The 243,793-nt window shown below is 40.8% G+C and overlaps 1 protein-coding gene and 1 pseudogene across 1 annotated transcript; one reads left to right on the top strand and one right to left on the bottom strand.

Moving 5' to 3' along the window:
- Positions 1 to 10,877: 10,877 nt before the first annotated feature.
- Positions 10,878 to 194,072, bottom strand: SV2C (synaptic vesicle glycoprotein 2C). Its single transcript, XM_019728142.3, has 13 exons — positions 193,933 to 194,072; positions 143,516 to 144,196; positions 104,605 to 104,785; positions 98,071 to 98,222; positions 51,215 to 51,348; positions 50,699 to 50,788; positions 45,227 to 45,337; positions 44,689 to 44,777; positions 41,542 to 41,706; positions 38,126 to 38,259; positions 36,084 to 36,287; positions 35,453 to 35,612; positions 10,878 to 18,313 (listed from the first exon to the last, which is right to left on the bottom strand). The coding sequence occupies exons 2-13, from the start codon at positions 144,093 to 144,095 to the stop codon at positions 18,130 to 18,132; spliced, it is 2,184 nt and encodes a 727-aa protein (XP_019583701.3). The 5' UTR covers positions 144,096 to 144,196; positions 193,933 to 194,072; the 3' UTR covers positions 10,878 to 18,129.
- LOC109445624 (5'-AMP-activated protein kinase subunit gamma-1 pseudogene) lies at positions 158,038 to 159,058 on the top strand (annotated as a pseudogene).
- Positions 194,073 to 243,793: the final 49,721 nt, after the last annotated feature.

Raw genomic sequence — 243,793 nt, 5'->3', positions numbered from 1 at the left:
CGAGGCATCTGATCTAAAGTAGCTCCTACCCAATGATGGAGGACCATTGCCGTGTTCTGTGTTCTGTGTGTTAGTCCTGCATACCTGCTTACAGAATCTTGTTAATTTATCTGCTTACTTGTTGACTGTCTTTCCCCATTATAATGTAGGCTCCTTTAGGATGGGAAGGACCATGTCTGTGTTATTTCTTACTGGTGCCTACAATGACTTCTGGTGCATAGTAGTACCTCGGTATTTATTTATTTTTTTTTAGTGAATTAATAAACCACCTCACAACAATCAGCAATTCAGGGGCTCTGGACCTCCGCAGCTCATCTGGATGTCATGTCTCAAGCCACCCTGAATGCAAGATTTCACGCTGGAGAATGAGACCACAAAACTCGGCTGCTAGGCTCATTAGAATTTCAACAGGAGTATCTCGGGCCTCAGGAAAAGGGTTGCTCTGGGGAAAGAGGGGCACGTGTGTTTCTCTTCCCCTCCTTGGAGAATTCCCCATATTCCCACATTCCCACTCTTCCTTCTCCCTTTCTTTCCCTTTGCTTCTTCTGGAGAATGAAGGCTAGCAGTCAGGTAAGCAATGGTGGACAGGAAATTGCCCCATATCTTTTTCTCTAGCAGTTGCAGGCCCTTAGAGAAGAGAACTGCATGCATGGAGGGTGGGACAGGGGAATTGGTCACTCAGAACGTGCAGATTTGTGGTAGCTTGATTCTTGCATCATTTTAAACAAACGGCTCACAAAATAGCTCACCACAAAGAAGATAACGTGTTATCTTCATTCCACAAAACTGAAGTGTAGCGTCTGAACGTCAATGGGAAGTGAAGGCTGCTGCAATGTCATTATCAATTGGAAGCTGATTTCTGTTGGGCAGATGTGGAGATGCTGTCTCACTAGTACATACTAAAGAAAAGTCTTCAACTGACTACCTGGAGTTATTGCTCCGGAAGGTCTGATACATTGCTTCACAGTGTGTGAAGATGAAAAAATGTAGCAATTGAAATGAAGGCTAAAAATCCATCTTTACGTGTTTTTGTTGAGAGCCAAGTGTTTCAAGGATTTTATTCTAGTCAGTCATTTTCTGACGATTTAAAGTGAGTTGCTGAAAATACACGTGCCTCTGGTAATAATTGCTCACATTTATTGGAAGCTTACTATGTGCCTGGCACTGTTCTAAGTGCTTTACATTAACTCAACAATCCTAAGAGGTAGTTGCTATTTTTCTTTTCTATTGATGAAACAACTGAGGCAAAGAACCATTAAGCAACTTGTCTGAGGTCATCCAGCTAGAAGTGACAGAGCCAGGAAATGGATACACAAAACTGGGGTCCAGCACCCATGCTCTTAACCATTAATGCTACACTGCTATTTAAAAATACAGACACCTGTAGATTTAGTTTATTATGCAGTTATGTTCTACATAATGGCGTTTCAGTGATGGACCACTTACACGACAGTGGTGTATGACATAGTGTCGGTGTGTAGGAGGCTGTACCACCTAGGTTTGCATAAGTACACTTTATGATGTTCCCATAACAAAATCGCCTACCGATGCATTTCTCAGAATGTATCTCTATCGTAAAGCAGTGCATAACTGTGTAAAGAGTCAGGTTACTAATTTATGTTCCTCTGGCAGAACTAGCCATCGAGTTAAGCCTGTTAGGATATATAGGAAAATAAAATATAGTTCCTCCCTCCAGCTCGTACAGTCAAGTGGAGGAGACAGACACACAGTCACTTTTAACACAATGAGGTGAGCTCTGGATGCTAGAGGAGCTCAGCTAGGGAGGCGACAGGTAGAGGAAGTCAGGATAGGCTTTCTAAAGCAGCTTAGGCTGTAATTGGATCATTTCTTACCTGTAAGAAGGAAGGAGGTGCAGTGCATGCTGTGTGGCACAACCCATGTCCTGCTTTAGGAGCGAAGCACTCATTTCCCAGCTGCCCCGAATGTCTGCTGATGGCTCGAAGCTGAATCTCTGCCCAGGCCTTCCCCCGTGAAAGGGAGCTGCTTCACCCAAGGTTATCCCCCTCCCTCAGATGGCCCTCATCCAATGACTAGTTGATGGAGATACTAAGGCCCACCACCCCCTTGCCTCAATTTGGGACAATTCTGAAAGCCATCCCCTAAGTAGAGCCTCCTGTGGGATCAGCTGAGACATCTGTTCAATTGCATCACAGTTCAACTTTTCCCCGCCCAATCCTGCTTTCCTCACTCCTTCATGGATGTTATTCCCAACAGCACTCACCAATACACTTCTTTCACGCAAATCTCTCTCCCAGAGTGTTTTCCTGGGGAAACCTGACTCAGGAAGACAAGCAAGGTGAAAGGGCCTCCTAGGTGAGGGGAACAGCAGGAGCAGCAGGGCTTGGCAGTGTGTCCCAGCATGCCATGCGCCAGTGAGATGTGTGCACACGGGTGAGGCAGGAGGCTGCTGGTTGGAGAGGAAGGCGGGGACAAGATCACAGAGAGCCTTGTATGTAGGCTAAGGAGCTGGGCTGTGCCCTTAGACTGTCCATTCATTCATTTGACAAATATTAATGATGTGCCTACTATGTGTAAACAGAATGAGGATATTTAGTACTCTCCTTCCTATGAGGTTAATGGGAGGGTGACATAAATGACATCCGTAAAGCACTGACCACAGTGGCTGCCACTGCGCTAGGTGCCTTGTCCTTACTGGCCCCTCTCCCTCTCCCTTCTCTCTCTGTTGGTTCCTTGGTAGGGGACGAAAGGTTGCAAAGGAGGCAGAGGCAGGTCATTAGAGTTTAGAATCAAATCACACAGAAAACCTGGGCTATATCCAGTGGAATGCTGGAGTGTGTTGCACTGGCTTGCAAAAAGCCGATTGCTCAATTTCCACAAATTTTTGCAAGCCGCTGTTAAACGGAGTCATTGTCAAAAGTTAACTTACATAAACATAAAATTAAATAAATTATATTTAAAACGAAGGTCATAAATACTCAGAATATATCAGTTCCTAATGATTTCACTGCGTTTACCACTATCCATGCTTTTGAGGTTATTTACGTCTGCTGTCTCTGTGTGGTAGACATACTGTATGAGGATGAGACCGGGCCTCTATTCTCAAATCCACATTCAGAGACATCACACCGGTAGCTTGAAATCAACTATAGTGAGAGTATTTACACTAAGGAAATCTGCCAATACTGTAAATCTGGAGAGATGGATAGTAAGTATTTACCAACATCCCTGTGCCTATTGTGTAAAAACTATGAGCTTTGGGGCAGCTATAGATCTGAGCAGTGATGCGAAAGAGTTGGTATTTTGGAGACTTCTAGACGGGGGGAAGTTTAGTGTGATGGAGGGGTGCAGGTGCAGGAGCCTTCTGCCTGGGAGCCAGGCCAGGTTCTTCCCTTTACCAGCTTTATGACTTTGGGGGGATGGCTTAATCTTACTCTGCTTTGGGTTCTTCTGTAAACGGAAACATTCTCAGATAGGGTTGCTGTGAGGAGTAAAGAAGATAAGCGTAAAGCACGAGAGCAGTGCCTGGCTCGTGTTAAGTATGCTATAATTCTTAGCTATTATCTCTGAGTTGGCTGGCACATGAAAGAGCACTTAGGAAGTCACCCTGGCAGCCTGGACAAGTCACAACAGCTCAGCAGTCCCTAGGCCTTCCTCCAAGCATCAGGCCAGGACAGGGTGGCAAGCCTACCACAACCTCCTGTCAGGGCCTGGTTCTCCTTCTGGAAGCTCCCATAGGCCCTACCTGTCTGCTGTAATAATTTGTATTGTATTATCCTTGCCTGTTTCCTTGTCTGTCTTCCCTGGCTAGACTGTAAATGGGAAAGGAAGAACTGGGTATGTCTCCTCCATCCTGTATGTCCGTCCCCAGAAGCCCGCATAGTGCCAGGCTTAGGGCAACTGTTCAAGAACTAATGCTGAATGACTGTCTGAAATGAATGCTTATTTACCACTCTGGAGACTCTTGTAGGGAAAGCTCTGAGAGGGCAGGGAGTGGGTCTGTCTTCCCAAATCACCATTGTTTATCTGGTGCCCAATGTGGAAACAGACACATGGCAGACATGCTTACCCCTGAATGAATTAACTCTAAAATGCCAGAATGTTGATACTCTCCCTTCTCCTGTTGGAGTTTGCCTTTCTCTTTGCCTAAAAGGATGTAAGTGAGAATATTGGGGGTGTAACATTGATGCTAAGCCAGTCCTAAATATGCAAGTCCTATAGCTAGCCTATTGGTTAAGACTGTGGGCTTTAGAATCAGATAGACCGAGGTCTGAATTCTGCTGGTCACTTACTAGCTGTGTGTCCTTGGCCAAGTTACTTAACTTCCCTGAGTCTCAGTTTTGTCATCTGAAAAATAAGGATAATGATATACCTATTTGGTTATAAAATGCTATTACAAAAGAATTTATTATAAGTTACTTAAGGTACAAATAAACTATAATGAATTACAAATATCTTATTTTTTAATTAAATAAATTAAGCTATTTAAAATATAAATATAATAAATTATAAAGTTATTTTAAAATAAAATAATAAAAATACTGTATGTAAAGCATTAAGTCCTATAGATGGAGCTCAACCAAGGGTAGCCATTATATTATAAGAAAGTTTTGGAAAAGAGAATGTCCCTCTCCCATAGAAATTAATTCCTTGGTAACCAATTGAGGGCAAGTTGCTTTTTCTGAATTTTCTTTAGTGACATTGGCATTAAAAATCATACTTATTTAGAAAACTGGGTGAAATCCACGTTAGAAGGAATTTGTAAAAATACTGGCAAATAGGGAGAAGTAAGAATGTATATAGGGATCTCAGGAGGATGTATGAATGTCAGAAAGACGACTGGGAGGTGGAGTAATCAGCGGTGCGACAATCAGTGGGTGAGTATAGGGTGACCTAATAAAGGCGGTATTTCTCTAGCCCATCCTATATTTGGTGTTGGCTGCTACAAACATTTTTGTACATGTCATTAGTGCAGATATGCAAACATTTCTATCGGGCATGTACCAAGGAGAGGAATTCTGTATCATAAGATATGTGTACCTTCAGCTTTAGCTGATATTTCCCCTTTTCCAAAGTGGTCATACCAATTCACCCTCCCTCCAGCAATGGGAGTTCCTGGATGAGAGCTCCTTGGTATTATCAGTCTTTGAAATTTCAGCCATTTGGGGTAGGGGTTGTCTAGTGATATCACATGTGGTTTTATTAGTAATAGTTACACTTTCCTGATAATGACTCGTGAGATTGGTTTCCTGTGTTTCACGGCCATGTTCTTCTGGACATCTTTTATGTAGTTTCCATGTAAGTCTTTGCTCCTTTTCTGTTGGGCTATCTGTCTTTTTTGTATTGATTTGTAGGAGTACTTCATCTATTCTGGATAAAAGTCCTTGGTTTATTATCCAAACAGCCCATGTCTTCCCTAACTCTGTAGCTTGCCCTTTCACATCTTTCACGGTACCTTCTAATGGATACCAAGGTGCACAAAGTAAGAATTCCAGCTGAATGTAGATCTAAATGTGAAATAAAAAACAATAAAACAGCTAGGTGAGGAGAATGTCTTCATGACCTTGGGGTAGACAAAGATTTATTTTATAGGATCTCCAAAGTACTAACCTAAAAAGGAAACAGTGATAATTAGACCACATTAAAACCAGAAACTTCTGTGCATCAAAAGACATTAAGAGAGTGTGCGAAGCACTTGCATTATATCATTTGATCCTCTCCAACTGGGACATAGGTATCCCTGTATTACAGATGGGGAATCGAACCCCAGAGAGGATAATGACCTTGTCCTGGACCACACAGTTTACTAGTGCGGAAGCACTAGTGGGGTTAGAATAAGGTCTAAGTCTAGAGACCAAGTTCCTAACTCCCTGTTGTGCTGCATCTCCTTTACTACCTCCAAAGTGTCCCCTGTTGGGCCTGGCACAGTGTTGGGCTCCAGACATGGTTTGCAGTTGCTGTCCCATGGTCCTTCCTGTGTTCAGGGATCACTTATCATGGCCCTTGTTCGTCCCTGTAAATTATGCATGTCTTCCACCACTGTTTTGTCAGCTTGGCCTGCTGGGAACACTTGCTCTTTAGTCTTTTAGTCCCAAGGGAAGCAAGACTCCTCTGAGTGTGATGCACCACAGCTGCACTGGGGAAAAGCTTGGACAACCATTCTGTGGAGCTTCTCCGACCCAGCAGGATGAATGATGGCCAAGCCTCAGGTAACAGGGGAGAAGGCAGCTCCTGATGGGTGTTCCAGGCCCACCAAGGCCTGCACTGTGTACTCACGGGCTGCGGGAGTCGGCAACTTCCTGTATCCTGGGTGTGTGCCACTGCTTCTCCTTCCTTCTCTTCCTGGCTGCCAGAGGCCCTCCCGTGGAGCTGGGCATCTGGGCACACAGGCAGAGCACTGTGAGGCTGCCCTTATGAAAGGTGGAACCACAGCTGGGTTTGGGGGTTGTGGGTGAGTCACTTGGAGTTGCTGCCAGGCCAAGATCCCTACAATGCATGTTGATGACCAAAGAAGCCAGAAGTTACATCCTGCTGCAAGAAATGTTGTGAGGGTTAGACTGCCAGGATTCCACCCCATCTGAGCACTCCAAGGGGATCTGGCTCCCACGATTTTTGCATCTCAATGCCCTCCTGTAAAGGGAAGTACACACCTGCCTCCAGGAGCAGCTTTGAGACAATCATACTAATCAATTCCATTTACTTAGTGGGATGTATGGCACTTTGCTAAGCCTTTTCTTTTCATTTTCTTACAAACCTCAGGGAAATGGAAACTGTCATTTATAATGTATAGTTGTCAAAATGAACAATCAGAAAGACTGATTTAAGCTTCCTCTACGACCTAAAGCTGTTAAGAGGCAGTCAGGATTCAAACCCATATCCCTATGACTCCTAAACTCCGAGGACTGTTTACCACGAAGTTAACGAAGCTTAAGCCTCAGGGGCCCCATCTGCACTGGTCCCTTCCAAGGCATTGGGAAGGTCCGAGTAAGGTGTTCCCATGATCTTATGTTCTTTAAACATTTGCAAAACTAAAAAAATTTCCAAAATTAATAGATTGTTTCCTTAGTTAAAACTACTGGTTCTTTCTAATCTGTTTTCCTTTTCTCAAGTTGCTCTGGTATTGGGTGGAGCTTGGCACTTTGGGTTCTGGCCAAGAAGAATTTGAGTTGGGGACACATTCAGTTTGCATTGGGTGGGATGTAGTGATGCGGTTTGCAATCACTTCCGTGATTAGGTATTGCTAGCTGTCCCATTGAAGGAACGACGGAGTTCCAGGAATAGTCCTGCGTCCACTCACCTGGCCTTGTGACTTGACTGTACAGAGCCAGAGGATGGATTGAAAATATGAATGTGGTCTGTGACTTCAGCACAGGAAGTATGTGGGAAGAGGAGAAGAAACAAGAAACAACAATAGCAAAAACCATTAGTAATCAAAACTAATTTTATCTTTCTATTCTCTCTATAGACAGTGACATCACAAAACCACTGTCATAGGAAAAGGCAATCAAAGAGTAGGGAGCCGAAAAATATAGGAAACAAATTATAGAGGTGTTTCAGGCAGTTAATAAAAAGTAGTATATTATGTTTCTGGATTTTGTGATGGTCCATGATATTTGTCAGTTTCTAAAAATTTGTAAGTTGTCGGGGCTTCTTTTCTCATTCCCAGTAGATAATTTTGTATAATTTTTCTTAAAGAGAACCCACAAACCTGGAACTGATTTCTGCCCAAAGTCATGCTCTTAGCAAGGGGGATATTCTGTCCCCTGTATTGGAAGGTCCATCTGACCTCAGTGTGGACACTAAGGTCTGGAAAAGCCTGAGCTTCCTGCACTTTAGCAAGTGCTGCAGATGCCCTCTGATGGAGAGGGAGACTGGAGAGGGAGCGCCCGCACAGCAAAGCTCTGAGCTTTTGAATGTTTTCAAAGTGCAAACGAGGGGTGGGGACAACTTACAAGTCGCTTAGCCTTCTGTGATCTGCTGTAGTTTTCCTTGTAGCCCCATCCAGAACAGAATTTGCTGAGGAAATGTCCTTGGACATCTCAGTCCCAAGGGCATTTTGTGCCCTCATGGTCTGTTCTGCCTCCCTGTGGGCTTTCGGGCAGTGGACTCAGAAACAGGACTGAAGGCAGGTGGCCGCAGGTGCAGTTGGAGTGAGGGAGGAAACTTACTGTGTCCTCTGTGACCCCAGACCAACCACCTCATTCATTCTGGCCCCAGGGAGTTGCTGTGACTGTCTTCATTTCAGGAACTGGTCTTCGTGGCTTTCACTTCTCCCCCTGCTGTCTGGGCTGCAAATTGCAGGAGATGACGATGCATCTGCTCTCCCCACGGAACAAAAGGGATGGCGGTTGTAACAGGCTGGCAAGATCTACCCAAGCGCCAGGAATGCTCCTTCTCCTGGCTCCCCTTGCAGCCAACCAGGGCACAAAGCTGGTCACAGTCCTGGAGGAGGCTTCACTGGGGACAGACTCAGAGAGGGGCTGCTTTGCTTAGAGGCTGTGGTGCAAGATGCGGAAAAATGCACTCACCAACTCCAGGGTTAAAGAAAACCATTGTAGAGAAAGAGCAAGGTCTCACTTGGAATTCTAATAAGCAGAGAGGCTAAAGGCGGCAAAGAGTCACTGGTCTAAGAACAGCCCAGCACAGGTCTCATAGGCCTGGCTAGCCTGCCCTGGGGTGTCCCTGAGAGTTATCTGTTTCTGCCTTATGAATGCAGGGCCCTAGGGTTACTCCTCAACCTTTCTCTTTATGTCCCCGTTTGAACGAGCAGCACACAGAACAGTGAACACACACTATGGGCAAAAAGGGGCTCTGTGATAAGTCTAACCTCACAGGGTGATCCGATCATAAATTCCTCACTGGGCAGGTCATGGTGGGTAGTAACGTCCCAGGCATATAACTTCCGCAGTAAAAGGTTATCTTTGCCTTAAGCAAGCCCTGTCCATCATTTTTTGCACGTCTATGTTAACATACCTTTGAAATGCCTCTTTTTCAGACCCCTCGGAAGCAGAATCGTAACCATCGTCAAAAGAGCACACAAGGTTGTTGACGGTCCTGTAATCCAATCCCTGCCTTGCTTTCTCCCACCTTCCTGTAATCTTCCTTACGTTCTCCCCTTTAATTCCAAAAGTATCAAAGAAATTGTCATTCTTGGAAGCATTTTTCTGTCTGTTGAGGTCTTGCTTCCAGGTGTGTCCTGTTTGGCTCAAATAAACTCTTTAAACTCTTATAAAATTTTTCTACAGGTGTGGATGTTCTTATGGTGACAATAACACAGCATGTGCTACTCTCCTATGTGACCACAGGCACACTCAGTCATACTCTGTGTGCAGCAAACTCTACACACAATGTACATACACAATAAAATAAATCGTACAGGGGATAATGTTATGGGCTGAATGGTGTCCCCCTGAAATTCGTATGTTGAACTCCTAAGCCCCAGTACCTCAGAATGTAACTGCATTTGGTGTTAGGGTCTTTAAAGAGATAATTAAGTTAAAAGAGGTCCCTCTCCAATATGAGTGGTACCCTTATGAGATTAGGACACAGAAATGCACTGAGAGAAGACCACATGACAACACAGAGAAAAGGTGGCCATCTAAAGCCAAGGAGAAGAAACCAACCCTGCCTACATCTTGATCTTGGACTTCTTACCTCCAGAATTGTGAAAAATCAAATTCCTGCTGTGTCCGCCTGTACCAGTTCATGGCACTTTGTCACAGTAGCTCTAGCAAACTAAATAATAATGCTGTCCAACATGGCAGCCACAAATCACACGGTAACAGCACCTGAAATGTGGCTAAGTGTGACTGAGGAACTGGGTTCTTAATCTGAGTTATTTTAAGTTTAAATACAAATAGCTACACGTGGCTACAGCATTAGCGTGGTGATGGAGCTCATGGCACACTGTGACTTGCCTATTCAATAGCTACCTTCCTTCTTCTTTGCTCATAAATGCCAGTGTTGTTCAGGCAATCAGAAGCCATGTGCTTCAGGAGGGAGTGAACTCTTTCCAAGCTTTCTGGAGGAAGGAGAATCTTGTCTAGTGTAAGTCAGTTATCGGAATTATATTCCCCTTCTAGTGACTGGGTTAGAAATAGGCAAATGACGCAAATCCGGCTAATGACACAGAGGGGGAAATCTGGAGGATTCTGAGAATATTCCCCTTGATCTTAAAAAGGGTCATAAAGGAGGGACAGTCTCTCTCCCACCCTTAGATTTTTAGGTGACAATGATGCTTAGACTTGCTAGAACCATCCCATGCCCACGAGGGGACAAAAGCCAGTGTGCTGAGGATGGCTGATCGAAAAGACAGAAAGAACCTGGGTCTTCAGTGATGGTGCCATGTCACATCATAGCCAACCTTGGCACTATCCTATCTCCTTTGCTATGTGAAATAACAATTCCCGTTATTAGTAAAGATATTGGAAGCTGGATCTTCTGTTAAACGCAGTCGAAAGTATTCTTTTGGGATTAGCAAATCCATGGCATGCAAGCTGTGTTTCTGCCTCCAATGCCAGTATTATAAAACATGGCAATTTTTTGTCCTCATTCTTCTCAAGCTCCCGTTCCAAGCAGTCACTACCAATCAACTGGAGTTCATATGCTAGTGAAAAATCTGTTTGCTATTCCTGCTCTAGGGCAAAAGAACACAAGCATCTGCTTTGTCACAAACTCCCCCACAAACATTTTCTTCCCATTGGTCCTGGCCAACAATTGGAAAGTGTTCCTGTAAAACCAACAATACATCAATACCCATGACACCAACCCACACAAACAATTCAAACAAGCCTGAATCAAGGGAAACAGGTTTGCATGATGCCCAAGGACATTTAAAAAGGAACTTACTTTTGAAGGGTCAATTCATGCTGGGAAGGGAAGTCAGTCACACGGCAATCTTTATTTGAATATAATGGAGCAGAAAATGCTCTTTTATTAATCTGATGTACATTAAATATCTTTGCAGCTGTTACATGAATGTTAGGTATCTGGCATATAAATGTATACACACTTCCACATGTGACAGATTTATACTGTACACGAGTCATCCCACACGAAGCATGCCCCTTCACAAGGATACGCATGGCTGTCTCAGGACATTTGTCAAAACACACTTGGTCAAACATTTTGGCAATCAGGAATCAGACACAGAGGAGCATACCAGAAAGATGAGTTCACAACAGGACCAGCTGTACTTCAGATGAAGAATCCAGAAAGCTGAAACAGAATTTATTGGGGTTCACACATGCAGCACGTATATACAGTACAATTAGGGTAACTGGAACATTCATAGCAGGAGGTCTTACAGAGCAGTACAAACAGAAAAGAAACAAGACAAGACAAAGCAAAATACCCAAATGCCAAAACCAAGGTCAGGACCACTGCCAAGATCGCACTGCAAAGGAGAGTGGGTTGTAGGTTTAGCATGTGGAAATGGAGGTCCACCTGAAAGAAAAAGCCCTTCCAGGACTTTATTTACAGTATCTAGACATTAGTGAAGGACATATCATCTCTTCAATATGTTCCTGGGTCAGGGCAAGGATACATAGCCACATTTGGGGTGCTGTGAAAGCACACATCAAGAAAGAACATTTCTTTTTTCTTCTGTTTGATTTAGGACATAGGTTTGGTACAATAAATGTATAACAACAGCAGTGGAAATGAGATTAAGTCATTAATCTGTCCATTTCCTAGGCAGACCTGGGGTATGTCAGAGGCAAGGGAGAGTTGCTTTCTTGGACGCCTATTTGGGTGTGAGAGGGTGATACTCTGTAACTTCAAACAAGTTTATTTTTGTTTGCACATAATAAAATAGCCAATTTTCTGTACGTTCTTTCTGGAGGAACAATATCCATAGAAAACTGGGTTCCCAGCACCGTGGATCCTATTCTAAGTCAATACAAATGCAGAAAGAAACCCTTTATGTACCAACATGAGGTTGAGCTTGCTAAGTCTTTCCTTCCCTGGGGCTTATGGGCAATACTGACCTGCAAACCCATGGGACTCAATGTGGTGCAGACTGGGCCTCTGCCATGGGAGATGACACATAACTTTGGCCCCTGTGAGCAGGCTCGGTCCGTTGTTCTCCAGGAACCTGAAAGCTGCTTAGGACTCTGCACCCCTGCATCTAGGGTAAGCCGCTAGCTTGGTGTTAAACCCTGTCTGAGTATGAACAGAGGGCGGAGGGGCGCTTTCTCCTCCTCCTAAATCTGGACTCTCTTGGCTCTAAGGGGAGCACGAATGTACTAGGCTAGGCAGAGAAGGGGCAACCTCTGCGATTTCAGCATTTACTTCTTAATGGAAAGCACCCAGCCTTCTGCATCAAGGAAGACCCTCTGTAGGCATGGAGAGATGTGTCCACCTTCCACACGTCTGTGATTTCTGAGACATGGGCCTCTCTTAGATTTCATGCCAGTGGTGCACAGCCTATCTATCCCCCACAGCAGTTGAGAAGCAGTTGGAAATCTAGCCCAGTACAGGGCCAAGCGTCTAGAGATCACACCCCCTGCACCCTTCTGTTCAACACATGCTCCATTCTCTGGCCTCCACCACACACGTGGAATGATCACTATGTTCTTTAGCCCCAAGCGCCCCAGTAAAGCTTTGCCTTGCCTTTGTACACTGCGCGAGTTAAGAGGTAGCAAGAGGAGGAAGGGGGGAGGAAGGGAGACAGAAGAGAAGGGAAAGAAAGGACGTGTGGACCACCTGGGGGAGGTAAGGAGGAGAGAGCTAGTGGGGAAAAAAGGAAATAGGGGTGGAGGGTCACTGACAGCCACCTTCTCTCTGCTCTGCCTCCCCTCAGGCCGCAGAACCCCAAAGGTTCTTCAAGACACTTTGTAACAACCATGCACTGGTTTTAAACTGAAAACTGAAAATCTGCTACTGACTGTCAGACTTTGTTTTCTGGGTGGCTTATCTGCTGAGGGTAGAGAGGGGGAAAGCTGCTCTAGGATATCTGTGAAGACACTTGACTCAATCACAAGTCTTCCAAATCAGAAAGGAAACACCCTGGGAAGCAGAGGCCAGCAGCTGAGGGATTTGCTGACTCCGCTCCGCTCCAGAGAAAAAAATCCCGCACTGCCTGCTCTGGAACAGACTTCCCAGCCCCCATCTCTAGGTTCAGGCCACGAAAAGAATACCTTGGAAGACACTGGGATTTTAAAAATGAACATCCCTATAAAGATGGGGCTCTCATTGCTGCTGATTCTTTTCCTTGAATAATACCTAGGGCAATTTCCTGCCAAGACATTTAAAGACATAGCACATATGTGGCTCCGTTTTTCTCGTTTCCTTAGTTAGTAGTCCCTCCGACAAAGGCCAAGCCATTGAGGAACTTTCTCCTCCTGTCAAAGATAGTCCCGATTTTCAAGGAGTTCCTGCACTGTCCACTATAGGCGATTAGTTCTTTTAAATTTGGAAAAATAACACTTTGTGTTCATGGGGAGGGCGTTTCAACCATCTGAGGCCCTCGTTACAGATGTTTTCTCTTTCACGCCGTTTGCCCTGACATCATTTAAGTCCCGTAAAGGGTTAATTATCTCCACGCAGCAGTGCCTCCATGGGAGGTGCTCGATACATATTTGTTGAATAATCACACGAGATGACAAGCAGAAGTGAATGCTCTGCCAAGGTCCTCCCCCCACCCAGCCCTGCTAGCCTTAAACATCCATCAGCTGCATCCTTGTAACTCAGAATTCTGGGATTACAACACTGGATCTAGATATTGTTTGAGAAAGACCGAAGGTAACCCTGGCAATGGCTGGAGCCGGCTGGTGAGACATTACCACTGTTTAGAGCAGAAGGCATCAGACACAGAGAACTGACCCTACCCACCTGAAACAATGAAGGGATATACAATACATCTAGGAGAGACCGATAATTTTCTTTTGTCTACGTTACACAGAGAATGAGAGAAGCTTAACTCAAAACACACTTTGCTTGGCAGAAACGAAAACTGTAAGAAACGTGTAGTCCATTTCTGAGTGCCCTACTGGGTAGATTGCTTTGGTTGTTGCAACACGACTGGTGTTTGTGTGGGCTTGGTAACTGGACTAAGTTCCGCATGATATGGGGGAAAAGGAAAACCAAATATATAGCCAATATGCACCTAAACAACCAGCCAGTTATCTCCCTGTGACACCAGATGAGGGCCCAATTCAGACGTTCCTGACTTTAGAGCCTTTAATGCATGAACAGGTCAGGTGTTTTACTGAAAAAATAGGTAAAGCCCATTTTGATATTGACCAGAAAGGAAATTGGAGAATATCATATTCTGTTTGGCTTGGCAGAGGGAATCAGAAGGTATTCCCAAGGAACGCTTTTGAAATGGTACCAGGGTTTAGAAAGTCTAAAAACTGTACCCCAATCTCTACACTGGAACTTCTGCAAGGCTCTCTTGGACTCTCCGTCTGTCACCACATTTCTTTTCCTACCTCTGTCTTGATATCTCAAGACACCCAGAAAAGCAGCGAAGCAGTTTTTGATGCGAATCTGAACTGATTCGGTGAGATTTGTAAATGAAAGTGTACTTGCCAACTTAGGTAAAATCACTTAAAAACTCTGAAGGTCTACGTCTACTTAAGACCACGTTTAAAGACTTAAGTGGAGTACACGGTCAGGAGAGCGACAGGATCCAGCTCTGTGGTAGTATTGTGCTCAGACAGTCTCCCAATGGTGTCTCTGGCTGGGTGAGTCCCTTTCCTGGACAGGCAATGATAACTGCCCAACCAGCATTGAATTGAGATAATGCTTGGAATCTGAAGAAGCCGACAGCACAAACAACATGGGAACTATGTTCTCTGGCCCGTAGGGGCTTCCAAAACAACCTCCTGAGCTCTTGTACGCATGCCTAGTTCCCAATTTTTCAGTTTCTAAACTGAACCTACTTGATGCTTGTAAAGATGAGTTTAGCATCAGAAGGTAGATAATCAGATGAAGCGATTTTCATGAAGATCCTCTAGAGACTTGGACTCCTCCCACTAGCAAACTAGTCCCAATCCTTTATAGACAGGGAAACTGAGGACATTCATGACTGACATTCTCCCCAGCAAGAGCTGGGCCTTACTGGTGGTTAGTGGTGGAGCTTGGGCTGAGACCCATCTATCTTGTCTCCTAGGGTCAGCTCTCTGGGTGTAAGATGACCTGGGTTTGGTTTCCAAAGCACAGGATTGCGTGGCAGCTGGGTGTTGTTAAAACCTATCACTTGGGGGTGTAACATGGTATGGGATTTACAGTTTGGAGCAGCTGGGGGTTTTACCTACTGAGAGGACCCAGTGATAATAGGATTTGGGAGGATTCTGGATTGGTTCTAAAGAGCTATGAGGAAATTTTAGATAGAAAAGGAGCTAGAAACATAGGAGCAAGTGGTACTGTTTCCTAGGCTTTCTCTTTTTCACACTCTCATTTTCCTTCTACCTGAACTGAGATGCTGGGTGTATGTCCCTGTGCCGGCGGCTTCCTACATTGATAGAACTGAGGGTTTCTATTTAATTGCATAGCTATATCTTAATCCAGCTAACCCCAGAACAAGCCAGACAGGCCACACTACATACTTGGGGAAGAACTTGAGCTCTCATAGACAATCCAGGTGACGGGAACAATGTAAGGGAGGCAGAGAAAACTGTAGGAAAGGTGGAAAAGGTGGTGACCAAGAAGGTTTGTGACCACAGACTGTCCAGGAGATTAGAATAGATCCCTCTTGGGCCACCTGGGAGGCTTGGATTAGGTGACAAGAAGACCAAGAAAGGCCCTGCTGAAGGGGATGCATGGTGGTAGGTCTCATGAAGTGGGGTTCTGCTGGTTTATCCTATTCTGACCCAAACCAGCATTCAAATAAAATTCTGTGTAAACTGGGCTCCATCGCTTGGGAGGAGGTTTATAAATTTAGAGCTACAACAGACACTGGAGACATTTGTAAAAATAAAGCTAGTCCAGGAAGCAAAGTTAGCTGTCACGGAAGACTAGAGACAGTAACATCCATACACACTTCTATTTTTTTTTTTTGAAATGAGTCAATGGAGATACGTATTATACTTTTGCAGTTATTACTGCACGTGCTGCGTCCAACTAAAAAAAGCCCTGCTCGGGTCCCCAAATATGTCTTTTTCTAAGAAGATAAATCAAGGGGTAGAGAGGTGGAGACATGAGTTCATATGGAAGAATAATAATATACAGGGCACTTCCTTGGTTTTTGACTGCTGGCTTTGTTCTCCAACAATATTACAATGGGCAGATGTGAGAGTGTCTTGTTTCTTTCCCTGCTTTGTGGATATCAGTCTACTAGATCTCCTCTAGTCTTTATTGATTTTCCTTCTGCCTGCTACTTTAGCAGTTTTTGATTTGCGTTTTCCTGATGTTCTGGCCCTCAGCTCACATCCCCATGGAACCACCCTCTTCCTGACAGCCCCAACCCCAGGCTGCCCGCCTACAGACCTGAATTACTTCAAGGGGGAGTTGATTAGTGGCTTCTATTAATGAAAGAAGCTTTTCACAGAGTCTGAACTCTGCAGTCTGGAGCTCTAGGAGGACCATTAGGAAACGGAGAGGGAGGCAGAGCAGCCTCTGGGGTTAAGACATCTTTGAATGTAATGACTATTGGAAACAAAGGCTCTCCTTAGTGAGGCCCCAAGATTGAGGCCTGCTGGAAATGCCTCTAGTAAGTACAGGTATATAACCCTCTCACAAGACAGAGAGAGTTAAAAAAGGAATATTGTTTTAATGTGGGATTTATTCCTGGCTGCAGGTCATTGCTGCAAATATAGAAGGAGGCTTCAGATTTCAAAGAAGATGAGTAAAAAGGACCAGCATGGAGGAGGGGCAGGCCCAAAGGGGTGAGAAGGTCACAGGAGCTGACAGCCCGTGGGAATGTCCTGCTGACCTCTCTTTTCCAGGACCAGGCAGATTCCATACATAATATGAGCAACCCAAACTACCAGGAGATGCTGCCTTGTCTGCCAGAGGGCCCCTTGGAGTATGGCAGGCTGTGATTTCACACAGAGCCAGCAGCCAGTGCCCCAGCCCAGGGGAAGATAGAGGAACGGGACCTGCTTCAGTGATGCCAGCTATAGAAAGTCCAATGTCAACTACTGTGGTCACTGTTCCTCAGGACAGTGGCACTCTCAAGGTATCAGTTTGCATTTCCAAATGGCTTTAGGTGTGAATGTCTTCCTAACTTGGAATTGACAACTTAGATGACTGACAATCTCTAGACTAGAGACAGTTTGGATGAATGGCAGAATCAGGTAGGCAGATCCAAGTTTTAGAAAGTGACTTTCTTTCCTTGAATCCGCTTTCTGGCAAGATCAATGGCAGCTAGGGGTGGATGGGGGGTGGGTCAGGGAGAGGTAAATAGAAGCCCAAGATCTCTCTCTGATCTCTGATTTTCTAACATTCTGAACCACATGCCACCATCACAGATGCCACTACTGTCCCTTGCCCTCACATTTCTCATAAGTTTAATTAGGCTTTCTGGCAGATATTTTGCTTATTCAACTCACTGAGATCTTTGATGCTAACTGCAGAGCCTTTATTTTTCTTGTCAGCAGAGTCACCTTAATTGTCATGCCTGAAAGAGCCCCACCCAGCTCCGTTTGGTACCACATAGTTTTCTCTGAGAGGCTCTGCTGTAACAGCAGAATTGCTGGGTGTCCTTTTCTAAGTAAACAGGAAATATCACTGTTTGAAAAAAAAAAAAAAGAAAGAAAAAAAGAAAAGTTAGAATCCCTCTCCTCTCCTCAGCACAAAAACAATAATATGCCAACTTATATTTCCTGTGAACGTTGAACTAGGAGCAGGATCTATTTCTTATAGCAGCACAATCCTCTTCTTAGCTTCTAAACCTCCAGTGAACAGAATCTCAGGGAGGCCCAGCTCACTGGACATTTAAAAAATGCTTCCACTGATTTTTGGGAGGCGGTAACATCACAGTTAGGAAAGGTAACAAGGCGTAAGAAAATCCCCAAATAAAACCTGTGCAAAATCACATTTAAGGGGCAAGATGGTATGCATCTAAATTTTAGTCACAGCAAGAGTTAGTGTTCTGATATTTGACCACCTTTCTATATCTGAAAAATCTGAAGCCTTGAGTCAGTCAGGAGAGTTGACACAGACAGGGCAGGAGGAAACCCCACAGGATGGATGGCTTGTTTCCGGTTACATCAGGACCTGGGTTTGTGTGTCAGGCAGGCGCAGCCCCACCAGTCCCCCACACACGAGCACAGTGGAGGCCAGCAGGATGGGGATGGCTTTGGTGATGCTGACGAGGGAGCCGAATATCAAGTTCCCAAGGACGGCGGCGGCTTTGCAGAGTGCATTCAAGAAGCCGAAGCCTGTTGCCCTGCAAAGAAAAGAGAGTTGGACAAGGCTGAGAAAAGGAACTTCCAAGATTCCAACGTTAGATGCAAATGTCCTATATGTCACTTTCCAGGGATCTCCACGTAATTGTTTTGTGTATCATGAGAGCAAGGAACTAACTGCTTGTCAGCACATCTGGAGAGAGAGCACCCCAGTTGTTGGTACTGTTCCTTCAGCCCTCTGTTGACTCTCTCTCCCTTGACTCTTATTCTGCCCACGAGTTGCAATTTCTCAAGAGAGGAAATTTCAGGGAGTAAGAGAAGTCTCTTCTCTCTTCCAGAGTTAAATGAAAATGTATGACAATACAGTTCTTTAGTTGTCTTTTCTTTTTTTTTAACTCCCTATTTTTTCTTAACTAATGTGCAAGGTTTTTAATAACTAAAGCCCATTTTCGGGAAAAGTCAGGGATGACTGGATTGTATTCCTCATCTTTCCAGTACCATGGAGGTTAACGATCATACTCTCTTCCCGAACGTTGTTTGGTGGCAGGCAGAACCTGACTACTGAGCTGGGCGGCCCATCAATGAGCTACTGACACATTTCTTACATCCTTGTCAGAGTTCCAGGTGGGAAGCAAGTCCAAGAGAATATCACAGAGGAGAATCAGATCGCAGGCCTTGAGATCTTGCATACTCTGCTGGCATTTAAGCTGTGCAGGCGGTATGTCGCTAAGACACATCCCATTCCTTAAGACATTCTTTGGGAAAGAAAAATGGCTATCTTTGCGTGTGTTGAGTGTGATTTTACCGAAGCCTCCTGGGCAGGAAACTTAATTTTGTTCATGAGAGTATCAAGATCACTGATGTCATGAGATAATATGAATTTCCTCTGCTTTCATGTTAGTTCAGTTTTTTGTCTGTCACGGGGTACCCATGTATAGCAAAGTCACATTGAATGTAGGGTAATCGCTGCGTACGTTTTTTTCCTCCTCCAGAGGGAAATGCGTTCATTTTAAGTGCGCAAAATGCAGCATTTAGTACGCATTTTCCTTTGATTGGTTTACAAATTTGTAAGTGTGGCTTTTCTTTTGGCCAATCATAACAACTACTCATCACTACTTGGGCTGTTCCTAGTGATATTTTCTTCAACATGGAGATATTTATTGAGGTTATTATCCCACCCACACCACAGGAAAGGAATCCGCCCTCCTCTTGAGCTGTAGGAACCAAGCCTGTGAGTTAGTGCAGGCTGGTGATTTCACTAATCAGAACAGACTGGAAAACGGACAGCAAGCACTGACTTTCTTTTTGGCTATGACATCTAGAAAGTTGAGTAAGGAATGGGTGTAACAGAATCTCTAATTGAGAGAAACAGGAACTTCTTGAGAACAGGGTAAGCTAAATTTGTATCCTTCTTATTATTTTTGGCTTGTTTTTAAGAAAAGAGACCACTAATAGCAACAACCACCAAAAGGAAAAGGAGATTTAATATACTAATAACTGTTTTCAAATGAAATAGCTTGAGGCTACATGTTGGGCACCAAAGAAGACTTACTACATAGCATAGTATCATCACCCACCGCCTCCCCCATCTCCACAGAGATGATACCATGAGGCTGAGGCTGAAAAATTTTAAAAATTAATCGTTTTTTTGGCTCCCATTAACTAGGACTTTTGACTTCCCGTTCGGGAAATTGTATGTATGGATTGAATAAATATTTCAATAGTGCAATGCGCCAGGCATTAATCTAAAAAACAAAACAAAAACAAAATTGAGACTTTTTTGAGCAGATTTAGGTTTACAAAAAATTTAGTGAAAAGTAAAGAGAATTTCCATATTTCCCCTCCCCCCCAGTTCCATTATTAATATCTTAGTGTGGTATATTTGTTACAGTTGTTGAGCCAATATTAATACATTATCATTAACTGAAGTCTGTAGTTTATATTGGGATTCACTCTTTATATTATGTATTCCATGGGCTTTCACAAATGTATAATGGCACATATCCACCATTATAGCATCATACAGAATAACAGTTTCACTGCTCTAAAAATCCCCTGTGCTCTCCCTTCATCCCTCTCTCCCTCCCTCCCTCACCCCAACTTCTGGCAACCATAGATCTTTTTACTGACTCCATAGTTTAGCCTTTTCCAAAATGTCATATACTTGGAATCATACTGTATGTAGCCTTTTCAAACTGGCTTCTTTTACTTTTTTTTAAAGTACATTTTTTGTTTCATAAATTACCAAATACATCTTACGGTGGTGAAATAAGCTGTATTGTTCTGGAAAAAATGGGTAGTTGCTGATAAGAAAGAAAAACATTCTTCTGTATGAAGAAGTCTCTCAATGCTGAGACTGGAGAATGACACTTGCAGAATTTACATCTGTGTTACAATAACCATATTTTCCCAAGCTATAAACCTCTGGTATAACTCAGAGCAGGGTATAAAATACAGGTGGCTATCTCCTTATCTCTCTCAAAGTGTACCAGACGAGAGGACAACTTCCTGAGATTTCTGGGCAGCACTAAGACATGCGTCAGAAGCATCTGGTATCTGAAGCTTCTAAAAAAAAAGACGATCAAATCCTTATTTCCTAAGACTCTCCTTCTTCGTTTACCAAGCAGAGGCAGCTCTTCACATGAAAATCTGGTGTGGATGCAAAGCATATAGCCTCCTTAAATTAATGTTGGCATTCGAGAAAACGTGACTGTCCTTTGCTTGGATAAGTAAATTATTTCTTCAAATACTTGTAGCTGGAGGCTGTGATTTTCTATGCATTGGAGGCACAGCTGTCTTAGAAAAATCATTCTCAAAGTGTCTCTCCCTTGGGGGTTATCTGTTTATAAAGAAGCTTTTAGTTTATTTATTCCCTTGTTTTTACTTAAAGGCATGGCATTAACTTCTGCAGACGTACAAAGCACAAGCCACCATGTGCTCCTAAAGTCCTCTGAGGATGGGGAGCTCAGAACGTGGAGGGTCCCCCCTTGTCAACTTAGCAGCAGGACAAAAGATGTTCTGTACCTTCTCTTAACCAGCAAGCACCAAGGAGAAAGACTGAAATGATCTATCATCTTTCTAGAAGTTCCATCCCTCATTCCCCCACCTCTCCAGCCAGAATCCTTTGTTTTCCATTCTTGCTCAACCTATCGATTTAAATCCTTTAAGTGGGAATTTTTCCCCCAAACAGTACCCTGTGAGTGTAGCAGTCCTGTCCCCCATTCCATTAAGGTAGCTCTTCTCTAGCACCATTAATTCCCAGTCTGAGAATGAGGTGCTGGTCCAGGCAGCTGGCTTCAGCTCAGCTGATGGGGGCATGGCTGCCAGAGTGTCCCCTTGCTGCAGCTGGACTGTGGCCCCTCCTCCAGGGCCTTTGCAATTTAGTGAGTCTTAGTTCATTTATATAATTATACTCGTATGTAGTAATTGGTGGCTGGGAAAAGAAAACTGTAGGCTCCATTCTGGATAAAGTGAGGGAGGGTAGCTTTGCCCTCCTCCTATCCAGTCTCTTTCTTATTTGGCTTCTCTGACTTCAGGGCAGGATCAGCTGGGATATTTTGAGGCCCCTGGGAAGGAGAAAGGGACACTGAAGGATGGCAGCACTCAGGCAGTGCCTGGCGCATCTGGTAGGCACCGTGTGCGTGTTAGCCATTGTTTTAAACATCGGCTGAAATAGCTGCCCCATTGATTGATGAAATTGTTAAGAAAAGAAAAATAATAAATGGTATGCTGTGAAATGGAGTGAAATGGTGTAGATCCAGACTGAGCTCATGGAATGTACCTGTTAAAGGGTAAACTGTGAGCATTCTCTTTGTCTAGTCTAAACTTTGGAAAGGAACTTTTCCTGGACAGCTCAGTCCAGTCATTGGTAGCAGGGTCCCAGCGTGGGGCATTTGGGAAAGGACAGGCAATCCTTCAGTCAGGAATACTCAGTGATCTAAAGATTCAGCTGGAAGTGGACTATTTGAAATCAAACAGAATTAATTTCATTTTTCTCACAAAAACAATATTACAAATGACGTCTAGGTTCCCCAGGTTAACCTAAAAAAAGCTACTTTAATACTGACTCCATCTGAGCTATAGGACTACAATGGTAAGAACACCAGAAACCCCTTGAATATTTGTCTAAGAAGCAAATGTGTCATTAACATAATCCTCATTTACACATTCTCTTACGCATTTCCTCCTTTAGCAATCGTTCATTAAGCATCTATTATATGCTCAGCACCACACTAGACACCAGGGATCCCAAAATGAACAAGATAAAGTGCCTATTTGTGGTAAGACAGATGCAAAGAGATCATGGTAACACAACATGCTAAGTGCAGTGACAAAGCTACCCACGGGGAATTATGGCGGCACAGAGGATGGCAAGTGATCTCAGGCTAGGGTGGGGTAGTGGAAGGGAGCTTTCTCAGAGGGGATGGGTGGGGACAGAACTGGTTTGAAGGAATAGGAGGAGCTTGCCAGGTGAAGGATGGAACATGGGTAGAGGTGTTCTCTGCCTCTCACATCTTCCTAATTTAGCTCTGTGGTACCCCACTCAGGTCTGCCTGATGCATCTCCCCCAATGGCTTCTCAAGTGCCAATGGCCTGCCTTCCGTCAGTCCCCAAATAAGTTTCCCATTGCCTCATGCAGCCTGTTCTTAACTTGGGGTGAGGAGAGCCATCTGGTTGACTAGGGTGCCCGGACACGTATAACCACAGCCTCACCCAGTGGTGTTCAAACCTGGGCGCATAATAACACCTGTGGAACTTTGAAAACAGTGATATATGCCCCAGGGTCATGCTCACAGAAATTACAACTTCACTGCTCTCCTGGAGGCCCAGGCATTGGTAGTTTAGGAAGCCTGCGTGATGTTAAAGTGTATCCAGGGCTGAGAACCCTGCAGTCTCCCACAGACTTCTCCATTTTTTAATTGATTTGGATTTACTGTTACATACTAAAGGAAATTACAAAGGCAAAACATCCACTCCAGCCTTCAACAAATGATTTTCACTTCTGAGTTCCCTTTAGAGTGCTTCCAATCATATCCACATTTTTTACACGTGACAGAATTTTAGAAATTTGCTTTCTGCTTTTTCCAATCAGTAACGTAACTGTTTGTCCCATGTCATTTATGTTTCATTTAAAATGAAGTGATTTAGCGAATAACCATTATTTCTGTAACCATACCATTGGATAATTAGGAGCTTTCCAAGTTTGGGGGAACATAAATGATGCTTCAGTCAACACGTTCACACATGAGACCTCCTCTGTTTGCATGTGTCTGTTAGGGAAGATCAGGCCGTGTAGCCCCACCAGGGAAGATGTTTAGAATGCGGTGCTGTGGCCACAGGAGAGGAATCGAATGCAAAGGCCTCCAGCCTCTTTCTTCTTCTCTGCTGGCTCTTAACTTCTCTTGTGTATGCTGGTTTCACAGCTCATTTGCACCACAGGCAATCAGTTTCTCACCTAACATGAATCTTTCCTTCTCTTCCAACTCTCACTCAGTTGCTATAGGTTGGACTTGAGGCAGCCATGGAGGCCTTCCCTGCTGGGTGAGGCCCACCTTCCTGCTCCCCTCCTAAGGGCTGGGTTGTACCAACTGCAGAGATCCCCTGTCTGGAGTTAACCTTAGTGAGGTCCCAGCCACATTTTTAGGGTTGGACCGTGTAGTTCTTACATTCAGTCATTCCAACCCCTTTTTGGGACTGGCACAGGGATGCATAGGACACTTGTGAAATGAACTAAGGAATGTCCTGCTATCTTTAAAATAGGTTGGAAGTAGATTTCTGCAATGGCCATTTGAATGGGCATTAGCTGGGTCATGTGTGTTTATTATCGCCAGACTATCATCTTACTTTTTCAGAGGGGAAAAAAAAATCGAATTTCACATACTTAAGTCAGAAAAGACTGAATTGCTTTCTAATCTTCAAAGAAAGAGAAAGTTTGTCTCATCCAAGTAAGTAGTATGGTAAGTGTGAGATCTGTGTGTCCTCCTTAACCTAGGGAGACGGCACTGTCATTAGGGCTCTCCTCGCTCACACGTAAGCGGAGAAGGACGTACCTGTGAGTTGTGAGCTGGGAGCAATCTCTGGGCCCAAAGCACCCCTCATCTCCCTCCCACCCCCACCGCCATCAAGGGTCTTCCTAGTTCTTATTCCTGTTGAAATGCAAATATTCGTGCACAGCTAATAATGGAAGCCTTTGTGTCTGATCATTTATCTGTTAAAGCCAGCTAGGAAGTGAGGGCCTGGGCCAAGATAAATAATGACAGAATGAAAGTGAGCATTGGGAGGCAACTTGGAGTTCATCTAAGGCCAAGGTTCACAAACATGGCTGTCCATCCCAATTGCCAGGGGAGCTTCTGAGAAACAGATTCCCAGAGCTCTACCCGAGACCCACTGGGAGCAGGTAGATATGTCTGCACTGGGAGCAGCACCTGAGTCACACATGGTCCAGGGCAAGTTACTTCCCTTCTTTGTGCCTTGTTTTCCTCACCTGAAAAGAGAGTAAAGCTACCTACTCTTGTAGGGTTAGAGTGAGGAGTAAACAAGGTTAAATGAGATGATCTAAATAGCACAATGTCTGACTCACCCCCCATTTCTCAGATTTGGAGACCAAACCCCAGAAAACTAACAGGACTAATCTGAAGTTACCCAGCTATTTTCTAGCAGCATGTGAATTCTGGTCTCCTCCACGGTATTGATGGAGAAGGCTGGGAAGGGGAGGAAGAGGGTCTCCAACAGGCAGTGCTGTATGGGGGCGGGGAGCTGACGGCTGAAAGATCGGGAGGTTACAGGCTGTGGATGACAGAAGCGGAACAGGACAGAGTAGGGCAAAATAAGTCAGACAGAGAAAGACAAATACTGTATGATCTCATTTATATGTGGAATCTAAAACAAACAAACTCATAGATACAGAGAACAGATTGGTGGTTGCCAGAGATAGGGATTGGGGGAGGTCGGTGAGATGGATGAAGGGGGTCATAAAGTACAAACGTCTAGTTATAAAATAAGTCATAGGATATAGTGTACAGTGTGGTGACTATAGTTAATAATACTGTATTGCATATTTGAAAGTTGCTAAGAGAGTAAATCTTAAAAGGTCTCACCACAAGGAAAAAAATTCTACAACTATGTATGGTGACAGATATTAACTAGACATACTGTGGTGAACATTTTGCAATATATACAAATATTGAATCATTATATTGTATACTTGAAACTAATATAATACTTTATTCCTCAATTATTCCTCAATTCAAAAAGTAAAAAGAAGGGCAGCAGAAAGGGAACTGAATAGGGTTCCTCCTTCACTCACAATTGGCCCAGCCAGCTTACCCTGGAGAGGGAGGGAGCTCATATAGGGAGGAAAACAATCGCCCATAACCAGCTGAGTTTTAAAAAGATGTTTCTTTCTTTCATTCATTCATTCACCTGGAGTTATGGTAGTAAATAAGGAAAACAAAGTCCTGCCTTCAAAAGCTCACATTCTAGTGGGTGACAGACAGTAAACAAATAAATGTACACCCTACCAGCCTGATTAAACATGTTAATCAGGAATCCACAGTCCACAATGGTTATTTAGGGCTTTAAATATCACTTTAGAAATCTTCATGAGAAGGTTTGTTAATAAACATGGAAATCATTTTTCACTGATGATATGAATGGTATTCAAGATATGCAGATGGATCTACTGAACGAGAGAACATATTTACAAATGATACATTTGATAAGGGATTAATATCCAAAATACATAAAGAACTCATACAACTTAACAGCAACAAAAAAGTCCAATTAAAAGATGGGCAGAGGACCTGAATGGACATTTCTCCTAAGAGGGCATGCAGATGGCCAACAGACATATGAGAAAAGGCTCAACATCACTATTCATCACAGAAATGCAAATCAAAATGACAATGAGATATCACCTCATACCTGTCAGAATGGATATCATCAATAAATCAACAAATAACAAGTGCTGGTGAGGATGTGGAGAAAAGGAAACACTTGTGTCCTGTTGGTGGGATTGTAAATTATTGCAGCCACTATAGAAACCAGTATGGAGGTTCCTCAACAAATTAAAAACACAGCTGACATACAATCCAGCAATCCTACTTCAGGTATTTATCTGAAGAAACCAAAAACACTAATTCGACAAGATGTATGCACTCCTATGTTCACTGCAGCATTACTAGTAATAGCCAAGATACAGCAGCAACCTAGATGTCCATCAATAGATGAATGGATAAAGAATATGTCACACACACACACACACACACACACACAATGGAATATTACTCAGCAATAAAAAAGAATGAAATCTTGCCATTTGCAACAACATGGATGGACCTAGAGAACATTATACTAAGTGAAATAAGTCACGCAGAGAAAGACAAATACCATGTGTTCTCACTTATATATGAAATCTAAAAAAAACAAAATGAATGAATAAACAAGACAAAAGAGAAACAGACTCATAGATGTAGAGAACAAGCTGAACAGGGCCAAAGGGGAGGGGGTGGGGGATGAGAAAAATATAGCACATACAATTCTGTACAGTACATAATACTTGATAATGATAATAAATGAGTATGTCACTGGGAAAAAGAAAAGGCATGCAGTTCATTGGAAACAATTTTCTGTCTTTAGCACAATGGACAGACAAGCATCCTCCAAGCCCCACAACCTCATACCAGTGAAATGGTACCCTTGGCCTAGACTCCAGATGCTAGAGTCCACTGGTCCTGCACCCCAACACTTAACAGCACACTCTGCTGATTGACAGGCCCCAAGTCTGGTGGTCCTGCTGTCAGCATATCATGATGTCCATGGCCCTGTCATGCAAGGGCTTGGTCAGTGCCCAAAAGCAGAGATATGGACTCCCCTGGAGTCAAGAACCGGCCAAAGGACTGTTTTTGTGCCTGTTTGCACATTCGGTAGGATCTGCTTCCATGGCCATACAGCACCTGGGGACAAGATGGTGGGTGAAGACAACCGATCCTCTTCATCCCCTCACCCTCTATTTTTAATTGCCAGAGACAAAAAAGGATCTGACATTTGCTGAATGGCCAAAGTGACTCAGGTCACATAAAATGTAAACATATATAATTTAATGCTAAGGCCTATAAAGGAAAATAAAGCAGGGACATGGGTGGAGTGTACATTGGGTTACACAAGACAGTTGAATGAAAGATTCCTTCATCATTCAAAAAAATAAGTGAGGTCTTTATCTTCATGACTACAGATGTAGAATGTAGTCAAGAAAGAATGAACACAAGTGCTGTTATGGAATACCAGAAGAAGAGGCAAATTCCAGACCTAGAAAGGACCCGAGATACCATTTATTTCAATCTCCTCATATTGTATCTCAAACAACTAAGGCACAGTTATGCTGAGTGGTCTCCCTGAGGTCACAGAGCTGGTCAGTAAGAGACCTAGGATTATAGGCCTTCAGGATTGAGCACGGGGAAGCAATGGGAACTTCTCTGTCAAAATAAGAATTCTCCTAAGGGGAGGGCTTAGGTTCATTAATTCTGGGTAGATGTTTTGATTTTAGCTCATCTAGGAAGAGGACCATCCCACAGTGCTGGGTAACAGGAGCAACTGCCCAGCACCGGCAGGAAATAGCAGGTAGGCACAATCAGTGTTTTACTTTCAAATCCTTTTTGAGGCCATGTCTAGAAATTGCGCACGTGTAAAAGGGTGGGAAGAAGGAAGCCAGTGGCCAGAGAAAGGTAGGAGATGCTGCCGGAAGAATATCCACGAGACAGGCCTGCTAGGCTGAGGGGGTCTTTGCAGAGTTGGAGCCAAGCAAGGGGAGCCTGGATTTCATCACTTACAAGGTGGGAGCTCCTTGCCCTGAGCTCCAGGGAGGAGGGGTGAAAATGGCCGCCTGGCTATAAGGACACAGGAAGCACGAGCAGCGGAGCTCTACCCTACCCACAGGGTAACAACAGGAAGTCACTGACTAGATGCAGAAGGACATACAGGCCAAAAGTGAGAACCAAAATGAGCTGGATACGTGGCCTATTATACAAGGTGGGCTATGTTTATGACTTTCAGGAAGTTTGGAATTTTTATCAGAGGGGAAGACAAAGAAGGGAGGTGAAGTGAAGAATGGGGTGAATAAATGGTGGATAAATCCAGGTCAACCTATCCCTCCATGTTTTTCACTCTTCGAAAATTCCAAGAGATGAGGAAAAATTTGTTATTATTTTTTCCCCCAGTTAAAATATAGAGGGTGGGGCTCCAACAAGCCCTGATGGAAACCAATAAATGAAATGTATCTTCTGTTGGCACTTCCTAGTCCTATCCCCAAAGAGGGCTGAAAGAAACTTAGGTGGTGGCAGTGCCTGTGAGTGGAGAAATAATGGAGAAAGGAGAGTCGGAACTTTTGGCCCTTTTCCCAGAGGTGGACAGGGGAGAGGTAGTGGAGATTGAGCTTAATTGCCAATGGCCGATGATTGAGTAGATCATGCGTATGTGACGAAAGGGATTCTACTGAAAGTGACCACACAGAGTGACCTGGTCATAAATTTCTAACTGGGAAGGTCAAGGTCAGTAGGCATGGCCCAGGAATATAACTTTTTTGTGTGTATGGCTTAAAACAATACCCATTTATTACCTCACAGATTATAAATCAGAAGAGTAAGTTACAGCATAACTCAAAGTCCCGCAGCATTGCTGAAAGTCCCACAAGGCCAGAAACTGTCTTCCTTTCTGGAGGGTTTGGAAATGACTGCACTTTTAAGCTCACTCAGGTTGTTGCACAACTTTAGTTCCTTATGGTTGTATAACTTCTTTAGTAAAAGGCTTATCTTTGCCTTAAGCAAGCCCTGTGCACTATTTTTGTGCATCTACCGTGTTGCCCCAAAAATAAGACCTAGCTGGACCATCAGCTCTAATGTGTCTTTTGGAGCAAAAATTAATATAAGACCCGGTAGTAATATTATATTATATTATATTATATTATATTATATTATATTATGTATTATATTAGGCCTGATATATTATATTACATTATATTACATTATATTATATTATATTATATTATATTATATTATATTATATTATATTATATTAATTATATTATATTATATTACATTATAGTATACCAGGTATTATATTATATACGACCTGGTCTTATTTTACTATAGTAAAATAAGACCGGGTCTTATATTAACTTTTGCTCCGAAAGACGCATTAGAGCTGATGGTTCCGGCTAGGTCTCATTTTCGGGGAAACACGGTAGGTTAAAACACCTTTGAAATGTCTCTTTGCAGATCTCTCCTTCTAAAGTGTGACCACCCTCAAGAGAGCACATAATCTTGTTAACTGTCCTGTAGTCTGATCCCTGCCTTGTCTCTCCCACCTTCCTGTCATCTTCCTTAGGTTCCCTCCTTAATTCCAAATGTGTAAAAGAAAATGCAAACTGCTTTCCTTTGAATCATTTGAAACCTTGCTTCCTGGCAATTGTCATCAGTTTTGGCTTAAATAAACTCTTACAAAAATCTCTACAGGTTTGGATGTTTCTTATGTGGACATCAGGGTTTTTCCACCCTTTTCTGTGTCCCTCAAATCGTCATGTACCACCCACTGTCCATGATCTTTCTGAAATGTCACTGGTCATCTGTCTAAGACTCTGCAATCACAATGTCATGCTTCTCCTTGATGTTGAGGTGTAGTGAACAGGAGAAAAGTAGAGCATTTACACAGTGGAAAAGTGTTACCATATAAGAAGTATATTTGGTCTTTGTCTCCAGTCCTTGGCATAGAGCTCCTAAAACCATCGGAATTTCCTGAGTGATAGGAGTGTCTTTTGTTATTCGTAAGGAGCCCCTTTTGAGCACACTTGAGTTTCTGCTAATGAGGTGACTTAGGGTGTGGTCCCTAGCTAGCTGAGGATGGGACTGGTGACCAGGAAGACCAAAGTTGGAACTTTCAGCTCCTAATCTCTGGGAAGGAGTGGGGTGTGGCAGGAGATTCAGCTCTATAAAAACTCTTGAACAATGAGATCTGATGAACTTCCAGGGTGATGAGTATGTGGAGGTGCTGGGAGGGTGATACACCCGCACAGAGTATGGAAGCTCCGTGCCCCTTCTCCTACACTGCACCGCATGTATCTCTTCTATCTGGCTATTCCTGAGCTACACCCTTTCAGAAAAAATTGGTAAACATAAATAAATATTTCCCTGAGTTCTGTGAACCACTCTAGCAAATTACTGAGCCTGAAAAGGGGGTCAGGGAACTCTAATTTATAGCCGGTTGGTCAGAAGTCCAGGGGGTAACCTGACATGAGATTAGAGTCTGAAGTGGGGGCAGTCTTATGGGACTGAGCCCTTAACCTGTGGGATCTGATGCTCTCTCCAGGTAACTCAGAATTGAGTTAAATCTATAAGACACCCATTTGGTGTCCAGAAGTGACGGGTTGCGAGTAAAGGGAAAAAAACAGAGCTTTCCCTTACAAAGTGTTTGCAGCTGTTGTTTTATTTCCTTTTTTAGATATAGACAAGTGCTGCTCAATCAGTACATATAATTTTAATTTCAAATTTACCTGCCTCTTAATAAAACAATTTAGGGTAGCTTATAAAAGACACAAAATCAATGAAATCAGAATAAAAGAGGGCAAATCAGGATGAAGAGGAGCAAAGCAAATGTCTGGACTGTGTAGATTTAGCAGAGACACAGGTTCTCTGCCTCTTGATTGCACAGCAGAGAAAGAAGTGTGAAGAAATGTTACCGTAGGCAGAAAGCACAGGGCCTGGGGAGAGAAGGGGGAGGAAGGGAAGAAGGAAGTGTGGGGAAACAAAAGAGGGGATGAGATCATTCTTAAGAAAAGGTGCAGCTGCAGCTTACTGTAATAGATTGTAACACTACTAGCATTGCAGGCAGGGAGAAATCGCCACCCCGAGTTACCCTGACAGTTCCTACCAGGGAATCCCATCTCCCCATGGGTAGGAGTGGTCAGCGGAGACCCGCCCTGTGAACGTCTGCGACCCACCCAAGAATATTTCCCGCCCACATTCAAATATAATCCTAAATTACTTTGTTTTTTGGGGCAGTTGCCCTTTTTCCTAGCCTGCCTCCTCTCACATCTTGAGAGTGTATGGTACTATTTTCTTTTTTTAAAATACATCCTTGGCTTGCTTGGCTTGGTTTCTGTGGATTACGATTTGTACATCCTAGAATGCCTTCCTGTGATGACACAAGTCTTAAGACAGGGGATTGTAACGGTGGGACTAGATAGCTTCTATTTTGAGATTTGGATCTCCGGTATAATTTGATTTAACAAGTGTAATTTAGCTTGGGACTTTTTGAAAGCTTTTCTTACCGTCTTTGTTTAGGGGCTTTCTCACAACATACTGGAGGACATCATCTTTAGAGAGATTGAAACTTTGGCAGATTCTGCTCGCTCTTTTGAGCCCCAGGCAGTGAAGCACAGTACTATCAGTGAGACCAGGAATATTTATCTCCCCGATTTAGGCAACCTGGTGGTCCCCCGCTTTGGCACCATATTGATGCTGAACTTAGTGCGGACGCATGATCGGCGTAGCACACTACAGCCCAGAACTCCTGGGTTCAAGCGATCTTCCTGCTAAACTTTTGGCCAAGACAATGAAGGAGGCCAAAGAAAAACACCAGGAACAGATTCCCAAAAGACGCAGTCTGTCCTGTCTGAGAGCTTCTACCTCTCAGTCTGAGTCCAGTCAAAAATGAGATTTTCTATGGAGTTTGGCTTGTTCATTAAGGTGGGGGAAGGTGCAGTGAAGCTGGTTATCGCAACCTTTGCATATGTTTTGTACATTTAAGTTGGAGCCAGGAGTGGATCCCATACAAATGTAAAACCTCTCTCAAGTCACAGGGCCAGCCCTGGGCTGAAGTAAATAGAAACACTGAAACTGGCCTGCATAGTAAATGTACAGGAAGCAGAATCATTAAGATCTGGCAGAAGGGAAGTGGAGAAAGAAAAGCTTTCAAAAAATCCCAAGCTGAATTACACTTGTTAAATCAAATTATACAGAGATCCAAATCTCAAAATAGAAGCTATATAGTGCCACCATTACAAGCCCCTGTCTTAACAACAAGGACCTGCTCTCTGATAACAGAAGTACTCAATTTTTATATTGTTAAAAATATATATATAAAGGAGCCACTTTAAAATGGAGTCAGAGCTGCCATCCCAGAGGAAACGCCTTGCAGGTCTTATGCCTCAAACCTCTGAAATGTTAAAACAGGGCAAAATAACCTTTGGACTGAGCCTAAAGCAGTATCGTGTCCCAAAGAACTGTTCGCACAGGTAACAAGAAAGCAGATATTGTGACTCCTGGATTGGTGAAATTAAAAACATTGTTTAGAATTAGCGTCCCTATTTAGTATAGCTTCTCTGCACCTATAGAAATGCCCTCCTTCTATTGATGTAATTATCCCTTCCCTTTCTCAAACATACCCCTTGCCTTTGTTTCCTTATGGAACACTACTTGAGTTTCTGCCTGAATCTGTGCTTCCATAATAGCTGTTCTTTTTTATCTCAAATAAATGCTTGTTGCCTCTGACTTTGGCCTTTTATTTTTAGGTTAACCATGTGAAGGGCAGAGGCAGAGCAGCTTCTCTGAGGGGGTCCTAGAGCCCTCTGCACACTTGGCGGTGGGGGTGGGTGTAGATTCTGCATGGAGAGCAAGGAGAACTGTAACAGGCAATGTCCTGCCCGCACTGGTGTTCTCACAGGAAATGTGACCACTATTAAAAGTCAAAGGCAGAACACTAAAGGTAAAATCTGTAATGTGGTTGACAAATGTGACTTTCAAGTGTTATAACTTTCATAGCGCTTAGACTATAGCTTAAACTACAGTCCCCAAACGTAATCATTTTGACTGGGACCTTGAAAGGAATTGGCTGTTCAATGATACAAGAGGCTACTTTATAGCTTGGGTCCTGGAATCAGAGTGTCCGATTCTGATCACTGAGGAGAGATTCTAGAAACTGGGCAAGGAGATGGCAGTGCTGAAGTTCTATTATGAAAAATTACAGCCTCTAACCAGAATTTTCATCAAGACATCTTCTATGCTACCTCCATCCACGGGGAAGCAGCACAGGGTATTTGCACACACTATAGTTGGCGTTTTCCTCTAACAGCAGAACCAGAGATCAGAACCTCCTAACATGACCCAGAGCAACCTGGCAGAAATGGAAGAGAAGGTTTTAGCCTGAAACAGAGTAGGTGGTACTAGCTAATCACCTGGGCCTGGCACTATTGCTCTGAAGGACAAGTTATCTCTGAATCACTGGAGGAAGCGACATCCTGCACATTATCTGGTGACACCTGCTTCAGTGCTGGAGACCGTCAGCCAGCAACAGTGTGGCCGCATGAGAATGCACCTTGCAGATCTCCCAGTCACTGCCCTGGCTACTGTGCTCTGAAGTTCATCATCACGTCTTGCTGTTCCCATAACTGAACATGACAGGAATATTACAATTGGGTTCCTTGGACACGCAGGACTCCTCTGAGGCTGACATTGCCACCCTTCTCCTTCCCCTGCCGCAGCCTTGCCAAACCTTCCCTAGACTGCTGGTCTGGGATGCTTCCACCCAACCATCCATCCTCGCTTCTTCACTGGGGCTCCGGCTTGCACTGGGCTCTCCCAGACTTCACCTACCTCCCTTCTCATTGTCTCTCACACAGACACTTCCTCTAAAAAAATCTGTGCATGTTTAATCCCACCTTGTCCTCTGCTTCTCTGAAGACCTGAGCTTACACAAATAGCAATTTCTGTGTTTATCTTAGTTGACATTTCACATTTCTGACTGCCCAATTTGTTTTTTTTTTTTTTAAGCCAGCTTTTTGCTGCAGCAGAATACTCACCCTTCCATTCCTATGGCAGAGGGATAAGCATCTGATTCATCTAATATAGAATCAAACTCTTACGATGTATAACAAAAAGGTAGCAGGTTATGACATAGCCTTGCTTTAATATTCACAATGTACATTTAACAATGTATCATTTAATCTACACCTGGGCCCTGTTTGCTGGATGAGAGGTTGATGAAATAAAGCTCAATGAAAGCTGCACAGTCTTAATCTTGTTTCTGGCTGCACCCTCATCCCAATGCCCCTGGCACCTACCCCGGGAGCTTGCCCCAAAAAGAGAATTACTGTTCGAGGAACGGATGAAGGAGATGCATACATGGGGTGTATGATTTCTTTCAGATCCTAAGTATTCAATGGGAGGTTACTGCGAATCTGGATGAGAATATTTGATAAACAGACATTTGTAAGAGTTTCAGATTTTCTGCAGAAAGACGGCTGTAGGGTTGCTGTAAGCTCAGTAATAGATGTTCATGAAGAAGAAATATAAGTTAGAGAGTCGGGACGTGTAGAGAATGAACCCCACTGGGGCCAATAAACAAAAGCAGGGACTCAGGATCAGTTGAAAATTGATATCCCAAATGTCTCTGCTTAGTCCTAGAAAACCCTCCTCCATTTCAAGGTCCAGACAATACCGACTCCATCCTCCAGCAGAGAGGGCTTTCATGGTGACAAAGCATACATGGAATGAAAGAGAGCAGAGCCATTTGTCTTCACTCATGTCAAACAGCAAAACAGGACTTCTATTCTTTTAATTATTCAGCTGCTGAAGCCCTATCCCAAAGCCCGGCCTCCCAGTCCAAAGTCTCAGTGTTTCCATTTCGGGAGTAGATGCGTAATTTTCTTACTTTTTTTTGGTAACTGGAAAAGTGCTGGGCTTTCCTCCAACAGACCAGGAAGGTCAAGAGATACATTCTAGAGACCTCTTTGCAGTTATTTAATGCAGAGCTCATGCAGCTACTTGCCGACATAAGGAAAGGATCCCCTCAGGACTAATTAGGGGCTCAAAATGTGGGCCAAGAGAGGCTATTCGGTCCCACCCCTCACCATCTCATTACAGCTTCCTTATACTGCTGGTCAGCAAACTAAATCATAGACAAAATTACATTCCTTTACTGTCTCACTGCTCTATTAACTCCTGCTAGCAATTATATTCCCCTACATTTTCCTTTTAAGAGATACAAGTGGAATCTACAACTTCATAAGCCAGATAGTTTTTGGATTTTCATTTTCTTGGGGACATGACAATTTGGTTTGTTTCTTATGACTTTTCAGTGGTCCTGTGGGGCAGGCACAGAGGGCCTCTTCCTAGAGGCCCATTTCAACATACCTCCGGTCTGTGGGGTACAGCTCAACAGTGACCACATCGAGAGAGTTCCAGGCTGAGATGGTCAATCCATTGTACAGACACAGCATACCTATCATCATGGATTCGCTGGTGCCAAACCAAAGGAAGAAACAGCTGATCCCTGAAAGCACCATAGAGCCACCTGCCAACAAAGCAGACAAAACACTGGGATGTTTCCTGTCCCCTTGGTAGAGCAAGGACCCTAGGGGTCTTCAAGGACTCACAGCAACACTGAATCCCAAGGGGAAGCTGTAGACTGGGCTTGGCAAAGTATGAGTACGCACACCTGGATGAAAGGTCTGCCTCTCTAACTGCCTTCTGAACACAGCAAGCATGAAATGCACATCATCAATTACTCAGCTACTTAAGTGGAAAAATATACATTAGTCACACGTAATTAGTTTTCCAGTCTGTGAACTCATGGAAGCTGCTCCAATGGAATTAGACATAATTTTCACTAAACTGTAGTCCTAATGAAATGTCTTAAGGGATTTATTTCTCTCTCATCTCTGTGGGATGCAAATCCCTAAGGAGGTAGGGGGTGCAGAGGGAAATAGGTTCCCTCTAGAGTGCAGGGGCAACTCTTTTATTTTACATGAAACCAAGCACATACCTAGCATCGTTAAGCGCCCTATTCTGTCCATCAGGAGAGCAGACACAATGTTCCCTGGCAATACTGCCAATGTGCCCAGAAAGTTGACAAAATAAATCCAGTAGGCACTGTAGTCATCGTCAAAGGTAATCTGGCATCCCGTTTTATTGTGAAAAAAGGAGCAGTTCTGAAATTCGCTGTCAATGAATTTATATTGCTCAAAATCTGTGAACATAAGAAAGATAACTCATTAAGCTCTTAATAGTTGTGTGTCAGCGTAAGAAAGCCTATTGTGAATTCAGTTTACAAACATAAGATTGTTTCAAGGCCTGGGCTGGTTTGATTTTGAGTGTCTTTGTCTGGCCAAAGTGCAGGGTTGGCCCTCCTTACCTGTGGATTCCGCGTTTGTGGATTGAAAATACTTGGGAAACAAAAGGTATGTTGCCGCTGCTGTGTATTATATAGTTAGGCCCATACAATGGTTGCATCTGTACTGAACATGCATGGACTTTTTTCTTGTTATTCCCCAAACAATACAGTATTAACAACTGTTTATAAGGTATTTACATTGTATTCGGTATTACAAGTAATCGAGAGATGATTTAAAGTCTATGGGAGAATGTACGTAGGTTATGCAAATACTGTGCCATTTTATAGAAGGGACTGGAGAATTCATGGATATTGGTACCCACGGGGGTCCTGGAACCAATCCCCCTCGAATACTGAGGGATGACTGTAGCTGAATGAAGGGATTGAAAAAGGACTAAATTAAGAGTCCAGTTATCTTCCAATTTCTTATGGTTGGCCGTTGCTAATTAATTACTCGTTTACTCCGTTATTATATTAGTTTGTTCTAATTATCATGTTATATAAGGACCATATTATTATCGTACTGATAGCTTCCATACTACAATTACAAAAACAATTGGTTTCAAAATATGCATGAATCAGCCTTATTATTGCCATTTTATGGGACTATGAGACACAGAAAAGGAACAGGACTTTCCTTGGGTCCTTGAGCCTGGAGTTATAATTTGAGGTCCAAGTGGAGGACCACACCAAGGAACAAGAGTCAGCCTCATTTGAAGCTCACTAGCAGTCACTGCTGATTTTTTCTTGAACTTGTATCTATCCAAGAAGGGATTGCAGAGAATGGGATCTGCCAAAAGGTGGTGAGAATCAAAACTCTTATCGTCCTTGTGATCAAGACCTGCCTAAAAAGCTGGTCAGCTGAGGTTGAATGAGTTAGAAGACAGTGATAGCACTGTTAAAAAAAACAAAAACAAAACAAAAAAAAACCCAAAGACACCTGACTCCATTCTCATTTGGAGATGGGCAGAGCTGGTTCCTGTCTGAGCACCAAAAAGGCAGGTCTGGCAACAGGTTTGTGCTGATACTTCTGCCAATGTTGGGCTGTTATTCTGGATTCTTCCAGGACAGACAGACCAATGTGTGGGGGTGGGGAAGCATGGGCTTTGAAATCAGATAAACTTGGGTTCGAATGTCAGTTGTTACTAGTTCTATGATTATAGCCAAATTACTTAATTTATCTAAGCTTCAGCTATTGTGATAAATATCTTAATGATCTAGAGTAGGGACCATATAGTAGGTGCTTAGTTGATGTTTGTTTCTGCTTCCTTCCCTGGGCAGTTTTCCAGACTCCATTAAATGGATTGGGCTAAAAAAATAAAAGATATCTAATTAAGCAAAGCCCTATGTTCTCCATTTCTGTTGACTTTAGTTCAGGCATGCTGACTGAAGCAAACACTGGATTTGGAAACCAGGATTATCAAAACAAATAAATTACAGGTTAATTCTTTGCTTTAGAAATTATTCACCAAACCATTACATTCTCAACTTTGAACTTCAGCAAGTCCTACCTGCATTAAATATAACAAAGACAAACAATACATACTTAACTTTGATCCAACCTGACCTAGGGAATCCGTTAATTTATACTTTAATCTCCACTTCCCCCATGAGCCTCTGCCCACACTGTCACATAGGTGTCACATTTCTGCCAAGAGCTGGGCCCTCTGAAGAGGGCTAAGGAACACACCTACCTGTGTTGTCAAAAACAGTATCAATAAAAGTGCAGTTCTTGAAGTATGTGTTGACAGAAGTTACATCCTCAAAGGTGCAGGCCTTAAAAACTGAATCTTTGAAAGTTACAGATTTGAACTTGACCCCGAGGAATCTGCCCAACACACACACAAAAAATTAATATCAATGATTGTCCATCAGGATTCGAAGTTAAGTCAAACAGGTTTAGAGACGTGATGCCCCTCTGTGAATGCTCTTAATTATAAAAAACATTGGTTTCCGGATTTTCTAAGTTCTTTGCTTTACCTTTTTCCCCTCATGCAGCCTGTACTTTGGCTATTCATTGCTCACCAATATTATTTTCTATCAGAAGAAGAGATGGCATTCAAGATAACTTCACTTGGCTTCTTGCAATGTTGGTAAAAGGTTGTTTTGGGGTATGAAATTGCAGGTAGAGAGTTTGGAGATTACCTGTGGCTATTAATTATTTTTCAATCCATCCTCTTGCTCCTTCACATATATGACTTTATTAGAAAAATCTCTATTTGAAGATTCTAACTTGAGGATGTACTTCCCTGTATACTTTTTTTTTTTTTTTTTAAGATTTTATTGGGGAAGGGGAACAGGGCTTTATTGGGGAACAGTGTGTATTTCCAGGACTTTTTTCCAAGTCAAGTTGTTGTCCTTTCAATCTTAGTTGTGGAGGGCGCAGCTCAGCTCCAGGTCCAGTTGCCGTTGCTAGTTTCAGGGGGCACAGCCCACCATCCCTTGCGGGACTCAGAGGAATTGAACTGGCAACCTTGTGGTTGAGAGGACGCACTCCAACCAACTGAGCCATCCTGGAGCTCAGTGGCAGCTCAGCTCAAGGTGCCGTGTTCAATCTTAGTTGCAGGGGGCGCTGCTCACCATCCCTTGCGGGACTCGAGGAGTCGAACTGGCAACCTTGTGGTTGAGAGTCCACTGGCCCATGTGGGAATCGAACTGGCAGCCTTCGGAGTTAGGAGCATGGAGCTCTAACCGCCTGAGCCACTGGGCCGGCCCTCCATGCACACTTTTAATGAAAGTCTGTTTCCTAAGCTGAAAACCCAAGGCTTCTTCATTCTAGCATAGGGATTATTCTGAAGAGGGTATGCGAGAACTTTTCGTTTACATGAGGAAGGATTGATTCAGGGGTCAAGAAGCTCATAGGTCACACTCATTCCAAGGACACTTCTCTTTCAGAGCTAACAGGTAGTCCCTGAACCAAGTAGAATGAGGACAGCTCTGCTTATTTTTGGAAATGTGTAGAATCATGAAACTTGCTCATATACAGTTTTGGGTGCAGGGGGAACTCTAGGTGGTAAAAATTATAAGTCACAATGATCCTAACATTTTAGGAGTCCATGATTCAGATCTGTGTTGATAAGGACTCCCAGGAGAAACGGATAAATATTCATCAATGTATCTCAGTAATTTATTAAGAAACTATGACTATACTTAGCCAGTCACTGGAAGATGCCTATTCAACTGAGGAAGAAGTTTTTATATCAAATGCCACACTTATTAGGGGCAGGAAGGGACTGATCTGCCTAGGCAAGTGAGCTGACTGACCTAAAGCACTCGGTAATGACTGAGTCATACTTTCAAAATTGTCCTCACCCTAAGGACTGATTGCATTTGTTGATTCAAAGTGCACTGTGGCCTCACAGACCAACCAGCTTAAAAAATAATCTTATTTCAACCCCCTGCTCCAGGGGTCCAGAGTAAAATCATTTAAACTATAAATTTACCCAATAAAGGAGGGTAAATAATGGTCCATTTTAAAATGATCAATTTTCTGAAATGGAACTGAAAGGGGAAACAATTTTATTTATTTTTTGAATTGATAATATATACCACAGCGTACAAATGGTACGAAATTCAACATGTTGGAAAAGGAAAAAGTAAGTCTTTTCCGACCCATCCTCAAGCCACCCAGTCCTTTTGCCCAGAGATAACCACTGTTGTCAGTTTCCCGGGTGTTCTTCCGGGAGCATTCTACATAGAGAGTGCTAGCAAATGAGACACACTGTCTACAACTTGCTTTGCCTCCTGGTAGTCTATCTTGGAGGTTGTTCCATATCAGTGCATAAAGAGTTGCCATTTTCTATGTTGAACAGGAAAGCTACTGCTTGAAAAATGAACTACTGAGTGGCATTTCAAATTTCCCTGAAAGAAAATAAATTCTATCACCTGCTAAAATAAATGTATATTTTATAAGGACTTTAATATTATTAAACCTATTAATCATTTTATTGCTAATGTAAAAAATTCTTAGTCATGATTGAATATCGAGCTTACAACTTTAACAAATAGTACTAAAAATGTGACTATAAATATAAACATGTATCAGAAATTTCTAATGGGGTAACAATATTTTTTTAAATAAGTGAAGTAAATTTTCACCCTAGAATCACAGAGCACTTGCCTTTAAGGGTTCTGCAGAAAAACAAGGGCAGCTTTGAGTCGGGATTTTACATAGGAGAGTGAAGGTGATTCTGTATGGCTGGCATTAAGGATTAGGCCCCTCACTGAACTGTCAATCCAAACAATTTTCTCCTAGTTGGGAATTCTCCTTTTCATCACAAACCATAAACATCCCACAGAATTATTTTTCATCTTTCCAAACTGGTTTTTTGCTCTAGGAAAGTTTGTTCAATTATTTTAGGTTCTTACTTTTATCACTTTTGAAATTGGGACAATTTCCTAAGAATGATGCAAAGCATCAGGAACTCATACCAATGATTATTTGCTCAGACAACAAACAATGGATATAAATAATGACTCTGTCCATCCCGTTGCCTCTTTGGAAAAATGAACCAGAATCACCTTCCTGAGCCAGTTCTCTGTCCTCATCCAGAGGCATTCCAGATTCTATATTCAAAAACGCCCTTGGCTAACTTATTCCGTATTTTGGGAAAGCCTTCCTAGTCTCTAATTGGAATTCTTCCTGATACAATTTAACTTCAATTCCTGATTCAGCATCATGAAGAAAGTAGGAACTCTGAAAAGTGGTCCCATTTTCAGGAATAGAATGCAGACATAAAATTATACTTTAGATTTCTTCTCTGAACTAAATAACCTTTTAATCCATCTTTTTTTCTCATACTCTTCACTCTTCTCTTCATTAACTTATTTTCATATCTCTCCAGAGTCTAAATTTTCTTTTCATACCAGTTAATTCTGTTACTTAATAAATGTGAAGCAGCTCAGTTTCAGGAGTAGTTTTAAGTGAAGTAACTGATACACGTGTGCCTTTTCTTTAATGCCCATTTGGAAGTATTCACATTCAGCCCGGAAATGACTAAATGTACAAGTAAAAAACAAAGCAAAATCAACTATGCATGTTTCAGTGCAGTGAAGGCTAGTAAGTTTTTGCAAATAGATAACATATTAAGATATTTCAAACTTTCTGGACCTGCCATTGTAGTATTCCATTCCAGTATGAATTTGATTTTCCATTGTAAAGTTAATACTGAAATTTGCATATTTCTCTCTTGGCACAGTTCTAATTAGTAGTGCATATTCGTCGGATTGCAGATGTTTAATGACATCAGGGAACCAAACAGATAATCCATAGTACCTGCAAAGACAAAGAAATGTGAATTTGTAAAGGTGCTAGCACACCACAGGCAATAACATTTTCAGAGAGGTAGTGAGTGGCTCCCACGGAGAAACACTCTGATTATGACTGGCTCCCTGTAACATTATAAATCATCAAACACTAATCTGCACGGCTCTCCTCCCACCACAATTAAAGTCTGCAAAAATCGAGCTAGAGAGATGACCTGGGGTTACCTGGAGACCTGCAGGTATGTCATTCCCTTCCTGAACACTTCCTTGGGGAAGAGACCTTCACAAGAATCCCATCCTGTATCCCTACCTGGCATCCGGGCCCTGATGTTTTTCTCATCACCAGAGTTTCATGTAGGAGCCCCATCTCCCCGTCTGGTGGTACAAACTCCTGGTGTCCAAAAACCATGAGAGCCCTTAAAGAATGACCTCTTTTACGAATGAAGAATCTTTCTTGAATCCTACACTACTCTTCTACTGCTAGCCTGGGGGTAGAGCCCCATTTCTCAAAGTGGTGCAAGGCTGGGAAAAGGGCACTCAGGTCATTATCTGAAAATCCAGGTTATTTCCACTTTCTGCCTCTTGGTCTCTCATGTGGCATTTTAATAGGTAACAGGCGAGTCATGTTGCTGTGCATTTCAGCCCAGCAGCCAGTCACCACACATGGCTACCAAGCAGTTGACATGTGGCTAGTCCGAACGGAGAAGTACTGTTAGTATAAAATATCAGATTTGAAGACTAATAAAAATAAGAATGTAAAATAAGTTATTAATCACTTTTATATGGATTAAATGTTGAAATAATATTTTGGACATAATGATTCAAGTAAAATACATTATTAAAATTAATCTCACCTGTGTCTTTTTATTTATTTATTATTTTTAGTGCGGCTGCCAGAAAATGTAAAATAACACGTGTGGCTCATATTATATTTCTAATGGACAGTACTGCTCTAAAGTAGTGGCTCCCAAAGAGGGGTCCCTGGACCAGCAGAACCAGCATCTCCTGAGAACTTGTTAGAAATGCAAACTCTCAGGCCCCATCCAGGCCTACCAGATCAGAAATTCTGGGGTGGAGTCTTCCATGATTCCTCTGATGTACACCCAAGTTTGAAGGCCATAGCTGTAGCTTATCCCCAGTTATACTTAGTTACACAGAGAAAGAAATGGTTATGAGCATAGCTGTTGCAGGGAGACGTGCCAGGTTCGAATCCTGGCCTTGCCCCTTACCAGCGGTGTGATGTTGAGCAAGTCATCTAAGCCTCAGTTACCCCATCTCTAACACTACAATGGTTATAGTATCCACCTGCCTGGGAGGTTGGTCAGATTAAATGGGACACAAAGCACCTAGCATGTAGAGAATGCTCAAAAAACAGCATGTGTAATTTTTTTTATCATCATCGTCATCAGGATCCCTGAAACATCTTTGCCTCAAGATTCCAACCCCTTCTCTTCAGAGATGATGAATTAATTACCGCGGAGGTGTGAGTGGTGGCCACTGGATAACAAAGGATCAGGAATGCAGCATCTATTGCATTGCTCTCTAGTCATACACATGGGGCAAACACTTTAAAAATAGCAACCATGAGGAAGCACGCTACTCTGGAACGTCCATAATCAATGACATGGAGGAGTTTCAGCTAAGTTTTCATTTATTCACTATCCACTAAATATTAGGCATTGTTTGAAGTTTCAGGGATATCAGTAAGGAAATCATAAAGCTTCAAGTGTGGTCAATAATAAATTATTAAAGAAAATAAACAAGCCAGATAATTATCATGTAACTTCACATCTTGAGAGTAGCACTTTCATCTTGCTTATCTTTGCTCCTAGCCTAGTGTTTAGCACATAGCAGGCACTTACTACAGGTTAATTTTAATCCTTCTCTTCCTTCATAGATAATTGGGTTTTCTAGAAATGAGTGAGAGTTACTTTACATATTCTAAACCAATGCTTTCAACTTAGCAATGAGGAACTGAAACTTAGCAATGCCCCCAAGTCACACAGCAGAATGAGATGCTAGGTATCCTGACCCTCACTTTCCTTGTCTGTCTCTTTATCACACCCCACAGCACTGGGAAAGATTGGTCATCTTTGGTTACTCGCCTGGTTTAATTTAGGGATGTTAAGGCATGGAACTTGCAGCATACATGTTGAGCTCTATGTACCAGGCAAAGGTCCTATTGACTGAAAGTGTAGTATATTATCTAATTGCCTTCTTAAAACAGCAAATTAGGCAAAAATAGAGTTTGTATACTTACATTCTAAAGTGATATGTCAACTACTAGCAAATAAAAATTTGAATTTTTCCCCCTACCTCCTCTTTTCTTAGAACATATAGATGATGGTTTTATTCATTCGACAACAACTGTTTATTGAGTACCTATTATGTGCCAGGGACCCATATCAGTGACCAAAAGAGTTTTAAATCCCTGGTTTCACAGAGCTTTCAGAGGGAGAAGACATATTTTCATATATAGAAGATGGAAAGTGCCATGGGGGAAACGTAAAGCTGAGAAGGGGATAGGGAATGCTGAGGGGCTGCAATATAAAAAAGGTACTCAGGGAAGGTGTCATTGAGAAGGTGAAATCTGAGGAAAGACTCAAAGGAGATGAGCGAATGAGCCAGGCCATGTCTGGGGTAGTGCAAATGCCTGAGATTGGAATGGTTCTCGTAGTTTAAGGAAGACCAAAGAGGCTGGTGTGGCTGGGGAAGCAAATGAGGAGAGGAGAGCGGAAAAGTCATGGGGGAGAAACCACCCAAGGTCTTATTGGGCTTTCCAAACACTATTGGTTTTGCTACCCCAGCTTTATGAGAAGATAGGTAAAAAGATTGGTTTCTAAAACCCACAATTGTTAGCAAATCTAAGCTGAAAACAATTATTTCTTAAAAGTTTATAGCATCAAGCAGCATAAGAAAAGAAACAGCACAACTGGGAGTTACAGTGTGGAAATTTAAGATTTCACTCACCAAGAATGTAAATATCACTTACCCAAAGGACAGGGTGAACCAAACAATTGTAAGCTTTATTGTATTTTCCCTGACTGGGTAGTTGAAACATCTCATAAAAGTCAGCCAAATCTGTGAAATATTAGAAAGTTAGTTTACTTATGCAGCTATCTAGTCAACTCCACTCCCCAACGCTCTCCAATAAATTATTTAAAAGTTGAGTTTTCTTTGCACTGGATTCACTTGAGCTTAAAATGTAAAAGCTAAAGGCTCTAGGAAACCAAACACTGGAATTTTCATTTATCAGCTTCCTGGAAGCCAATGGTCAAAATAACTCAAGGCTTCAGTGCACCCCGACACTGCCAAGGCTCTGCCCAACACCTTCTCTTTCCACCGATGGAATGTCTTGGCTACCTGATGGTCCCAAGGGGCTCCTATTACCTCGTCCTGCTCCAGGAGTCAGGTGTCCTGGGCAGAAAGAGGAAGAACCCTGTTCATGGAACTGGTCTCGTCAACCCTGCTTCTGACTAACCTCACATGCAACAAGTTGGCCAACATATTAGGGCAGGCTTGTTACTTACTCCATACAGTTCTGTGCGGATCCGAACAAAACACCTCCTGTACCATGTTCCTGTGTCACTTTCAATTTCAATCAGCTCATCTATTTGTTTTGGGGTTTTGATTCTGTTTACCTGTAAAGAGCAACAGCGGGCAAAGTGATGAGTTCTCTGAAGTTGCTCAGTTCAGGCTTACCACCTGTTTTTAAAGAAGCAAAAGCTGACGCCGACAAAAACGAAGCAGGTGTTTGATATTCACGCTTTCTATATGTGAGACCACCGGCATAAGTATGCAGACCCAAATGGTACCTAAAAGAGCTGAATAAAGACTGAATGGGAGGGAATACCACAGAGAAATGGGGGAAGAGCAACTAGTAATGGAATAATATGAAACCAAAATGCCCTTCTCTTAATCATTACTACAAAGGTACACATTAGCATATAAAATATCTAGATAGCTTAGCTTCTGAATTAAGAATTATTTTGCTGGGACTAAAGCAAAGATTGCACATACTTTTCTTTGGAATCTACTTATCTGATGAATTGGTCTCTAAACATATTTCTTAAAGTTTTCCCATCAAACTTTAATTCTTGGAGCGTCACTGTGACCCCCCTCTTCCTTCTCCCACAGCCTAATTCACAGTAACTGGTCAGCAAACACCCACAGGTGACCATGGAGCAAGGTCAAGTGAATGAGCTTCAATTGCAAGCATCAACATTGATTCTTCAGCCCTAGAAGGGGAATAAATGATGGAGGTTCAGCATGAAAAGCTAGATCTATAACTTTAGTTAGCCTCCTTTTGCTAAGGAAAAGAAGCAAAAGTCAGGAGAAGCAATGCTTTCAACACAGAGAATAAAGCCTGAAAAGGAAAAAAAAAAAAGAGTGGTTCCTTTGTGGACCTGTCCCTTCTTACCCTGTAAGTCAACATTTACCTGCATTAAAAATTTTTTTTTCATTTATTTTTTAATTTAATTTTTTATACAGTATTGTATTAGTTTCAGGTGTATAATATAGTAATTAGATACTTATGCAACTTACGAAGTGATCACACTGATAAACCTAGTACCCATTTGACACCATACATAGTTATTCAATATTATTTACTATATTCCTTATGCTATACTTTACAGCCTCATGACTATTTTGTAATTACCAATTTGTATTTCTTAATCCCTCCCCCTTTCTCACCCATCCCCTCCAACCCCACTCCCATCTGGTAACCATCAAAATGTTGTCTCTATGAGTTTGTTTTTGTTTTGTTTGTGCATTTATTTTGTTCTTTAGATTACATACAGAAGTGAAATCATATGGCATTTGCCTTTCTCTGTCTGACTTACTCCACTCAGCATAATGCCCTTGAGGTCCATACATGTTGTTGCAGGTGGCAAGATTTCATTCTTTTTTATGGCTGAGTAATATTCCATTGCACATATGTACCACCTTTTCTTTTCCATTTATCCCTGGATGGACATCCAGGCTGCCTCCACATCTTGGCCACTGTAAATAATGCTGCAATGATCATGTGGATGCACATGTCCCTTTGAAGTAGTGTTTTGTGTTTCTTTCTCTGTTAGTCACCATTTATCTGCTTTTAATACATCTGAGAGAGGACATAGAAATGTGCACACATTTTACCCCCGCCAGAGATAACTTTTGAAAAAATTTTTTTAAGTGGAGATTCTGCCAAGATCCAAGGCGGCACTTCTATTGTGAAAATCCAGGTACCAAGGCTGGCTTTTGACAGAGGTGAGTTGGGGACCCTCGATATCTTTCAAATTATACCTGGTATAAATTTTGTAAATTTGGGTTATTAACCCCTTATTGTATACATCATTGGCAAATATCTTCTCCCATTCAGTAGGATCCCTTTTTGTTTTATGGATGGTTTCCTTTGCTGTGAAAAAACTTTTTAGTCTGATGTAATCCCACATGTTTATTTTTTCTCTTACTTCCCTTGCCCAAAGGGATATATCAGTAAAAATCTTACTCCGGGTAATACATGTAAAGTTTCTTCCTATATTTTCTTCTAGGTATTTTATGGTTTCAGATCTTACATTTAAGTCTTTAATCCATTTTGAATTTATTCTTGTATGCGGTGTAAGGAGGCGGTCCAGCTTCATTTTTTTGCATGTGTCTGTTCAGGTTTCCCAGCACCATTTATTGAATAGACTGTGTCTTTACCCCACCATAAATTCTTGCTTCCATTTTCATAGATTAAATGACCATACAGGCATGGATTTACTTCTGGGTTCGCTATTCTGTTCCATTGATCTATGTGTCTGTTTTTATGCCAGTATCAGGCTGTTTTGATTACTGTAGCCTTTTAGTATAATTTGATGTCAGGTATCGTTATACTTCCCACTTTGTTCTTATTTCTCAAGATTGCCGAGGCTGTCCGGGGTCTTTTATGGTCCCATATAAATTTTAGGATTGTATGTTCTACTTCTGTGAAAAATGTCCTTGATAGTTTGATAGGAATTGTGTTGAATCTGTATATTGCTTTAGGCAGTATGGGCGTTTTAATGATATTAATTCTTCCTATCCATGAGCATGGTATGTGTTTCCATCTATTTGTATCTTCTTTCATTTCTCTCTTCAGTGTCTTATAGTTTTCTGAGTACAGATCTTTTACTTCTTTGGCTAAATTTATTCCCAGGTATTTTATAGTCTTTAAAGCAATTGTAAATGGGATTGTTTTCTTAATTTCTCCCTCTGATATTTTATTATTGGTATATACAAATGCAACTGATTTCTGAATATTAATTTTGTATCCTGCTATTTTACTAAACTCATTTACCAGTTCTAATAGTTTTTTGGTGGAGTCTTTAGAGTTCTCTATATATAGTATCATGTCATCTGCATATAATGACAGTTTTACTTCCTCCTTACCGATTTGGATGCCTTTTATGTCTTTTTCTTGTCTGATTGCTGTGGCTTGAACTTCCAGCACTATGTTGAATAGAAGTGGAGAAAGTGGTCAACCTTGCCTTGTTTCTGATCTTAAGGGGAATGGTTTTAGCTTTTCCCCATTGAGTATGATGTTAGCTGTGGGTTTATCATATATGGCCTTTATCATGTTGCAATATGGTCCCTCTATTCCCACTTTCTTAAGAGTTTTTATCATAAATGGCAGCTGGATTTTGTCAAATGCTTTTTCTGCATCTATTGATATCATATGATTTTTATTTTACATTTTGTTAATGTGGTGTATCACATTAATTGATTTGTGGATGTTGAACCACCCTTGCATACCAGGAAAGAATCCCACTTGATCATGGTGTATGATCTTTTTAATGTATTGCTGAATTCTGTCTGCTAATATTTTGTTGAGGATTTTTGCATCTGTGTTCATTAGGGATATCGGCCTGTAGTTTTCTTTTTTTGTAGTGTCTTAGTCTGATTTTGGGATCAGGGTGATAGTGGCCTCATGAAAAGTTTTTGGGAGCCTTCCCTCCTTCTGGATTTTTTGGAATAGCTTGAGGAGAATAGGTGATAATTCTTGTTTGAATGTTTTGTAAAATTCACCTGTAAAGCCATCTGGTCCAGGACTTTCGTTTGTTGGGAGCTTGTTGATTACTGATTCAATTTCCCTGGAGGTAATCAGTCTATTCAGGTTTTCCGTTTCTTCTTGAGTTTGCTTTGGAAGGTTGTATGCTTCTAGAAAATTGTCCATTTCTTCCAGGTTGTCTAATTTGTTAGCATATAGTTGCTCATGGTAATTTCTTAATTTTTTTTTGTATTTCTGTGGTGTCTGTTGCCACTCCTCCTCTTTCATTTCTGATTTTATTAATTTGAGTCTTCTCTCTTTTTTTTGATGAGTCTGGCTAAAGGTTTACCGATTTTATCTTCCTAAAAACCAACTCTTGAATTCACTGATCTTTTGTGTTGTTTTTCTAGTTTCTATTTCATTTATTTCCACTCTGCTCTTTATTATCTCCTTCCTTGTACTCCTTTTTGGCTTATTTTGCTGTTGGTTTTCCAGATCCCTTAAGTGTGAAGATAAACTGTTGATTAGTGATTTTTCTTGTTTCTTTAGGTAGGCCTGCAGTGCTACGAATTTCCCTCTTAGGACTGCTTTCTCTGCATCCCATAGATTTTGGGTTATCGTGTTTTCATTTTCGTTTGTTCGAGATATCTTTTGATTTCTTCCTTGATCTCACAGTTCACCCATTCATTATTTAGTAACATTTTATTCAGCATTCATGAATTTGTGTGTCTTCCAGTTTTTTCCTGTAGTTGACTTCTCATTTCATAGCACTGTGGTCAGAGAAGACAATTGGTATGATTTCAATTTTCTTAAATTTATCAAGACTTGTTTTGTGGCCTAACATGTGGTCTATCTTGGAAAATGTTCCATGTGCGCTTGAGAAGAACGTGTATTCTGCAGCTTTGGGGTGAAATGCTCTGAAAGTATTGATTAAATCCAACTGGTCCAATGTGTCATTTAAAGCCGTTGTTTCCATATTGATTTTCTGTCTGGAAGACCTGTCCCTTGTTGTCAGAGGTGTATTGAAATCCCCTACCATGATAGTGTGACTGTTGATCTCTGTCTTTATGTCAGTTAATATCTGTTTTATATATTTAGGTGCTACTATGTTGGGTGCTTAGATGTTTACCAGGGTTATGGCCTCTTGTCAGATCGATCCCTTTATTATTATATAGTGCCTATCTTTGTCTTTTAATATATTCTTCATTTTAAAGTCTATTTTGTCAGATATAAGAATTGCAACTCCAGCTTTTTTCTCATTTCCATTTGCATGAAATATCTTACCCCAACCCTTCACTTTCAGCCTGTGTGTGTCTTTAGATCTGAGGTGATCTCTGTATACAGCATATACAAGGGTTTTGCTTTCTTATCCACTCAGCCACCCTATGTCTTTTGATTGGAGCATTTAATCCATTTACATTTAACATGATTATTGATAGGTACATAGTTACTGCCATTTTTTTTTTATTTGTAGTTAGATTGTTTTCATCTTTCTTCTGTTTACAAAAGCCTTTTTAATATTTTCCGCATTGCTGGCTTGGTGGTAATAAATTCCTTTAGCTTATTCTTTTCTGGGAAGCTCTTTATCTCTCCTTCTGACTGATATTATTTATAAGACATTAAAGAGCTTACTTATGTCCCTCGTATATCTTACTGTATGTCCCCTTAAACCTATTTTAGGCAAAACATTTTTCATCTAACTGTGTGCTGCATATATACAAAAAAATGTGAGAAACATTGTTCCTTCTCAAAAAATTCCATGCATCCAATTTCCATTAATTTAGACTGGTTTCCCCATAAGAATATACTTTGTAACTAGAGGATCGAAGAATATTTCATGCAGCAGGAACAGTACATACAACAGCATGGTAGGCTTTGGTATAATGACAAGTATGCAGAGCTGAAAGATGAGTGTAGCTGGTACAGGGAGAGAGGAACGTACAATCTGGCCTTTTCAGAAAAGGTCCCAACCTCTGGAGTAGGGGATTCTCTGAGGAGCCATACTCACTGTGAAGACTTTCTCAGGCTGACCCCGTGCTCTCATGTTTGTGTCATGAATTAACTTCAGAATCATCCAAGCTTCATCATGTTTTCCAACCTAATACATGTGAGTAGACAGTAAAGTGTTAGGAAGTGAAACACTTACACTCCCTGATTTTCCAATAACCGATTTGTATTGTCAGATCAAATTGGGTTAATACTTAATTAAGTATACCTCATTGGAAATTCACTGTATTGTAGCACCTTTGTATAAAATTTCATTTATAACACAATAAGCCATGTTCTCTTCATTGAATGAAAAGTTACTTTCTTGGGGAGGAACATTAGTGCTTTCTGGCCACGAGGCAGCTTTTCAACATAGTGGTTGTTGAAAGCATGTCTCCATGAAACCAAACCCTCCATAGTTCCACAGTAGGAAGGAAAAAGGTACCTCCCAAAGAGGCTAACATACTTTGCTAGAATTAACAAGGAAGTCTTTCCAATGTATGTGGCTTCCTTGGGTATTTGTAATAACAAGTGTTACCTCCAACAAGAACCGTGGGCTTTCAGGCATGAATGTGAGGGCCACCACTGAGCAGACACAGGGGAGTGCACAGACGATCACAAACACACGCCAACTGTGAAACTGGTAGGCCGATCCCATGCTGAAGCTCCATCCTGGAAAAGGAGGATGGGGAAAGTGAGGGAGAATACCTCTCAGACCGTCTGCTGGGGAAGTGGGGACTCTGCAGTCATGGTGGGTGTGTACATCTCGACTTTATCAGTCAAATCTTACTACCCACAGAAGAATGGGCTGATCTGGGTATTAGCCACAGTGACCACCAAAGGCACCACGAATAGTGACAGGACCACCAACAGCAGTGCTGAGAAGAAAGGTACTTGGAACCAAAAGGGTCAGGGCCTAAAGATGGGAGTGTATATATGTTTCTGTACAACCAAATTCTGGAGGCCAAGATAAATTCATTTGGGATAACACCTTTTCCAATGGACCACTGTGCTGGGTATCTTCTGTTTGCTCCTCCAGATACACTCTCCACTCTCCACCCCGCTGTATGCAAGGAAATGGACCTTTAATGGATGCATCAATTGGCTCCCTTGCCCACCAGCTTTTAGATGGGTTTGAATAAAGGAAGCACTGGCAGGAGAACACAGGCTGGGAACAGGGTTCGGGATATTTATTTCCATTGCTTCCCTGTTCCTTCTCCCTGGTTGGGTGGAGGTTTGACAGTAGGTGTGCTCATCCCCTACACCCTTTATAGCCACAGGTCTTGTCAGGTTCTGGCCCTTTGAGGCATAGGTGGGTACAGGACACCCTCCTGCTACCAGCTCCCAGTTGCTTTATTATTCCTTATTGGTTTCTCTTAATCATTCCTACTCTTCTTAATGACCCCTTGTGAGAGTGTCATCGGCTTGCCTGCCAGCACCCTGCTCAGTAAAATTGTAGTATCTCTTCACATGCACATGTCATATAATAGATCAAGATAATTTTAAATTCCTAAATAGTATTTTTATTATACTATACTGAGAACAAACATAATGGGATACAGAAATCTCTTTGTGAACTAAAAGAAAGCCAACACTTAAATGAATATAAAACGATTGAAAGTAAAATTCAAACATGATTCTAAATGAGAAATAATGAAGCATATCAAATTTAATTGAAAACAGAGAGGAGATTTATAGAGCCATAGATGAATTATGTGAGGCAAAATTTTAATTTTTGGCAAAGCTTGCTATTTATACGGCTTTCTAAAAAACAAATGTCAGGTCCTACACCCCATCACCAGGAAAGTGGTATAATTCTTAATTGTTTACACAGGAGCCAAGTGAGATTCTGGAGGTGACATAACTTCAAGGGCACAAAGCTGAAGTTACATATCAGAATCTTCTCCACCAGGATTTGAGGCAGAATCTTATACCACATGCGGCCTCATGTCCATGCACACTCTCACTCTTAAACACAGCACTTGTTAACAAATAACATTAACATGCTATATCAATTTTAGATTAATAAATATTTTCTGGGATTTTAATACATGAGGACGATGTAAATTGCTAAATGAACTATGCTGTCAACTTTAGGAAGAGATGTCTAAGCTCCATGTTTTATTGTAGCAGAAGTACAAGTCTCAAGTATCTAAAATGCAGAAGAAATTCTATGATGGAACAGACAAAACATGCCTTGTTCACATTTGATCTGAGAGCTTCATATAAAGAATTTCTTTATAAAAATCCCTAGATCTTATTATTATACATTAGATGAATACATGATACATGCTACAGCATGAGGAAAGAGTGAAGACGAGAGGGAAAGGTCTCTGGTGTCTCTGTTAAAATAAATCAGTTCGGAAGATGCAGTTTTATAAACAAAAATGTGAGGTGTTTTTTTTTTTAGTTTTTTTTTTTTTTTTTTTTTTAATGAGATTATTTAACTAAGGAGAAAATCCCACTAGTGGATAGAGCAGGAATTTCCGTGTGGTAGACAGAATAATGTTCCCTGCCTACCCAAAGATGTCGGCATCCTAACGCCCCGAACCTGTGACTATGTTGCCTTACGTGGCAAAAGGACTTTGCCGGTGTGATTAAGTGAAGGATCTTACGATACAGTGATTATCCCATGTTACTGTGTTTCCCTGAAAGTAAGACCTAACCGGAAAATAAGCCCTAGCAGATTTTTCAGGATGATATCCCCTGAACATAAGCCCTAGTGTGTCTTTTGGAGCACAACTTAATATAAGACCTGGACTTAGTTGGGGGGAAACACGGTATATGGCTGGGCCAGCATAAGTACAAGGGTCCTTAGGAGGGAAAGAGAGAGGCAGGAGAGTCAGAGTGAGAGAAGGAGATGTGATGAGGTCAGATTGGAGTGAGACTTGAAGATGGCAGAGTGCCGGCTTTGAAGAGGGAGGATGGGGCCACAAACCAATAAATGTAGGTGGCTTGTAGAAGTTAGAAAAGGCAAGGACACATGTCCTCCCCTTGAGCCTCCGGGAACCCTGTCAACCCATTTAGACTTCTGACCTCCAGAATTGTAAGATAAAAATTTGTATTGTTTAAAACCAATCAGTTTGTGGCTTTGTTATGGCAGCAGCAGGAAAGCAACACACTTCTCTTTGTAGGTTATAGCTCTATTACTAACTTGATTGAAATAAGTGAGAGGATTTCAGCTGTTCCCTATGAAAAGTCAGGCTCCTTGTTTTTGCTCAGACTTGTCCAGATGCCTCACCAAGGACTTCAGGCTCCTTCTTGACAGTGGTCTGAGGAATATTGCCCTTCACACTTACTTTTCCCGAACATCACATCAGTGGGTGGAGGAACGGACCGTAGTGTGATCCCAATGTAACAGTTTTCAGACTACAGAGGAACCTGACTGCAAATACAATCTAAACCCAGAAGAGAACTAGCTGGTCCAGAGTCCAGCTCTCCTCAACTTAGAATGTAGTCTCTTCAGGTGGCGATTCTTTTGTCCACCAGCTAATGTTGAGCTTATTCACTATTATTCAGATCCTACTTCATTAGCTGTGAAGTCTCTCTGGTCCCTTGCTTGGGGACTGTGTGTGCACATGCACTGTGGTGGTCTCACAATACATAAAGGGTGTGTCATCCACCCATTTCCCTCTCCATTTACTTGTAATATGATTTTCCCCAAGTCTACAAAACTATCTTGTACTCCTTTTCAGTCTTCAAATCTCTGGAAGCCTACTCCACTCCTTGCACTTGACCTCAACACCTGTTTTGTTGAGAAATAAACACAGAGAGAATTGCATGTATCTCATCACCTGAATCTCCCCACCTCCCTGGACCTGCCTGCATCTCTCTGCCTTCCTTTGGTTACAGCGAATGAACTGTCCACGCTCCTAAGGCCAACCTGTCCACATGGCCTCGAGCCCAGCCATCCATCCTCTCAAGGACAGAACTCCCGTGATTATCCATCCCTCCCTTCCAGCCCGCATCATCCTGTTCTCTTACTTTACTTGATGGGTCATTCCATCTGTCTTCACCATCTAAGAAAAAAACCCTCCTTTGGCCTCCACATGCGTCCCCAGCTGCTTAGCTATTCCTCTGTTCCCATCACCACAGACCATTGAGAATGGCCTATAGCAACTGTCTCCACTTTCTCATCCGATAGTCTCACCCCAAATAGGTTTCTGTCCCATAATGACACAGAAACTATGCCAGTCAAGGTCACTTGTCTTTCCTCATCATACTTGAACTCTCTAAATCATCCCATATAATTGACCATGCCCTTCTTTTTGAAGAACTTCCCCCACCCCTTGGATTTTCATCACTACATATGCCAGTTTCTTTCCCACTTCACTGACTTTCTCCAGTTTTCTTAGGTGGCTCTTTCTCAGACTGACCCCGAAAGTTGGTACACCCCAAATCTTGGTCACCAGTCCTCTTCTCTGTCTACGTGTTCTTTCCAGGTGGTTTCATGTGTTCCCATGACTTTAAGTACCATCTACATATCATTTTCTCTGGAATCTAACCTATTTTCTTCCCAGAGCTCCAGCAGCCTATCTCTACTTGCCTGTTATATCTTCAGAGGGATGCTTAACGGGCATCTCAAAGTGACTGTGTCCAAACGGAACTTTTGATTTCCTGCTCCGCTATGAAAGAAAACTCTTATTTCTCCCTCAGTCGTCTCTATTTCAGTAAATGATACATTGCCAGCTACCCAGATATTCATGCCCCAAACCAAGATCTCATCCTTCAAGCCTCTTTTTACCCCTTATTATCCTCAACAACCAATGTCTCAGCAAGTTCTTTAATATTGATCTCAAAGCCACCCACTTCTCCCTGTTGCCACAGGACTGCAGAGCTCCCAGCTGGCAACACTCTCCCCTCACCTTCAGGAGGAGCCTGACTCTCCTTTCTCTGCTTCTCCTGGTTCTCCAGGCCACTGTCCTGACAGCAGCCAGACTTATCCTCTTGAAATGTCAACAGGAGCACTTTACTCTGTGCTTGAAAGCCTCTGACATCTCTCAATAGGTCTGGAATGAATCCAAGTGCCTTCCCATGGGCTCCAGAGCTGACCAAAGCTGAGTCTTACCTACGAATCTGAGCTCATCTCCTGCTGGTCCTGTCATTTGCCTGGTCGAGTCCCACTGATCTGCTGCCAGTTCTTTGAACGTATGAAGCTTAAGTGCATCTTAGGGGCTTCCCATATTTCCTTGGAAGCTCACTCATGTGCTTAAAAGGATGTTTGTTGTATTTTAGCCAGTTTTTCTCTGAGTTTTGAAATGGGGAGTTTTTCAGTCTATCTTGTCCTTAATGTAGTCCCCTCTCGGTCTTTGCATCTGATACTTTCCCTGCCTAGAATGCTCTGCCTGAATATTTGCATGCACAGATGCCTCCTTCACACTGTCCATGTCTCAGTTTAAGGTTTTCTCCTCAGAAAGGCCCAAACACTCCATTCCACTCTCTCTCACCAAAGCCCGTTTTATTGTCTCTACAGTACTATCTCTGTCTAAAGCTGTCATATTCATGTTTATTTACATGTTTGCAATCTGTCCCTCTCTCCACCATGAGAGCAGGAACTCAGCTTTTGTTACTCACCAATGTATCCCCATTGCCTACAGCAAGCCCTGGGGCATAACAACTCTTCTTTAAATGTTTGTTAAACGAAAACACACACTTACACGTAGTGCGTGTGTATGTGTGGACATGAACATGTGAAAAATCACTGCAGGCTACTAAGACAGTAGGTACTCAGGTCTTCTTTTGACTTTTTTCTGAATTCACACTAAGCAGCAAAACAACCTTCATGTATTTTTTCAAATTAAATTAGTAATTTATACACAGCAAGATGCAGTACTTCTTAGTTATACAGTTCTATGAGTTTGATAAACGCACAGTTGTGTAACCACCATCATAATCAGAACACAGACCAGTTCCATCACCCCAAACATTCCTGCTGGTTGCCCCTTTGGAGTCAACCCTTTCTCTATTCCTAACCCTGGTACCCCCACTGGTCTGTTCTCTGTGGCTATAGTTTTGCCTTTTACAGAATGTCATATAAATGAATCATACTGCATGCAGCTTTTTAAGTCTGGCTTCTTAGCATAATGCATTTATGCAGATTGTTGCAGGTATCAATAGTCTGCTCCTTTTCATCACCGAGTAGTATTCCAGAGTGTGGACATATCACAGTTTGTTTACCCCCCCCCCCCAGTTGAAGGACAGTTGGGTTGCTTCCTGTTTCAGGTAATTATACATAAAGCTGTTATAAACATTTCAGACAGGTGTTTGTGTGTCTCAAAGTTTTCCTTTTCCCTTGGGTAAATACCCAGGCATAGGGCCGTTGAGTCACATGATAAGTATATGTTTAGCTTTATAGGAAACTGGCAAACTATTTTCCACAGTGGCTGTACCGTATTGAAGTCCCACCAATAGTATATGCGCATTCTAGCGGCTTCATATCCTTTCCACCACTTTTGTCAGTTTTATTTTTCAACATTTTGGCCATTCTAATAGGTGTGTAGTGGTATTTCATCACAGTTTTAATTTATTTGCATTTCCTTAATGCCGAGTGATATCCTGATTTACTTTTTGCTCATTTATTTATACTTTTATTCATACACGCCAGTCACAGTGCTGTGACGTGGAGGCCAATGAGACTCATCCCCTACCCTTTAGGATAGAGAGTCCAGTGAAAAAGGCAGATTTGTTCACCCACACAAATAGTACAACTTGTGCTAGAATAGGTTATGAAGAACGTGTAGTGGGAGTACAGAAGAGGTGGCGGTGTCTCTCTCAAGAGCCCCAGACAAATTCATTTTCTGATTTGGGTCCATGAATAAAGAGAGCACATTCTTAAATTTCTAACATCTGGTTTAGAGGTACAATTCAAGTCAGCACTTAAGTACATGAGACCAGCCAGGACTGATTGTGCCATGTCGCACCCCCAACTCTTTCCAGCTGGTTTACAACTGGGTGACTTGGAGAGAGGGAAGAGAGCCCTAGAGCAGCAGGTAGGAGGGAGTCCAAACTTACTCTCCGTTTAGACTGCTGGGGATGGGAGGGTGGGGGGCAGCGTGATGTCCTGTGGCCTGAAAGCAGGATAGACACAGTGGGGGTCTTGAGAAATGAACTGGCCTATGCTTTGTAAAACAAAAATGCCATTTTCTGGATTAAAAATGAATAAAAGAATGAAGGGGTGACTCACCACCGCAACTATTCAGCCATGAATTCTTGGGACTCCCCCTCAGCTCCCTTTCAAGACGGCTCAAATCTGAATTCGAGAGTGATACGAAACCGCAACCACGAACATCATAAGTGCGGAGACATCAACATGGGGTGAAGAACCAGCGCGTGAAATGAAGCCACATGTAACTGGGAAAGCGGGTTGTTGCTTTAGGACACTCATCTGAACTTAGTAAAACGGATTCTCTTAAATGAGCCCTTTACGTTAGCACCACACCTTTTCTGTCTTAAAAAATAAAAATGATTCTTGTGTGGGTGGTGATTCTAATTGTCCTTTGGATTTTGTTACAAATACGCATTCAAGTGTCATGTTGAGGGATTTATCTACGTATCATATAAATTCCACGCAAGGAAGGACCTCTCAGTTAGGGAGGGTGTTCTGGAAAGCAGTTATTGCACAGTGTTAATCAGTGTGGAAGAGTGTTATGTGTCTTGCATAATAATCAAGGCCATTTACCAACCTCAAGCTGATATGCGCTGTGACTGCAGATACCAGCTGCCTCCCCATGGGCCTGTCTGAACTTTTTCAAGGTGCCAAGGCAGAAGTATGTGATGCACGCAGGAGAATACTGGCTTTCATGCTCTTTCCTGGGCCCTGTCCCTACTGCGCTGGTGAACTAGCGCCCGCTTTACTGATCTATATATATTTGGTTGCCAGTTACGTGATGTTATCAACGACATAGTCTTTGGTAAGAGGGCAGACTTTAGGTGTGAGACACAGATCCAATGTTCTAAAACATGAATCCGATACTAATTAATATTAGTAAAAATACATAGTATATGTGAGATCAGTTCTCAATAGCTAAGAAGTAAATCACCTATATCTGTTGGTGTTCTTCACTCATAAGCTAACTATAATTCTCTTTGGAAAATTGGGTCAAAACTACTTTCTCAAGTGGCCAACAAGCTTAGGAAGGGAACCATGATCAGATGAATTTCTGATTTTATTCCTACAGAAATAAAATTTTATCCCCTCAACGTACCACTGGTTTAAAATATAAATACTATCGAATCTGCATGGAACATTAATCCTTGGCTAGAAACTCAGGTTGTCATGCATCTAGTATCATCTGTAACTCCGTAAGACCCAACCAGATGCAGCTGGACAGTCCTTGTTGCTAATACCAGCGGAAATGTTCACCTGTTTCTCATTTGTTTAAAAAATAAAAAAAAGAAACGTGTGTGTGTGGGGAAATAGTAAGTAGAACACCATGTAACTATCAGCAAAGAATGAGGTAGATCTTTCTGGACTGATATGGAAACTGTCCAAGTTACATTGCCCAGTGGGAAAAACGCTCTTTTCAAAATAGTGTAAATATTAGTGATTGCATTTTATATATACATAAAACATATCATTATATCTAGAACACAAGTGGGAGAAAAATAAACTAAGCTATTTGAAGTGGTTACTCAGGGTAGGGAGTGGGAGCTAATTGGGGACTTTCACTTCCACTATTATTTCTTTAATTTTTGAGTTTTGTGTTTCCTTGTATTACTTTTTAGTCAAAAAGCGGGAAAACTTTTCAGAGTTGCAAGCCTTTGTTTTCTGAAACACAAGGTCAATAGGAAAAGAGGGAAGATAAGGACATTGGAATGATAATTGTGACATTCTTCAGTATCCATACAATTTTTAGAACTAAACTAATGTTAATTCTGATTGTGACGAATCTAAACATTGGCACTACAGTGTTTACTTATGAAAAGCAACTGAGAAAGTGCCAGAGATTACCCTGGTGTCTTTAGGCAGGAAAGAAAACAATTTTCTCAGACCTTTAATCTTGAAATCTGTTGGATTCTTGGGGCAGAGGCCAGTTGCATCTTGAGCCACAGTTGTGTAAGCACTACTGCCAACAGTGATACACAAAGCAATAAAAAGAATTGGCAGGGATCTGCCTGCAGCACATAATCTTGCCTTCAGGAAGTGAGAACAAATTCGACTAGAATTATATAGATCCTAGGGAAAAGGTCCAAAGGTTAAATTCCACTTAACTGCAGTAGTCATCTGTCTCTAAGAGTAGGCCCAAGCAATCAGCTGACCTTTCCTGCTACGGTAGTTTCTCTATTTCTGTTTCTGAGCTCTGGTCCTGCCATTTGGAATGCACAGAGCGAGCGTTCAACAGCAGAAGCAGAAGGAAGTCACGTTGTGTTGCTGATTCCTGAGTCTGACATGTGACCCTAACCATGCTTTCGAAGAAGCAAATTTTATGGCGGCTTTTGAAATTCAGAAAGTCATGGGCTTATTTTTTAGGGTTATTTTTTTTCTGGAATATCTTCTGTGAGTGCTCCAAATATGAAAAGAGCAAATAAGAAAGAATTCCTGCAGCACGCATGTAAAACTCATTCAAGCATGGTGCTTCCCAAACTCCACTGAGAGAAATAATGAGAAATAAGGGTTTGAAAAAAGCTGATAGCATAAAGTGTGTGTGTATGTGTGTGTGTGTGTGTGTGTGTGTGTGTTTAAACAAAGGTCCTTTGGAATTTTCTTTTGTAGACAGAAAATAATATGGTATTAACATTATGATAATGTAGGTCAATCAAAATTTTATCAGAGATTTTTATACAAGTACATACTATAATAACCTACAGGATAGTCAAATTTTGACCATATAGAAATGAAGCTTGTATCATAAATGTGTATAAAGGCAGCTCATTACTCTGTAAGTATACATTGTACATATGCATATTTATTATCTCATAGCATTTAGGGACATGCATTAACTTTCCTTCATTATTTTATATTTAAGATGAATATGTTTGCAGATTTATATTAATATATCAACTCTTCTGTAAGCTGACGTCCATGGATAAAAACAATGAATCAATTATGTTCATTTTGCGAACAAAACTAAAAAAATGGGAATTCTTACATTGGTAGAAAGTCAGACTAATTGCGTCTAAAGTTCATTCCAGGGCTAAGGGTTCTCTCTGATTCTAAGATTTTGTGCCTGGAGCAGATGAGGTCACAAGAAAATCTCTCTTCACTATAGAACTATAAGAAACAGAACACTTAAAACTTAGCAAAACAAACTTGTAAACTGCCGTTAGTTCTGACACAAGTGCATAAAGGTTGGTAGAGGGCTTATAGCAAAATAATATACTTATTCTCTGTATTAGCAGCTCAGTCAATCTGCTTTCAAAGTAGCTGTCTTGAAACTACTTATTTTTTCCTAAAGAGTGCTCCATATAACTTCACGGTCCTTATTCTATTCCAGATCAAGACTTTTTTTGTTCTTTGCACATGGCCTCAGCAAGATCTTGCTCATGATCAACAAAAACTCTCTGTCCATTCCCACATTTTTAATGATGTGGCACAAAAATGATAGTAGAACCAGTTCTTAGGTGAAAGAGCTTTTCCCGGGGTGAGGGGCTGTAACATTTCAAGTGTTCTGACAACAGAGGTCAGCCCAAGAGCTCTTTGTTGCTGATGCCGAAGGTCACGCTCGTATGTCTCGGCTAACTGCTGACCCATCTACCTGCTCCTTTTTTTCTAGTCCCACTTCTTGCCTTGTAGCCTCTGATCCAGAACAAATCATTTAACACTTGACAAGTGAAACAGCTGCTTAGCTCATGACTCTGGCCCAAAATGACCCTTAGAGTTTTGTCATTTATGTCAAACAAATTCCATTTTAACTGGCTGGAAAATGCACGCAAACACAATGACCTGGGAGCTCTGGTTTCTGGGCATTGTGCCTCAAGGAAGGGACATCACACCCTGCTTCCAAGTACAGTGGATGGAAATACAACTCTGGAGAGGTCCTGTCTATTAGCCCCAGAGCCAGATATTGCTCCCGTGGATCCAATTTAACCCACGAGAGAACGGCCTTCAGATCACCTCATGTCCCGAGGTTTACTGCCATCAGAAGCTTCCTGAAAGGCCCCAGCCCAGGTGGAGACAATCAACCTTCTTCACAGCCTTCCGGATCGGAAATATGAGAGTTAGCCTCTACTCTTCTCTTTCCCTATGTCCGGTTGATCACTGAGAAATGCAATTCTATTTTCTGTATTTCTCTCAAACCTGTTCCTTTTTCTCCATCCCTGCTTTAGCTGAATCCCTTGTCCTCCTTTGTGTGCGTCACCCTAATAGGGCTGATCTGCAGCTGGCACAGGGCTGTACGGCTGTGCCCCCTGCTGAAATACTGAAGTACGCATGCCACGGGTATTGCCCTGAGCGCTCGAGCCTTGATCTCTCCACTGTCCAGCAATGGAAGGGGTAGCACCTGGCTCCAGTGCCTTCCTCTCTTCTGAATGGCCAACACCCTGCTGCTAAATAATTTTATAATAATACCACCTCTCTTTAATAGAGCTCCCAGCTTCCAATTTGCCTAGTCTAGTTTATCTTCCATATACTTTCAAGAGATCTTTCTGTAATAAAAATCTGCTCACATCACTCACTAGCTTAGAACCTTTCAGTGGTTCCCCGCTGGCCCTTCAGGATAGAGTCCAGATTCTTTAGAGAGGCCACAAGGCCCACCAAGACCCGACTCCTGCCTCTCTCCCAGGCTCATTCCTCACAAATCCCTCCTTCTGCCCTTTGCTACCTGCTGTGCAACAGCTTTGTACCGTGTTTCCCTGAAAATAAGATCTACCCCCCAAATAAGCCCCAGTTCAGATCGTCAGCCAGATGGACGCATTTAGTACTTTATGACGATGTTCCAGAAGATGACATGACTGTATTTGAATAAATGTAGATTGTCATACACGAAAAAATAAGACATCCCCTGAAAATACACCCTAATGCGTCTTTTGGAGCAAAAATTAATATAAGACCCAGTCTTATTTTCAGGGAAACATGGTATCTTTACCACTCCCCACCCTTGTCAACTCCTAAATTCAGTCTTCTATTAACCAAGTAGAGATGAACATCCTCTGTAAATTCTTCCGGACACATTAAAAGGTATTTACTTCCCCCGCTGAGCTATCTTAGTATCCTGTGAATTCCCACAGCCCTTAGCACACTGCCTGACACAGAGAAAAGCCACAACAGAGAGGGATTATTTACCTCCAGTCTATTTCTTGAGGGCAGAGGTCATATCTTGCTCATCTTTAGTAAAAGAAAATGGCAGAGAATAGTCATTCAACAAATGCTTATTTAATTAATCAATAAAGAACCCACTCTCGGATTCCTTTAAAATCAAAGAGTTTGCCTAATATATTTAAAAATGATTTTTTTGGAAACATATCTATTATAGTCCCTAATTTCAAAATATATGGAGGGTTTATTTATTTATTTATTTACTTACTTACTTACTTACTTATTTATTGTAACTGATATGTAGCTTAATTTCCTTGTGGAAAGAGCACATGCTTGGTAGTTGTTAGAAATATGTTGGAACTTGCTTCACAGCACAGTGTGTGGTCTACTATTTTTCTACTTTAATTGAAGTATGAATGACAAATAAAAATTGTATTTATTTAAGGTGTACAATGTGATGATTGATACATGTACACCTTGTGAAATGATTGCCATAATCAAGTTAATTCACGCATATATTTTCTCACTTTTTTTTAATGGTGTAGAGGGAACACTTACAATCTACTCTCAACAAATTTCAAGTATACAATACAGAATTATCAACTATAGTCACCATGACACATATAGAACTATCACATTAGATCCCCAGGACTTAATCATCTTATAACTGAAAATTTATACCCTTTGACCAGCATCTCTCCATTTTCCCCAGCTTCTAAAGTTATAACTTGCCAACAGCCAGATAGAAAAGGGGGGCTTCCCTCTAGAGCAATGAATGTATTTTCTCATGGACAATATTAATACTTGCGCTATAAAAACTGGATTTTCTTTTAGAAAAATAAAACTTTTAAGGCTTAATAAGCAGATATATAACTCAAAGGGGCACTTCTTACAATACATCTTGAAAGCATGTTTCATTTCAGATTGTCTGAAGAGAAAATGCAGCAGCCCAAATCAGTTCAGTTGCTGGCAGAGACCTAATTCTCTTTTGCCCACCCGGATTTATGACCCACAGGAGACATACAAATGCTATGTCTCCTCACCCACCCTCCTCCCCCTTTGTTTCAAAATGTCAGGCATCCACCCAGAGTTAAATTTCACCTTTGCTCTCTGGAAAGGCTGACTGCCTGGGTCATTAATCTCGGCCCAGAAAGAAGTTCCTTGCTGCTACCGACTGTGGAAATGATGAGTCCTGGTGCATCCCAGGGAATGGCTGTCTAGGGCTATGGCGCCAGAAAAATCAAACCCAGAGTAAGCGAGTCTGGACGGATGCAGCAGTTTTTCATTCCATATCACCTTCTTTGGCTGTTATGTGGGAGAAATGATCTAATAACTCAGGCAGGCCACAGCGACAAAGCATGAGGGTGCAAGCACATTGCTGCTCCAGCAGAGGTGGCTACAAAACAAGCTTTGACTGGAAAGTCAGTTCCCAGCACTTACAGATTCACATGCGGGGGTCCCTTTTCCTCGTGACAGCGTATTCACTCCGAATACAGTTTTGGTAAAGGATAGGAAGCTTTCAGTACCAGCTGCACCCTCTAGGAAGGACATAGGTGGAATGGATTCGAGGCCCGCAGCAGGTTCCCAGAGTGTGTACAGCGCAGCCACCCTGTGCCAGGCGCCTCACACACATCATCTTGCTTAATACATTAACAATCCTGTTTCTAAGCTCCTCCACCTCTCCATCCCAGGAGTGGCCAGATGATGTGTGTGAGGCCACTAAAATACAGGCCACCAGCTAAACTTGATAAAAAATAATTTATTCTAAGTATGTCCCATAAAATATGTGGGACATACTTATAGCAAAAATTTGTTGTTTATCTGAAATTCTCATTTAACTAGGCACCCTGAGTTTTTTATTCGCTAAATTTGGTAACCATATCCCAGGAGACGTTTGGCAATGTCTGGAGACATTTTTGATTTCATGAGCTTGGGGGAGAAGGGTTTACTACTGGCACCTAGTGGGCAGAGGCCAGGGATGCTGCTAAATATATTACAATACACAGGACAGTTACTCCAACCCCAAAGAATTATCCAGCCCAAACTGTCAAAGAGTGCCCAGGATGAGAGATCTTGCTGTAAACTAATCACTGTACCTGCCACAGGTACTCAAAGCTAATAGAGCTAACGAGGATACTTTGAAGCTTGTTCTCAAACAGGGGTTTGGGAATAGACTTTCGGAAGGCTTTAGATTTTATTCCTGCATGAATGCATTGTTTTTATGTTAGTTTTTATTTTTATAACCTCCTTTGATTGTTCTGCTATAAAATTGACCTCTAGGGGTTGTCATTTTTCTTATGTACTTTTAAATGCACCCTGAAAAACAAGTGAAAGTGGCATACAAGAAAAGCAAAGAAATATTTTTTTCTCCAGGGGTTTTGGTAGAGGGTCGCATTCTCCATCAAATGCTTTCTAATAACACTCACAACTTATAAATGGTTATTACCACACAAAAAGGGCAATAACGATGCATTTCCCAAAGCATTTGTATTCTTGTTTCATGGGGGAGGTTTACTCTGAAAATTTCCTGCTAATCTTCAGCAATGGGGAAGCAGCATTCTTAGTAAAAGCACCTGGCTTCAGCCACATGTCCCTGTAAGGTTACTCCAATAAAGCTGTGGATGGTCAGAGGGAGGGACCCATACTGGGTTAGAATTCTGGGATATATTCATTGTCTTTGGGTCCTTCTCAGCTCTTGCCTCCTGCAGTCCACTTTTCTGTTCCCTTCCATTATTGTACCCAGTGATACCATGATCATGAAAGTTCATTTCCTTCTCTCAGCACTCATACCCACCATCCACAACAACTCACCTCTTCTTTCTTCCTGCGTGATCACTTTTTGCACCCCCTAGCTAATTATCCGTCTCCTGGAGGATGGCTCAGTAAAACCACATCAACAGTAAAATGCTTTACCACAGCCTCCACATTTCCTTCCTCCTTCCCCCTTGTCCAGATTTGCTCATTAGTTAATCCCCTTCTGTCTACCTGCAGAATACAGCGAGAGTACGAGGCCCTTTGCAATCTGGACCCAGCTTGCTTCTCCACCTCATCTCCAACCATATGCTCCCCATTCCACCTCTGTGACGCTCTCCACTGCATTTTTGTGTGCAATGGAATCACAAGGGGACAGTGTTGAAAATGCACATTACCAGCTTCTGTTACTAGAAATGTCCCGTTTAGGAGGGTTGGGGTGGGGCCCAGGAATCTGCATCTCAAACAAGCACCCCAGGTTGTTCTCATGCATGTGTTCCCGGTCTACACAATAAGAAGCACAACTTCTAGTCGCACCCTATTGCTTTCTCTTGCTTGCACAGCCCTTTGTGCCTCAGCTCAGGCTCTTTTCTCCTCGGCCCTATTATCTGCTTGGACAATTCCTGTGAACACTTCAGGACCCACATCAAATGTCATTTCTCTAGAGCTTCCCTTGACTGCAACAGACCTGCCCAGAATCGATGGCTTTGTCTTTGGTATTCCTGCAGTGATCTACGTGTTCACCCTTCTTCCAGTATTTATTACATATTCTGCATATATGTTTATAACATGTACTCTACTTAATTCCAGAGGCTGAAAATGTAATCTGTTGAATCATCTTAAGTAGACTGGAATAAATAAAAGGGTACCTTGCATTGTGACATAACCTCCAAGTCAAAAATGTATGCAAGGTTTAGGCCACCAAGTAATTAAAAATAGTCATATTGTACTTGGACTTCATATGTATGTATTAATTGTAAATTACACATCTGTAAAGTTTTGCCTCTATAACCATTATGTCTCTTTGCTACAATATATATATATTTTAATTGGGTTACAATAACCACGTCAACCACTCATCCCCCATCAGTTATTGCGACCTGTCTAGCCTCTCTGCTACTATTTCTGGGGGTGCCCAGGGAACATTTCATATGTACGCGCAAATGTCCGTATAATCGCCTTGTTGTGTCTTTTGTTTTTCTCTTTTGGGAATCTACTGTCAGATATATAGGCCTTCAATGTTCAGCAAAGCCCTAAGATGCCCTGCTTGCTGGTACCACCTTCCAACTTTGAAGCATCTCTGGATAGGGTGGGCAGATCAGGCTCTGAATCAGGTCACCTGAATTTGAAACTTCATTCTGCTGTTTACTAGTTGTGAGACCTTGGGCAAGCTACTTAACTGCTTTTCTTATAGGTTTTTATTGTGGGAAAGGATACATAACATAAATGTACCATTTTAACCTTTTTAAGTGTACAATTCAGTGGCATTAAGTACATTCACATTGTTTCGTAAGCATCGTCACCATCGTTCTCCAGAACTCTTTTCATCTTGCAAAACTGAACTCTATAATGATTAACTGCCCATTTCCCCTCCCTCCCAGCCACAGACAACTACCATTCTTTCTCTTTCTATGAATTTGACTATTCTAGGCACCTCACCTAAGTGGAATCATACAGTATTTGTCCTTTTGTATCTGGCCTATTTCATTTAGCTTAATGTCCTCAAGGTTCCTCCATGTTGTATATGTCAGAACACCCTTCCTTTTTAAGGTGGAATAATACTCCATTGTGTGTATACACCACATTTGTTTATCCATTCAGCCACTGGTAGACACTTGGGTTGTTTCTACCTTTTGGATATTGTTAATAATGTTGTTATGAACACTGACGCAAAAATCTCTCTTCAATATTTTTCAGTTCTTTGGGGTATCTACCTAGAAGTGGAATTGCTGGATCATATAATTATACGTTTAAGTTTTTTTTCAGGAAGCACAATACTACTTATCCATTTTGACTCAGCTTCCTTGTCTATATAATGGGGCTGCTGTGAGGATTAATTTGAAAGGATTATAACCAATGTTGTCCAGTGCTGAGGTCACTTCTGCTATGCCAGACACTGGTCCTTCTAACATTACTGACAGGTCTGGACCCCAAGGGGCACCCCTCCCCTGCCCACTGTCAAGATTCCCATTCTCCTATTTTGAGCTCCATTAAGTTCAAATGACTCCTTCAAGGATATCCTTTTTGGTTTACTTGCAGTTGCCTCTCACTGGTGTTCATACTAAAAAAGGATGAGCTAAATTTGAGGGAACCGAAATTGTACTATCTCCATGGCCCCTCTCTTCGACTGGGCCACTGGGCCAGGCTTATCTCTTAGTCTCTCTCTTTTTCCTCAGTATCCTTCTATCTCAGGTGGCTCCACCTGTCCTAAGCAGTCAGCGTCTTTATGGGCACACAGACCAGCTTTATAGACATGCTCAGATAACACACACACGTGAGCTATAGAGACTATCTAGCTCCAGAGGCAGCAATAAGTGTGAGGTTTTAATAAATAACATTAGAACATGTTAATGAGATTAATAAATAAGTAGGGAAAGCAAGGAATTTCTTTGCTTAACTCAGTGACTCTTGAATTTTGTTGCACATGGAACACTTGTTTCTACACTGCCCATGTCTGGAGGCTGGTGGGCTGTGAAGGCTGACAACTGGACTAAATAAACAAAATGGAGGGGTGTTTGGATATAAAGCTAGATGAAGGAAAATAGTTTTTTAAAAAGGTGTTTAGAAGTCATTTTCGTTTGGCAGGCGGCAGGTTGAAGTGTAGGTGCAATTTTAGAAACTAACAAGGCTGATAACAAGGAGAAACTTTGTCAAGTCTGCTTTGTAAGTGCCTTAGCCTTCCCATGGCAAAGTGAAGATGTGAACCGGCCGGTATTTAATAGTTTTATGAAGGTGTTGGAAACATAAATATCATGACATTTTAAAGAGGAGGATAATTTAAAAAGATTCAGGAGTGGGAGAGATCCTGGCGGGAAAGGAATTTCTGTGGAAACTGCTCTCCTTCAATCAGAGTCCAATTTACACAAAGGCAAACCTAAGTGAGTTTTAAAAAAATACCTCATGAGCCCTCCACCCATAGACTCAGTTTCCAGAGGTGACAAAGTCAGGGAAAGCGTCTGGCAGAAAAATAGGACTGATAACGAATCACAAAGCAAAAAGTGCATTACTCTCATTCATCCATTCTAGAGTGTTCTAACAGTGTACTGTGCTTAACGCTAACTGACACTCGGGGGCGCCCTGGGTTCATAAGATACATAAACAGGAGCTGCTTTTAAAAGCCTCTTCCCTGGTGACTTTTACTTGGAAGTCTGAGGGGGAAGCTTGAAGCAATTCAGACCGGTGCGTGTCCTCCAGAATTCTCACTCATTCGAATTCTAACGCAACCACTGCACCTTTCAATTCAACCGGCCAAGAAACCCACCAGGGGAGATAAATACAAAGATTGGAAAGGCAGGGATCAGGGAAAACAACCTGACAGTGTATTTCATTCCCATACCAAGTTCTGAAGAGAATGAGTGCTCTTTTTTCCTGGAAGTTCTGAGAAGGGAGCCAGGGTGAAGGAATAGGCAAGAAGGACTAGATGATTCTGGGCATTTGGTCAGAGGTGGCTTCAGCTGTGAAGGGCTGAAGTGAGGCAGTCCCTCTTCTACGGCCCAGCAGCTCCACAGGAACTAAGGGATGAGCTGGAGGGTGGCTTGGCGTGACCACTCAGGTGAAGATTTCACGGGGTGAGGGTGTTTGGTTTTAGTGGGCATGGGCGTGGTGCTGCAGATGTAAGGGTTATTTGAAACCAATCCACAGTCTGGAATTTGGGTGGGCAAAGACTAATAGAGCAAAGGAATGCCTAGCTACCTGGACACAGATCCACGCTGGAACAGTGGGGCCCAGGGGTAACTCTGGGGTCATAGTAAAGAAAGTAAATGTGATTCTGTGAGGACTAGCAGGAGAAAAGGACCCTAAAAACCAGGGGCGAGAAAAAGGGGCACCATGGACATGACAGGGCAGAGGACGCGGCCAGTGTGGGACAGAAATGGAGGACTTGGGAAGACGGTCTCAAGACCCACTGGTCTTGTATCTAACCAGATGATATGACTATAACCAGAGTACAACAGAATACATTCAGAAATCCTTGTCTGGGATAACAGATTAAACAGAAAAGATTAAAGCAGACACATAATCTTAAGAGCTTTAAAGCATTATGGATCTGATAATTCCCAGCAGGATAAAAGTTTTCTTATATCTGAAAAAAATCTCTGGTCACCTTGACTTATTAGAAATTAGTGGAGAGAGCCACAGAACTTAGTAATGGTCTTGAATGATATTAAGAGTGATTATTAGTATTATATCGAACAGCTATTTTTCCTCTTCCCATAGGACAGGGAAACCTTTGAAATCTATGGTTAGCAGAGAATTTGCTGACAGTGAATATTAAAAATTGTAGACAAACTAAAACCCATTGGGCCTTATAAAAGCAAATACAAAGCAATCCCGAGAGTCTCATTTGTCTGGTATGACCTAGAAAGGGGGTGGACTTGATTTACTTTACCTGCCCGGGATTCTCTTTTTTTTTTTGTAGTTTCAGGTGTACAAAACAATGTAATAATTAGACATTTACACCCCTCACAAAGTGATAACCCTCCTCCCCCAATCTATTACCCCTCTGGTATCGCATATAGCTGTTACAATTCCATTGACTCTATTTCCTGTGCTGTACTTCACATCCTGTAACTATATATATATTAAATTATAGTTGACATTCAGTATTATTCAGCTTCATGTGTACACTGCAGTGGTCAGGTACCTGGGATTCTTTTGATCATTTTCTTTCATCCTCAAATAGCAGTTTTGCTATTGTTGTTGCTTCCTAGTTTTAAAAACAATACATGCTTATGTAGCAAATTCAAGCAATATAGAATATAATCTAAAAGGAAGGAAATCACCTAAGTTTCATCACTCAGAGATAACATAATTAAAATTTTTGATTTAGTACAATTATTAGTATTTAATTAAGCCATGAGAAGATTTAGTTAGAGTCTTGGGGAAAGTAAGAGTTTCATTCACTAAGATTTTTGATATGTGAATTTTGGTTCACAATACATTGAGGGCAATCTGTGTATTTCACATTGAATATTCGGGTATATGTGCATCAAATATTAGCTTATGTACCTGGAAATTTCCATGGAAAACAGGCAGTTCATAAGGGCTGAAAGAGTGAGATCAAGAGAGAGAGACACATCATAAAGCTAAATATGGAGGTTGTGAAGTAATAATGCTTGTGTTATGTCTCATTCCAGTTGGGCTTCTCAGAACCTGCTGCCACCAACACTTCAGAGGCATGAAAGAAAAAGGAGGAAGTGCTAATGCTGTTATTCTGCCACCTTTGCTGGCTAGATGTGTACATTTTGACCTCCTGCCAAATCTGATGAGAAAAGCAGTTCAGGTTAAAAAAACAAAAACAAAAAACAATGAGAATTTTCTGCAGTGGTTTTTCATCTTAAGAGAGAAAGAAAATTCTTTTTTTATTCTTCTAATACATGGAAATACTTGTTTCTAAATTAAATCATGCCTGTAGGTAAAGCTTAACGATTTCCACTTGGTGATTAAGGATTCTGATACCAATTACAATGCGTTTTTCCTCCCACCCATCTAAGCCATTCTCAGACACCAGCTGGGTATCCTACAATTCAACTTAATTCTGACAATATCTATCCAGATATAGCATCAGACTCCACAGGTTAAGGGCTCAGTCCCACGAGACTTCCACACCTCCCACCTCCCACCTCCCTGAAAATAAGACCTAGCTGGACAATCAACTCTAATGCGTCTTTTTTTTTTTCTAAAATAAATTTTACTGGGAAATATTGGGGGACAGTGTGCTTCTCTAGGGCCCATTAGCTCCAAGTCGTTGTCTTTCAATCTAATTGTGGAGGGCACAGCTCAGCTCCAAGTCCAGTCACCGTTTTCAATCTTTAGTTGCAGGGGGCACAGCCCACATTCCCATGTGGGAATTGAACCTGCAACCTTGTTGTTGCGAGCTCGCACTCTAACCAACTGAGCCATCCGGCCCTCCTCTAATGTGTCTTTTGGAGCAAAAATTAATATAAGATCCGGTCTTATTTTACTATAATATAAGACCAGGTATAATATAATATAATATAATATAATATAATATAATATAATATAATATAATATAATATAATATAACTATAATACAATATAATACAATATAAAATAAATATAATATAATATAAAATATAACATAATACCGGGTATAATATAATATAATACCGGGTCTTATATTAATTTTTGCTCCAAAAGACGCATTAGAGCTGACTGTCCGGCTAGGTCTTATTTTCAGGGAAACACGGTACTTACTACGTACATTACTGGTGTATTATAAAGATTATAACTCAGGAGTAGCCAGATTGAAGAGATGGGTGGGAAGGTATGGGAAAAGGGCTCGGAGCTTCCATACTCTCTCCTGGAGCACTACTCTCCCTAAATCTCCGCATGTTCACCAACATGAAAGCTCTCTGAAGCCCATCCTTTGGGTTTTTATGCAGGCCTCATTACATAGGCATGATTGACTAAATCACTGCCCACTGGTGATTAAACTCAATCTCTAGCCCCTCTCCCCTCTCTTAGAGGTCTGGGAGGGGGTTTGGGATTGGAAGTTCCAATCACAATGTTGGTTCCATTTGAAACCAGCCCCCATCCTTAGGTGCTTTCCAAGTAACTTCATTAATACAAGACACCTTTGTCATTCATCACTTAGGACATTCCACGGGTTTTAGGAACTCTGTACGAGGAATGGGATCAAAGACCAAATATATATTTCTTATTATAAATCACAATATCATAAATAACTAAGTGATAATAAATAACTAAGAAACATTCATTTCACAAAGATGAAATCCTCATGGTAAGAATGGTAAGATTTAGGGGAGGGATGGGAAAATGTGTGGTGGGAAAAGGAAGTAAACAAAGACATTTAACTCTCTGGGGATGTCTGCAGCTTATTCTGTGTCAAGGAATCAGAGATGAATGTGGAACTCAACTTTATGCTTACCTAATCCCAAAGAACTTTGAAAAACCATTCTTCTCCCACATTTCCAAATTGAAATTGATTTCTAAATTTCCATCTTAACTCTGGGTATGTATATGTATATGTATATGCATATGTATATGTATATGTATATATGTATATATATTGCTAAGGGTGAAGTTTTTGACATATTATAAATAATGACAACTTCAAATAAAACTATAATGTCACTCTTTAAAATGGAGCCAAGGGAATCTAAAATACCACAGCAATTTGCAACTGTCACCAGCCACTTAGTAACCACAGGGACAATCTCTTGATTAAAAGAAAATTTACATAATCCCCTTTTCTCCTTGAACTTGAAATTCCATTCCACTTTCCCCACAGAATTCTAACCTAATGTAAGTATATTGTTATGCACGATTCATGCATTTGTGATTTTATTGATCAACATATTATACTTCTTTGCAACAAACACACATTCTAAATGTAAAATGTAAAACAGTATCCTGTGATCACAAGCTTTTTAAGTGATAAAAACCATTTACTGAACTACGATAATTATTATACAATTGATCAATATAATAAAATGTATTATATAGTTTATAAGTTTGTGACAATTTTCAAATAAAAATAGTTTTATTGGAAGTATATATTTTAATAATACAAAATGGAAGTCAATTTTCCCCAATTGGTTCCCATATCCATGGGTGAATATTACTAATTGCTAAAATGAGAGAGTTTTTCATTAATTCTTATTCACATAAATAAGTAAATGTGAATGAAGAGTTTTACTTATAGCTCCATTGTTCAATTCTATGAACTCTAAGTTCTCTTAGTTATCTATCAAACGTTGGTAATGATCTACCAACTTACTTGATTAGATCCTTCTTCAATTTTGTTAAAAGCAAAGAATTATAAGCTACCCGACAGCAAAAAGATTTATTATGTGCTCACTGCAGCCATTTACTTTTCCACCACCTACACCAGGGGTATCCAAACTGCAGCCTGCGGGCCAATTGAGGCCCGCAATTCATTTTTATTTGGCCCGCAGCAAATTCCAAAAATATATTTAATTTACTTAAATAAACCAGGTGAGGCAATACGTACTTCACCTTGAGTGAGTGGCCCAGCTGTTTGTGTATTTTACCGCATATGGCGCTTGGTGAAAAACGTTGAAAAAAGTTTGGACACCACTGACCTAACACCAATATTTAGAACTGCCACTTATTCAGAATCTAAAGGTTACCAGCTGAGGACACTTGTGAGCATTACAACTCTCTTGAAGAAGGGTGTGTTCTAAGGTAAATCAGTTTAGGGAAAGGCAGCTCATGGAAGGTGAGCTTCTTAACATTGGCTTTCTGAAAACGATCATTTCATATGTCCTCCTTGGACAGTGAGTTTGAATACCCTCATTTGAAGAATAAAAGGCTCTGGAATTAGCCTGGTAACAACAATCCAGATTCTACTCCCTCACTGACCTTAAGCAAGACACCTACTCTTTCTGAATCTCAATTTTCTCTAATAATAATATTTATTATAATAATAAAAATAAAAAATAAGCCTTGGGGTTATCTAGAAGCTTAAATGAGGTAACAGAAGGAAAAAGGCTTTGTAAACTGTAAAATTCTATGTGTATTAGGTACTGTTGTTTTCATTACTATTTTTGATACCAACGATCCAAGTGCAACAATAAGGTGAGGGGTCATGTATACGAGTTATGCCAATCTCTGGAATAAGGAAACTGCATTCATAAGTTCAAAATACGGTCTCCTAAACCTCTAACCATAAAATAATGGATAGGAGTGTGGCTAGTTCTACCACTCGATAGCACTGCTTCTCAAAGTGCGGTCTCTGAACCACCCATGTGCGCATCACCAGGGAACTTGTTAGAGACGCACATTCTCTGGCTCTACCCAGAGCTAAAGAATCAGAAATTCAGCGGAAAGGACCCAGCAACCTGTGTTTTAACAAGCCCTCCAGGTCACTCTGTTACATGCTGAAGTCTGAGAATAGTGCTGTTCAGGATGTCTTAAGTGTGGGGACCCTGCTGGATTTCCCAGCATAATGGGTGGCATAAGAACACAGGAGGAAGCATTTAAAGTGAATTAATTCTTTATTAACATGCCACCAAATTTCCCAGAGGTAGGATGGGCTCTTTCATTTTACAGGAGCTGCATATATTGCAATTGGTCTGAGCAAAAAACAGAACCTCAGGCAAGGGGGCTCGGGTCTACCCAACAGTTTTCAGAGTATAACTTAAGAGCTTTTATGATACACAAGCTAATGGCTGCTCCTCTTGTGGGCAAGAACAAAATGTCCTTTTGGTCTTCCCTTTATAAAGAAACAGGATCAAAAGAAAGAAAAACATCCACTGGGATTTCAAGGGACATTTAGCTGTACCTATCTGGCTACAAAGCATGGGTTTTGCTCTTGGCAATAGAGTTTTCTGTTTCAGCGCTGTACCAGGGTAGCCTGGCCCTCCTTCATCAGTCTCCAGGCTCCTAACGCTACCCAGGAAGTCTGCTCTCAGACAACCTCAATCACCTGCAGAATAGGCTGCCTCCAGTGGGGCAGGGATGGACCCCAATCCTTTATGGCACATCTAGGAAGAATGTAGCTGTTTGTCCAAGTGGACATAGAGCTCCTTTCTACCAATATAATCAATTTCATGCATCTAGAAAACAAGTGCAAAGGGTTGTTTCAGAAATATTGGATGCTAATGCGGTTTGGATGCTGTTTCCACAAGATGCTTATTTAGTACAAAGGAAACAAAGTAAAATGGCAGCAACAATACTAAACCACGGTGTACTCAAGAGGAGAAGCAAGCTTTCAGTCAGAGCATCTCTGATAGGCTGACTTCAATATAATCTTTTTTAAAATATAAAGAGTGTTTTGTTAACAACATATGTAAGAAACAAAAGTCAAGTTAAATAAAAGCATGTTAGGCATTTTATTTTTAACCTAGTTCGGGATGGGCTTTTCTTGATCATATTTGAAGAAAAGCAGGAGCTGAAATAAATGAACAGCCAAAATAACACAGAGGGGGGAGTGAGGCAAAGATTGGGCATCTGTTGACATTTGTTTACCAAGGAGGTGACCTCTGAAACATGGGTACACAAAGAAGATTTCAAGTCACCTACCATTTTATTGTCACACCTGATTTCTACTTTTCAGAGGAAGTGACTTTGAAAGAGAATTGGAAGGTCACTCTACCAACCAAGTGTTCAGAATGAAATGCTCCAGTGTGTAGCACATGCCAGAGTAGCCTCTGAGGGTTAACACGAAGCCAGTACCATTGAGAAAAAAAATCTCATTATGAAGATTGTGGCACAAAATGGAGCTGCTGGTTGGTTGAGTGAGTCGAGACTCTGGAGATTTATATACCTCATGGCTCTGCAGGGTCTTTGATCTGGTCTAGCTCAGGGCTACTGCTGACACCACACAAAGACACAGCCATGTGCATCAGTGACAGACCTATTCGTCATCACTTTCATAAAAGCAAAGTAAGTTCGTGTCTTTTCACTGTCTTATCATAGAGAAAGCTGTACAAACGGACATCTAAGTCACCAGAGAAATATATTTTCAGTGTATTTTGTTGAAGATATCCAAGTAGTCATCTCACTAATCAAATAAATGCAGCTGCTGGTAATAACATGATTATTCAAAAGCCTCAGATCATATTAAAATGCTATCCAAATTGGCTTTACATTACAATGTTACAATATTTTTCAAAGCCAGCATTGAATATTTAATGGATAATGGGACTGTATCACTTATCTTTTCCAATTTACTTCACCTGGTGCTTTTTTTTTTTTTTAAACTTTGTGAATATGAGGGGAATGTAAAATTGATAAATATTTTGCATCTGGCATAAGACATTTCCTGTTGGCGTGAGTGCATTAGAAATAACAATGGCGTCTATAGTAAACAAAATCTACTACAGGAGCTTCCAACCTAACATTTTCATTCATTCAGAACAGATGACAATTTCTCCACCAGCTTTGAATCCTCACATATGATACAAGCGATCTTGGAGATGTCTGCATGTGTACTTTCATCTGTGTCCTCACGGATGAGATTAGCCTCAGAGAGAGATTATCCAAGTCCTTTCTCCTTGTCTCTTTATGGCTGATCTAGAATTTTTTTTCCTTCGTGGGTAACAGTGATATAACTATTTTTAAAACTCAGATTGCTATTTTCTCGGAGTGGCGCAGTCACTGCCACAGCATCGCCACACATTTGCTCCTAATACCTGCTCTTTCCTCTCATCGTAGAACTTCTGGTTAATACTTCTTCATTCAGTCATTCAACAGTTATTTACCAAACACTGACTTATGGGCAGGGCATTGAGCTGGAAAGATGGCTGCTGTTAGGGGCTGAATTGTGCCCCCTGCACCCCCCAATTCATAGGTGGAGGCACCCCAGTACCCCAGAATGTGACAGTAATTGGAGATAGAGCTTTTAAAGAAGTGATTAAGTTAAAATGGGGTCATTAGGGCAGGCCCTAATCCAATATGACCTGTGTCCTTAGAAACAGAGGGGATTTGGACACAGACAACACAGAGGGACAACCGTGTGAGAAGGCGGCCATCTAGCATAAGCCATGGAGGGAGGCCTCAGAAGAAATCAAACCTGCCAACACCTTGAACTCAGACTTCCAGCCTCCGGAACTGTGAGAAAATACATTTCTGTTACTTAAGCCACCCAGTCTGAGGTATTTGTTATGGCAGCCCTAGCAAATGAATAAACTCCCTTATAAACAGGAATGCTCTGCCTCTGAATGATTGCAGATGATTTGATAAAATGACTATGGAAGGCCACAATATGTGTTATTCCCGTAAGAATATTACCAGTTCTGCAGCATTTTGAAGGCAAACAGGTCGTCGTGCATCTAACTTCGCCATTGGTAGCTCTAAAGCAAGAACTCTCCCGGCGTTGGGAAATTCATTTTCTCCCTTCAGAGTGGCCTTGCTTCTCTTCTTCCAGGCACTTAATAATCACTGTCATCAACTGCCTCCCCAGGTGGGGAGGGCCTGGCTGAGACCTTGAATTTCAGGCTTTACTATCTATTCATTTATAAAGTATCAACATGCATGTAGTCTTTGATTTTCAAATTTAATCTTAGAAGCTAATGATAACGGCATTGTGGGGACTTTGGGTGGCTTGACTGTTTTCAGTCTAACTATAAGACGAGAAACTACTTTTGTTCCACAATTTTAAAAAATTCTGAGTTAGATTCAAAATTCAAGTGTACAGGTTGACTACTTTTCTTCTCAACAAATTTTCAGAATCAACCTAGTTCCCAGATGTTGTTACTGCCCTCCCCTTGGTATGTAGCAACTTTTTATGTTAGCTTCTGTGTGCCAGTATGCAGCAGTTGGAAGAAGGAATAGGCATTAGCAGCAGCAATAACTTATAATCTGAAATGAGCACACAGATAATAAATAATCGCCTCAAAGGAGAAAATGAACTGTACTCAGTACATTTTTTTTTCTACTTCTCTTCCACAGTTCATAGTATCCACTTCTATCCCTAACCGTGCAGAGGAAAGTTAGAAAGTGAGTGACAATTGCATATTGATAAGAAGTAAACATGGTGAGTGGATAAGGAGCATACAAATCATTGCAGCATAGGCCATGGGAAAACACTGTTCTGTTACGATATTGACTTGCAAAATTTTAGGGTCGCATCTGTTGCACACAGCAGGTCATACAACACAATCATTGTTCTCAGTTGGTTATTTCCTCTTGTTTTTTAGCATTTTATTAACTCACTTAGCACTCAGATTACTAGTGAATCTTTTTTCGAGGTGCGTCAGTATCCTTGGCCCCTGTCTTACCAATGAGGAAACTGGGAGACTGGTGCTTAAAAGATTCCAACTTTCTTATTTTTAAGACCTGGTTCTTCAATTTCCATTCTGTAAAGATTGTCAGTATACCTCACAAAATAAATCATTTGTAAACATTTCCTAGCTAGGTAGTTTCAAAGAAAAGGATGCCACTTGACTCTCTTTGTACTCTCCAGCCTTACTAGCCATTCATGGGGTCCTAATTCTATGGGTGTTTCGCTAACTCAGGATCCAATTTAAAACCATTCTTCTGGCAGGTGGTGTTAGGGTAGAAAATACAAGTTGAGAGCGCGTGTTCATGTGTGTGGGTGTGTTGGGGAGGAGAAGGGTGACAATGATGGGGACACTGAGTCTTTGTGTCTACAGGGAGGGGGAGCAGTGCCACTATGTCTTGCTTAGTTGGGCACCATCTGGGTCCATACAAAGTACTTCAAAGCATTCCCTTGCCTCCCCTCCCATCCTGATTGTCCAAGCAGGGTCCCTTCTGCAGTCTGGACCTCTTTCCATCCTGCCACAGTTGCAGGTAAGGTACGGAAGGAAGGGGTGTGTGTGTGTGTGTGTTGTGTGTGTGTATAGCATTCGTGAAGCATGCATCCAGAAGATGTCTGTTTACACAGTCTTAAATAATAAGTCCTGACAGATATTTCTCCTGAAAGGACTAAATTTGACCAGTTGTTTTGACAGTCTGTAGCAACTGAAAAAAATATGTCTAGATGCCTGTCAGAGTGAGGTATTCAACAACAAATAAGAGTCCACTGGAGGGAGAAACACAAGACTTGCTTAACTCTGATGGCATACGTCAACAATTATTCAACATAATTGCTTCTATGTTATTGTCATTTTTCTACTTAGATAAATACTAGATAGTTTTGATCTATATCCTGGTTTCTTAGTGCTAGTAATTTTGGCAAAGGGAACCACGGGCCTTCTAGTGTGACAAAAGCAAAGGACTACTCAGGGATATAGACTTAGGCTCACACAGGGGCCTTAAGTATAAATCAAAGAAATTGCTTTTTTTTTAGTTTTGCAGCCATTTCCCAAACACCCACGAGCTCTTGCGATGCAAAGATGGAGTTAGGAACTTGATATTTGCGGATGGTGACAGTCACAGTGTAAACAAACTTAAAAGGTAAATATATGCCCTTGAAAACCCCCAACCACAATTTCTGTATGCTAGAAAAACATCCAGTTACATCCTGTGTGTACACTTTATCTTAAATACACACACACACACACACACACACACACACACACACACACACACACCCCTTGTCTCATGGATAAAACTAGAGTCTTTTTTTTTTTCAGTTTTTACTGCAGTGTTTTAGTGGGCCATTTAGTAAATTGTCTTCTTTGATTAATTACATCTCTCTTCCTGGCTCCAATAATTCCATGCTTTAAGTATCTTTAGATCAGATGCCCATAAATCATACAGTGCCCCAAGCCAGCGATGAATCGTTCACAGTTTCAATTAGCATACAGATTTAACAGCTGTCATTAGTGGGGACTGCAGTCACTGGACCACAGCTGACCAAACATTTAAGACTTGGATATGGCCCTAGAACCCAGTCTACTCACAACATTTAAAATGTCTAACACTCTTAAATCAGGAATGTCAGTGAACTTATGAAAATATTGCTGAGCTTAGTTTTGGCTGACTGTTGCTGTTGACACCCATGAAAATGATTTCCTGGTTACTAAATCTGATGCCTTTTCTTACTTCTCATCCTCTCTGACTCCCAAGAAGCACTTGACATGGGGGCTCAGCATCCCGCATGAACTGAGCTTCTGTGTGTGACTCCTGTCCCCACACCATCCTGGTTCCCGTTTCATACCCTGGCTTCCCTGTTCTAACAGGATTAGTCCTTTTTCTTCCCTTTCTTCCAAAGGTTGGCCATTCAGTTAATTCAACCATAATTAATTTAGTCATTCCACAAATATGTACTGAGGGCCAGGTGCTGGGGAGTCAACAATGACAGCTTCCTGGCCACATGGAATTTACAAGCTAGTAGGAGATACAAATATAATTATGCAGATAACAATTAGAACATAGCACAACAAACTGAAGATAGATGATGTACAGGCTGCTCTGAGGGCTTATAGTTGAGGGGACCTAATACAATTTGAGGGTACCAGGGAAGGCTTCCTGGAAAAGCTGACCTATAAGTTGAGTCCTAAAGAAAGAGACAAACTCTTGTCAGGAAAAGGATATGTGCAAAGGCAGTGTTCAGACTTTTGGTCTCTTCTTTATATGAACGCTTCATGAGTGTTCACGTCCCACATTTATATGCCTTACCTATTCCAATAGACCTGTGCTGTCCAATATGGCAACCACTAACCACATATGGATATGGAGCCCTTGAAATGTTGCTAATGTGACTGAGAAACTGAATTAGTTTTATTTAAGAACTGATGTTTGATTCAGTTATTAAAAAATTGTTAAGTATGTTTAGAACAATTTGGGTATGAATCTACTTCTCACCTGTAAACTTTATGAAATCTAAATACAAAAGCATTTCCAATGAAAAGTTACATCCAGGTGAGGTGTTCTGTAAATGCAAACTACATACCAGATTTGAAGTCTTAGTACCAAAAAAGAATGTAAAATATCTAATTTTGATTATCAGTTAGATGTCAATATTAATGATATTATTAATTATAATTTTTGGATATTTATTAAGCTAAATAATAAGTTATCAAAATCAATTGTATGTTTCTTTTTAGTCTTTCATGTAGCTACTAGGAAATTTAAGATTGCATATGTGGCTCACATTATATTTCTATTGGACAGTGCTGTTTTAGACTTTGACTCTTGGAAAGCAGGGACTGGGTCTCACTTGTCTTTTACCTTGGCACTCTGTTTTGTATGTCAAATGATTGGTAAGACATTCTATACATGGGTAAGTCCCCTACCTACAAATACTTCATCTGATATTCACTGCACAAATATTTTAGGAGAGTCAGTCCTGTTGTAGGCCCAGGGGAACATAGCAGCATGAGACAGAGCCCCTGCCCTCATGGAGTTTCATTTTAACACCATGATGAATGCATATTATAAATAAGTGTAAGGGGACAAGAGGCATGAGCTGGGAATAGGTTTGCTACTTTAGGTGAGGTGGTCAGGGTTGGCTGCTCCGAAGAGCAGAGACCTGAATGTGGTGAGTTGTAGGGGGAAGAACATTCCAGAAGAGGGGACTGCACATACAAACACACTGAGAGGGAAATGTGCTTGGCTTATACACAGCAGAGCAAGGCCAGTGTGACTGGAGCACCATGAGTGAGAAAGCAGTAGGGTGTGAGGTAAGCCAGGGACCCAATTGGGTAAAGCCAGGGAGGCCAGGCAATAACTTGGACTGTACTTCCAAGTGTGATGGGAAGGCTGCAGGCCAAGAGGAGGAAAGGGCAGGATAAACCTGCACTTTTAGGATCACTTTGGTTGCCTTGTTGAGAACAGATTTGAGCGCACAAAGGGGAATCAGAGAGACCAATTAGGAGGCTTTGGCATTAGTCGATAACAATTCATTGAACATCCCAGGGTACGTGCAGCAGGAAACGAGGACAAGATAAATCTAGATTCCTGCTGTGTATTCTTACCAGTAATTTAAAACGGTCATCTTTTAATCAACAGCCATATGATTTCACGCATATGTGGGATATAAAACAGAAAGCAACAAACAAATAACTCATAGGCACAGACAACAGTATGTTGGTTACCAGAGGAGAAGTGGGGTGGGGAGAGGATGGTTTGGATTAAGGGGTTCAAACATATGGTGATGGAAGGAGACTTGACTTTGGGTGGCAGACACAATGCAATATACAGGTGATATATTATAGAACTGTATACTTGAAACATATAAATGTTATTAACCAATATCACCCCAATAAATTTACTAAAAATCTTTTAAAAGCCATCTTTTCAAAAAGTCTCTCTTCACAGTCAAAAGCATTACAGCGAGTCCACAATGTGTCCACGCAGGATCGTATCTTTGCTCCTAGCACTTTCTGGGACTCAGCTGAGGAAGCTTAGAGGGAAGTCTTCCATTCTATTTATAGCAGGTAATAAAATCCCTTAAGTAAGTATTTGTTGACTGTAGAACTGATTGGAGAGAGCCCTTGTGGAATCCTTCACTGGAGGTTTGCCGGTGGTTGACAGACCAATTATGGTTTTAGAAAATATGCATTTTCTCAATTCAGTGCATTTATATCGTGCAAACATATTACACCTGAAATACATACATTGCTACCATTTATTGAACACTTGCTATGATGCCTCCCTCTGCACCGAAAACCTTACATGGGTCATCTTATTTAATACTATTAACAACTCAATGAGTCAATGCCACCATATTTCTTTTCTTGATGAAGAAATAAAATGTTCCAAGGTAATGAAGATGGTGCAGAGTATGGCTTCAAGTCAGTCACACCTGGGTTTGAATTCCAGCTCTGCACCTCCTATCTGCATGACCTCAAAATACTTTGTTTCTTATCAACAAAATGAAGTGTGTCCAACTGGAAGGCCAGTGTTTTTTAAAGGGTGGTCCATGGATCACCTACATCAGAGTCACCAGGATTCCTTATTAAATGTACAAAGTGGGGTGGGGTCTGCATTTTAATAAGCAGTATAGTTAATATTTATTTGGCATCTACTTATAGGGTCATAACTAGGATTACTATGGTTTCAAATTTTTTTTTGGTCATTTTATATTTATATATTACTCTTCTGAGGTATTTGGAGCTTCACAAAATCCTATGCTTAGAGGCAGTGTCATAGTTTGGTTTCCCCTGAAGAGAGCCTGAGACAAGGACTTGGGTACAGGTAGTTTATTTGGGAGGTGAGCCCAGAACACAGGAGTGAAAGAGCAGGCAGAACAATACAGAGAAAGAAAGGTAACATATATAAAGAGTGCATTACTGGACTGGTTATTGCTAGAGACAACAGGAGTTCAACCCCACTGGGGATCCTCTCAGGAACCATGTAGAATGTGTCACAGAATGGTCCCTCCATTCTCCACCCCTAGTCAAGAAGTTACTCATAGTCACAGAAGTTTCAGTTATATTTCTGGTACTTAACTCTTAAATATGAATAGGTGGCTGAAAATCTCCAGATACTTAAGGAAAGTGTCCAATATGAAAGAGACCAAAACAACAGAAAAAAGAAACTCAGAGGAACAGAGAGTGAAGAAAAAAAACTACTGCTCACCCTCCCATCCCATAGCCAATACCCTCAGAGATGTAAGAGAACATAACACAGCCATGAAACAAACAAAAGGGTTGTAATAAGAAGGGGCAACAAACACACACATAAATCTGTTAGTAACTAAAAAATAATAATAAATGAAAACTCAATAGAACAACTGGAAGATAGAGTTGAAGACAGTTCCTATGGAGAATAAAAAGACAAAAAGATGGACAATTGAAAAGAGGAGGTCAAAATATTAGAGAATCAATCCAGGTAGTTCAACACCCAATAGAAAGACATTCCAGAAAATGACAGCAGAAAAAGTGATGGGAGGCAATCATCGAAAAAAAAATATATGAAGCAATTTTCCAGGACTGAAGGACATAAACCTTCGAATTGAAAAGGCTCAATAAGTCCCAGCAAAGTAAGAAAACAAGAAAAAAGAGACACATGAAAACATATTATGATAATGACACCATGGATAAAGAGAGGATATAAACTCACAGACAGAAAATACAGGTTGTATATAGAGCAAAGGGAATCAGAAAGGCATCAGATTTATCGACAATACTGGTTGCTAGATGATAGTGAAGCAATATCTTCAAACATTCTGAGACAAAATGATTTTCAACCTAGTATTCTATACCCAGTCATATTATCAATCTAGTATTTGGTATAATAAAGACCAAAAAAAAAAAAAAAAAAAAAAAAAGAGGGTGTAAATCAAAAGGTCTATGGGTCCCAAAAACAGGGAAATCAACTCAGGAGAGCAGTGAAGGGACGTCCCAGGAAGACAAGTATACAGCAAACCCAAGAACATAATGACTAAGGACTCCAGGAGAAATGTCTTCAGTAAAAAGTAGTGGTAATACATTTCATTATGTTGAAAACTATATTGAGAGGCTGTAGATATGGAAAGAATTTGTGAAACACATATAGAAAGCCAGGCAAATGAAAATACAATATAATTATTAACTCCAGGAAAGGCAAAAATTATATAAGAAAGAAATCATACTCACAAACCACTACTTGACTCAGCAGGAATCAGAACGATGTAAATTCAGATTATTGTTTTAATCAAACATTATGAGTTAACTGTATTGAGAGCATAGGAGAAGGAGAATTTTGAGGTAGGGTGGGGATATAAGAACATTAATTCTCAATTTCCGTGCTACTCAACAGAGAATGTGTAACAGACATTAAGGGAAAGAGAGCATATTACATAATTTAGAAAAACAAACAAAACAAATACACAGGAAACAACTCTAAGAGTCAAAAGTAGTTGCCTCCAAGAAGGAAAGGAAGGTGGAGAAGAGCAGGACAGAGAACTGCTATTTTTCGTTATAATCTCTTAGTGGTATTTGATTTTTAGTACTATGGACAAATGTTACTTTTATATTGAAAAAGTAACCAAAAGAGATAAAATGTATTCTGAAGTTCAAAAGTAACTTTTGTGTGTTATCCATTGTGCCACAGAGCTGGTTTTGTTTAATAATTAAAGAGTTATATTAAAAGTTTTTGGCATGCTGCTGACCTGATGAGTAGAGCATCTGCCATAAAAAAGTGATTTCACTTTATCCTAGAGAAACAATGGTCCAGCTGAGGGATTTGTTTCTTAGTAAGAAAACAGGTCTTACCACTGAACTCTGCAGCATGCAATTTCTAGATTGAGATCATTCTGTCTTTTAAAATACACAAATCTTTTAATTTCATAGGATGGGGAGGGGAAGACAGCTCACATCACTGTTTCTTCCCCACTTCAATCAATTTAGATACATGAAGAGTCATGCTCATCTGCCGGAGACAATTAATGAAATATAGTAAATATATTCTGTGAGCTAAATAGAAAAGAAACAAAAGTGGATTTGTCAAATCATGATGTTTTTCTCTGGATCTGAAAATAGGTTGACAGACATTTTATTATGTTTATATATTTTTAAACTGAATTCATCTTTTGTAGTAAGCAAATGCCATGTGAAATTGATAGCCTGAGATTTTCAATATAAGTGTTCACAATACACATCAATGACAAGATTTTTGTGTCCTGAGTTTCTGCCACACTGAAAAGTCACATTGTAGTACTGTTTATATTGAAATTTTTATATTGATTGGATTTTTATTATTTTTTCTTTGTAATTTCAATCTTTTCCTCCATAAATATATTTAGCATCATATTAGAGCTGTCCCAACTTAGAAATGTTTTGTCTCAACACCGTGATACAGAAAGCTTTGTTGTGTTTCCCTTTACGAACTAATGTATATTATGTTTTAAAAAAATCCACAACAGGAAAAAAAAATCTAACAAAGTCTTGTTTACCTTGCCAAGACATGTCACAGCATCTCTGCATTTTACTAAGGATTTCCGTTTATTCCTTGACTTTGTGTCTTTTAAGACATAAAATGTCTCATTACCCTTTTGTTTACTTTTTTTTTCCTGCCCTTTTCTCCATGGATAAATCTCTTTGTTTTGTCCATTTTTTTTTTCTGACCCTTTCATGGAAAAATACCACTTAAATCAAATCACACTCCGGTGATTTGATCCTGAAAGGCCAAATTAATAACCATAGGACAGTTGAATGTTAATTGGCTTTAAAAGCAAAATGAAACATGAATGCATTGCCATGCCTACGTTAGTTCTTCCATCTAAACTGCTCAAATGTCCCAGTCTTAGGAAATGCAGTAAATAATGCTGATGAATCTGGCCAGCACGTGGAGCTGCTCTTGCTTGTATCTCTTGATTACAGTCACTGCAGGATGAGCAGTGTGAAATCATTCACCCATATCACCTTTCGTTATAAATCAGGTAAGTGCAGGCCTCCCTTTTGATTGGTTATAATATACAGCATAAAGGAAGCTTCAATTTCCCACTAAAGTCTGCATCAGAGGGAGAAGGGGATTAAAATCAGCAAATCAATAACCTTTTCCCTAAAATGAAACTATGATTTATAATGCTTTTACAAAGTGCCAGGATGTTCGTTTTCTAGGACGGTGGCAGTGATGCTGTGGGCAACCAATGAAAACCCAAGCCTGAAATCAGGCTGTTATTTGCTACTCAAACCACTGCTTTATTGAGGAAGCAAAACAGTCTTATCGGAACAAAACGTCATCTTTTTTGAATCCCTTCAATTTGGAAAACACAGTACCACAGACACAAAGCATCTGATTCTTTCTGTGTTAAAAACCCCCGATAAACTTTTCCTCTGAAAATTTGCTGTTCCTTTCAAATAAGACCATTGCAGGCAGACCTTGAATATGCTGTACTGAGTGTGATAAAATGAGTATGTTATTTGGAATTTTGCTTTAGAATTTGAATCATAATTTTCTTCAGAAACATGCATAATTGGTATAATAGAGAAACGTGCATAATTGGTATAATATTGCTCAGTGTGAATTTTTGATATACACACTTAATATTTTGGGAGGCAAAAGGGCAAATATTAAGTTACTGTGGCTAGGCAGTTCTAGAAACATATTATAGGTGTTTCTACATTACTAGCTCCATTAAATTTAAATATTTATTGAATAACACATTATGGTCATACAAATGCAACTGATATGCCCGTTTATACCCTGGCTTATAATGATGGACAACATTTTAAAGACATAAAACACCAATTTATTTAAAAGAATTATACATACAGAAGCCTTCCTACTAGAGCTGGTCCCTCCATGTTGTGAATTAATGCCGTTTCATTGTTGTGACATAAAAATTATTTCAATAACAAACTTCCCAAGAACAGAAGAAATAAAAACCAGCTCTGAACTGTGGCAGCAACAATCTATTAACACCCATGTCTTTGAAGACAGAAGAAAAACAGCTGAACTGAAGGCAGGTGTTTTGGGACCGTGGCAATGACTGACTGTACTGTACTCACAGGTGCTAATTAACCCTGCAGATTCCTGCATCGGACAGAGATGTTATTGAGAGAGCTCTTAATCCATTCCTCAGCCTTTACTAATCACTTGCCATAAGATTGCAGAAGGTTATGTTGGAATGAAGGGGGTAGTAAGCATTTTCTAGTGCATGTGTCAGGAACTGAGGCTTGGAGAAACCAAGGGCCTGGGGGTGTAAATAAGAAAAGATGGCCTCTGATTCTCAGTTCAAGACTCTGTACTACTTTATATCTGCTCCTCATATATTGTATGCTCAGAAAATATTTAGTAAATGAATAAAACAAACTACAACGCAATGCTTGACATTTTTTTCTTCAAATTTAGGTGCAGAGGGCTGAATTAATTATCCTCCCCACCACCACACGATCAACAGTATGGTGCAAATAATGTGCATCTTTATTTTCCCGTTTTATCAACATTCCCCAATCTCATTCCCTTCCCCTTCCACCCCCACAGCCAGTGTGTTTTAACTTGAATGAAACACTTATAAAATAAGTAATGTGTCTTTTTTTTACTTCCCTGATGGCAACACGCTTGAGTCTTACTTTTCTTACTCTTTTCCCTCAGCATTGTTTTTATAGTCCATTGTGTTACCATTATTGTTTCTAATGGATGCAAAGTATTCCACCACCTTTGGATACCCATTCCCTTAGGGATGGACAGACAGATTGCTCAAATTCTCTCCTTTCACAAATAACACTGCTGTGAACATCCTCAGATATGGCCCCTTATGAGTCAACATATGAATTTCTTTGTGTATGTACCAGGGATGGAGTATGCTAGGTCAGAGTGTACATATTTACACATTTTGACGAGCATCATCTGATTTTTCTCCAGATGACTGCCCCAGTACACACTCCCCTACATCCTTCGGAAGAATCCCAGTTCAAGCTTCCCTTCCCCTCATCCTCTCTCTCACTTTTAGTTTTTAGTTGTTAAGCCCGCAGCCTCAGCATGGTTTTGAAGAGAAGAGAGGGCTTTGTCGCCTGCCATTTGACTCAGGATATGCGCCCTGTCCATATGCATCACTCCTCCACACACATCCTCTCTCCTCTGCTGGGCACCATCTTGCCCTCTCTAAATAGGAAAAGGTAAGGGCTAACTGCACATTAGCTTTGGAACTTGGAGGCTCTGAACTGAAAAATAAGGCACTTGTATGCAGGTGAGTGTGAAGATGGGAGAGCGTGTTAAAGGAGTGACGGTCAGCGGGCATGGCTCCAAAAACTGACCCTCCTGGGGGACTTGCATTCCAAGTCCAAATGGTCATAAGAGATCTAGCGCCTGCCTGGTCTGACTGCCCAGCAGGAGCAGTTGGTCTTTGTCCATTTCACTACCTTTCTACCCATTTCTAATTGTCTAGCTGGAGGGAAGGAAGGAAGTTTCCATTTTCAGCCATAGTTTATACAAATGTTGATTCTAGAAATTTCCCTGCTCTCCTGGTTAGACTATTTGGAAGAGCGATCCTGGAAGAGGAGATGGAGAGGCAGTGACTCTGAATTTGGAGAGACTTTGATGAAAAGCTGGGCATGAGCCAGAAGGGGTACAAGTGGCTTCTGGGGTGTCAGCCCAGTAGAATGGGAAACAACATAGTGAAGACACTAAGTGTGGTATCTGGAGGTATGCTGCATGGTTCTGAATTCCAGCTCCTCTACTTTACTAGCTGGGTGACCTTGGGCAAAACACGTAACTTCTATGTCTCCACTTCCTCACCTGTAAAATGTAGATACAGTACCTCTTCCTGAGATAGCTGTAAAAATTAAGAATTAACATATGTTCACTTCTCAGAACAGAGTGTGGTACATAATAAATGCTCATTAAGTGTTAGTGAAAGGATTGACACCAAATCTTTTTTTCCAGGTGAGTGGGGGGTGCTGTCTCCCCCTCTGCTCCCACCTGGGAGAGTGATCTCAGCATTAAACAGAAAAGCACAGATGTCTGGAGAACAAACTTGCCTTCACTTTCTAGCTGCTCAGTTCTGGAGTTTTCTATCCTCTCCACTCTCCGGCCAAGTCCTCCCACAGTGCAGCCCGATAGCCCACCTCAGCATGACAGCCATCTTTCTGGTTTTCTGAAGCTTTTCCCCTGTGAGGTTTTTCAGCTGGGAGCCACAGACTCACAGGTCTCCGTAGCCCAGTTTCTGCCCTGTCACTCCTCAATCCGGTGATTCTGTGCTCTTTAAACCTTTACCATGTTGACAGGCTTTTCTTTGAGAAATGCCCAAGTGGATCTGATTTGGCTGGAACTGATTCTTAATAGCAGGGAAAGTCTCCCTGACCAAGCAGTGCCTAATGAATGCCTGACACTTTATAAATATAACTGTCTGGGTCTTTCCAGAAGCCGGCAAAGGCCACTGATATAATGCTTTAGAACTGGAATGTGAGTTACAGGCCAGGGGGAAAAAAAAAAAAAAGAGGCGAGAGAGAGAGAGAGAGAGAAATACCCCAGAAGCTTGAAAACCATTTTCAGTGACAATAACGTAGCCGTAGCTTAGCAATAGCAAAACCTCGGGCAATGGGAAAGTTACAATTCTGCTGTTCTAAGTAATAGCTCCTATGGAGGTTTGAGTCAAGTGAAACGTGATGGAACAAACACGTTCCTCCCTTCCAAGACCCACCAGCCACAGCCACCACCAGGATGGGAACCAGTGTTCCTAAAAATGTTGATTCACAAAGGAAAACATAAGCTCACAGCACAAGCTCATTTAATAGGACTAATTAGAACTGGAAGCAATTTTCTGGGATCAGGTGTATGGAGGGACCTAATATCCCTGACCTGGTCATTTATTACATGGCTCTGTGACTCAATCCAACAAAACACTCATTGTGGGATAGTCTGGGTCAGGCATCGTGTTGGGTACCATGGAGGTTATGAAAATGACTAAGACTTGCTTACTTATTTTTCACTGAAGAAAATTCTAAAAATTCTGGCCCCCAAATTAGGCAGAGGTATGCACTGGGCACAAGAGGGATGTGAGACGATGCCCCAGCAAAACCCTTGGCTAATGGTTCCTCACACTCAGTCCCACGGGTACCACCTCTGGGTTTGGAAAGGGGAAAATGGCCCCTTGTACGTCTTTCCTGCCTTTTGCTTGCTCGCGGTACTCTACCCTCTTCCACTGTAAGACAGAAACTTCACTACTGGCCCCGGGCATCGTCAAGCCCAAAGCACACATGGCAGAGGGAAGATGGTCATGAGAAGAGTGGCCCCTGTTCCTTGCCCACTCTGGGCAGCCCCTGTGCCTGGACAGGCCCTGTGCAGAACAGGTTGTCACGCAATTTGACTTTCACCTGTGTCACGTGATGATGCTTCTGAAAGTCTTCATAAACCACTAAGGGTAATTCTCATGTGAGATGACGACAGCTGCCAATCAGACATTTTGCATCCCACCATCCTCTCAGAAAGTCTCTGGTCCTTTTTGCCCCTTCAGCAGGTCACTGCCCAGGCCCTGCCTTTTTTTGGTCATTAGTTCACTTCCAATCTCTAACCAAAACTCAGTTCTTGCTCTCTCTGGTTGCCAGGACTCTTTCCCCAGGACCCCAGCTCAACTCCCTTTGGTTTAAGGGCACAGGTGCCTCACACATGCCTGATGACCAAGCGTCCCACCTGCCTTTCTCTTAATGTGAAATCTTCCTCATACTAGGGCTGCCAGAAAGGTGCCATCTTGCCATCAGCACAAGCTGATTACCTTTCTTCTTCCCTCCAGGTCAGCTTAGCTTTCTATGTCTTAAACCTGGCAGCCTCCAGGCCAAGTTTGGCGTCTAGCCTACAAGTGGATTCTGTTTGGTCCGTATAGTGTTTGGGAAACTTTTTTTAAAATTTTGGATTTTGATATAGAGCCACTTAGTAAAACAGGTTAGCAGTTTCTCATCAATTTAAACATATACTGTTAGCAAACAATCCAGTAATCTCCCTCCTAGGAATGAAGTGGAAACCCAAGAGAAATGAAAACTTTGTTCACCCAACAAGTTGTACTCAAATGTATGTAGCGGTGTTACTCATAACAACCCAAACTGCAAACAACCAAAAAGGTCCATCAGCTGGTGAATGGATCAACAAACTGTTCCGTTCCTACCGTGAAAAACTACTCAGCAACAAAGGGGAACGAACCACGGACACACCCAACCACACGGATGATTCTCGCTGGCATGGTGCAAAGTCAGAGTCCAGACACAAAAATGGCATCTTATATGATTACATATATATGAAACTTGGGGAAATACAAAGTCTAACATTGCCAGGGATGGTATGAAGGAACTGACAGCAAAGGGGCACCAGGGAACTTTCTGGTGATGGAATTGTTCTGTATGTTGGTTGCAGTGGTCGTCACACAATTGTATACTTTTATCAAATCTCACCACTTACAATTGATAGATTTAATTATATGTTGTACTCATTTCCTAGTGCTCTGTAACAAATGACTGCACACTTAGTGGCTTGAAAGCCACACACATTTATATCTTGCAATTCTGGCGGTCAGAAGTCCCAAATGGCTCTCACTGTACGATGAACAAGGTGCCAGCAGAGTTGAGCTTCTTATGGAGACTCGTTCCTCTGACGCTGATCATCTCACCCTCTAGGAGAGGTTTACGCATTTTATGCATTTCAGCGCATTCTCTCTCTTTTCCTGTAGCTCCGAGCTCACTTTGGGCTATGCTGCCAGGGTCTGGGTATCTGGTGTGGGATATGAACCTGGTAGCAATAAGAGCTTCAATTTTTGAGCACTAATTAGGCACTGGGTGTTCTAACATGATCTTATGCTCTTAACCCCCACCACAGTGCTGACTAGGAAATGGGGCTGGGGGAGACGGAAAAACTTGGCAAAGCTCACACACCCAGACACAGTGGGGCTGACCCTCAACACCAGTTCTCCCTGCCCTGCCTTCCCCTTGGCCACAGTGCCTTCCCTCTTGTGAACAAAACACACAGCGCCTTCCCTGCCTCCTTCTTCAGCCAGACAGCTACTCGACTCTCCCTCCTCTCTTCACTCCAGTTTCACCATTAGGGAGAAGAAATACATTAGCTTCACACATCTTGACACTTAAGGAAGCAAAGACATCTTGGTAATCAGACAACCTTGGGAATATGTGTATTTTGAAGCCCAGACATCTCATGGGGGCTGGAGGTGAAGGGTAGGGTGGATTCAGGCTCTGTGGGGACCCCAGCCTGGCCCTATGACACTTGCAGTGAAGTCAGATGCAGGCCATGGGGCTGTTGCAGCGCTGAGTGCAGCCCCGGGTGCTGTGGGCTTTAAAAGCTGAGGCGTTTCCTGCTGAAACGACAACCTTCCCACTTAGCTAACTGAATGTCTGTGCTGTACACTGTCGTGCACCTCAGCAGGGGACAACACACCTCATCTGATTTGCACGCAAATTTAAAAGAGAAAATGACCACAGAGGGTTTAATGGAGCGGACAGCACTGCATTCAGCAGCAAAGCCAAAGCCTGGGCCTGAATGAGAGCTTTCAGCCAAGGAGGGAAAGTCCCTGTGATTCAGCTCCCAGTTCCATTTTTCCCTTAAGGCACTGGGGCTTCCAGTAAATGCTGAAGTGTCCTGATTACTAGGGGTCATGGGGGAGGGGAGCAAGGCTGAAGGACAACATTTCCACACACGCTGTCTGTTCTCGCACATAGTGTGTGCTCTTTTGGGAACCAGGATCCAATCCCCATGTGGTCAGAGGTCGTGGGCTTCACGGTGGGTGTGGGCCAAGGAGAGCCACACTTCCTAAACACCTGGCCTCAGCTGTTGCAGGCACCTGATTTCTGTGGCAAGGGCGTTGCCTGCTGAATCGGCTGTTCCCCCCCTAGATCCCTTCCCTTGCTCTACGAGGACTGCTCCTTGCCACAACGGGAGAAACAGCTCAGAAGCTCCTGAATGGAAGGAGCTGGTCCCAAGGGAGATGGTGGGCAGGAAAGGTGCCTGGCATACTCTGCCTCCTACGGTCTTGTCAGAGTGGCCAAGGTAATTCCCTGTTTCCCTGAAAATAAGACCTAGTCAGATAATCAGCTCTAATGAGTCTTTTGGAGCAAAAATTAATATAAGACCCGGTCTTATACATTATATTACATTATATTATATATTATATTATATATTATATTATATTATAATTATATTATATAAGACCTGGTATTATATTATATTGTATTATACTATATTACAGTAAAATAAGACTGGGTCTTATATTAATTTTTGCTCCAAAAGATACATTAGAGCTGATTGTCTGGCTAGGTCTCATTTCCAGGGAAATGCGGTTTTATGTTGGAAACCTTCAGATGTTGGCGACCATTTGTTTCCAGGGAAGTTTTCAGCACCAAGAGCAGTGATGTGAAGAGAAAGCACCACCATCAGCTGATGCTGGTAGAGAAACAGCCCCTGCAGGCAAGATGGGTCCCACTGTCCACCAGGAGCTCCTGGCACAGCCCTTGCAGCAATCCAAACACCCTTTCTGGTATTGTCTAACTTCACAAGAATCCTTCCAGATTTCCTTCCAGCATCCTCAGCGATCAGTTCAAGGTCTACTTTGAAGCTGGGGTGCCCATACAGCCTGAATCCACCCTACCCTTCACCTCTAGCCCCAATGAGAATGCCTGGGCTTACAAATCCACATACTCCCGAGGTTGTCTGATTACCAAGATGTCTTTGCTTCTTTTAGTTACAAGATGTGTGAAGTTAATCAGAAGCTTGTCTGAAGCCAGGATTCAAGTCTCACAGTATCAGCCTCAGGGTTCTGTGCGCTGACTACTCTCCCACAAACGCAGAAAGGCGACACCCAGAAACACGGAAAAGCCCTTTTCTTCTCTCAGGACTATGTGCATCATTTATCATTTGAAATACTTGCCATGTGGATGCTAATTCTCATTCCTGCCCTCCAGAGCAAATCCTATTACCAATGTGAGAAGGGACAGGATCTGGCTCTGAGTTCTTTTATTATGCCCCAAATTCCTTCCCTGCGGGGTGAAAACTCAATACACTGTACAGGTGACAGCACTCAGAGGTCCCCGGAGAGAGAGGATGGAGAGGCAGGATCTGCCTGCTCTTGTTTCTATGGGCTGCGGCATCATTTACACACCACAGAATTTCAGAGGGAAATAGAAAACTTTTTATTTTTTCAGAGGCTGCAGGGTAAGTGGATAGACTTTCACCCCTTGTCTATTATAAGTAAGGTAAAAACATGTGTCATGGAAAAGAAGAGATATTTGGATGTTGAAGCTACTTTCAAAGTGTGATTCTAAATCTGATGAGCACTAAAGCCCTTTAAGCCTGGACGAAACCAACCAATACCAAAACTCAAACACCACCTGAATAAGTTGACCATGCAGGTCAGGCTGCTCATCTCTTTGCTTCAGTTCACAGCCCTCCCTGTAAGTACATGATGAAATCCCAGGGGCTTCTGAGATCATCCACTGGGAGATGGAGGGAGCTGAAGAATCTCAAATCTGGCTACATGGGAGAACCATGTGGGGGTGATAAAAACCATCCATGCTCAAGCCCTAGCCCCGAGAATCTGATTTGCTTGATCTGGGGTAGGACCCTAGCCGGGGTATTTTCAGGGTAAAGAGGAAGTGGTAAACATTTATTAAAAAGTATTTATGAAAAAATAGAAACAAACTCATAGATACAGAGAACAAACTGATGATTGCCAGATGGAAGGAGGTTTTGGGGGCTGGGTGGAAAAGGTAAAGAGATTAAGAACTACAAATTGGTAGTTACAAAACAGTCAGAGGGATATAAAGTACAGAATAGGGAATATAGTCAATAATACTGTAATAATTATGTATGGTGTCAGGTGGGTACTACACTTATCAGGGGATCACTTCACAAGTTATGTAAATGCCTAATCACTATGCTGTACACCTGAAACTTATATAATATTGAATGTCAACTGTAACTGAAAAATTAAAAATAAAGGCATATTCAGAAAAAAAAAACTTATCTCCACCACTAAGTGTGTTTATGAAAAAGTGTAATAGCCTTAGCAGAAGATTTTAAAACTTAAATTCTTCTATTCTGAAAAAATTAGAACTCTTCAAGTTGCAGGAGTATAACAATGAAATCAGCACGGGCATTTAAAAAAATCTCCCCTGTTGATTCTAATATACATATAGGAATGCAATAATTTGCTGTTTTTGCCACACTTCTGGCCACAGAAAGCCTTCAATAAAGCATGGGCAAAAGGTTTTAATATTCTGTTACTGATTTCTTAATCAGACCATTATTTCTTAAGGTTCCTGTAACACAGAAATTAAGGGCAGCCTCAGGTACATTTAATTTTGTTGTATTGTGATTGTTTTTGTAACTCTTCATGCATTGTTTATGATTCACAACCTCCCCTCTTTCCAATTTTACATAGATTAGGCAGCTCTTTTTTCCAGTTTTATATGGATTCGGCAGAATATTTTACATGCGCTTGAGAAAAATAAAGGTAGAGATCATGTTAATTTTTTGTGGGACAGCCACTGACGGATGGTTGGCAGGGCCAGAGACAAAATGTGGAGCCCTCCACTGTTCAAGGGCAGGGATTTATATGAAAGGCAGGAGCCTGAGGAATAAATGCTTAGTGAGGAAAAACAACAACACAAAAGTAACCATGCTCAGGCCTGGTGGAAACACGCAGGCTGCAAAGCCAATCTGAGTTAAGAGTTTAGGAAGGCCAGCAGGAGAAATTCTGAGATATGATGGGAAGTGGGGACCAAGAAAGTCACGGCAATAAACCCGGGAGCCAAGGCACTCCAGAGAATAAGTGAGGCCAGAGCCAAGGAGCGGTGCTGCCATCAGAGGCTGAGACACAGAACAAGGCTGGCCTCAGCCGGAAGCCAGCTGCCAGCTGTACCCTGTGTGTCCACCTGAACAAGGCACCTTATTTTAATTTGCACAAAGGCTACATATGGAGTAGCGGTGCTTCTGGGAGCAATGCTGTGTCAAGCTGTACTCTGCCTGGGCTCTGCCTCTCCTTTGTGTCTCCCTATATGTAGTTCCTAAGAAGCAATTCCTTACATGGCGGTGAAATGACTTTTCCATTCAGATCAGCCAACTGAGTTGGGTGAGAGTTAGACGCTGCCCTATAGAGAAAGGTTCTGAGGGTGGCTGAGATCCTCAGGTCCCAGGTAAAGGAGGAGAAACAAGTTTAATTCCTCAGATGGTGGCAGAAGATAAGCCTCGTGGTAGATACAGGTAACTGCCTACATGAGGCCGTCTGTGGCCCAGAAGTGAACAGAGTCTAAAAAGGGTAGGCCCATCACTTAAGCTTGGTACCCTACACTTAACTTAAATGCTTGGCAAAGAAAAGTTCTCTTTAAGTTGGGTAACCAATTCTTTATGCATTGTTTTTGCTGTTGCTAAAGACAATTTTGGTTTGCAAGCAACATTTTAGGTTTATTATAAGAAAGAGTGTGACAACATGAATTTTGTAACTCAGTATGATAAAACAAATCGCAACACTTCTGAATCGTAAAGCCTGTCTTGTCTTTGATTTTAGCAATGAGTTAAATTCACCTAAGGTTGTTCCCTAACAGAACTGTGCTTTATAATGAAAAATTGCTCTGTTCTATTAAAAAAAAAAAAAGGCAGAAAAATAGAAAAGAAGCAGGATGAAATTTTGAAATCTAATTTTTAGATTGATTAGATTTTAGACAGAACAAAGTGTGAGTTTTTGAGTCACATGTGATTTTAATTTTTTAGTATTCATATTTTGCAAACTTTAGCCTGTTTACACACACACACACACACACACACACACACACACACACACACACGCCCAGAACACCTCCCCTCCCCTTTTCTTATATGTTAAATTCAATTCCTGGATTCTGTTAACCTCTCCCTGAATTTCACTGTTTGTGGTGAAGCAACTGGGAGCTTGTAGGTGCTGAGTAGGAGAGAACTGCTCAGGAACAAGAAACCTTCAAGTATTCTGAGGGAGTGGGACCAGTGAGTGCTTCGGAGAAATTGGGGAGGAGACCTCTGTGGAGCACAGTTACCTGTTAAGTGCCGCTAACTGGTGGTCTACACCAAGACGGGAGTCTTCCCGCTGCCACCCCCAGCTCTGAGCTGCCAGGGGAGGTGGGGCTGACACGGGGGCTGAGCTTTGGACTGGGCCAGAATAAAGGCACTTGTGTGTGCCTGGTGTGTTTGGCAGGCCCAGAAACAACTGTGAGTCATGTTGCCTTCCATTCTGATGACGATCCGTGGAACCCCTCACGTCCACTTGAGCAGGGACCCCAGAGTTGACAGCACATAGGAAACAAATGAAAGTGATGGCTCTAAAGACAGCAAACAGCAATAGTATTCCTACACAACCACGGGCACAGTCTTCATAATGATGACAGTGTTGTTCTCAAACCAGCATTTGTAAGAGAGGAAAGGGATGGGAATGGAGGCTGACGTAAAACAAGGCGACAGCCCGGCGGTGCCAGGCAGGCTCTTACCGTAGTGCGGGATGATGGCCCAGGCCATGGCAGAGGCGTAGATGCCGCCAATCATCCAGAACATGCAGAGCCAGCTCAGATGCTCACCCCGCTTCTCTCGGGCCAGCACTTCAGCAAAGTAGGAGAACACAATAGGAATGGCTCCTCCAATCCTGCCAAGAGGGACCGAGAACACAGTCAGGGCCTGTACAGCCGTGTGAGATGCAAAGGGCAGAACCAAAGCAAGTTCTAACAACCCATGCTCTCTCTCTATCCCAGCATACCAAGGAATGTGTATTTTCTATCATTTTATAACTTTAATATTATAATCCCTATGTTTAATGTAGGTTTATTATCCCTTCAAAACCTCGAACCTGCAAGTAAGCTATGTTACCAAAACTACCCATGTGGTTTATAAAGTTTACTTAGCTTACGATTCTGTTGGGCTTTCTGCTCAGTGTCAGATGTTCTACACGTGATTTGTAAAAAACTACAATATTTGATTCAATTTAGTGAAAGTTTTAATTAATGCATTAAAAAAAAAAGAGATACAATGATATGTCCCACCCATAACGTGGTGACTTGAGAAACAGTTTCTAACTGTTCTAGGAGGCTGTCTGCAACTCCACTTCCTCACGGCTGCCCTACAGCAGCTGGTCCTACAACCCAATCAGACTGATGAGCTGACAAACACAGGACCAATGGGGTTGCATCCTAGATTCATTGCTGAATGAGTACACGTGAAAGAGACCCAGGTAGAATTAAACAAGGAGCTGCTGGCTTAGATACCAAAACACTGGGGTACAATGCTTCCTTCCCAGTCAGTGTAATTATAAGAGATGCTAACTGAGCTCTGGAGAGATGGATGATCAGTGACTTCTACTCAGGTTAAGGATTCTCCAATGAGGATCTATGGAATAAAATTTGTGTTCATTCTAGGGAGATGAGCCATAGATCTCACGGTCTCTGAATGACTGGGTTGGCACAGAAAATGAGATCACTATATTGACTAGAAGGCATATGTTTTTTATGAGTATTCAAGATAGAAGAACACTTACTGGTAACCAACCAATCATCAAATCAAGAACGGGAATCTCCTATGCCCAGTTTCAGTGCTAAAGGACGGGTAGTTTGGATAGCTTTAGTCCTCCAATCGCCAAGGTCACAGTTTAAAGAAAAATATTCTTTGATAGGGACAGTTGTTATTTTCTCAATATTATATAAGCTATGAATAGAATAATTGGTAGAAAATGACTATTTTAAAAATATTGAGATATAAACATGTAATTTGGGTAAAAGTTGTGTTTCTAAGAAAACATAGTTTCAATCTAACTCCTCTAGCCCTTGTTTGCCAGCAGATTGGTGCCCTAAGCCCCCTAAACCTACAGAAGTCTGCACATCCACAGCAGCAGAACTGGTGCCCCTGGGGGAAAAGGTATAGTCATAGATCAGAATTCTAATGCTGCCTGGAAAAAAACCTTAATCTAGCTATTGAGAGAGCTGGAAGAATGCATTCATTCCCACAGCACCTAAACGGTGCAATGAATACAGATGATGATGATCGATATGCTGATAAAAATACGCAGACTTTTCTGGCTACTACCTGGACACAGCTACTCACCCATTCCTCTACTCATTCTCTCACCCACCTGCCATTTACCCATCCATCCATCAGCCCCCCCCCCCCCCGGGCCACCCCTTAACGCAGCCAAACTCTGGGCCAGGCACACCACCAAGTTGCTGGAAGTATACACATGAAGAACTCAAGTTCCTGCCCTCAAGGAGCTCGTGTAGTCTATTCTAAAGGGTGCATATGGTGCATTTTCCACAGTTACACATTGTGAGTCCAGAAAAATATTTTGCTTTATTACTTCTATCTTGATATAGAAGTAACAATAGCACCTTTGTCAAAGGGTACACTAGGAAATAAAGTGTGTCCAAAAGGTTAACTTTTTCTATGTTGGAAATCCTCATAAAAGACATTGTCTAAGGCTGCTTTCCAATAGAAACATCATGTGAACCACATACATTTTTATATTTTCTAGAAAAGATATTAAAACACAGAAAAAAAATCAGGTGAAGTTAATTGCATGTATAGTCATTTAACCCAATATAACCAAATATTATCAGTTTGACACGTGATCAATATAAAAATAATTTATGAGGTATTTTGCATTCTTTTATACATGCTAAGTCTTTGAAATCTAGTGTTATGTATTCCATACTTACAGAACATCTCAAATTGCCCACATTTCAAATGCTTAGGAGCTACAGGCAGCGTGTCAGACAACACCGGCCTAAGAAAACACTGACTCTCTGTTTATAGTAATTAGGGTTTGCGATTTTTTTGGGATTAAAGCTAATTTAGTCTGTTGCCTTACCTTCTATATTGGGAAAGTTCTTTCCATTCTGATTCTTTGGGTCAGAAATCTTCCTGAAGGGTCTGTTTAAAACATTTATTTAGTGCCTATCTTGTGTCGGATGTTATGTCATATGAAATTAGAGACATTTATTGTTGAATCTGAGACAGCACAGCCTGGTGGTTATGAGCATGGGCCTGGAGCCAGACTGCTTGGGTATAACTACGCCACTTACTGTGTGACCTTGGACAGTTACTTAACCTCTCTGTGCTTCAATTTTCTTAGCTATATAGTGGGCAGAATAAACAGTATCTTCCTCATAGGATCACCATAAGGTTTAAATGAGTCAATATTTGTAAAATGCTTAACACAGCATCTCTCACGGGGAAAGCACTATACAGGTGTTTGATAAAACACACTTCAAAAGTTTTGAAAAATTTTAAATCAGTCTGCATTTTTCCAGTATGATAAGAAAGTAAAATATATCTTAAGAGAAATACTACTTTGAAGGGAAACCATATAAGTAGTTAGACTAAAACTCAGAAGACCTGGGGGTCAACTGAACATTTAGAAATCAATCTATCTGTGGCTCAATTTCCTAATGTAAAAAAGGCATGATATTTTTGCATAGCTAATTATTTTTAAAATGTGCAGAAATAAATGAGAAGCTACATATAAAACACTATGAAGAATTCCAGTTAACGGTGATCATTTCTACAAAGCAAAGGCATTCTGGTTATTATCACCTAATGTAGCTAATGGATGGATATTGTGAAGAGCTATGAAGTATGCATCTGTGAGGGTCCATTCGCAGAGGGAGAAATGACTATTTATTCACTTACGATAAACAGACACATTGGATTTCATTTTAATTTCTGTTGCTGTTATATTTTTCTCCTGACCTTCATGCTTAGCAGTGTGCCAGGCCCTCAGTGAGCAGCTCCCCACTCTACCATTGCCTGGCATCCAAAGCATTATCATTCCCATAATTAACAGTGACTGGAAACAAATAATTTAATTCCGGGGCAAATGAAAATGAATCAATGGTGTCAACTCCATTTCCCATCTTTCTAATTTTCTGTAACAAAAGAGGAGAGGGAAGTGTCTGTTCCCTGGAGTGAGATGCACTTAGGAAAGTGAGAGACAGACGAGTAATAGGTGATACCCTATTCCTCATTCCCACAGAACATTTCTGTCCCTGGCAGGAAAATTATGCTTTGTACTGAATAAATATTTAAAGTCACACAGAATATGGCAGCTAGACATATTTATGTTTCTAAGAAAATATACTCATGACTTGGTGTGGTGAATTAAGAGGAAAGCACGTTTAGAGACAATGAAACCATAAGCCCAAGTAGATCTCAGGCTAAAACAAGAGCCTCTTCCAGTCTCTTTTGTATGCAGAAACAGGAATATAACATAGTGCTGCTAATGATGCTTCAGCAATGAAATAAGAGTAACTTGTGGCATTTGCAATAAAATCAACAGCATGCATCTTAACCTTGGATTCAGAATGCAGTTTACTTGCTTACAGAGTTGCTAGTTCAAAAGGACTTAATTGAAACTTAAATCCCAGCTGTGTCCTTCCTAGTTCCACCACTAAACCCTAATCTGCAAAATGAAGAGTTTGGACTGTGAACCAGAAATTCTCTTCCTCCTCTGAGATTCCCAGGGTGTGGAACTGGTGAACGGGTAGGTGCTGCACCAATGTGAATATTCTGTCAGTAGAATGGGAACTGGGAAATAACCACAGGATGGACTCAGGGACCCACTGGACCCCCTCTGAGAAGGACTTGAGCTAAAACTTCATTGATCACCTGACTTTCATAAGCCTCTACTCTGACTGGCAGACCGCAGTGACACTTCGGGTCTCCTGGAATTACTGTCAGTTCAGAGCTAGTGCCTACTAAACAACCCCTGAAAAGCCTGATTATTTCTTTTTCCTTCATGCACACTTAACCTAGCAAAAGGTCATCGGTCCCTTGGGAAGGCTGGGAGAAGGATTAACAGTATAAATTTTTAGAAGTGTACCAGGGTCCTTCCTCAAGGAGACTGTCTCCCCTTCATTCAACTCAACTAGCTCAAGTCTGGGAATTGGTTGAGGGTAGGTGAACTTGAATTTCTGGACTCCCAGTCCTGTGCCAACCTTGCAAAGGCACAGTGTGTTTACCTCTGGTACCACAATTTAGAGAGCCTAGCTGAGTTAGCAACACACAGTCTGTGCTTTGCCAGGCAAATTATGTTATTTAGAGGTCAGCAGCCCTGAGCTGCTTGCTGAAGAATGATTTGTCTGTGACAGGGAAGAAGATTAGGTCATGAATATACCCAAGCAGTCTCTGCTTCTGTGCTCCCCTTGAATTAGCTTCTGGACAGTCCATTCGTTTCAATTATTTTGCAGCCACCATAATGGTCCTTTACTCTGCAGTCAGTTGGGTTGACCATGTCACAATCCAGATTGTCAACTAAAATCGCCATCATAATTTGACCACAGTCAGGTACTTTTGAGTCTGTGGGTATGGTTTGAAATTTCCAGGATAAGACTGAAAATGGAAAAAACTGGAAAGTTCCAGAATGTAGGCTATTAGCCTCCCACCAACAGGCTAATGATATTACGCAGGTAATAGAAAGTGGAAAGAAGCCTTGGCCTTTCCTGGTGGCAAGAATGTTTTATCCTACGGACCCTAAGAAGACTCTTTAACAAACAGCCTCAGATAACATTTGTTCTTCCTTAGGTATCTCAGTTCACTCTGAATTAGGTCTGCTGCAGCTCCTTGAATCCAGGAGCCAAATTACCTGCTCAAGTCGGCAGTGTATGTAGCCAACCTCACAGAGTTCTGAGCACCAAAGCTTCCCTCTTCTGAAAAGCCCCTTTTCTCCATCATTACAAAGCTAATTATTGAGTCTGGTCATTGTTTTCCCCAAACTTTCCAGCCCTCCAGGTTTACTGGAGTGGTTTACTGGAATGTATTCACTTTGAGGAAATTTCTTGCAATTTGTGCAGTTTAGTTTCAGATTTGCAAAGTGCCGACTGATTAAAAAGAACATCATAAAAATGTGTGGATAATTCACCAATCGTAACGTGTGGACAAATCTTGTGGCAGAAAATAATATATTTTGAACTATTTTGAATGAATTATGAAAGGACTCATTAGTCTGCATGGGGAAATCTTTGTACTCTTGAAGCAACCCCCTTAAACAGTCTTTGTCTCTGATGCCTTATATTCCTACTAATCTAAGCTCTGATTTTAAAGTACTACTATATATAATTTAAAAGACATGTTGCAATTCTTTGCCTTTCTCTTTTGACAAAACTGTGTCTTGCTGTGTGAGTACGATTATCGTCAGCAACCATACTGATGTGTTTCTTAAATTAATAACCCAGCATTTCCCTTTCTTTATCATTTCATTTTATATTATACCTGTAGATTCATCTTATGCTGGTCATCTCAGAGAGAATGTCTCTAATGAAAATAAAGTTCTTAAGCATGAATCAGAAATTTTATATTTTTACTATTTTTTTCTTTATTACACCAGTTTCTTGGACTCTCCTAATTGAACTATTGGGTCTCCCTAAGCTGGAATTCATTTAGTTAAGTAGTAAGTGCTTCAAGCCCTTTAAAGAAAATGACTATACCATTGGCAATGTGTATACTATGCCATGGCACTTGGCTAATAGTATAACTTCCTGTTAGTTCAACAAGAACTTAACAAAAAGAACCTATTACAACTCAGGAAGCAGGCTTCCTACCTAGTTAAATATGCTGTTAGCATAGATCAATAAAACAACATTTACTTGAGACAATCTCATCCTGGATTTAAGAGAATGCCTGAATGGTTCGAACCTTTAATTAGTTCATAATGTAGGACCAGAGCTATTTCTAGCTTAAATTAAATTTTCAGAAGAAAAATACATTTATAAATGTGCTGCCATAGAAACAGCATTCCATTGAAAATAATATCCATTTCCTAGAAGTAAAACGCTAAAAGAATCAGTCACGAGAACAAAGATGTGTGCTCCCTTCTCTTCTGGATTTAAAGGCTGATAATTATATTTTTAAGAACCAGCATGACTCCTAAAGCTGACACAAATATAGAGATGGAATGTATTAATGTAGAATTTCTTGGTACTAAGGAGAACATGTACAATTAAGAAGAATAAACACATTACTATAAAATATGAAGGAGAAAATCTTACCCGAATCCAGAAAGTAAGCGACAGAAGAGAAAGAAGCCATAACCTTGGACAAATGAAGAAAGGAAGGCAAAGAATCCGTTGACAGACATGCAAATCAGAAGAGACTGTTTCCTTCCCACTTTGTCTGCCAGTCCTCCCCAGAAGAATGCCCCCACCATCATCCCGAGGTACACTATGCTACCTGCAACACACAGAAAACAAAGAAACATGTCAGCGATTGGGAGTAAATGACACATGGAACAAATAAACAAGGGACAAAATACATTCCAGCATTTTGCACGGGAAACATTTCCTTTAAAAATATACCCTTTAGGACACAAAAATCAGCTTTTAAGTTGGAAACCAAGTTCTGTGGTCTACCTTCAGCTGCCATGACCAATGGCAAAAGCAAAAGACAGAACAATCACATTCTTATCGGACTTGCGGTGGTGGGTTCCCAGGGGGCAGGCATAGGAGTCTCCACACAGAACAATCCTGGAGTGTGACGCATGGTCATGTCACCTCTGGTCTGAATGCCTGGCTTATCCCCATGATGAGGCCAAAATGAAAGACTGAGTCAAGGGTTTCCAGGTCAAAGTGGATTCCCCAGCCTGCTTTCAATCTGTCTGTAGCAAATGACTTGTGCCAAAGTCAGACACGTCGGATTCCATGGGTTCTTTCTCAATAGTCCCTTCTGAAAGTCCTGGCCCTTTCCTGGGAAGAAGGAAAGAAACCTGGGGAAGGTGAGTCTGGAGATTACAAGAGTTTATCTTAAAATAGTCTCAAACTCTACACATTAGAGAAAATTTTTCTAGGAGCCAGGAGTTTTAAGGAGCCTAAAGAGAAGGGAAATAGCTTTTAGTAGTTTGGGAATTGTTAAACTTATTATGGTTGGCTTTGCTTCCCATAAGGGAAACAAATGGAAAATCAAGAGTTAGACAGATGTCCTTGCATCACTGTGAGTATACACTTGAATTTTCTAATTCATTTGCTTCTTCTAAAAGACCAGACCCCGGTAAGCCCTGTCCAGAATCTTTCCCAGGATGAAATAATATTAGATGTGGCAAATGTTACTTCAGGGAGGTTCCTGAAAGGGTGTGCAATGTGTTGAGGAAATGGTACAGTGAACAATGGAAGTTTGTTATATCTGGATGTGGCGTTAAAAAAGCTGTTACCACATCTTTCATCCATTTTTGCTTTTTCCCTTGTTTCACCAAAGCACCATTTGAACAGTCCCTTTTCAAAGGCACATTCAAGATACTCAGCAGCATCTAAGCAACAAGCTTAAAAAAAAAAAGGTCACTGATGTATGTATTGCTTTAGACTACTTTGGGAAATGTCCTATTTAAGCATTCACCCTGAATGTATTTGCTTAACACACAGTTAATAGATCAGTATGAGACCCAGAAGGAGAACATTTGGTAAAGTCTGGTGACTCTCGCATCAGTGGCATGAGGATGCTGCCTGGCAGATAACCGAGTGCAGAGAGAGCTACAGTGAATGGCCAGTGTTGGAGCCGTTTGTACAATAAGACAAAACAAAAGCTGTCTTCACTCAGACTAGGGTGCTGCAAACAGGTGACTGGTCATCCTTGCCTGGGAGGGCATGGCCTACTTTTCTCTGTACTACGGGGCTGACCATGCTCAGATCATCCTTCTCAATAAAGGGATTACTCATATCCTGAGACCCAATGCATACCTAAAGACAACTCAAAGAACGTATCAGCACAAGGCAGAAGAATTCCAAAAGCAGACACGTTCACCCGGGGAAATGTGTATGCAGCATATATCTTATTTATAGCCTAAGAGGCTCAGATTAGCCACTCACGTCTCTCAGAAGAATAATCAGGAGCTAAGCTTGTTCATAACAATATCTGTGTCTTTAAACACGCCTACAAATCAGAAAGTGAGCGCCCATAGGTCAGGAGTGACCTGTGGCCACTGTAATCTGAAGACTTGGGAGTCTTTCTTGAAGCTCCAGCCCTAGGAACAAAAAATGGTCACTGGCACTTGCTGAATCCTTGCCAATTCTAAGTGTTTATATGAATTAACTTATTTAATCCTTCCTCATGACAACACTTAAGGGTTAATATTGTGGAAGCCCAGTACATTGGCGAGGAACCTAAAGTACAGAGACATTAATGATTTGACCACAGAAAAGTGAGAGGTGACTACATCCCCGTCTGCCAGCAGTTCTTTGTATAATGTAGTTATAATTCCTTCAGCAACCCTGGCTGCTCTTCTGTGAAAACATCCCAGTTTGTCCAGGCCCTGTGTGGTGGTACCACCTGGAACTGAAAGCAGTACCTCAAATGCCCCTGAGGTGCCTTCTCCCTGGGCACCATCTTCATAGAATTAGAGTTAAGTCTCAGGTAGCAGAACATGACAGATGGGAACTAGGGGAAAATGCTGCTTCACTCTACCCAAGCACAGGACAAGGGGCGCACTACCTTCTAAGACATTCCAAACAGGCACATTCCCAATGCTCGGTGGGGAATAAGGGGGTCAGTGCTGAGAACAGCTCAGTGGTGCCAGAGGACAAATAGAAATCCAATCTCTTGCTAAAAAGAACAGGCTCCTGCACTGTGCCCAAAGGAGGGTAACTGTCTTATTTTTCTGGTGCAGAAGGGACGATGCTCCTGCTGAGCGGGTCTCTATATCCTGTCTTTCCTCTTCTTCCGGGCAGTCAAACTGTAGCCTCGTCTTCACTAAGCCAGACCATGGTTTTATGTAGTGATGAGTCCAGCACTTTAGGGGCTGATAACTGGGTGCTAGATCTCAGCCACCCGCAGTAGTGTGAGGACATAGCCCCACCCCGGGAGCTTCTGGAAGCTCAGAGGTAGTAAAGGCTGAATGAGCTGAGCTTACCCTAGACTTCTGTGATGGAGACAGCTTCGGGACTTGAGAGGCAGAAAACCTTCATGTATCATTAGCACCTTGTACTTAAGCCACTTGAAAAAAAAGCTTAAAATAACATTTATTAGGAGTTTTGATATACAAAAGAGTAAAATAAAAATGGCCCATCCTTCAATTCTCCCAGATATCCCTATTAACATATATTTAAACAAACAAATATGCCTCCATGGCCAAAAAGACCAACCATATAGAAATGTATAAAATGAAAAGAAAATTCTTTCTCTCCTTCACCCTTGACCCTATTCCCAAAGGTAACTAGTATCATTTTTTTTTCCAAATTTTTCCAAAAAGTTTATACATATAAATCTATAAAAATGGATACCCTATAGAAATTGCCTGTGAAATACAGGGATTTTTTTCCTCCCCTGTGTAATGTTTATCTTTTCTCCTCCTAAACTAAGCAAACCAGAAATAAATCTCTGTCAGAATTTTAATAGCTACTTCAAAGTATGTTTCCTATATTTCAGAAAAGCATTCACTAACAGCTATGAGGAGCAAAATCAGTTTTTTTTTTCTCCTTCTTGCATTATTTCTATGCCTAAAATAAATACACCCCAAGCTCTTTAAAAGAGAGGATATTAAATTCAAGTTTAAGGAATTTATTGAGCACCCACTATGCATGACTTTTCCTGAAGTGCTAGAAATACAAGGATTTCTAAGTCATGATCCCTGACCGTATAGAAGGTAAAACATAACAAATGTTTATCCGATGCTTACTCTAAGCCATTACTTCACACAACCTTCACAACGATCTCATCTGATCCTGGCCACTATGGACAGCGGCATCCAGGCCAGAAATTTCCATGGCCTCCTGGGGTCATATGACCAGGATAGAACAGTGCTGAAGTGTTTACTCCGGTATCTGGGCTTCAAGTCCCCAGAGTCTCTTCCCGCTCCATCAAGATGGCTTAAAGAGCTCATGACTCAGTGAAGGAGACAACAGGCACGTAACTGAAGGAGCCCAACTGTGAGGTGTGAGCTCCGATGGAGGCGAAACAGGGACCTGAGAGGCAGGAGGTGACGACTACTTCTGACTGTGGCCTCTGGGAAAGTTTCACTGAGGAGGCAGCATCTGAGAAGATGCTGAAGGATAAGAAAGGTTTCATGATGGCATGAAATTCCTCCACAACTGACTGATTTAGAAAAAAACTTTAGTATTAAGCTGTATCTTTACTTCTACCCTGGTTAAAAATATGTTTTAGACCTAAAGGTAATAACCTTTTGTGTCTCTGCTAGATTATTATTGGTAATTAGACTGCTGTGGACAGAATCAAGCCGACCCAGCAGCTTATTTGAGACAAAAAGCACAATTAGAAAATTCGTTTGTTGATCATGGGATCTAATTAAAGTCAAACCTTTCAATGTTAGCAAAGGCACAATGTGAATAAAACTGGAAACACTCTGGACTGTCAGAAGACAAACTGTATTTCCTGCCTCGTTTGTTTTCCTACTTCCATTTTGTCTTCACAGTGTCATAATGGGGAGCCCTTGAAAACTCAGAGCAGAGATGTGCTCTTGACATAGACCAGCCTTCCTAGCTATGCACGTCTCATAATGCTGCTGAGGGTCAGAATTACAAGGTATTTTAGTGCAAGGTCCCTTATTTTACAGGTGGGAAAACGGAGGCTGTAAGAAGCCAGACTTTGAAATCAAGTCTTCCAGATCCTTGCTCCTCAGAGTATGACCCCTGGACTAACAGCCCCAGCACCCTGGGGGAACTTGCTAGAAATGCAGACACTGAAGCTCCACTCTGGACCTACAGACTCAGACTCTGCATTGGAATGAGATCCCACTTGAGGTGGGTGCACTTTAGAATTTTAAAGCACTTTTATGCTGGCATGTTTTCCATTAAAACACGATCTCTCCAATGCTTTTTTTTTTTTTTTTTTTTACTTAAAGTTTGCATTTGTCTAGTGCATACCAGAGAGGAGAAGCTGTAGGTTCTGGGATACGTTAATGCCAACAACACAGAACAAGCACGATCTTCCTACAGGAGCTGGAGAGCTCCAAAGGGCAAGCGGAAACTCCAGGCCCCTCCTAGGACCTGCCTCCCTCAGGACTACAGGCCAACCTCCCATGTTGAGAGAGGCCTGGCTGTGATTCTTAAACCTTTTCAGGAAGCTAATGAAGATTTGAATTCAGTTGAGCTTTCAGGAGGTTGAACCTGACCTGAGAAGTAAACATCGCCCTTGGCTCTCTTTGCTCCTCCCATCACATCTGGGTTCAGGCCGTTCTCCGCCAGCCCAGCCTCTCAGTCTTTCAGAAGACAAAAGAGGCCTCAAACATGACTTACCCACTAAGGTATTTTCTAACACAGGGGCTGGTTCCATTTTATTTAATAATACCCTCATTTCCCCTGACAAATATCACATTTCCATTTCTGTCTCTTTGCTAAGCTGCTTTTGATTCTTTCTGCCAATCCCGAGGGGCCGCATATTTTCCCCCCATTTTAAACCACATTTAAACTAAACAGAATAAATTTAAGAAATGGTCTATAGTGTTTTTCTCATAGCAATTTTTAGCCAATAAGCTTTTAAAAATTATTTTAAGTTCTGCAGTCATCCATGGATAATGCATTACTTTGTAACTCATTGCAACATTTATTTACAAACTGATTTTCAAGGAAAAACATTCTGTGGTGGCATTCTGAATTCAATAATAAATAATGTTCATGAGGCGAAGATCACACTCACCCTTTATAAGGGGGTTTTCTTAGGTTAAAATAAATTTTAAATCAAAGGGGAAAACAAAAGTCTTTAAGCATAACAACGGCAGTTCTGGAAACGGCTGTTGAAATGAATAATATAATATGATCTATTGTATTCACAGGATTAAGAAAAAATGCTTTATTGCCTAAATTGTACTCATTAGTTTTTAGATATTATTCTTGTCACAAGAGGCAGATGCATTTATCTTCCCAAAGGTAGGGTTTTCTCCCACAAAATTGTGTTCTACCTACAGTAGAAGCTCACTTAGCCAATTTTGATTTAACCAACTCAGTGGATTAACTAACCCACCCACAAACACACTGAGAACTATTTCCACCCGTCTTCCTTCTGCTTCCATTAGCAGTGGTTTAGGCTCACTGTGGTTATACCCAACCTGTTTACGTCAGTTCTGCTTGTTATTAATTATGTATTTAATTAAACATCAGTCACATGAATAATGAAATATGAGTGTGAAAGGAATTGGAGCTATTGCTATAAAAACTAAGTTAAGAAAGATTTGGGGAAGACTAGTTGCAAAAAAAATCATTGCTATTAAACAAATGTGACCAACACAACTCTGACTGAGGAAACTCATAAAGATGATAAATTCTGTGTTCAGATTGAGGCATCTGTGTCTTTAAACCCTCACACGACTTTCAAGAAATTAAAACTGAAAACCAAAGCCACATAATGGCTGTGGTGATGCCAGAAAGATAATGGGGTACTTCAGGTTGAAGATCCCTGCTCTAAGGAAAGTCTCTGCTTCTGCTTCCAAAGATGGTCAAATGAATGTATGCTTATGTATTAAAACACAATATTTAAGTGCATGTGTATATTTTATACGTTTTTCTGCTTTTACCAACCTTTCCATTAATTGTCCAAGTACCAGTCTGGATTTATTTAGAAGGGGTTTCTACATAATGGTGTTGGTTAGCCCTGCAAAACTGGCCCAGCCCTTCTCTTCTGCTGGGGTGGGTGGTGGGGGGAGTAGGGTGAGGTGGGGGGATTCTCTCCCTTGTTGGCCTCTTTGGATCTTCCCATAGGCCCCTAAAATGGTGGGCGATGAGTGTGGCCATCCCTCAGCCAGGCCCACTGCAGTCAGTCCATAAAGGCTAATTCCAGTGAACACGGTCCCTCCCAGCTGCCCCTGCCCCTGGGCTGCAGTGTCTCCCTCTTTACCTACAATTTGCTCTTTTTTTTATTTATTTTTTTATTTTTATTTTTTTTGCTCTTTCTTATCATTACTGATTTCACATTCTGTGCTGGAAGTTTTAGAAATGATAACATAAAATCTCAAGTTCAGTACTTGTTCTGTTGGATTCTTTCACTGAATGTGCTGAGAGGAGGACTCATCACTAAAGCAATGGGGATTGAGGTGGGGGAAGAAGGAGAACTGATTTTTTGTTGTGGTGACTGTTTTTGTTTTTTAACCAGTTTCAGTACCCTTCACCTGCATTCCACTACCTTGACCACTCTAAACTTCAGGGTCGGGCAACAAATAGTTAAGAGCCCAGACAACCGAAACACATGGTTTAGATCTGAATCTTTGCTCTACTATTTACTAGCTGCTTGATCCTGGATAAGTTACTTAATTTCTTTGTGTCTTAATTTTCTCCTCTGTAAAATGGGGTTAATAATAGTACCTATCTCACAGGGTTTTTGAGGAATTAAATGGGATAAAGCATTTAGCATTGTGTAAAACACAGTTGTTCAATTAAAAACAACCACAACCACCAATACAAGTATTGGTGTGAGGGAAAGACAGAAAAGAACAAAATGGTGATAAACAAGAGACAACAGGAAAAAAGGGAGTGCACTTTGGAATGATGTAGAAAGTGAAATTATAGCTTTTGGTCTCCCTCAGCTCAACTTGTGAAAAGAAATGACCTGAAACAGTACTGGAAAAGTAATCTAATTTTTTTAAATCTCAAAGACTTATTTTTTTGCAACTTGCAACTATTTAAATAAATATTAATAGGCTTCTCCTAAAACCAACCCCTCACCTTTTCCAATTATATTTTTAGTAGCCACAGGCAAGGGCCATAATGTATTCAAATACATCTGTGGACTTCTGCACAATTACAGTAAAGAAAGTAATAATATCAAAGGCATATGTACAAATGAAAGGAAAAGGCCTTTCTCATTTGCAATGGAGAACATTTGCAACAAAAGTCAGCTCACCTTTGGTAGAAAGAACTGTAAATATCAGATGCAGTCTACAGCACATCTCTGACTGTTACATTTGGAAAGTCTGACATTTAAGTTCCTTGGTCCAGGCAGAGACTGATGTAGCTGCTTGTACTGGCAGGTAAATGCTACATCAAGCAACATTTCTACTTGTTACCTAAGTCCCCCTGGGCACTACACAGCCTAGGGAAGTCCAACATCACTTTCACTGAATCCAGTGAGCCAACTGCAGAAGGAGAGTTCTAATAAGAAAACCCAATCTATTTCCTATATCTTTCCTTAAAAGGCTAATAAACAGCATGTCCACTGGATAGGCAAAAATACATTAAAATATTTTTTGCATGTAATGCTCTAGAGGCCCCAAAAAGGGCAATTACAGCTTACTGATGTTCCAAGCAGTAAAGAAACAAGTATCAGGAATCAAGAGCATTATAGCCAGTGTCTGCATGGTGTGTCATGGATATCACGTATCAGTTCCACACCAATGGGATACCTGTCTCTGCAAACTTCCCCCACTCCAAGGCCTGTGCTGTGGGAAAGAAGTGTAATTGATTGAACCCTTTTTTTAAATCACCCCAATCACTGAGCCAACGAATGAAGTGCGTAGTCATTAATTCCACAGCTCTTAGTTGAGCTCCTGCTGTAAGCTAGGCATTTTGCAAGGTATGAGGAAAGGGGATGGGGAAAAAGAGCCTGGAGCAGTGAGTAGAGCTCCACACACAGGAAATGGACACGGCTCTTACTCTCAAGCAGCTCACAGCCTAGTGCGGTGGTTTTAGTTAATAGCTGCACATTAGAATCACCTGGGGAGCTTTAAGAAAAAGAATGCTGATGCCTAGGCCACACCCAGACATTCTGGTTCTGGGGTAGGACTTAGGCAACAATATTATTTAAAAACTTTCCAAATGATTCTAATACGAACCTGGGGCTTTCGATCGTTGGTTTACTGGGAGATCAAAATCATGCAAAGATTAATTACCACTAAATTAAACACATGCTATATAATTACGGTGAGTACATTTTGCTTAAGGGGAGAAAAGGAAGAAGTGACTTAATCAGTTCGAGGGAATTCTGAAAAGCTTCCTTCCCATAGAGGGTAGCAGTGGGTCAGGCTGAGTTTTTCCCCAAGGGACTGAAGAAGAGTCGGTTCAGAGGTTTGAGGTGTCCCAGAGCACAGCAACTGAAAGGACTCCAGGTCCGCCAGGATGGGTAGAGTGCAGAGTTCGTGTGCAGAGGCAAGGGCGGCAAGAGATGAGGCTGGAAGACAAGTTAGAATGAACCCAAGGAGTTGGCCTTTATCCTGTGGGAATCTAAAAAACAGCCTGGATATCATCCATACCTGAAAAAAAATCATTTCAGCGAGCTTGTGGAGGATAAACTGCAGGGGGAAAAGACAGGGGAGGAGAGAGCAGGGCAGGGCCTGGACCAGGGTAAAGCACTTGAGCGGAGGTGCCTGGAGCACAAAATTTAAGGAAGCACTCCCTCTCAAGTGCCAGCTCTGCACTTGCCTGACCCTGAGAATGAGTACTTCTTTAAATTTTGTGCTCCAGGCACCTCATACTCACCCTAGTCCTGGCCCTGGAAGAAATACCAGTAGATGGTGGGAATATAAACTGATATAACCACTATGGAAAACAGTATGGAGGTTCCTCAAAAAATTAAGAATAGAATTACTATATGACCCAGCAATCCCTCTTCTGGGTATCTACCTGAAAAATTTGAAAACACTTATTCATAAAGATGTATGTACCCTTACGTTCACTGCAGCATTATTTATAGTGGCCAAGACATGGAAACAACCTAAGTGTCCTTTGATGGGTGATTGGATAAAGAAGATGTGGTACATATACACAATGGAGTACTACTCAGCCATAAGAAAGAATAAAATACTGCCATTTGCAACACATGGATGGATCTTGAGAGAATCATGCTAAGTGAAATAAGTCAGGGAGAAAAGGACAAGAACCATATGATTTCACTCATATGTGGGATATGAAACACAAAGCAACAAACAAATGGACAAAACAAACTGATAGACACAGACAACAGAATGGTGGTTATCAGAGGGGAAGGGGGTGGAGGGAAAATGAAGAGGGTAAAGGGGGTCAAATACTGGGAGTGCCAAAAAATGTATACAAGTGGACACTTTGGTCAACGCTGCTCAAGTAGTAGTTCGTTGTAAGCAGAAGTGTCTGGACGCTGATGGTAACCACTTTGAGCACCTCTTGTAATGCAGAAGTCAAATGTGCCTTGTAGTCATCTTTTGTTATCGGTATATATTGAGTATTACAATTTTAATACAGGTTTCCTTTCTTAAAATGTGTATACATTTTTTGGGCACCTTCTGTATATGGTGATGGAGGGAGACTAGACTTTGGGTGGTGAGCACAAATGCTATATATAGATGATGTATTATAGAATTGTACACTTGAAACTTAGAATGTTATTTATTAACCAATGTCACCCCAATACATTAAAAAAACACACACCAGACCTGCTGAAGGAATATCACTCAGAAGTAGCCTGGGGAAGGAATAGTGGCAGCCCGATCTAAGGCAGGTGCAGTCGGCTTGGAAGAATGACAAGGCTGAAAGTATTTTTCGTAGCCAGAGCCCGCCATTCTTGTAAACTCAGTGGGTAGGCAATGAAGAGTGGAAATTGACACTGAGGTTTTTGGCTTCAGATAGGTTGTGATAAAATTGATAAACAGAGAAAATAAAAGAGGAGGCTTGAAAAGGCTAATGTCTTAAACAACTGAGGAGATGGTCACGTCAGTAACCCCTCATTATACTCTGTGAACAGGCCAGATGAGGGCAGTACAGACGCTCCACGCAAATCAATAAGGCAATGATCAATACAGCTGATCATCAGGAAACACTTCCTAAAGAACCAAGGATAGAGTTTAGCCTCAAAAACACTAGGAGAATCTGAAGAAGAGGACGGGCAGAATGGCACTGGGCTTACACAGCAGTCCGGGAAAGGTCTGGAGTGGGAAAGAGCATGAGAGGACTGGGGAGTAGCAGAGTAGGAGTCTGGGTAGCGTGGCCGGGCTGGGTGCGTGGAGAAATACAATTAAGCTGGATAAGTGAGGGAAAAATCCTTAAATGACATGCTAAAAAGTGTAACATTAATTACACAGACAATGGGGAGCCACTGATGGGTTCCTGAGTGGGGGATGAATGTAATCAAAGCCCTCGTGTGAAAAGACCAAGGGCACTAGAGCAGGATCGGCAAACATTGTCTATAAAGAGCCAGATAGTAAATATTTTAGACTTTAGAGGCTACCCGTGCTCTGTGGCAACTACCCCACTCTGCTGCTGGAGAATGAGAGCAGTTGTCGACCACATGTAAGCTCATGGGCACGGCTGTGCTCCAATAAAACTATTTATAATACAAAACAGACCGAAGGCCGGATTTGGAGTTTGCAGGCCCCTGCTTTGAGGAGAAGTTTGCCTGTAGCAGTGCTGAGGGTAGGTGTGTAACGAGTGAACAGGAGAGCGGGAGTATCTGAGAGGCAATACAAAGCTTAACACCGAGGCTGGGGTGCCCATGCTTGGGAGGGGACAGCATAGCAGGGCAGTTTGGAGCCTTGTGAAATAAGGAATTTCTCTGCAAGGATGAATGAAAGGGAGGACAGAGACCCAAGGACCAACCCTTGAGGAATAGCCACATTTCCAGCAGGAAAAGAAGTCAGAGATAAGAAAAAGAAAGTGTGCAGTAAGAGATAAGAAGAGGGTCTGGATAGAGGCGAGAATGTGTCAGAAGAAAAGAAAGAACAGGAAAGCCTGCTCAACACTGCCCAAAGTGTGGGGACTGAGAACAGACCTCTGGGCCTGTCTTGGAAGAGGTCTGAAGGGGCCACCTCAGTGCCGCAGTCAGAAGAAAGCAGAGAACAGGAGACTAAAGCAGAGTGGCAGTGAGAAACGGAGGCAGGGAGTGTCGCTAAATACAATATCAATTCACAGGAGCCAAAGGGCACAATGGTGCTGGACTGAAAGAAAAACTGGAACAAACAGTAGAGCAATGAAAACAGACAGAAGGAAAGCATTAAGCATATTAACACGAACAAGACTGCCCCAAACCACAGCCACAAATACAACAGCACAGCAAAGGCTTTCGGCTACTGAAAGACTGAGCTATTTTGGAAGAACAGTGCTATCATGTGTCTTATTTCTAGAAAATGATGAAAAACAGGTTTATGAGAATTCACTAATCTTCTCAAGTTTAAGCAATACCTGCAAGCAATGACAAAATATGTCTTCAGAGAAGTCTCTTTTATATCAGCACAGTGAACAAATGAAGCATAAAAATCTAAAAGGAACTGGTATTTTAGAGGAACAGAACAAGAAGAATAATCTTTGAATGCTGTCCATATTGTATCTTTTGATATTTTCAGCAACAGAAAGGTCTGGAGGAAGAGGACTCCTATTGCTTAACGCAGGCCTTTTCCAGACACTGGGGACGTGCCTGTGAGTGCATGGCAGGAAAACAGGTTTGAAAATGGACTCAAAGATCACATCGTGCTTGGTCAATATTGATTGGAAAATGATCACACAATTCCTCCAAGACACCTTTCTATAAAAACTATGTGTAACTTTTTGTTGTTGTTGCTATTGTTTTTTTTAAAACAACAAATGGGTGGCAGATAACACAATAAAAACCAGATTAGATTATAAAAGATTCTGGTACATGTCGAAAGGGAAAATTCAGTAGTCCACTTCTAATGCTCCAACACACCCTTTTGTTTCCCTAAATGGGCAGATACCTAAGCTGCCAGACCAGAATCGTGAGTGAGTAAATACCAAGATCGGCCTTGGACTAATGGATGTTGGTCCTAATCCATTACGACTGGCACCGCCGAGAGGAACTCAGGGCAGCACTTCTTGACACGTGAGATTTATTTTGTCATTAGTGATAAAACATCATGCAAGGGCTGCTCAATCCCAAACCGTCAGAAGTACATTTAGGTATTTCAGGGAAGGTCACCCAAGTATTTCGGTGTTGACCCTCAGAACTGACTGACGCTGTTATTTAGTGGCTGATTATTTTTATCATGACTATAAAGGACTCGTGTCTAGCATGAGCAGTTAGCCATTTGCTTCTCAGATTAGGAAGGAAAAAAGGTGATCACTTTGAGAGTCAGAAAAAAGTAGAAATTTTAATCAGTTATTATATTATGGCTCCAAAACAAAACAACAAAACAAAACAAAACAAAATGTTGAATCAATTTTGTTTTCTCCTTCAAAACTGAAGACAAGGCATGTTAAAAATCAACCTACCCCAAAATCTTTTGATATCCCTTAAATACACCACAGTCATTCTTATCTTTGAACCCTTATCCAATTAATCTTACCTGAAATATCTTTTTCTTGCAATCCTGTACCTTGAACTTCACCTCCACATTCTTTGCAAGGACACCTTTGCGAGCTTACCTAGCTTTCATGGGTAACTTCTACATGTTCTCACCCACATCCTGAGTTATGTTATTTATCCGTCTGATGTCTACAACCAATTTGCAATTGGACCCCTGGTAGATACTATGCTTTATGGCATCTTATTCTGAAACTCCATGAGACTATATTATTCTAGGCACATTTTAAATAATCAGTAAGACCTAACTAGTTTAATTTGAATTTAAAATAGTAGGTTTAACTCAAACCCTGGTCTCTCTCACATATACCTATGCAATTGATGAAACTAATGTAAATCTAAAATTTTGACCATAAAATCTTGAGTGTCCCAAGAAAGTCTGACAAATGGCATACTTGAGACCTTTTGTCTAGAAGAGTGATTCCTAAATGCACATCTACAGAAAGACTTCATGAGAAAGTTTCCACCAGCCTACAGTGAAATGAGAAAAACAAGGATATGCCTTTTTCATAAAAATAAATTTTTTCAATTTAAAGGAAGGTCCTTTATTCTAAGGATATGTCCTTCCTATATTTTGATGTAAACATGCCTTTTGTTTTATGAAATGATAATATAAAAAGTAATGTGTGCATTGTTGCAATTATTATTTTTAAATATCTTTCCTTAGTAAAATAGAAAGTTGGCTTCCCTATGTCAATCCTCCTCATTAATTTTTTAAATTGGACTTAAAAATCCAAAAGACTGGGAACTACTTGTATAAAACTCCAAATGGTGGAAACAATATTTTGGAAATACTGCATTCTGAAAAAGGGTTAAGGAAAGAAATTTCCTAAACCATGGCTAATAAAAATGACTTTTTAACATGTAAGAGAATAGAGATTTCTCCTTTGTCCATGTATGATGATTATACAGTGTGGCTACAAATTCTTTGAAACTCCTCCCATCAAGAGGTGGAGTCTATGTTTCCTCTCCTTGATTCTGGGGAACTGTTCGACCAACAGAGTACGACAGAAGTGATGTCATGTGACTTCCAAGACTGGGTCATAAAAGGCCATGCAGCTTCATTTTGCTCAAGAGGACACTTGCTCTTGGATCCTTGAGCCACCATCTAAGAAGTCTGACTACCCTGAGAATGCCATGCTGGAAGGGTCACAGGTAGGCCCTATACTCAACATTCCAGGCTGAGTCCAGCCTTTCAGCAATCCCTGCCAAAGTGTCAGCCATCTCAGATCCTCCAGAAGAGTCTATCTATTAGCTAAACACCACTGAGTGACCTCTGTTGGCACCATGAAAAACAGAAGGATCACCCAGCCAAGCCCTGACCAGATGTCTAACCTACAAAACATGAGATGCAATAAAACGGGTATTGTTTAAAGCAACTACGTTTTTGGCTAGTTTGTTACACAATAACACATATCAGGAATAGCATATTCCCTAAAACACTTTTAAAAACATTTAATTCACTGTGATACCCAGACTATAAGGAATACTGTATTAAGAATCATATATATTTCTTCACTACCAGTTTTAACAAAATAGTTTAATTGTTAATATTTCTTTTAGTACAGGAAATCATTTCAAAAGTAGAACATAATAAGCAAATCCATTAAGGCCCTCCCCTTTCCCCCCTTAATTCCAGTCATAAACTCAACAGTGAATGGAGGACCAGAAATGAAGCCAGGAAGTACTCCCTCTGGGTCCTGTCAAGTCTTTTGCCAGGAAATCCCAGGAAGGGTTTCGTTTTAATGGGGGGGGTGGGGGTGGGGGGGTTAAATGTAGGAGAAGGAAAGGAATTAAGTAAATGAAAGGGGGACTGAAGCAGGGGGTGTTTTGTGAGTTGTGGTGGTAGTGGGTGATTTGCTTTTAAAATGGAAGACTTGCTCATGCCTGCAAGGAGAAGAAACATGTAGAGAAAGCACTTTCTCCTCAACAAAATATATCAATTAGCTCCTAGAGGGAAGAGCGAAAGGACATAAATTCCATGTGCTCTGGAGCATGGCAACCGCAATGAGTCTGATTAATAAAGCTCGGAGGGGGAATGAAACAGAACCTCAGCTCTTCTTGGGAAACTGGGTAGCAGATTCACAACCATGATTTGCTCTGTACAATCACCTTCCCACAAGCTGAGATCCTCCAAGACCCTCCCATTTTCCCCATCTTGATCTCCACAATGGGATAAATCAGTGATTATTTAAATCTCACACCAATTAGACTAAATGTGTTAAACTCTGACTCACTGTTGGGGCAGGGTCAGTCAGGAGGAGAACACTATGCACCCAGGGTTGTCACAAATAACAAACTGCTCTTTGGGGCCAGGCTTGAGCCTCACAACTGTGTGTGCAGATAAGCAGAGCAGTGTCGCGTGTAGGGATCGGAGTGCTGTGTGCTACACACATGTTCTCATTCACACTTTCGGACACCACGTCTTTGTCTGGCCACCTGTGACCTGACACATCCCAATGAAGAGATGCTGACAGAGGTGCAGGGGTGCTGTGGGACTAACCTGCCAGGGTTTGACTGTCGCCTTTGTTACTGATTTCAACCTTGTCTCTCTCAATGGTCCACAAGCTAACTCTCCCAAAGAGAATCTGATTCATTAAATCTCTAAGTTATATGGCTAGTTTTCATTTCAAAAGTTCCAACTTCAGTTTTTGGAAATAACGAATTTTATTTAGGTTTCTAGATCTTATGTATTAATTGTTTAGCAATTTAAAATACAACCACAGATAATTTTTCTAAAGTTCTGTGCACTCAGGATTAGTGTTAAGAGTATCCCATCAGCAAATCAAGTCTCACACACAAAATTGTCTAGAATGTGGGAGAAATTTAACACTATTTAACGCTTCTGTGTTAGATCCAATATTCTTTCTGCATTTCAACAATTACAACTGTCACTAATGTCTAAAAATTCACAATTATATTGTGTCAATTTTTCTTTTTAATTAAAACTATATATATGCATGTGTGTGTATATTTCATATATACATATACATATACATATACATATACATATACATATACATATATATACATATATACATATACATATACATATATATATAGATATATATCCTCCTACTTTAAAGGATAAATTCTCTTTTTAATTGAATTATACCTAATCCCTGGGCCACAGTGAATAAATTCTAGTCATGGCCAGATTTCCTTTTGTTTTATAACAAAGAGTTATAATGAGATTATAATTTGTGGTTTAGATACCTAACTGTTGTTGGCAAACTCTAGCCTCTCGGGGGAGCCAAAGACTCCCCCTCATTTTGCCCAGCACAGCAGAGAAGCTCAAATTTATGAAGAACAAAATGGAAACTTTGGAGACTTAAAAATGAGGCCAGTGTAGTTGGGGTGGGAAAGCTCTTTCTTGGATCATCTCTCCTCCACGTAGTGTTTTCTCTTGTGTCACCTCCTGCCCCACACCCCTTCGCTTCCCCTCTTTCTCTCCCTCCAGCCTCGCTCAAGACCTGTGAGATTCTACCTTGCTTGAAAGCTAAGAAGTTAGCCTACCAGTTGCGGATGCAGGTAGAAGATAGGAGGCTCCTGGCTCTGTGACAGAGGACATTCATAGTCACAGCAACAGTAATCAGCAGGTATCAGCATTTGTGCCGACCAGGAAGGAAGGGAGGAGGCAGCTCTCGCCTGCGTCTAGCCGTGGTGTTACTCTAGATGAAGTGGAGCCGCTCATCAGGGTAGGGGACCACATCCAACTTGGGAGACATCGTCTTACCTAGTAACCAAGAGTGTATGGGTTTATAGCGGGGGTTAATAACTGTGTTTTTGTACAGCTAAGGGTGGTGTTTCATATTTTAAAAGAATTACAACAAAGAATATGTGACAGAGACCTTATGTGGCCCCAAAAGTCTAACGTATTTGTTATATGGTTCTTTATACAAAAACTTTGCTGATCCCCAGTCTATAGCTTCCTCTGTGCTTGGGGTCCTATGATGGAGAGGGTGTGTATGGGGGGCTGGCAGTATGACAAACAGAGGATTCAGGGGTCTCTGTCTCTTTCTCTCCTTCCTTTCTTCTGATCTTCCTCCTCCTCCTCCTCCTCCTCCTCCTCCTTCTTCTTCTTTTCTCTCTCTCTCTCATCAGAGTCACAAATGGCAAGCCTAATGGAACAAGTGCATTATAAAATTACCTTGCTTTTTCATGATTACCTCCCATATCTAACATAAACACCAGAGGCAGGTAGACTTTGTAAGATGAGGTTGAGATGAGGTCTGATTGTCCCATCAGAATTTTTGTGGGCAACGTTTTTTTGAGTGGCATCCTTCTTGTGCAGTTGATTTCTAGTAACCCCTGCCCAGCCCTCCAGAAGACATCTCTGACTCTCTTTTGAGAAACTACTTCTTTCCTACCAACTACAACATTTCTTTACAAATAAACACCACTATTCCACCAGCACGGTTTTCGTAGCCAGCCAAGTTATCTCGCTACCTAACAAGTTGATTCACTTAATACCACCTTTCTCTGGCCCCTCAAATTCCATGTGCTTTTGTTGCTTGGACGGCCTCAGCAGTGTCTGGTAGCTTCGTGAATTGGTTCCATGTAAAGGAACCAGTTAAGAACATTACTATTGTCAACCTTTGGTTGACACAGGATTTACCCAAACCTTTGCTAATTGGATAAATGGCTTCATATCATTGATGGATTCCCTTAGTGCTACTGAGGGATTTACCAGTTTTGTTCTATCTTCTTTGATCTAGTAGTTCTCTCAGCTTCAGAAACAAAATCCTGAGTGACAAGTCTGAGATAAAATACATCTATTTAAGCCTTTGTAATACACCTAATTCCTAGTTTTTCACCACCCTGCCACAGTTTTCAGCCACAACTAAGAAGGTGCCTCTGAATGTTACATCATGTTGAGACGCTAAGTACAGTGCACTAGTCACAGAGATCTGAGGCAATCTGGTCACACCAGTAAACTGGAACGACAGGCATCACATTGCCACAGCGATTCTGGGGATCGCATGCTTCTCAGTGGACTCACTAGCCTAATCCCACCAACTGCTAACCATCCAATGTTGCTGGATTAATTTATTTTTAACATACATTCGAATTCTCCCCCAAAGGGTTTGATGGGACTGTTGTTCATTCTTCATCTACTTTGTCTAATAGCCTTTTATTTTATGTTTTTCTTCCATTGCCTGACACAAGAAAGTTGGCAATATTTTAAATAACAGCCCATTAACTAACGGTGAAAAATAAAGAAAAGAAAGGCTTGCTAGAGTACTTACCACAGCTATATTAGTACCAAATTAGTTCCTCAAGGTTAATGTCACACCAGAAGAATGAATTAAGCAGTGGTGTCTATAGGGAAGTCTTAGAGAACAACAAAGGAGTGGAGATGGTTTTATATTTTGAGAAAATCTGGTGGGAACCTTTGTTCTCTGAACTTGACACTTATTAGAATGTAATTTAGAAGAGAGAGGGGAGGGCTGACAAGGAAGGGAAGACACATTCACCTCAGGGCACCAGGAAAGCAGAGTGGTGTGAGACAGGGAGGCAGCGTAAGAGGCGCAGTGCAGATGGAACCGGGCGCCTCCTAGAGCAGGCCTGTTGACGGGGCCCTGGGCATTTGGTCACAGAGCACAATTACCCTTCATGATACCATCTCCAAAAGGAGATTAGGAAGTTAATGAATACGTTTTTCCTGAATTACTCTTTATGGATCTGCCACACATGAATGTTTCTAAAATTTTATAGAATCTTCTTATGCTTTCTGCTTTTTTGCTTGCCTGCTTTAGTTTTTGGCCAATGTCATTAAAGGTAGTAAAGGAGCTTTACCCATTATTGTCTGGCCTGGATCCAAGGTAAGGATGGGATCCAGGGTGAGTAGTTCTGGTGGGCTGGTGGGGTCTGGCAGCTACTGTAGTTGGGCAGGCAAGGCAGTGAGTCAGCCAAAGCAGGGAGCATCAGACAGGGCCACGGGATGCAGAGTCCTGGAGGTCAGGGGAGCCAGTGAGGGCTACACTAGAAGGAACCCTCCAGCCAAGGCCAGTCAGGACTGGGTGTAGGTGACTCTGGGCCCAGGGATTTTGATTCTACCTAGAAGAGGTCCACGGTGTATGTGCAGAGTCTAGAGGCCCAGAGGCATTTAGGCATAAGTGCATTTATGCAGGAAACTCTGGGACCCTTTCACCAATATGTGCTAGCCAGATGTACAAACAATTGCCTTTCATTGCAAAGGGAAAGCAATTATAGGCTATATAACAGGTGTACATATATCACGGTCTGGATTCCATGAATGTGGACTCTATAAATTCTGCCTCAAAAACAGAAGCAGTTTTGTCTGTTCCACACTGAGATCCTGTGTTTCCTATACCATTTGCAGACCAAAAAGTGGTGTGAAGTGCATCCTTTAGATTGGAATTTTTTTTCCAAAAAGAGCCTAGGAATAATTCGGTTGATAAAGGTTCTGATTCCAGTTCGTGGGTCTGAAGACTCTTCACCACCAGTCACTCAATGCAGCAGGACTACATGGCTTCTATCCAGACTCTGACACTTATTAGCCATGTGACTTTGTATCTACTCATTAACCTTTCTGGGCATCAGTTTTGTCATTTGTAAAACAGGGATAATAATCGTACCTTCCTCATAGGATTATTATTAAAACAAGTTCAATCTTGTAAAGTGCTTAGAACTGTTTCTGGTGCATAGTAAAACCTATATGAGTATTTGCCACTATTATTATCCTGGCTTTCCCATTTGTAAAGATAAGCTGATGCTATTTTTCTCTAGCTCACAAAAATAATATGAATCCACACACTCAACTCTGAGAGTCATGGCAACGTGGGGCTTTTCTTCTCATAGCAATCAGTCACATTCAAGGCCACTAAAACACAAAGCCTAAGAAGATATAGAATTAGAAGGGACAGTGATATTGAGTCAAATTACTCATTTTACAGATGAAAAACTTAAAGCTAAAACTTGCTATGGTCCTAGAGTTAGTTTGGCAATACACCAGGAATAGAATTCAATAAAGTGGATTTGCCAGTGTTTGAAGGTGTAGGTTCACATACTAATATCAGGTGCCGGTCAGGTCAGTATTACCATCTTTCAATGGCAGCCAAGTCTGTTTCCTTTTTAGTAGCATGATCAAATGTGAAAATCTCTTAAGCTCTGCAAAGGAGGGTCATTATATAGTTATGTAATGGTTGGCTAAGAGTGGGGTACAGCCATGAGGTACAACTCATTCATATAAGATCAATGTGGCTTGACTTCCTTTCAATATTCTAATTCTGCATCATGTATATCAAGCAGAGATGGGACCTTCTGTGTCATGGGATGCCACACCTCAGCATGCCCTCTTAGGAGAAGAATGCTTTACATGGCAAACTTGACCTGAACACTGGATTCTGTTGAAATGGGAAAAGAGCTCTGCCATAGAAAGCTTGAGCCTGTGGTGTTGAAGAGAGTGAAGTTTGTGGATGCCTAAACAAGGGCTCTGTTGTTAGTCAATGTCATCCAAATCATTTCTGTCATTTTGTGGAAGGAATATAAATAGTAACTCATACACTGCTACATTCCCAAATTTGAAGGTGAAGGAAAAATAACTCAATGAAACATTTTCTGAGGTGGATTTAATAAGTACAGCTATCTATTGGCTTGACCCTGGTTTATAGATATTTGAAAGATTTGTTTACCATAATATCAAATGATTGCTTCTACAAAGGTGCCTTTGATTTTAATTTGTTGCGAGTCCCGTTCCTTCTATCACTTTACAATCAGATCTGGGCTAAGCAAAGATATTTAGCTGCTCAGGTTAGGAGTTTGTTGATTGTAATGATAAACTTGGGATTAAGAAGCCCAGTTTCTACTTCTTCCCTCTTCTATGCCTTTAAAAGGCTTTGGAATTTGAGCCAAATCACCTCAGATTCCACATCGCAGGGATGTGGAATGTTGCTGTGTCGTTACGTGCTGGGTCAAAAGATAGGAATTTCCTTTACTCTGAAAAAATGCCCAAGACTCTTACCTATGAGAGTATTCGAACCCTTATGCCTTTTCTTCCTTTCTATCCTGGGCATGATCTTAACATAAGATATCATGGGAGAGAAACAGTATCAGGAGACTCAGGGGGAACAGTGGGCTTGAGGCCCTGGGGTTAGCCAGGGACAGACAGGTGGAGGAGACATTAGGTATTTACTACCCTCCCCCCCTCCCCCATCTTTCTTTCTGGCCACATCCAGTTCCAGGCTGTAAGTTGGACCCTGACACATCTCTGCTACAGCTGTCGCTTTCCAGGTCTGGGCTTGGCAGCATGGCCCTATGCCTCTCACTCTGGATCTCGATTCTGTCCCTGCTTTCTGCCCGTCTGTCTTGCTGCCTCCTTCCCTCCCCCTAACGTCACCTTATTTGCTCTTAGTTCCTTAATCTACTCAGCTACTGGCTTGTTCTTTTTGACTTTGGTCTTAACGTAACAAAAAACAAAAAAACCTGAGCTCAACGGATACTACTCATACTACTCAGCAATAAATAGGAACAAATGATTAGTGCACACAATCGCTGATGGATGTCAAGGGCGGTAGTTATGCTGAGTGGGAGGAAAAGCCAACCACCTAAGGCTTCATACTGCATGACATCATTTCTATAACATTCTCAAAATGACAAAATTATAGAGATGGAGAACAGGTCAGTGGTTGCCAGGGATGAGGGATGGGGCGATGGTGTGACCAGAAATGGGAAACACAAGGGAGTTTCTTCGTGGTGATGGAACAGTGCTGGGCCATGATTACGTGGTGAGGTTATCCAAATCTATGTATGTGATAACATTTCTCAGAACTACACACATCCCTCTAGAAGACTGAATGCAAAAAAAACCTGATGAAATTTAAATAAGGCCTGTATTTGAATTAATAGTATTACACCAATGTCAATTTCCTGGTTTGACAATATACTAAAGTTGTGTAAGATATCATTGGGGAAGCTGGGTGAAGGGTACACTGGAACTCGGTACTATTTTTGCAACTTCTTGCAAGTCTTAAACTATATCTATAGCTTAATTATAGATATAATTTAAAACTATATATAAGTATACATATATGTAATGATAACTTATTTGCATGGCATTCTTAATGAGAATATATGGAATTTAGTGTCAAGTTGAAAGAGACTTGGTATTAAAACAAAAACAAAACAAACTGGATTAGTCACATAATTTAACTTGTGATATGTCTTCAGTGGGCAGAACTCAACAGTGGGCACATAAAATAGAGACAACACGCAAATTAAATGTGTCACATCACTCAAATGGGGCTGGCTTTTCCTTTGGCAATGGTTTTCGACCATATAGTTCTTATTCTACTATGCAGATTATAAACTTCTTCCTGATATGAACAGCAGTCCCGAACGTACATGACTATTGTATGAAAAATGAGGTATTTTTTTCAATTTTTAAATATTTATTTATGGTTGAATTAAAAATAACCCTACTTCACATTAGCATAAATAACTTTATGAAAAATAAATATTCAAAAACAAAAAACAGTGAGAAGAGTGATATTATTTGACATTTTTGCAAATCTCTTCAATATCTGGTTTCATAAAAGACAGCTCGATTCTCCTATCTGCTTCTGCATTTACTTTGTTTTTTTTCAGGTGGACAAAATGAGATCTTAAGACTATCTAGAAAAGGAACAGGGTAATTCTCTAACAATTCATGACTTCCTGAAAGACATTAAAGAAGTCAGAAAAATAACCCTTAATACTTCTAAATAAGATTACTGAAAGAAAACATGGCACCTTAAAAAATTCATTGTTCTCATTTAAGAAAGGAGGTGGTTGGATTTTCAGTTTGACTTGGCAACTGAGTTAAGATATAGACAATCCCTGTCTCTGCTGAGAGGAAGGCAAATATGGTTAGACACATCTTCTGGTTCTCAGAAGATAGTACGGTGACAGCGTTGGTGACATACCTATTGAACGTGCAGACTGTAGGAGGGGCATGTGTCAGTCAGAAGCTTTCCAACTTCACGGTCTACCCTACTGTACCTAATCCAAGTCTCTGGAGACATTCTTCTCTGCATTTGCAGAGGTTCCTCTATACGCACTGAGAGTGAGTTTATAGAAAATTAAAATGAATATATAACAGTTCATTCCTCCTTCGTAGGACAGGGAGGGAAGCACGAGGTTCCAGAGTCTAACGAAGGTAATGGCCTTGCAGTAGAACATTTATAATGATGGTCTTACAGGTCTAATTTGATTTGTATTATGAAAACTCTTAGTGTTTGATCTGTGTGAGAGAAAGAGCTCGACGAGGAGGAGGAGATCTGTGTGTGAGGCTGGAACGGCAGGGCTAATGAAGAGCCAAGATGAAGTTAGGGCAGGGTCAGGCCAACAACACTAATAAAGTACATGGTACCATTAAAGAGGGTTATAAGCTAATTGGGGTGACAGCACCCTTTAGACCTCAAACCCGAAACTCAGAGGGACATCATTAATAAGCAAATCTCATTCATATTATGCAAGCTTGATGCATAAATATTGATTAGAAGAGAGAATCGCTGGATATAGTCTACCATGTACACATTCATTTATTCATTTAATCATTAATTCCACAAACAGTTTTTGAGTAATAACTATATTCCAGGCACTGGTGACCCAAGGATGAATAAACCCAGAGCAACCAAAGAATGTTTCCTGGAGTCAGTGAATTCTGACACCGGTCCAGCCGTGGCCAAGGCAGAGGAGTCTAAACCAGATTCCCAGTTCAGTAAAGTATTAATAGCTGCTCACTGAAGCATTGATATATGCTCTATGAAACAAAGGGTGTCACAGTCAAATCACTTTGGAAATATTGTATTGATTGTCTCAGTTTTGCATATTATAGGCTCTGAGAAGTTCTACACTAAAGACTTTAATACCTCACAACATGCAATTTGGGTGCCAGTGCTCTCAGGACTACAGACTGGAACTGTGGTGGAGGGAGCACAGGCACCCATAGTGAAAAGACAGGATTCAGCAAGTCACACTTCATGCCCCATGACACATTCCAGGGCTCAATCCATGAAAGCCAGCTACCTCTCCAGAAATGTCACTGTTAGCCAGTTATCTGATAGGATGCCATGTGACATGTATGCAGTACTTTTTTTTTTTTTATCACCTTGCTTTTGCTTAAGACACAGATAATTCGAGTTTCATAGACTCTCAGTATAACAGAGGGCTAGAGCTAATAAGATTGTGGAGAAACCTCTGGTAGTATCTTTTCATTCTACATATGAATCTGGACAAAGCTAATCAGCGATCAGACTCTGAAAACACCCTGGCCTCTGCTTCCCAGCCCAAAGCCCCTACTGAGCAAGTACTTGCCTATTGTGTGCTCTATCTATGCAGCATTTATTTAATATACTGTGGGTGCTGAATGACTGTTACTAAGTCATTAAAGTCAATTACAATATTTCTAACTTTGCACTATAAAAATAAGAATTATACAAAAATATACAGCCATTTCCTTGGAAACATTTATAGAACATTTCAGGGAAAAAAATGAAAGTATAGTAGGGCAAGAGTTGGCATGGTCTCAAGAATATCATTACCTGACAGTACCTCCTCCCATCACCATGTCAATGAGATTTTTTTTTACATCTTCAGTGTTGCTATAATCTTATTAACCTACGGTCTCATAGAGCTTATTACTCTGTAAACAGCTTTTTCTTTCTTTATAAGCCAAACTTATCCAAGAGCATCATTCTAAAGACTATAAATAGCCCAAGTAAAATGATCAGTGATATGAAAATGTAGGCTACAGCTAATAGAACTGAGTAACAGGTTTAATTTAAAATTGAAGAGCTAGGTAATAATATCCCACCACTTTCTTGTTTCTGTCCTGGATTTTATATAGTCACTGAAATGGTGCTGCACACAAGGATTAGGTACAAATATACTTGGCGTAACTTTACAAAGCAAATCAGTCAATTTCCCAAGCAAACTTGCATGTCTATTCTTTTCTAAAAACAGCTTTATTGAGATATAATTCACATACTAATTCTCCCATCTAAAGTATGACATTCAATGGTTTTTAGTATATTCACATATATGTGCAACCATCACCACACTCAATTTTAGAACATTTCATCACCTCAAAAAGAAACCCCATACCCTTTACTTATCATCTCCCCCATCCTCTCATCAGCCCTAAACACCAAATAATCTAATTTCCATCTCTATAGATTTGCCTATTCTAATATTTGATATACGTGGAATGGCATAATATGCGGTCTTTTATGATTGGCTTATTTCATTTAGCATACTACTTTCAAGGTTCATCCAGGTTGTAGCATGTACTTCATTTCTTTTTCTGGTCAAGTAATATTCCATTATACACATACATCAAATTTTATTTACCCGTCCATCAGTTTATAGACATCTGAGGTGTTTCTATCTTTTAGCTATTATCAATAATGTTGCTATAAACATTCATGTACAAGTTTTTGTAGGAATTTTTGTTTTCATTTGTCTTGGGTATATACCTAGAAGTAGAATTGCTGGGTCAAATGATAACTCTATGATTAACCTTGTGAGAAATTGCCAGACTTTTTTGAAAGTGGGTACAACATTTTACATTCCCACCATTGTATGAGGGTTCCTATTTCTCCAGATCCATGCCAATACTTACTATCTGACTTTTTTGATTCTAGCCATCCTCGTGGGCATGAAATGGTGTCTCATCTGGCTTTTATTTTTACATTTTTTAAATTAGTTTCCAGTGCACAAAACAATGTAATAGTTAGACATTTATCGTTTATATCCCTCACACTATGCCAACCCCTCTTCCCCCATCCACTATCCCTCTGATATCACACACAGCCATTACATTTCCACTGTCTCTATTCCTAATGCTGTACTCCGCTGCTTGTAACCACACACACACACACACACACACACACACACACACACACACAAACTTGTAGTTAACATTCATTATTGTTCAGCTTCAGCTTCAGGTGTACAGTGCAGTGATCAGGCATCTACATCATCTGGCTTTGACTTGCATTTCCTATGACTAATGATGTTGAACATCTTTTTATGTGCTTGTTGGCCATTGGAAATCTTCTTTGGAGAAATGTCTTTTAAAGTCCTTTGCCCATTTTTTTAAATTGGGTTGTCTTTTTATTATTGAGTTATAGACGTTCTTTATATATGCTGGCTACGAGTCCCTTATCAGATATATGATTTGAAAATATTTTCTCCCATTCTATGTGTTGTCTTTTCACTATTGTATGGCATGCTTTGAAACACAGACATTTTTAATTGTGATAAAGTCTAATTTATTTATTTTTTTGTTTCTTGTGTTTTGGTTTCACATCTAAGAATGCTTTGCCAAATCAAAGGTCATGAAGGTTTTATTCTCTTTAAAGAGTTCTATATTTAAGCATTTGACCCATTTTGAGTTAATCTTTGCCTACAGATCCAACTTTGTATAAAGACCCAACTTCACTCTTTTGCACATAGCTATGTAGTTGTCCTAGCACCATTCATTGAAAAGACTTTTCTTTCCACATTGGATGGTCTTGGCGTACTTGTTGAAATTAGTTAATCACAGATGTATGTTTATTTATTGACTTTGAATTCAATTTCTAACCTTGTAAGAACATTCCTGAAAAAATTAAAAATAGGACTACAATATGAGCCAGCAATCCCACTTCTGGGTATCTACCCCAAAGGATTGAAATCAGTGTCTCTAGGAGATAGCTGTACTCCCATGTTCACTGCAGCTTTGTTTACAATAGCAAAGACATGAAAACAACCTAAATGTCCACTGACAAATGAATGGATTTTAAAAGATGTGGTGTATATATATATATACAATGGCGTATTATTCAGCCTTAAAAAGAAACGAGGAAAATGCCATTTGCTACACGTGGATGAACTTGAAAGACATCACACTAAGTGAAATAAGCCTTTGTGACACAGAATAACAAATACTACACAATCCCACTGCTGTCAGGAGTCTAAAACAGTTTTCCATGGCCACCAGCAGGTCACTGAGTTTGAAAGCCTTCAATCCACTTTTTCTTGCCTTCCAGCTTACACCCCCAGATCAGGAACACAGGATGAGAGGCTTTGGAAAAATGGGATCCTTTAATAAATAATAAAGATACTATTTATTTTCTTTTCCTAGATTAGTTAACTGAAGCTCAGCGAGTTTAAGAAACTTGTGCAAAGTCACACAATTCCTAAATGACAGATGTAGGATTCAAACCCAGCTCTGCCTCGAAGCCTCTGCCCATCCTGTGCCTCTTTCCTGCACATCCTAATAAGAATATATAACCAGACATTTGAACCACAACCTGGAAATCATCAGAAAGTCTAGATTACTTCTGTTAAATCTTTCCAGTCCTGCTTCTCAGAGCACTAACTCTTCCTTCTTTTGAATCTCCTTGTTATAACATCTGTAACAATTAGGTGCCCTAATCTGCCATATGTCTGCCTCTCTCTGGCCTGTAAGTGCCCAAAAGCAGGGACCATGTCTTAGGAACCCCAGCACCTAGTCTGGAACCTGGCACAGAGAAAGAACTAAGTGCTAATGATTGTGGAAAGAAAGACAATTTGAATCACATAACACGCACAGACAACAAAGCCCAGAGGCTAAGTCTTGGGAAGACTCTCTTTAGGAGGCAGAAAGAAGGCAGGAGGAGTATGAGGAGAGACATCCAGAAGGATGCTGAGCTGCCAAGGCCACAGGAAGATACAATTTCAGGAAGGAGGGGGTGGTCAAGATTTTATTGGTCTCAGTCTCCAGACTCAAGTCAATCCAGATGATGTGAGGAAGCTTAGGGAAAGAGGCCATTCCCAGGAAATCCTTTCAGACACTGAGCTGGGGTCTCTACCAAATAGGAGCAGCTCAGGATGCCCCCAGGGGGTCAGAGGTAGCACCTTCCCTACACTGGGGAGAATCTGGCAATCCCCTGGCCTTTCCTGGGCTTTCTCATGGGCTTCATGGTGGTCCAGCTAGGATGCACCCCATGTCCTAGCTATAGAATGTATTTCTCCCTGCGAGGGGGAAATGCATTTCTGGGGGAACAATGCATTGCCTTGTGACTCTGAGAGAGTATGATCCGGGATCCCAGACACCATCCGGTGTGCAGGAGTGTGCGGGAGGCACCATCACATGCCTGGCTCCTCTGTTATAATGTAGAGAGCCCAGTGTGGGGAGGGCGGGGTGGGAGACAGGAGGCTCCTTTCCTGATCCAGCAGAAACCCAGGGGCCAAAGTTGTGGTGTGTAGCCCTAGAGGACGCTCTGATTGAGCCAGCTCACTCAAAGGAAGTGGCCACCTGGGAGCTGCCTTTCCCCCTCTGCACACCTGTCCTGGGCAATTCCGTACAATTCATCATTGTTAATTGACTGCTTAAATGTGAACATTTCCACATAATTGATTTTATTGTTAAATTCAGAGGTACCAGTAACTGCCACAGTTTTCAATTTGGAAAAATAAATAAAATGAGATAGCAGTAGCTAACTCAGTCCTCTCCCAGCTTGCCAACTTATCTCCTATATATTGTCGAGATGTGATTATTGGCACATAATGACTCAGCGTACTGGATAATGGCTACAGATCTGCAATTGTTCCCTCGCAGTAGATGATTAATGTTTTTTCTGCTGCTCCAGTCTATGGTATAATTATGTTATTAGAAGTATTATCCCAAAGAAATATACCACAGTACCTTATAACCAATTTTTAAATACTGATTTGTTTCCTTCCCTTTAAAAATATACATTAAAACTCAATTTAGCAGTTAATCTGATGTTTGTGCTTTGCACTGTCCGGAACAGTTTTCTCATGGCCACGGCCAATGTCCTTTTCTGAGTCATGCTCCTCTGAAGCACTCATCAGTTAGGACCACCTCCCCCATCCTCACACCCTGTCTATTCTTGGCCTCCAGACAGCTGTGACTTTTCCTACCTTTTAAGTCATTTATGACTTTTCTCCTCAAACCCCCTAAAGCAGTCACTATAGATCTGCTCCCCTCCACTCTTCATGTTTTCCCCCTCGCCACACCATCCTCTCCCATGGTCTCTCAGAAGTCTCTCCAATGCCCATTTCTAGGGTGAGTTTCCTCATCAAGCCGAGCACCCACTTTCAAATGCCCTCCTGAGTCATTTCTCCTGAGCAGCATGGTTGGTACTTCAAACTCAACAAAAGTTCACTGGTCACCACTTGCCACCCAGGCTCAGAGCTACGTGCTAATGGTAGTCTGTGGATAAGACACCATGTTCTTGGGCGTATAGTCCAGTATAACGGAATTCATCTTCCTTCCTACGCTGGGCTCCCTGAACCTCCCCACCAATCCTAGAACTCCAATTTCTATTTGAGGTACTGACACCCAACACAACACCTGGGCGTGACGCCTCAGTGCCGTATGTTTCTTTCCTTTGCTCCCATAGCTAATTGGTTGTGAAGATCCAGAATTCTCTCCTTTCCTCTCCAGTCCCTCTGCTCTCATCCACAGTCAGGCCCTCATCACCCACTGGCTGGACCATTTAAATGCAAATGAACCTTTACCGCTGTCCCGCTTGCTCCTCTTCAATCCATTCCAAACACAGCAGCTTCCCATAGGAGAGTTCTCACCACATCACGTCTCTGCTCACTACCCGTTCCAGAATGAACTCATTTCAAGCTGTCCGTGAACAGGTAGGTCCCACCCACCTTTCCAACTGCTCCCTTCTATGTATGTTCCACTTGAACAGACATGAACCACAATCTATTCACAGTACTCAATCCAAGATTTTCACGCCTTTGTGTTAGAAACCGAGGGCGGTTTCCTGCACTGATTTGGTAAGAATTTCATGAATGGATGGATGGATGAGCTCCTGCTGGCATTCCTTCTGAGTGAGAACTCCTAAATTGGAAAGGTGGCATTCCACAAAGACATCTCTAATCTATTAATTAGAAAAACAAATAGAAAATTAAATAAACAGAGGGCACTGAGAAGCCAACCACATCTCACATATACAATCTGCCTCATTTGAGTGTGTATGTTTAAGGCTGAATTGATTCCCACAGCAGGGCTTTCTTTGGTCCCTGTGAGCAGTTTGGTTAACTCTTTCGGTTTTCAATCAGTTCTTCTGACACAGGAGTATATTAATATTTCTGATTTAACTAGATTCTGCGGAGAAAACTAAGCTACTCTCAGAAAATCCATTTAATTTCATGTAGATAGGAAGAAAAAAAAAGCTGAAGGCGTCACATTATAATTTTATCACCACAGCTCTGGCACTGAGAAACTATTGCCACAAAGCAGAGCCATACTGTGCCCTGCACATCTGGGGTCCATTCTGGGATGTGTAGCTGTGTGATGCCCCCCACTGCGTAGAAGAAAGACCAGCACAAAGAAGTCAATACCCATTTCAGTGGAGAAAGAAACAAATGTGCATCCCTCAGATGTAGATAAGAGATCTACTTTTTGGAAAGAAAACCATTCCTCAAAAAAGGTACATAAAGCTCCCTTGTAGTGCATGTTATACTGCATATTGGTGAATAAGGAAAACATTCCCAGTTACACTCTCCCCCCCATTGTTTAAAATCATAATATCATTTATAACTTTCCTATTACAATTGCTGGGGATGTTTCTGCTTCTTGGCTGGGGGTGGGGAGTGGAGGGCTAAGACATCGCTACTCAAAGTGGGTCTATAAGCACCACTGTTGTCAGCATCCCCTAGGAGGAGCTTGTTAGATGAAGGCTCTCAGGCCGCTCCAGGGCTGCTGTTTCAGAATTTGCACCCTCAGGGGACTTGTCAGCACATTTATGTCTGAGAAGCACAGGTCTAAATCATGGGGAAGTTTCTGAAACTTCCCTTTGAATTAAGAACCACTTGGGATCCTTATAAAACATATATACAGTTTCCCAGGGCTGTCTCCTAGCGTTGATTCAGAAAGTCTGGGATTGGATGTGATTTTCACTAAATGAGATAGCAAAATTAATATGAATAATATGCCTGACACACAGAAGGCAAAGAATGGTCCCCCCTGCTGTCCTCACCACTACCAGCAGGGTGGCCACCAGCTTTAGCAAATAAATACACATGATGCCCAGTTAAATCTGACTTCCAGATAAATAATATTTTAATATAAGTATATCCCAAATATTGAATGAGACATATTTACAGTGAAATATTAGTCATTCGTTATTTATCTGAAATTCAAGTTGAACTGGGCACTCTGTATTTTAGCTGGCAACTCTACCCTTATTTTGGAGAATCGTGGGAGGGGCGTGGATGGCAGTTATGGAAAACTAAATTGGGCCCCTATTGTGGAAAGCTTTGAATATCATTCTAAGGAATTTAAAGTAATCTATGTATTAATCAGCAAATGTGCTGGGCAGGGACATGATGTGACCTGAGCCCTCCATCCTCTCCCCCCAGGAATGAGGAGAAGAGCAATGGCAGGTAGGCTGCAGGGACAAGAGTCTCCATCCTAAAGTCGCTCAGGAAGGGAGCTCAGAGGGGGAAAAGACTTACAGTCATGGCCAGTGACCATGTGATAAGAATAAAGAAGTTAAAATTTCGAAACCTTAAAATTATTTTTGATTAATTCTAAACTCTTAAACCCTTTACTTATACCCCACACTAACTCATAAAACACATTCAAGCCAGCTACTTGAGACAGACAGATAAAGTGGACAAAGTATGAAGGCCTTCACATGCTAGATTCCCCACCACCTGAGAACACCCCAAATCTCTCCTTCAGAGGCTAAAGGGCGGCACTTCTATTAATATAATATGCCCATTCCCCTAATTTTAGGTTAGGCTGCACTTCTTGCCCTGGAGATGCCAGATACATAGGTTAGTGCTGGAAGGAAAACCCAACTATGTTCAAGATCAGATGAGACCTGGAAATTCCCTCCTGCAATGTCCCATTTGGTATCTCGGTGTGCTCTAAATTTTAAGACCCTAAAAGTGTACACTGCAGGTTTCAGGGTCAGCAGCTATTTGTCCTTGACCTTCGGCCTCGGTGTCTCGGAGGAAGGTTTGATCTAGGTGTGGGTGTACCCTCTGGCTCTGTTCAGCTGTCACAGTGATCCTAATTGGAATAAAAAGTTAGAGAAATCCTGTCCACCAGCACTAGCGGAAGTCTTACTTGAATTTGTTATTGCCAAATCGCCCCAATCTCCACCCAGAGTCTCTGGAGCACCAACCTGCCTCCAAAGGACAACAAGAGGATGCTTATGCTTTTTCCCTCATAGACGGTGGAGCGGTGGCTCTACAGAAGCCAAGCACCCATCAGTCCTGCAGATCTAAACACAAGCCCCAGGTGGAAGGGACTCAGTCGTACTGCCTTACAGTCTAAGGTGTTTCCACCACCATTCTTAGAGAGAAACCTGCTGCTGTTGGAATTTGTAATAAATAAAATAGGAACCTTAAGATAATGAAATCTATGATTGATGGAAGCTGCAAATGTCACTTGCTGGTAATTTTTTTATTTTTCCCAAACCAAACTCAGCAATTACTGGACCACAAATACATGCATGCTCCCTGGTTGGGAGTGGGGCTGAAGCCCTGTGATTGAAGCATTTTTCATAACCCCAGAGTCCCTTATAGATCCATTCTCTGCCATTCTATTGTTCTAAATCATGATTAAAATGCAGTGCATTTACAAGCACGCAAGTCCCTCACTTCTCCACATTTCCTAAATATTTTAAGCTAAGTAGACACATGAAGTGCTAAAACAAACCTCATACTAATATGACTGTACTTAATATTCAACAACTGTAACTGCTTATGTGAATGTTTACTGAATTACATTTGCACTTAAATTATACTTTCCCTCTGAATTTTTCCCCACTTCCAAATATTCCGAATCTGCCCTAAACCAGGGTAAGACCGTGGTGTCTTTTCTCCTCCTCCTTTTGAATCTCCTCAGGTTCCCCACTGCCTGATGTTGATCCCCAAGAAACGGAGCCTCCTGGCACCGCAGGTGCCTCCATGTGATTGGGGAAAGGTGCTCATCTGGGTGGATGAATGATAAACAGGAGCCTCTTTGGGTAGGAAACTTAGCAACGTCACCCCTTCCTCCAAACAGGTGGGAATAGCCCCAAGCCAGGGTGAATGGCTCAGAGGGTAGGAGGCCTGGATTCCAGCACCCCCTCTCCACCAGGCAGGTGCCTCTGTGAAGGTCACAGCTGGCACAAGTGTACATGGCAGCCCCACAACGTAAGCTGACTGTGGAAAGTGCTTCCATTAGGATTTTCAGCAACTTCTCAGCTGTCAGCTTCTCTGTTTCCAGGCTCTGTCTTGAGAATGAAAACAATAAATGCATTGGCAGAAACCACCAGTATTCCAATATTTGGAAATATTCACTCATTCCTCACATGCACAGAAAGACTGCATTTTTTTTTATTGTGGTAAAATAGACATAACAACATTTATCACCTTCACCATTTTTAACAGAGGGATGTGAAAATAATTTAAAGATCATTATTCTATTGCTAAGCAAATTCCTTACTTTAAAAAATTTTAATTTGCAAGTAGTCATTGTTTCCTCATCATTCTGTACTTGATTAGAGACTTCAGTTTTGAAATTGAAGGTAAGAACCACGCCCAAGGAACTCTTTTACTTTTTTCTCACAATCTTGAAGGCCAATAAGAAATCTCTAAGTTTAAGGTAAGAATGCCAGTTTGCAAATATGTGGTTTGGGAATACTTACTTCAGTAATTTATCAGACTAATTCCTCAAAATGGATGTAATCAGACAGTTTCCTACTCTCCAAAGCATTCCACAGGAACCTTAGGTCCTATGAAAGCTCTCGTTTTGTGAGAATGTCGAGAGGTTAGATTTCCCATTAAAAGATGTGACTGCATCTTGATGTCTGGAATTCAAATCTGCAAGTCTGTATTATTCGTGTTTGGCTTGATCTGGTTATTAGATGATTAACAATTCAGATTGCCTTATTTAAACCAAAGTCATAATTACCAAATTCTCCAAACTGACAACATATCACCAAGTTCTCCAGTGACTTTGGGGAGAGTCTGAGACTGAATTAGGACATATAAGGCCAGTACTCGCAGTGGATCTTCATCCAGGAGTGTTCTAGACTGTGGGGATACAGTGAATTAGAATGCAAGACGCTGCCTTCAGGTTCGAAGCTGCATGGTGGGAAATCCTCCACTGATCGTCCGGGTGACTGCAGGGCATTTATTATCATACTCATATGGTGCCAGAGCGCTACTTATTAGCAAGTTTCAAGAATGCGGCAAGGAATTTGTTCATTCCAATCTTGTGAAAATGGATCGCAGACTCTATGGTAGAGGCGTCTTTTCAGGCTACTTGACCCAACTCCATTTGGATGTCAGAAACCTCTCTTCTCTTAGGAGAATGTAAAAGACTCCAGGAAGTAAGACTCAGGAATATAATGATGATGAATTATTGCGTCTTTTCCAATTTGCCAATAATGAATCCAAATAAGATTTTGCTAGTGTTGGTGGACAGGATGTTCTCTAAGCACCAATAACTTTCTAATACCAATTAGGATCACTGAGACAGCCAAGAGGCTACACAGAGCCAGAGGGCACACCCACACGGAGATCGAGGCTCCCTCTGAGATACCGCAGCAGATGGTCAAAGACAGAGATTGGGCAGGCTGCAGAGCTGCCGACCCTGAAACCTACAGGGCACACTTTTAGGGTTATAACATTTAGAGCACACACCCGGATGCCAAATGATCAAAATCTTGGAATAAAGTTAGAAGAGGAAAAACTCTGTAACACTCTTTGTTATCAGCTTGGACATGCTGGGATATACCTGGCAGCACTGAGCAGGTGTAATACACACCCTAAAAAGTCTGGCTCAGTGCACAGCGAGCACGTCACTGAACTCTGCTGGCAGTCTAGTGGCAAACAACAGTCAATGGGACAAAAAAGAGGGCATCTCAGAAACTTGAAGCTGGGTTTGTTCAAAAAATACAGATAGCTAGAGATAAAGCTGCTAGAAATTCCAGCAAAATAGTTCTTCTTTTAATACCTAAAGGAATAAAGGCACATATGAGGGGATGGAGAAAGATAAATTAGGTGTGGTGGTTCAGGTCATATCCGTCTGGCTTAGCCATCAAGGAAACTACCCTTTCTATAAACGGAAAACAAAGTAAAGGGTGGGGGGTGGCGAGAATATGAACAAATTCTGTATGTTCTAAAAAATGCCACCATCCAGGTAAAAACTATAGAGAGAGAGGTTAAAGGCTTAAGGCCTACTGGAGATTTTCTTTCTTTTTTCTTTACAATTGTGTCTCAGAGTTTAAAACAATATTTGTCACATAGTAGGTGTTCGGTAAATTTTTGTTCAATGAACATTATAGTTGTCAATGGAAGATACAGGGATGCCAAATAGTCTAACTTGATATGGTGGCTAGCAAAGCATTGAGTAAAATGAAAATCACTGCTCCACTTCTAGCCAAAAATACACCCTAAATTCATAAAAATCTACATTTATTCTAGAATTACTTAGAAATATTTTTAAAAACATTTAAGAGCTTCTAAAAATGAAAAAAAAGTCAAGTAAAATTCCATTCAAACGCACAAATGTATTCTTCTTGATGCTTTGATGTTCTTGTCTAGGTCTGTGTTTGCCCAATATGCCAATCAACTCTAGTCAATATGAGAGCGGTACTAGTATGTACTGCAGATGGGATGTCCATTTGACTTTTTAAGTCTCTCTCCCATCTCACTAATTTCCCACACTGCTGCCAGAGGTGGTGGCTTTCTAAAATACAGATATAGTAATGCCATTCTTGCACACTACTGGAAAAACCCAATCTGCAGACATTTGTGATTTCTTCGTACTAGACTATCACTTCCTTGGATACAGAAACTTTGCCTTTTTCTGTTGTCTTATTATTCTCTGTGGTAACACTGCTTTGCACATAATAAGTGCTCAGTAAATAGACTTTGGCAATAGACACTAGATTATCTTAAAGTGACTGCACTCAAAAAGCAGAACATTAGACAATTAAATATTTACTCTTTTCTCCAGCCCAGTTAATGATGTTATAGAGGCAGACAGACCATATACACAGACACGTGACACATGATATGCCCTTAGCTACCTTAGGTCCATCTTCTAGGAAACACAAAGAGAAGATCTCTCTCCTCAATAATGAAAGCATAAATCGGTTCATATTTTTTGTGCCTGGCCTGCCTTGAGGGAAATGACACACTGCTTAGTAGCAAATGAGAAATTATTTCGCAAATCCATATCCTCAAAATGCCACCAAACGCGGGTCATGCCTCTTTTCTTCTTGTATTTTGATCCCATTGCTATGACTTAGTGTGGTAATTACATTACAAAGCTATTATTTGATGAAATGAAAATGACAAAACAATTTAAATGCTTGTCGAAAAAGGACTTGGTGAGTATGCAATTATAAGTGAAATTACAATGGCAAAATAATTGAAATGCAAGTCTAGAAGGCACAGTTGTGAAACCATTAAGATGCTTCCATTGTGGACTCACAATGTGCTGTGACACTGTGCACTCCCGGGGACACATTTTTAATTCACTAAAGCAGGCAACGTTTATGGAAAAATGAAACTATCTGTGCTCCAATGGTTCCACAACATTATCTACACTTCTGATGCCACCTGGGGAGGTGAAACCTCATCAGGGTTGATAGGTTTATGGACAGACAGATAAGGGAACCACGTGTGATACTATGCTTCCATTCAGCACGGAAGGATAAAGGCACAAGGGCAGGCTCAGCTTAGATTTTTCTGAAATGTTCTAAATATAAAAGCTAGGATCATACCATGAAAAGATCTGTGTTCTAAATTTAAACCTGCAATTATTAAATATTTGTGTACATGTATTTCTAAGGCTCTACCTTCTTAAAATATTCTGCTGACAATAGTGCCATTTGCGACAACATGGATGGATCTTGAGATGATTATGCTAAGTGAAATAAATCAGACAGAAAAGTTGAGAACCATATGATTTCACTGATATGTGCGTTATGAAAGCAACAAAGAAACAAGACAAACAAACAAAGAAATAAAAACTCATAGACAATAGTTTAGTGGTTACCAGAAGGTAAAGGGAAGGCAGGTGGTAGATGAGGGTAAAAGGGATCAAATATATGGTGATGGAAGGAGAACTGACTCTGGGTGGTGAACACACAATGTGAGATATAGATGTATTACAGAATTGTACACCTGAAACCTATGTAACTTTACTAATAATTGTCACCCCAATAAACTTGAATTAAATAAAACATTCTGCTGATATATTCCTTTATCAAAATCTTAATATTTTGATGCTTACAGTGGGTATACTTGCTCTCCGAAGGGAAAAAAGTACAGTGCTCGATATAAAACAGATGTGCTGAAATGATCAACTGGACGCATGACTAAGGACCCTCTTCCAGACCAAGTGAGTCTATCAGCAAAAACCATGCAAAATATGCCCCCACTCTTCCTCCTGCCCCCTCACAGTCTGCTTTCATGGGTCCATCTCTTTCAGTCAGGCGGTCAAAGGAACAAATGCTAGGAGTGACTCATATACAAGAAACAAGTGGTAAAGGAACAAGATGTAAATCCTTTTCTTATTCATGGCCATCTCTCTTGCGTTGTCACAGAGCAGATTAGGAAATGGTATTTAATTGTTTTTCACACAGAAAATTTCTCAGCTTCCATGATTATAACATTACTTAAGAAAGTGAGTGGGTTTCCACAAAAAAGAGCTGTATAATTTTGTGTTTCAAGCTTTAGTTTTAAAAAGCCCCTCGGAAATAGAGATAACAAGTATTCTTACTCTCAGATTCTGAAACACATAAAGATTTAATATGTCCCCAAACATCTTCTCTGAGGTACGCTTAGCAAAAGCAGTTTGAAAGTCCTCATGACAATGCATCGAGTGTTTGAAACTGACTCAAGTTATTGGGGATATTCCACTGTGTGCATGTTTCTCGGCCTTCTTATAGTCACTACACAAGGGAAATAATTGGAAGTATTAACTACAGCTTGTAACAATATGAACCTTGAGTGCATGGCAACTTTAAAACAAAATTCAGATCTGCTATCTAGATACTTCATAGGGAGGTCCTATTGTTTTTAACACATATAATTTAACTATTAATATGATTTGCAGTATTTTTAAATCCTATGAGGAAGTGAAGTTTTTCCAGTTTAGGCACAAAGGTACGAACTTTGAAAAGAAAAAATCAGGTAGAGAAAAACCTATGAATAAGGCTAACTGAAGGAAATATGCAAACATACATATAGATTATAGGAAAAACAAAACTTAACAGGGTCCCCAAAATACTTAAACTACAGTATTATACATAAAATTTGAAATTCAGAATCTATCAGAATTTCATAGAATTAACCACTATATTTTTAAAAATGACAAATAAGTTTCATATAATAGCTTAATTAACTTCCAAGGGTATATCTTTGGAAGTTAATAAAAGATAAACTAATGTAACATAATAGTATAAGTTAAAATATATTGCTCTAACTTAAGCTGAAATGCATAAAAATATAAGTTGGATTGGTAGATGGATAGAAAGATAGGTAGGTAGATAGATGGGTGATAAAGAAAATAAAGTAAATGTTAACTCCAAAATCTAGGTGGTGGATATATATGGGAATCACTGTACAATTCTTTTGATTCCTTTGTATGTTTAAAATTTTTTGTATAATAAAGTGTTGGAACAAAATACAGAGTTCTCGATGAAAAGTATTTACTCTCTCTGTTAACTGTGCTCCACAAATAAACCAACTTCAGAATTTGTCTCTCCGACATGACGCACTCACCTAGCCATCCGGATCCTGAATTTGGTATGCATAAGTCTGTCTCAGCGCTGGGCAACACGAAGCCAACCACAAACACCTCCACACCGTCCGCCATCAGGGCCATGCCCAGGACAAAGAAAAGGGCCCACTGAAAACGACCATGACCGCACTCTTGGATTATCAGCTCATACTGCTGGGCTAGTTCTTCCTCATCAGCTTTCCTCTCTGACTCCAGCTCCCGGCGGTCCTTGTACTCGTCACCCTTGGGCTGCCCCACGGACACAATGCTGTCTTTCCCTTGGTTCGTACTGGGGATGCCCTGATACTCCCCTTCGTAGATTTCATCATCTTCATCATGACCCTCAGTAGCTTCACTGGAGCCTTCCTCATCATTGGCCCCCCCATCATAGGTTTCTCCGGGTGGGTAATAGTCATCGTCCTCTTCTTCGTCATGGAACCGACTGTACGACCTCTGGGTGTATTCATCCTGGGCCCGGTCCACTGCTCGATTCACCTTCTTCACTGTCTGTTTCTTCACTTCTTTGGCAATGTCCTTGGCACCCTTCACCAGTGAAGTCCTATCCTTGTAAGAGTCTTCCATCTTCTCTCAACTGATGGCCAACGCGAAGCTGGGAATTTTTCACAGATGCTGGTCAGTGCTTCAGTCCCAACAGCATCATCCACTTTGGGTTTAAAACGGAACTGCAAAAAAAGAAAAACCACAGGAGATATTTATTATTCCTTTCTAGATCTGTTTCACCACCTGTTTCTGGATGTCTTTTCACTGTCCCTCAGACTAAGACACAGAATTAGCTTTTCCTTTCTTTGCTATCACTGGACACATGCACGCCAGATGTCTACTCAAGTGGTCAGCACTGGAAGTAGTTAGGATTTTTACTGTTATTATTATTATTATTGTTTTGTGTTTAAGGAACACTGACTATTGGGTAACTTTGCCTACAATGCACAAGCATTACGCAGAGAATAAAACAGGACATCTGGCACCTTTAAAACTACATCTAACACATTTTGAAAGTGCTATAAAGGTATACCTTGATTGAGAAAAACAATATCGCTCACAGACATATACACATGACAAAGGCAAAACCAGAATATGAGGAGAATCCTGTCTGACCTTATTTCCTCACATTAAAAAAACAAACAAACGAAAAACAAGAAAAGCAGGCACGTAGCCCTATGTGTAGTGCTATCAAGCCATATATATATTTGTAAAATGCATTTCCCCTCTACTTTCATTATATTTCCTCCTATAAATGATAACAGAGACTCATATGGCACCCAGAACTGACAATGTGGATGTTCCCCTGCAATCGTATCTGCAGGAAACTGGCAGAGTTCCTCAAACGATTTCACAGATGCCTTTGATAATCATTGAATTAGAGCATTTGGCTTGTGTGGTGGGGGATCTGCCTTTTCAGGAACCACACCCATGCCAGCAAGGGTAAGTGAGTCGCATACAATGTCCCTTCACAACCACATCCTGTAAATACTCGAGGCTTTGGTCTGCCATCTTCATTTCTGCACACACCCCCCCCCCACATTCTCTCTCTCTCCCCTTCCTCCCTCCCACCTTGTCCTGCTGCCCCCCCAGTTAACTGCTCTCCTGGATACCACAGTCAGCAGTCTCCCCAAGCCCTTATTTGGTTTTTGTTCTCCCTGACAGCCCCCTCGATCTTCACTCATTCCATTCAGGCTTATTTCATGGTAACTGATCTTTCATGTGTCCACTGAGCTGTCTCTTCTGGTGGCCCAAGTGAGCCAGCGTCAGGCTCACCCTTGCACATGGGCAATCAAAAGGTGAAAAAGTCATTCTCCTCCATCATTAATCTCCAAGCCCTACGCTGTGGCAGCATTCCAAACAGTGGCTTATATAACGGTCATTTTTATGTTTTCCTTTTGTACCCAGTATAAAATACTTGGTAAGGCTATTACAAAAATACATTTAAACTGCACGTTCAGACATCACAATAAAGACAAAAAAATGTTCGTTTCTAAATGGACTGAACGGCATTACCACTGAATACCTACAAGTGCCCGGTAGGCAAAGCAGAAGCATGGCTTTATACAGGCCTGTGTTTTGGAAGATGACAAAATGAAATTAAAACCAATATATGATTATGAGGCTTTCTGCCAAATGTCTTCATAAAGGATTTTTCTATTTGTTCTCCTTTTTCTTTCTTTTTGGAGAGCTCAGAGGCAGGGGAAGGGAGAGATGGGAGGATCCGGGAGGAGAGGGAGAAAAGATGGGAAGGCAGTGAAAACAGAGGTTGAGGGTGGAGTGCTCAGAAACTCGAGGAGGCAGGCAAAAAAGAGAAGAGAAGGAGAAGGGAGAATGATAAAAAACAATACTGGAGATGGAGAGGCGCTTCCTACTTTAAGAATTAAAAGCAAGATTAAGACATTTCACACAATAAATAAGCCAACTGCTCTACTATGCATAAACTGATCATGTCAGACACTGCACACCAGCTGCTTCCTGTGCACAGATAACAGCCCTGGAAACACCGTGGAGTAAAATTCCAAGACGGGCGAGTGTGAGAGTAGACAGAGCTTGAGCAACCCTAACGCGCCACGCTGGGAAGGCCAGTGCTGGCTCATCACGGAAAGTTTCTGCAATTGCTTTTCCTAATAAACAGTAAAAACACAGACTCCATTTGGCTCTTCGCCTTTGTCCTCAGCCACCAATTTTCTTACCACATGCTTTAAGGGGCTCTCATTCCCAAAAAGGTCCTTCTGGCGGAACCACCCCTAGACAGGAAATAGGCCTGTTGTCTTGAACATTTTGGTTATGAGGGGAAAGTGCATAATTCTAACTCCCCAAATAATCTAATCACGTGAGCAATGAAAAAAATATAAAATAATTTTACAATTAAACATTTTGGTTTTGAAAAGTGCTTCTTGTAAAAGTCTTAATTTTCATTCTGGGGCAAAATGAGGAATGTGTGTATATAAATTCTCTTTTTGACTCAGGGCTCCTCATGCCAAAATAGCAGCTCCAGTTGATTTTCAGATCCTTGAAGGAAGAGACAGGGTTTGTAGCTTGCAGCTTCACTAAAGCAAAGCAGAGTTTTTGATGTTTTTGCATAAATAAGGGCAGGTATAAATACTTATTCAAAACTTCTGCGTAAAATCCGATGTCTGTAGATGTTGCCACTGAAGACAACTGGGTGATGGGTGGAGGGGTTCTGTCTGTATTATTTCTTGTAACTGTAATGTGACTCTACAATGATTCCCCAAATAAAATGTTAAACAAGGAAACAAGTTGGTAACAGCTTTCCTAAGCAATCTTGGAAAATGTGCAAGATGCATGGCTAGTAGGCGGATTGTTTAGGGGGCAGAGTTGTATTCTATGGCTATTCCTCTCTGGAAAGTGGAAACATGCAAAAAAGCTTGGCTCATTTGAGAGATCACCAGGAAAATGGTAGATTGGTACCTGAGTGGGAAGGTCATGCCTACATGAAAGCAACCGTTGTCAAGGTGTGGCCTGCACACCAGGTGGGGCCTGTGAGGAGGTCCAGGAGAAGCTGCTCATTGCACTACCCATGTCGGCAAACAATACACCCCTGTTTTGGGGCGAGTTACTGAGATATACCACATAATACGTGCCAGGCACCATTTTAACAAAAAATGGTTAGATGTAGTTCTTACTCTATGCCAGATGTTATGCTAAAAAATTTATATAGTTTTATTATAACTATTTTATCTTTGATTCAATCCTACAAAATGGATATTCTAGTCTGCATTTTACAGGTGAGAAAATTAAGGTTTAGCGAGAGTAAATAACTAGCCCACGGTTACAAAGCTTGTCAGAGGAGATGCTGGGAATCACGCATCTGCCCACACAGCCCTCTCACTGAAGTCTTAGTAAACGCAGCCGTGTTCTTCCTAGTCATGCTGGTAACTTGTGTTTCCTATATGAAAACGGTTTTATAGCCTCTTTGCTCAATTGTCTGTAGATTCTGAAATAAAGAGAACTACTGTGATATGTTTCATCAGTGTCAGGCTTTATACGAATAATTCCAAAACATGGTCTTGTGTGTTCAGGTGAAACTCCCCCAAGATGGTGGCTGTACATCAAAAGATAATATAGCCATGTTACATAAGAAGTCAGTGGGCCGGGAGGGCAGGAAAGGAGGTGGTTGCAATGACCCTCTAACCACCTCCGTGAAGTACATGCTGCCCCTTCTCGCTTATTCAAATCGGTGCCCTTCTTCAGGAAATAAAAAGAATGATAACTACCTTACAGCATGATGAGGAATAAATGAGTGGTGCTAACATTGTATCCAGGGCAGAATTCGACATATATTAAGTGTGTTTACTTAGAATTGCCCAGAAGCAGCCCCTGTGATGAGGAAATAGGTGTGAATCATTTATTAAAGAAGAACTGGTGAGGGAGTGGACGTAAGGTAAGAACAGGTAAGGGAGGGGACAATTGAAGCAAGAATGCAAATGTAGACCAAGTCCCACGGGGTTGAGCTTCACCCCATGCTCGGTTATCACTCCTGATTACTCAGGAACATAACTTATGCCTCAGAGTCATTCCCACGAAGGCAAAGGTGCTGGGCTTTCATTCTCCCACGTTGTCCATCGCTGACTAAGGGCCCCCCACAGCGAGGATGGACTCTAGGCGCTTCTAGGTCTCTGCACCAAAAGGCAAAACAGTTCCAGCAGCCCACGGGCAGCCCTCAGAAGGGATGCAGGTGCTGGCTGGTGGAGGCAAAGGCACACAGAAGCCCGGGGAGGAGAGCTCGGAGATAACCAACGAATGGCATCCAAGAGTATCTAAGCAGAGCTTTAACAGTATCTCCTACAATAGCATTTGATAAAAATTGTTTAGGTGCCCTGCTAATCATGCCGAGTGGTAGGACCCACAGCTGATTAAAAACTGTATTTATAGAGGTGGCTGTTATAACCAAACAATATTTACAGCAAAGTTTATGTGACATATTTAATGACATGCATAACCATGGTGCACAAGTAAGTTATACACATAAATGAGAGTTATTCTGGCAAAACAGAATTTTAGTTTTTCTTTGATGGTTCATGCCAAACAGCATGTATCCACTAACACCACATACTTTTCAAAACCATCCTACACGTCCCCGTCCTGCACAACCCCCCGCCACACACACACTGTTTCTCTCAGTTTCCCCACACTGTACCCAAGCCTCCAGTCCTTCCTTCGGCTTTACCCCTCATAAGCACCAACACTAAAGATCTTGGATAACTCCTCTTCCTCAAAACATTCTAGAATCTTCTGCATGCTGGGAGAGTCCATCATTTTAATAACTGTATTTATGCAGCTTTAAAGACATTATGTACTCATAGAGTAATGATAGCAATACTAATAGATTGCCCATTATTATGTCGGCCATGTGCTAAGCACTTCAAAGGTTTTACCACACAATATTTCTCACAAAAGTCATACGCCGCAGGTACTTTTAAAATCCTCATTTCACAGATGGGGAAACTAGTAAGAATTCAAACCTAGACAGTCCTACTCCCGAGCCCAACCACTTACCCACTACATCTATTCTTAGTAGAAATGGGAGCATGCAAAGAAAATTGAGAACTGAAGCAGCGAAGAACATAGCGGTAGAAGACAGCCCCCACCTTCCATGCCTGGATATAGAGATCCTCTAAGTACTTGCAGATTCTAGTGTGTTGGGATCAGGGGAATGGGCTCACTGTACAACAACCCTCTTCCCCTGCTAAGCTCAGCTCTGATGGAGACATCCAACTCAGAAGACAAATGGCAATCAATTGCCAGCAATTGGAGAATTGTGCCCACATTACATCCTCGAAGCCACAGTTTGTTCCCAGTTCAGCATGCTGGAGCATGCAGATCTTCTTCCTGTGGGGGAAGGCTGTCCAGGGAGCTTTCCATGCTGCCAGCAGCAGACCTGAGTAAGCACCTCCCTTGGGGATGAGGCCAACAGGCCAAGGTCTTTCCCCCATTTCCCCAGAGCAATTGCTCCTTCTTTGCTGGGGAGGAGTGAGGGGATGTGTATGGGTGGGTAAGAGAGAAGCTACGAGTATGTTTCCCACATTTGTCTCCTAGGGAGCAGTGAAAATTCCTGTGTCTGAGTGGAAACCCAAGAGGTGGGGAATAACAGGCCACTTTAACTTGGTCTTGTATAATTTTGGTCAAGACTATAGCACAGCTCACCAGCCACCCCAATAAGAGCCATACCACTTTCCATCTCTTATGAAACTAAACATATGTGACATTATAATAATGTCATAAAATAGGGCTTCATTAAAACAAAAAGACAAGGAAGTGTACATCTAAAATTTACAATAAGTCCAGAGATATTTTGAGGGATACTGCATCACTCCAAACATTTTCATCCATGCTTAATGTCAGAAAGAGAGGCAATATTTAATATTCCTCACCTCCATTGTAAGTAGGGCTGATTGTAAAAAACTAGATACCTCAAGGCTGTTGCACATATGTCTGAAAATGGTGATTTTTTTAAAAACAAGCTTAAAATTAATTTCAATGAGGTATAATTTACATTCAGGAAGATGCTCTAGTGATTATTAAAAGAACCTAGTCCAAGAGATTTGGCGCAGTGCACCATCTAAATTATGAATGTACTTATTCTGGCAGGAAACATTTGTTGAAATGCTTATTCAGCATAGGTTTGAAACCCCTGGACCTTATATTAACTGTCCACAAGAAAGGTCAGCACACCTGAGCTCTGGAGCTCTGGACTTTGGTGGTCTGAAGACAGGCTCGAGAGAGAGCAGGAAGCCGAGAAGGTGGAGATAGCCTAATAGGAGCTCTAAGTACCTGTTGCTACAGCATGTGGTCCAACCTTGTGTAATAGCGATAATATTGGAAGGTGACCAGAGTTAAAATGCAGAACCCCGTATCTACAGTGAGACAGCATTCTGCAAAGACGCTTTGGGGAGGGAGGAGAGCACATTTTGAGATGAAAGAGTAGATACTGACCCATCATCCCTGCCTGTCCAAATCTTTGGCATCAGACTTTTGTCATTGAAGGATGCCTCTTGTCCTCCAAACCTTTAAACTTATGTGTAAACCCTCATTTTCCACGGTGCAGTTCAAAAGCCACCTTTTTCATGATGTGATCTCCTTTCATTATTGTGTAACTTAATTACATCTTTAATCACATCTTCCCAGTTAAACATAGTTGGTTTCCTCCTGGCATTCAGTCACGTCTTCCTTTATGGTTACCCATGAATGCGATGGTCTTCCCTATTAGAACATAAGCTCTGATCCCCCTTTCTTCATGAAGGAGTTGTCCAAATCAGCATTCCCTCAAAGTGCAATCTACACTACCTGGTACCTGCAAGGTGTCCTGAAAGGAAAAAGTTCTATGGTCGAGTACATTTACGACGTTTCTGTCTTATACTTCATATATCCTTTTCCAGGAGTGTCACAATGCAAAGCTGTTGTAAAGAACCTATTTAAATGTGTTACCCAACCATTTCCCAAACTTTCATAACAAAAGAACGTCCCCACTCACCCACAACATGACACCAACGAGCAGTCCTCATTATACACTACGGTAAAAACCACAGTGAGATATCACCTCACCCCAGTCAGAATGGCTATCATCAACAAGACAAATAGTAACAAGTGTTGGAGAGGCTGTGGAGAAAAAGTAACCCTCATACACTGTTGGTGGGAATGCGGACTGGTGTAGCCGTTATGGAAGGCAGTGTGGAGGTTCCTCAAAAAATTACGAACAGAATTGCCATATGACCCAGCAATCCCTCTCCTGGGTATCTACCAAAAAAATCTGAAAACATTTATACATAAAGACACGTGTGCTCCAATGTTCATTGCAGCTTTGTTTACCATGGCCAAGACATGGAAACAACCAAAATGTCCTTCGATAGATGAAGGGATAAAGAAGTTGTGGTATATATACACAATGGAATACTATTCGGTGGTAAGATGATATAGGAACATTTGTGACAACATGGATGGATCTTGAGAGTGTAATGCTGAGCGAAATAAGTCAGACAGAAAAATCAGAGAACCATGTGGTTTCACTGATATGTGGTATATAAACCAAAAACAACAAAAGAACAAGACAAACAAATGAGAAACAGAAACTCATAGACACAGACAATAGTTTAGTGGTTATCAGAGGGTAAGGGGGGTGGGGGGTGGGAGATGAGGGTAAGGGGGATCAAATATATGGTGATGGAAGGAGAACTGACTCTGGGTGGTGAACACACAATGGGATTTATAGATGATGTAATACAGAATTGTACACCTGAAATCTATGTAATTTTACTAACAATTGTCACCCCAATAAATTTAAAAAAGAAATTAAAAAAAAAAGAATTTGGTAGAGAGAAAAAAACACTGTATTAAGATAAACACCAAGATCTTTTAAAATTCTAATGTCTCTGTTATAAAATACCATAAAACTCACTAATTAGAACTAATTGACGGATGCAGGATGAAAGGCAGAAAGTCTACATTAAAATAATATTTCTAAAATGGAATACAGTATTTCTTTCAAGTCCATGCAAAACTGAAATTAAGTTTTCAAAGTGTAAGCCCTTATAATTTTAAAATAAACTTGCTACAAAAATAGCGTCTGCATATTTTTGAGTAATAACTCATTCGAGAGCCCCAAAATTTTGATTTTAAGATTAACATTCTTTTTATGCAATTTTGACACAATTAATTTGCTCTATGAAGAATAGCTCTCCTAAACCAGGGCAAATTGGCTTCAGTAGTTGTCTAAATCTCTACAAATTCCACATGAGTGAAATCTAAAGGCCTTATCTAAAAAACAAACCTGTTTACATACATGAACTTTTGTGATGGTCCTAGACCTCTTTAAAGCAGGAATATTTTCAAGTGAGTCAAAGAGAATAATATTCTCTTGAAGAAGTATCCAAATTCAATTTAGTACAGCAATATTCTTTCTGATTACAAAACTACAACATGCTTAAGAAATAACTGGAAAATTCAGAAAGTCACAAAGAATAAAATAAAACCCAAATGTATTTCTACTGCCCAGAAATCCCCACTCTTAACAATGAACAATTATACAAGCTATGCTAATGCTTGAGCATATGATTAATTTAGGTCTCACTGTACATTTGGATGTGAAGCCCTTCTCAGATTACTCTATTATCTCTACCTCTTCAGGTGTGAACTTCCCCCATTCACTGGATTAGTAGACTATCTTAAATAGTACAGGACTTCATTAGATGTTTAGTAATTCTTGGCTGTGAGCATATCTTCCATAGCAGTTGTTCTCAAGGTGTGGTCTGGGGATTCCCAGAACACTCCCAAGACCATTTAAGGAAACTGTGAGGTCAAAATGATTTTCATAACAATAGAAAGAAGTTACTTGACTTCTTTCACTCTCTTTTTTTTTTTTTTACGCGTGTATAGTGGGCATTTTCCAGAGGCTACATGATGTGTGGTGACATCATTACTCTGATGGTTAATGGAATGTATACTTGTAGTTTCTTGTGTTTTAAAAGTTTCTCAGTTTTAGTTTCTAATATGGTAAATATCAATAGATATAACTGACAAAAAGGAAGGCACTTTTATCCTTAACAATTTTTAAGAGTGAAAATGAGTCCTGAGGCCAGACCAAAATTTCAGAACTATGGTTCCATAGAAACCCTGTCCTGCTTGGACCTGGAGTTGTAGAGATTTCCCTTTAGAGATTTCTATAGGGTTTGACTTTGCCACTGCTAGATCCTCATAGGTTTCACAAAGGTCTGAACTAGTTTTTCTATGATTAGCTCAGCTCTGAGTTTCCATATTTACAGAGATTCTGGTAGGCTCAGAATTTCCATCTCAGGTGGGTGTCATTTTCCCAGCCTTGTCCATGGTGGACAGTTTTGGACTGTCCTTTCCTCCAGGTGGAAATGGGCAGTGTGTGACTCCCAGTTTGCCTGCTGACCATGTCTTGGCCATAACTTGGAAGGCAGAGGGACAACTTCCACAGACTGCTAAGCCTTCCTTTTCCATTGCTGGCATCTGAGGATTTCTTTCTTTTGCAGTTAGCTATTTGTTATCTAAATAATACTTTCATAAATTATCCATGGATGAGGAATAGGGTTTAGCATGTGCTCAACCCACCACCTCGACCCAGAGGTTGGCACTATTATAACCTGCTTCAACCATATATTTTATATTGACTTTTTCTCATGCTTTTAAACATTCTTCTATCATTTTAATTTATGGTATACTGCAATTCATTTAACCTGTCTCCTATCATTGCACTTTTAGGTTGTTTACACTATTTTAGTAGTATTAATAATATGGTGATACACACCCTTCTATGTGCTTACTGAGAATTCCTTAGATCAAAGGGATAACCTAGTTTTATTGGTTTTTATATATAATATCACATTGTCCTTCAAAAAGGTTGTGACAATTTATAACTTACAGAAGCATGTAGGACAGCCGCAATTTCCTTGTGTTCTCGCTATACTAGAAATTAGTAGTTGAGGTTTCTGGCAAATTAGAGAAAAATGATGCTTTATCATTTTAAGTTCCATTTGATTACTAGTGAAATTGAATATCCCTTCCCCTGTAAAATCTTTTATCCTTTGCCCATTTTTGCATTGAGGTTTATAGTAGGTTTAATGGTGGCTCCCAGAAAGATATATGCACGTCCTCAACCCAAGAACCTATGCACGTGATCTTATTTGGAAAAAGGTATAGTTAAGTTGAAGATCTTGAGAGATCATCCTGGATTATCTGGGTGGACCGTAAATCCAATGGCAAGTACCCTTATAAGAGACAGAAGAGAGAAGACACAGACAGAGAGAAGGCCATATGAAGGTGGAGGCAGAGTCATGCAGTCACAAGCCCAGGAAGGCTCAGAGCCACCAGAAACTGGAAGAGGCAAGGAGGCATTGTCCCCTTTGGAGTGAGTGCAGCCCTGAGACATCTTCAACTATGAGAGAGCAAATTTCTCTGTTTAAAGCCATCCAGTGTGGTAAATGGTTAAGCAACCACAGGAAACTAATACAAAGTCTTTTTCTCATTGAATTTTAGGAGTCTTTTTATATAGTAAGGCTATAAAGTCTTTTGTCATTTATGTTGCAAATACCTTTCTCTGATAGCCTTGTCTATGGCATTTTTGCCATACAAAGCTATTAAACTATTTTTAGAGTCTATTAAAAAGTTCTTCTTTCATATTTTCTGCCTTAATAGTTTATCAAGGCCCTCCTGAACTTCCAAAACATTCATCTATGTTTGTTCTAATTAATTTTAGATTCATTGCTTAATGTTTAGTTCTGGAATTTATTTTGCTGTATTGTTCAGAAAAGGAATTTCAAAAAATGAATAATCAAATATCTCAGAAACATTTATGAAAATGGCCTTTTTATTCTTCTATGTATTAGTGTCTCTTCAGTTTTGAAGTCTGCTCCATTGATATGTTTATCTACTGCTGCCCTCCTACCATCTAGCTTTACATTTTATCACTTTTATGTTTAATATCTGTCAGTGCCTGTACCCTTCAGGACTCATCATTTGCAAATACCTATTTGTATCTCAGCCACTTTCTCTTCCAAATGAACTATTCATTAGAATTTTAATTAAAATTGTACTAAGAATTTTATGTTAAAAGTTTCATTATCAGAGGGTAAGGAGGGAGGGGGCTCTAGAAGAGGGTAAATGGGTTCTAATATATGGTGATGGAAAGAGAACTGACTCTGGGTGGTGAACACACAATGTGAGATATAGGTAATATATTACAGAACTGTACACCTGAAATCTATATAACTTTACTAACAATTGTCAACCCCAATAAACTTTAATTTTAAAAAAATTTCATTTGAATTTTAACAACAATTGTACTGTTTACAAATTAATTTTATAGGAACTAAAAATCTTGAAATAGTCACCTAATCCAAAAATACAATATATCTATTTATTTAAGCCTTTTTTTATGTAACACAGTTTAGATGTTTTCTTCTTAGTATGCCAGTTTTTTAATAAACAAGATGCATACACATACAACTACATACATATTTTAAAGTTTTTATTCATTTGTATATTTGTTTACTGGTTTTTCAGAACCATGATATACTATATACAGAGGGTGCCAAAAACGTATACACATTTTAAGAAAGGAAAAAACTATATTAAAATTACACTGATGGTAATCACTCTGAGCACCTCTTGTAATTGCAGAAGTCAAATGTGACTTGTATTCATCTTTTGTTATCGGTATATATTGAGGATTACAATTTTAATACAGTTTTTTCCTTTCTTAAAATGTGTATACATTTTTGGCATGGTGTGTGTGTGTGTGTGTGTGTGTGTGTGTGTGTGCGCGCGCGCCACAAACTTTAGCTTCTGTCAGATCCATTCAGTGGGTCAGGAAGTGTGTTCTCTTCCAAAGCAAAGCATTGGCCTCAAGGGAGAACGAACATACTGAATTTTGATCGTGGAGTAGATCAGATGAGCTGCAAATGTTGGGTTAAACTTGCTTGAGGAGAATTCAGACAGGAAAATCACTAAACCATGCTGACAGTCCTAGCTCAGCTTTCCTCTCTAGACCTTTCTGTAGACCAGGGCCCTCCTTAAAGGAGTAACTTTTCAGGAGAACTGGCAAGAGACTCGTGCGTCTTCAGTGGAGCCCAGGAGAGTGTAGTGCTCCTGGAGTCCCTTTCCTAAGTAGCTACCAGGATCCTGTCACCCTTCGGGGAAATCAGATGCCTGAGGACCTTCAGATCAACCAGAATTACTAAGCATAATCAATCACCAAACTGTCATACACAATTCCTACTCTTAAATAACAGTGAGATACTCTCTTCCATGAAATAACCAAAAACATTCTGGCAGATGATTTCCCTGGCATTACACAGAGGCTTCCAGATTTGGAAGGGACCATCTATAAATGTGGTATTAGCCACTGAAAGTGAATGTGGTCAGTTCTGCTTCTTTCACTGGGACTTACGAATCATGCGAGGGAAACACAAAGAGAAAGCCAAGGACTGAATCCCTTCCTGGAAGCACATGGGTTCACACAAAGGCTCTCCAGGGCTGGGAAAAGCAGGAGAAAAGCAATTTTTTTCAACAATTCTTCTTCTCTCCCCTGGGATTAAAAAAGGGCCCTCACACAATGGGATTTATAGATGATGTAATACAGAATTGTACACCTGAAATCTATGTAATTTTACTAACAATTGTCACCCCAATAAATTTAAAAAATAAATTAAAAAAAGGGCCCCCAAAAGATCCAATCATTCATTTGTTATGTACTTATTAAGCCCTTATTATGTACCAGGCACTCTTTGAGGACCTAAAATAAGAGATTGAACAAAACACACAAAGTCCCCTTGTGTCTGACTGTATGGAGCTTTCTTTCGAGTGACGAGACAGATCAGAAGACAAACAAATACATAATTTCATGTAACGTTGAGTTCTACAAACAAAAATAAAGTAGGGTAAGAGATTAGAGCAGTGCTGTCCCACAGAACTTTCTGTGATGACGGAGATGTTCTATATCTGTTCTGTCGAGTGAAAACATGGCCAAAACTTGCATTTAAATAACCAGACCTTCCTCCACTGGACAGTGCTGGTCACAGTGCAGGAGGTGCTGTTATTCTAGGAGAAGTGGTCAAGCTGGGAGCCTCCCAGGAGAGGAACGCTGAGTAGAAGCCTGACTAAGGCCAGGACATAAGCCATGCTGCTCCCCAAGGACTCAGTTTTGAAGACACACAGAATGGCAAGAGCAAAGGCCTCAGGTGGAGAAGGGCAAGCAGGCCAGGTGGCTGAGCAGAGTCAGGGAGGGGTCTCACGAAGTCTCTGCTATGACAAGGGAGGTGGCTGGGGACATATCATCAAGGGCTTTGAGGGTCACAGCAAGGGCCTTGGGTTTTACTCTAAGTGGAGTGGGTTTGAAGTCGGGGAGCTAGAAGAATGGAGCTTAATAAAACCCTATTTACCTAACGCCGGGAATACCTCTTCTTAAACTAAATCTCATTCGCCCGGCTCTTTCACATCCATTATAATCTTTATTCTGACTATAACCATCTGATAATGAATATGACGACTTCAAAATATAGGCAGCATTTATGAAATGTCTTTAAAAGCAGGTTTGAGGCTGGAGCAGGAAGCTGACACAAGAATTCCTCAGTACAGACTAAGCAATCAAAAGGAAAATGCAACTCTTTGCTGTATCTGGTAGGTGCTTAAGAAGGTCTGCGATCATTTACCCTTCTCCACAGCCACTCAGTCTCTCATCAGAACTATTACGAAATGAGACTAGTTTCAGTTTCTCTGCTTGTCCATCACTGGAATTAGAAGAAAAAGAAATCGACCCAAATTATAAAATGAGATAGTCATACGTTGGATATTTAAAAGCTGGCTATGGTGGGAGCCTCTTCCAATGGGGGTGACTGCCATGAGCAAGGAAACTTGGAAAAGCAGCATCCTCTGGGTGGTGGCAGCCTTCCACTCACAAGGGTGCTGAGAGGACTCAGGTCCCCAATTTCAGAGCATCTGTGGGGCTCACCCACCTCTTAGCCATTCAAGTTTGGCTCTGTCTCTGACAGTCAGCTGCTGGGACCTCCCCAGACGTGGCCCTCTCTCAGTGGTCACTTCTTCAGAGAGCTTCCCAGGTACAGAAAATGAGCATCCTTAAGAGACCCCAGAATCCAACAATAGTGTGTATACTTCCTGCATGAAGTCTCATCACTGCTACGACCTGATTCCCACAAGCTCCAAATTGGTTGTATTTGATACTTCCCCGCAGAGAAAAACACTTTCCTTGCTTTGGCGACTAGTGGCGTACGAGCTGCCCCTTTGTGGGATAGTAAGTAGTGAAGTATTGGGGTATGCTGACCGTCACCGAGTCCATCAATATCCTGCTCCGCTACTATAGATTAGCTTTGGTAAAGATCTGTGAGCTGGAAGAACACAAGACAGAAACTTGGAGAAAGGTGTACCTACAGGACCACTTGTCTGCATTTCTCCTAATGCCAGCTTGTTTGATGCTATCTTTTCATCCATTTGAAACAAGATCCACAGGCTGCCATTGACCCAAAATTGGACAACACCTTGTACATTCTCACCCACCAGCTCATCCTCAAGTTCCTCATGTTGTTTATCACTGAGTTCCCTGAGCCATGTCTAAGGGCTCGTGTCTAAGTCTCTGGAAGAGCTACAGACTGGCACCTAGGCCAACACTGCTAGGGTTCGCACCCCCACCCCCACCTACGTGGCTCTAGGCATCTTTGTACAGCACCGGGTCTTGGCCCTGCCTGTGGTAGATGAGAAAGGGCATGTGGTGGACATCTACCCCGAGTTTGACGTTATCAATATGGCAGCAGAAAAGACCTGCAACAACTCAGATGTGTCCATGACCAAACCCTTGCAACATTGATCATGTTACTTTGAGGGTGTCCTCAAGGGCGCCCTGCATGCGACTCTGGAGACCATGAGCAGCAGGCGGATGGCAGCAGAGCTGCACCGACCTGTAGTGATGGATGAGCATGCTGTGGTCAGGGACTCGTATCACCGTCGGATGTCCTGCGGGCCTGCTGCTCACAGACGGCGAGAAGCCCTGAGCGGGGGGGAGGGGTCACTGGGCCGGATGCCCACTCACCGCCTGCCCAAAGCTCTACGAGCCACAGATGGAACCTTGACAGAATCATGACTGTTTCCTGCTCGGGAGCCCCGTACTGTTTTACCTGGGAGCTGGGGAAGGTGGTAGGGAAGGGAGGAAGGAGAATGCATTTTTAGCTCTCCTATCCTCACACATACACTTGAGGAACTTTCCGCCCTCCCATCCTAGCCCCCATCCTCTTAGACATAGCACTTGTTCTGGGTGAACTCTGGACTCTGTGCCCCTCGGGCAAATTCTGATCTCTACGAGAGCCCAGACCTCACCCAGCCTTTGCTTCTATCTCCGTCCCCGACTCTATCCTAATAGTACAACAAAACTCTTCATAAAAATATTTTATTCATCTGTTTCATGCTGTATGGAAAAGGCTGAATCCATTAGTGACATTTCTTCCATATGGGGCCCGGGGAGGATCGTGGGGAGGATGGCCTTTGGGTTCCTATGCCGTACGCATATGACGGGAGGTGGGTTAGGTGCAGGGGGAGGGCAGAGAGGTTAGCTGAGGTTATTGCTTTTCATGGCAAACCTAATTAAAATGACAGGAACCTCTTCACAAAAAAGGGGGAAACGTTAGTTATGGAGCCAAATACTGGCGTCAGGCAATTACTTACACCCAAAGGTGGAACACTATAAGAGTGATGCAATCCATACACCATCTCAGGGGAACAAACACATGATCGTTCCTAAATTTACAGAGAAACTCCACGACATCCCTTGAGCAAGCAGTTTTCTTAGACATATTAAAACGACCTAAATGATTAGGCAGAAACAGTGATCTTGTTAGTGAGAAACACACACCTGGGTCCCAGTACTGCTTTTGTCATTTACTAGCTTTGTGACACTAGGCAAGTTATTTACGGCCTTCAATACTCAATCGCATTATCTGTACAATGGAAAATAAAAGTGCTCTTGGGAGGATTAAATAAAATAACATCAAATAACACTTGGTACATAGTACCTACTCAGCAAGTGCTAGTTTACTTGAAATTATAGAAGAATGTCCTTTATAAATAGAAATCCTCACCCAGCAGTGATAAGGCTGGCAATTTCCCTCTCACAGGAGCACTGGCTGGAGAGTCATGAAGCAGTAGCCTTTCCTTCCGAAAAGACTCACCCTGGTGTTTGCGGCTGTTGCTGAGATACGAACCCTGCGGTTTAGCTGTAAGGAAAGCGCCGAGAAGCACGCGAGCCAGGCAATGTGATGAGCATACTAGCAGAGTTTTAATGCAATTTAAAGGCAGAGCCAGACCGATCAAGTCTGCTTCCCTTATATTACATTGATAACAGCAAAACACTTCCTCCTGGACCTCAGTTATCTAACCCCCTCGGATATCAACAAGCCCAGGGACCCCCACCCCCCGCCCCCTCAGGCTTGTACTATTCTCCCCTTAATGTCTGGAAATGACATATTTTTTTCCTTCTGCTTTGTTCATGTTTTCCTTAGTAAACATTTCATTTCACAAGATTGCTTGGGCAATGGCTGCAAAAGCAGCCACCTTTGTGTAGTTCAGCAACTCTGAGCTGGTGATGAACCGCCCCAGAGCATGATCCCCAAGAGACGCTCTGCTCTTTGTTCCTGTTCCTTTGTGGCCTCTATGAGGGAGGCAGCAGAGACTTCCTTACTGCCTCCACCAGCACTCTGGGGCTAAATGCGGGTGCAGCTTGGGGACCAAGGTGCTTTAGTGGTTACAAGTCCCCACAGCATGACCCACAAAGCAAGAGAACTAGAGTGTCCATTGGCTTGGTGTTCCATGTTCTGCCCAGGATTCTCTTGCTACCAGCTACTTCTGCGTGATCCAGGTATAGTGGAGAATAAGTGCCCTCGTGCCTTTCCCAACAAAACCTCTCCTTTACTGCCATTGGTGAAAAGAGCTGCTCAACTAATTCACACACAGCATATAAATAAATGACTAAGGAGCTCCGAAAGTACTCTGCCCTTCCCTGAGGTTTTTCTCTTTTAATTCCTCAGTCTGAGGAAATGTGTACATTGTGGGATTTCAAGGTCAGTCATTGGGCTGATAAGTTAGACACTGGGGGAAAGGAAGAACCTTTTTTATTTAAATCCTCCCAAATAGGCTACTGAATATCCCACCAGTGTGAGAAGAGATCTGGGCCAAAAGCCATAGTCACAAGGGAAGTCAGAATTCACCTATCTACCCACCAGACTACTAGTTCTTTAAAGAAAGCGACCCTTTTTTGTTGTTGTTTTTGGTTCATCTCATATTCTTGGTGCCTAAGGAAACCCTGGACGCTCATTCATTCAGTCATTCAACTAACAGCTATTTTTCACCTACTCAACAGTGGGGTCTAGACTCTGCCCAGACTTTACGCAAACATAAATGAAAGGCACAGGTCCTGGCCATCAAGGAATTTTCCTTTTAGTGGAACATCCAACAACTAAACAGATAATTACCTTATAGTGTGATAAGAGCTATGAGCTGGCACATGGTATCACCATATTATGGGATAGAGCAGAGTCTAAACTGAGTTTACCAGGCAAAAGATGGACAAGTAAAGCACTCACAAACCAATGACTTAACTTATTAAAGGCCATAGAAGGAACTCAGAATATATTTAAATTAAAAAAAAAAATCATGGCAAGAGTCCTTTGCATACCCACACCTATGTCAGATCTAGAACAAAAGTAAAAACAACAATGGATTCCCAATGCCTCTTCTGAAACTAACAGTCAAACTCAACCTGGACCACACTTGCTAAAATTGCAATGTTCAGTTTCTTCCATTAGCTTTTTGGTGTCTCACCTCTCTAACACCTTCCCGCCAGCATGGGGAGGAAGGTATAAAAGCATTTTCATGATTGACAGAAATACGTGATTGGCATCTGATTACGTGTGTTTTCTAAAACGCATCCAAGAGATATTAAAAAGTGTTCCTCATAAAGAATTTATGGACAAGTAAGATGGGAGACACCTGTCACTTTCTCATCACCTCCACTGCCCATCTATCTACCTGGTCCCAGCCACCATCCCATCTCACCTGGACGCTGCAATGGCCTCCTCACTGGTCTTCCTGGTTCTACCTTTATCCCTTAGAAGCTCTTCTCTACATCGCAACCAGAGAAATCTTTCCCTAAGGTAGGGCAGGAACTAACACTCCTGTGGGAAGAACCCTCCATGGGCTTCTTTCCCACTCACTCAGTCCCTACATGGCCTAGCTCACCTCCTCTCTGTTCTCATCTTTCACCACACCCCCCTCACTCCACCTCAGCTTACTCCAATATCCCAAACACTTCTGCCTCAGGGCCTTGGCATCTGCTACTTTCTGTGCTTGGAATATCCCCTGTGCCCCCTCCCCCCAGATAACTGCTGGCCTCTCTCACTTCCTTCCAGTCTCTTCTCAAATATCACCTCCACACAGAGCCCTAGACCACACTATCTAAGACAGTGCTCTCACATCACCATGCTCTGACCCTTTATGCTGTTATTCTTATCATCTATCACCATCTGACAATATATTACATAGTTTTTGTTTATTATCTAACTCTCCCCACAAACTATATACTTCATGAGAAAGGGAACCTTGTTTTGTGCTTGCCTAAATTCCCAGCACCGAGAAGAACTCCTGATACATGCTAAAATCATTTGTTAAACAAATCACTGCACAGAACACTAAATTAAGGAAAACTGAATTTTTGTTATTGTTGGTTTTACAAGCCTTCTCAGAGTCTTTGATATGTGAGCATGCATTGTGTGCATCTTTCCTCCAAGAAGGAGGACACTTATCTGATCTTGCAGCCCAAAGTATCTTCCAGAGCAAGCACTCTCAGTACCAGAGTTGCGGAACCCTCATCAAGGGAGAGACACATCTGGGGAGAAAACATGTTTACTCGTGCTGCCCACAAGGAGGAGCCTCCCTCAAGAAAGACAGGGGCCATCTCTTGCTATGAACGTGCTTCCCACAATACAGGAAGAGCAGGATGAACACTTCCTCTTACTATGATCCCAGGAAAGCAAATGAATTGTGCGGTTTCTTGGTCTAATCTTGGAGAGGGAAATTATGCTATCACTGGGTACTGAACTGTTTCTGTCATAGCCAGTGTGGTCGGTTGCAAGTCGCCTGCCTTTGCCTTCCAAGTCTCCATCAGCAGCACTGGAATCTAATTATAACAACCCCAGAGGTCACTCTCCAAATGCATACACGCTGCAGGACATATTGAGCGGGGAGGGAGACGGACACAATTCATTTCCTTCTTGGAAAAGGGCCTCACTTCACCCTCTCAATCTCTTCCACGTAATTCACAAGTAATCATTGTTAACTATTCATCATTAATAATCATCTTGGCTCTAGTCACAAGGAAGTCACAGGTGATTCTTTAAGACAGATCTAGATCAAAAAAGAGTCAGTGAAAAAGTTTACCAGCCAAAGGGCCATTAAGAAAATCCCTCCGGGGCCGGGGTAGCATTGAATCCAGTACATGTTTACGTGTGCCTGCGGCACGCAGAAGCTGAGGGGTGGAAGAATGAGTGGTAGGACAGGGGTCGGGCTGGCGACCAGTGGGAAGGAGGAGCAGCTTTTTCCCTCTGAAGTCACTCTCCGGTGGGACCAAGACCCCGTGACAGCTGGCTGGGATGCATGGCACGCGGCGGGGCATGCTGTACACGCAAAGGGCCAGGACATGCAAAGCCCCAAGGAAGCATTCATCCCACCAGCTTGCTAGAAGGCACAGAGGTCTACGGGCTGAGTGTGGACTGCCTTATAGCCGATTCTATTTTAAAGCACTGCCAGTAGGTGTATGAACCAGACTTTGAAAGACTCGTTATGAAAGTGACCAGTGACTTGGGCTTTAGCAGTATTTTGCTCATCTGGGCTTTGAGGACTAGCCCAACATGTCTGGAAGGAGAAAACAAACAAACAAGCACAGTAAATGGACTGTTTTCCTCCTGGCTGGAAATGGTTTCATCTGTTCTAAATTGAATTTTTTCCTTAAGTGAGAGCTTTCGGTTCTAATGATTTAAAAGGTTCTCTAAATGTAAGCAGAATCAATCAGGCTTATCTCCTCCCCTTCTTCCCTCCCCTAAAATGTTTCCTCACTTGGTCATAATACAGAAACTGCAATACAGGCAATATTCGACTCCTAACCCTTGGGTGTTCAGGGATGTGTATTTATGGCAGGTTATCTTTACAGCATGTTAACATTTATAAAGTAATTTCACGTACATGATTTCATTGGATCCTCATTTGTACTGAGAGCAGATTTAAAAAGAAGTTGAGGTTGAGAGATGTATTGGGACCCGCCCAGAGTCACAAAGGGCCAGTTCTAAATGTGAATCCAAGTCTAAGACTTTCGGCTCTGAATCCTGTTCTCTTTCAAGCTGCCAGCCATACTGAACTTCAGACATCCATCTTGGTGGCAAGTAGGCAACACTGTGCCTGCTTTCTGATGTGTTTCTTCCCATCCTGGCTTACTAGAATTCAGTTTCTAATTTCCCCATAAAGTGCACAGAAGGAGGCAAACGGAGAACGGAGCTCCACCTGGAAGCTGGTGCTGGCGGCTGAGGTGCTGGCGGCTGAGAGGCTGGCCTGGCCCCCATGGCTCACATCTGCACCCAGCCTCACGGCCCTGGGATCCATCAGGACACTTACTACAAGTCAGAGGCTTATAGGACTGCTCTTGACTGTTCACTTCCAAATGTGAACGCCCTGAACCCTGAGGGTCTGCCGAATTAGATTAATGGCTCCTTCAGGAGCATGCCTTTGCTTGAGAGAGCACCCTGCCTACGAACTTTGCATGTAAACACAGCAATTCTATCCAAGTGCATTTCTATTGCTGCTGCATTGCCAAGGATACTCGTGCTTCCACTTCCTGCAGCTGAAGAAGAGGCCCACCAGTGATACCCCGTGCCCTTGATTTCAAGAAGAGGGGTCTCCTTTGCTTCTGTTCCACCCCCTCCATCCCAGGCTAGCCCTTCTAGCTGTTTTGACACCCATAGCTTCTCTCCTGTCCAGCAGCATTCTCTTCCTAAAGATCTCAAGAAACATAAAAGTAAGTCCTTTGTGACATGCATGTTAGAAAACGCTTCACTATTGGGTACAAAGAGACACCACTTACAGTTGTAAATGATTAAAAGTAGTGTGGGCAGGCATTCCTCTGAAGGACAGTGGGTAACAAGATGTAACCCCTCTTATTCTATTTCTATAGAAAATCAGAGTTGACTTAAGTCACTGTACCTTGAAATATCTATTTTTATAGGTACAAATCATCATACTAGCTTCCTAATACAAGATTCCTTAGCTATAGAAAATCTGAAGGACTCCACTAAACACAATTACAACTAATACATTCAGAAGTATACTAGTTTCCTAGGACCAAGAGAGCAAAGGACCACAAACCAGGTGGCATAAAACAACAGACACTGATAGTCTCACAGTTCTGGAGGCTGAAATCTGAAATCAAGGCATCAGCACAGCCATGTCCCCTCTAAAATCTGCAGAAGAAAATCCTTCTTTGCCCCTTCCTCACTTCACATGGTGGTCATCAATCTTAGCATTCCTTGCCTAGCAGCTGTGTCATTTCAATCTCTGCCTCTGTCATCACACAGAATTTCCCCTGTGTGTCTATGTCCAAATTTCCCTCTTTTTATAATCTCAGGAGGTTTAGCCTTTTACATCTTCTCTGATATTAGAATAAAGAAGCAAAATAGAATATTCATGAACATATATGAAAGACCCCTATCACTTTCCCTTTCTTCTTTTTGCATTCCTCCTTCTTCACTGCAGCCTGCATATATTTTAAAATCATGTGTAATAATACAGCAAGTAATTAAGACTTGGAAATTAGTTATAGAACACAAATTCTTCTTTAGTGTCCCTCTCCAAGTGGTTGACAGCAAAAAGGTTGGTTCCATAATCATAAATTCACAAAGACATCAAAAGGAAAAGAAAGTCAGACAGCCTGTGCTCACACCCTAGTTTGCTAGTTACTAGCTGGGGACCTTGGGCTAATAATCACTTCACCTCAAAAGTCAACAGGACTATGGTGAAAACAACCTAAATACATGGCTCATTAGTCAGTCAACCTCTTTGTCTACACAATGCCAGACAAAAAAAATCAAGTTTTTCTTCACTACAATTAACCAAATTAACAAGCTCTCTCTATTTGCTTTAGGATGTGAATACTGAATTCACATTTTATTTCCTTTTGCTCTCTAGGTCAAGTAGCAGCAGATAATTGAAAGCTTCAGCTTGAAACCAAAATACAGTCTTTTATGTCCTAAAAGGTTAAACGATATTAAGGTTATTCAATGAAAAATTTTTTCCTTTATAAAATAAAGATATATCATTTTTCCAGAACAGAAAGGCATTTCCCCCTCTAATATAGTGAATCACAGGATTTCAAGAACACTTGTGCTTAAAATTTTTATGTAAAAATACACAAATTAAAACATTTCTTTAGAGCAAGTTCTATAAATGTCCATGCCTCTAATTTCGGATAAGCTTAGTGTCTGAATTGCAGTCTCTTTGTTCCCATAGCCCCATCATTGCCGTCCTGTGTGACTCTTCCAAATTCTTTTGTCCCAATTCCTCTTTATCCCTATATAGGGGCCATCACTCCCATGTTATCTTTTTGTTGTTATCATGTTCTCTCTTTTAACCGACCACATTATAGAACAGACGTTACTTTATTATTTTCATATTATTGTTTAAATCCATGTCTTTGTTATTACTTTTCAAAAAGCAAGCATTTTAAAAAATACTTTCTAAACACTTTTAAAAAATCCTTAAGTTGGTTTCACATCACATTATCTTCTGTTGACTCCTCACCCTCTGCCAATCATGGGTCAATGGCCCTAAAATAAGGTTCCCTATGCTCAGTGTAGACAAATAACTACCAAAAAAGTATCTTGAAAAACAAATTATCTTTACTGTTTGCCTATTGTGCTGTGTAAACTAAATGTGACTGACCTTTTCTTATAATGTGGTTTTTGCATACTTAGATATAATGTAAAGTTTAAAGGATCTGGAGATATTTTACTGATTTCAAGAAATAAACTTTGTTTTTAAATGCTAGACCTTAACAAAACGCTGTAAAATTAATTTTTTTGACAAAACTGCTTCCTTTATGGGTCTTCACATACTCCTTACATGTAGTATGCAATCAATTCTTAACTGCCAAACACAGTATCAAATAAAAATGTAATTGAAAATAATCTGGAAACGATAAGGTATTATTTGCTTGTTATATCTAAATTGTGTATGTGTAACTCTCACTTTCGTGCTGGTCCATTATCTTATGGCAGCATTCCTTAAACTATGTTCAGTGGAATATAAGTCAAAGAAATATTAATAGGTGTTACTGTATATTAATTAAATATTCACAAAAGAAACAGGTCTCATTGCTCTCAAATTATTAAAATTAAGCAACAAGTTTATAATCATCACATTTTGCAGCACTCTGTTACTCTCAAGTTAGACTACTTTCAAACTTGTTAATTATTTTTGGATCACTTACTGATTTTCTTCAGACATGATCTGACTTCCATTGAATTACATGGTCATTTCTGGCAGTATTTAATTCCTTTGTGTACTCATTTTTGTGGTTGACTTTACCCCAAATGTGTAGAACACTTCTTGAGCTTCTGTTGGTGATCTGTGAATACATTCATTCTTTTAATAGTCAGAAATCTTTACTGTCTTTCTGGTGTTTCAGGCACTATTCTAGGTACTTGGGATGCAAACAGGACAAGCCGGATCCCTGACTTGGGGAGTTTTCATGTTAGCATGGGGAGAAACACAGTAAGCATACTAAAATAAATCACAAGAAGATTATAGCAAGGTAGGGGATTTGAGAGTGGGGAGAGTGTAGTTTGCAGTAACAATGAGGGGATTGAAGGGAAGTCTTACTGAGATGAGAGTTGGGCAGTGACATAAAGGAGGTGAGAGTCACTTGAGGATGTTCAGGGCAGAAAAGAAAGATCAAAATCCCTAAATCAGGATCATTCTTGGCACATTAGAGGAACAGCAAGGAGGCCAGAGTGCTTGGAACAGGGTGATAGAAGGGAAAAGTAGGAGATGAGATCAGAAAGGTAACAGGGGGTCAGATAATGGAAAGCCCTCAGATCATTTGTAAGGACTTTGGTTTTTACTGTGAGTATGATGAGGAGCCACTGCAGGGATGTAAGCAGAGAAGGGACATGATCTCATTTCCTCTTAAGAGACTTCTCTGGCTGCTACCATGTTTCCCTGAAAATAAGACCGGGTCTTATATTAAATTTCACTCCAAAAGATGCATTAGGGCTTATGTTCAGGGGATGCCATCCTGAAAAATCATGCTAGGGCTTATTTTCCAGTTAGGTCTTATTTTCAGGGAAACGTGATGTGCTGAGAATGGTCTCTAGAAGACAAGAGTAGAAGCAGAAACCAGGTGAGAAGCTACTCAGTAATTCAGGTGGTTCAGACAAGTGTGGAGGGGAGGGCAGCAGTGGAGGTGGTAAGAAATGATCAGATTCTGGACATAATTTGAAGTAGAGGCCCGAAGACGCCTTGATGTGGAGTGTGAAATGAAAGGGAAGGGGAAGGATGGATTTTCCATCAACTGCAATGGGACGTGGTGGATGTCCCAGAAGCAGCAATTTGGGGTGGGGGTTGGGGAGAAAAGATCAAGAGTTCAGTTTTGGGATATATTAAATTTAAGGGATTGATTAGACATCCAATGGAAATGCTGAGTACGTAGTTCAGGTTCAGGGGACAGAGGTCTGGGTCAAAGTTATATACATTTGGAAGTCAACAGTATATAGATGGATTTGAAAGCCATAAGAATGGATGAGATCACCAGGAGAGTGAGAGTAGGTGGAGAGGAGATGAAAGGAGAGGAGAGGAGAGAAGAGGAGAGGATTGCACACTGGGTCACTGGAAGGTTAATAGGTTAGAAAGAAGAGAATAAACCAGTAGAGTAGATTGAGGTGTGACCTATGGGGCAGGAGGACCCCCAAGAGAATGTAATTTCATTGGGAATTAATGATGAAATTATCCGGAGGTATCTATTAGCCAGGATCCAGTCAGGAGACTGACGAGAGAATTCAATGTAAATAATTATTAAATATGAAGTTGTTAACCAGGTAACAAAAAGAGTGAAAAGAGAACGCTAAGGTATCATGAAAGTAGCAACTGAAAGATAAAACCACCACCTCTAGGGCTGGGGGAACAAAGGAACAAAGTTTGAATTATTAAATAGTTATTAAATAAACAGAGGCAGGGCCCCACAGAACTGAGCTCAGACACCTGAGAAGCAGGTGCTGCTCAGCTGGTGCTGGTGTTTCTGAGGTCAAAGGAGGAACCCTTTTCTAAAAGAGGCAATTAGCCATCTGGTGTTTATATCTCTGATGGGGCTATGATGAGGCGGTGTATTAGTTTCCCAGGCTGCCATACAAACTACAACACACCTGGTGGCTTAAGACAACAAATTTATCCTCTCACAGTCTGGAGGCTGGAAGCATGAAAGCAAGGTGTCAGCAAGGCCATGCTCCCTCTGAAGGCTGTGAGCCGATATCTGTTCCATGCCTCTCTCCTAACTTCTGGTGGTTGCCAGGAATCCTGGGTGTCCTTTGCTTTGACGATACATCACTCCAATGTCTGCCTCCATCATTCCATGGGCTTCTTATAAGGACATCAATCATTGGGCTTAAGGCTCACTCTCATCCAGTATAACCTCATCTTAACTAATTATGTTTGTAAAAACTCTATTTCCAAATAAGGTCACATTCTGAGGTTCTGGGGCGACACGAATTTTGAAGGGACACTATCCAACCCAGCATAGGCAGGTTCTGCAAGTGTTGGAAAAACTGCAAACTGGAATCAAGTGGCATCAGGAAGGAACTCACTTCTGGGGTGAAAAGGTTTTTCTAAGCCGTAACACTCACCGAAACCACATGCAGACAAGAAGCCCATAAGCCCATGAGAAGGAGCAACCCCTTCTTTTTCCCCAAGCCTCTCAGTCTCTCTCTAGTATCTCCTACCGGCTGAGCCTATCATGGCGCCATCTCAGAAACCTAGTTTGCAGAGGCCCGTCAGCCACATCGGAAACAATATTAAAAGGTAGGTTTGGAGCTGAGAGAAAATATCCTAACAACTAGTACAAGGAGGCAATGATTAACTTTGTCAACAATTGTTAATAGGTAACAGAAGATGAGAATTAACAACTACCTACTAGATTAGCTTCACTTCATCCATTTCTTTGGAGGATGACAGAAGTAAGTAAAAGCATTAGAAAGAAATTGTTTTGGTAAATCTGAGCAAACTCAATGCACATGTTAGAGACCTTGCTACATCACTGATACTTTTGGTGGATATTTTCAGCTCTTCTTTAAATTAAAATTTAGAAAACATGCTGATGTCCTGAATATTTAAAAAATACATAATGCAAAATAAAAGCAAAGAGGAGACAATATAAAAACAACACTGAACTATGAATGGACTCAGTTGGAGTCCAAGACCACCTTTGTCAACTAACTAGTTATATAGTTAAATAAGTGATTTAACAGCTTTTGGTCTGTTTTCTCTTCATCTATTTGGTCTGTTTTTCTTCATCTATTAATTAGAAAGTTGGCATAAAAGATCTCAAAAAACTGTCAGCTTTCGATTTGTATTATCTAACTACTAAAACTAACATGTATGGTTATCAGTGTTATGTGACTACTATGAATTTAGAGAGTGGAAATTAGTTGAGGATTTTACTTCAAGATATATAAATCAATACTTTTGTGCTCTTTAAAAGGGTTTGCATTTTTCACAGAAAAGTGACAGTACTCAACAAATTTATAAGCTAATAGGGAACTGAAACACTGAAAGTGAAATTTGAAAGAAAACATCTCAGTTGTCTATCACTGTTACTTGTTACTTGTTTGACATCTGTGACTTTCTCTTCTTTCTCAGAAATTAACCAGTTAATGTGTCTAAAACAGATAGTAAAAAAGAACCAGAAAGCACTGAGTGTATATCTGCACATGTGTTTAAAACTGATAAAAGGGGACAACATGAAGAATGCACATAATAAATCAATGTAGGAGAGGTCATTAATCTAATTTAGCTTTATGAGGAGCTATAGAGTCCTGACTTCTTTGTGTCGAATTTCTCTATGTCCAGCAATTTCATTTTTCCCATGTGTGATTCACCTCTTAGTTCCCAAAACCATCCAGGAGAACTCCCTATACACTGCGCTAAATGCAGAAGGTGTGGGGAAATTCATCTAACTAGAATTCCCCTGGAACATGTATCTGCTCAGACACCATGGGCATTACTTAAATATCTTAATTTAACAATATGTTGCTTGCTGATAAATATCACAAAGGAAAATCATTAAATTTGATAAAAATTGAAAATAATCTCAGTAAGAGAAGTAAAGGACTTCTCGTAGATACTGTTTGGGGTGTGTGTGTGTTTAAAGTAACCATTTACATTCCTTGATAGTTAGCAACCTTCAATGTAAAATTATATTAGAGTTTCTATTCTTATTTAATATCTGAAAACATTTCAATATCAAAAAAAATTTTTTCTTTAAAATTACTTTATGAGAAACTGCTTACAATAATCCATTTTCTTTTTTAGTGAAGAATATAGCTATTTCCTTCAAACTTTCTTACACCAAAGAGAGACAATGAATGGTCTTGTCTGCTTTTGGCTGTTTAGACCTCATCAAGAAGTATAGAGTGAATTTTTCCCTCTATTTTTATTGGACCAAATCATTTAATTACGATAAATCAAAAGAACCTTTGTTTAGTGTCTCAATACTTGAGTGTCTAGCAATCAAATGAGCAATCAGGTGTGTTGTGCTACCAACAATCCAAGTTCCCAAACTGGCCAGTGACTTGCAAAGGTTTCCCCTAGAGCTTTGCTTCTCAAAGACTGGTCTGTGGACCAGCAGTGTGGACATTACCTGGCAACTTCTTAGAAATGCAGAATCTCAGGTCCCACGCCTGACCTACTGAATCAGAATCTGAATTTTAACAAGATCCTTGGGTGATTTGTATGCACAGTAAAGTTTGAGAGGCACTGCCCTAAAGTATCAACTCACATTCATTTGCATTTGATATAGCTCCTAGAGCAGCAGAAAAAAAGAATTATAGGTATTGACCACGAACTGTAGCTGAGTATGCCCATAGCAGTGTGCCATGCAATTCATGAAGAAAAACGGATGCAGAACTGCTTATATAGCCACTTTTAACTTAACCACCCTAATAGTGAGTACAAATAATTATTGAATATCTGTATAGTACATCTATGCCATTAATTAGAGTCACCGTATATTCCAGATTCCTGGGACAGTCCTAGTTTACACCTGATGTCCTAAAGTAATTAATAGTATTCCCCACCACCTTTTAAACTAAAATATGTCCTCATTTAGACAATAAATTAAACGGCGGCACTCATTATAATCTGCTGCAAAATTCATCCATATGTACACTAAAAACGTAGAGAACAAGAAAACTGGATACCATCATTCAGTGCCACGGGTGAGCCTATGAAAGCAAACAAATGCCAATGAGAAAGAAAGGTGGAAGGCATCTATCCTTTTCTAGGCTGAACAAGTAATGAGTATGAACTGCCATTCACTGGCTGCAGAGCAGAGTTTAATGAGATCAAAACACAAGGTTTGCTAGGGATTAGCTCTAGGGAAGTCAATTCTGCTTAACTGATCAGAGGAGAATGGTGCTTAGTGGAGCCAGGGTCAATTAGTAGGAGCTAGAGTCCATCCAGAAACCAGTGGGGGAGCTGGGAGAAGAGCCAGTTACTGAAGATGAGGATTGGAGGCACCAAAGGCAGGGAAACCAAATCAGAAACAAATCTAGATGTGGAAAAACAACTTGCCCAGGCAACACATTAAATTGCTTCAGAATCTTTTGTTAAGGTATAATTTACATGCAGTAAAATTCACCCTTCTTGGTTTATAATTCTGTGAGTTTCACAAACCCTCAACACACACAATCAAGACACAGAACGGTTCTCTTATCCCCCAAACTCCCCAAGCCCATTTGCAGCCAACCCTTCCCCTGACTCCAGCCCCTGGCAACCATTTTTTGGCTATTTCCAGAACGTCACATAACTATAATCACACAGTATGTAGCTTCTGTACCTGACCGCTTTCACTTAACATTAATGCATTTGAGACCCATCCTTATTGCTGCATTCATTAGTAGCTTGTTCCTTTTTTATTACTGAGTAAATGGACCATAATTTGTTATCCATTCACCAGCTGAAAGACATTTGGGTTGTTTCCAACTTTGGTGCTACGAATAAAGCCTATATAAACATTCACATACAGGTTTTTGTGTGGACCTAAGTTTTCATTTCACTTGGGTAAATACTAGATGAGGCTCAATGGGCTATATGGTGAACAGATGTTAAACTTCATAAGAAACTGCCAAAGTGTTTTTCAAATTACCATTTTGTATTTCTACCAGCAATGTATGAGTTTCAAGTGCTCCACATCTTTGTCGGCACTTAGTATTGTCAGTTTTATTTTATTTTAGTCACTCTAGTGATTGTAAACCTCAATCCATACCTGTTTTAATCTCCCATAAGTGAAAACACCATACAATAAATTCCTATCTGTATGTGAAAAATGTACAACAAACACGTGTAGTTTTAATTTGCATTTCTCTAATGAGAAATGATGTTGAACATCTTTTCTTGTACTCATTTGCCATCCATATATCTTCTTTGGTGAAGTGTCTGTTTAAATATCTTGCCCAATTTTTACTGGCTGGTTAGTTTTCTAATTTGTGAGTTTTGAGTTATTTATATATTATGTATACAAGTCCCTTATTGGTACAGATTTTGCAAATATTTTCTCCTAATTTAAGGTTTGATTTTTATTTTCTTAAAAGTGTCCAAACAGAGGTACTTAATTTTGATAAAGTCAAATTTATCAAGTTTTCCTTTTACGGACCATGCTTTTCATTTGATATCTAAAATCCTAGCCCCAAATCACCAGTATTTCCTCTTATATTTTCTTCCAGAAGATTTATAGTACTACGTTTTACAATTACTTCCATGATCCATTTGGAATTAAGTTTTGCATATAGTATAAGGTATGAATTGAAAGCTTTTTGTTTTTGTTTTTTAATACTTGGATATCCAAAGATTTGAGTACCATTTATAAAAAAGACTATTCTTTCTCCATTGATTGTCTTTGCACCTTTTTTAAAACCCGACTGACCATATATGTATGGGTCTATTTCTAAAATCTTTATTCTGTTCCTTTCTTCTATATGTCTGTCCTTTTGCCAATATGACTGTGTCTTGATTCCTGTAGCTTTAGAATCAATCTTGAAGTCAAGTAATGTGAATCCTCCAATTTTTCTTTTCAAAGTTTTTCTGACTTTTCTAGCTTCCTTGTCTTTCCACATACATTTTAGAGTCAGATTGTCATATATATATATATATATATATATATATATATATATATATATATATATATATATATCCATATCCAGCTTGGATTTTGATTTAGATGCATTTAATCTATAGATTACTTTGAGAGAAACTGATATCTTCACTATATTGTATGTTCAATTCCAAGAACACAGTATAGCTCTTAGATTGTTGAATTCTTTAATCAGTACTTTATAGTTTTCAGCATAAAGATATTGCACATATTTTGTTAGATTTATAACAAAGTATTTCTTTTGTGTGCTATTGTTTTAAATGATACTGTTTTCTTAATTTTGAATTTCCAACTGTTTATCACTAATACATAAGAATATGACTGATATTTGCATATCAGTTTTAGTAGCTTTGTGTGTAGATTCTTTGGGTCTTGCCATGTCCTAACTATACCATCTCTTAATATAGACAGTTTTCTATTTCTTCCTTTCCAATCTACATGCCTTTTATTTCTTTTTCTTGTTTTATTGCTTTGACTATGGCTTGTAATATAATTTTCAATAGGAATAGTTAAGCAGACATCCTTGCCTAGTTGCCAGTAGTAAGGGAAAAACATTTAGCCTTTCATCAAGTATTACCTTAGCTGTAAGGTTTTTATAGGTGTCTTTTATTCTGAGTCTACCGAGAGTTTTTTCTAAATCATAAATGGATATTTAATTTTACTGAATACATTTTCTGCATGTATTAGGTTGTTGATATGATGAATTACATTCATTGATATTCATATACTGAAAGATTTTTGCATTCCCAGGATAAATTTGGTCATGATGTCTTATTCTTTTCAGATTTGTTAGTATATTATTGAAGATATTTTTGTTTATGTTCATGAAGGATACTGGTCTAAAGCAGGGGTGTCCAAACTTTTTTCAATGTTTTTTACCAAGGGCCATATGCAGTAAAATACACAAACAGCCGGGCCACTCACTCTAGGTGAAGTACGTATTGCCTCACCTGGTTTATTTAAGTAAACTAGACATATTTTTGGAATTTGCTGCAGGCCAATTAACAATGGATCATGGGCCATAGTTGGCCCACGGGCCGCAGTTTGGACACCCCTGGTCTAAAGCTTTCTTTTCTTGTAATGTCTTTTTCTAGCTTTAGTAGTAGGGTAATGTTGGCCTCTTAAAATGAGTTGGAAAGTGTATACGCCTTTGCTATATTCTGGAAGAGCTTATGTAGAATCAGCATTATTTCTTCCTTAAAAGTTTAGTAGAATTCACCAGAAAACACATTAAAATGTAATTGTACCAATCTCATAGAATTGTGAAGATTAAATGAGATAGTGTATGAAAATAACCTAGGTCCTATAACAAACACCCAGACAATAACAAATATTTGCTATTATTATTAGTCTATTAATCCAACTTGATATAGGTAAGTTAGTATATTGCTAAAAGAGCATACGTCTCCCTGAAAAAGCTTATATGCTGCTACAGGCTGACACACAAACCCCCCTAGGTTGTTCAGAAGTGGTAACGGTAAAAAACCAAGATTTGAAAGAAAAACTTTAGATTTATTTGCTAAAATCATTATACATCAATTTTAGATGTGTAGTGAAGGGGCATTAATATTTAAAAAGAATTTCAGCATTACACTATTTGAAACATTTTGCTTTATAATTGTTCTTTAAATTTCTATATTCCCAAGGAAAACATGTTGCTGTTTACTAGAGTCATAAAATTAGGAATGAGCTTAGATGCAGGTAAATAATATGAGAAAATTCCCCTTTATTTTGTCCATTTTGCATTTTAGTAACAAAGTCATGAGGACTAAATAAATAATGGTAAGTAATGAATCAAAGGTGCTGCAAATTTAGAAATCCATTTAACAACATACCATATATGTAGCAGTTTCAATTGTGCATTATTATTTACACCATAGTTTTTCACACAACCCTATATGGTTTTGCAGACTGACATGATAACAGAATGGATGTTCTGTTCTAACATAATTGAGGCGGCAGGGAAGCGTACCAGGTGCTGTAACAAAAATCACTTGTGTAAATGTCTAATAGCATATTAACGAATCAAACTAATGAGAAATAAAATCTAGATCTTCCAAATGTTAAGGCTTCACTGGCTATGAACAGAGGACTCAAGCCTTGGCAGTCCTAAGCTGGTGGTAATCACAGAAGCACTTCAATGAAAGAGACTGCTAGAGTCAGGGTCTTGTTTCCTGTTTGATGAATAATGAATATTTATTGAACACCTCCCAGCAAGTCTACAAATAAACCATCTAAGACAAATGATTTTCTGTCATGCTCTTACAAAGCTCCACAGAATATGGAAAGAATCGGGGTTTTTAAGCCCCACGGTATAAATCCACTATTTATAGCTCTGTGATTTTGAGTAAGTAACATATGCTCTCTGGGCATCATAAGCCTTTTCATTTCTATTTTCCATTACCCCTCACTGAGTCATCCCACAATATTTCTTGATTATGCTAGGCCCCGTTGTAACCTGCTGGGCCCACAAGGGTGAACCTTCAAGAAACCAGACAAAGAAATGAGCATTCACAAAACAGAGTAATAGTGTTATCACTGGATAAGAAGAAGGTACAGCAGCTGCAAGTTGGAAGAGTGCCTAAATTAGACCTGGGAAGATCAGGTAAGACTTCCCTAAGGTGAGTCTTTAGGTGAGTCCTGAAGGATGATTGGGAGTTAGCTGTGGGATGAAGGGTGAGGCAGAGAGCCTTCAGGCAGGCAGAAAGGCTCAGGGGAGGCAGAGGGAGAGCATGGTGACCTGGGAAATTCACCGTGACCCTGGTAAGGGCCTGCTAATTGATCTTAAGGCAATGGGAAGCCATTGGTGATTTTTAATGTCAAAATGGAAGTGGTGTTTTGTGTTTTACAAAATGGAGTGAAGGAGGACAAAAATGGAGGGAAGGAGGACAAAAATGGAGGCCAAAGGGTCTATTAGGAAGCTGTTACATTATTCCAAGTGAGACATGATGTTGGCCTGGACTTAGGGTGTGGCAAAAACTAAATAATTGGTGCCAACTAGCATGGCTGCTGTGTGCTGGGAACCAGCAAATGTAAGCTGCCTTCTTGCTTCTTCCCTTGTAATCTGACTCATTGTTTTAAAAGGAAATTTTCAAATGTTCCAGTAGCCATACAAGTAAAATCTCTTTCTGATGAATAAATTTACAAAGAAATGTTCTTCATAACAGATACTTTATATGTCAACAGGGAAAAACATACATTCTATTTTATCTCTATTCTTGGCTGTCCAGGGATGAGACTTCTAATAAATGTTGATGTAAATGCAATTTTACTGCAACAAAATTGTTCGTATGTCTTAGTTAATTATAATAAGTATTATCACTAATATTAGCAGCCTCTCTAGTCACTGACGATCACATCAACGTTTTACTGTCTTCAGAGAGTTTAAGCACTATTTAAAAAGTATTTTGATAGTTTCATTTTTATTTGTTCAGTGTTTGTCTTCTCCCCTTCTAGAATGTAAGCTCCATGAGAAGAGGGAGTGTATGTCTCCTTTTCTGTTCTGCCTCTAGCAGCTGGGATCAGTGCCTTGCACTTAATAGAGGCACAATATATACGTGTGGGCTGATTCACAGAATGAATTAAAAATAGGGGGTCTATCTATATGAAGTAACTGAAATTGGCCACTATTAGCTGGTATCTCTACCTCAAGGCTCTCCCTCCTCTAAGCCATTGCATACCTGGTTTCAAATTCATCTTTTTATTTATTTATTTATTTATTTAAAGAAATTCATTTTTCTTTCCTTCCTTTCTTTTTTTTAAGTAGGGCACAGCTCACAGTGGCCCATGCGGCGATTGAACCAGCAACCTTGATGTTATTACCACCACGCTCTAACCAACTGAGCTAACCGGCCACCCCAAATTCATCTTTTTAAATGTGCAGTTCTGATAAAGACAATTCCCGGCCGTCAAACTGACCCTAAATGGCTGTATCTGACCTTCAAGGATTCCCATGCACCCCCGCAGCTCATTCTCCCACCACTCCCGTGTTCCAGTCCTCACACAGCCTCGCTCCCACACCAACAGGCCCACTTGCCACTCCCCAACTGCCCCCAGTACACTCCACCTCCACCTCAAACACCCTGCATCTCCCTGGCTGCCTGACAAAACCCCATCTGCCCTTCAAGGTTCATCTCAAATATAATTGCTTTTGAAGTTTTTCTTTATTCCTTAAGTCAATGGTTCTCAACTGGGGCAATTTTGCATTCTCTCTACTCCTACCCTTGGGACATTTGGCAATCTGGGGAGACATTTTTGGTTGTGACAACTGGAGGGGAAAATATTACTGACATTTAGTGGGTAGACGCCAGAGATGCTGTTAACCACCCTACAATGCACAGCATCAACCCCTACAACAAAGAATTACCTGGCCCCAAAGTCAATAGAGCTGAGATTGAGAAACCCTGCCGTAAGCAAATGTCCTAACCACCATGAAGTGCTGGGTTGCTTTTACTGAACTCCCACTCTATGTTTCGCAGTACCCATAAATAACCTGTCTGAGCCCCCCTCACAGGTCTGTATGCTTGAGATTCTAGGCTATAACCCACTTATCTCATTTTTCCTAATGAGCATAGCCCATCCCTTGCACAGGGAGATGATCAATTTGTTGACTGAAATTGAATTTAAATTCCTCATTTAAAAACGTGTTTCAACTTTCTACTCAAGTTTATTTTCTCCTGTTTCCTGTTAAGAAAAGAAAATATAGGCACCATCTTTTGTGCATGTAACCTTTAAATATTTAAAGACTGTTATTAAACAACTTATCTGTCTTCTTATCTCCAGATAAATTCAAGTACTTCCTGTGATCCCATAGGAAAGTGTGCCTTTTAAGGGCAGTAACTTGTGTTAAACTGGATTAAATGCAGTTTTGATGATAGTTTTTGCCACAGACTATGAAGCTGCATTTATTTCATTTAGCCTTTCTGTAGCATTTGAAGTAATACAGAAACAAACAAATAGCCAATCTTAACCTCCAGCTGAGTTAAAAGGCAGCTTTATATGAATCAGGACTAAATAATGAATGTTATGATTCATCTAAAACTCATGTCTTAATTATCCTAATACTTAACAAAGTTAATAAACATTTGCTAATTTTATAGTTAATTGAAATTATAAATATTTGCTGACCATGTTACAAATAAAATATTATGGCCAATTTGCTGACAGGGCTGTACATTTAGGGACTTTTGGCACATTTAAAAAATTCTACTAAGAGCCAGAATTCACATCTGATCATCAACTCCTCATTTTAGCTCTTCTGAGACAAGAGAAGTCTATTAGCCTAAGGAATATACACACACGTAGATACACGCAAGTTCTTAGAACTAACTTTGGAATTCTGAATGAAATTCAGCTTGAGTAAAAAACAGTTAAATCTGATATGATCAGAAAAGACGATCATAAATCAATCACTCTCACCATTACTAAGCTGAACTCTCTTGAATATCAACCCAAATGGCCTTCAGGCTGAGGACAAGTGCTGTGGCCACGTGAGAAGCTAGGCATCCTGATTCCCAATGTTGCCAGTCAATAACACAGTGAAAACCATTAAGAAAGAGAATTTGTGTTCTATATGTCTCCAGACCAAAAACTAGTGGCTAGTTATCCTTTGAGGGAAGGAGCAAAGCCCTCTAAGCAGAAAGGCACAATGTGATCAGAAGACCCTGAGAAGGCCCTTAACACTGTCATGGTTTCCCGAGTGAAGATGTCACAAGACATCACTACCAGCAAGAGGAAATGAAGAACCCCCCTCCCCCCACAACCCCCCCCCCCCCCCCAAATACACACACCAGCAAAAGCAAGCACTAATATTGCCAGCAGGAGGTGACGTAGAAGTTTCAGACACACCACTAGGAGCCTCAAGAACTCAGTTATACCTTTATTCCCCTTTATCCTTAGGCAAAGGTAGTTTATCACCTTGATTTTTAAAAATTTTGCAGTACCTAATTTCAAGATCATCTACTAAGCGAAAAACATTTCTAAGCCAGCAATTGAATAGAGCATGAATAGTTACATTCCATCCTATTTGGGAGCTTTATTAAGTGGAATATGATGCTACACCAAACATCTGATGTGGTAATCGGCATAGCAACTGTGTAATAAGGTAAAAACTAGGAAGTGCATAATGCCGAAAATTGGGAGTAACTGCATTAGTTCTCCACTGCAAAATATCCCTTTCAGCTTGGCTCACGTCCCATCAGTGTACAATTGAGGCGGAGCTCAAATGTCTCCAAATCTTCCATGGCCAGTAGATTTTGTTGGTGTTAGCCCTTAAAAGGAATCACGTCACTGTCCTGATGCTGGATAAAGCTGCAGGTATGAGATGACCTATATTCCTACGTTTCACAATCAGTTACATTACTCAATGGCTTTTCTCCTTGTGCTTGCTGGGAAGTGGATGTTTCCCTTTATAGGTTTCGATGCATTTATTTATTTATTTATTTATTTATTTATTTATTTATTTATTTATTTATTTATTTTAGTATTTATGGCCTTTAAATATAATGAAACCTTCTTGTGCACACACATCTGTATCCCAGGCATGATTATTATATATTGAGGTTCACAGTAATGACTATTTGGGCAAACAATTAGCTGTAATGTATTTATCAATAAATGAGGTGAGATCTGCCCCAACAACAATGTCCTTTGCACACTATAGACAAAGAGTCTTATCCATTCTCCAACTTTAGATTGAAAGGTACACAGAGCAGCGTATATTTTTCAGTCCTGGGTCACTCTTTCACTGTCTTCTGATTCATTCCTTTTGAATTACCCTGACAGCATTTCTAGTTGACAGAAAAATATTGATAACCTTGAACTATGGACCAAGATAGGTCATCAAGCTTTCACTCCCTATTTTGTCAGAGTCTTTTTCTGGAAGCAATTCAGAGAGCTCCCACCCTCATACTGGCAGAGGAAATCTCACAGGAAACAGTTTTGAGCAGTGACCTCAGAAAATAGCAAGATTTTAAAAACAGGTTAGAAACAACCACCAGACTCCTACTGGACATCTCCCACAGTTGTTGGACAGCTATCTTTGAACACATCTGTTTGTTTCTTCTCTTTTCTAAACTTCCCCTGTTCTTACCCATCACTAATCAAGATTAGAGCAGCATGGTAAAACCTCAGTGCCTTCATGGCCCAAATCCCCGGACTATTTGCATTTGGGGTGAGCCTCAGAAGTGGAAGTATGATAAACGCTGTGCAAGGCGTGATCAAACAATACAGTGAATGCTGCTGCCGAGTGCCATCCAATGGAAAGGAGGGGATCTTCAATATGGGAAGCGGCATGCTGATGCTTAGTAACAGTCTGTGACAAGTTTCAACTTGTTCGGTGCAGTCAGTTGGGTGTGAGCTATGGTTGAGAGAAGGTATGTTTTAAAGTGTGCCCTAAATCATGGATCACAAACAATGCATTAATATGAAATGGGCAAACGGTTTCATCCTCCATCATGACAACGCTCTGTGTCACACATCACTTCTGGTACAGCAATTTCTGTTACATAAAAACATTATGGTGTGTCCTCATCCACCTTATTCACCAGATCTGGCACCGTGCAACTTCTGGTTCTTCCCCAAAGTCAAAATGACCATGAAAGGTAAACGTTTTGAATTGATTCAGGACATCGAGGCAGCCATGACAGTGCAACTAAAGACACTCACGAAAGAGGACTTCCAGAACTGCTTCAGACAGTGGCAAGAGTGATGGGTAAGTGTGTTTTAAGGGAGGGGGGTATTTAGAGGGGGAATAAGGGCAATGTGTCTTTTACTGTAATTTTTTTAAAAATGTAAACATTCACCATATTTTTTGATCACACCACGTATATTCTTTACAGACACACCATTTCTGTAGGCAGGCCCAGTTCACACTCTACCTTTCACAACCACTGCTAGAGAGAGAGAGTAATATGTCAAGCTTCACAGGAAGGTCGGCATGGTCCCTTCAGACACATGGCTAAGATGAAAGAACCCTCCCTGTGTTACAGACTGCCCCTTCTCAACTCCAAATATAAATCAGCTTGTTACACATGGTGCTAAAACATAGAGAATTTAGAGCGAACCAACAACACCTACTAATAATATTCATTTTGCAATGTCTTATTAAATAATTTTCATAGATAAAATAACCTACCTGCACACATAAATTTAAAACATCTATACAATACCCTAACAATAATGAGAAATAGGAGAGATAATAAATTATATTTTTAAATATCTAAATGTTCCAGTGTAACAACTCTAGAATACAAAATGAAGACGAGATGCTTGCTTCTAAATGTAGAATCACCATGAATGCAACAAACACAAAGGTAGACAAATACAGGTAAACTTATTAACAACTTAAATATCACAACAAGTGTTTGTTACCACTGGGGATGTGATTTTTGGAAATGATGAACAACTGTTGGTAAGATTTTAAACAAAACAATGCTCGCTTTGGCAGCACATATACTAAGATTTTAAACAAAACAAAATACAACCTTCCCTTGATTTATTAGTAGTTTCACTACTGTAAAGCACCCTACATATAAAAGTTATGCAAACAATACTTGTGTTTATATATAAAACAGAAAACGTTCCAGGCTTAAGTTATCAGAAATAAAATTTCAGCTAAATGGATATCCGATGGGACACTGGAAATTTGTGCAGTGTGTGAGATAATGCTTTGTTATGTGGAACTGTCCCATGTACTATATGTCTTTAGTCAATGAAATGTGACCTGCAGTGATAGTGTACCAGTTCTGAGCCTAGGCTTACGAGGCATCACAGGTTTCCACTCACCTTTCTTGTACTTCCGCCATCTCTATGCAAAAGCATGAACCGGGTAGCCAATTATTCCAAGTAGGATTAAAAACCTGAACATAACCTGCAACTTGGAGAAAATCCATCAAGCTCAACCTAGATCATTTAGTACCCAGCCAATCCATAGAAGCACGGGAGAAAAGAAATTATTATTGCTTTAAGTTATTAACTTTTGGACTCGCTGTTTAGGCAGCATAATATAGCAAAAAATATCTGACAAAACTTGCCCACCCGGCATAGGCAAATATGGTTAAAGGAGGAAAAGTCAAGGAGAAATTCATGACATGTACACAGGAAACCTATGTAACTTTACTAACAATTGTCACCCTAATAAACTTTAATTAAAAAAAAAGAAATTCATAATGTTGGACAGGGACTGGCTGGATATTATTAAAAAGAAGGAATGGGTGGGATCCAGGGAAAAAGCAAAAGTTAACCAGTACAATATAAACATATAATGCTGAGTCTCTAGCCTTATGAATTGCTGGGATTTAGAAGAGCCCTCCAACAAACCATACCAATATGTATTCATGAGATCACTACCCCCTACAATCACCTTGAAAGACAGAATATGCAAAGTCTGCCATGTCCTGATAGATTCATGTAAAGGCAGGCAGAGATGTAATAAAGATTGAATAAGGCCCATGGTTGTCACAAAATAAAACCCCTGTCACTAAAATTCAAATCATGGTTCATTTATCCCTGCAAATTATAAATACATAGAGCATTAAACAACCAGTAGACCCAAGCAAGCCCATTTTTATCAACACTTTTGCTTTCAAAGGAATTGGCACCTTCAACAAACTTGGCTTCTATCATTTAGATATTTTTAAAATTAAGTAAATATATCTGTCATTTTGTCTGGTTACTAATGTTCTGATATATTTAGGGTTGTTATTCAATAATAAGTAAAAAAATTAATGAGTTAGAAACAACTTGCATATAACCACAGGAAATTATTTCATGTTCAAATGAAATAGGAATGCATCTTAAATAATTCATATACATTTTTAAAGATCTTCAGATAATGCCACATGACTCAACTTCTAGAAACTACACAAATTGACTGAGATTCTAATTATCCAATGCAATGAAGAAAATACAATGCAATACATGAATCACAGAGTTCACAAAATAAAAACAAACCAGTGATTATAAATAGCTATGCAACACATTTGATAACCTGGATAAAAATCGACAAATTTCTTTTTTTTAAATGCAGCTTACCAAAATTGACTTAAGAAGAAAAGGAAACTCTTAAAAGATAACCAAGGAGCCTTTACGTATTGAAAAGAAACGATTTTATAATTAATCAGAGACTTAAAAGCATTAGATGAAATTCTATACATATCCATAAGAAATTTTAGGAAATTGGAAACAGAAGGAAACTTATCCAATCTGATAAAAGTGAGGGCAAATGACAGAAGTGCTCGTGAGGGACATAGACTTAAGGACCCAGAACTGCTCTGCAGACCAGAGGCGTGTGGCATAAATTAGGGACCATTGCCTCTACCTCTGGCACCTCACGGATTGGAAGTTTGGGTATCTAGAGAGACCATCCTGGGCATAATCATGACATTCTCTTGTCCATCAGCAAAGGTAAGGCTCTGCCAAGCAGTTTCCCAGGTGGTGGGCAGGGAAACATGGGCATCCCAGCAGTACAGGAAGAGCTTTGTGAGGCCCCAGAAGACTGTCAGGATGCCTGGAAAGACATGCAAGGGGCTTCTGGGGCACTGGGAATAATCTCTTTCATGAGCTGGATATTGGTTAAAGAGATGTGTTCAGTTTGTGAAAATCAACTGAGGTATATACTTTTTTAATAAGTGTACTTTTTATCCCCATATATTATACTTGAATTAAAAAGGTTTAAAAATTATTTAAAATAATTTCAGTCCCTATGTGTCCAGCACCAAGCGTTACAAAGATCTCAGTGACTTGAGGATCAAGGGACTCAGAATCTAGCAGGAAGACACGTATAGAGGCCACTATGACAAAGCCTGAGAAGCACTCCTACAGTGGTGGCTGCAAGGGGACTGGGAGAGAGAGAAAAGGCCCCAAATTCTGCTGTGGAGGGTCATGACATTTTAAGCTGAGGCTTAAAGGACGGGTAGCAGCCCTTTCCATAGATAAATGGGCATATGTTGGGAGTGGGGGAGGGGAGATGGTGGGAGGGCGGACATTCCAGGCCCATGGGAAGAGAAGATAAAAAATTGCTGATCTCCAATCCCATCAAATACAGTCATAGCATAATGAAAAATGTCCCTAAAAGCAAAATATTCTGAGTAGTAATACAGGCTTTTGACAGCTATTGAACACATAAGATTTATTGAGAACGGGTGGGGGAAGGGTGGAAGGTTCTCAGCTTCAATAACCTAAGTCAGAAATGAACCTTCCTTCTTAACGGCCAGCCATTGCACTGAATGTTTATAGGTGGGTTCCTTTTTTCATTCCAAAGGAAAATAGCCTTATTGAGTACCAAAGTAATTTATGTTCTCATGACTTCAATTACCTTACCTACATTATAGACTAGAAAAATATCCTTGGGAAAACTGGCACTGTTTTGCAGTCACTGAAACATTAATATTTAGACATATTTGAGAAATAGCAACATAGGGGCATCTTGAAATTAATTTTTACCACATTTACTGGTGGTTTAATTAAAAAGTACATGTGCGTATTGTCAAAAACTCTAACAATTCAGAAATATATAAAGTAGAAAATGTAAGGTTCTCTCTCTCTTGCTCCCAAAAAATAACCATTTGGTCTTTATCCTTCCAGACTTTTTAATATATCCCTTAATTTTTAAAAATAGAGACAGACCACATATTGTGGTCAACAAATTACTATATTTTAAACTAATAACATATCTTCAAAATATTTCCATGTTAATTACATATAGGTGCACCTCATTCTTTTCAATGGCTGTGCAGTATTTCCTCAGTTAGATGACCCATAACTGATCTGATCACCCTCTCATGGACATTTAGGATGCTTCCAACTTTTCACTACTACAAATGATGATGCAATAAACATCCTGTACAAAATTCTGATAATTTATTTTAATATTGTGATACCTCTGAACATGTCTGGGAGGGACAAAGAAGTCTCCCAGGAAAGGGCTCACCTCAAATGAAAGGCAATTTAAGACCTACTATTTATGGTCCTAGGACGATGAGCTGGCATCCGAGGGGACAACTGATTATAAATACAGGACACTGTGTCACTTGAAGTGCCCTCTCACCAGGCTGCATGCAGTCACACATCCTCTAAACTCTCTAGGGACATGAAGAGCACACAGCATCATCAGCAGATTTTACAATACTGAAGCCAGGGCACTCAGGGCACAGAAGGGGACGGGGGGGGGGGGGGGGGGGGGGGGGGGGGGGGGGAGGGGAGGCAGGTTCAGCAACACTGCAGGGAACAACGGGGAATGAGGACTGCAGGACGATCCCTGAGGACTCAAAGGAATCCTGAGGAATCTGTGCAGCAGGCTGGGAATCCACAACTGGGGTAGAGGTATAACCAGAGAAAGGATGGTGGATGCTATTGTGGATCTCTATTTCTACCTCCACACTGATGTGGCCCACAGGAAACCCAGGCTGCAGATTTAATTGCATACTTCAAAAAATAATCTTTAGGGGGCCGGCCCGGTGGCTCAGGCAGTTGGAGCTCCATGCTCCTAACTCTGAAGGCTGCCGGTTTGATTCCCACATGGGCCAGTGGGCTCTCAACCACAAGGCTGCTGTTTCAACTTCTCGAATCCTGCAAGGGATGGTGGGCAGTGCCCCCTGCAACTAAGATTGAACATGGCACCTTGAGCTGAGCTGCCTCCCGGATGGCTCAGTTGTTGGTTGGAGCGCGGACTCTCAACCACAATATTGCCAGTTCGATTCCTCAACTCCCACAAGGGATGGTGGGCTGCGCCCCCTGCAACTAAAAACGGCAACTGGACCTGGAGCTGAACTGCGCCCTCCACAACTAAGACTGAAAGGACAACTTGAAGCTGAATGGCACCCTCTGCAACTAAGACTGAAAGGACAACAACTTGACTTGGAAAAAAGGCCTGGAAGTACACACTGTTCTCCAATAAAGTCCTGTTCCCCTTCCCCAATAAAAATCTTTAAAAAAAATAATCTTTATACTTAAGTTACTTCTGTGTTCAACGCAGCTTATAATATGTTTAATATGTCTTAACTGGAGCACGCGGTCATGTGTTGTACATAATAATAGCATGAGGGCAAACATGAGAATGACCCCATGGAATTATTAGAATGTCACTTCTTAAACACAGACACATATAAGGACAAAATGGAATTTTTAAAAAATGGCTTACTTAGAACTCCTAAAAAGTAAGATTAAAATGAGTGTATTTAAAACACGCTAGTCAAAACTTGAAATGATACAGTGGGTCACCTTCTACACCCACTGTCAAAATGCATGGCTGTTCCCTGCTGCAGGGTCTCCCGTGCTCCATGACTCAGGGAGGCAATTTAAAGCAAAGAACAAGCGTCTCATATTTCTCTTAGAAAAGTTAAACCCCTCAAGATCACTATTTATCTTGTGTAAATATGCAGTTTAAAACCGGAACATCAGAGGACAGAGCATCTACAACACACTGCTATATTCCTGGTGTTTCCACAAAGGCAGACTTAGAGCTTCACGCTCCAGTTCTTAAGCACCTGCAGGAGCAGTGATGGGGAGAAAAGGTCCATGGAAGTGACGTAAGAATAGAAGACCTCAGGTGAGTTCTTTAAAAGCCCCTGATGCCCAAGAGGTCAAAGGTCTGGATCCACTGGATGGTTGTGATCAGGTGAAGACAGGTATGGCGTAGGGCAAAGGACATTGAACTTGGTCCAGTCCATTACAAGCCATCACCAGGGAGAATCACAAGTTCTCTGAGTCATGAGAGGCCCAGGGTCATTAGGCAGACTAAACCTGATGCCTTCAGTGTATGTGCTATATACAAACACGCACAGGTTGCCAGGACCAGCGAAATAATTGGCAGGGCCCAACGTGAAAGGAAAACGTGAGGCCCCTTGTTCAAAGAATTTCAAGAGGTGATGGCAGAGCATAAACCAAACACAGGGCCGTTCTAAATGTGAAGTTCTGCATGACTGCACAGTACCGAAGGCTCATGAAGCCAGCCCTAGGTGCTACCACGCTGCCATGGGCGCTCCTTGGGAACAGGACTTGTAACTGCCTCGCTGAGTTTCCAGAGTACCCTGCATTTGGTAAATATTGAAGAAACATTTGAGTGCTTACAAGATTGCATTATAAAAAAGTAGGATTTCATACATTAAAAAGGAATCCTTTCATTTTACAAGACAAACATTGAAAGAAGAGAAAAAGACATCTTTTAAAGTACAGTACCTACAAAGCACTGTGTTAGGAGCTTTATGTTTATTTTCCCCCTTTAATCTTCACACACAACCTTAAAGAGTAAATGTGAAAATCATCTTTTAACAGCTGAAGAAATTAGGCTCAGAGAGGTTAAGAAACTTGTCCACGGTTACACCATTTTTCTCTAATAGCAGCTCATTAATTTGTCTGGTAATATTTATTGTACTCTTGCTATGCTCCAAACATTACTTTAGATGCTAGGTAATTGCAAGATGAAACAACAACCTATCCCTAATCCTGCCGTTGGCCTCCTGGAGTTTATAGTTTAGTCAGCAGAAATAGGTATTAATGAAAGAATCTCCTTTTTCTAAAAAGAGGAAATGGTAAAATTAATTAGCATTATAAACAGTTGTCAGATGTAGCAAATAAGTAGATAGGATGCTCAGATAAACTTAAATTTCATATAAATGACAATGTTTTAAGATAAGTATGTCCCATGCAATATTTGAGACATATTCATATTTTAAAATGTTTTGTTGTTACTCAGAATTTCAAATTGAACTGAGTATCTTGTTTTTCTCTGACCACCTCACTTACAAGGAAAAGTACACTGTGACTGGAGAGGGAATTTTAACCTCACAAGAGAGGTTTGGGAGGCTTCCCCAGAAAGGAAAGACTGGACTGAAATCTAAAGAACGTAAGGGGTTAACATGGTGAAGGTAGGTTGGGGCAGATGATAAAGTTGCCACAGCAGGAAGAGGCTGATGTGTGAAGATTGCTAAGATGGGAGAGGTTTGGGGGTTATGCAAAATTAGGTCATGGAAGTGATAAGGACCCAGGCTATCCACAGCCTTGCAGGCCTTCAAGGTTAAGGTTTTCAGTCTTTATTTCACTAGACTGACCAGTCATATGCGATGTTCCGTCTGCCTATACCCTCCCTTCTTTGATACCATCTACATAACTTCTTGACCACCTTATTGACTCCACCTCTGACTCTCACCAAAGAAATCAGTCGTCTTCAAGTCTGTCTCGCCAGCTAGAATATGATTTCTCTGAGGGCTGCAAGCAGATATTCAACATTAAAGAGAACAACATAGCTTATAAAGTCCATGCATTCTGGGTCTCTGCCACACTGCCTAGTTCAAGGACTCCTGCAAGTGTGGTCACCAACCCACTTTGTGGAGCTTGACAAACAGCATATTCTGGGCCCATCGATAAAACCACTCACTTAGAATATCTAGGATGGGGTTCAGAAATACCCATTTGAAGAAACGCCCCAGGAAAGTACGATATGCACAACTGTTTGAGAAGCACTGGCCTATTTGGCTATTCTAGGATTCTACTTCATAGGATTTTCTAATAGTGGCTGATGACAAAAGAAAGCATTTGATCTAATTTGTCATAAGTCTCACTGTGTTCTCAAATTATAAGAGGTCCCAAGTGGTTTGCGAAAACTAAAGCCCATCAATATAGTTCTTAGTGTCTTTTCTTAATCATTTATATTACATACTGTTCATGGGAAAAGATATAGCATTATTAGGTGGGCCACAGAAAACAATTCAAATGTTGTCATGTTAAATTGATTTGAATATCTGCTATACATTAAGCTGAGATTATTATTTTTGAAATTTGGTCTTTTAAAATGTTTTTCAATTAATACCCCTAATGGTGAAATACAAAATACAATAGACCATTTAAAGAAACACAGACCCATAGCTCCATGTAAAATGTCAATGTGAGTTAAAAACACTTCTTATATTCCACTTATAAGCAAAATTCAAATTTAAAATATAATTCATCATATATTTCTGCATTTCATGGAAGGAAAGAATATTAGGAACAGAAAGGACCAAACCACCAAATGTACCCCTCTCCATTTAATTTATTTTATTCAATTCTTACCAACAAGGAAGCCATCATAATATGTAACTACTACAAATTGTCCCTAATTAAGAGGGGCATCCATGATAAAGCTAAATTGTGTCTCTATGTCCCATTCATACATATTTCCAGAAAGAAATAAAATAGTAACTTCTTCCCCCACTGGTACTCTCAGCTGTCTCAAATAAAGAAAGAAGCTCCAAATTCTATCCACTGCAACATTTTGCACTGGTTGCTCAGTAGGGTTGGAATTGAAAAAGCAAAGCAAAACCAAAAACAATTTATCAATGGTACCCAAACTGCACAGAGCTGGGGGCCATCTCTCCTAGGTTTACAAGCAGACGTTACCAAAATGATGAGTTTGTGTGACATTGGCAATGCTATCCATGTTCTAATCCATGGGTCAGATAGAAATTTCAGCAACATGCACCCAAGAAGCACACTGGGGATCCTAGGTTTTCCCTTGATGTGGTCTTACCGAATAAAAAGGGCGTTTGAACTTCCACTATTCACAGAAATTGACCATTATGTATCAGTAACATGAGTAACAATATAGTGAGCTAGTTAGGAAGGTATTTTAACAAATCAGACGTTTTGTTATTCATGAAATATGTCACAAGCTTACCTCAGAGTAAGAGCTAATATCCCTAATTATAGGAAATGGGTTTTCTGGTACTTGCAGTCATGTGGTACACTGCACGTTATGATGCCCTCTGCAGTAATCTCCGTGAGGGTAGAAACTGCATCTGTTCTCTGAGGCAACTTCCACACTTAAAGAATATTACAGGGTTAATAATGAGTAGGATTTTCCCCTAAAAGCTCTTAGGCTAGTCTACTGCTCAGACCAATGAAGCTACTTTTACTGTCATTAGGTCATAAAAAATAAATTTGATTTTTCTTCTACCTCACCAAAACATTCAGATGTAATCCAGAGCTTCTTCCCCCCACCCCACCCCCTTCTCCAGACAGCAGCTAATGGCATTTGATTTTATATTAGGCTGTTAGGAAAAGCCGATTGTCTGCATTTGCTGAGACTAAGGGCCAAATTTCATTAAAGGAACAGTGCCGGGGAAAGTCTCCAGAATTTTTTAAAAGATGAAATTGTTTTCTTCTCCCTTAAAGGGACTTTGTTTCATAATATTTTCCATTCCTAGGGGATTTGTTTGCCCAAAGCAATCTGAGACCATCTCTTTTGTCCCCAACACAGCTTTGTAATAAGAGCTAATCTGAGATATTTTTCACATTTCTCAAATGTTCAGGATGAACCAAGAGTTTAAGTCACTGGTCCAAGGTGATATAACATAATACTCGGAAAGTGGGGACTAGGATCTTTGTCTCTGGGCTCTGTGACAACTGCTTTGCTTCCTTCCTTTCTTCCCTCCCTCCCCTACTTCCTCTCTTCATGCCTTTGGCCATACACGCTGCAGCTTTGGGCTCCCTCAGTATAAAGCCAGTACAAAAACCTTTGCCATTAGGTTTCCAGCAAGTGGGGTCTTAATAAATAAATAAATAAATAAATAAATAAATAATAAATACAATGAAACGACGTGGATTGGGTTCTTTTTTTCCTACCAGTACTGTTTATAACACACATTTTTACGTTTCAAAGGAAGAATGCGGCAGTGTTTTGTAAGCCATTCTCAAGTCCCCCTTGAGGCCAGGCCTCCTGACAAAACTCCTGAAGGATGGTGAAGGAATGGGGTAGCTCTACAGAATTTCGTGAACCTCAGCATCGAAGCTGTCACATGAAAACTTGCCGCGAGCACGAGGCCTTTCGGAATATGTCACTGAAAATGAGAACGACCAGAGGTGACGGCAAATTCTCCTCCAGGATTAAGGATAAGAATTAAACTGAAACAACTTTCTCGCGCTGTCAGTCACCTAAGCAGGCGGAAAAGGGGGTCCAGCGAGTGAGGAGACCATCAGGGCATCCCTATCTCGGCGCCTTAAAAGACGCCCCATCCGTTTGGTCTCCCGGGCAGCGCCCGGCAGCTGGGGCGCCTTCCCGGCACTGCGGCGCACTGCGGAGCCACTAGCCCTCCCGCAGCCCCGTCCCTGCGGGGTTTTCCTCGCCGCCGGTGCCGCCGCCGCGGCAGTCCGTTGGCCCCCGCCACCCCACGGGGTCGCCGCGGTGCGTTGCGGGGCATCCATCACCTGAGAGCCTCTGACGCACACACGCGCTCTCCCAGACTGAGACTCCGCCGCCTGCCCTCCACCCCCAACCCCCTCCCGCCCCTCGTGGGTCTGCATCACTCGCACACGTAGCAGTGACGCGAGCGCCCCCCACTCGGGCCATCCAGGCGGCACCCTCCAACCCCTGTGACTAAGCCCCTCCCCCTCCGCCCTAGCGCGCCGGGCGCCTGAGGTCCCCGCTCGCCCACACAAATGCTGCGGGTTGTGCATCTGCGGCCGGGTGCCCACCGCCCTATGCCAAGTTCATCACCATATACCGCAGTCTTCGTGTGCTCAGCCCAGGGTGCTCCCCGCGACACGTTGGAAAAAAGTCTTCCCAGTTCTAGAACCCAGGCGGAGGGGAAAGAGCCCGCCGAGAGAAAGGGTCAAATGGATTAGGTGATCGCCTCCCCGGCCCTCACCACCACCTGAAATTATCTCAGTAGTTTGTTTACAGGTGACGGTCCTTCTCCACCACTTAGCCTCTTGCCAATCGGTCTCTTTAGCCGCACCTGGCGCATAGTAGGCGCTCGGCAGGGTTTTGCCGATTGCAGGCTCAGTGTAGTGAAGTGCAGACACTCACAGCCACAGCCTCAGGGGTTTCCCTCTCTCGGTCCCTCCCTTGTTCTCGCGTAGACACTAGACAGGGGCTTCGGGGACTTAGGTAGACTAGTTTTTAAATTCCCCGTGTTTCTTTTAAGCTACCGCGGCGCCCACTGCGGCTGCCTCTGCTCTCCCACAACCCGCACGTCTGCAGAGAGATCCCCGCCGAAAAGTTGAGCCCAAGGCTGGGATGGAGGTACTGGTCAGACACCCAGCCAGAGTCTCAGAGCTGTTTGTAATCAATCAGCCTCCCCCTGCCCCTCGAACCACTCAAGCAAAGGATCGTGGAGGTTCCTGCAGAAGACGGGCGCGGCCCCCGCATCCCAGCGGCTGCCCACCAGCCTCCCCCGGGAGTCTTGGATAGAGTGAGCCAGGACCCCCTGACCTAGCCCCGTCCAGTTGCTATACCCCGACTTCCCCGGTCCGGCGCCAGCAAAGGCGCCGGGACGAGCAGAACTTGGCACCGGCAACCGCTTCTCCGGGGGACAGGCAGGGCAAAGTTGCGCTTTACAGGGCTGCAAAAAGTTCCCCAGGTTGCACTGCCTGGCCTCCCAGTCCCGCAGGAAAATTAAGCAGCGGCAGGAAATCCCGCCACCGCTGCCGGGGTCCCTCACTCACCGCTCCAGCCGCCGGGGACCCGTGCCCTGGGTGCTGTCAGCGCTGCAGCCGCTGTCGCGCGGGCGTCGCTCCGGCTCGCTTCTCCCGGCCGCCTCCGTCTGCCACTCTCCTGCAGCGCGCGGAGTGGTGACTCCTCCGAGCGTGTCAGCGGCGAGAGGAGGGGCGGGAAAGTGGCTCCCGGCTTGCAAGCTGCGGCCCTCCTCCCCCTCCTCCGCCTGCGCCTCCTCCCGAGGTGCTGCAGTGTCGGGCGGCGGCGTGGCGAGAGTACGAGCGGTGAGCGGGGCGGGAGTCACGGCGCGCGGGGGAGGCGGGAGCCGCGCACCGCTCGGTGCCGCGCTGGCTGACGCGCTCCGGGAAGTCGGGGTGCTGAGGCGCTGCTGCAACGCAGGATGACGGGGTAGGGCCACCCCTAAGTCGCAGGCACTTTTGGAGGAGTCAGGGCTCCAAGATCCAAGTTTCTGGTAGAGCGAAGGAAAGGAACGCCAGCCCTGAGTAATTAGTCACTTACTGTGACTAGCTTTGCGTACCTGGGGGCGGGGCCCCGAGCCCGGTCCGGCGAGACCAGGAATTCTGAGTGCGGAGGCCGGCGGGTGCCGGGGAAAAGATGATTTGCCTCCTATTGGGGGCCCTGAAACTGGCTTGATAACTTGGACCTGGCTTCCAGGTAGCCACCAAGCAGGGCTAGAGTGACCACTCCTTCCACACCCTACACCCACGCTGACATACAAGGAGAGGGGACGCTTTGGGTGCAGTAGGAGCAAACAGGAGGAAACTTTGCCGGGTGTCTGGGGTCTCCTCAAAGCCAGGTAGGGCCAGACAGCCGAGTTCACAGGCAGATGTTGGAAGCGGTCCATTTGGGGGAAACTACCAAATATTTAAGTTAAAAAAATATAACACGGGAATTTTCCTTGTAGTCTCAGAAACACCTCGCCCCTTGGCGTGCTGGAGACCCCAACTCGAGCTTCCTCATTCCAAAGCGGCGGGCCCTGGCTTCTCTGGAGAACCCTGCTTCCCCACTCCCCACCCCCGACAGGCCACACCCAAGGCTGGCGCTGCCACCCAGCAGCCGCATAGGAGGGCGTGGCCCTCTGCGGGCCTCGGGCCGCCGCCCCTCCTTCCCCTTTACATGTCCACCCCACGTCCCGTGCTGCCACCTAGACGCTTCGAGAAGCTGGGCTTTCCCAAGTCCCTGACGCTGCCAGCTCCACGCTCACACGGAACTCACGAGGGATGGTGGTGGTGGGGGCGGTTTGGGAAGCGGCCTCACAGGCAGTTGCCTTCCCGGTGGTCACTGCTGGAGTGATGGGTGACGAAGAGAGACAAAGAGCAGCGCTCTTGAGGGCAGCTGTGGGGCACACACACACCACCTGTGCTCCAATGGGTTCTATTCGTGTAAATATGACTGGATGATTGGATGGATGGGTTTGTGGATATAAATATAAATATTACAGATATTACAGGCCGGAAAGGGGAGGAATCAGGCACCTTGGGTAGCCTCCTGCCCAGAGAAGCTGGTGGGGGTGAATCAATTCAGTTCACCCTGAGCTTTCCCGCTTGGTTTATGTCACTATGCATGATACATCCCAGTGGATAGGAGACAACCCTTGGCCTATAACTTTCCCTTCTCTGCTGTTCAGGCACTCCAAAACTCTAAGTTATGACTGTCATGTCCCATTGAGCCTACACTTGCTACACTGGCCTTTGAGAGCCTTTCTAGATCCTATTTTGGTTAAAGGCTTTGCAGGTTGCAACCATACATGGTGCTGTAAGGTGGTCAGGGAACAGGCCTATTTGCATTTCAGGGATCCTTCTGCATAAGTGAATTATTTAAATTAAATAATTATTTAGGCTAAATTTATTGCATTGTTATTATGAGAAGGACAATTTACTCCCACGGGAGTGCCTATAAATCCAGCATTGGAAATAAAATTGTGAAATTAAAAAAATAAATTTTATTCAGATTGCCTATATATTATATACAAAATTTTGAGCTCTCAACTACAAAATGTGCTGGTAGTTCACTGTGTTTCCAAATGGATACCCTCTTGAGAACCTCCCCCCAAATGTCACAGAATAATGGATTGTTCCTCCAAGTAATAGAAGTTCAGAAAACCATGAAACAAACCTTAAAAAATATCAATGTGCTCTGTGCTATGCCATCTCTTACTTAACTCATTCCCCTGTGGTGTCCATGGAAGATATTTAAAGAAGTGTATAAATTTTTTTAGCTGCCGAGTTTTTATGTTTTGATGCATTTGCAGATAACAGCTCCTTCAGGAAAATTTCTGATTGTGTGTTTGCAGGAAATGTCTGATTTAAGACCAGGTGGTGCCAGAGGAGGGTATTTTCATGTCGTATCTTTGGAGCACAACAAAACATTTTCTCATGATGATGGTAGGTTTCTTAGCTTGCCCTCCAGAGCTGCTCTCATTCTAGGGTCCCTCATGGGGCACCCCTTGAACCCAGGCCTGTTGGATCCAGCACTAAGAATAGTCTTCTTCACACCTTCATTATAAGGACATGTTTTCTCTCCTAAAAACACTTGTCTTGCAGGACCTGATGGAGGGTAAAGAGCACCCCTGCCCTGTTCCCACAAAACTTCAGTGGTCTAAAGTCACTACTCTCCAACAAATCAGGACTTTTATTCCTCAGTGCTGTGTCTGCTTGTGATGCTAGAAAGCAAGCCAATAAACACACCTAAGGAGCATGAAACAGCTGTAACGTAGTTTCAATAAAAATAATCCACACTAAGTACAGATGCTGTGGTGATGAAATTTGATAACATACCCAAGAAGCACAGGGCGTAGCATGTAGTGGGCATAGAATACATGTTAGTTTCCTTTCCCGTTTTGTAGTCATAGTGAGTGTTTCCGAAGGCTGTGTCGTGGAGAGCTAGTCCTATATGATGCTCCTGCAAACTCAGAGTAACACCTGGCTTCCAGAACAGGGGTCCAGAGAGAGCCTCATACACTTAGACCAAGGCCACGCCTCTCCAGTTGTCCTCATTTCCATCATCAGTGGTCAATAGTGAAGAACAGACACCTACCCTTCTCACTCCCAATACTCACAGGTTCCCCCAACACTCTGGTTTTGAGTCTATCAATGTTAATCTCATTAAGCCCTTAATGCCTGTTTATATCAGTTACCACAAGCAGCCACAGAATCTCAAGTGCATTTCTCACCTCCTATATTCTAATGCTCATAAGGTTCAGCACATCCTGTAGTCTGTCCATTCCTCCCTATCCAACTCCTATCACCCTTGGACCAGCTCTTCTGTAATTCACAGTCCACCATTAGGAAAATGCACTATATCCTCAGCCTCTTCTCTGAGGGTTTCCCTTCCCGCTCTATGGAAGCCTCCCTCACCCAAAGAGGCTGCTCCCCTCATAATTCTCTCAAGTGATGGCTGTTATTTCTTCTCCAGCTCTTGCATCACTGTGTCCGGAGGTAGGAAGATGGTGTCCTTCTTGTTCTTCATTCCTGCTTCCAAAACATTTTTTGTCCCTTCTCCATGACACGTACAGCTCTGATTCTCACCTCACTGGGTTATTTCACCCACTACTTTTAAATATTGCCGTCATGCTCAGACCTCTAAGTCACTCTGTACCTTTCCTGATTCAAGGTCACTCCCTGAACATGAATCCTGCCTTAATCCTTCCAAATTTAATATACACAGAGATGTTCATGCCAGCTAGTACTACTCTTAGTCCAAAGAAAGCAAGGACCCTGCCCCTCATTCCCCTTATCTTATACCTGAGTGGGCTTGTGCTTTAGAATGCCTTACTTAAAAATTTTTAAGTCCCCCTCTGGTGGCTTGGTTTGCAGCCCCAAATTTTCATTAAACAATGAATTCAATTTAATATTGGTCCAGTAATTTCCCAGAGCCCTGGCAGAGAAAATGCAAATCTTTTTTGGAGGAGCTCTCTTTCATCCTAGACTTCAAAAAAGTTCTCTCAAATAAGTTTTTAACCAAAGAAAATAACAAAGCACACAAAACAACTGCATACACACAAGAAGGGATGGCACCACAAAGGAGAGCCAGCAGATAAACAGAAGAAACATCAATCCTTCCTTCAGGAAAAACTTCAGACATTGGAATTATTGGTCACAATTCTTACTATACTTGAAGAAAAATAAAAGACTACCTTAAAAAAATCAGTCAATATGAAACTAACTGACCAATCGTATTTGAAAAAGCACTAAATCAACCTTCTACCCAACTCTGCTGGTTGCCTTACCAACACCCAACCCAACTTCCACACATACGAGTATATTCACATCTTACTCCCTCCTTAAAGAACCCTGATTTTATTTAGGGATTCACTATTTTTTAATTGCACATATATATTTAACAGTACACTTTTACACAGAATACTAAGAGCACTTTTCTTCATATTTTACAATGGCTTGAAACAATATGGACCTTCTATTAATGTTCATACCATAGCACAGCCTAATCTACCTCCTAAATAGATGGATTACAATTTGTTTAGAGTTCAAAGTCTTAAAGGCAATAATCAGGGGAGGGAAAAGAGTACACAAGTTTATTTTACATAACTGACAAACGAAAATAGAAGAAATGGTAAATAAAATCTAGTACGGTCTCATGCACCCTGGAGGAAATGGTGCCTGACTTTGAGGAATTGTTGCTATGTCCAAATAACCACCTATTTGGAAATTCTGTCATGAGTCATCAGTACCTGTTTTGCCAGACATTATGCTACCAACCTCCTTTACTTGATGGCAGGTCTTTTAAGATCTGTAAAAAACAATTATACAATCAAAGTGCATGCTCTTCTTTCTAGATTCTGGGTAAACGTCTTTTACTAAACTAGTCACGTCTTTCAAGGTGGCACTCATTTGAGTGCAGATCTGCAGCTCTGGAGGACAGTATGAGAACTCATCCAGTCCAGTCGGTGACGGTGGCCATTATGGGTGGTGAAGATTTGCAGCAGCAGCAGTGGTCGCATGTCTTCTCCTGGGCAACGCCACTGCCACCTTTCTCCTATTGCCTGTGACATACTTGCTCTGACTTCCAAACCTGCGGCCAGCAGAATCCACCATTTTTCACATGGCCACATGCTTTCAGGACTGGCTTCATTGCCTCTTGATTGGTCCAAAGCAGTCCTGTAATCCCGTTATCCTTTCCAGGGATTGGTTTGGGCATGGGCATGTTACACAATTCTGGCCAATGACATGTGCAAGAAACAATTCTAGAGAGCTTTTGGGAAAGGTTTCCTCACTTCTGAAAATACGAATGGAGAAGATAAGTCCAGTTTCTGTTTTTAGACATCATCATGCCTACGTGTGACATATAGAACTTCTGCAAATGTCCTGTAGTCGTGCTCGGTAGGTAATCTAACAACAAAATACATAAAGGGTGTTAAGAGCCAAATGTATTTCAGAGAAGTGGAGCCACAGCCTTGGACCATACCTGGAACAGCCCTACCTCTGTTGTGTGGTGACGAATTTTTTTATTTTTAAAAAGCCACTTTAAGTTAGCCTTTTACTCACAACTGAAAGCATCCTTACACCCATATTACCCCCAACTCTTAAAGAGTATCTGGCACATAGTAGATTCTCTGCACATGTCTACTGATTTAAACTGAGCTCTGTGTCAAGTTCATTTCTGTTGAGAAAACAAGAAGAATGTCTCCATCTGTTGGTCCCCAGATCATAGAAGGTGTTTGGCAAATATTTGCTTAAAGCCAGAATGGTTTCACGATCTTAGCAAGCCAAAGGGAAACTTTAAGAGCCCAGATGGAAGGCTGAAAATGAGAAAAATTAGCTCAGTGGAAACTCAGATTCTGGAAGAATCTTTCTGCTCAAATTGCCGGGGAAGAAGCTGCCCCAGACAGGGTCAAGGAAAGCGAACCTGAAGAGGCCTCTAGCCTCCTCTGGTGGCTCAGAGGGGAAGGCAGCAGGTCACTCAGGAATCTGTGCTAGGGTGAAGGGGAAGGGAAGTGGAGAAATAGCCACAAGAGACATTCCTTGGTAAAAAGAGGCAGTATTTGCTGAGTGTAAAACTTTCTGTTAAGAAGGAGAGAGAAGAATGAAAGGAAACTCTAAGCTATTCAAGGATGCACCCTGGGTATATTCCATGGGCTCATAATTGTCCCCTTCTAGTATGTAGTTTGTTCCCATATGTATCTGCCCATCTAGGATAAAGTAGGCTTGTCACTCAGAAAATGTCTAGCCTCCGTGCATGGGGCTACTGATAAGACACAAGAGGGGAGGCTGTGTTCCTGAGGTCTCAGTCCCAGGAAGAGGAGCGCCTGATAACTGACTGGTGGCAGAGAAGACTGGAGCCACCTCACACAACATTGTGGGGTCCCAGCCATGGGTTTGGAGACGTCAGGAGAAGTGGGGCTGTGCGTAGGCAACTTGCCTGCTCCAAATCTCTCAGGGGCTGCACAGTGCCTCCGAATAAAGTGTAAACTCCTAAGCCTGGCAGTGTCTCATGTCGGTGCCCACCAGAGAGCCTCTGGCACAGAGGAAGCTCAGAGGATGACCCGGCCAGTCTCTGACCTCAGCCACCCCTGTGCTTGCACAATGGGCTGTGAACCCTCAACTAGTGAGGGAGGAGAGTTGATGGATATGTATTTCAGAGTTCTTACCTCATGGAGGGACAATTCTGAGGAGTGTTCTAAGCAGCCTCTCAGAGGGTTTCTGGTAGGACAGCACCCAGTTGCCCATAGTGGTAACCAGCTCATGAATCAACAATTTACTTCCTTATCTCATGTCGCCACCTGCTCAATGGACCTGATAGGATCACTTCTCCAGTTAACTACATGTACTCAAACCCTAAACCCAAACTGAGAACCTGCTGTGCAGAACCACCTGTAATCTGGCACCAGTCTTCCTTTTAACTCTTTCCCCCAGTAGTACCAATGTGAATCTTATGCTTCAGATATTTTGGACTAATTGCCATCCCCTCAAAAGTCACCAAGTTTTTCTACCTCTGTGTAAAGCTGCCATACCCACTCACTGCCTGGAATACCCAATGCCACCTTCTCTACTATACCTTTGCCAACTAGGCAAGAGTGTCCTTCCCAGTCAAGAGTTTATAGCTCTTAGGTTCAACTGCATCTATAGCCCTCGTCACTTACCAGCTTGGGTGTAAGAAATTCTGTCTCATTTCCATAGTGCAATAGCCTTTCGAGGATCTCCCCAACACAGTGCCTTCCCTATGAGCTGTGCTATACACAGTTTGAATGATTGCTCACTTAATTAATCTTCTACATTCCTTCTTGAACGTCTCTTTCCAAAATGAGACTTATCAAAGGTCTTTCTATATGAGGGACTTAAAGCTTCAAATGTTGCAATGCCTTCTTTGGAGGGGTAACAGCACAACAGTACCCTGAGCAACCTCCAACGTTCCTAGGATTTTAATTTGATTTCGATTTAAAAAAAAACCACAGATGTCCACTTTGTCAAAAGAGTCATCTCTCTGAATTTTTTCCGTCTCTTTTTCTTTCAGTGACTTCTGTTGCTGCTCTAAGCTCTATAACAAGTATTATGGATCCTCTATATATAAATGATTTGTAGCTCAAGTCTGAATATTCCCATTGGGTCTTCTACACTATTACTGGCTGGATTTTTCTTTTTAACATTTTAACACAGGTTTGCTAATACAATGAATTCTATTAAGTTATTCTCCTGCTCAGGGGAGAATTATCATTTTCATGTTCAGAATTTGTCTTGCATAATCTTTCTGCTCCACATTAGTGTTCTAACACTCAGCTTTTCTATTTTAATAATAGACATGCTGGTTTCCCCCATTTGATCTAGCTATTAAAAATGCATGGTATAAGCTCTCAGGAAGTTAGGTTTGCTTCTGTTTTTAGCATGATCCATAGATATTGGTGCTGACCAACTTTTGGGTCGCAAGTGGCTTTTTATTTCAAGAGAGTGCAGCATCATGAATGCTAATGATGGAAACATTTGGTATTAATAGTTTGTCTATTTCATGTTTTGCTCTTTCACTACACTTAGACTAAAGCTATTTCCTGCTGATAAAAATATTTTTAAAAAACTACCCACTCCTTGGCTCCACTCCCAGTCTCAATAAGAGATCTCTGGGTGCCATATGAACCATTTCCTACATGAGGATGCTTCTTACATAAACATTAGATGTCCCATAATGCAACTTGAGCTCATTTCTATATTCACCAGCCGCCCAGAACTAGAGGTTCCTTAAGAATGAGGTCTGAGGGAGGAGGTGAAACTTCGTGTCTCTTCCTCATACACTTGCCAGGGGTTCTCTGCACATCCCAAGATGGTAGCTTCTCACCTTTGTGACTGATGTAACGTCAAATCAAGCTCATTCTAGGTTATTGTCAATGCTAAGGGAAGGAATAGAAAGTCTCATTTTGTCATTAACTCTAAGCTATAGTTTACCAAAAATTCTGCGTTTGGGGTTATGGGGAACTTGCCTGCTCTCTGAAGCGCTGGGGGAAAAATTTATTCCCTTCTTTCCACCCCCTTTTCATTCATCCCATAAGAGATGGAGTCAGGTTACTGGTAGATGCCTGGAAAGTATGGTGGGCTCCATCTTGTCTGTCTGACTCAACACCTCAAATGTCACCTTAATGTTATGTAATTACTGTTTCCAAAAGAGGTAGCTCATCTTTGAAGGATTTCTGGAAGTGTAGGCTAGGGGACTCCTGAAAGATCAGAAGTTGGTCCGAGATCTCCATCAAAGAGATTTAAAAACCACCCTTCTTCAGGTTGTTCCAAAGACAATGCAGAATTGGTACTATGGGGAAAGGATATTTCAGATCATTAGTTCTCAGAATGCTTAATGAAGGGATTTCCTTGGCACATCATCCAGATGGGTTAAGACCAAGAGGTCACAGAGCACAGTTTTCATGAAGTACCAGAAGATGGTGGCAATTTAACATACAGGCCAAACGTCATCTTGGTAAAGTTTAATTTCCAAGGCTGCCTTCCATGCATAACTCTTCCGAAAGAAGACAAGATCCAGACACCCTGGGACAAAGATCTCGGGGATCAGTGGAATTGGGCAGTGGCCTTAGAGGTGATTGTGCTGAGGGCTCCATATTATTTACAAAGAACATCAAGATTCCCATCAGGGGAGAAGAAGAGACTGAAGTGCCACCATCACAAGTTGTTGTGTGTAACCCTACAGAGGGTCTTAGCCTCAGGGATGGTAGACACTTGCTTGGTGGAACGAAGCCTGGGCAAGAGACTAAAGGCACAGTTGTCACTGTGACACTTCTTCCTCTTACCTGGAAATACCTGCGCATGAACACAATACTTGTTGAGGATTCAGAGAGCAAGGGCAGCAAATTGGCAGAACTCTGCTCAGAACATGGGCAGGTGGGCATCAGAGATCTGATAAAAGTTCAGGCTGGTGACATACCCCAGGAACTTAGGGCACTACGCCTGGTCTTCTCTGTCAGGATGAGAGAAGCCCAGCATCCTGGATGTGGGCTGGGGCCCTGGGGACCCAGGCCAGTCTTGGCTATAAGGCACGACCGGATTCCAAGCTGCAGAGCAAGGAGGGTGATCTAAGAGACAGCTCCAGGAAAGCAGCCAAAGTGACAAGCCAGCAGACAGTACAACTGAGGCAACAACCCAAAGGGGCTACAGAGATCTAGAGTCAGGTGACAGTGGATAGTATGCAAACAGCAGCAAACGAAACTGAGACAGACTTAGGCTAAAAAACGGTGAGGATTGGAAGAAAAGTGAGAGAATTACAGGAAGAACTGAAGAGCCAGGTCTGGATATGACAAAAGCCACGAGTTCTCTGAACTCTGATAAGTCTCTTTTGAGTCTGTCTTTAGAATGATTCAGCTGCTTCTGCCATTAGGACTAGCCTGGGGTTCTCAGGAGACTTTAAATGACCCAGCCTGGGGCACATGATAAGTGGAGGGGTGAACCCAGGGTATCCTAATGGACATGCCCACCAGGATCACGGAGAATGTGAGAAGGGGCCATTTGGCAGAGGGAAAGTATGATGTGGCTCCCAGGAGAACAGAGAGGGGGATGTTCTGTACAAGACAACACAGAGATATCCACTGTGGGGCAGCTGAATGACCATCGGGGAGGAGTGTCAGAGGCATGAATGGAAGACAGAGAGAGCAATATGGAGAGATGCTCTGAGGCAAGCACCCGTCTACGTACTGTCACAGCCCCAGCAAGGCAGGGGATGGAGCGGGGAGGGCAGCTGCTCAGACACATGGAGCTGCCATCAAGTCAGACAGCTGGCCTATAAGAGGACAGTAGCCCCTCTCATTCTGGGTTGAGTCTCAAAGCATATGGTCTTGATATAGGAAATCTGTACCCCAGATTCTTGGCAGAGAGTGATTATAGCTTCAAACTTTCTACTGCTCATTTCTTATCAAAAACTCAGTTGTGACTAAAAATATATTTATAAAAGGCCTGAAAAACAGGCAATACATCCATCTCGGTGAACTACATACCTGAGGTGATTTTCCTTTTTCTTGTGTACGTTACTTTTTTTTGGCACTGTCAGTTTTATTTATTGTACTTTGATATTATAAGAAACAGCCTCACTCATGTGGAGGTGGTAGTGAGGATTTTGCTCACTAGGTCAGGCAGAATAGCCTTTAAGTAAACCCAAGGAAAATTTTCTTTCAATTCTTAGTATCAGTAAAAATTATGATGCTTCTATGCAAATGTTTTATTTGGTCCTAGTTATACTTTATCCTTTTATATAGGTTTTGGTAGAAACTTCCTAGTTCTTCTTGGAGTGTTTCAGGATAGAAATAAATAAGAATATAGACAAAAATTATTTTTTCAACCTTTTTACATCGGATAATTGCTATGTTACTATTTTGAAGGGTAAATAAAACATTGGAAGCCATTTGATAAATTATGAAACTAGAAAACCATGATATAAAAAACTTTACAGCAATACAAAAAGAAGAAAAACTACAGACCAATCTCAATTATGAATATAGATACAAAAATCCTGTATGAGATGCCAGCAAATTGAATTAGCATGATGAAAAATAGAGTAACCATGACCTCATAGGTTTTATCAGAATAAAAGCATAGTTTAGTAGTAAGAAATGTATTAATAATGTGATCACTTAAAAAATCCTATGCTTGTAACATGTAATACATGTTAAAATATTAATCCTTAAAATTTCATACCCACTCGTTAATTTATTTTGTTCTTGTTAATTTATTTATTTGTTTATTTGGTGTACTCTTTCTTAAATTAGTTTCAGGTGTACAAAACAACATAGTGATTAGACATTTATATACCTCACAAAGTGATAACCTCAATAAGTCTATTACCCACCTGACACTGTCCATAGTTATTACAATATTATTGACTGCATTCCCTATGTTGTACTATACATCCCTGTGACTTTTTAAAATTGTTAGTTGACATTCAATATTATTTTATATTAGTTTCAGGTGTACAGCATAGTGGTTAGACATTTATGTAATTTTTGAAGTGATCCTCCCAATAAATCTAGTACCCACTTCACACTACACACAGTTTTTACAATATTATTGACTATATTCCCCATACTGTACTTTACATCTCCATCACTATTTTATAACTACCAATTTGTACTTCTTAATCCCTTTACCTTTTCACCCAGGCCCCCAACCCCCTCCCATCTAGTAACCATCAATTTGTTCTCTGTATCTATGGGTCTGTTTCTGTTTTATTTGTTTATTCTGTTCTTTAGATTCCACATATAAGTGAGTTCACATGGTATCTGTCTTTCTCAGTCTGACTTATTTCACTTACCATAACACCTTCTAGGTCCAACCATGTTGTCACAAATGGTAAGATTTCATTCTATTTTATGCCCACTCATGACTCATTAAAGATCTAGGTATAAAGAAATACAATCTCAAAAAAATACTTATATCAAACTGACAATTATTATCAACATCATTTATCTTGGTTTTACAAGCACTGGCCAATGGAATAAAAATATGGACCAAAACTTTGATACATAACCATAAAAAAGTAGAAGTAGCTATCATTATATGTAGTTGCTAAGACTTTATAGAGTAAACCATGACCTCATAGGTTTTATCAGAATGAAAGCATAGTCTAGTATTAAGAAATGTATTAATAATCATGTGGTCACATAAAAAAATCCTATATATAAAAATCAAGGAAAAAAACAATTAAACAAAATGGCTGAATATAGATAAATGTCCAAAAATCCATAGCCACTCTATATATTGGCAATAACTGTTATAAAGTCTAATGAAAAAGATTCTTATCACAAAAGCAAGAGAAAATATAAAATTCCTAAGAAATATGTTTACCAAGAAAACTGTGGGAACTACATGAATAAAACCACAAAGTATTACTAAAATATTTAAAAGTTGAATACACAGAAACACATTTTATATTCTTGAATGGCAAATCTGAATATTGTTAAAGTTTCTGTTCTTCCAAAGTCAATTTAAGGATTTACTAAAATACAAAATCCTTAAGTGGTTTTGGGGACATTATCAAAATGATTGTAAGCGTACCTAGACAAATAAAGTAGATAAGAATTGCTTATGCATTTTTGGTAAAAGAACAACACTGAGCAACCATTCCCCCCAAATAATAAGGTACAATAATTAATTCAGCTTGTCACTGACATAGAATAGCTTATAAAGCTACTGGACTATTACAGATGACCAAGACTCTAACTATCATATAAAAATTGTAAAATGATAAAATAGTTAAATAAAGAAGGACTCATTGGTTAATTATTTGGCAAAAAAAAAAAAAAAAAAAAAGAGGGTTTAGATCCTTACTTCATGAACTTTGGTAAATTAAATTTCAGATAAAGAGTTTACAATAAAATTATTAAGGCAGTTAAATACTAGATAAAAATTGCATTATTTGTCAAATCTCTGTGTCAATGAGGAATATCTAATCTCAAAAGCAATGAAAGAAATAACAAATTCTGCTACTACTAATTCATTGACTGAATGTTTCCAAAGTGTGCTGTGGAGAATTTGATTTAATAGCAAGGAAACTTTTTTAAAGTTAAAACATGATACAAATATAATCACACAAAAAACTGGTATATATTTGCAACCAGATTGATAGCCGTGAGGGTCTTAACACATAAGACATTCATACAAATTATTAAGAATAAGGCCTCAAAAAAAAAAAAAAAAAAAAAGAAAACAGAAAAAAAAAAAAAGAATAAGGCCTCAATAGATAAATGGACAAAGGAAATAAATTAGAAACTGCCCAGAAGAAACTACAAATGGTTAATGAATAAATATTCATTTTCACTGATACTTGATAACATATGATTTAAAGCAACAATATATTTTTCATCATCAGAAATTTTTAAGTGAAAGTTATTAATTAACTTAGATCAATCTATTTACTTTAAGAATTTAAATCAGTTTAAAAATACAATTAATGACATACAAAATTATTTTGAAGGTAAGAAAATGAAATCAAATCCAAAATAAGGTCAAACAATAAGACTTATACAATGCTAAAAGAATGAATCACAACTTGGCTTCTGAAATCCCTACTGGCCAAATGGAGAAAGAAATGCACTCAATTGTAAGGCTTCATTTGACTATAGACGCCAGTTGTTTACTAGGGGCACAATTTTTTTTTGGCAATGAAATCTGAGAGCAGGTTCTCTCCTACGTTTTCTTAAGAAGTCAGTGACAGACCATGTCTTCAATAACATCTGTACAAAGAGAGCTGTGTATATGTTTCTCTCACAGCATACTTTGATGTGAACCTTAATTTAGTTAATTTTTTTAAATGGGAGGTGCATATGAAATGAGATGACACAGAACACTGGTTATAAAACGTCCTGAACCATCCTTTCTGATAGACCCCTGGCGGCCATTTAAATTAGTGCCACTATTTGAGGGTTTATGGAAACAGTTTTCAAAACATGCCAAGAGCTCTAAAGCTATTTCTACTATATATGATTCAGTAATTCCCTTTCAGAATCTATCCTAAGGTGAAACCCTAAAAACAGGAAACCTTAACCACAAAGCTATTAAGTGCAGTACGATTTATAACAGCACAAAACTGGAAACAACCTAAGTACCTAACAATAGAAGTCTGTCTTAGTATATTATGGTATACCTGCAAACGCCATACAAATAGTTACAAGATATAGTGTAACCATGTTTCTAACAACATAGGGGAATCATTAAGTTATATTAGGAGAAAAATACAGGGTATAAAATTATATATGCAGTATGATCTCAACTACATATTCAATGTCTAACAGAACCACACGAAGGAAATATTCAAAATGTTATTATTTTATATTTTTCTATACTTTTCATAAAATAAGAGATATTTCTTTTTAAATCAGATATAATAAATTTTAAAATTCATGAAAGACGGATGGTTTATTAAATAGATGTAATTGTTGTGCTTATAAATATCCACTTCAATACCTTTCAATCTCCACACATATTGTGTTTCCCCGAAAATAAGACCTAGCCAGACCATCAGCTCTAATGCGTCTTTTGGAGCAAAAATTAATAAGACCAGGTCTTATATAAGACCCGGTATATATTATATTATATTATATTATATTATATTATATTATATTATATTATATTATATTATACCCGGTCTTACATTGTATTAAAATAAGACCGGGTCTCATATTAATTTTTGCTCCAAAAGATGCATTAGAGCTGATGGTCCGGCTAGGTCTTATTTTCGGGGAAACACAGTAGGGAGCTAGGACAAGTGTTTTTTCATAAGACTTTGATTTTTAAGATTTCTGGTTTGCTGTCTTCTGACAGATGTTCAGTTCTCTAGCCTGGAGGTATTGATACAGGGCATTTAAAAATAAACATTTTATAACACATATTTCATTGAAAATGTTTTTAGGTACAGGTTGCTGTTGGGTAATGTATTCTAAGAAATATTTATCAGGCAAGTGATAAGATTATATTTTAAAAACCATAAATGTTCCCATTTGCTGAAGATACATACACTAAAGATTCAGACCAGACTTTTGTTCTTCCTTTAAAACTTGATTTTATATTGTATGAAATAATTTTGGGGGACCAAAACAGAGAATTCTTTTCTAGTGAAGTTTAAAGTTTGACATTAAATCAGACCTATTAACAACATCAAAACCAACCTTTCACATATCAAAGACAGTAATAAATTACAAGCTTTGTTTTCCTTTTTAAGTTTCCTTTGTATCTAATACATTTGAGAAAAAGAAAGAGGTGAAAATAGTTGTCCATGTTGTTCCTTTGATTATTCATAAGTCTATCATTCTTAGCATCTTGTTGGGTTTGATCTTAAAATCACTTTAACAACAGGAAAATAGTCACAGGTAATAAAGCATTTCGATGTTCTCAGAACACTGATATTTAAAAGAAGAAAGGTTAGGGAAAAGTTGATCTCAACATTTTGACCATCTCAATCCAGTTCCTGCCAGGATATAAACTGGGTTTCTACAACAGATCAGAAGGATCAGAAGGAGGGAAAGGATGGGTGCCTTCTTTGAGACCCGAACTGTAAACTCCTAGTAGGCAGGAACAATTTTTTCCTGATTTGCTCTGAGTAGGACCTAGCACAATACCCTATGAAGAAGAGCATTTACTAAATGATTTAGGGGATGAGGATGGAACAAGTGATAGGCATTATGCAAAATCAAAACAGGGGCTTAAGCCAAGGAACTCATTCCAAGTAGAAACAGCTACTTACATAATATGTGTAATGCGCATATTGTAGATTTTGTGGGTGTGTTGTTTTGTTTTTTTATTTGTTTTTGCCGAAGTCACTCTTCAAGGAAGACTCCTGCAGCCTGGGAGGAGCCCTGCTGAAGGGACGATCCTGCCTCCTCTCACATCGAGCGCCTGAACTCCATGGTTTCTCTAAAGAAGGCCTGTATCTTGAGATTGGCAATCTTCTTTTTCCTCTAGTCCTTTCTCAGATTTCTATGCCACACTCTCCTCCCCTGTCCTGAAGTCTAGTACTAGCTTTACTCTCCCCTCCACATTCTGCAGCAATTAGGGCGTATTACTCACATACAAAATACTGGTATAGAGGAAGAGTAGAGTCTTGTATTTATGCTGCGACACTTTTCATACTATCCTGTTATTTCCCTTCTTCACTCCTTTATTGTCACTATTAACTTTATCCTTTTTCTTATGTCTGATTAACAACACTCATAGGGACCCAGGATACCTCTGTCTTTCTGAATCACTCTAAGAATACCATGTAAAACTAATTCAAAGTTAATATCACTTCAAATGTGTTTTAGAAACAGAGTAAAAAAATATAAGTAAGTTCTTTAAGAATTAAATGCAAATCTCTGGTAGAGGCAAGGTTATAAAATTGTACTTTGAATAAAAAGGCTTGTTATAAAAAATGCTCTATATGTGTATCTCTGAGTTCTTTGTTGTAAACATAGAGTATGACACAATTTAATCAGAAAAGGTCCTTGTTAAAGAATATTAAGTAACTCAGTCTCTGAGAGGACCAAAGGATTAGGCTTAAACCCTACATAGCGGGAATTAACATATGATCCCCACAGTGGGATGGATGCTCCAGCAAAGATTTCATGGCCCCCGGTGCTGGGCACTGATACAGTAACTCTACCACTAATGGAAGGCCAACACCTTTATCACAGCTGTGCTCAAAAGCTAGATACCTTCACCATTGCCTCTGCCAGGAAATGACTATGGCTAGTCTTTCCCATAGGCTTTTCTTCTGGATTAAAAGCCTTTCACAAGGTGTTCTAGAATTAGCGGGACCTAAGATACATACCTGTGCACTTGATGTAAAGGAAACTGAGAAAGAGTGGCTAGCTTCTCCAGGAGGGTGGGGGTGGGGTGGGAGGAAAGGGTGGGGCAGGGGTGGAACAAAATGTAGGACTTCTCATAAACACATGGCACAATACAGCAAGACAATTCAATGGGGTAAACAATTCATCGGCTCCCAGAGGGAGAGGAGTCCTGTGGAGGGGCAATCACTTTCTGATTAGATGAAAGCAATCACATTTGATGATGCATGGACTAATTTTATCTTCCAGTGTAAGGCAGGTCATTTTAATGGGCTGGAGAGGGAAGGTGTTCACAGAGTTAAGTAACTACCTAGTGTGAATGAAGGCAGGGCAGCCTCAGATAAGTAGGATAACTTATCCCCATGTTTCTCCATAGCATACAAATCTGAATGCCTGCTTCATGGTCAGAAAAGCCCATGCAATTCAAAAGAGATACTGCTTTGTTCTCTGTACCTCTGTGAGAGCTTATTTGGGTTTAATTAAAAGCAACTCAAATGGCTTGGCTGACTGCCATGATAAAAAATGTAATATTACTTTTGGTACTTTCATCTTCAAATTGACCCAAGGATATGACATGGTCCTCAATAAAAAGCCTTTCCTATGTCTCAGAATTTTTTTGCCAAGTCACCAGAGTAAAGAACTCTAAAGCAATAATAGAAATTGAACATAGGAAAATTACGTAGTTGTTTGTCTTGGTACAATAAAACCCTGATACCCAAATTCACATAACCATCTATTAGAGCCCTCCCTAATTCTCCTTTACCTGTACTCCAAAAATTGAATCAAATATAAAACCTGCCAAGTTTTTATTAGACAAAGATGACAGCTGGTTTTATAAATATTTTAGGGGCCACTAAGCTACTAGCCTCAAGGATAAAGAAAATTCAGGAACATTTGAACTATTTCAGTTAAACATCCCTTCCTTGTTTTGTATACTAACAGGATTAAAAATGAACCAAAGTGTTTACAACTCCCTACAAAGAAAATAATGTTTTTGTTTTGTATTTGACATGAATATCATCCTGCAGATTATTTGATCCCTTCCTGCAGTTGTCTTCATGTACATTTATCTCAAAATGGCCATTTTAGAAAGTTTCGAATGAATGAGCACAGTAAAGTTTAGAGGGCAGGTTTCCATGCCTCTGTGTGTCCTATATACTCCTGTATACGGCAGGAGCTCAATATATATTAGCTGATAAAGATGATAGTGTTTGATTCTCTGTTCCGCAAATAAGAGTATAGAAATGAGAAGGTCTGATCTATTATTCTACACATTTAGATATAACTCTTACCCAGAATATAATTTGAAGTGGGAGGAGGGCAGAGTTTTATCTCTTTTTTTTCTGACATGGTTATCTCCTGAAACAAACTAGGTCCCTTGATAGAAAAAAGATGACAAATCTAGTCTTTAAGGAAGTATTAGAAAATAATATGGGAAAATTATTTTAGCTATTTTTTTCTGATAATAAAAATAATAGAAAACACTTAACATAACTGAATGTTCCATTCTTTATCATAAGTCAGAAAATTTAAGAACTGACTCTGGGAGGTGAGCACACAATGTGATATATAGATGATGTATTACACAATTGTACCCTTGAAACCTATGTAATTTTACTAACCATTGTCACCCCCATTATTAATAAAAAAGAAAATGTGTGATTACTTATAGAACTTTGGAAATGACTTAATTCATTCACAATAAAGCATACAAATTTGAATAGATGTCCAAGATCATGGTAGAGTATTATAAAAGAGTATTATAATAGAGTTTTATAAAATCTACATGTATTTATCTTAGTATTCTGAAGTGATCTTGAAATATTCTTATTTATATTTTAAAACATGATTAGATTTGCTTTGTAATAACTAATTTCAAATTTCTACTTCTAGTCACACTCATATTATAAGGCAAATTATCTCTCAATTTCTTCTGTTCCAAATTTAATTTTGTAATAATGTAAAATAGAATATTCAGTACTTGGAATATTTTTCAGCCCTTGGGAAGTTTCTAGTCTATGTCTATATTTTAATAAGCACTTCAAAGTTTGTCTTTGCCAACATTTATTTCTCTTCACTCTAAGCGCTTGCTCCATAGAAATGAGAATTTAATCAATCAGCCGTGACAGTTGGAACAAATAAACGTGACTTGGTTCTGGACTGGCTTCAGGTGAGTAAGTCAGGACTGGACAGGAGAGGATTTGGGTGGATTTGTCCTGGCAGTAGACCACCCAAGTGTTGCAAAGAGTTCAGGTTGATAGGCAGGATGTGATGCACCCGAGGATAGATCACAGAACTGAAAATGGTTCCCCTGGAACAGGGTATAATTCTCACATCAGACCCAGACCTGGGCTAGGTTATTCATGGTCATGTCAAGTGAGGTAGCTCAGGCGTAGAGACAGTTTCAGGACTGTCCTTGGTACCTTTTCTCTTACCACAGCCAATTTCCTGTCTGCACCTGTACCCCTGGCATTAATTCAGACAGAATGCCTGGCTCATAGCAGATTTATCAAATAAATAAACGCAAAGAAGAGGAGAAGCCAAATAGGTCTTAACGGTACCTTTGTGTGGAATGAACTTGAACCATACCTAAAAGAAATGTTCTCTCTAAAATAAAGGTAGGTCCATTAAGGAGTCTCTCTAGAGTACTGCTCTAGATAAAAAAAGGAAACAGAAAAAATACTGAGTAATTCCAATTACTCATAAACACTGAGCCTGTTTCAAAGAAAAATATATATTCTGTTTGTCATAATTTTCCAGAATGACCATAAACCTTGATCAAAATTATTAGATCAACTGGTGAGAGCTTAACTTAACCCAGGGTAATTATAATAATAATTGCAGCCAGTATCATTGCTCTATGCTTTTACATAAATTATAGTTCCTAATACTCACAAAACCCCTAAGTAATAGGCATTGATATTACAGGAGAGGAAACTGAGTTTAAGAGGTTAAATAGCTTGTCCAAGGTCACATATCTAGTTAATAGCCAAACCAAAATTCAAACCATGTGAGTAAAACACTGCAGCTCTGGTTATACTATAAAGCTAATTTTATCTAAAAAATTCCTTTAAACTTTTTTCTTCTCATTAATTGTTATTAACAGTTTCCATCTCTATTGCATCTATAGTATAGTATTCCATCTCTAATACCTTAATATGTAATAATATGTTTGATCCTCACCAAACCTTATGAGATTGTAGAAAAGATAATGGGATTTTCTTTTTATGGACAAGGGAAATTGAAACTCAGAAGTTTTGACAAAGCTGGACCGAGAATCCAGTGATCTTTTTTATAACACATGCTGCCTTCTTGAAGCACGTCTCGAAATTAACAAAGAATGGGTATTAAAGAAGCACAATTGATTACCTAAAAACAAAATGAAACCAAACAAAAGTACTGTGGATATCTGACAAAACGGTAAATCCAGACCAGAATTAGTGATAGAAAACTTTTTTGTTTTTCAGATTTGTAAAAGACAAAGCTTTTGAAAAATTATATTCTACAAAACGATATTTGACAATGAAAATGTCACACTGGGTTTTTGACTGGTTTAGCTCAGCTAAGAACAGATCAACCTCACAGCATCACACACCAATCAATTAACGTTCTGACTACAGGCTGAATGACAGGTCGCCCTGCACCACAGAATCAAAATATCTGCTATTTGACCCGATGGCTGGTACATTCTGGACTAAAAAATATATTTCTCTCATTTCAATTCCAGAGACTAGCATTGTATCACAGAGCTCCCGTCAATCGGGGAGTTTTGTGGAGAAACGCGACATAGAGTCATGACCTGAAGTGTTGAGCTGAAAGACAAATGATACCTGAAACTAAAAGAAGGTCAGCTTTCCTCACACACAGATGCTTAGTATAGGTTTTAAAATCCACAATAATTCTCTGAAATTCTTGAGTGTTTCATTCTTTTTCGACCCATATTGAAAAATTAGGAATTAAGATACCTTTGTACATATTGTTAAATTAACTCCTAAAAGGACTGTACCAATTTAGTGTCTCATCAACACCTTTACTACCTCCATCTTCAACAGCTCTAGGTATAATCATTTCAACATTTGATGATTTGATAAAAAAAAAAATATTATTTTATTGTTTTTATTGGTTATTTCTTATTACTAGTGTAGTTGCACATTTTGGGGTGTGTTAGCTCAGCAGTTACATGGTATCCTCTGTGAATTTCTTACTCATAGGAAATATTAAAGTTTACACGTTTTCTTAAAGATTTGTGAGAATATTTTATAACGATAACTTTTTATTTCTTACATTTGCTACAAATTTCCATTATTTATTTTTGTATTGATTATGCTTTTAATTAACAACTACAAACTTTTAAAATTCCAATGTAGTCATATGTATATATACTTTGCTTTGTGATTTGGCTTATTATTATTTTTTAATCCAGACAAGTATCAGGGAAGCTTAAATGCTTTCCTGCCTGTGGTTTTCCTTTAGAGAAGTAACTTATCTAAATTTGATGAGCAGGAAGAAAATCACATATTTCTAAACTTAAGATTCATCTCGGTTTTATTCTATTACTTGGTACAATTCTGAATTGTTAGATCACTCTCTTTTGATGCTTTATTCCAGTGCATATAGATAAAAAGCCATCAGTGAGAACAGGGGCTTATGAACAGATTTAAATGTCAGAGTTTTAAATACTCTGGAGGGTTTTGATCAGGAATTGGGGGAGGAATACTAAGAAAAGAAAAAAAGAAATAAAAAAATGGATGTTGACTAACGAACAAATGAGTGAAGGAATACAGCCTTATCAATGCAAATTTCAGTGTTCTCCACCTTTGCGATGGAACTCATTAGAAACTGGGACTCATCAATTTAGGATTCCCAAGGCTCTGAGTATGGAGATCCCTTACAGATAAAACCCAGGATTTTTCTGCACACCTTCCCTCCTGCTTGCCAGTGAGGTCTTCCTGCTGGGCTGGCATACTCCTCCTCCGTAACTACTATCTCCAAAGGCAAACATTGTGAGAATATTTCAAAGATAGAGAGTGTTAATCATGGAAGACAAAGAACATTATGGTACTTGCCCCATGTTGAGACCAGATAAATAATACCATTTATAGCATCTCTTCAACACTAAACATTTTTTTAATCGTAAACATTTTTATGAATATGTCTTGAATAAGTTTGGCAGCATTTAACTAACATCTACAGTATGAGTGATAGTACCTATAACAAGAGCAAATACTGATCAAGCGCTTACTATGTGTCAGGCATTAGTTCAAGGGCCTTATACATATTAATCCCTACATTGACTCTATGAGGTATGTACTATTATTGGCCAAATTTTGCAGACGGGAAAACAAAGCACAGAAAGGTCGGGTGAATGGCCCAAAGTTACACAGTTAACAAATAATGGAACTAGCAGGAATCACCCTGTGCTGTCTGGTTCCCAGATTTCTGCTCTTCATGCTTATGACATACCGTTTGCTTGAGAAGTCTGTCCTGCCTTGAGTAGAAACAATAACATCATTAACGCCAGGTGGCATAACTATTGAAGCCTTTGTTACAAAATAAACATGAAAATTAAACAAAAATAAATGTATAGTGGAAGCTGCTACTTACTGAAACACCAGCTTCCTCTGCAGCTCCTGGGAAAGTATTTAATGCAGAACCCCCTCCCCCCAAAAAAACAGAAAACAAAAATAAACAAAACTCCACCAAAACCAATAACCCACAAACAAAAACAAAAGAATTTGTTTCCTCCCATTCTTACCAACTTTCAACCCAAAGTGACATTACAACAGACACCCTTATCCTCAGCAGATACCTTCCAAGACCCCCAGTGGATGCCTGAAACCAAGGATAGCACTGAACCCTATAAATACTATGTTTTTCCTATACATAATACCTACGATAAAGTTTAATTTATAAATTAGGCACTGTAAGACATTAAGAACAATAACTAATAATAAAATAGGGCAATTATAACAACATCCTGTAATAACGGTTATGTGAATGGCTTTGGGGCCATTATTCAGTAGAACAAGGGTGACTTGAACACAAGCACGGCGACAGCAGTACCGCTGATCTGCTAACTGAGATGGCTACTAAGTGACTCGTGGGCGGGTACAGTGTGGATGTGCTAGGCAAAGGGATGATTCATGTCCCAGGTGGGACAGAGCGGGACAGAGCAGCATGGCATGAGATTTCATCATGCTACTCAGAACGGCACGCAATTTAAAACTGATAAACTGTTTATTTCTGGACTTTTCCATTTAATATTTCAGACCTCTCAGTTGACTGCGGGTAACTAAAGCCAAGGAAATTAAAACTGCAAGTAAGAGGGGGACTATTGTCCTTGTGTGATGACAACATGTTAGATAGAGCCCTCGTAGTGCCTTAGAATTGGGCTCCTCAGGTCCTCCCTCCCTCCCCCCCACTGCAGAAATTCCGTTTACAATAGTCCTATCGACCATCACTCAGCCCTAGAGAGAACACCCGCATGGACATAAGCTCTCTAATTAGTAAAATGGTCTCCTAGGTGGTGTTAAAAGATAAGCTGAGGCATATCACAATTTTTAAGAGTCTATTTGAATAAAAATGGATTTGAATTGGGCAGCATCCAATCTAGCAGATAGAAAGGAGCTCTGAGGAGCTTTACAAAATGAAAGACTTTTGTAGGCACCTGGGAGCAGGACCAAGGAAATTATACTCAGTGAAAAAAGCAGGGTTGGTTATTGGAAGGTTACTTTCCTTTAGGGGATAGCAGGGGCCTATCAGCCAGATTACCTAACTAGTTCTGATGATGTGATTCTTTTCTTTTCTTTTCTTTTTTTAATTTCTTCATCAAAACTTTCATGTTACTTTTAAAAAATTTTTCAATTACCATTGACATTCAATATTATATCACTTTCAGGTGTACAGCACAGTGGTCAGACATTTATATAACTTATGAAGTGATTCCACGCCCCTTCCCCCGCCCCCATATGTCCAGTACCTACTGACACCATGCAGCTATTACAATCTTATTGACTATATTCCCTATGCAGCATTTCACATCCCTGTGACTATTTTGTAACTGCCAATTTGTACTTCTTAATCCTTTCACATTTTTTACCCGGCCTCTTAACCTCCCTCCTACCTGGCAACCGTCAGTTTGTTCCCCGTATCTATGAATTTGTTTCTGTTTCCATTGTTCATTTATTTTATTTTTTTGATTCCACATATAAGTGAAACTATATGGTATTTGCCTTTGTCCAGTTTGACTAGCTTGATTCCATTTCTGGGAGAGCTGAAACTGTAATGAAGTCAGGTCTTGGCTTGGGACTTCAGCATGAGTGCCTCCATTTTGGGCCTGTTTTTTTGTTTGTTTTTTAACAGTAGTTAGTTTTGTTACCTACAGTTGAAATTTGCCCATTTGTAAAGTTCATTTATATGTTCATCAAATGTTTGCTGCATCCTTCAGTGTGTTGGCCTCCCCCATGAATCCATGGGCTGAGACATATACCTTGTGTTCAAGGAACTTACTGTCCATCACAATTTTTTTAAGTTAGAATTGTAATGATAGAGCATCCATTAACAGCATAATGATTTTTTCTTATCAATCACCAGTTCCTTAAGTTATTTTAAAAGTAATCAGCTAAGTGCTTTAGCCTCATATTGGGAACAACCTAAATGCCATCAAGAGCAAAATGGAAAGACACCCTGTGGTTGATTCACACTATGGATACACTCGGGAATACTGCGCAATCCCAGAATGCACCATCTGCAGCCACCACGACCACACAGGTGAAGCTCATGGAAATAATTTCAAGTTAAAAGAAGGCCAACAGGAAATTACATCCTACCTGATTTCATTTATGATTATAAAAAGTTCAAATCTGGCAGAACTAATCGTTGTTTATTAGAAATCAGATCATGGTTGCCCTGGGGGTTGGGGAATAGTGACTGCGAGAGACTTGAGGGGGCTTCTGGGGTGCTGGGAAGATTCTATTTCTTAATCTGGGTGCTGGTTACTCAAGTGGGTTCACTTTGTGAAAGTTCCTCAAGCTGTACACTTGAGATTTTTGTACTGTCCTGTATGTACTCTACCTTTCAATCAAAAGCACACAATGAGAAAACCACTATTAGAAACATTAGAAAAAAGTCCATCAGACTTAAGAACATGGGTCAGAGAGTGGAAACAATTCAATTCACATTCTTCAGTGGAATGCATATAAGCACTCAGTTCAGAAGACGGATTAAAAGAGAGCCAAACCATTACCATTAATAAATATAGTCTTGGGAAAAAAAAAATAGCCTCAATTTCCGTAATGGGAAAAAGTCATTGGCAGAATTCTGTAACATAAATTGAATGAACAAGGGTGGTCACATTGAGTGAGACCTTCCCTGAGATCTGAGGAGTTATGCTGCCGACAGGTCACCAGAAAGCACACCACAGGGGGAGGCTTGGGTCCAAGCTGCCTCTTCTTCGGAAGAGGTCTTTCTGGCTCAGAGCCACAGGCTTTCTTATTTAAAAAATGCTGACTTGGCAGCTCTGTTCCTTATTATGAGAGCACTGCTTTATGTTCTTTGCATTTTATTTGAATGCTTTAGTGCTGTGGAGTGCATGTTGGCTATTAGAAAACAAGTTCTTGTTCAGTAGGAAAACCTTGTGAGGTTTTATGTTTGAGATAGCAATCCTTAGTATAAGCATATGGATTTGAGCTGAACAGTCAGTGTTTTGAACTAGATATGTATTCTGTATTCAGAGTTCCCTCAATACTCATCCTCTCCCCTCTTCTTTTCTGCTTCTCTTTTCAGTCCCAACTCAAATGCCACATCCTCCAGGAGGCCTTCCTAATGGCCCCCTCAGAATCCACTTTGTTTTTATCTTTATTTTAGCATTTCTAAAGGGAATATACAGTGGTAGAGGGGCCTGTGAATTATAAAGATCAAGGTTTCTTAATTTCTCTAAACCCAAATTTTCTTATTTTTCCAGTTACACGATTGGGTTATTTTGATGATCAAGAGAACCTATAACACACCTGGCATAGTGGATGATTCAAAAGAAGACACTCGATTCCCCCTCACCCTGCTCTATCTTTTTCAGCTAACATGAATTACCTTCTAATATGTGATAAATCTCATATGTTAAGTTTAGTTTTTAGTATCTGTGTCTTCCCACTATAGCCTGAGTTCTACACACTTGTCTGTTTCTTTCCTTTCTTCTTTTTTTATTAGTTTCAGGTGTACAAAAATAACATAGTGATTAGATATTTATATACTTCCTCCCAGAGTGATAACCCCAGTGTGTTACCCAGCTGACACCATACATAGTTATTACAATATTATCGACTATATTCCCTATGCTGTACTTTACATCCTGTGACCATTAAAAAAAATTATAGTTGACATTCAATATTATTTTATATTAGTTTCAGGTGTACAGAGTAGTAGTTAGACATTTATGTAATTTATGAAGTGATCTCCCTGATAAGTGTAGTGCCCACCTGACACTATACATAGTTTTTACGTTATTGACTATATTCCCCATATTGTACTTTACATCCCCGTGACTATTTTGACTACCAATTTGTACTTCCTAATCCTTTCACCTTTTTCACCGACCCCAACCCCCCTCTCATCTAGTAACCATCAATTTGTTCTCTGCATCCAAGAGTCTGTTTCTATTTTGTTTGTTCATTTATTTTGTTCTTTAGATTCCACATATAAGTGAGATCATATGGTATTTGTCTTTTTCAGTCTTACTTATTTCATTTAGCATAATACCCTCTAGGTCCATCCTTGTTGCAAATCACACTTGTCCGTTTTGTTACTGATAAGTTCCAAATGCCTAGAACAGTGCCTGCAGCATTTTAGGTGCTCCAAAAATATTTGGGAGATGCATGACACGTACGGTACCACCCAGAAAGCTTGGCAGATTTATTAGCTATCACTAGCTTTAAGCTTTTTGAGGGCAGGAACCCTCCTCAATGCAGCTTCATTTAGCCTCCACAGAGCATGGCTTAATGTCTTGCAAAGAGCAGGCTATGGAGAAGTCAATAGCAAGTTACCTTGCTATTAATGCTTATACTTAAAAGCAATATAAAATAGATTTAAACAATGAAGTTTAGAGCAACAAAACCTTGGCATTTGCAGCATAAAAGAACATAAGCAACGTAGCCCAAGAGCAACATTTTGGGTCACAATAGATTTATGTTTTATTTGGTTTAAGATTGCAGCTAACCCGCTCAATACATATCAGTATAGAAAAGTGAGAGGAGAGGAAATCAGAGTCAGAAGGGAGAACTGCATGATGTTATTAAATGAAACTTTTTTCTGCTTCTTTATTTTATTTATTTTACACTACAGAAGAAGGAATGGTGTGCAGATATAGAGAAAGAATTGAAACAAAATGCTTGGACAAAGCACTGGAAACAAAAATAAAGTGACTATACTCTGTGGTGTTTGGCTCACACTGACTGAAGTTTTGCAGTATAATAAATCTAATGTGGCTTAATTTAGAAACTGAAATGCTCATTGGCTCATGTATCGGAATGGTGTGGGGTTTGGAGGTTGTTACTAAGCAATCAGAAGTATGTTCTGGGCCTCCCGAATTCTAAGAGAGACAGAAGACGTAGTGGTTAATCATCTGGGCTTTGAAATCCTGAAGCCTGAACTTGAATCTGGGTTTCACCACTTATTTATTATGAGTGACTTTCGGCAACTTACTTAAGCTCCATGACAGCTGGATTTGTCCAGAGCAAGTGATGAGAGAGAGAGAGAGAGAGAGAGAGAGAGAGAGAGAGAGAGAGAGGCTGCAGTCTTTATATCTTAATCTTGAAAGTGACATATCAACAAGTATTTCTTCTGTATGTTATTGGTCACACACACCAATCTTAGTACAATACAGGAAGACTACACAAGAGTGTAAATATGAGGAGGTGGGGGTCATTGGGGGCCATCCTGGAGGCTGCTACCACAGATGGCTAGAATAGCTAGGGGCTGGCATAAATCTCCCCCTCTCTCCAGATCGGCTTCCCATGTAGCTGGCTTGGGCTTCCTTAGTCCATGCAGTCTCAAGGGAATCAGGTTTCTAACAAAGCAATATGCCTTAATCAGAGTGAGCATTCTAAGGCACAACATGGAAGTTGCCAGTCCTCCTAAATCCTGGGCTCAGAAATACTGAAACCACATCTGACCACATCCTATTGGTCATGGTGGTCCCAGAGTCCACTCAACTTCAAGGGTGGGAGAAATAGACTCCACCCCATAGCAAGGTCATATTGCAACAGAGGATGTTGGATCAGAGAGGTCAATGACAGCTATTGTTGAAAACACAATCTACCACATGTGGTAAAGGAGAATGCAAGGTGGAGAGTGGCATTGTTCTTTGGAAGAGCTTAATATACTAAGCTAGGCTTTGACATAACTTGAGACCTGGGATTGGAGAGAGAAGGTCCAATGCCAAGAGCTGTTCAGGGGCTGGGCACACTACAGCTTGAAAGACAGGAGCAGTCATGGAGGCCGGGAAGTGTGAGTCACTTGTGGGGATGTATGGAAATTTCCTTGGCAGGAACAGGAAAGTCACATCAGGGACAGGCAAGAGATGGGGTTGGAGACAACTGCCAAAGGGCTCTGAATGTTAAACTGAGAACCCAGACTTAGAAGGCGCCAACATAGATTTTGGCAGAAATGACGCCCTTAGAAATATTTTTGAAGCAGGGACCTTGACATTTATGAAATATTTACCATGTGCCAGGCACTTGGTGAAACATTTTGCATACATTAGTTTGTCTAAATCTTACAGCAAGCCCACAAAGTGACTATATCTTCTTCATTTTTTTAGGTGAAGAAATGGAAGCTTAGGGAGTTTGAATAACTTGCCAAAGTTTGTAATGCTAGTGAGTGTCATATCTGGGCTTTGAACTCAGGTCTGTTTGAAACCTCATACTCTCTTATTCAATCATTTGTCGTTATTGCAAAATTCCAAGAGAAACAAATCTCTCGGGTGTTACCAAGAAGAGATACCTGAACAAGGTGGACCCAAGGGACTGACTTGCAGTCAAGACTATGGAAACGAGTAGCCAGACCCAGTGGGCAGCACCCTGGACAGAGCCAGAATGGGTGGCTCTGAATGGGTGGGCGGCATCTTACACAGGGTGTGGTGTGCTGCTCCAAGGTCACAGGACAGGACAGAGAAACCACTGGCTGAGAGAGCTGGCAGACATAGCCAGAAGAGCTGTCCTCAATGAGAAGGCAGTGCAGGGGGAGTCGTCTAGATTTTGGGGGTCTTTTCATAGGGGAGGATCATAGACCCTCTTCCACCTGTGATTGTTGTCTTTTTTGACGGCTTTGGAAAGAATCTGAGGGAATAAGATCAGCTGAATCACCTGTGGTGCCACTGCTCTGCACACCTAGGGCTGAGGGGTGGCCCAAGAGGCTGGTGTTGATTTGGATGAGGGGGTATAAAAGGAGCTTGGACGTGCAGGTCAGGATGTCCACACACGTGTTTGTGGGGCTCTTTGACACGAGAGATAAAGCTGAATGTGGGAAGAGAAGGGGTCTGACTGAGGACTGGGGCCGAACTGACAGAATTTGAGGTTCTAAATTTGAATCTGGCCTTCCAGTTTATGGAGGTAGGAGGATGGAGTATATTTTATGTAGTATTGGTTAGCTTATCTATAACTTGAAATGCGTGGATGTACGGAGCATGGCCCTCTATTTGTATTCCAGCCCATGCCCTGCAGGAACGGGCCTGGGAATCCTGATCCCAGCACGAGCTCCAGAGGCTGTTCCTTAGATCCGTTCTCTCCCCTCTGCTCCTCCCAGCCAGCTTGGCTCACAGTACCCCACATTCCCGTTCCCCAGGCCTGACAATGAGAGTTCTTGACTTTGTGCCTTGAGATAAGTTGAATTTGCCTATTTTGGTAAGCTGTGCTGCCACAACTTCCCCTACTTCCTGAAGCACATGATTTTCCACCATGCTGTATCCCCAGTTTCTCAGTTTGAAAACACGTCAAGAATAGCATTCAGAATCCTTATGACCACACAAGGTAGCCAGCACTGCAAGGTTGTGAATGAGGGCTCAGCCGGTCTCACCATACCATTCCTACATCATCAACTTTCCAGAGGCTGAGGGAGACTTGGCTTCCACGCATAGTGTATGCAAATGTTCATATTTAGCCCATTTGCTTCAAAAGAAGCATCCAGGATTTAAAATGTTATCTCCCAACCAAATTGTTCTTCCCTTCCAGGCTTGCTTTCTTTGTGCCAACTCCCACACACCAGCCTACAATGTCTTCACAGAATTTAATATTGTACTACTATTCAAGGGAATATTTTAATTTGGCACATGAAGACCATTTCTGCATCTTTTATTTGATGATATCAAAGGCATTTTCTGTTGCATTATTCAGTGTCCTTTGAAGAAAATCCCATGCAATAAATTCATCTTATAATTCAGTGCCAGGAAACTGTTTTACTGGCAGAAATAGAATGAGTTCTTTAAACAGATAACAGTTGACTTTTTAACCCATTATTTTTCTTTTTTGCATTGGCTGCTAAGAGTTTCAGAGTTAAATTTAGTACTCACAATAATTATATTCAATTATCTCCTGTGTTCCTTAGTCTTACTTGTTTCTCCTTTACTTTTTAACTATTTGGTTGTATATGTATTTTATGTTTTACTTTTAAAAGAGTTAATGTTTTTAGAAGCAGGTAGCTATGTATAGCTTATTATAAGTAAATAAACTTATAAGTACCTACATACTTATTTATTATGCTGCCCTTTATATAAAAGATGCTATTATTAACTCTTACGGGAATATGTAGGTTGGATTTGGGTAGCAATGAGTTGAACAGTGATCCCCATTTTTCCTTTCTCACTTTCCTTAAAATTCTCTAAGTCTATAGATAAATGGGAATGTATCCATGTGACCAGGAGGAGTATTGGTTGTACTTCTAACCGCTGACATGACCCCTCATAAGTAGTTATCCTTCCGTTTCTTATTTATACAAGGAGGGTGTTGGACCAGTTAAGATCCCTTCTAATTTTAATGTTTTCTCTTCCATGCACTGAAATTTAATGGACTACATGCGAATGAAATGGCCTCTTGGTCATCTGACATGCTCCAGGAGAGCCAGCCTTCCCGGAGAGGAGACACACACTACGTCTTCAGGATTGGGACAGCAAAGCTCAAGAAGTGAGCACATCACAGGTGACAGCGAGTCACCCTTGTTGAAGGTGAATCGGGAAGTAAAGGACAGAGCAGGAACCTGGGCTGACCATCCTTATGTAGTAGAGTTGATGCCTCATCAGTCCCATTTCTTTCTCCAGGGTGTGTCCATTTCTTTTGCTGGTCAGAGTGTCTAGCCCTGTGTAAAGCAATTGCTAAAAAATAGCCAATATTGGGGGTGACCAGTTAGCTCAGTTGGTTAGAGCGAGGTGCTAATAACACCAAGGTTGCCAGTTCAGTCCCCACATGGACCACTGTGAGCTGCACCCTCCTTAAAAAATAAAATAAAAAATTGGCCAATATCACATCAGAAACACTAAAATGAGAGTCGTTAAGAAATGGGACTTTGTGTAGTATCTCAGCTATACTGTTTTTGTTTTTCTCCTGGAAAAGAGGAAACCTAATTGAAGTCTCTCATGTGCTTATCTGAGCATTTACAAAGCAAAGCTACATATTGATTCGATTATGTGATTCCTCAGAGCTGTTACAGAGCTCTTCATTCATACAAAGGGGTGATGACAGATACAGTCTGAGCTGCCTTGCAAAAGGCTTTAATTTGCTCAGAGATATTTCACAAGCTATTCAAGAATTAGGCAAAAGAGAAAAAGGTTTAACTTCCATTTTACTTTTTTACCATGAGTTCAGAGTGTATTGAGAATATTTTTCCTTTCTGTACTAAGGTAGATTCGATTGCCCTTTAGGATTAATATTTTCCATGGATGATGTGACTGACCACTAATGTGATAAAATTTCCCCATTTTAATCACTTACTATGTACCTGAGCTTTATTGCCTTATTTATAATTCATATGACAATTCTGCAATAGAAATATTTTACCACCACACAATTCTCATTTTTCCAGATTTTGAAACTGAGACCCTTAGAAGTTAAGAGACAAGCCCAAGGCTACATGAAAGTGCTAGACCTGGATTTCTGGCCGAGATCCACCTGGTTCCAAAGCTATGCTATTTCCTCTACAGAGCACTTCCCTGCAAACCTCAATGCCCCCATCTCTAGCTTAAGGAAGAGCCTTTCATTCATTCATTCATTCACTCATTCATTCATTCAAATATTTGGTTTGCACATTTAGTGTATTGGGTGCTTTACACAGTGTGAGAAGAAGGATAAATAATAAGATGTGGTCCCTGCCCATAGAGAAACCACACTATTTTCTTCCATGTATCAGTTCATCAACAATAATAAAACAGCTATGCTATTTGAATATTCACAGTTAATTATATCACTTAATAATATGTATTCATATTTCATCTCATTCCACGGGAAAGATTTTAGGAGACTTCTTTTAAAAACAAAAGAAAATATCTATAAAAGAGACTTATTTCACCAGATTTGGTTCAGGTCTTAAGAACTAATAACTAAACTACGCTTTATCTTACCCAGGCTGGGCAATAAGGATAGAGTCCATATAATATACTACCTCAAGAAATTTGGGACGGTCAGCTTTTTGGGAGGCTGAAAACTAAACAGTTGGGCAAGGCCCTGGGTAAGTTGCTAAACTGTTAAAATTCTTCTATACCTGTTGGAAAGAATATAACAGTAGTTGAACAAAGCAGTAGATGTAATTAATAATATAATTTCTAAGGTCAACTCATTAATTCAAGCTGATGGTTATAGAATGTCATTCTGACTATTAACAAATGGCTTTCTTGTTGCAGTGTGACCTAGGTAATAATAGACATATTGAATATATTAACATCTCAGGCAGCCTTTTATAGGTTAGACAATTTTAGAATGTAATTGCTATTTGATCAGATGATGCTTGAAGAAGACTCAGCACCTTGAAAGAGAAGTGCCATTTCCTGCTTAGTAAAACTACAAGGCACCTAACGATGCTTCCCAACTGCAAAGTCAGGTCACTGGGTCTACCAGCAGCACCTGGCAGGCACAGAGGGGGTCAAGGGGACAATGGCAATGGGGGAGAGTGCTGCTCCAGAACCAGTCAGCATTGCTGGGGTGGCAGTGGTCAGAGGGGTTGGTGACATGGTAAGTGGGGTGCCATTACGGGAAGTGTCTGAGATCCAGTTTCTTTGAGTCTAGATTGTGTGGAAAGCATTGGCATCAAGAGTGTTCCTAGCTTTGGTGAGCAGGCAATGTGCCCAGCGTCTGCAGCAGAGCCCCAGGAGGCATGGACCGAAAGAAGATCAATTTAACCAGGAAGATGTTGGAAGAGTTTGATACAATCCCTTCACCAAGAGGTAGCTCAGACAGGGGCAGCATTTAACCTACAACAGCCGGGGTAGACAAAAGACCATACCTGCGATTTTAAAAATTCAACATATCACTTAAAAATATTAGGATGATTTGAATAATAATTTGCATACTTTATATTGCTGATGAGCAGTGGTATGCTATATTATTTAGTTGATTTAGAGAATAGAACATAAAAATTTTAAATGTTTGACTTTTAATTTATATTACCATGCTGATTGTGAAATATTTTGAATTTCACCCATGGAAAGCCCCAGACTGAAGCCAGCAAAAGACCCAGTGGCTATCTCCACTCTAAAAGGAGGCACATTTCTAAGCTAGACTGCCCTGACAGAGCCAGTCACACAGATAGTGATGCCAGCCACACACAGGGGCCTTCTAGAAATGTGATTTCTCTAGGGGCAGGGACCATATCTTATTATTTATTCCTCTTCTCACATTATGTAAATAACCCAGTACACTAAATGTGCAAACCAAATGTTTGAATGAATGAATGAATCAATCAATCAATCAAAGCAATGGCTCTGAGCTATATCTGTGTATGTATCAAGAACATATCCTTTTTTAAAAAAAATAATTTTCCGATTTTTTTTTTTTTAATTGGGGAATATTGGGGAACAGTGTGTTTCTCCCGGGTCCATCAGCTCCAAGTCGTTGTCTTTCAATCTAGTTGTGGAGGGTGCAGCTCAGCTCCAAGTCCAGTGGCCGCTTTCAATCTTTAGTGGCAGGGGGCACAGCCCACCATCCCATGCGGGAATTGAACTGGCAACCTTGTTGCTAAGAGTTCACACTCTAACATTCTGAGCCATCCGGCCAACCCTCCAGCAGCTCAGCAGCAGCTCAGCAGCAGCTCATTGTCTTCAATCTAGTTATGGAGGGGACAGCTCTCTGGCCCATGTGGGAATCGAACTAGCAACCCTGCTGTTCAGAGCTCGTACTCTAACCAACTGAGCCATCCGGCCACCCCAGAACACATCCTTTTTTAATGCATGTAACATCAATATTAGAGCACATCAGTGGTACTTACTCCTCCTATGGGTCCCTTTCATTGCTAAGGTACTAATTCACAGATGGCATTTACCTTTTTGAATCTTTGATCCATTACTTCTAGAATGCTCTGTGACCAGGGAGTCTGTGAAGTAGTCCACAGCCCCTTTCTTCTCCAAAAGCTCTTGGGTGGGTGGGCAAATAGTTCCTACTCCTTAGACAAATAGGATGGAAACTTTTCCAAAAAGCCCTTTACAGGAATAAAGGAAACCAAGCCTCTGACCCAATCTGTTTTGCAGGAAAATTATTAAACCAACTCCAAAACATGTAAATATCCTTTCTTATGTAGGGTCTCTTGACAATTGAATACAAGTATATTAAGAAATAAAGCCCCTTTTACTCAGAATTTTCTGGACTTTTAAAAAAGAAATAGGTAACCATTAAAATCCTTCCTAAAGTGATTTCCCTGAACTTTCAACCCACTGAAATAATTACCGTAGAAATTGGGTCTGGGGTCAACTGGATTAAAATCTGCCTCTGGAACTGAAGGGGGCTATTCAATCAAGTTCTGAAAAGAAGCCACTGATGCAGAGACTGAACCCACTTTAAGAACTTGCTCTGATTACAGACCCTGAGTGATGGTTCTACTCAGAGTTAAAAGATGCCAGATCGAATTCTAAGTTGACATTCTGATTTTTATCCCGAAGTAACCATCACGTGGTAACTGGCATTGTAATGGACACTTGTAGGTTAAGCTGCATGTTTTTAAAGCAAATTCTTCTTGGACCTGTGGAGGAGCCAAATAATCATACCTGTCCCTGAAATTGCATATGCTTACTGAGTAGGGTGGATAAAAAGGGATAGAGACTTTGTCATTGGTGTAAGGGAAATAGGTGTTATCTTTTTTCTCTAATAAATACATTTTTAGCATTGTTGTTGAACTTGGGGATTTCTCAGATTCTGGTTGAAAAATTACTTTAATGCTTGTTAAAATGCAAATTCCTATGCCCCATCCCATATATATTGAATGACTTGGTGAGACTGGGGTTGGAGAATCTGCATTTTAACAAGAACTCCAGTGATTGTTAAGAACAGTGAAATTTGAGAATACTGGTTCTATAAGACAAGGACTGATGACATTCATTCATTCGTGCTATCCATGAGTTCATTTGTTCACGCCACTGCCATTTATTGAATGCATTCTCCTGAGTGCTGGGAATGTAGAAATGAATAAAATACATTTTATGTTCTCCATAAGTTCACGGTCTAGATTTAATTTTGTACCAGTGGTTCTCAACAGAAGGCAATATTGTCCCCCAGGGGACATTTGGCAATTGTTGGAAACATTTTTCATTGTCACACAACTGGGAATGGGGGTGGTAGCTAGTGAGTAGAAGCCAAGAAGCTTCTATATATCCTACAGTGCACAGGACAGTTCTTGCCCCACCTGAAATAAAAATGATTCATCCTAAAATCCCAAGAGTGCTGGGATTGAGAAACCCTGATTTGTACTGTACTAATTCATTCAGCCAGGCCAATTATTGGAATCACCTAGAAACTTTGCAGATACCCATATCCTCCAAATTATTGTCTGACAAATGTGTGTACACAGAGGGCACCCAAAAAATGCATACACATTTTAAGAAAGGAAAAAACTATATGAAAATTACTCTGATGGTTACCACTTTGAGCACCTCTTGTAATTGCAGAAGTCAAACGTGACTTGTATTCATCTTTTGTGGTTGGTATATATTGAGCATTACAATTTTAATACAGTTTTTTCCTTTCTTGAAATGTGTATACATTTTTTGGCACCCTCTGTACATTTAGAAGTGCGGCTGAACCATGAATATGTGAACCATGATCATTAGATACTAGAGCCAAACAAACCCTGATTTGTAGTGTGAACAACAGAAGGAACATTCATCTGTGCCATAAAAAGGCCCAGCGATATGCCATGGTTACTCTACTGACATGATTCTGTACAAAGACTCATTGCCAAACTGTTTTTGGATTATCTCTCCATTGCTCAATTAAACAATAGTCCAGACAATGTTCAATCAGCAAATATCATCCTTAAAAAAATACTGTGGACTTCCATTTCCAGCCAATATAGCATAACAGGGATTGGATTTACCCTCCCATCGGAAACAACAGCAACAAAGAAACTCCAGACAAAATATGTGGAAGAGCAGGCTTTCAGACATGAATATTAGGCAGTGAAGGACAGTGAACCTGGGAGACAAAAACAAACATAATGAGCCCTACGATTGCCTCCAGCTTGCTGCTGGATCTGTTGTTTTTGCTGAGTCTCACTTATGATAGATCATTCCTTTATGTGATTTGTAATGTTGGTTTATGAGTTCACTTTCTGTTGTTTTTCTTTTTTCCTTTGTGAGTCTAATACTCCCAGTTGTGAAAAAATTTCCACTTAGTAGTTTTTGCTTTGATTGGCTTCTGCTGCATGCTATAGAGGGCTTCACCTATCTAGAACTAGAGTTTGTTTGTGTTAGTGGTACAGAATTGATGTTTTCGTTTCTCATAGGACATTTTTTTCCCCTCCAAGAACCCTAGAAAAAGACACACTTCTTTATCTTTCCTCTGAGTTGTTTTTCCCCCCTCCTTATAATTGAGGAGATACCATCTAGAGTCCCAGCTTCTGAAAATGGTCTTGGGTCCAGTTTTATACCTTGCACAGACCCAAGTTCACTCTTTTGTACCCATGAACTTGTCAAACTCTATCCTCAATCCCAGCGCCAGCTGTAAAGGCATTTGCCCAGGTCCAACTCCCAATCCCCCGGGCAGAGGCTCACGGCTACGGCTTTAAGGTCTTTGCTCATTTTTCCATCAGAGATTTCTCTTTATTTCTTTTGGATTCAGCTGTATTTCACATATTTTCTTTGTTATATTTCAGTCAGGATTTCCATGTATTTCTAGTGGGAGGATACAGTAGCAGAGTTTGCTTTCTCTCATTACTATTTGTGTTCTCGCCTAAGTGCCTCGACCAGGCTGTAAGCCTCCAGAGGGCAGGGATCACATCTTAGATGTGTTAGCACACCATCTTCCACTTAATGGACCCTCAACAATTATTTGTATGGTGGATAGTACTGTGCTGGGCTCACCAATGTTTTTGGCTGGAGGAGGAATAAAAGTGCATAGAAAAAAACAACTTCATTTGTACGCTTCACTCCACCTAGTACAGTACCACCTCCACCTCCTTTTAGTAAGTCCTGGGGTGTGTGTGTGTGTGGGTGTGTGTGTACTTGTCAGGCTGATTCCTACTTGAAGAAATCGCTTTGAATCTTTAGATCAGTAGTTCTCAGTCTCTTTCCATGCCCAACTCACCTGAGGTACCATCATCATTTCTAACTGTAATCGGCTTGCCAAATTGTCACTTTGGGGGGGGGAGGGATAGAATGCCTTATAAAAGGATGTTTCAGAATCCTGGGTGAGATGTGCCATTTTAAAATTCCTTCTCTAACCACCTCCCACCGTCCTGGTTGAAAATCACTGCCTTAGTCATCCAGGCAAACTTCTGAAAAGCTCTGCTCATCTAAGCTGATTGCCCGATGTTTGTTATTCATTTTGCATCCACACATGTTTGGAATGGTGAGGCATGAACAAGCATTAATGCTTTGATTGGCTTCCCCAAAGCCAAACAGAAGCCTAATGGAGTGATACAGCAGAGATGGGCCATCTGACTTCCATTTTTCTCAATGTGCTATTAAACACCGGAACTCTTGGTCACCATCCTGTATTTCTCTGGGTATCCAGCTGCAAGTATATATCGTATTTCTCCCAAAATAAGACCAGGTTTTATATTAACTTTTGCTCCAAAAGATGCATTGGGCCTTATGTTCAGGGGATGTCATCCTGAAAAACCATGCTAGGGGTTATTTTCTGGTGAGGTCTTATTTTTGGGGGAACACGGTAGTAAACAGTGTTGCAAATCATGCATGTAGAAATCAATGGGCTCAATGTCTCAATACAGAGAATAAAGTCTTGGATGTTTATTTTGTTTTTGAAAACAGCAATTCTAGCAGATGTGATAATATTTCAGGGAATTTTTTTTTAATACATTCATTTTCTTACAGGAAAGGGATTTCCAATGTGATATGATGCTTAAGGTGTTAGTCAGAGTTTCAAAAAGCCTGCTTCCTTCTGCCACAGATAAACAGCCCAGCCATTTGTGAAAAGGCATTATGCCATCTGAACATATTAGTCTCTTTGCTGTCTCGCTCAGACTATCTATGTACCTTCTTATTGAATGTTCGCTGGCAGAATTCCCAGCCAGGAATGCCCCACAGCCATCTGCTCTATCTCTGGTACCCTGCCTACATGCCAGGGGGATAGCAAGGTCTCCTCCAAGCACTGCTGAGGTGTTTGGACTGCAACAAAAGGGCAACGGAAAAAAAACTAGGTGCTAAAGGCACGTGGGCCTTTTTGTGTTATATTTCATTATACTTTGCTGTCCTGCGTTTTCAAATCAATTCTACTAGTCGTTGTAAACATGCCCAGATGGAATGTGGAGGGGTGAGAGCAGCGTGGGAAGAACAGCTCCCTGAAGGCAGTGCTGGGTAAGAAGAAGCCCTGGGTGGGGATCTGTGTCCTATCTCTGTTCTACCTTTAACTGAAGGTGCAACTTTGAACAAGTCACTCCCCTTTACATCGCATCAAAAAACAAATTCAAAAGACTACAAAAAACAAAACAAAACAACCAACCAACCTATCTGCAATACTTATGAAAAACGTTTAATATCCCTAGCAAAGAGCTCCTACAAATTGGTGGAAATAAAAAAAAAACAGATAACACATAAAAACAGGCAAAGAACATGATAGGTTTCATGGAACACGAAAAACAAATAACCAATAAATAAGCGACAACATACTCACAAATAATCAAGAAAATTAAAAATCAAAGCAACATTGGAACACCATTTTGTTGTTGTTGTTGTTGTTTGTTTGTTTTTTATGCATCTGACTAGCAAATAAGAAAAAAAGGATGGTTAATATCCAGTGCTGGTGAGAGTGGAGGGTCCCTTTCAGACACTGTGGTGGGAATGTGAACTGCTGTAAGCTCTTAGGAAAGTAACCTGACAATGCTTGTCAACTTCCCTAGCAATCTCATTTGTGGGAATCTACCCTCTAAAAACAGAAGCAATGTTGTTTAAAGATATATGTATGGAGATTTTTATTGCAGGTGAAACCAAATCAACAGAAAATAACCTGAATCCCCATTAACAGAAATAGTTGAATAAATTACTATCAGTGGTTCTCAACCGGGAGTGATTTTTGTACCCTACCCTGCCCAGGGGACATTTGGCAATATCTGGAGATATTTTTATTGTTACAACTGGGAGCTAAGTGCCACATACATACACACACACACACACACACACATTTGGAGTTATATATATATATATATATATATATATATATATATATATATATATATATATATATCAGGGGTGCCAAAAAATGCATACACCTGACTTGTATTCATCTGTTGTTATCGGTATATATTGAGCATTACAATTTTAATACAGTTTTTTTCTTTCTTAAAATGTGTATACATTTTTTGGCACCCTCTGTATATATTTGTTTGGAGTTAATATATGTATTTTTTGCATGAACATGGTATAAAGTATGGAGGTATTTATGCCAAACTGTCAACACTGCTTACCTTGGGAAGGACTAGAGGAAATGGTATGGGAAGAAATACCCCCCTCGCCCACCACAAACATACATAGACACACATGGACTCCTGTATTACTGTTTTGGGGACGGCTGAATCAGAATCATATGGGATGCTTTTGAAAAATTTGTATTTCCTCGATAAAATCCCATTTTTTGGATCAAATACCATGGATCTGAATGTTTCAAAAGCTCTTCAGTTTCCCCCCAAAACTGTCCTTTGGAAAAGATGGAGCTGTCTTTTATGAAAGTCTTTACAAAGTATTTCATGCCACGGCGGCACTCTCAATTACTTTGTTTTGACAACAAAGTACCATCTCGGGGAAAATACAGTAGCCAGAAAGCTGGGGAAAATGCTTATAGAGGTCATCTGACAAAATCCTATGTCCTCACACAGTGGAGAGAAAGCACCCTGGTCCCTTCATCTCCTTATAAGGGCACCAAACCCACCTGAGTGGCTCCACTCCCGTCCAGACCCAACTATTTTTCAAAGACCCCACCTTCAAATATCACCACAGTGGGGATTACAGCTTCAACATATGAACTTGGGAGAAACACATACAGGCCACAGTAATGGCCCTGCAATGGCCAATTACTTCATGCCTTTGCCTTCTGAGGGAAGGTGAAGTTTCCCAGCAAAGGACCATATTTTAGCTGGTGAAAGGAGAGAAAGAGGAATTGTTATAGGATAGTCCTAACAGTTGACATGGTGAAAACACTGAGCAATGCTAACTCAATTTGTTGTAATACGTGAGATGGCATGGATGAAAGGAAATACAGAGGTGTGTGTGTGTGTGTGTGTGTGTGTGTGTGTGTGTTAGCACCGAGGCTGATGTGTACACTGTTCTGTTCTTCTAGCACCTGTTCCTCATGGCAAGTCAGGGGCCTATGGAGGTACTTTGATATTGTAAAGCCAAGAGGGCATCTGTTGATGCACCAGGCATGCTGAGGAAAGTAAGTATCTTTCAGCGCACTAAATGGCACTGGTGAGTTAATGCAGTTGTTAGGCATTAGGCACCAGGGAGAGTGGGAGGCAGAGGAAAGCTGTCTTAATGAGCTTCCATCTCTCAGCCTGGCCTTGCCATGGCTGCAAAGTGGTACAGAATAAATCATTTTAACCTTGCCTCCCTGTTCTGTTCAATGGGACTGGTAATGCCTGCCTTGAAGAATGAGGATTAGACATTATCCAAGAATGGTTTAGGAAGATACAACATCATATTAACAATTTCAATGATTTTAATGATGCTTATTTTTATTTTTAAAAACAAGATCAAATTCACCTACTAGATCTCAATACAATGAAAGGCCAGTTAAAAGCTATCATTGTGATTCAAATCCATGCACTTTTGAATATTAAATGATGAAACTAAAAATTTCCAAGGGATCAATGGGATAAAATGAAAGAGAAGTTTCAAATGAATCATCAGCAAAACTGTCCTTTCAATTATAAAATGACTTTTCCAGGAAAGCAATATAACTGCTATTACTAGGACAAACAAATACCTAAACAATCCTGAGACCAGACCTCTATCACTTGTAATTTCATATTTTTCAGTTCAGTTTCCCAAATATTAATTAGGATCTTACTATGTGTAAGGCATCTTGCTAGGAACTGGGGACATTGAGATAAATGGGAAAAAGGACAAAGATGGGACATTAGACTTACCACGAAAGCAGCTAAAGGGATTGATAAAAATTGATCTGTATGGTGGTAATAGAAATATGATGCTACTAATAATAGAATGCCATTTCTTTCTAGAATGAACGTTCATTTGTTATGATTAAATATTTTCTTCTTTCTGTGCTTGGAAATGTTGCTTTACACGCATGTCATTCACATATTCAAGTTTCATAAAATAGAACAAATCAAGTCACTGAGTATTCAAGATAAATATGCATTCAAGAATGATAAATATATGAATTCAAGAATTTAACAATTTAATATAAGTTTGCATTATTGTTTATGGGAGTAAATAATGCAAACAAAGAAACCTAATTAATCTTCATATTAATCTTGTATAAAAAAAAGACCCACTGCTGTCTTATTCCCCTTTTGGCCAGATACCTAATCAATGGCCTTGGGCCATCATTAGGATAAGATGGAAATGAATTCCTAAAAGTGAGTGGCTGTAGTTGAATGTTAAATGTATTTTGTATTGGCTAAATATGAAGTTTCAGAAGATATACTAACCTACACTATGAAGATTAATGAGGAAATTCTGGTTAAAGTCCTATTTTTAAAAACTCAGCAATAGAGAATACTTAACAAAAATTAACTCATTATTATTAATAAAGTATCAGGCCCCATGGAATGGCAGTTTCTGGTTAGGTGTCAGATTACACCTTCAGTAGAAAAGCAAAACAATGCTACAGGCAACGCTAGGCGTCTAGGGAGCCTTCAGTAGATCCAGAGAAAGAAAGGCAGTGAATGTTGCACAGGGGTTTCTGGGTGGGAATTCCCGCCCTTTCTCAGGAATTTTTTTTCACTTTCCTGTTCCCGAATCCTGAGAAAAGTTGGTCAGGCAATCGGGAAAATAGGCTCCTTAAACCCACTGGTTGGTAGTATCGGCCGTCACTTTGTGGAAACGATTCATCGTGGAGAACAAAAAACAGTTTGTATCTTGGGATTCGGGAACGGGAAAGAGAAAAAAAATTCCTGATAATGGGCAGGAATTCCCACCCGGAAACCCTATACAGGGCTAATGTCAAGTGCATTTTTTCATGATGAAATTATAGAGAGTATATTTATAATCAAGTAAAATACAACTCTCCACCTTTCAATAATGAGTGAGAAATTACTGTGGAAAGGTTGGTGAATGATGATTAACAAACACAGCTGCTTTGATGCAGCTAATGCAGGTGTGTATTTTAGTAATGCTAATGACATTCATCGCTTTGGCTTTACTGAACCAGGCAAGGAGATTCCCTCTGTGAGTGGAGTGGGGCGGAAAGAAAGCCATGCCCTCGAGGTTTTCTACAACAGTGACAAGTGTAACAGTCCATGTTCCCTGTAGTTATTTCATACCAAGTGAACTGGAATCAGGCTGCCTTTTATTGAGAAACTTCTGCAGTCCACATTGAATGAGGTGCTTTATGTTGTTTTACTTGTAACCTCATCATAGGAACCCTCGACTGCCAGTATTCTTTACCATTTACACCATTTTACACACTTAAAAAAACTTGGTTTCGGAAAGGATAAATGATTTACATGAGGCCATGAAGATAGGAAGATCCTTAGATGTTTTAAACTCAGATGTGTCTGAATCTGTAGTAGGAACACATTGGTTTTGCTTGCCCAGGATTCTCCCCCTTCCTTGTGGTTTGACTATGTTGACTCTGCCTCTCCCGGGAGTCCATGTGGGACCCAGGTCAAATGTCACCATGTCCTCCTGGGCACAGTGGCCAGAAGTATCATGTGACACAACCACAGCCTATCAGAGAGAACTGCATGGCATTTTTTGGAGGAAACAAAAGAGAGGGACATTTCTCTCTGTCCTCTTTTCTGCTGCACTGGGATTTTGAAGGCATACACCTATAATGGCTGGCAACCTCTTGCTACTAAAAGGAGAGAGCCTGCTAAGAATGGGGCTAACACACTGAAAAGGTGAGATGAAAGCTGCAGAGAAACTGTTCTTAATGATATTTTTTAACTGCCTAAATTCAGACATCCCTGAACCCAGAGAACCCACAGACTTTTCAGGCATATAAGGAAATTAATCCCTTTATTTCCTAAAGTCTAATTCAGACTCCAAAGCTCATGTTCTTTCCACTGGGTCACACTATTTTAAATATCAGAGAATAAACAGTCTCCAAAAGGAAATAAAAATAAGACTTAATATAATAACAATTACATAATCATTTTGTTTATGATATATTTTTAGCTTATCTGTAAAAGCAATTATTAAAATCATTTTAAAAGATTTTGAGTAAAAAAAATTTGAATAATTTTGCCATAAGGTAAATTACTTGAGCATGTCGTAAAATCTTACTGGGAAATTTCTCAGTCTACTATACATTAACAATAGCTTACCTCTTAACATAGTATTCTACCTGTCTCCTTCAACATAAGCCAATAATAAACATGAATTAAGAGGCTTTGTAAAACTGAGAAAAGAATTAGTCCATAAATATAAAGCATTTCTTTAAGATTATTTCTAAGAGTCAGATTTATTGGCAATTGTAATATTTCTCCATAGAACGTGGCTCAAAAGCATAGACCATACTAAGGATAGTCAAGGTCCAGAGGACTTGTAAGTGGGGAAGAGAGGGTCCAGGATACTAATTCCTAACGCATACTGATTATTGGCAAAATACATATGTCAGGCAGACTAGACTAGGCTAGGCAGTTAAAAAAAGCCCCAAATTTCAATGAACTTTATTTTTGTTCGGCTTTATTTTTTATTCATGCCATTTAAAAAATTAATGTTACCCATGGCAACACTGCTCATGATTATTTGTATTCATAATGATTTTCCACTTACATGCCAGCACCTGACTACATTACTGTCTCTTCTAATATGGTCGTGTTTGCTTATTTATATATTTGAGCATGTATTATTTTATTACAAATGACTTTCCTTTTATCTCTCCTTCTTGTACTTAGAATATTGAATGTTTTTCAAAATTACAGAGTAGTCAATAATATCTAAGAAGTTGATTTTAGAATAATAAAGGAAGATTACAAATATTTGCTATGAAGGGGTTGGATCCGGTAAGGTTGAGAATGTGTTAGGTAATATAGTATGGTGTTTAAAAGCATGGAGTTCAGAGTTGAATAGATTTGAGTTCAAGCTTCGTTCTACCATATAATGTCAAGCAAATAATTTAACTACTCTAAACCTTAGTTCTCTCATCTCTATAATGGAAGCACTACCTGTTACATTTGTTATTTTGAGGCTAAATGAGAGAGATGGTTAGTTTGGTGCCTGGTCCTTAACAAGCAATAGATAAATTATGGCTATTATTGCAGTTATTAATGCTATTACTAATAAAGCTAAAAATTCAACATAAAACATGTAGAAGCAAACCCTAAAGACTCCACCAAAAAGGTATTAGAAACAATAAACGAATACAGTAAAGTTGCTGGCTACAAAATCAACGTACAAAAGTCCATTGCATTACTATATACTAACAATGAAATCTCAGAAAAAGAAATTAAAAAAAATTCCTTTTGCAATTGCAACAAAAAGAATAAAATACCTAGGAATAACCTTAACCAAGGATGTGAAAGACCTATATACTTAAAACTATAAGACATTTTTAAAAGAAATTGGAAAAGACACAAAGAAATGGAAAGACATTCCATGTTCATGGATTGGAAGAATCAACATAGTTAAAATGGACATATTGCTCAAAGCAATATATAGATTTAATGCAATCCCCATCAAAATCTCAATGGCATTTTTTAAAGAAATGGAACAAAAAAATCATCAGATTTGTGTGGAACCACAAAAGACCCTGAATAGCCAAAGCAATCCTAAGAAAAAAGAACAATGTTGGAGGTATCACACTCCCTGACTTTAGCTTGTACTACAGGGCTACAATAATCAAAACAACATGGTACTGGCAGAAAAACAGACACACGGACCAGTGGAATAGAATTGAGAATCCAGAAATAAACCCACATAAATATGGACAGATAATTTTTGACAAAGAAGCCAAAAACATACAATGGAAAAAAGACAGCCTCTTCAATAAATGATGCTGGGAGAATTGGAAAGTGATGTGCAAAAGAATGAAACTGGACTGCTAACTGTCACCATGTACCAAAATTAACTCAAAATGGATCAAAGATCTAAAAATAAGACCTGACACAATAAGCTGCATAGAAGAAAACATAGGTACTAAACTTACGGACTTTGGGTTCAAAGAGCATTTTATGAATTTGACTCCAAAGGCAAGGGAAGTAAAAACTAAAATAAATGAATGGGACTATATCAAGCTTAAAAGTTTCTGCATTTCAAAAGAAACCATCGACAAAATAAAGAGGCAACCAACTGAATGGGAGAAGATTTTTGCAAACAACCCAATAAGGGGCTAATATCCAAAACATATAAGGAAGTCATACAACTCAACAACATAAAAACAAACAACCCAATTTAAAAAATGGGCAGAAGGCCTGAAGAGACATTTCTCCAAAGAGGACATACAAATGGTAAATAGACACATGAAAAAATGCTCAACATCACTAATCATCAGAGAAATGCAAATAAAAACCACAATGAGACATCACCTCACACCAATTAGAATGGCTATCATCAACAAGACAAACAGTAACAAGTGTTGGAGAGGCTGTGGAGAAAAAGGAACCCTCATACACTGTTGGTGGGAATGCAGACTGGTGCAGCCATTATGGAAGGCAGTGTGGAGGTTCCTCAAAAAATTAAGAACAGAATTACCATATAACCCAGCAATCCCTCTCCTGGGCATCTACCAAAAAAATCTGAAAATATTTATCCATAAAGACACGTGTGCTCCAATGTTCATTGCAGCTTTGTTTACGATGGCCAAGACATGGAAACAACCAAAGTGTTCTTTGATAGAAGAATGGATAAAGAAGTTGTGGTATATATACACAACGGAATACTATTCAGCCATAAAAAGGATGAAATAGTACCATTTGCGACAACATGGATGGATCTTGAGATTATAATGCTAAGAGAAATAAGTCAGACAGAAAAAGTTGAGAACCATATGATTTCACTGATACGTGGTATATAAAACTGAAAACAACAAAAGAACAAGAAAAGCAAATGAAGAAACAAAAACTCAGAGACACAGACAAAGTTCAGTGGTTACCAGAGGGTAAGGGGGGAGGAGGGTAGTAGATGAGGGTAAAGGGGATCCAATATATGGTGATGGAAGGAGAACTGACACTGGGTGGTGAACACACAATGTGATATATAGATGATGTATTACAGAATTGTACACCTGAAATCTATGTAACTTTACTAACCATTGTCACCCCAATAAACTTTAATTTTAAAAAAACAAACAAAAAACTTGTGGAAGCCCGAGTCTCAGAATCTTAGAGATCTTACCTGGTCATGTCAAAATGGCACTAGCTTCTTTTTTTCTGTTTTCCTTGGGGATGGGAAGGGATCTATTTTCTCAAATACTAGCTAAGCCTTGTCAATTCAGCTGTGGGAAGTAAAAGTTTTAGTATATCTAGATAGAACCCCTGGATTTCTTTGTCAGTATCTTTCTGCCTTCTTGATTCTCCTAAAAAAAACCCCAAAAAAAACAGTTACTTTAAGAGCTATCAACTAACAACAGACTATCCACCCACACAGGTTGCCATCTTGGAGGTTGTGAAAGGGAGTCTCTATTGTTACCCACCTTCAAGAGCTTACTGTTTGAAAACAGACAATTCAGTTCTATAGACTAGAAATATGCTTCTACTTTGCTTTAGGGTCAGACATAATACCACGTCTTAATGATTCCATTAGTAAAATATGCTCCATGAGATTAGCAGTCTAGACTAAATTGGGCAATTCTCTTTAGAACCCTCTTCTTCCTAAATTTAGTTTCATAGTGTAGCTGCTAATTGCTCTAAAAAAGAGACATTTGCAACTCCTACCCTGGATCCTTACAGACTTAAGATATACCACCTGGACTCTTTTTTCCTTTTAGTCACCTAAAAACTATATGATGCCAAAAAAAAGAAAAAAAAAATACAGTGAAGCTGTAGTTTCTAAGATTTTCCCCAATTGCAGTGTTAGAAAGAGCCCAACGTAGCTTCCGTGTCATCAGATCACTAAAACTGATCTCTTATTTTGATTTGTTTAATTTCCTTTTTTTTTTCCCCCTCAACAGTTGGCCAGAACATGAAAGAGTTCAAAACTGAAAAAGGGAGGAAGAAGATGATTTCTTAGAAGAGAACTTTGGAAGTTGGTTTTCTTTCTACCTGAAAGCTGAAGTTTTCATAAGACGGAAGTCTGAAATTTTGTAAGATTCATCCCCTTGAATATGCACATTACCGATTTTAAGAAAATTGCCGCACTTTATAAGCAATATCATAGTTCAACTATCTTTTCCTTGGATAACTAGCAGTGTGTGACCTCCTATTCTGAGAAGTAGGCACGCAGGTGTGACGGAGCTCACCTGGCCTCCCAGGGATCATGAACTTCTCTGCACCCCAAAAAGAGTAAGGAGAGAGGGCCTGATGCTCACTCACTCTACATACTGGGCTGCAGGGGATCCCTTCTGAAAAAACAACATATGCTTTCAACAAATAGTATTGAACTTCTAACTATGTCACAGGTGGCCTTCTAGATACTGGGGATACAGCAGTGAAAAACAAAACAAACTCCCTGCCTGGGTAGTGTTTATAGTCTAGTGGGAGAGGACAGATAATAAACAAAATATGTAAGTGCATCTGATATTGTGCCAGAAGGCAATAATGCTGATAGAAAAAGCAGGGAAGGTATTGGGAGTGCCAGGGAGTGGGAGGCCATTGTAGGAGGATGGACAGAGGGGGCCTCACTGGGTAGATGACGCCTGAGTAGAGACCTGAAGGAGTGAGGTCGGGCACCATGGAGCTCTCTAGAGGAAGAACATTCCAAGCAGAGGGGAGCATCCTGGAAAGGCCTGTTTGAAGGACAGCAAAGAGTCCAGTGTGGCTAAAGAGGTGAATGAGGGGCTTGTAAAGATGCGGGCGGGCATGTCATGGGAGCCAGAGCCTATGGTGCCTGTGGACCGTCCTAAAGATGTTGCTTTCACTCTGAGTGAGACAGGGAATCATTGCAGAGTTTTGATGGCAGGGATGACATGATCCAAATTAATTTTTAAAAGGATCATACTGGATGAAGAAAGGCCGAGGGGATGAAGAAAGGAGTAGGAGAGAGAAAAAAACCATTTTCCTCCACCTTCTTTTGGTTCAGTGAATGCAGCCTTGCAAATTATATTGGCAAAAGATAGATTAACAGGAGAAAAGCGTACAAATTTTACTTGATGTTAATTTTTACGTTATGGGGGGGGGGGGGGCTTCCTAGAAAAGTAGTAAAGACTCAAAGAAGTAAATAGGCCTGAGAGCGTATGTACCATTTTCAGAAAAGAACAATAAATTGTGGAGATGTTATCAGACAAACGAAAAGGAATCTTAGGCTTCTAGGAGCTGCAAACTGTGGGAAGGTAAATACATGGTCGAAATTAATGGCAGATAAGGGCTATCTTAGCAAGGTTTGTTTGTTCAGGTCCATCTCAGTGCCGACTTTCCATCTTCCTCATGGCCATAAAACTTCCCCAGGAGAGGGGATTTAGGGCAGTTCTAGTTTCTCAGAAGTTTCTGCTTTTAGTCAGATAAGGGAAGCTCCAGGAAGGCTTCTTTCTGCATGTATTGAACCTCAAATGCCTCTGACTCAAAATAATTCTTCAGTCAACATGGCATATTTTGGGGTGGCATATTCTGATCCCCTTCAGCCTGCATGGGGACAAGGACAGAGCAGGGAGTCTCACAAGAGGGTCCTACAATAACTTAAGTGGGAGATGATGGTGCATTGGACCAGCATGAGAACAGTGGAGAAGGTGAGGGGTGACTGGATTCTAGACGTGTTTTGATGGTACAGCCAGGAAGCTTTCCTGTAGTGTAGAGATGGGTTGTGATAGAGAAGAGGCCAGGATGACTCTAAAGTTTTAAGCCTGGAATTCTGAATCATCTAGGCTAGTGGAGAGCATGAATGGTTTCAATTCTCACTTGAGTGTATGTTATTCCTGGAATCTATTTGGCTCTGTAGATGGAGGTTGAGAACATTTCTTCATCCCTAGAAGCTTCTAACTCCCCGTGAACAATCTCTGAACCAACAGGCCAGTGCCAGCACGAAGAAACGTTCCACACCAGCGATACCAGAAGCAGCCTGTTTGAATCCCACAGGTTTCCCTGCAGAGACAGAGAAGGGCTGGCCCTCAGACGCCTTTGCTGTCTTTAGGACTTTACCCTACGGGGACATCTGAGTTCAGATGTTTTGATTTTGTAGGTAAATAAAA

This window comes from Rhinolophus sinicus, chromosome 3, assembly GCF_057876585.1.
Source record: "Rhinolophus sinicus isolate RSI-liver-muscle chromosome 3, RSI-T2T, whole genome shotgun sequence".
Classification (NCBI taxonomy): Eukaryota; Metazoa; Chordata; class Mammalia; order Chiroptera; family Rhinolophidae; genus Rhinolophus; species Rhinolophus sinicus.
This window is presented reverse-complemented; position numbering and strand designations above follow the sequence as displayed.

Excerpts from the sequence above, each read along its gene's own strand:
- SV2C (XM_019728142.3), bottom strand. The coding sequence starts at position 144,095 with ATGGAAGACTCTTACAAGGATAGGACTTCACTGGTGAAGGGTGCCAAG. Across the intron at positions 50,789-51,214 it reads GCCCACGGTTCTTGTTGGAG|GTTGGAAAACATGATGAAGC; the intron begins GTAACACTTGTT and ends CACATGTATTAG. Across the intron at positions 36,288-38,125 it reads TACTGTTTTTGACAACACAG|ATTTTGAGCAATATAAATTC; the intron begins GTAGGTGTGTTC and ends TTATGTTCACAG.